This window comes from Polypterus senegalus, chromosome 11, assembly GCF_016835505.1.
Source record: "Polypterus senegalus isolate Bchr_013 chromosome 11, ASM1683550v1, whole genome shotgun sequence".
NCBI classification, from domain to species: Eukaryota; Metazoa; Chordata; class Cladistia; order Polypteriformes; family Polypteridae; genus Polypterus; species Polypterus senegalus.
Genome location: NC_053164.1, coordinates 75,064,625 through 75,352,982, shown reverse-complemented (window position 1 = coordinate 75,352,982; position 288,358 = coordinate 75,064,625). Strand labels below are relative to the sequence as shown.

Sequence of the window (288,358 nt, the reverse complement as noted above, 5' to 3'; positions counted from 1 at the left end):
TGGGAGATGTGTGTGGCTCAGTGAGACACCCCATAATTGCCAAAGGGCCTGGCAATAGGGACCCAAGCCAGAAATAGAAGGTTGACTGCTCCTGTTGGGAGGACCTCTCCTCTGTCTGCAAGTTGGGGTAAATGGAGGAGATATTAATTTTAGATGGAAGCAGTTGGGCTTGTGAGTTTTTTTTAAAAGAACTGTCTCTGGGATTTTAACCTAATTTTTATGGGATATATTTATATGATGGATTTTAATCTCCATATGGACACTAGTTTTTACAGATTATTTATTAACTATTTTTTATGGATGGAGCACTGCATTCTTGAACACTTTGTTTTGACTGTTTTTACCTACCACTTGGCTGCATGTTTATATCCTCATTTGCCTGGCTTATCTCCGTACATGACTATCCATGGTACCAGGTTGGAAAGGCTTTCATAAGTAACTGGGGAGCATGGAGCTAACACGGACCATCACATAGTTGCCTTGTCCCTGACAACTGTTTGCCAGCTAGGTACACGTATTGAGGAGATTATTAGAAACTCTATACTAATACTAATACTAGGTAGGGCCTTCTTTTGCTCTCAATACAGCCCCAGTTCTTCATGGCATGGACTTCACAAAATGTTGGAAACAAAACTTTGAGATTCTGTTCCACACTAACATGATTATATCATGTAATTTATACAGAATTTTCAGCTTCACATTCATGCTGCAAATCTACTACTGTACCAAATCCCAAAGGTGTTCTATTAGATTTAGATCCAATGACTGATACTGGCACTGAAAAATACTGAACTCCTTGTCACATTCATGAAACCTGTTTCAGCCGATTTTTACTTTGTGACATCGTACTTTTCATTCTGGAAGAAGCCATTTGAAGACGGGTAAATTGTGGCCATAAAGGGATGCTCATGGTCAGCAACAATAGTAATTCACGTGATGATTCATTGGTATTAAGTGTGTTCTTGACACCATTTCACCACCACCACCATCCTGGACTGGTGACACGAGACACGTTTGGTGCATGGATTCATGCTGTTGGTGTTAAGTTCTACCCCTACCACCTGTGTGCTTGCGTAGAGCTTGTCTTCATTTTTCCAGTCTGATCTGTCCAGTTTCAGTAAACCTGTGTCCATCAACTTTTTGCTCTTGGATGACAGGGCTGGATCCTGATGTGGCCTTCCCCTGTTCTAGCCAATGTGCCTCAAGGGTTGATGTGTTGTGTGTTCAGAGATGCTTTTCTGCTCACCACAGTTGCACAGAGTAGCCATTTTGTCAGCTTAAACCAGTCTGGCTATTTTCGTCTGATCTCTCTCATCAACAATCCACGCAACTGCCAATCAGTGAATGTGTTTAGTTCCTTGCACCATTCTGAGTAAACTCTAGAGACTATTGTTCATAAAAATCCCAGATCAGCAGTAAAAGAGATTAACAAACCTGCCCATGCCATGGTCAAAATCACTGTGATCTCATTTTTTCCCCCGTTCTTGTGTTTGACGTGAACATTAACTAAAACTCCAGACCTGTGTCTGTGTGATTTTATGTGTTGCATTACAGCCACGCAATTGGCTGATTATATAATTGCAGATGTACAGGTGTTACTAAAAGTTTCTTCAGTGAGTGTTGTAGATGCCCCAGTGGATCAGTGGGTGTCCCGCCCAGGACGGAAGCAAATCCTTACCTGGCTGGGATGCCATAGAAGCACCAACATACAGTACAGGCATTATTAATAAGGATATGAAATGATTCTAACAATAGGCAACAAACAAGCTGAAGAATTTCCCATCACACTGAGGGAAATGTTTAGCATGGAAACTACACAGGAAAAAGATTTGGATTAAGATTTCAGTATAAATCCTGTGAGAACTTACAATCATGTTTCTAATCCAATTTGTTATATCTCTCTAGTACCTTAGAGAAAATCCTGCAAAGTGCTTATTTATCATTTAATCCAAGATGACTAACAATAATAATTCAATTCTATTATGAAAAGAATATAACAATATAAAACGTCTAGGCGTGTAATACAACTGACTCAATACACAAAGCTAATCAGTCTACTGATGAAAAAATATAAAGAATGAATAGGATCTGTTGCCTACACAGCAGGCACGAGTTCACTAAACATTTGCAAGCACAGCTATGTTTTCATAGAGGTCCCTGCTATACAGTGAGCATGAATGTGAAATTCTATGAGATTTTATGAATGTTCTATAATTCTTCAGGTTGCCTGCTGTTTCAAAGAGGATGTGTCTCCAAGGCAACCACTGTACTCTGCTGGAAGAAGTCAGCAATGTCTAACTGGTGTTAATTGCATATTGAGAAATGTGTTAATGGACATCACTTCAGAAATCGTAGGGACTCAAATAAAGACCTGTTGTTCCATTATCCACATCTCAAGCTCACCTTTGTTAGTTTGGAGGGTTTTGGACTCCCTTTGGATATTGCCCAAATGAAGTCTTCTGAAACTGTCTTTATTACTATCTCTGGAGCCTTGAAAACTTGTTATGAACATTTTCTCTTAAACTACAGGTATATTTCATCAAACGTGCTCACATCTTCAGTGTTAATATTGACCAAAACCCTATTAGCCTGTCTATCATTCTTTAACTGCCAGCTGAAGTCCATCAGTGACCTCTAATGGACATCCCTTGCTACTACAGTCTCCCTGAGATCGCTTCCTTTTAGTTCAAAATGGTTGCACATCAGCTTGCAACAATACAAGAGCATTCAGCCTTGGCGTTTTGTTCTGTGAGGCGAGCTGGCGTTGTGCACAACGAGTCATGGAGTCTGTGGGTTGTAAGAGTGTCTCATATAGGGCCAAGGCTCATTTATCTTCCTAATCCTTGTAAAGGCAGTGCTGGAGGATTAGGAAGTGTTACCTAGAAATATCAATCAAGTCACTTCTGTTGGCTCTGGCGGCATTGGCTTTAAATTGGATCTTTTATTTATTTATTTTTTTGGGCTTTCCAATATTATTATCCTTGCCTGTATTTGCCAGCCGTAATCTAAATGTGTACCAGTCATTCATTAATTGACTATATTGTATATTGTATTAATCTGAAGTCCCTGGTCGCGGAATTATTCATCTGCTCCTTTCAATCAGTCAGACATGTAATCTCAATCACCTTTGTTAAATGCAAGTCTTGCTCTCCTTGTTCATTCTGCTCGTTCCCAAATTGCAGTCTGGTTCCAAATTCCCTGCACTCTCATTTAATGCCTTGCCCCAAGATAAATCTACACTCTGTCACCTTAGTGATACTGTTACCCTTGGACAAAATGAGCTGTGTATCCTGTGAGCCATGTCCTTGTGCCAGGACAATACAAGACATATACACATGCAGGAAACAGATCAGTTCAGTCAGTTAGAGCTGCACCGATTTGTCCCTTCACTAATAATCTTGTGTCCTAAGTGATAATTTATTTTGTGTATACCTCAAAATCACACAATGAATGCCTCAGTGGGCTCTGACAGGCCCTGTTTTGGACAGTCCCCCATACTTGACTCCATAAGAAAACAAGAAGAAAACTCCCAAAAAAATAAAAATAATATGGAAGAAATCTTGGGAAGGGCATTTCAGAGAGAGACTCCCTTCCAGGTAGGCTGGGAGTGTCCAAAAATGGGGTAAATGAAGCCATTTGACTAAGGCCATTCTGAACTATATGGGCTCTCTTCTATGCCCATGGCACAAATTACAAAATTTAAAACAAGTGCTAGGCATTTGTTCTAGGCCAGTTAAACTAATAAATAAATCTTTACAATATGTATATGGAAAATGGTCTCTTTTTGAACTGCCTTTCCCAAGGTTTCTTCTATTTTTTCCCTACAAGGGTTTTTGGGGAGTTTTTCCTTTTCTTCTTAGAGAGTCAAGGCTGGGGGGCTGTCAAAAGACAGGGCCTGTTAAAGCCCATTGAAGCACTACTTGTGTGATTTTGGGCTATACAAAAGTAAATTGTAATGTATTGTATTGTATTGTATTGTATATGCTTAAAACTGGCACATCTGATCCATACTCTTCACTAACAAATATCCAAGTGTGCTCTCAGTCATACATTTAAAGTAGGTCAAGTCCAGGTGTGTGCCCTTCATCTAAGTATCAGAGGCAGATCCTAGTGATTTGGGAGTTGGTGGAATGCCAAGACTTTTTCAGTGCATAGTGATATAATGTTCAACTTGTAATGGGCCCTTCCATGTGTTGAAGGTAGGTATCTTTCCTGTAATTTCACCATTACATGGAGAGACATTTAAAGGTGTGCGCAGTGAGAAACGTTCAAATCAGCTGTTTTTAGCTATAGCTCCTCCTTGTGAATGTAATCTGTCCTAGACCATTGTATTACAGAGAAAAATCTTAATTCTCCTTGTAAGGCTGAAACACCTTGTGCCCTTTATTCTGTGTTTGTCTGACTTCTTGTCAACACCTTCTGTCATGCCCCTATTGTGCTCTCATCAACTGACCAATCTTCCAGATGCAATTGTTGGCTCAGCACAAGCAGCCAACTTAAGGTGGAAATGGAACAATACCAGCAGTGGGGAGAAATAAGCATAATAAGAGGAGTCTGTCCATTTCTGTAACCAAAAAGACAGCAAGCCAAGAAACAAGCAAAAGTTCTCAAGGACAGGAAATCCACCAAGAAGTATTAATTATTAGGGAAAAAGAAAAATCCTTAAACAGGCAAAAGTCTAAATAATGTATTCACAGGACTAAATGGCTTTCGCAAAGCTTAGTAAAGCACACTGCAATGACGCTCTGACTCTTCTTTTTATGGCCTGACTCCCAGGTTTATTTCCCTTGCTTCTCTTCTCCCATCGAGTAACTGCAGCATGATTAGTGATGCCAAGCAGCAGAGCCTGACGGGCAGTGCTATTGTAAAGTGGCCTTTGAAAGGAGGGGCCGGGCAGAGTCCTGGGACCGTTCTGACAGTGTTCTGGCCCTTTAGATGCAGTTTGCTCTTGGCTTTACTGCTCTAATGACTTTGCAGAATAGTTGAATAATCCAATGACACTCTATTCAGTGGCCTATAATTAGTTATTTTCTGTTACCTTTCATTTTGTTTTTAATATGGAAAAGAAAGTATACTCACTTGCAAGTTATTGGTTTAGAGCTTTGCGACACAATTATCATTCTCCTCGTCCTCAGCAATTTCTAACATTAGACAAAGCTAACCTCTGGTGACAAACAACACATAAGGTAAAAAATTAATAAATGAATATATCAACCTGCAAAGACATGTGAAAATGTAAGCACACCCTTTGATTCAGTAGCTTGTAGAGTCATCTTTAGCTGCAGAAATGTAAAGTGGTCAAATTCAAGTTGAGTTTGTCAGTCACCTCCATCATATTAAAAGGATTTTAACCTCCTGCTCCTTACAACGCTATTTCAGTTCATTGATATTTGAAGGTGTTTATTTAAGCACAGCTTGCTAGAGCATCTAAATTATGTCAATGACTGAAGTTTCACTTCATTGTTCCAAATTGTACTTTTACAGCCATTCCATTGTAAATTTGCTGGTGTTTCCAGTAGTACTAGGGTGTTGTACCGTGTTAGCCATTATGAATGTAGTGAAAAGTCAAGCAAAATGATGCCTTCTCACTACTGGTGTCTTCAGAAATATTGTTTTGTTGCATGATGCAGGTTCAAGGAAGCTTGATGGCATCACGTTTTCCTCTAATACACTTTATAGAAAATTTATTGGTGGACTAAGTGATGAAATTCTTCCAGGTACTATTGCAACATTAATCATGACCCCTCCACCACCGTGCTTGATAGAAGGGATGATGTTCTTGTCATGAACCTTTTGAATGACTGAACATCTCCACTTTGGTGTCATCTGTCCAGAGATGTTGTTTCCTGGAAGAGTTTTGGGGTTACCCTATCCTAAAACATGGATTGTTTTTATTCACATTTGCAAATTCTTTGTTATGTAGACCCACACATCCATATCAATTCTTGTCCTCTTATCCTCGTGCTCACCTGTCTGAAAAGGAAACATAGCCCGCAGCTCTTACACCTAGGAGTATAGTCTGACTTCACACAGAATTGACTGGTACTGTGCTTTACTTTCCTCACTGAAGGATGTCTCTCCTTCTATTCTCTAAATTCCATGTGGCCAGACCGTTCAATATAAGGGGACCAGGTATGAACTTTATTTACTCTTTACATATTTGGGATTCTTAATATGCCAAATCAGAAGCAAACGAAAATGTGGCAAAATCATACCTCAAAACCTGGATATTTTTAACTCTGACAATGTTTAGTTTTGCAATTTTTTTGTGTTTGGTCTTCATGCTTCCTTCTCCCTGCTTTTACTTGAAGCTTCTGACTTTTTACATCTTTTAGATTTAAACTTCTGTCCTCCTCTGTCCAAGGTCACTCGAACAGACCATGTCAGTCCACATAAAGGTGTCTATCCGTTGTTGTTCATTCGATGTTCTGCAACCACTCCCACCCCCAATTTTTAAACATATTATCTTTTATGTGGTTTTAACTAGCTTCTTTTAGAGAATTCAGCAATTTAAGTGAAGAGGGGTTGGGAGCATGCGCTGATATTACAGCACGTTGCTGCACCCACCACACCATAAACCACCCAGACTAGGGCCCGAATGCAGCTGTCAACAGGTGACACCTCAGCGCCACCCTGGAACAGTGTGAGTTTTTTAACAGTGACTGGAGTGCCAGTCCTGCCATCAGTCCCCAGGTTTTCCTGCAACTTGGAGGACTTGCGTACAGGGCTTGATGCAGATTAATGTCTTACCCAGGACGGAGCAATTGCAGGTTAAGGGCCTTGTTCAAGGACCCAAAAGACTAGAGTAATGTCTGGTGGATTTGAACCGGCAATCTTCCAATTGATGGCACAGATTCCTAGCCTCATAGCCACCACTCACCACCCAGTTTAAGTAAAACAACATAAAAAAGTTAAGTAAAAAGAAGGAACTTACAGTATTATGTTTAGCATATGCTCTAAAAAATACTTTTCAACAACCTCATGTAATTAGAAAGGTACAACATTTTAGAGTTAAGTTCAAAACACAATAAAATCATATTCCCCAACAAGAGACATTGTTGCTAAAGTTCATCCAGATATTCTTCTACCTGAGAAGGGACTTTTTTAAGCCCACCCATTCATAAACGCTATACAGTACTTACTCAGTCTATGCTGATAGAGGCCTAGAGATGTAGCTCTCGATTGTTTGGTGTTTTTCAGAGCATCATGAGGTTAGATCTTTAGCTGTATTTGATAGGACACTTTTGCCTGAGAAGATTGGTAGCTGTCTTAAGTATTCTCTAGTTGTAAACGATCTTTCTTATTTTAAAATGTTGGACATTATACTGTATGTAAATGACCTTGAAAACATTCTTTTAAGATTATTGCATCTATCTTTTATATTTGCCATGGTGTTACCTCGACCTTGATTACTGGAAACCAAACAGGTCAAGGTTCTGGAGCTCTGGAGTCAAGAAAAGGCTCAAACCCATAAAATGATTTATGCCAGCCCCTATTATTTAATACATTTATCACTCCTGTTTATTTGGCTAACAACTCTATCCAAGGAGACTTAAAACATTTAAGATAAAATTAGTTACATTTCTTTTGTTTTTCCAGTTGAAGCACAGGCTGGTGAAGTGACTTGCTCATGGTCACATAATGTCAGTAGCAGAATGTGAACCCTCAGTGTCAGTGATTGAAGTCCAAAGCTTTAGCCACTACTCCACATTTCCTGTTACACTATTATTTCAGATTAATCTATTTCATGCCTCTTCAGTAGCAAATGATATGCACCCATGTCTCATTCAATTGCCTAGCCATTTAGTTAATACCTTTAGTAAGACCCTTGGCATGGAGAACTTTAAACCACATACAGATTGTCTCCCATCTCAAACATAGCCTTGTAGCACATCGATCCAGTGTGCTCTCAGTTATATTTATAGCTAACCCAGAACAACCTGATTAAAGACTTCCTTCCACAAATACCTTGATTCCCAAACAGAACACTCTGAGCCATATGGCACCTCAGTTTATGCTCCAATGCTTTCAGACTTTCCGTTGTCCAATGTTAATCTGTAAACACAGGGAGCCATTTAATTAATAGTTGTACTCCTGCCCCTACCCCCTATAATTCAGCAATAATTCATTAGGTTTCTTCTAATAAATTTGTTCTATTCCAGGGCACAATAATATCTTAAAAAGTGCACTTTTTATGCATTATGGTGGTGTTTGTGCTAGACCATAAAAATATGAAATGCTAGTAAATATAGGGGAGAACAATACTGATAAAAATAAACATGGCTCTTCTGCTCACTTCCCATTCCAGTAAAGTATCTCTGAAACATCTGCGTGATTAGAGACGACACAGCAAGAGGATGGCAGGTTTTGCTTTAGGCCTTCAATGTGTTACAGTGAGATCCGATGAGCACCTTGTGAATAAATAAGGAGAAAATGTATAAGAGTAGCAACCTGGCATTATTTGAAAGGCTAATTGAAGACTCAGTGATCGCTCTGTATGCTCTGCCAAGGTTTAGGCATATACAATAATCCTTTGATGTGAATAAGGCATCGTTTCCCAAAGTGTGTTGAAACAATGCTAAGATGAGAGAGGGAAATAGAATTCAAGAGACATGAAAGGGCCTTTTTAACTAATTTGAGAGATAAGGTATGAAATGATCATGGGCAAGTAAAGTTCTGTAATTAAACAAAAGCAGACGATATTGGTCTGTTCTTCAGTCATAAATTGTTTGGATGGCAGCCTTAGTGGTTTGTGCCAGGAAGATTCTCCTTGAAAAGATCACTGTTCACAGAACATGCCATTTTATGGGAGCTTGTATCTGTGGTGTGGTAGGTAACAGACAAAAGTTCATTGAACAATTTAGAGGTCGTAGCAAAGGAGGGAATTAAAGCAAAACTGAGTGTCACTATGAAGAATGCTGCACATCCTCTCTTTCAGCCAGCTAAATCTTCAGCTTAAGCATGTTAGGAAATGCTGCTGGGGCTTCTTTATACCAACAGCAATATGCATGTATAATGCCTCCCTGTGACGGTGACAAGTTGTCTTTCTTGTTAGTCATTCTGGTGTATATTTGAGAGGTGTTTTCTTGTTTGTCATGTAATAATAATAATAATAATGTTTATTTATTTTGTTATTTAATGAGCTTATGTAAAGTTTTACATTTCCACTGGGTATAAATGCATATCTATCTATCTATCTATCTATCTATCTATCTATCTATCTATCTATCTAGTGCCTTTCACATCTACCTATCTATCTATCTATTATGTAGTGCCTTTCACATTTATCTATCTATCTATCTATCTATCCAAACGTGGGTGAAATGCAGATCTATTTATGACAAAAACAACTTGTAAACTCCACCTAGGCAGTGACCAAGTCAGAGAGAAGAATCCAGTCTGCTGGAACTTACATCTTGTCCCTCAAACTAGAATGGATTCCCTTTCAATAATATGATTAGAGTCATGATCAATTCAATGCAGTCTCTGTAGCATATGACTCAGGTCTGTGTAAAAGGAGCCCTCATTCTCACCCAGATGATATGGAGTCAGGACAATGTTCAGCTCAGGAAGAGTAGGGTTAGGAGATCTGAAGTGCCCCTATTAGTCATTATATATATGATATATATATATATATATATATATTGTCAGGGATGCCAGGGGCCATGACCGGCCGGGACGCCAGGAGGGACCGGAAAAGGGTCAGAGCCCTGCCTGGATCACGTGGGGTTTGCCTTCCGGGTTGCTTTGGGGGCCACGGGTCAAGGGCATGGAAGCCTTTCCTGTAGGGGCCAGTGGTCACCGCCAGGAGGCACCCCAGTGCCTTGGGACTTGTTGCCCCAGCACTTCCGCCACACCAGGAAGTGCTGGGGAAGATTATGACGCGCCGGAGAGCAGCCGGGAGGACAGCGGCACTTCCGCCACGCTGGGCGTGGCCAAGAGAGGAATGCCGGGAACACCTGGTGCTCATCCGGGACTTGTATAAAGGGCCGTCTCCCTTCATTCGAGGCTGGAGTCGGGTGGAAGGAGGACGAAGCAGTGGAGAGTGGAGGCCGAAGAAAGGCATTGTGGCCAGGACTTTGGGTGATTTGGGGTTTGTGCACGGAACTGGGTCTTTGTGACCATTATTTGGGGGTCTTTGTGACCATAAGTATTGTAAATAGTCTCTGTAATAAACGTGTGGTGGTTGAAAAACAACATGTCCGCCTGTCTGTGCCGGTGCGTTCACATATATATATATATATATATATATATATATATATATATATATATATATATATATATATATATATATGAATGGTATAGATGAATGATATATAGTACCTTCCAAATAATACAAAAAGTACACACCACATGTTTCGCCCTATTTAGGGCTCATCAGGTGTAAGCACTTTTGCTTCCCCTTGTTGGAATTGAGGTAAAGCCTCAGATGTTGTGCCACAGAGGCCGGCTCACTTACTGACAGGGTGTAGAGCAGAGTATTACATACATAGGTCTGATATTTGGGAGGTTACTTTATAGGAAGTGCCGGCTGCGTACCCGGAAGCACTCCGGGTGTCCCAGATCCTCTTCCCCCAGCCCTTCCGGGTGTGGCAGAAGTGCTGAGGTCCAGGGCTCTGTAGGCATTGGGGCGCCCCCTGGCCATGACCACGGGCCCCCACGCAACCAGGGCGGTCGCCCCCTCGTGGTCTGGTGAAGGCGCATGCCCTCCTCTGGTCCTCCTTGGCGTCCCGACTGGGTACCACCCCCATCCACGTGCCACAATCTAAATATATATATATATATATATATATATAGTGAGAAAAGCCGCTATACCAGCGCTCAACCCAACACAGACAGATGCAGGAGGCACACTGATAAAACAAATAAATGTTTTATTTTCTTTTTTCTTCGCCTGTGGGCAACACCTTTTATAATGCACCCTGGAAGTGCTCCAGGTGCTTGAAGACCTAATTCCGGCAGCACTTCCGGGTGTGACAGAAAAGCTGCTCTGTAGAGCTCAGCAGCAGCTACGGCACTCCCTGGCAGCGCCCACGGATCCCAACAGGGCTGCACCAAACTCCAACTCCCATGAACACCTGAGGGAATCCTAGGCACTGCTGCAAATCAGGGAGGCTACCATCTAGCGTTAGGTATTGGGTACAGGGAGGTACTGTCCTGGCTAGGCTTGCTCCCCGGTCCATACAGTAAAGAGGCGTCCCAGCCGGACAAGGACCCTGGCCACCTTTGTCTTTAAAAGTATATATTGTGGACCACCTGAGGGTGTACTGCTCCCCAAACCCCGACACAGACAGGCTGAGACACGAGTTCAACACAGCACACGTTTTATACTTCAGTGGGGAAGCGTTTTCTATTGCTCTCCACTTCACAGCACAGTACAGTATAGTACACAAGCAACAAACAATATGACACACAGTCTCTTCTTCTTCTGTCACCTTCAGTCCTCCTTGCAAGCTTTGTCCTCCAACTCCTGACTCTGGCTCATTTTTGTGAGGCCGGTCCCATCTTTTTATATTTGCCAACCTGGAAGTGCTTCTACTCTTCTGGCCACGTGGTCTGTAAGCACTTCCAATTCAGGTGGAAACATACTATCATATGTTTCCTTACAATATGTAGTGAAATGCTTAGTTATTTGATTCCAATGACTGTGCCTTTAAGAAAAATATGAAAGAAAAATAAAAATAATACATGATTGAATTTTAAATATGTGCTAAATTGTAAACAATAACTGAATAAATAATAGAAGAGTTAACAACAGAACATAGTAGTTCGTGACACTTTCCTTATTCAAGATGCAGATGCACAGTGGAAAAAAGCCCCACCTTTTCTTTATGAACTTGACTTTAGGCCGCAGTATCATTTACCAATACAGAAAAGAGGCTGTTGTTGGGATGGCTGGTTTTCTTTGCCCTAGTCCAATATACCATAGCTTGGTGTAGATGTCTTTGAAGTTAGGGAGTGCACACCCATTGATGCATATATAGTATACTGTAGAGCTACAACAACAACATTTATTTATATAGCACATTTTCATACAAACAATGTAGCTCAAAGTGCTTTACATGATGAAGAAAGAGAAAAAAGACAAAATAAATAAGAATTAAAATTAGGGAACACTAATTAACATAGAATAAAAGTAAGGTCAGATGGCTAGGGAGGACAGAAAAAAAAATAAATAAAATCTGCAGAGGTTCCAGGCCATGAGACCACCCAGCCCCCTCTAGGCATTCTACCTCACATAAATGACCTCAATCAGTCCTCATTGTATTCATGGTTCTCATGGAAGATTTTGATCATGACAGTCTTGTGGACTTCTGGCCTTTAATCCATCAATGTAAGGACATCACAGTGCTTTGATCGGGTGGTGGTGGCACAGATCGCCACCACAGAAAATCAGAAAAAGAACAGAAGAAAAAGTAGGGTTAGTACGGATTTTAGTACCACCATGAATAATAATGATAATTAATTGAATATACAGAGCATCAGGATTAAACTAAGATGAAAAAGCCATGTTAAAGTAATGTGATTTCAGCAGTTTTTTAAAGTGCTCTACTGTATTAGCCTGGCGAATTTCTATCGGTAAGCTATTCCAGATTTTAGGTGCATAACAGCAGAAGGCCGCCTCACCACTTCTTTTAAGTTTAGCTCTTGCAATTCTAAGTAGACACTCATTTGAAGATCTAAGGTTCCGATTTGTAGTGTAAGGTGTAAGACATTCTGAAATATAAGATGGAGTGAGATTATTTAAGGGTTTGTAAACCATAAGCAGTATTTTAAAGTCATTTCTAAATGACACAGGTAACCAGTGTAATGACATCAAAAATTGGATGATGTGCTTGGATTTTCTTTTCCTAGTTAAGATTCTGGCCGCTGCATTCTGCCCTATATATACAATATATACCATTCTAAATTTACAATACATAGCTACGGGATGTAACATATTGTAACTACGATTAGATACATATCTCACTCCTGAACAGAATTTAAACACAAGAAACCTAAAGCACCATGATAGTCAAAGAGAGCGGCATTTTAGTTATCTGTAGGGCAATGCGGTCACAGAGCCTTAACAGGTTCTCATGTCAAATATTGTTACAAATGTATTCATGAAGTGTGGTGTGCTGAGTTGCTTTTTGTTACACTTTTGTAGAGATAAATGAAAAGAATGAATAATCTGCAGAAAACAAGTAATGATTGGTAATGTCTGTTATTTAAATTTACTCCTTAATTTAGTGTAGAGTTTTGAAGAATCATTTGATACTGACTATCAGGTCAGTGTGTTTCAATCATTTGAGAAGTTATGACTATGTGAAACATGTAAAACAGAGCCGACACGTAATGAATGCATCATAAAGAATTTCTGCATCTCATGTGGATGCCGGCCGTCTTTTCTAAAAGTTATACTTGAACTGCAGGGAACGTTTGTCTAAGATTCAAAGCTGTGATTGGTGATGGATTATGACTTGCAAGACAGAAAGGTGACTGCATGTAACAAAATGCGGTTATTTAGAGGAACAAAATGGTTTTAATATCACCTATTCCCACAGAAGTCGTCCCTTTGGCATTACAATTTGGTTCTTGTTATATCTGTTTTTCCATTTAGTATGCTTGTTTCCTTCTGCATGCAACTTAAGCTGACTGGAGATTCTTAACTAGATTTGTATGGACTAAGTGAGTTCTGTTATGAACTCGTGTCCCATCCAGGGTTGGTTCTTGCTTTGCCCCCATTTTTCTAGAACAGGCTCTGGCTCACCATGACACTGCATTGGGATGGATGTTTGGATCTGAATATGTAAAGGTAGTGCGTTATTGTACATTCTAGGTACTAATAATTTAAATATGAGGTACACACACACACTATAGAACAGCAAATGGGCAAAATGGATTTTATTAAAAGATTCTTGAAATGTTTTATTAATAAGCTGCTGATCTCAAAACAGACAACATTTTGATGAAATGCTAGCCTGTCAGAAGTAACTTCTTTCTTCAGGATGGGATCAAAAGAATGTGATCAACTCTAATAAAAAAGTAATTTTAACTTCTGGGGATGACAGCTGAGTATTTTAGGCTTATTTATAGTGTAAACACTACCTGTGTTAACATACCTACAGCGTCTACAAACTTGTGCATTTCAGTTTTAAAACAAAGAAACTAAAGGCTTCACTCAATCAGTATGTATTGCCTTTCAGCAAACACTGATACTTATGCAGATTGAAACAACTAATATTTCAATTATAAGACCCCCATCTCTAAAAGCATCAGTCATTCTGATGAGTTGTGTCACTGGGTGGCACAGTCTTCTCAGATGTTGACAAAGCTCTGTCTTTCTAATACACTGGCAGGCAGAGCGTTGGAAAAAGAAAAATCATAAAGGAAGAAATTCAATCCTGAGTCTTGTTTTTCAGCCTCCGGCTAATGGATAACCTAGTTTTTAAATCTAGTAATTCACTGATAACAAAGGCCTTCTAATCGGAGCTGACACCTTTGCTTCCCTTTTGCCTGTAATAATTCTTAAATTGTCTTCCAATTGGGTCAGTTCGTGAGTCACTTAAAAAAAGTGTCTTTATGTCTTTATTTTCCAAAATTAGGTGTGTAAGTTCAACACTGTCCACCCAGCCAGATAAAAGGCTGCAAAACTGAAATGTTTCTTAAAGGGGAATCTTTTAATGCTCCATTTCACGTTTTAACCCACTGAAATGGTCCTGTGCGTTAAACATACATGAAGGTATTAAGCTCGCACCAACTATCATCCCTCGTCCACAGGACCTGAGTAATATTTACCTGCCAAATACACAGCATATAGTCGCAATGCGGTGATATTTCATATGCAGACGATCAGATGTCAGTGATTCACACTGATGCATAAACTCTCCCCTTTCATCATTCTTGCAGAGCAGAAACAATTGGAATGAGGACCCTGAACATAATCTTGATTTGTATTGCTGCAGCATGAAAATACCTGGGCTGAATATGCGCTATAAATTAATTACAATGACACGAGCATTGGGCTCGACACTACAGGGTTGCTAGTTCAATCCTGACCTCTATCTCAATATGTGACTCTGAATAAGATGCCTAACCTCCTTGTTTCAGGTGTTAAAAGAAAATTAATGAATCTGTCCTTTTAAAATACTGAAAATATGAAATGTGCAATGCATATAATGCGTAATGATAAAAAATAATAATAATAATAATAAAAACTCCAATACTGAAGCATTCAGCCAACATTGGGCACAGATCAGAGCACCACATTATTGTATATTAATTGAATAAATGTCTTTTTTTATAGCTCCTTTCATGGTTTGCGCTAACTACTTTAATGGTAAATGTAAGTAGCCCTTTGACCTTTCCTGTAAATAGCCCATAATCCTTTTCCTCTCCTCTCATTAGCATGTGAAAAGGCAACAGAGCTAACCAGCTAAATACCTATCATTATTAATAATGTACTTGTCTTCAAACAGACCACACAGCTAGGCAATCCCATGCTGCCTAAGTCTCCCTGAAAACAGCCGTATCATTAATTAGGTTCAGGCTGCTTAATGCTTCCACCCAGCCTCACGATTTTTCTTTCACAGAATATGAATGTACCAGGCTCATTATCCTCAGACCTGCTTGACGCAAACTGCTCAAGATCATGCTGCTTGACTCTTCTTCCTACCTACCCGGAAGCAGCTGGAGTGAATTATGCTGTTTGCCTCTTTTTTTCATGCAGACCTAGTTACATTTATGCTGTTTGAATTTCCTTTATATAAGCTATGCAGGCGGTAGCTTGGATCATGGTTTTCTGGGCTGCTTTTCAAATAAGCACAGCAGCTGCAAGACACAGTCATTCTACCTTAACTTTCTTCAACCGTATTCAAAGGCCAAAAAACATTATCATGCTCTTCCTCACACAAACCAGACGGCGAAGTAGACATGGTCAGGGTATGCCAGGGTATTTAACTCATGCTGACATACTTTTATTTAAATAAGTCAAGCAGCAGACAGACAAGGTCAAGCTATTTGAACCCTTCTTCAGACAGGCCTAGCAAGAGGTATAGATGATTATCCTACTTGAGCCTTAGATTTTCCATCAGCAGTTATTGGTGCTACTTAAACATTTTTTTAAAGACACTAACTAGACATGATCTTGATAATCCAGTTTAGACGTTTCTTTCAGCTACTGGAAACACTCATGTTATTTGACTCTTCTTTATGCGCGCTCAGGTAGCACTTGATATGATCGTGGCAGCAACTGAGCAGAGTCGTATATAAGACATACAATGTCTTGTCGTCGACTGAGAGTAATGCACAAGTCAAAATGAAATGTTGAAGTGCAAACTGGGTCATCCTGTTGACTGAAATTATAACAAATCAAACCAAAAGGAGCATGATGGCTCTAGAGGGTGCATAAAAACAAAATTAACCATTGACTGGAGTAATAAGGCTCTGTAGAGCGGCCACAATTCAGGATTGAAGGTCCATCTGACAGGTTGCTCATACCCAGAATGACACACCTCCTTCTGGGAGTGCCTTACACTTATAGGCCATAGATCAGAAGGGGTGGAGTCAGTTGCCCTCATTGGCCGTCTTGTCTCAGCCATGGGTGGAAAAAGAGACTGGACCGTCAGCGATTGCACCATTTGGTGTTCCAGGGTTGTAGTGCTTACCTCTGACGAGCCTGAAAGGTGACACTCTAACACATGTGTGTGACATCTACAGAATGCTTTCACCTCCTTGGAAGGTTTTTAATCTTAATATTTTACAACAATGTATAGCAGTGGATTTAGTTTGAGACTGTATAATGTCAAAGTGAAAACAGATTTCTGCAACAACAACAACATTTATTTATATAGCACATTTTCATACAAACAGTAGCTCAAAGTGCTTTACATATTAAAGAATAGAAAAATGAAACACACAATTATAAAACAAAATAAATCAACATTAATTAACATTGAATAAGAGTAAGGTTCAATGGCCAGGGGGACAGAAAAAACAAAAAAACTCCAGATGGCTGGAGAAAAAATAAAATCTGTAGGGAAAGTGATCTAAAATTAATTATGAATATTGTCACACATGTGTGAGTAGGAGGCAATCAACAGGTCCAGAGGTGAGTGAATGGCTACAAGATGGGGGGTGGTATGATGGTGCTAATGCCTCTCTTTCTGACCCTGCATAATTAAGGAAGAAAAATAATCATTTCATACCCACAACAACCCATATTTCAAACGGTTCACCATACACCCCCACTGTGATGACGTCACTTCCGGTTCCCACAAATGATGTCACTTTCCAGCTCCAACATGATGACGTCACTTCTGTCCCCAGAGAATGACGCCACTCCCGGCTCCACCATGATGACGTCACTTCCGGCTCCAGAGAATGATGTCACTTCCGGGTCCACCATGATGACTTCACTTCCGGCTCCTGCAGATGACGTCACCTCCTGCTTCCATCATTTCCTGTAGCCATCTTATAAAAACCGACTGAACCAAACAACTATTGTCGAATGTCTGATAATAATTTTACTTATCAACATGACCGAAAAAACATTATACAGGGCCATTCCCCAAACCTTTATAATTGTTTTGTGACTGATTTATCACACTATAAAACACAAAATAATCGATCTTGTAAGTACACACCCTTTCAAGTCAGTAATTTGTAATTTGTAAACCTTTTGTTTATTTGCACAGGTCTCCCTCTATCACCTTTGCACATCTGAAAGCTTTCTCTTCTTCTCTGTAAAAGTCAAGCTCTGCCAGGTTGCATGGTGATCATGAGTGAACAGGCTTTTTCAAGTCAGGCCACAAATTCAGAATTAAACTGAGCTCTGGACTCTGACTTAGGCACTCCAGGACATTAACCTTGTTGTGTTTAAGCCATTCCTGTGTAGCGTTGGCTTTAAGCTAGGGGTTGTTGTCTTGCTAAAAAATAAATCATCTCCCAAGGCACAGGTTTCTTGCAGACTGTGTTAGATTTTCCTCAAGGATTTCCCTTTATTTTGCTGTATTTATTTCCCCCTCCACAAACCTCAACAAGCCTTCCAGGTCCTGCTGTGGAGAAACTTCATCACACCATGATGCTGCCACCAACATGCTTCACAGTGGCAATGGTGTGTATTTAATAATGTATGGTGTTCAGCTTACATCAAGCATGCCATTTATTCTAATGGCCAAAAAACTCGAAATTGGTCTTATCAGACTATAACCTTCTGGCTGACTTGAGAGTCTCCCATGTGGCTTCTGGCAAACTCTCTCTTCATTTTTTAAGCAACAGCTTTCTCTTTACCACTCTTTTGTACCTCTCTGTTGTATGCACAGTCTCTACAATCTCATTCAGTAAAGTTTGTAACTCCTTTAAAATTATCATAAGTCTCTTGGTGGCCTGCCTTAGTAGTCTTCTTGCATGGTTACTCAGATTTTGTTGTCAGTCTATTCCTTTCAGATTTACATCTGTCCCATACTCCATCTATTTCTTAATGATCGATTTAGCTGATCTCCAAGGGATATTCGATGACTTGGACATTCTTGTCTTGTATCCATCCCCTGACTTTGGTTTTATATTTATAATAAATTTAGATCACTTTGCAGAGATTTGTTTTTGCATTGACAGAGTCGTCTTATGTTAATCAGTTTAAATAAAGCCAAATTAAATCCACGGTAATTTAATGTTGTGTAACGATAAAATGGGAAACCTCCAAGAGGGTACAGTTATATATGTTTTATCGGCACGGTATCCAGGAGCACCTAGGCAGCATCACTTATGCTGTAGTCTTTTACAGATATGACTGGAACCAGATTGACAACACCTTACTTTGGCAACAGCTAGCTAGAATCATGCAACTTGACCCTTCTTCACATATGTGTACTAGCCAGCAGACAGCATCACACAACTTGAACAACTTTGGTATATTTGGGAAAAGATACACAGGATTATGTTACTTGGCTCCTATTGTATTAGGCCATGGATGACCAGGATCATTCTAGTTGACTTGTCTTCAGATTTATAAATCTTCCATTAGGTATTTTCCTGTTCTTTGCCTCATCTTGACACTGGCAATTGGATGTCTGGTTATGATCATGCTGCTAGACTCCTGTTTTGACATGGTGAGCATACGACAGACTGTTTATACAACATGAAGTCTTCGGCAGAGATGGCTGACAAAAGATAGAGAAGGTCATTCCACTTGACTGTTCTTAATCCATGTCTAGGTGCCACATGACATGATCCTGCTATTTTGCTCCACTTGAGTCGTGCTGTTCAACAGCTAGCAATGATTACAACACTTAGCCTTTTCCTTAGACACACCTGGCAGCATCTTGACAGGCTGTTGCTTCCTAGGTCTTCTTAATACAAACCTGCCCAGCAGCTATGAGACACGATTAAGCTGTGCAGCTCTTCTTGACACAGGTCAGAGAGCAGATAGCTTGGCTCATGCCACTCAAAGCTTCTTCAGACATGCCCAGCGGCAGGCATGGCATGGTCATGCTACTTGACTCTTCTTCATAGTGACATGGCCAGAAGCTGATAATGCTTGAGTTAACATGCACCAGGTAGCAGGTAGAGAGCATTTTGCCATTTCATATTTCTTCAGAAATACCAGGCAGCAGCAACAAATGTTCTTCATTCAGATCAAGCAGCAAGATAAGCCAGATCATGCAATTTCTCCCTTCTTGAATTAGAACAGCCTGCAATGTTAGGTTATATTTAGCCCTGTGACAAGCCAACCCACAGTCTGCCTTGGTGACAATGAAACTACTGTAGTTTATTGCATGTCAAGACATAAAGCATTACAACTGAAATTCATTATCAATTAAAAAAATGAAAGCATCTACAGTAATTGAAGCCTATAATTATTTACACTGAAGCATTTATATAAATTGGCTACACTGGCAGCTTCATCAGAAAATGTCCTTTATGTTTTTTGTTTTTTATTAATAAAGAAAGTAGAGTGAGAGAGAAAAATGCTGCTGCTGCCAAACACCATGGTTCCTTTCAATCTCATAACTTCACAAACAGCATATATAATTAGCGTACAGACAGATGTGTAGCTGCACTGATCTTCACTATCGGCAAAACCAAAGACAACAAATGTGCTGGGCACGAAGGAAACAGTCGTAATTATAATGTGACAGTCAAGCAGAAAGATGGAATCGTTTCAGTTACTAAACATGAATTGCTCTGCTTTTTATTTTTTAGCATAAACCATTTACTGACGCTAAGCATTGATCAGTTGGATAAAGATAAATGTAGTTTTGAATTATTCATCCATGTCACCATATATTTATATTGCTTTACTTATCATATTTTAACATTGAATCCAATTTGGGCTCACAAGGGTGCCAGAGCCCATTCCAGAAGCAAGGGGCACACGACAGGAAACTGCCCTGGACTGAGTACTAGTCCACTAGATGGCCCACTTTGGCACTCACCCATACTCACACTGGCTCAATGTGGAACCTCTAATTTATCTAACCAGTTGGTTTTGGGGCATGTAGGAGGAAAACTGGTGTAATCAGAGAAAACCCCATGAAGACATGGAGGGAACATGCAAACTCCAAATGAACAACAGCCGGGCATTAGGTTTGGATCCGAAAACACAGAATCTGGAAGGTGGTGGCACTACCTACTGCACCACCATTACATTAACTCAACTCATTTTTCTGAAAAAAACTTTTCTTGGTTGAGGTTGCAGTGACATTTTATATATAAACGTCTACACGTGGAAGTGTGTTTGTTTATCCATCACAGAAATGAGAGGTGGAGTCGTGGTAAGGCCTCCACCTCCGAGGATACACAAGTGAGGCCAGCACGTAGGCAAAACGAAACCTCCTAGGAGAGAGATGTCCAAAGTAGTCCCTTTCAATTACCTGACATCTCTACAGTTCAGTCTCTTTAAACTCAGGTTTTGTCTGCCTTGTGTGAACAGGTATAGCTGTTAATAAATCATGTGTTGTCAGGTTTTGGGAACAGCTCCACCTGAAATTCATCATTAACTGTTAAAGGAGTCATCCCACTACACAATAACATCTGCTAACGCCATTAATGATTCTCCATGACACTTGTATGGGCAGTGCTGAACAAACCACTACACAGACCAGACCAGTGACTTTTGTCATTTTGGTCCTTTAAAAAACCACTTGCTTGGTAAACAATTTGCAACTGATGGTGATGTACAGAACATTGTCACATTGCAACTGTTGCAGCTTGTCAGTGCCTAAAATCTGGGCACAGATGGATGCCTTAGCATCCTAGTGGAACAAAGCATGGACAGATTCGGAGAGTACAAATAAAAGCAGTGCTTGACTAAGGCTTTGTTTCATTTAAACATATGAGTGTAAGAGGTTTATGTTATCTTACTTTACAAAATAACTTATTATTATTATGTTATCCATCTATTCATCCGTCTCTCTTCTCATCTACAGTACTTAGAGCCTTCCCCAGTAGCATTGTGAGAAAGGCAGGAAACATCCCTGGATGGGATCCCTATATTGCAGGGTACACACACATTCATTCTAAGTGAGTTCAGCAAAAACAATGATCAATATGATATATTTTATTATATATATATTATAGAACATAATCCCTGTTCTTTACTTTGCAAGTGATGCAAATTGTTTTTGACTCAACCATTATTTCAGTGGATTTGTAAATTGTTATTTGTTTGGCTGTTTATTTCTGACTTATTGCTCAACATTAGTCTTAACGGCACCACAGCGTGCTTAACAACACGACTTGAACATGCAAGTCTGTCCACCATACCAAGGTCACTACCCTAGCAAATGGCCTCAGTTGACTGTGCTATCTGGTGTGCACTGAAACAGCTCACAGGTCAATTTGAAACAGTTGGGATGAGAATGAGAACCTCCAAATATTAAGTCAAAGATATTTTCCTGGAAAAGAGGCTTTTTATATTACAAAGAAGGGAAATACAGTAGCTGCCTGGAGTGGAGTCATTGAACTATCTTAGAGGTTTGATCAGAAGCGATGGCAGAGGGCATTAAGAGACTTACTAGTTGTTCGGTGTCACAGCAGGAGAATGGTAGTGACGCTGGGTTTAAATATTTGTAAAATAGGAAACAAACAAAAATTAAAAGTTGGGGCACCACCTTGGTGACCCCGTATGATTGGATGAGAAAATAAACAAAACAGAGTGTAATTGTGAAGTAGCCTTTTTAGACCAAAGTTCTGAAAAGGAACTGAACCAAGATGGCCGATTTCTGGGTTATGAGTGGCAGGAACGGGACAATCCAGGTGGATGGACACGGAAGTGACATCAAAAGCAGAATGGTTGTCAATCTTCTGTTCTACAAATGCAGGAGAAGAGGAGGCATTAGTACACAACTCCATCCGCTGGTCTGGCAGGTAATTACCATCAGCAAAGCCTTTAAGCTGTCTCCCATGCACATGCGCAAGTCAATCTATATAACATTCTAATGTAAATTATGGTCATGAGGTATGAGCAGTGGGCAAGAGGAGGAGGTCATAGGAACAAGAAGACATGTAGCTCCTGTCCAGAATAGTGAGTGGGTTACAGCGGACCTTCTGCTGCCCTGGATCGGTCATCATTACGGTGGTTTGTGAATACAATGAGAATACTCTTTGGGCACTATTAACAGAACCCAATGGGAGAAGTCCTGGGGTAGACTAAGAACACACTAGAGAGATTGTATACTATCTCTCTCTCTCTCTGCCCTAGGAGAACCTGGCAATTTCGCAAAAAGCTCTAAAAAAGGAAGTCTGCCATTCCCTGCTCAGCCTGTTATCACCATGATACACTTTGGAACAAAGTAGTGAAGAAGACAAAACCAGTTAAAATACTGAATTTTCAATTAACTGTGACTTTCCAGATACCCAGAGAAAACCACAGTGTTTAAGAAAAGAAAATTAAATTGGAAGTTAAGTTCAAGAGGCTTATGTACACTAAGAAATTGAATCAAGACAACACGGTTTAGACTGAAAAGCAGCGTTCACCTTTGTTTAAATGTTCTAGAGCTTTGTCATAAGCATGAGAAATGTAGAATAATGGCAATTTTCAAAAGATTTCCCAGTCTGTGAAAAGACAGTATGATATAAAGGATGTAGTCTCGATCTTCTTTTGATGAAACATAAAACAGTCTCTCTTGGAGAAGTAAACAAATGTGGATTTCAGACACTTGAAGGCGTCTTCATCTAACAAGTGGGTAATAATAATGCTTAACATAGCAGTATAAATATTTATAACCTTTGTAAATTATGATCAGCAATAATGCATGAAAGGTGTGGGGTTCTGAGTGAAAGACCTGATTAACTGTTGATGGTAAGCTGAAGAAATAAAATATGAAAGGTAATGTCATTTTTAAATAACAAGTAAGGCTTGCTCACTGGTCATCCATGACTGATTGTATTTCAGGAAGCGAAAGGCATGGGAGGCAGAACTATTTGTAGGGTGACCATCATTCTTCAGAGTCTTCATGTCTGATAGTGGAAAAGAATAACAGGTGATTGGTGGTGTTACCGCCGTATCCTCCCACACTGTTAAACAGATCCCTATAAAAGTGCTCTGGACTCCCACATATGACACCACTCATCTATCTGTTACATGAACCCATTGCAGAGTGGGCACCACTGACAGTAGTCTTGGGTACATGTCCTGGATGGGATGCCAGTCCATTCTTGGTACACTAAGTAGCACAGGCACACTGTAGATACTGTACACTGTAGTCTTTATATGAGAGTTTTGTGTCTTTTTTAGTTTTTCTTTTATCATGTTTAGATGCCACATGGGCTGGACAGGCGTCCCGGCCAGGAGAAGGGATGGTTCCTTGCCCAGACAGGAGACTCCTAATGGACAGATAAGCATCCCGGCTGGGGAAGAGAAAGGGAGCAGACCCAGAAGGAAGAACCATGTCCTAGTCAACCCATGTGGCATCTACACATGTAAAACCAGTTTGTTAAGGTTTCTAATCATTTTTGTTTGTTTATACAAAGTTTCTTTTTTTATGCGACACAGGAGATGTGTTATGTGACTGCAGTCAGCACAGCATTTGATATCTAAGCAGTAGTTGCGTTATAAGGATGTCGGTAGTTCCTTTTTTAACATCCCTTGGTTGGAAAAACTTCAAAAATCTTTAGTCTGCAATTCAGGTCAACCAAGTGTTTTAGGTTTTGTTTTTCGTTTTTTTTTTGACTTGGACATTGATTTTTGGTTTGCTCCTGTGCTGTGTTCAGTCCTGTTTCTTTTTGAACACAGATAAGGTGAACACAATAAACAAAGTCAATGATGTTGCTTTTTTAACAGTCTATTAGCCCCAATTCATCACAACAACAGGCGATGAATTTCAATCCTTTATATCATTGATGGTAGGTACAGTTAATGAATTGCTCCATGTCTGCCAAACAATGCCACTGTCTGTGTAGACTTTGCATATTCTCCATGTTTGTGTAGGTATTCTTCACATTCCAATTGGTGACTCTACACTCTTACAAATGAAGGTGTTTGAAGGCCAGCCGACCACTGACAGACAGACACCGATTTATTTACAGGAATACTTACAATGTCCACAGTCCCGCAGCACCAATCACCCTCTCTCTCTCGACCTCACAATGATCCTCTTCTTCGGGCCACCTTCTCTCCACACTATGAAGCTTTTTCCTTTCTCCACCCGACACCAGCTCTCTTTATGTTGCCCTAGATATGCTCCAGGTGCCCCTTGATGGAATTCCGCTGCCACTTCCTGGTGTGGCGGAAGTGCCGGCTGAGCAACCGGAAGCACTCCGGGTGACCCTGGACTACATTTTTCCAGCACTTCCTGGTGTGGCGGAAGTGCTGGCTTCCAGGGCTTCAGGAACCAGAACCCACCACCTGGCGGTGGCCACGGGCCCCTATAGGGTTGAGCTTCCCAGCTCGGTTCCCGTGACCCCCATAGCATCCAGGGTGGCTGTCATCTCGTAGCAGAGGCACTATATAGGCGCCCCGGCTGGGTATAACACCCAGCCGCCCGTGACAGGTGCTAGAGTGGCTCTTAAGAGTGATGTCATAGTGGAACCATTTTTGGTTCCCAAAAGACCCATCCACATGAATGTTCCAGAAAGATCCTTTATTTATTTAGGTTCATATCGGTAAATAACCATGAATAGATTGTAATAGTTTAGTGAAATGCCAATGGGTCATGATGTTCAAAGAGCTTTTGCTACATACGATAACACAGGCCATGTCCAGGTTTTCTTAGACTGTTTGTATCATAGGTAGCATACCATATATTAAAGATTTCAGTTTTTTTCTGCATATTGGGAAGTTCTTCAAAGCATAAAGAACCCTTCTCAGAATGAAATGGTGTTCAGCCAAGCAATGATTCTACAAGGAATTACACAACCCAGTAAATAACTGTAAAATGCCATTAAAGAGCCAGTATTCTAGGAGTGTAAGGTGACACTATGCGGGTGAGTTTTAGAGTACCCTACAATAAACAATCAGTTCTGCCTTGTACCCAGTACTGCCATAATCAGCTCCAGCTTCATACAATACTGTAGTTTAGAAATCTGTTTTTGAAAAAGAGATAAATAGAATTTAGAAGTAGTGGTCACTTAATTTAAAGTATGGAGAGGATGTGATAAAATTGAAGCCATCTGTTACATAATTACAGTACTGGCAGAAGGAGAAACACATTTCAGGGTCATGGTGTTCTCTTGAAGCCCCAAAAATGTTTATTCATTAATCATTTAATTAATAACCTAATCAAAATGTGTACAAAAATGTACACTGCTTTACTGAAACAAAAAGGCTATAGACATTAGAACAGAAACAGATTAGAAAAAGTCTGGAATTTGTATGTGAAAAAGACTAATATCATGCATCCCTGCCAACTGCTACAGACCCTGTGACAAGACAGGATCATGCTGTTCAGTTCTCTTTAAAAGAGACCAAGCAGCAAGCCAGACACCTGCTGCTGATCTTTCCTTCCCACAGGGCAAGCTTTTGATACCCGGCTTGAGACATTCCACTTTTCTTCTAGTGCCGCGAGCTAAGAGTCTCTTGCTGATTCCTTTTGAAACCAACAACTCAGTGCCTTGTTGCTTAGCAAGACATTTCTTTAAGGAGATCATAGTTTAATGTCACATCAATATTAATTCTGTAGTTACCTAGACCCTAATAGCATTAAGGGGGTAATAGACATGGACAGAATAGTTGGTAGCCCCTGTCAACAGCATCCATAATGTTACATAGGCCTTTGGACTGCAGCTTTGCAAATTTTCTTCATTTTCAGCTTTAGAATCTCACAGCTGCAGCATTCAAACATCAGCACTTCCTGCTTGCTCTTTGACAAGATTACAAACTCGCTCTCCTAAACCCCAAACATATCTGCAGTGTAGCCAATCTGAAAAAAATGGATTCCATCTTGAATGTAAGGTAGTTCAAGCTTATCCAGTTTAACTTTTCCTGACGACTTTATAGATGGACTTATACATGTAATTCAAAAATGGTGACAAATTTGATGGGACACTTAGGTATGTTAGAGGACTATGCAAGAATCTTGGCAGTCCTGAGCCAAACCAAAAACTGCATCAGATTTCTGAAATGTGTGAGTTTGTTCACTTCTAATCTGGCTTAATTCTCCACTATAATTGTGTTACTGTTGAAATAACTGTGACAATTTCAGTAGTGAGACAGAGTCAAAATTCAGATCCTCAGCCCTCAGAATCACCAGTCCAGATAAACAAAAGGTGTACATTGGAAGAAACTAATAATGAACTGTGTGTCCTGAACTGTTTTACAGTATAGTAAAACTGAATTCTAAACTATATAAAATTATCAGTAAAAGTAAGATGCCTCCCAGAAGGCATAGCAAAAAACAATTTAGACAAAATTAGTATCTGTCACCCATGATAGAGTTTCCTCATTGTTGCTCTATTTTGGCACTGACAATTTTAATTTTAAGCAGTCTGAGATTTTAAAGAGCAGGCTAATATGAATACGAACCAAAGCAAAAATTTTTTTTAGAACTTAACATTTTCCAAAGATGCATTATTAACCATTGTATACAGGAAGTGTGGTCTATAGTAGGTTGCACTGCCATAATTGCTGGTCAACAACCTGGAATGACTTTTGGAAATGGCCTGGATTGCCCACCTATTATATACCAACCTAAAACATTTGGGCAAAATTTCTTGGATGCCAAGTTAGATCACTATATAGGCAGCAGATTTGTAAACTTAAAATATTAAGTTTATATTAAATATGGTATTTTATCCCACCTGTAGTTTTTTACTGGTTGCTACTTGAAATCCCAGTATATATCACAATACCTCATAAATGCATAAGAGAGGGATTTCTTAAATTGAAGCATTTGCTGAATTAAAGCAACTTGGTCAGTTGTAGGGGACTTTCTATCATGTGTGTACTCGTGTACCACTTAGTCCTATTGTATGCTGCACATGCAGACAGAATATTTTTTAAAATGTAGAAAAAACGCTTCACAGTTTTATGTGGCAAATTAATATATTTTAATTAAGATATTTTAATTAATATATTTTATAACTGACTTGAAAAATACCAAATTTATCCTTTAAGGTGGATACCCACTAAGCAAGATAGAGAAAAAATAATTGGTGCCTTTATTTCAAAGCAGGATTGACTACAGCAATGGTTTATTCACAAGCTGCTTACAGCCTTCTATTCCTAGCTTGCAGTTATTTCTAGAGATTCTGCATTTTAATTCAAGCGAAACACTCACTTAGAGCTTCTGCCTGTTTATTAGTTATTTGTTCAAAAATAAAAGCTAAGTAATTCTGAACTTTTGTTTCATTTCAGCTGGCAAACAGCAAGTGTAATGAAATATCAGAGTAACTGGGAACCTTTAGGAGCTACTGTCATAACATCAGACCATCCAACTTATCTCACTATGGTTGAAACTTTAGCATATGTGTATGAAATTTGAGAATGCCCAGCAAAGTGGCACTCTTTATGACCTGATATGGAGCTCTTCTATTCTGTTTCTCTTCTTGGCATCCTGCTGTGAAGCTTGATGCTAATGTTACATTACCAAGTTATGGAGACCAAGTATCCTGGGGGACCACCACATGCTTACCTGCAGGTTGCTTCTCTCTGGCACTGGGCATCCTGCCTTTAGTCATTCTGGGTTATCTCCTACATATACAGGGCAAACAGTCCTGGTAATACCCTTCTTTTTAAAATGATATACGGTAGATTGTCCTTCCAGTGCTTGTTTTTTTTATCTTCACATGGCCTAGCTGGGCCATTGCCCCTGCCCTGTGCTAACCTTTTCTGTCTTATAAGATGTGTAGCTACTGATATTATTATTTCTATTGATTTTTCATTAACCAGCAATTCTGGAAGTCTAGCAATATAGTAATTCCAATATAATGCCATTTCCTTTAGCTCTTGTATTTTATTTAGAATGCTCTTTGCACCGAGGAGTACATAATTTAAATGATGAAAGTTTCTTTGCAGTCATTACAGTCAGAGGACAGTTGCCAAAACAGGACATGTGCCTCTTGCAAGACACACAGAAAAAACTCACATCAGAACAATTTACAGTCAACAGGCAAACTAGCTGAAAATCACTGGACTGTGGGAAGAGATCCCAGAGGACAATCGTCTGCAACGCTGGAGGAATATTCATATTGGACACAGGAGGAAGTGTAGCAAAACTGTGCTGAAAAACTCACCCTATCTGTCACTAATGCAACATGGCATCATGTTATCTTTAGTTTGTTTCCTGGATTCAATTTAACTTGGCTGTTCCAGCAAGGGAGGCATTGAAAGGAATAAGTTTCATTAATGGCAAAGGAAAATGAGGAAATCCTTCTGGATCTGACGTCTGATCAGGGAAGTAAGCGGGGTCTTATTTCTCAATGGCTTGCAATACAACGTATTTAAGCTTTAGAACTGAAAATGTCAAATGCTTGGCTAAACCTTGTTTCTTTGCTGAGTAACATTTGTCTGATTTGAAAGTGGCATTAGTCTCTCATTAGCACATACAAACGCAGATGGAGGAAAATAGCATTCAAGTAAAAATAGAATCTAAATAAGCTAAATCTGCAGTAAGAGGTATGAATTATTCAAGAGCTAATAAAGCTCTGATCTGCACACACATAAGGATGTTTGCTGTCTGCCACGCCAGTTGCTGCAAAGTAAAGCTGCACGATGTGCCTGCTTAGAAGGTAGGCTAATAAAAAGTGCTGGACAAGCGGTCTGTGAGACCATCTGCCAGTTCCCAACTTGCGGCATTCTTTAGCATTTTTTTTCTCTGGTGGGAAATCTGTTTCAAATGCATGCTATAGCCCTTAATGAAAAAGACAGTCCTGAGAAACATGGACTGGATACGTGATTCAGTGCAATTGTTTTAAATTTTTTCAAGGCCATCACCCAATTAAAGGGGTTAATTACCTACCATTTTAATGCTATTTAATTGGCTGGCCTTTTAAGAAAGTCAATATTAACGAACTGTGGTGCAGCAAAACACTCTTGCAGACAGAATCCCACATATTTTCTATGGTCTCCAAGGTGTTCCTTATCCTGTGGATTTCTTTTCAAAATTGCCCCTTTTAGAAATAAATTAGCTTATTCTAATTTTAGCCATGGGTCAGATAAAACGGCAGCCTTGATTAAGTGCTGTTTAACTTTCATATAACCCAACATATTCCCTGAATTTGTTGAGGTCCTACAGAACAGTGCCAAAGTTCATTTTTGTTCTTTAATTATGCCACCTTCTTCCAATGGTTGGTACCCCTCAACACCATCTCTACTCCATCAGCAGCTCCTTACCTTTACCACTTCTGATCTGCTGTATAGGCTGTCAATAACTGATGACCAAGTTAGGAAACAGCTGAAAAGGATGACACAGGGCCAAATGGAATTAGCCCATCTTTGTGGTGTCCTCCTACACCAGTTCAGTTTGTCACTAAGAGCCCAGAAAGTGCAGCTACTGTGGAAAACATCCCGAATTGCCCCTGTTCCAAAGAAGCCAGGCAACTGTTCACCTAATCACTACAGAACAGTGGCTCTTACTTCCCACATCATGAAGTAATGGTCCTGGACTCCATATGAGTCCTCTTGTAAAGGACATTTTGGACCCACCACAGTTTGCCTATCAGACTAAGATTGGAGTGGAGGATGCAATTATTTATCTGCTCCAAAAGGCTTTTTCTCACCTATACAAAGCTGGCAGCACTGTGAGAATTATGTTTTTTGATTTCTCCAGTACCTTAAATACCATCCAGCCATCCCCTGTAAAGGGTAAAATCAGATATATGCTGGTGGGTGAGCCTATGGTGTCTGTCAGGCAGATTGCAGTTTGTGAGCCTCAAGGACTGTGTCTCTAATATGGATGTGAGCAACACTGGAGTACTACAAGGAATAGTCCTGTCACCTTTTCTCTTCACTCTGTACAGCTCAGACTATAATTATAACACCAGGCAGCGAAACTTACAAACATGATTCTGAACTAATGCGGTGTATTGAACAGGGGTAAAGAGAATTGTCTGTAAGTCAGAGTTTTGCAGAATGAAGCAGCTCATTATAAACAATGCTGAACATCCTCTCTCTGTCACACTATCACTGAGCCAATGAATCATTCATCAGAAGTGTGTCAAGAAACGCTACTGGGGTCCTGCATATCAATGGTGGCAATATGGATTTATAGAACCTCACTGTCACTGCTCTCTGATCATTAGCCAAGGCAGAATGTTTTTGTTTTTTTCTTTTTGTCTTTTGCAAATCATGTGTTTGTTTGAGGGGGTTTGTTGTTGTTTGCGAAATATTTCTATTTTGCTGGAGCTTCTGTGAAAACTAAATTCCCACTTGGGACAAATAAGGTATTGGTTATCTATTTATCTAGCTAGATAGCTAGCTACCTTTATTTTATATTGGGCAGTTCTGTACTGAACCCTATTCCAAGGCTGTTTCCCTGAAGACACACAAATCTATATATGCTGTATACAGAGAAAGAATTGATCGGCGAGCAATACTTGTCTTATGGCCACTTTATTATTATTATTTACTATGTAGTGCTCAACCAGCCTTTCACCATCCTCTGTATTCTTTTGCATATTGCATGTATTTTGCATCTGCAAAAGGAAAAAAAAAACAGTAGTTTATTCAGACAGACAAAAAAACAGAAAAGAACATTTTGGTTGTGTAGCTTTTATTACACATATACCTTAAGGAAAAGGTCTATTTGTATTGGGGAATATCTGCTGGTGCTCTGGTTAGCAAGGAGACAATCCACCCAACTGATAGACAGGGACAACAGCTTAAGTACTTCCAGAGAGGTTACGAAATTGTTTCTTTCCCTCTTTTTATTTGGAAGTTTGCATTCTCTCATCAAATATTGCTCCACTTGTGTTCATTTTCTTAATAAATCAATCATTTTTAATATTATTTGCCCTCTCGTACATATTCTAGGTAGATAAGACTGTCACAATGTGTGAAATGAAAGTTTGCCCAGTTGTTAAAAGCTTGTCAGGATGTAAATGACCCCAGTGTGGCAAAGAGCAATGAAGTCCTGTAAAAATCAGAGAGATGTAAACTGGTCATGTGGAGGCCAGTGACTGGTAGGGTGATAGCAGATTAAATGCACAACATTTTAAACATTTTTAACTGGCTGGCTTTTTAGGAATATCAATATTAATACAATTATGTGACATCAAAACATTTCTGAAACTAGACTCTCCCATGATTTCCTTTACAATACAGCATATCAGAAAAAATAATACTTGATAAAATGCAAATTATTCAAGTAATGGGAATAATTTGGTCCTTTAAACAAAGGAGGAACTAAGGGGGTAGAACTTCAAGGTGTGCATAGCCAGTAGAGGGAACTCCGACATGGGAGACACCTGACCTTCAAGTTAGTTTAGGTTAGGTTTGGAGAAATTTAATGAAACCATATTCACAAAGTAATGAGTTTCATTAAAATGCACAGGCTCAGTGATTCTGTTTATTCTATTTCTCTTTGTTAAAGAAAATACTTGTAAACTGTGAAAAAATTAAAAGATTAAAAGAGATTAATATGCTTGAGCTGTAACAATAGCAACGAAAAGAAAGAAGGGGGAAAAGGTTAAATGAACTTACTAAAACCTATTATTTAAGGGTACATTTCTTTTAAATGCCACTGGATAAGGTTAAAAATCTAAAAAGGCACTATACTGTATATGTTCCTATAAACAAAAACCTTAATGGTCTTTTTAACTTTAGGGTCTCAAATTAATAAAAAGCCCTGAATGGAAGGTTAAGATAAAGCTCAAAGTGAGGGAAAGGTGCTATATAAATATTTATTTATAAAAATAAAAGGGGTCTTTGCTTTCTTTTAAGCTAAGGATCCTGAACAAATTTATTTAAATCCATAGGTAAGAGTTTTAAATCAGGGAAGGGGTGATAAAAATTTTAACATTTGGCTTAATATTTTATAATAATTAAGATGAGGGATAGGGTATGGGAAAAGCAAATTAATTTTAACATTTCAGTTAAATTTAGAATAATTTTAGAAAAGGGCGGCATGGTGGTGCAGTGGGTAGCACTGCTGCCTCACAGTTAGGAGACCCGGGTTCACTTCACGAATCCTCCCTGCATTGAGTTTGTATGTTCTCCCTGTGTCTGCGTGGGTTTCCTCCGGGTGCTCCGGTTTCCTCCCACAGTCCAAAGACATGCAGGTTAGGTGCACTGGCGATTCTAAATTGTCCCTGGTGTGTGCTTGGTGTGTGGGTGTGTATACGTGCGCCCTGCCCGGGGTTTGTTTTCAGCCTAGCGCACTGTGTTGGCTGGGATTGGCTCCAGCAGACCCCCATGACCCTGTAGTTAGGATATAGTGGGTTAGATGATGGATGGATGGATAGATAATTTCAGAAAAAAAATGGGGTGAGGAGAAGGCACTGTAAAGTTAAAATTATAATATTGTTTTAAAATCTGATAAAGTTTTATCTCAATGCCCCATCCCTGTAAAAAGGAAGGATACTGATTTACAAATCTATAAAAGGTACCATATAAATATTTATACAATCTGGGAACTGCCTATTAATTCAAAAAGAGCAAATGTAAAATTCTGGGTAATACTATATTCATGTATTTTTTTCAATATTTACAAGAATATGATTTTTAAATACACAGAAAAGTCTAATTGAACTAACCAAAACCTAAGCAGTTCCCAAGAAAGTTGTTTTTTAATCCCAGAGTGTACTAAAGTAATGTTTCTAGATTCTGGGAAAGATCTTTTAAAACCGTATTAAATATACAGCTGTGTCTTTAGAGCAGAGTTTACAATATTTAAATCTGCTAAATGTACTACTCGTCTTCAAAGCTTGCTGTATCTGTTTTCTTAGGGTGGGTGGTTGAGACAAGTGAAGTCAATTTGGAACTCATATAAAATTGGGAGACTTGAGTATTGGACTGGACTATGTCTGGATATGGAGTACTGGATAATGCTGATAAGGGTGAACCTTAGATAATGAATGCTGGTTGAGAAGTCTATAAATATCAGCATTTTCTATTTATGTAACATGTCTTGTAGGGGTACCATATGGACCTTCAGATTGATAAGAAAAAAAGGATTATGAATTACAATTTGACGCTTGACTGTTTCAATTTAATGTCAGGGTTTGACTTGTAAGTAGCTATGAAAGGGCATTTAAACACATTTCAAGAAACATAACCATTGGATCTAGCCTGCTAGAGATTTGGGGATAAAGGTCAGTAGCAGGATAAGGGGCCTCATGTATAAATGATGCGTACGGACAAAAATGTTGCGTAAGCCCGTTTCCACGCTCAAATTGCAATGTATAAAACCTAAATTTGGCGTAAAGCCACACACATTTTCACGCCAACTAAAGGCTTGGCATACGCAAGTTTTCCTTTCCATTTTGCAAACTGGCGGCACCCATTGTCAAAGCAGTGCTTTTGTTCCAGTGTAGTTTCTCTTTCTTTTTTAGATCCACATCATTAACACGGCTTTATCATCTATCCATCCATTATACAACCTGTTATATCCTAACTACAGGGTCACGGGGGTCTGCCAGAACCAATCCCAACCAACACAGGGCGCAAGGCAGGAAACAAGCCCCGGGCAGGGTGCCAGCCCACCGCAGCAGGCTTTATAATACACACTGAAATTAACCGCATATTGTTTTTTAATTTAAGGCATCTGATTCTAAATAAACTGTAACAATATAATGGTCCATGAAATGGCCAAACTATACCAAATACCATAACTGCTTTAGCGTTGTTACTCTCACTGAAACTTATTCTTCTACTTTCAGCTGCTCCCGTTAGGGGTTGCCACATTGGATCATCTTTTTCCATATTACTCTCACTGCACCACTCGGAGTATTTATATCACTCTATCTGAGTGTGTAATCACAGCTCTACAGCAGCTGATTAGAAAGAGAATCATCAGTATACAGCATCAAGCACACGCTGCCTCAGTCATGCTGTCTATTGAACTACTCTCACACAACAAACGCTTCAGAGCTTTTCCAGTACTGAAATCACGGTTCAGAAACAGCTTCATCCCAAGAACTATAAATGCACTCAATCAAGTGCTCCTTGTAGAACTGCTTGTATTTATTAGTACAATTACCTCACTGTAAACTTGTGATCAGTTATAATATTGCAAAACCTGAGCCACTTTATAAAGGGCATATTTACATATGATGACAATATCATTTTTAAGATGAAATGCAGCAAAATATGTTTATTACATTATACAGATAAAATGTTAACATCATTTAAATAATATATTGTTAATAATTAAACATGTGAGGACACAGTGGCACAGTGCTAGCTAGTTCAGGGATTGTTCCTGCCTTGCACTGTATTCTTGCTTGTGCTGGCACGACACAGGAAGGATAGATGGATAGAAAAATTAAACGTACTATGAAGATATTTCAATGTTCCTTAAAAGTTTTGAAGAATCGGCGTTCTAAGCTTAAAGATGGCTTAACGTCTATTAAAGAGCTGATTGTGTGGCGATTGGTTACTTGGAAAAAGAAAAGGAAGGACAGGAATTGGAGGTTAGTACGTTTGAAAGAGACAGAACTGCAGCAATAAATTATTTCATCGAAGGTCATGTATGGCGAGTAAGTATCTTGCCTGAGGCATCAAAACAATCACTCAACCACCATGTTCCCATGTTTAATAACATGCCTTAACTCCTATCATCATGAAAATATCAAGTATACATCTCAGTATTTTAATTATTCAGAGAGCTGTAATATCATGAATGTAATGGATTCTGTGTTCTGTTGGAGGAAGAGAAAGACCATTTAAGAAGCAAGTGGTGATTCACACACATAGAGCACACAGAGAACATATAGAAAACAAAGCATTTAACGTGCTACTTTAGTTACGATGGCATTTGTGAAACTAGTCAATTAAACGATTTAAAGCTGAAGTTTATGATGTTCTACTTTAATGACAAAATAAACTACGTGATTAAAGTGGAAATTTCAAGATTAAAGTTGACATTTCGAGTTTTTTTCGTACTGTGTGCCTATTTTTTTTCTCTCTGTACCCTAATAAGCTTTCATATGACATTCGGACAGTGGGCTACGACTCGCCTTTTCACGGCGACTTTGATATCTAACAACTTCTTTTTTATTTTGGGCACTGTGCGACTTTGTGAACTTGAGCTTTCGAGTTTCTCCGACACTCTATGTTACTCAATCAACTTCCTTTTGTTGTTTATACCACTGTTTAAACCAACAATTATTCTATTTTTCCCCAATGCCTTTTCACAGAACACTAAGCTTAAGGGCTATTTATATTGATTTGCATATTCAAAGAGGCGTAATTATGGGACGAGTTTGGGAGTGGCAACAGGTGCGTGCACGTGCGTTATTTTCATGCTGACCGGGATTTATTCAGCGGAAGAACATGGAAGTTGACGTATGCACAGATTTATGCATTTGGATTTTTTTGTGCATACGCACATTTCCGCTTTTGTCCTTACGCCATGTTTTAGTGTGAATTCTACGCACGCCGTTATGCATGAGGCCCCAGATATTTGGGGATAGAGGCTGAGACTGAGACAGAGAGATTAACTTGTAAGAAAAGATGCTAGTGTCTCTGTGTATTTAAACCAAAAATAACCTTTCACAGACTTTCATATCTGAGTCACCTTATAATGTGTCTCTGAAGGCTTGCTCAGGTACAAAAAGTGGCTCAGGCTTTAAAAGTTTAAAAATATAATTTAAATGTATTTAACATACCAAAATGCCCTTCAAGTGAAAGGAAACTATAGAAACCCCTGGCTTAAGAAAAAGGCCCACAAAGAATATTTTTGAATGAAGAGCTAATTTATATTCACAAAAAAGCAAGGCAAGGATAAAAGCAAAAAATAGGCAGAAACAACATAAATATAAAGGCAACCCAAGGCTAACATAAATTAGTTTGTAATCCAGCATCAGAAATCATAAAAATAGAAGCAAAGATTCCAGTGATCTGAAAAAATCATTAGAAAGTGTTATATCTGCCTTCACAGAACAGCTGCCATTTAGCATTACCACATCTTCGACTTCTTCTATAAATACAAATAAAGTTTAACTTCTAGTATAATTATTGGCTACATATCTTTATTAAATTACCACTATTATAATTATCATTTCCAATAATTTTTTGGCTGCCAGTAATACTTTATTTCATTGAAGTTTAGAGTAAACAAGCCAGTCTGTAACACTTGTGAATGTGGTAATGGAGTGGTGAAGGATGGACAGTGTAGCTGTGTGTTTTCATAGTAGCATGTCTTATAGACTAACATGTATCCATCTCCCTCTGTTTTATATCCATATCAAGTATCCATGTTAATATAAAGATAAGTGTTTGTGGGTTGGTCTGTTTGTCTACCCGGATACTATGCCTCATCATTCCAACAGTTGGTGCATTCCAAAACATTAACATTACTTTTATAAATCTCAAACCAAATGCCATATAATGGAGACATTCAATCAGACCCATAAGTATTTGGAAAGTGACACTTTTTCATAATTTTGGCTCTGTATGCCACCACAACAGATTTGAAACAAAGCAATTTTTATGTGATTGAAGTGTAGACTTTCAGCTTTAAATTTAAGGGGTTTGTCAAAAACATCATATGAGCAATTTAGGTATTTTATGCCATTTTTCTGTATAGCCCCCACATTTGCAGCGACTCAGAAGTATTTGGACAAACTAACATACTCATAAATACAATGATCATTTTCAATATTTGGTTGCAAATCCTTTACAGTCAAGAAGTCTGAAGAAGTTGGGAACCCATGGCCATCTCCAAGTGCTGTGTTTCCACCTGTGAAATAACAAGTCTCAACACACTAAAAAAGGTTTGGGGTAGCCTCCCGTATATTGTTCCTAACTGCAAAAGGATTTAAAGTGCACAACTGATGTTGCTTGTTTGAGTTCCCAATATGAACTGAACTTGGTCTGGCAGGTCTAACAATATGGAGGATTTTAGTCTGTAACCCGGAAGTGACTTCAGTCTGGGGGCCAGAGCCGGAAGTGACATCAGTCTGGGAGCTGGAACCGGAAGTGACGTCGAATCAGGCCGTTTTTCCCATATTTGATCTGCAGAATTAACAGAAACAGGTTTAGAGCACCCCGCCACCCCCTGGCCCGGCGGGTAATCATCTCCACTTGGTCCATTCAGCTCGCTCCTAGTCACACGTGTGTGACACACCCTAGTGATACTGTTTGAGGCCTTTAATGCAGATATCTTCAGCTGCTTCTTGTTTGTTGGACTTTCTACCATTAATTTTGTCTTCAGCAAGTGAAATGTATGTCCAGTTGGGTTTAGATCAGTTGATTGACTTGACCATTGAAGAATATATCACTTCTTTGCCTTGAAAAGCACTTGCTTTGCTGTCATAGTATATTTTCGGTTTATTGTCCATCTATACTGTGAAACGTTGTTGTATCAGTTTTGCAGCATTTATCCGAATCTGAGTAGACAGCATAGTCCTGTACACTTCAGAATTCATCCTGCTACTTCTGCCAGAAGTCATATAATCAATAAACACTAGTGACTGACTTCCATTCAAAGCCATGCATGATCATGGGCAAACTAATATAATCATAAAACTGCTTTCATCATGTTTCAGCAGATAATATTGTATTCATTGGATCATGAGCCGTTTCTTCTCTTCTCCATACTCTTTCCAACATGCTGGTATATATTGAGTTTCCTTTGTCCAAAGAAAATTGTTCCAGAGCTGGACAGGCTTTTAAAAATATATTTTCTGGCAAAGTCTAATCTGTTCTACCTATGAAGTCTTCCATTGATTGCAGACTTTGGCAATGACAGGTCTACCTCTCATGTTTTTGGTTTGGCTAAATGTTGTGAAGGGGTTCTTCTTCTTCATTAATGACAGAATTATGCAATCATTCAGCTCAGTTGTCTTCTGTGTTTTTGCAGACCTTTTGTTGTTGCTGAGTTTACCAGTGTGTTCCTTCTTTTTAAGAATGTACCATATGATTGACTTCACCACTCCCTGTGTTTCTGCTACCTCTCTAAAGGGTTTGTTTTGTTTTCTCAGCCTAATGGATTGTTATTACTTGCATGGACAGCTCTTTGGACTTCACATTGCGAGCTAACATTGACAGCTTCCAAATGCAAATTCCACACTTGGAATCAATTCCAGGCCTTTTAACTACTTAATCTATACTAATAAAAGGCAAAGCCCTCACTGACTGACTGACTGACTCACTGACTGACTCACTGACTCATCACTAATTCTCCAAGTTCCCGTGTAGGTAGAAGGCTGAAAATTGACAGGCTAATTTCTTACAGCTTACTTACAAAAGTTGGGCAAGTTTCATTTCGAAATTCTACGCGTAATGGTCATAACTGGAAGCTATTTTTCTCCATATACTGTAATGGAGTTGAGCTGGATGGCCGTGGGGGGGCGGAGTTTCATGTGACATCATCACGCCTCCCACGTAATCACGTGAACTGACTATCAATGCAGTACGTAGAAAACCAGGAAGAGCTCAAAAAAGCGCTGAACAAAACATGCATTATATAATTGAGAAGGCAGCGAAACAATAAGAAGCGAGCGACTGACATATACAACCATATTCATGAGTGCTGCTACTTCGGAAACAAAGCACGGTGTAACCCTAAAGTTTAAATTAAGTTCATAGACAGGCTGCCGCTGGCGTTTGTAATTTAGTGCCTGCCCATATAAGGCCGTCCGTCAGCGGCAATCCAATAGAAACACTGCCGCTAAATATTCACGTATGAAGGACTGTGCTTATGCAGAGGAAGATGAGATGGTCAGGGTGGTGTTTGGCACAAACTCAGCGAAACTGCGAGAGAAACTTTTAAGTTCCGGGTCTTAACTAATATTACATACAGCCATGGACATCACACGAGATGGCACCAGCACAGCTGGGAAACTTCGATGCAAGAACACCGAGTGGCTCACGTGAACTGACGCAGTGCGCAGACAAAAAGCAACAGTTCCAAAGAGTGCTGAACAAAAACCGAATCACACAATTGAGAAGGCGGCAAAAAAATATGAAGCGTCTGATACATACAAGCATATTCATAAGTGCAGCTACTGCGGAAACAAAGCACACGGTGGAAAAAGTCAATGTTCCGCTAAACGAAGACAGTGTAAAAAAAAACCTGTGCATGCAGTCTGTCACATCTCAGATAAAGAGGAAGACGAGCTGTTTATTGATGCAGTAAGAAAGGAATCGATGAATGAAACCTGTCATCTTTACAACGATTGACAAACACGGAATGTAACTTGAACACAACACAACCTACAAATACGAACCTGATTGAAAGAAATAATGATAATCAAATCCTTGATGACAGCAACACTCATAACACTCACAAAACAATTACTGTATATTGACACTCATGTTACGTTATTTTTAAAATGTTCCATTTTCTTTTTCATAACTTCTTTAACACACTTCTTTTACTTCTCCACTGCGAATTTATACTAATAAAATCACTGACTCATCACTAATTCTCCAACTTCCCGTGTGGGTGGAAGGCTGAAATTTGGCAGGTTCATTCCTTACAGCTTCCTTACAAAAGTTGGGCAGGTTTTATATCGAAATTCTACGCGTAATGGTCATAAATGGAAGCTGTTTTTCTCCATTTACTGTAATGGAGATGAGCTTGAACACCGTGGGGGCGGAGTTTCGTGTGACATCATCACGCCTCCTACGTAATCACGCAGTACATAGAAAACCAGGAAGACCTCCAAAAAGTGCTGAAGAAAACATGCATTATATAATTGAGAAGGCAGCGAAACAATAAGAAGCGAGCGAGTGACATATACAACCATGTTCATGAGTTCTGCTACTTCGGAAACAAAGCACGATGTAAACCTACACTTTAAATTAAGTTCATAGACAGGCTGCGCTGGCGTTTGTAATTTAGTGCCTGCCCATATAAGGCCGTCCGTCAGCGGCAATCCAATAGCAAACTCCAACTAAATATTCACGGGTGAAGGACTGTGTTTATGGAGAGGAAGATGAGATGGTCAGGGTGGTGTTTGGCACAAACTCAGCGAAACTGCGAGAGAAAGTTTTAAGTGCCAGGACTAAGGTAACATTAAATACAGCCATGGACATAGCACGAGATGGCACCAGCACAGCTGGGAACCTTCGATGCATGTACACCGAGCGGCTCACGTGAACTGACGCAGTGCACAGATAAAAGCAACAGTTCCAAAAGCGCTGAACAAAACCGAATTACACAATTGAAAAGGCAGCAAAAATATGAAGCGTCTGATAAGCATATTCATAAATCCAGCTACTGCGGAAACAAAGCACACGGTGGAAAAAGTCAATGTCCGCTAAAGGAAGACAGTGTAAAAAAACCCGTGCATGCAGTGTGTCAGGTCTCAGATAAAGAAGAAGACGAGCTGTTTATTGATGCAGTAAGAAGCGAATCGATGAATGAAACCTGTCATCTTTACAACGATTGACAAACACGGAATGTAACTTGAACACAACACATCCTACAAATACGAGCCTGATTGAAAGAAATAATGATAATCAAATCCTTGATGACAGCAACACTCAGTAACACTCACAAAACAAATACTGTATATTGACAGTCATGTTACGTTATTTTTAAAATGTTCCCTTTTCTTTTCTAGCTTTTTAACACACTACTTCTCGCTGCGATACGGGTATATATATATGTATATATATATCCCGATCTACATACTCGAATAATGGATACTTTATTAGCCATCAATGATTGTTTTGGTAAAGCCATACTCAGTGTATTCATTAGATGAACGGTAAAAAGTAAGAGCGAGGGGAGGATGACTTATTGAGGCATGCAGGCTGTAGTGCGCGTCAACTCTATCTGAATTGCGCGATCACATTTCAAAAAATATATCTTTTCAAGTTCTATTTAGTCCATATTTGTCAAACTCAAGGGCCACGGGCCACATCCGGCCCGGCGTGTAATTATATCCGGCCCGCGAGATCATTTTATATACTGTATTATTGTTATTAATGGCCCAGGTATATGAAGCGCTGGTAACACAATAAACTACAGATCCCATAATGCAGCGCTTCAGCTGCCTTGCCTAACACTTACGCGTTAATCAAGTCTAGCTTATGATGCTGCAAGTTATTGCGAAGCTAGCTCACACGATGCTGAGAGAAAAGTTGATTCTGAAAATAGAGCCTTTAAAACCGATGGGAGGCTGAGTATATGTTTACTGAACCCGTGTGTCTCATTTGTGGAGCTAATGTGGCTGTAATTACAGAATTTAATCTAAGGCGGCACTATGAGACAAAACATCAGGGTAACCTGAATGCAATGCAGAAGATACAGAAAGCAGAATAATTAAATAAGAATCTGACACTTCAGCGGACGTTTTTACCCGTGCACAATCACAAAGTGATTTCAAGTGAAGCTGCTTTTATGGGAGACACAAATGCACCAGTGCAACTTGCCCCACTTTCCCTGTTGCCAAGTAATGTTAAACCAAGTCGTCACTACGGTGTTCCCAAATACGCACTTTGCTGATAAACTGAGCACACTGAGTTTGCACGGCGCTTTGGTGACTTTGAAGAACAAAAAAAGTCCGTCTACATGCGGCTCGAACCTTGTGCATGTTTGGTAGCACATATCTGTGTGAGAAGCTCTTCTCAGTGATAAAGACTAACAAAACAGCACACAGGAGTCGCCTCACTGATGAGCACCTGCAATCCATCCTGAGAATCTCCACAACACAGAACCTCACACCAAACAGAAACGAATTTGTTGCCAAAAAAAGATGCCAGGCGTCCAGCTCTAAAATGACATATGAGCAAAGACAACTGAATGATTTGATTTGTTATTGCTGAAAGGAACACATTTTATTTATATTTCCAGGTTTTGTTATGCAGCATGTTCATATTTGAATTTGTATAATTTTGACAGGATATATTTTTATGGAGAGCAAAATCTTTTGGGATATTTAAAATCTAAGTTTATTTTTATATAAAATTACATAAGAGTAAAGAAATTTGAATGTTTGTTCTTTTAATGTTTACTTTATTTCTAACTTGTATAATTTAGACAGGATATATTTTTATGGAGAGCAAAATATTATAAGTTGTTTAAGGTTTGAGTTGATTTATTCAGGAATAATATTCCTGTCTGTTTTTACCATTCCTACCAAAGATATTTCTGTCGACTAAATAAAAATTCCTTCTATTTAAAATTTAAATAGAACTTGAACAAATACGATAGTTCATAATATCCACGCAGACTTGCACGTAAGAGCGGGAGTTATCCATTTTAACAAGCAGCGTATTGCACTGATACAAAATAGCTGTGTGTGTATATATGTAGATATGTATGTATATGTATATATATGTTTATATATATGTGTGTGTATGTATGTATATATATATGTATTTGTGTGTATGTATATATGTGTGTGTATGTATGTATGTGTGTATGTATATGTATGTGTATATATATATATATGACAACAACACTCATCACTCACAACAGTGACAAAACAATTACATTGACAATCATGTTACGTTATTTTCAAAATGTTTCCTTTTCTTTTTCATTGCTTCTTTAACACACTACTTCTCCGCTGCGAAGCGCGGGTATTTTGCTAGTATATATATATACCTCGATCTACATACTCTCAAATAGACAAGCCACATGCCGTGGCGCAATTGTAGAGGCTTCGACTCTAGCGCCGACATCCGAGGTTTGGTTCCCGAGAAGGGATGCACTGAGTATGTACGCGCACTTCCCGTTTCATTTTACCCTCGCATCTCCTTGGTTTGGGACGTATGAATCATGTTACGTTATTATTAAAATGTTTCCTTTTCTTTTTACTTCTCCGCTGCCAAGCGCGGGTATTTTGCTATATATATAGATAGATATGACAACAACACTCATATCAATGACAAAACAATTACATTAACAATCATCTTACGTTATTTTTAAAATGTTTCCTTTTCTTTTTCATAACTTCTTTAACACACTACTTCTCCGCTGCAAAGCGCGGGTATTCTGCTAGTATATGTATATATATGTAGATGTGTATATGTATATATATATATATAGATATGTGTATGTGTAGATGTATATGTAGATATGTTTATATGTATATATGTATATGTATATATGTTTATATGTGTCTGTGTCTGTGTGTGTGTGTGTGTGTGTATATATATATATATATATATATGACAGCAACACTCATAACAGTGACAAAACAATTACATTGACAATCATGTTACATTATTTTTAAAATGTTTCCTTTTCTTTTTCACAACTTCTTTAACACACTACTTCTCCGCTGCGAAGCGTGGGTATTTTACTAGTCTATACTAATGAAAAGCAAAGCCCTCACTAACTGACTCATCACTAATTCTCCAACTTCCCGTGTAGGTAGAAGGCTGAAATTTGGCAGGCTCATTCCTTACAGCTTACTTACAAAAGTTAAGCAGGTTTCATTTCGAAATTGTACGCGTAACGGTCAAAGCAGGTTTCATTTCAAAATTGTACGCGTAACGGTCATAACGGTCGACAACGTTCACCATGTTGAATTATCTTATTTATGGCTCCATCTTCACGAAATTTGGTAGGCAGCTTCCCTGCGCTAACCGAAACCAATGTATGTACTTATTTCGGTGGAATGACACCACTTTTGGCCGCCATATTGAACTTTCCAACGGTCTTTCCAATGCTAACTGAATCCTACTTACGTACATATATACGTCCATAGCCTGCACCTCGGTCACCGTGTGAGGCGGTGTTGGGTCCCCCATCCCAACGCCTCCCACGTTATTGCCTGCCTGCCTATATAAGGCCGTCCATCGCTCCAGTCTCTACATTCCCTTCCTTACTTCGCCACAGGATTCACATCTCCCTGCTGATAACTACAGCCTTTTTATTTAATCCACGGCTTCTCCGCTGTTTTTATGTTCGTTTATTACAATTATAGTTATTGTGTAGGTATTTTAGACTTACTTTACATTGTTCAGGTACCCATTTCCTTTATCGTTCCAACTGCACCCCCATTAACATGTCTATCGAGGTGATCACCATCGATCAAAGAACTGTCACTTACCGAGTGGTTTCCATGCCCGGAGATGGCACCTGCCTTTTCCATTCTCTTTGTTACATATTGAACGGCCATATCTGGCTCACTCTTGATATCCGGAGGAACATTGTGTCTTATGTATTGAATGACTGGGACAGGTTCAAGGTGTGGACTGATGACGGTACAGGAGATAATTATACTACACAGGAGCACTATAAGCAGAGGCGTGACCACAGAGCACCAGAGACAAGCCGTGCCAACCCTGCGAAATGCTCTGTCTGTTCAATGAAAACTCTGGAGAAAAATAACATTTGATTTTCAAAACTGAGTTGCTTTCCAATTAGACAGGCACCATGCTGCTCACAGTTCACTTCGCCGCACATTTTGCATTTTGTTGACCACATTCTTTAATTAAAACAGCGTATACGTACCATTCTTCTTTTATTTTCTGATTGGTAACACCAAAGGCTATGCATAGGTGGCTTATTAAAAAGCAGACATCGTCAACCTCAGTCCCTCCGCAAGCTACTGGCTCCACGGTTGAACCCAGCACCGCTGCTACCAACACAGAGCACAGCGCACCAACGTCAGGAACTGACACTCCAAAAGATGTAGATAAGCCTACACAATTCTCTAGCTCTGCGGCTGTGTCGGGTACTCCAAACCTCTGCCTTCAACAAAATATGCAGTCCGGACTGCCTGACTTAAATATGGATAGCCCATCCCAGCCCATTTTAATTAATTATCCCAAGCGCGCATTCGGAAAGACACTCAGATGTTTTAGTGCAAGCTGGTATCAGTATCATGGCTTGAATATTTTGTTGTCCGTGATGCCAGCTTTTGCTTTGCCTGCCGCAAATTTAGTGTTTCCAGTTCGGATCACAAGGACATATTCACCAAACACGACTACACTAAATGGAAAAAAGCTCTAGAAAAAGACGGTGGCGGCATCCACAAACATGCGTCTAGTATCCCGCACGTCACAGCCATGTCTGCATGTGTGGCTGAGTTAGTTTATTATGTTTTATATTTTTGTGAACATTCTCAAAACTTTTTTTTTATATACTGAAATTCTTCTGTTTTATATATTGTGAATTTTGTTTAATGTGAATGCAATCATTGTATCTTTTGTATATAGTTCCTGTTTGCCTGTTGTAGCAGTTGGGCTTTAATTAATGTGACACCCATAGGACGCACATGCAGTGTACAACAGACTCCTGGCAAAAGTTTGATGACGTTTTTGCAGGTAAGGAGCTTCTCAATACTCTCCGTCTCTAGTGTAAGCTGACAAGTTTTGAATTAGTGTTTTCTGTCTGAAACTGCATGGAAACATCACATAATATGGTTATTAATGTATTTTGATGTTCTGTCATCACTTTTGGTCTGCAGAAATGGATTTTAAAAGTGTTTGGTTTAACGGAGATCCAGCCTCATTAGCATATTGTTTGGCTTGCTATAGGAGAATGAGAAAACGCCTGACGCTGCGTGTGCTGACTGTGCCCCTTACTGCTTGTTTGGTAGAATAAATGTCAGAATCCAAATATTGGTGTGTCTGTCTTCCCTTAAAGCATCAGCAACCATTCTAAAGCTGCTACAAATGGCAAAAGTATCAGCACCGGGCAGAGACGGGTGAAAGCATAGTTCAACTACTGGGTCCAGCCCAGATAGAAAAGAATAGATATTATGTGAAAAGCATTGGGGAGGCTGTTCAGTTCCTTGCATTGAATGAACTGGCTCTGCGTGGTCACAATCACGTAGGTATGGAGGAGGGACTTTTCCTTAAGTTCTTTAATTACACAATCAGAAAAGATGCCAGACTTGCAGAAATTGTAAAATACATCCCAGACAACACAAAGTACACATCTAATGTAATTCAAAATGAAATAATTGAGACTCTTGCCAAAATGGTGGTAAAAGATATCAGGACCAAATATGAAAAAGCTGGACTTTGCATTAAAAGTGATGGTACCAGGGATCGCTATAACATTGAGAATTTGTCTGCAGTGATTAGATTCGTCCAGAACTCCATCCCTGAAGAACACCTGATTGGCTTAATTGAACTGAATCAGCTTCATGCTGAATATATTTGTAACCAAATTCTGTCACATCTCTCTGAGCTAGGTTACAGCCCATACAATTTAGTGTGTCAGTGTTTTGATGGTGCTTCTGTCATGTCTTGGGCAAGGCGTGGTGTCCAGGCTTTGTTACAAAACAAAGTTGGTAAGTACATTCCATATGTACACTGCTACAACCACCAGCTCCATTTAGCAGTGATACATACAATGTAATCAGAACCTTTGGCTAAGAAGTTCTTTGACTGGTCAAATTCATTGAACACATTTTTTCACAGACATTATGTTCCACACACATACAATACACCCACACTTAAAAGACTTCTAGAAATATGATGGACCAGTCATTATGTTGTCACAAAGTCCATTGTCAACAATGAGGAAGCTATAAGGGGGCTTCTCTCAGAGGTAGCAGAGGCTGACACTGCCCCTTTTTACATTTGCATAGAGGCATGTGGTCTTTTGACCCAATTAAAAAAGCAGAATTTCTTCAATACAGGAAAATTCCTACTTCATGTGCTTGGTGTGCTGACACCAGCCAATGCAATTGAGCATTTCTCTCAGCGTGAAAGTAGGCCTACCAATTCGCTCAAAAGGAAATGGAAAGTTAATTCACAGCTTGATGATAATATTGTCGTGTCTACGCTTGGGCATGGTGACTGTAATGAACAAATTGCTCCTTATCAGACTTTTAAAAGGGCTATGTTCAGCATTCTTGATAGAGCTATTGTAGAAATGGAGACAAGATTCTCTCAGAGAAATGTTGAACTATTGAGGGCCACATCACTTCTCCTGCCAAAATCAGAATTATTTCTTGATCATTCTCTCCTGAAACCACTTCAGGCACTTGCAGACACAGAGCAAAACAGCATGAGCTTGCAAAATGAAATTGCTGTGGCAAAAGCAATGTTGATCAATAAACTGCCAGCTGATGCTAATCTCTCTGAAGCACGCAAATGCATTCAGCAGTACAAAGAGGCCTTCCCTATGTTACATTCGCTATATGTCACAGCACTCATCATTGGTGTGTCTTTAGCTGCATGCGAAAGCTCTTTCTCTACTTTGAACCGCATTCTCACTTCACTCTGCCGAACAATGCTGCATTCAAGGAAGAGAAATTTAGTTATGGGCAGCACAGTGGCGCAGTGGTAGCGCTGCTGCCTCGCAGTTAGGAGACCCTGGTTCGCTTCCCGGGTCCTCCCTGCGTGGAGTTGCATGTTCTCCCTGTGTCTGCGTGGGTTTCCTCCGGGCACTCCGGTTTCCTCCCACAATCCAAAGACATGCAGGTTAGGTGGATTGGCGATTCTAAATTGGCCCTAGTGTTTGTGTGTGTCCTGCGGTGGGTTGGCACCCTGCCCAGGATTGGTTCCTGCCTTGTGCCCTGTGTTGGCTGGGATTGGCTCCAGCAGACCCCCGTGACCCTGTATTCAGATTCAGCGGGTTTGAAAATGGATGGATGGATGGAAATTTAGTCATTCTGGCACATGAGAAAAGCATCACAGAAAATCTAGACATGAATGAATTTATTTCAGAATTTGCCAAGAGTAACCGCAGACTGGTCCTGTAGATAATATCCAGGTTAAACACTGGAAACTGATATCCCATAGCCTCCTTAATGACTACAATGAGCCACGTTTCTATTCTTGCTCTCATTTGTTGTATACATTTGACTTTATTGATATTTACCTTGTAGATGCAGTTCTATATTTGTTCACAAAAAATAATAATACAAGTTCCATTGCCTCTGTTAATTTTATTGAACAATAGGTTATGATTTATGACACAATTTTTGATTTTATATGTTATATAAAACTATGTTGTTATTATTTTTGACCCCCCTACAAAAATGGGGATGAATGGATGGATATTTTTTGCCCCCCGAGACAAGCCAAATGCCCACCCACACATGATATTCTGGTCACACCTCTGACTATAAGAGTGAACTGCTTAAGCCCTTCACCTTTGGTTCTGCATGTGAGGTGATGCCTGCCGCTGAATTGTTCGGTTGTCGCTTTCAAGTGTACCGAAATGGCCAGATATTTTACACCTTTCAACAACCGCCAATTGCTCTTAAACACAGGTGACGATTTCAGTTGTGGACACTTTGATGTTTATGAATGTTTAAACTCTCAAAAGCTGGATGCGAAGTTATCGATGAAACCGGTTGTATACTTACAACGTTTGACAGATGCCGAATGTCACTTCAACACAAGTCCTGCAAATACTGTTGTAATTGAAACAAACCATGAAACTCAAACCGATTATGACAGCAGCAATCCAAGCTGTGAGATTTGAAACAAGATTACTTTTCATACGGCCAACTGTACGTTGCATGCTCAAGAGTAAGCTCAGCCCACAGCTTGGTCATATTACAATCGGATGGCCGAACTCACAATGTGGTATACAAAGAGATCCTTAACAAATAATTATTGGTATATTTTTCCCTCAGTTTAAAAAGGTTTAATTTTCTTCTTAATAAAAATTTGAAGGCAGTACTTCACCGCTGCAAAGTGCGGGTATTTTGCTAGTAGTTAATAAAATAATGAGGGAAGTGTTACCACCTGGCTATAAAACAGCTTGTCAATCAAATGTCCACCTACTTTTGAGCCCCTGGAAAAGGGGGTTATGCAGAAAAATGGTTATCATTCCTAAACAGCTCAAACAATATTTTTGGTAAACCCCCCTTAAATTAAAGTTGAAAGTCTAAAATTCAGTTACATAATGTTTGCTTTATTTCAAATTTATTGTAGTGGCGTACAGAGCCAAAATGATGTAAATTGTGTCACTGTCCAAATGCTTATGGACCTGACTGTATGCATTGCATTTGATGGCCATTCCAGTAGATGGCATATAACAAACATTTGTAGTAATGCATTTTATTACTACATATCTTAGTGATGTGCCATCTGTTGGAATGACAAATGCAGTGCATGTTATTACTACATGCATCACAAAATAAATTCCAATATGGTGCACTGCAGACATTAAGGCTGACGTTTGTGTTGATTACTTATATTTCAACTCACCTTAGACCAGCAGCTTGTTATACTCTAAAGCTACAAAATGTATAGTGGGTTACAATATAACAGAGATTAGGTTGTGGTTGAATCTTGAATGCAGTGCAGTGAGTTTAAGAGAAAGTCTTGTGTGTGATGTACTACTGTCTCTAGCACCATCTTTAAATGATTGATGGATTTACTGATTTAAGCATACAGAGGTGTACAGGCTTTAAAGCACACAGTCAAGCACAAAAATACTGCATGAAAGATATTTTGTTGAGGGCTCTGCATTTTGGGACAGTTCCAAGCAAAAAATTATTTTTTTTTTGGTGGATAGCTTCTAACAGCTTAGGAACAGCAGGTGGTAAGAAAGATTAGAAGGATCATACAATCAGCAAAAAATGAGGCAACAAATATCTTTGTCTCATATAGAAATGGATTTTGCCAGACTGCAAAACTTGCAGAAAAACACAAAATATGATTATGTTTGTCACTTTTATTAACAGCTATAGGTCATTTAGAAAAGAAATTATAACATTTCGGGGCGTGTTGCTGAAAGTTTTCTTTTTAAATGCAGTGTTTATTCACAATGTCAGAATTGTAATGGAATTGATGCAATTGTATGATTTTTAAAGGGTCCATATGGATTCTTTTTATACTTACTAATACTTAGTCTGAATCTCAAGCAGCTAGAGCCATTTGCAAATCTAAGGGGCGCAACAGGTTACCCAGATATTTATAGAACACCTGTACATTATGAAGCTATCCACATAGAGGAGGATAAAAACAACCTAACCTCATGACTTTAGACAAAGTTCAGAAGCACTCTAACACACTTTTCACTGACAAGCACAGAGAGCTCTACAAGTGTATAAATGCTCAAATAAAACACAAAGTGGCATTGCATGTAACAAAACAAATGCCCTGCAATATCTACATACAGGACAGATTGCCAGGCTGGCAAAGAAGGGCAAGAAGCTGAAGGCGCAGAAGGTGGAACAACAGGATACAGAACAAGTACAATCCAAACTCTGACAGAGGAGCCAACAATAAGAGTTATATTGAGAAGCACTGCCTACAATGCAGGGTGACTCAGTTTGTTCTAAAATTGGCTTTACAGCTTCTTGTTTAGAAGCCATTATGGGCTTTGGTCAAAGTGTTCACCCAAGTAATGGATATTGGTGAATTACTATAGCGTGGCCAAAGACATAGAAATATTAATAATTTTTTGCAAGCATGATATTATTTTACAAAACTTTAGCAAAATACTGTCTGTTATTCACTGTGTGTTGGATCATAACAGACTATCCCATGACACAGCTGTGGCTTTATCATTTTTATAGAATCCCAAGCCCAAGAGAGCACAGGGTTAATACCAAAATGGAAGTATATTCACTTTGATAATTATGAGTACTAAGAAAACAAATTCTTTTAAAAACCAGTTACTGTACATTGTAGTCTGTGTGTGTGTGTGTCTTTGTGAGGAAGATAGGGTGTTAATCATTGTGGTAAATGTTGGGGCGCCAACCCGGCTTTCCCCATTTATTTATATTCATCAAATAAAACAACATTCAGTGGCACAAATACAAAAGCAAATGTCGCCCTCTGACCTTCTAACAAATAAACAGCTGCCTATCAAGGCTTCCTTATAACTGATTACAGGTGATTATAAATTAAACTCAAAGAAACTAAAATAACAATCAGGACCGAAGTGGTCCATGAATAGCTGCTAGAAATGCAATGCCAGGGAATGAGATCTGCCACTATCAGTTTCTGGTTCGAAAATGAACACAGACTTCTGACTTCTCTGTTCTTTATACAGTATGGTCAGTGGGGAGGAAGGGGGCGTGGCTTATAGGTCTGGAGTAGAAGTGATGTCATAGCTCCCATTTGAATTCATCCCCTTATCTGTGAGGAAAAAAGGAAAAATGGTCACCTACTGTGTATTCCTACTCCCATAGCACTCGTGTCTGACAATAGATAAATAGATAAGGCACTCAATAATAGATGGATAGCTAGTTCAATATACGATAGATAGATAGATAGATAGATAAAGCACTGTATACACTATGAACAGTACAGCCACAGATAGATGGTTAGATAGATCCTTAAGGCCAATAATACTAATAATGCTGCTAAAATATAGTAGTATCAGTAATATCTCAGATAACATAAACCACTGGGAGCCCTCACACTGTAGAAAAGGAAAGTCAAATTCTGCCTGGTTAAGTTTAACTTGTTGCCCAACATCTGCATGAGTATTCTACAAGGTGTCACTACAGACTGTTCTTCTACAATGGAGGTTTAACCATTGGATTGTAACAGGAGAGTTATCGCTTAAGGTTAAAATTGAATTAATGACTAATAGCATATGGTCTGTTTCTGAGAAGTAATAGATACTACAAACTTTTGGCTAATATGCATTTCTTTCAAATGGATGTAAAGAATGAAGAAGCATCCATACCGTTATTTTATTTGAAGAACTGCAATTAACTTGTGATGATTGTGCTGAAAAATATAAATAAATAAAACCTAATCAGAGAAAGTGCTTTGTTTCACTTTACACGTTTTTCTCCATTATTATTCTCTGAGTGTCAGTGAAGCGGTACTTAAAAATTTAGAATTATGTGTGGTGTTATTATGTTCATAGAGTGCAGGTTATTATCATTACTATGATCATGTGGAAGGCTGCTGCTTAATGTCAAAATGGGAAGATTTTGAAGTTTAAGACTCCCAGTAAAGCACGTACAACTTTCCAATAAAAACAAGCGTGGTCAATTAGTTCTTTAGAAATTCCAGGTTCATCATGATTTGGGCTAAAATGGGATCCATTCCTCCATGGTATGTTTTTATTTCTTGTAAAACCTGAATCATTAGACAGAATCATCTAGTCCATTGATCGAAGATTTTACAAAAACTTTCCCTAAGGGCACCACATTACATTTACAATATACTGCCTTTCTTATTAAATCTATCGCACTGGTGGGAATAAATAAGGTAGGCACTGCCGTTAAACACCCAGAGAAATTCCCTGATATTTAATCTCATGTCATTTGGACTTTCGGAAAATGAAGGAAAATATCAGAAAGTCTCAATTTTTATTTTTATTTCATTTTTCTTTCTACTTAGAGACTCCTAGATGATTAAAAATAATTGTTTTTCTTCTATTAAAATATTCTTTCCGTGCTGTTTTAATTAAAAGCTATCGGAATCAGATAAAGACAGAAATGTGTTATTAAATCATGCAGACACCTTCTTAGTGTAGAACATACTTTATTGCATTAGATATGTTTTTCAAAATGAAATTTTGTTCTGCATTTCGAAAATAAACTGCAGTAGTAAATAAAAATATAGCAAATAAGTGAATGCTAAGCAAACATATGCAAATAATGCCGGTTGGGTGTCTTGGAAAAGTGAAGTGCAGTTTCTATATTCAGAGAGAGAAGGGCAAGACAGACATCCCATTGTAAATAGTTGTGGGGAACAAACTAATTGAAATAGTGCCATTTACTTTATCATGGCCCCCCTTGTAATAGCTTTTCCTTGACCTTTTCTACAAAGGTCATACCAATCCTAGTCTGCCGTCTCTAGTGATGTTGTGAACAAGTCTGAAATAGTTTGAAAGTACTAGTAGCAGCTGAAGGCACAGAATTTAAAACACTTTATAGGTTTTATTACCTTGCATGTGATTTGCTGTAGAATGCCTCCACTCCATGTGAAGGTTATATTGCCTCGAGAAGAGCTATTCACACATAACATTTGTTAGAAACCAATAACATTTGTTCCCTGCTAAGCTCCTTAAAAGAAGGTTCAGTATTTCCAAAGCTGAAGTGACTTTTTCCAAGAGTAACAAACTGTCATTTACCCCAGACAATTCTTTTGTCAACTGAAGTTGTATTTAGTAATTCTACAAAACATCTCCCAGACACGCGTTCAATGGATGCTAACTGGTTAAGAGTCTGAATAGGGAATAAAAAATCATGTCAAGTTTGACAAAAATATGGTTTTGGAATATAGAGGTAAGCATGACTACATATCCATCCATCCATTATCCAACCCGCTATATCCTAACTACAGGTTCACGGGGGTCCACTGGAGCCAATCCCAGCCAACACAGGGTGCAAGGCAGGAAACAAACCCCAGGCAGGGCGCCAGCCCACCGCAGCATGACCACATATCTAGGGAGTAACTGATCATATTATAGATGATGGCAGCGTTTTTTCAAGGAATTGTATTATTAGTAATGGCATTTTTATTTAGGTAATCTAAAAGTGGCTTACAAACATGAGTCATTAAATACACAGTTTACAAGCAGTGGGGAATAAAAATGTAAAGCAGAACACAAAAAAGGCCATATGGTAAAATAAAACTCAAATAACACTTTACTGGACATTTGTTTGAGTCATTACAGCTACACATGAGGGGTAGAAGAGAAAAAAGTTTAAAAACTCCCATCTTGCTTCATAAAGATGCCCTGTTCACTAGCGATTATAAATTATACCCAATAAAACTGAAATAATAACTAGGCACGACATGGTGCATGAATACATTTTAGAAAGTCACTTCTGAGGCGCTATCAGTTGCTAGTTGAGAAATTAATCCAAACTTCTGGGTTCTCTGTTCCTTATATCCTTACAGGTAACTATTGACACCTGAATTTTAAATCACATATTATGTCATGCTCTGTATATTCAAGTAATTATCATTATTATTCATGGCATTCATATTCAAAATCCGTACTAACCCCTATTTTCTCTTCTGTTCTTTGTCCAATTTTCTGGGGTGGCGACCTGCGCCACCACCACCTGATCAAAGCACCGTGATGTCCCTACATTGATGGATTAAAGGCCAGAAGTCCACATGACCGTCATCATCAAGTTCTTCCATGAGAACCCTGAGTACCATGAGGACTGATTGATGTCATTTATGTTAGGTAGAATGCCTAGAGGGGGCTGGGTGGTCTCATGGCCTGGAACCCCTGCAGATTTTACTTTTTTTACCAGCCATCTGGAGTTTTTTTTTTTTTTGTATGTTTTTTCTGTCCTCCCTGGCCATCGGACCTTACTTTTATTCTATGTTAATTAGTGTTCCCTTTGTTTTAATTCTTATTTATTTTGTCTTTTTTCTCTTTCTTCATCATTGTAAAGCACTTTGAGCTACATTATTTGTATAAAAATGTGCTATATAAATAAATGTTGTTGTTGTTATTGATGTTATATAATGAGTGAGGTGGAAGGGGATACATCCAGGTCTTAAGCAGAAGTGATGTCATTGCTCTCCTTTGAATTCATCCTCATTTCTGTGAGGTAAAAAGGAAATGCAATGCAAATACAAATACATCCATCCATCCATTATCCAACCCGCTATATCCTAACTACAGGGTCACGGGGGTCTGCTGGAGCCAATCCCAGCCAACACAGGGTGCAAGGCAGGAAACAAATACCGGGCAGGGCGCCAGCCTACCACAGATACAAATACATCTTATACTAATTACTAAATGCAGAACTGGTACACATATTAATCTGGATTTTTAAAACACACGAAGAGCAAGTTAGAAGTGATTAAACATAAATGGAAACCAACAATTTCTATTTATTAATTAATTGACAAACCATGACCAGTTTGGCAACGGTGGAGATTAAAATTGTACGAGAGTATGTCAAAAATAAACCCACAGACCTGGAGACCTCAACCAACTGGCCGCCTATCCCCCTCCTGGGTTTCCTATGTTGTTGTCTGTGCTGGCCTTCCAATTTTTGGAATTTTTCCCTCTGATGATTCTAACGCTCCTTTATTTGAGATGATTTTTCCATATGCAGGAGAGCAGCCTGGCAGTAGAGCAGTGGCACCAAGTGCCACATCCACATACCAAGAAGAGTAACAGAATAGATTTTAAAATATTGTGATACTCTGTGCAAAATGAAAAACAACAAACAGGAATGCAGTTTGCACAGCTAATAATACAGTAGATATAATAAATAGATAGTTAAAGCACTATATACAGTCATAGATAGAGACAGATCCTTAAACCCAATAATATTAATCACGTTGATAAAATATAGAAAGATTAAAAATAACTTAGATAAACTAAAGTTCTGGGAGACCACATACTGTAGAAAAAGAAAGGCAAAGTCTACCTGGTTGAGTCTAATTAGATCCTGGGAATCTCCAAGAACATTCTATTGTAGGAAGTCTGAAAAGTCTCATGATGTTTTCTAAAGAGGTCCTTATGAAGGTGCTTTATAAATCAGTAGGTTGGATGGTAATGGGAAGCTCATTCCACAGCCTGGATATGAGAACAGAGAGGAATCATCCAGTTTCAGCTTGACAATTGAGAGAAGACAGAGTTGACACAAGAGTAACCACTCTCTAATATAATATATAATCTAATAATTGTAAAAAAAAGTATTTGAGGGAGAAGGTTATTATTCTATACAACTAATCTATTACAAGAACCTTCTGATGAATAAATACTTTTACAAATTATGACGAAACAAAGGTCATCATGTATTTGAGAATATACAAAATGATAAGTCACAAAAGTACACATAGTAAGTTCCCAGAGTTGGAAATGTAATTTCCTGTCTTGGATGGCTACCTGTTTTAAGGAGACTGACAGACACGTTTAGGGAAATCTTTTCTTTAGAGCCAATGGAGATAAAATAATTATAGATCCCCTTCATATTAATTGAATTACAAATGTAATGCATACAGGTATAAATAATCAAAGTCATGTCTATAACTTAATTGCTGGCTTACAAAAAAATTGAACGGAATCAGTGAATATGACCATCTGTACATTATAGAAACATACATTGACCTGAGTTAATAAGGAGAAGTGCTGAAAACATAACATGAAAGATATGGACATAATGAAAACTGCAAAACAAGCCCACCTTATAAATTCACTCAGCAAATAGAGGAAAATTTAGGGAATGTGTAAAAATGTAAAGAATGTGCTGCACAAAAAAGTTAAGTTGTTTATGTAAGTGTAAATATCAAGATAAACAGCCAGGTATGTCTGAAAAGAAACAATAATAGGGATTATCAAAATGCAGCCTGGAGAGCATCCAACATCAAACCTGATAAAACGAAACGGCAGTCAGAAGTAGTGAACATCTGGTTATGAAAGCAGGAGTATTTACAGAAAACAACCCATTTCATGCAACATTTGAAACACAAGCCAAGGTAGAACAAAAATGTTCTGTCTGGTGTGAACCACCAGGGGGTGGTGCAGCATTTAAAACCCAAGACACACAGGTACAGTTCCAGAAGCCAATAAAGAGATTTATTGTCACAAATGACCTACTACACTCTATAGCTTCAACAGCATGACTCTCTCTTTTTCCACTCCATCCAGGTGAGCTTCATCCAACTACTCTCCCAATTCTGACTGGCAGAGCAGCTTCCTTTATCCCAGACCCAGGAATACTTCTGGTGCTGTCACATTGCATCTAGGAAAAACTTCCGGGACAGATGGAACCTTCCTGTGATAGGAGAGTCTGCCTTCAGCAGTTCCCCTTAGTGGTACCCGAGGATTCCAACAGGGCTGCCCAGCAAAACTACATACTGTAGCTCTGGGAAGCTTTCTCCTCCTATGCATCCATTATAACAGAAAAGTACCACTAACCAACCTGGTCAGGATTCCTGGCCACCCACATCTTTTCATTAAAAAGAATTTAATGCCAGCCAACCCATGTTGTCTGATGCAATGGAGAAATCAAAGACTAGAAGTACTGAGGAGCAGAGCAATAAAAAAAACTTAAGACAAGCCTTCAGTTGGATCCTTGTTGCAAATGGACAGGGGAGAGTCGATGGTGTTGATGGAGTAAGTAACAACAGAATATAGAGTTGTTATTGTCACAGAGTACAATACAATTCTTACTTGCATGTGCTAATTAACAGGTAACACAATCCCACTCTCTGGTGGGAATGTTTACATAAAATACCAGCACTCTTAAAAGCAGGATATATTAAAAAATGTTGCAGAAATAAAGCATATATAAACTGTATACGTCTGTTGGTGTCCTTTACAAATATATAAGTAAAAAGGTGTATAGATGTTAATTCCCGTAATGTGAAAATAATGAAGCATTTTATTTTTCGTGTTATTATGCTGAACCAGTTTGATGCTGATGAATATATTTCTGAATAACCTTTTGTAGTCTAAGGGCAAGAATCTTGGTAAGTAGCTCAGCATTCACATTCATTGTCAATAATGATCTACACTTTTAACAACGGATAAAACTGTTTCGTTCTTTGGCAATAATGACAGTGCTACTGCATCTGTGTCAGATTAATATTAGGGCTCAAGTATTTGTTTGAAATCTAGGACTGAAGGATATGAAATGGAGGCTCTCACAATTGTTACTAGAACAGCAGAAGTACTTTGGGTCATATATGGTCAAACCAACATCTCTGATTGAATTTATGCTAGACAGACATTGTTAATGGGACATCTAGTGGAGTAGGATCTTGGTCAAGGACAGTGGTGTCTCTACATTAAGAGCAAATGGAGCACTGCTCGCCATCTTCCAGCAAATGGCACAGTTCAGAAAAAAATTATATAAGGATAACCATGTTTGTTAAAATGTTTCTAGCAAACTCAAATTGGTAATAATATTCATTTTCATCATCATTTTTTCAGCCCTGTGTCATTAGCAGTTTTTCAGGTTGCTTGGGTAGGCCCTTGAACCCTGCAGTGTCTGGCATGTGTACAGGTGTGCAACCTGATCTTTTCAGTTCCATCCTGGGACCTTTATGTTGGTGGTAGTACTGTATGACATTATGTTGAAAGGTCTAAATTTGTTTATGGCTTTTTTGCCTGATATTTTATTATCATTGGTGCTGGCAGCCTAATAAATTGTGAAATGTACTGTCTCTCCCTCGTCTCCTCATATAAGGTTTACTGGAAGTGGTCTCTGTAGTATATTGTAAATCTGGACTTTTGGGGATTCCGTAGTAATAAGGAATTATTGTATTGGAGAGCTATTAGGAAGTAGAGAATAATAATAAGGTTGTGTAACGTGTACTCTGAAAACGATCTTAGTAAAAGGACATGCTAGTTTACTACTTTGAACCTGTCTCTGTCTTCTTCCTTTTATTAGTACAATACTATTACCCATAGATATAATACTGGCGACGTAGATGCGACACACTTAAAAGTACACCTCTATTGCTACGCAACGTGTAAAGTAAGTTTTTTTTTTCTTACCGCTGGAGAGGAAAGTGAAAAACTGCAATTTTTTCTATTTATGTGGTAAAGTTCCTTCGCCATTCACTGAAGATAAGCACAAGGGATAAAATTGCAATGATATTGGGACATTTCAGGCCATTCGATGATTCGGTGGCGCAATGGGGCGCTTATACGGAGCGATCTGAGTTTTTTGTGAAAGCCAACACCATTGACAATGACCTGAAAGTGCTGACATTTCTTAGCATTATCGGGGCAAAGACATTTAGTCTACTGAGAAGTTTGGTACAGCCAGGAAAACCCGGTGAAAAGTCATTTAATGATATTGTAAGGATCCTGGAATCACATTTTTCGCCTAAGCCATTATTAATAGCTCTCCAATACCTATATTATTATTATACTCTTTAATATTATGGAATTCCCAAAAGTTCAGACTTTAAATATACGACAGTCTCCTTCCTCGGCCACCTAGCATTGCTGCTGCTGTCACTCCACTCTTCCATGGCTTCTTCTATGCTGCTCCAATGGTCTTTTTCCTACTGTGTCCCATGCACCGACTCTGTATTACACTAATTACTTGTGGTCAGAGGCAACACCATCTGCACTCACTTTCCTCAAGTCCATGAGCTGATCCAAGTCAGAATCCTTCCTGAGACTTGACAGTGGCCACATACACAGGCCAATGGCTTTAAGCAGAGGAGCAGGTTTTGTAAATGATACTGTTTATGTGCTTGATCTTCTGTCTCTGTCTATGTTGCTCACTCTCTCTCACACACACACACACACACACAACAACAACAACTAATTTATTGATATAGCACATTTTCATACAAACAATGTAGGTCAAAGTACCTTAGAAGATGTCAAAGAGAAAGTTACATGGAAAAAAATGTAAGATTAGGCAATAATATGAATGCATAAGTAACAAAGAAAAAGGTAAGGTCATATGGCTAGGAGGACAGAAAAAACAAAAAATCTCCAGTTAGGCTGAAGAAAATGCAAGGCGTTACAAGGCCAAAAGACCACCGAGCCCCAACTGGGTATTTTACCTAACATAAATTATCTTAAATCAGTCCTTTTTGTTTTAAGGCTCCACAAGATAGGATTTGATGAAGTTGGTCTCATGGGCAACTGAGACACGCGCCTTCGTTTCATCATCACAGGTGGCTGTAAGGTGCTACACACACATACACACACACACAGCATTTGCAGTTTCTCAGGATGGCTCAACACCCCTGTCGATGTCTGTCTCTTCAAGGTCCATGTAGTCCCACCATAATGTTCATGCCAAAACACCATTGGTCAGGGAGATTAGAAAGAAACTGGGAAAAGCACCAGTCTCGTGAGCAAAAGAGGGTGATTCTTTGAAAAACAGTTTTGAGTAAAAATCAAGACATTCTGCATGTTAATTTCCATGTGCTCAGCTTAATCACTGGTATATCTCTGAGTGATATCTGCTTATGATATCAGAATAAAAATAGAATAGCACTAGAAAAGTGAAAAGGCACACATACATAGTGCATTGCAAATACATGCCTCTGTAACAAAAGCACATTTAGATTTGTGCTTTGCTTCATATCTTTGATCCACAGGGTTGTGCTCATTCAAAAGCTGCTATCTGAGTCTTCAGAGTAGATATTTTCATTTTTTTCACATTTATTGCAAAAAAAATTGAATTATCTCTGAGGATGTCTTTAATCGTCTCTCACAGCATGGACGGATGAGAAGCAGAGCCTGTAGTAATCTCCAGAATCCCTTCCAATTTTCTAGAAAATTGGTCATGGGTATCGTTCTGCCTCAGACAGCACAAAGGCAAAATGAAGTTATTTGTAAAGGACAGGGAGATGGGAACAGCGAATAAAGTGGTCAGAAAGACAAAGCAAAGGTCAGAAATGCAGGGAAGTCACAATGAAGCAAAACCAACAAGCCAGAAATGCAACTAAAAATTGAAGTAAACATGCAAAATGTCTTGTAGCCCTGCAAAATCTTTAAGTAAACCAACTCTCTCACTGTGAAATATCTTTTTAGAAAATCCAGAATCTTGGATACCAGGAGGAGCACACCACGTTCTTAGATACCTTCCAGGTAACGAGGACAAGACGTGTAACTTCCTGGTGCTACATGATGACAACAAGATTGCATTGCTCTGCACAATATGTCCACTGGTAAAACAAAAAAAAAATCTGAAAATGAAGGCAATCAAGGTAAAAGAAAAGAAAAGCCAAAAAATAATAATGACCTCAGATCACTAAATAACTAATCATACTATATCACTATATCCAAATTATCATCCCCTCAAAATACTGAAGAAAATGATCACACATATGGTAGATTTCAATGAAGGAAATGTACAGAAATTGGAATGTAAAAGTTTACTTTAATCTTAAAAATAAGGTGCCACACTCCTTAAACCTTCCTTTCCTCTTTTCAGAGACTTGACAATCCGATTCAACTAACTTTTCAAAAATAACATTAAGTCAAGTTTTGGAGATCATGAAAATTTCACTATTTACTCCATTATTCTGTCACTTATTCCATGCATATATGGTCCTCAGTGTGAAGAAAGACTTTGTAGCATTAGTGTGAAATCTGCCTTTAACAAGTTTTCATTTGTGTCCCCATGTCCTTGTTGAAGAATTTATTTCAAAGTAACTGCCAGGATCCACCATACTAATTTACTTCATAATTTCAAAAAAATTCAATCATGTCACTGTGACGCCTCATGCCTGTAATGACACCAGCTCTACCTTGACCCCTGGGCATCTCATAATTTGTGAACCAATACCAGTGGTGGAGGGGAATGAAATACAGAAAAAAAAAATACAGTGGAAAGCAAAATAGTAATTCTTTATTTACAGTGCAACAAAATTAGTGTTGTGTTATCAAAAAGAAGAATAACAGAAAATTCAAAGTCCAGATTACACATTCAAAACCAACAATTAATAAAAAAGAAATAATGTATTTGCAAAACAAATGTCCTTTATTCATTCTTCATCGTTTTAAATCAAAAAGAAAATATGATTTAACACAAAATTAAATGAGCATGCTGCTCACCAGCTCAGCCTCTTCTTTTAATTTTCAAGGGCTTCTCTTCACTCACTCCAATGTCCTGTTGTCAAATTTAGAAAAAACACTATCAGCACTTACTGTTACATCCCCACTTTATATGGCACTAAGTTTTCCACAGCCAATCCCCTCAATGCCACTCCATATCCCTGCAGTGACAGCTCCGCCACTCCTCCTGGAACTTTTTTGTAAACAGAGTTCTCACTTCCATGCCCTCACACACACCTGCCCACAGCTGCCAATGCCTCTCTCATACTCTCACTCTGATAACTGTTCATACCTTGTTTAAACCTTTTACCCAGGATTTCTCTCTTACAACTTATCTCATTACTGAATAAACATTTCATTTGCATCACTCACACCTTAACTATTCTAAGGTGCTCTTCTACACTGATGCTAAGCCTCACTGGAGCACCCTTTCTCATCACTACAACACCTCATCTCCCCTATCGGTAAGTGCCTTCCATTTCATAACTATTTACACTGGGTTGAACAATCTTTAATAATGATTTTTTTCATTCCTCAAGACATGCCCCCTCACAGTCCCCTCTTAATCTCTGTTTAATTAAACTAAAAAGTTCACCTTGCCCAATCTATCTGTTATGTTGTGGTATTAATGTTATTTAATTAGGACAGTAGGTGGCACTCTACAAATATATAGAAATTGAACTGGGAGAGGGATGGGATGAGAGTTCCCAGAAGGAGATTGTATGACAGAGGTCCTTCTGTAATAAAGAAGGTATTTGGAGATTTCTTTGTGTTCTAATCAATACAACACTGTCCTCATAGCTCTTACCTTGCAGTCTTGGAGTCAGCCTAGCCGCTCTTCACTGGAATTTCTGTAATGCTTGTTTGGTTTTTTCTCTAATTTGGAAACCATAACTTAACCATAACCAGACAAGGCAAACAAGTGTGTTATATACCTTAAGCACTTCCTTTTCTGCCTGGAAATTATTTCCGAAACAAGGATCTGGCCTTATAAAACTCATGGAGTAGTACTTACGGAGCTGTCCCAGATGTCCCCAGTTAGAGTATATGATTTAATATGTGTTATTGTATGTGTGTGTAATTTAATACATGCACCACTTTTTTCAGTATAGTTGTGCAAAAATTGTTTTTTTCTTCTAAAAGGTGCCTCATAGTCAAGTACAACTTTCTACTTTCACACAGAAAGCCTAGCATTTATATTTGCATGCATTGTTGGGTCTGCCATGTTTATGAAAAGTGAGTGAGTGAACTGCTGTGCATTGCTGCATTTTCTGTGGCTCAATCGCGCTGTTTATTGTGTGCCACTTTGCATGTTCTCCCTTTCCAACATCATGTGTACATTGAAAAAACATTGCAATGTCATTTCAAGTAAGTTTATAGTTGTTTTTTTATTTAACTGAAATAACTAAAGATCCAACAGTTTTCATTTTTTTTTCTTCATCACATCCAGTGAAATGATGTCAGTGATTATAAGTGTAACATTCTTTGATTGATCATTTTGATTATTTCATAGTTGTCTACTGAGGACAGACAACGAATCAGTTAAGCGGTGTGCATTAATGTTAATAAAAGCGGCAGGTGAGGGTTTTTTGAGATAAGAATGATATATAAATGCAGGCAAGTGTAAGCTGGAGGAGAGAAACAGAAATTCATACCTGAATGCCAATGCTTGATGGCATTGCTTGTGGTGAAAATATGGGGTCTTCCATGTAAACAAAACAAAGAAAACTATGATCAATCACGTTTTCTGAATAGAGGTGCAACAACGTGCATTTGAACTGTAGCAAATTAGGAAAAATGAAGAAAGGACAGGAACATGACATACACATTAATGAAATATTTAAAGATGGCCAAATGACCTCAGAAGTGACACTTCCAGTGTTAAATTGTTGTTCCTCTCTGTTTCTCGCTGTACCCTCTTAGGTTGAGCAGCTCCATTCACAATTTGAGAACCTTTGCTACAGAGAGCTGCCCACTTGCAGAGACACAGTAATGCAGTGGTTAGCACTGCTGCCTTTCTTGTCACATTTTTGGCCACAAAAATCATTCCATTCATAGTTGGCAGACACTTCCCTAGCCATCAGTTTTACTTAAAAGACCATTGACCATTATACTCCACTCAAAACTATCTCAGTTCCTCCTTCCCCACTGACTTCAATGCATTTTGCCAAATTCACTGAAATTCACAAACATTTCTATGTTTTGCAGATCTCAAGGTGAAGCAAATTCAATAGGGTTCACTCATCACTTCTCATTAGCCCTCTTTGTCTAAAAGGATCAGAATCTTCTTCAGGAGCATTAATAAATCATATAGTATCCCCCTGCTGCTGCCATTTACTGTTCTGGAAGTTGAGCAACACTACTACTGTGAGTCCAGCAGTGTCCATCATTCACTAATCCATTATTTCTTTGACCTATAAAAGTCACTGTCTTGCTGGGACATTGGCCAAAATATTAATCAAACCATAACCTTGACTATATTGACATATTCTTTTGATTTATCTCTATTTTTTAAATTTTTTCTCAGAATCTTTGACATTGCTTAAATTTACTAAACAATCTCACTAATCTAATTGTACGTGATAAAGAAATTAGGAGATTACAGTGTCTGCCTCTATCCACATGGCAACAGTTTCCCAACACTGCTGCTTTCTCAAATTCAATAATGCCTAAAAATTGTTTGAAACTATTTATATTGTACTGTTTCTGTCTATATTATGCTGCTCAGCTGGCAATTACTAATACAAAGATCAGAAATCTCATGAATATCCATTTCATGGTGATAGTTATTTGTGCCATTTTGTTCCAGTGAGAGTGAAGCCACTGTTTGCTTATAATTAATTAGCTTGTAAATAAAGCAGTTGTTTTTTTAGCTAACACTATTTCATATCATTTCAGATTCTCAATGAACCATTGAAAGAAAAATGAAGTGTACTGCTACATTGGCAAAATTAGTTACTCACAGTTTTAATATGCAGCACAGTGCAGACAATGATCCTCTTTATGGAACAACTGTAGACATTAGCATAAATTTGACTGTATGTCTAAATTACATTGTCGTATAATAAAATATAAATAAATTTTAGTATGTGTGTGTTCGTGTGTGTGTGTGTGTGTGTTGGGATTGATAAAAATCATACCGTCATACTAAACAACACAAGGGCACTTCAGTTCTAACTGAAAAAGATCAGTGTAGAAAGAGTTTTATTATTAAATGATATACAGATTTTTCAAAATCGTTTTAGGAAGTTCTTAATGAAAGGCACAATGCACGGAATTCAAAGACAAAGTCCCTGAGACTCTGCGATGGCTTTTGCACAAAGATCCGGATCTTTTCTTCCAATAGCGCCAGGTATTCATTTGAGAAGAACAGCTTTCAACTGAGGGGCCAGCTTAGGAAACTTCATCCGCGGCACCGCAACGGACAAGGACGACTCCCCAGTCTTTCCCTACTCCCGCTACAGGAGTCGACTGCCTTAGTGGCTGCTAGACGGCGCGCCCGCTCTCCTGCACCTGCTTCCTGATCTCTTCTCTCATATTTGCTTCCAGGCGCTGCACACACTGCGCGAAGGACTGTTCAAGACGCTGCACCCTCACAAGAAACTCGGCCAGCTGTGGCATCGATGAGGTCATGGACAGTTTCATCCCGATTGATAAAACTGTGGGCGATGTCGTCAACCCGCGTCTCTAACTGTTCTAGGTGCAGTGTCAGGTCTTGAAGAACCGCCCCTCGCCGTTCTCGGGCTGCTCCGGACTGGAGACACACAGGGTATCCAGCAGGCTCAATTCTTCCTTGTGAAGGGCTCTGACCATTAAGTGACGTGGCCTAGGCATCGGACGCATATCAATCAGTGGCACACTTAGTTCAAGCTCCTTGCCCTGAAATGCGCTTTCAATGGACATGACTTCTGTGTGGGTGCAAGTGATATCGAACTAGAAAGGAACATGTGAAAAAAAACCTGGCTCCTACCTGGCTCGCCAAAATCTGTAGCTGTCCAGTGCCGCTAAGATTCACACCGTCAATATAACAGTGTTTTTTTTATTATTTTTGTAGAGGATATCCCAGGGACGTTCCCAGCCTTGGCCCAACCTGCACACACTCACAAACAGATACAAAATAAAGCACACTAGGAACTAACAACAATTAAAGAATATAATGAAATGAAATAATATAAATGAAAACAATGATACCACCCCTGTACCCCTACGGTGATATTACATTAAACATATAAACACATAAACACAAGGTGGCACGGTGGCGCAGTGGCGCAGTGGTAGCGCTGCTGCCTCGCAGTTAGGAGACCTGGGTTCGCTTCCCGGATCCTCCCTGCGTGGAGTTTGTATGTTCTCCCCGTGTCTGCGTGGGTTTTCTCCGGGTGCTCCGGTTTCCTCCCACAGTCCAAAGACATGCAGGTTAGGTGGATTGGCAATTCTAAATTGGCCCTAGTGTGTTTGTGTGTGTCCTGCGGTGGGTTGGCACCCTGCCCAGGATTGGTTCCTGCCTTGTGCCCTGTGTTGGCTGTGATTGGCTCTAGCAGACCCCCTTGACCCTGTGTTCGGATTCAGCGGGTTGGAAAATGGATGGATGGATATAAACACAAACAACTCCACACAGCAAAGTCCATGAAAAACAACACCTGATGCAATGAAAGATGACGATATTAAGTCCAGAGATCTGCACGCTGAAAGGGAATGAAAAAACAGTCCTACCGGTAAACACTGTAAGGGTGAAGATGGATGGATGGTTCAGGAGCACTTCCTTTCTTGCAGGGAAGCCAATGAATCCAGTACCAGTACTCAGCACACAGGTAGACAGAAGACGATCCAGACCCCAACATTGAAACAATCCAGGACACAAAGACTAAATATGGCTTAATCAAAAGAAAGCAGTCTGACAGGTAAATGGAACACAAAATACAACAACAAAAATCACCTTTTCTTTCTTTGGACACCTGCCCTCCTTTTAAGCCCCTCTGACCACCTGCTGGAAGATGCAGTTTTAACTAATAGTAGCACCGCTACAACCTGCTTTGTAAGATGAGGCCGACTACTTGTGTACTGGACCCCATCCCCAGCACACTACTTAAATCATGCCATTATCCCGACTGCTACAACAATAATAAACTCATCCCTTGACACTGGCTCTGTACCGCTCACTTTTAAAATCGCTTCTGTAACCCCAATGTTAAAAAAGTCTGATCTTGATGCTGACAATCTTAACAATTTCTGGCCTATTTCCCACTTACCTTTTCTGTGAAAAGTTCTTAAGCATGTTGTAGCCTCCCAACTCACCAATTACTTAACCTCTAATAATTTGATGGAACCCTTTCAGTCTGGTTTCAGAGCACAGCACAGCTGTGAAACTGCTCTGCTACGGGTAACCAATGATTTGCTTATGGCAGCAGACTCTGGACAAACCAGCATATTAATTCTATTAGACCTCAGTGGAGCATTTGACACTGTCAGACATGACATTCTCCTGTCCAGAATGGAGAACATGCTGGGTATCTCAGGCACTGCCCTCCAGTGGTTCAAGTTCTATCTGACTGAAAGGCAAGAGTTTGTTAGTCTTGGCAACAGCAGATCCAGCTCAGCGCCAGTCACACAAGGAGTTCCTCAGGGCTCTGCCCTCAGCCCTCTTCTCTTCTGTATTTATATGCTTCTGCTTGGCCATATTATCCATAGCTATGGACTGGGTTATCATTTTTATGCAGATGATACTCAACTCTATTTCAATGTTAAAAGTGGAACTTCATCAGAGCTTTCTCAGCTCACAACTTGCCACAGTGAAATTAAAACCTGGATGGAGCAGAACTCTTTAAAATTAAACTGCAACAAAACTGAACTCCTGCAAATTGGGACTAAAATGCAACTTAATAAAATGAGCTCCTTCCCAGTCAATAGACCTGCCTCTACTGCAAAGAATCTTGGTGTCATTTTTGATTCCTCCCTTTCTTATTCCGCCCACATAAATCACATTAAGAAACTTTCTTACTTTCACCACCATAACATATCCCTTGTTCGCTTCTTCCTCTCCTTTTCTAATGGTGAGAAACTTGTCAATGCTTTTATCACATCCCATTGATTATTGTAATTCCCTACTGGCAGGTGCCCCTTCTAATCTTATTCAAAACTCAGCTGCAAGAGTCCTCACTCGAACCAGCAGCAGTGAGCACATCACACCCATCCTGCTCCGTCTTCACAGGCTCCCTGTGTCTTACAGAATCAAATATAAAATCCTACTAATAACCTACAAAGCCTTAAATAACCTCGCGCTAAACTACATCAGTGACCTTCTCCATCACTATGTGCCTGCATGCCCACTAAGGTCCTCTGATTCTGGTAATCTTGTTGTGCCCCACACTAATCTACACTCCATGGGTGACAGGGCCTTCAGCTGTATAGCACCCAGACTCTGGAATGACCTACCGGAATTAATCAGATCAGCTGACTCCATGAATTCTTTTAAAAAACAACTCAAAACTCATCTGTTCAAGAAGGTTTTTAGCTCTACTTGACTTCATTCCCCTTCTTTCAGTTTACCTTAATGTCAAGATGCTCATGTAACCTGTGTGTGTGTGCTAGACCATCGATTATGTTGTCTGTTAGGCTTTCTCTGAATTTACTGTCTTATTCTTCTTTATTTATTTATCTGGTTTAGTACAATACTATATACTGTATACCCTGCCGTTCTTTCTTAAATTCTGTGAAGTGCCTTGAGCATGGGAAAGGTGCTATATAAATAAAATGAATTATTATTATTCTCTTTCTGACAGTGCTGGTCTTGTAAATTATCTACAAATAAGCAGACCTCACTGCACCAGGGATCCATCATGAGTACTGCAGCTCTCCTGGGACACAAGCTGTCTCACTTTTGCGCCATTGAGGCCATCCCTTGGTGAGCCAACTGGTGTGGCTAAGAATTGTACACCCTTTTCATCACCAAATAAAAAAATTTTTGCACAGGTTTAATGTCGTCATCGCATTATTGATGGATCACCATAAGCAAGCAAGTCTAAGAACAGGTTTAAATCTAAAAAACAGATTTTTATGTAAGGCTGCATGTAGAAGAGGCCATAACAAATGTAGGTGTGGTTTGCCATTTCCATAAACACAGGCCATTAAAATGAACCACTCCAAAATAAAGAGGGTTTTTGGTGAAATCAGTTAGGTGCTGAAGGATGTGAAGGTCAGCAATGTTACAGCCTCATGTTAGTAAATAGTACTAGCCAACCCGCGGCGTACCATACATTGCATAATCAGGCCGATTTTTTAATGATTTTTAAGCACAGGGAGAAAATTAACATTTAAAAAGTCGGTAATGTAATAAATCAGCAAGAAAAGCAACATTGTAACAATGCACGGAGCGAACCAACACACAATCGTCCATGACTGAAAAGTGTCGGACTCCCATCACGCCTTCTCCTGCCAGACGGAGGGATGCGAGTGCACTGCGCTCAGGCGCGGTGTGTGGAACGGCAGGAGAGGAGAAGGACGTCCACTCAGCTCCCTCCGTCATGCTAGTCTGCTGATTTCTCGTTCAGTATGCACTGCCCGCTCAGGTGCCCACCTCCAACTCGTCACTTGAGTTGTTGTTGTCTTTACACAGTCCAGATGTACCTGTGACTGACGTAGACGTTTCATTGCTCTGTGCGGTTTTGGCTGCTTTTCTATATATAATCCACTAAGACACCCGACCACGGTAGTAGCGAGGTGGGAGGGGGGTGTGCACAAAGGGTAGGGACGCAACCAGTGGGATGAGTCGCACTTAGTGGGAATTCCACGATTTGCAGCCCGAATGGGGTTCAACGGCTTACCCACGCCTCTCTGCGCCGGGTAGACACACGCTCAATCTCATGCATAATTATTTATTAAATGCTAAACACTTCTGGACAGACATGGTTGTCTAAAACGGGTTGGTGTGAGAATACAACAGTAAGTGAATGAAAAGATGGAACTCTGGAGAGAGCAAAATACAACACAATAGTGAAGCCGCGGCATAACAAACGGCACATAATTATTTATTGATGGTTGAACACTCCTGGAAAGACACAGTTGTCTAAAAAGGGAGGGTTTGAGGATACAACAGAAAGTGAATGAAAGGATGGAACTCTGGAGAGAGCAACATATAATTGTCCATGAGTGAAGAAGACGCATGTTTGTCGCGGATGCGAATTGCTGTATGTAGCGTGTAAAACAGTTTGCTATGTTGCACGCAGTCGTGCGTCGTAACCGAAAACTCGGTTTTTAAAGACTGCTTACTTCATTGTGTTTTAACCTCAGTTGGAAAGGGTTGTTTTAAGGATCCCATGGGATACCTCTCACAAACCGTTTTACACGCAGCATATGGCGACTCACCTCCGCGAGAAACTTGCCTCTATGAACAGTCAACGTGTGGAGGTGCCAGGAGTTGGTGGCCGTGGCTCCTTCCTGCGTGGGCCATAGGTGTCTTGCTTATCGGCGGCTCAGTGAATCCACGCCCCTTCCGGCATGCTTTCCATGGTTGTCTTACCTTAGTGAATTATATATATAGATTGGAATTTAATCACATGCAACAGCATTTGTCCCACACTTCGTGGAATTTCTTTCATCTCCTAAACTGACATTGTTTTATGTTATATGTATAATCTTCTGCTTCTGTCTAAAATATTGTAGGCCTAATGGCTGGAAGACATGGCAGGATTCAAGGTTTTCTCTTGGATAGTAGGGCTAAATACTCAAGTGGCAGTCTCCTTTATGGCAGGGTAGGGTACTAGCAGTGCTCAGGTTGCGGGAGAACAGTGCAAGGCTAGCCACATATTGTTTTCAGTTCGTATCTGTTGTTTTGCGAAACCAGGAAGGTAAAGCAAGACTTTTGTTAGGCTGTTCGGTGTAGGATGCTGCCAGTAAATACTATTTAATAAACATTCTTTGGCTGGACTGTCATCAGTGTATGTGTCTCCATCCATCCATTTCAGTGTTCCCTTCCAATATTATAGATCAGTGGCCCATAGACGTTTGGTAATCACTGAGCAGTAAAACTCCTTGAGTGATTGTAGGGGACAGTAAAATTGAATCTGCTGTGGTTGGATTTAGTTGGCTACACAATCTGCAAAGAAATATTGAGTGCATGCTGGCTTTGAACTGAAAAGAGAAAATTGTCAGCTTTTTTGAAAAGCGGCGAAGCTTTCTTCTCTTTTCTCTTTTTTTTTTCTTATAGGCTAAAAAGAGTACAAATGACAGACAAGTCAGTGACAACAACAAAAGTGATTTATTTAACATTTTAAACAGAATGATCTTTGAAAATGGGCAGTGGTGTGGCACGGTGGCTAGCACTGATATATCTGATTTGCAGAGACCTGGATTGTGTTGCCATTCCACCCACCGTCATTATGGAGTTACTCCAGGCACCTTGTGTACCTGTGGAGTTAGTCCCGGTCTTCAGGTTTCTTTTTACACACATTTATTGGCCACTTAACGTGACTTGGATGGACTGTGAGAGAAAATGCTAATTATATAAACTGCTCAAACATAAATGGAATGATCACAAATATGGGCAGTCTTCCAAGAGAAAGGAAGGCTTTATTATGCCTGAATACTTTTTTGGCCACAGTCATCTCTAATTGTTTTAATGAAACAAATTTTTTCAATATTTGCTTGTTTTCTACAATAAGTGATATTCATTGAGAATGAATGAATGCTTACAGTTTATAAGGGTTATAAAACAAACTCACTGCATTTCTATCAAATGCCCTTTTTATGGAAACCTCTTTAATATCTAATTTCTAAACAGACACATTTTGGTGTTCTTTCTTATTTGCAAAGGTTTTTGGTTTCTGTATTCCTACAGCACAAAGCACTGAAGTAAATGTTGTATAGCAGCTGACACTTTTCTTAAATTATATTTATTTTGCAGTAAATATTCTTGTTTCATTGACCATGACTGGATATGCAGTATTAGGTAAGTCCTAACGCTCCCATCATTCTTTCATTAAAGAGACACAAAGCAGCTTTAATTTTGCGCTTCGCGAGCACAGCCCTAGTAAATTTATATGTAAAAAGAGTGATAATAACTATAATGAATACTCCAGTGCTCAACCAAGCTTTATGTGGTAAACATGTTATGGGAAAATGTGCATTTCAAAATTTTAATGCACAGGTTTATGTGTTTTTGTATTGTATGAAGTGTGTAATGTAGACAAATTGATTCAAGATGAATAATTACGTGTTTCATTAATTAGACGTTTTATTTTCTTAGACTTTTTTTGCATTGTTGTAGTTGGGTGCCATCAAGTCGATTCTGACTATAGTGACCCTATGGACAACAGAGTGAAAAACTGCTTGATCTTGTGCCATCTTCACAATTTCTGACAGGTTTGATCCCATTGTTGCAACCACTGTATCAGTCAATCTTCCTCTCTTTCGTTGTTCTTCTGCTTTGCCATGCATGATGTCCTTTTCTAGGGAGTGATCCCTCCTGACAACATGTCCAAAGCATGTGAGATGGTGTTATGCCAAGGTTTTTGTTTATTTATTAGTCTGTTTAATTTCTCATGAATAGGATGATCTTCCTCCCTACTTTTAGTTACTCATTTACAATAACTCATTTGGCTGATGTCTTTACCAAAGGTGACTTACAACATTTGAGATACAATTGCTTCCATTTCTTTGGCATTTCCAATTGGAGCACAAGCAGGTGAAGTGATTTGCTCAAGGTTACGCAGTATTAGTAACAGGATTTGAGCCCACAGCCTCAGGTTTGGAAGTCCAAAGCCTTAACCAGCACCTCACTCTGTGTGTAAATACAATAACATTACACAGCACCCATCCATCCATCTATTTACACAACCCAGGCCTTCAGTAGGTCTAAACCTATGCCATTAGCAGCAGTTACAAGTGACTTCTAGATTGAAGACCAGTATGTCATGGGACACAGAGAAAAACCTTCAAAGACATGGGAAAGATGTGAAGACTTCCATATAGACAAGGACCAGACTGGGAGTCAGTCTCTGCCACCTTGATTTCACATTATTACATATCTGATTCCTTACATTTCATTCATTTCTTCTTGTTACCAAATGTTAGTATGTGTACTTGTGATCTTGTATTACTACTCAGCTGTAAAATGAGTGAGGAATACAAATTCCCTGAAGCTGGCTTAATGCTGCAGCATCTATATTTAGGTCCTTTAAATAAATAGTTTTAGGCATCAAATTATGCTTATTCAATATCTTCCTAAAATCATTAACCTGTGTAAAAGTGTTTGGGGGCTACATTTTACTGTAAAATGCCCAGATGATCTCATTGGAAGGATATTTTTCATACATTTTTTATTGTGTACAAATATATGTTGCATAATTATGTACGGCTTAACTTAAAGGAAGAAAACTCCTGACTTAAGTAAATGTATAATTTATAGTTGATCAGTAGCTCTAGATAAAGATAGAAAACCGTACACCCAATCAATACCTTCTGTCTATGTAAGACACCATTGTCTGCTCCTCTCAGACAGAAGAGAAATAATCATATTGTGCGTCTAAGTGGATTCTTGAATTTAAAATTATAATGAATTAAACATTGGCTGCTGACTGTCAATTAGATAGCTAAGACACTCATTTGGAGAAAGTATTATCTGGCCCGACGATCGGTCAATCATCCGTCCTCTGTACTTTCTGAACCTGTTACTGCCATTGCAGAAACACAGGGATTAAGAGTCAGATGTGACACGGACCAAAAAGCAGCAACAGACTTTAGACAGGAGGCCAGTTCAATTCAGGACATGCTGTCTCTCGCTTTGAGGCCAGAATGAACTTAACTTTCAAATATTTCGGTTATAGGGTAAAATCAGAGTACCCTTTCACAGCCTCACATAGACAGAACATGTAAACCGCATACAGGTAATGAGCCAGTCAGGATTTGACCCATTAGTACTAAAGCAGTAAAGTGCTGAACACTACACCAGCATGACAAGCAGTCAGTCTGGTTATACATATAAATGTACTGTATATGTATGGTTTAATACTGTACACAGCTCCTTTCATAAGAACATAAGAAATCTGACAAAGAGACGAGACCGCTCAGTCCATCAAAACTGTTTGTTTGGCTAATAGCTAAGCTGTCCCAGTATCTCCTCCAGATTCTATTCATATAGAGTTACAGTATAAACCATTCTATAGAGGAGTTAACCTCACCAGAAACACACAGCATGTAAACTACAGCAAATCTGCACAGTAATGAATGTCAGTAGCACAAGACAGGAAAACTGAAAACATAAGAAAACGAAATATGAACTATGACTTTTTTAATGCCTTATAGCAAAGTTTCTTAAACTATGGGTCATGATCCATTTGAGGTTGTAGGTTGCCTGATTTTGGGTTTTGGAGAGTCGTGATTCACCAATGTATTCAATGAGGAAGAATTACATTCAGTTTACAGAGTGTCTCGTGATTGGTAGCAGTTTAAGCAATTAACGTTGCTCAGCTATGACCTGCGGCAGCGATTCGCCAAGGAGGCCAGAGGATGAACGCAATACTGGCTTTTAAAAACACTACGAAGAGCAAGCTTGGGTCATGAGAGAAATAAAACTTTTCAGAAACAATGCCTTAAAGGATAGCTACCATAAATACTCACTTATAAGTCGGGTCTTGAAAGCCAAAAAATCGATCATAAAATCAGACCCCGACTTATACGGCTGTTCAAAAATATAACAGTTAATTTTTTTTATTTACATCTTCTTGCTTCCTCCAATCTCACACCAGTTTCTCAGGTACATTGGATTTTGTTACAGCAGCGCAGTTATCAATTTGTTTTGCCACTTCAATGACTTTTAATTTAAAACCAGCTTCATATTTTCTTCTGATCGAACAGTCCATCATAGATAAGGGATACTCTTACGATAAAGGTGTATGAGGGTGTGAGATACAGAAAACACAAAACAGTGCAAACGTCGCCTCGGAATAATTCAGGTATTACCGTGTGGTCACATAGGCACAATACATAGAACAAAAGAGGGAGTGTGCTTCATGGTTACTCTCTCAGGTGGGCGTTAGTATATCATAATCTCTTGGACCAACATCATGAGTTTTCTGCATTCGACTTACATGACCGACATTATCGAATACCAGAAATTATACGGTAAAATCAATCCTCGACTTATCCGCGGGAGAACGTAAACGCGAGTATACATGGTAAGTGTTCCAACTGATAGAGAAGGTCTGGAAGCACAGCACAGAACTAGGACCCCACTTTAAAACTACTTCTGTGTTGAGTTTGCATGTTCTACCATGAATTTTCTTCTCTCAGTTGCAGGATGTTTCAGGTTCTTCCTACTCCCCTTGTATGTGAATGTGGGGTATCAAGGTGAAGCTGAAATTTATTATAGGTTTACATGTATGTGACATGTATGTCTTCATCTTTCTGGCTCTGCTGAGGTAAGCAGTACCACTGTAGGATATGAAGGAGTGCTCACGCTAAGTCTCCTTTTCCATCTGAAGTTATGAGAAGCTATTGTTTATTAAACAGCTTCACCTGACTCGGGTCCCAACTTACAAAGTGACTGTCCTGCTCTGTAAACCTGGTCACAAGGATCATTATTGTTGCAGTGAAATTCTTACTTGCATGTGCCCATCAATGTGCCGAATGCTGCCACTCTCCTTTACCACAAAATGTACTTGGAAAATATCAGCACACTGCTGACATCATTATCTTTCTTTAGGAGCAGTATTAGTAATAAGAAATCCAATGTATTATGTGCATTATAGTAAAATAACAAAAAATATAAAAAAAGATACAAAACATTTTAAATGAACCCTTAGACATGTGCTACAGTTCTTTTTCAGCAACTGTATCTTAGTCATTGAACAGTTCTCTTGTACCAAATTGTTTATTTTCAGTATTGCTTGTCAGATGGCTAAAACCAAACTTCTACTGCAGGGAATGAGTAGGTTCATTAAGTATTTCAAGAAGCCTTTTTAGAGCAGGGTCTTCATATTCAAGAGATGTTGCATCAACCCCAGGTAATGCACTTGCTGCTTTAATTATTCATGGCTGCCTACCTTTGTTTTGACCACTCATGTTGAGTGTGTTGTGATGGAATGGAATGTCTCTCCAGCTGCCTTGGAATGTGTATTGAAAGGATATGCATTCACAAAATGGATGGTTAGAAGGTGTGAAGGAGTTTTACAGATTCATATTGTAATTCATATACTGTGTTCATTGTGTCACACAAGTGCACATGGGAGGCAGCTAAAGAGCTCAAAAGAGGGTAATTCCATTCCAGACAAGGGGGTGGCAAAGCACAGTAACCCTTTGTCACACGGGGCACCTGCAACCTTCCAGTGTCTGGTGGATAATGTGCTCTGTCCTCATAACTCCTATAAGTACTGCCTACCTGGATGATGTGGTCATCTGTTCCAGCACATGGAAGAAGCACCTACAGCAGGTACAGTGGTATTGCAGACCTTATGGGAAGTCGGCCTTTGAATGAATCCAAAGAAATGTTTCTTTGGGCTAAACAAAGCCAAGTATTTAGGCTACCTGGTTGACCAGGGTACTGTGAGGCTGCAGTGTTCCAAAGTGGATGCCATATTGAAATAGCCAAATTCAAAGACCAAGAGGCAAGTCCAAATCTTTCTCGGTGTAGCAGGCTACTACCACTGGTTTGTACCCTGATTTTTCCGAGAGAGCGGCACCCTTGAATAACTTAACAAAGAAGAGGACCCCAAACAATGTGGTATGGGATGCCAACACAGAGACTGCATTTAGTGACTTAAAACAAGCTCTTATGTCAGTAAGCTCCTAAATTCTCTTTGCTTTTCATCCTAGATGGACACTTCAGACACAGGTGTTGGTGCAATGCTGAGCCAAAGCGTCAAGGGTGTTGAGCACCCCGTCATGTTCCTGTGCCTGCTGGAACTGCTGTAACAGGAAACCAGGTATGCAGTGGAGGAATGGGAGGCCTTGGCAATCAAATGGGTGATTACGCACCTGAGGTATTATCTCTTGGGCTGTGAGTTTATCTTGGTTACAGATCATGCACCTTTCCATTGGATGGCCTTACACAAGGAATCAAAGCCGTGTGTCACAAGGTGGTTTTTAGACCTATAGCCTTACAAGTTTTCACTCATTCTTTGACGGGGCTGTCCCCATGACAATGCTAAACATCAATGATGGGTCTAGGCACCATGTCACAAGTCCTTTTTCCTCTGTAGACCAACCAAGGGAAATTCCGGCTGGGCCCAATGACACCACTTCCAGTTCCAGGGCTGATAACATCAGTTCCAATACTGGACCTAACTACATCCCTTTGGGTTCCTGCCCAGATTATGTCATTTCACCTGTCCAGCTTTAAAACCACCATATTTTGTCTGTCACCTCAGTTCTGTTTTGGACTAAAGTCTATAAAGACTTATTGCTCAAATCTTTGCCTTTTTTACAGCCAGTTCTAAAGTATACAGGTTGGCTGCCCCAAACGTTTTGCATCATTTCACAATGGTCAAACCTGTTAAATCCAATTCAGGATTCCTGGGGACAGAGTTTATAACCAGAAGCACAGGAAAAAGCAGGAAACAACCCAGGAAGGGGTACCTGTCTATTGCAAATGCTGGGAACCCACATAAAACATAAAGCATTAAAATGACAAGCTAGTTTTTGTATGATTAGCAGATATAATTAGAAAAAGTGATCCACAAAACTCAACTTATATACCTGTCCTATGACTTTTAAAATTTCTTATTGGGTTTTGGCACTGTACAATATACAATATACATATACAATATAATTCAGTCATTATTTTATATGCCACCATACAGATACTTTTCTAAGCAACCAAATTACATACAAAGCAACATAAGGTTGTGTTGTGTCATTATTGTATTATATTCCCAGACAAGCAAGAACCACGCTTCATATGAGGGAGGTAGACCCAGTAAACAGGTCGGTAGGTCAAGAAGGACAGACGTTACCATTTACAAATATCTTTACACCGCTTTTCTGTAACAGTATATCTTTAGTAATTGATTCAGCTTACAAGCAGCAATCGGAAGGGTCAGTCATTCTCTACGGGATGTCAAACTCAATAATTCATTTAGTATAATACATAATAGATTTACTCCATCAAAGATGTCCTCATGAGCACTATTCTGGGGGCATGTTGTCCTTATGTTAAGTACTGCTGCTGTTTTTGGAATAATGGGTAAAAGGATTCTGTGAAAAAACAGTAAATTCAGATCCTACAGGCTTTGGAAATTACAGGCAAGGGTAAAGCCCTTAAGGCTTATCTCAACTATACATGAATGTGACAATTGTTTCAGAGACATCGAACAAGTTGAGTCAACATTTTTTATAATATTCTTTTCTTAGCGTAAAGTATAGTACTGTGATTCACCATCTAGTTGTTGAAAATTCTAGTGCAAAGTTTTGGATCTTAGAGTCTCATGTTGTTACCTAAATGTAAACTTTTGATTGGCAAATTTACAATTTCTAAAGTATTGGCATTTTTATGAGGTGTCATTTAGGGCATAATTCATTCTTTAAAGTGTACACAATCTAAAATGAAAACATAAAGTAAATATTTAAACTGTGACAGATAGGGGGCGCTCTCGCTACCTTGAACCCCTGTCCACGACTCCAGACACCACATAAAAATCCAAATGTTGACTTTATTTAAATGCCACAGTGCACAAAGCACTCTCTCCTCCACAATACTCATACAATAACAATAATCACAATAATAAACAATCCTCCACTCCCAGACGCGTTGCCACCCTTCCACCCAGCTCAGCTCCCCATCTGGGAGCTCCCATAGTCCTTTTATATATCCTGACCCGGAAGTGTTCCAATCCCCAGTACATGTGACTCTCAATCCCTTCCGGGTCAGGTAGAAGTCCTTTTCTTCACCCCGGAAGCCTGTCATTCCCCTTGTTCACGTGTGCTTCCGGGGCATAGGGAAAATACCCGTTATTCCTCCCTGCGGCATCTCCTAGTGGCCCCCATGGCATCCAGCAGGGCTGCGTATAAAAACTAAATTGTCCATGATGCCCTGCTGGTCTTCTGGGGACCTCCATACTGCAAGGAGGGTTCCACCTGGCGGCTTGGGGGTATTGGCCGGGATAAACGGCCAGCCATCCACCACAAAACGCATACACTAAAATACATACATGGCACACCTAAATGTGTAGACTCCATATTGAAATGTTGATACTGTATACCTAAATGCATTCACTGTATGAGGTGCCATAATTCATTCCTAAAACCATTGTGATAAACAGAAGAATGACTGAAGTCTCAAAGAAAAGCTGTGGTGCCAACAGGTCAGTATGTGCGTCTTAGGAACTGCAGGTCTGACATTATGGTCAGCAACACAGGAGCGCCGCAGGGGACTGTACTTTCTTCGGTCCCGTTCAGCCTATATACATCAGACTTCCAATACAACTCGGAGTCCTGCCACGTGCAAAAGTTCGCTGATGACACTGCTATCGTGGGCTGCATCAGGAGTGGGCAGGAGAAGTACAGGAAGCTAATCAAAGACTTTGTTAAATGGTGTGACTCAAACCACTTACACCTGAACACCAGCAAGACCAAGAAACTGGTGATAGATTTTAGGAGGCCCAGAGGGACAGTTCTTCCCCCAGGTGATAGATGGCAGCAACTCTCCGTATCGGTGCCCATTCAGCAACAACCAGGAAATGCTGGAAGTTGTAGTTTGGTAGCACAGCCCTGCTGAAGTCCAGGGGTGTTGCAAGGGAGCGCTGCAGGGAGAGCTGCTCCCTGCTATATTGGTCTTCTGTATGACCCAGAAGTACTTCCCACAGGCACAACACAAGGTTTTAAAAATCTGTTTATTGATGCTGTCAGTAAAAACTCAGTTTTTCTAACAAATTAAGCTACAATTGCTCTGATAGTCCATTCAAAATTATGTCAGCAATAACAACTCAGAAGATCTTGGGAATCTTTCAAGAAACATAAATTGTGCTCTGCTGCATATGGCATACTGTATACCACAATACAAATGTTCAACAATATGCAGCCACTGCATTTTGAATTTAGACAGTATTTTACTGTAAAAAATGGATGTGAATTTAGGACTGCATTTTTCAGTTTAGAGAACTGAATTGAAAAAATATGAGTCAACTACTTTCATAGAATTCATCTGTTAAAAAGGAATTCTGTGAATAAAGCATTTCTTACCCTATGCATGTGTGTACATTACGCTAATGATGAACATATAAGTAGACAATACATCTACAAAGTACTCCAGGACATGATTGCAATAAAGTGGCAGGAGGAATAATGTGTTGGCGCACATGTTTGCATACTTATCTTGTGCACTAAGAAGCCTAACAGTACAGCACACTCAAAGTCTCAACTTCTCAAGTTTTCATTTTTAATCAAAACACAACTTGGTTACAGACAAGACCCTACTTTGAGTCTTTGACCTTCTTTCCTTTTCACTGAGCAGAAGAACCTTTAAGTTTTTCTCATTATACAGTAGTGTATGCATTTCAGTATGTAGAGATACATTTTTCAGTGAAGATTGTATGCACTTTAAAAACAACTGATGTCTTAAACAGCACCTCATATTGTTTTTACATTCATTCTTTCCATAAAATGTATTTTACTCAGTCAGTGAACTGGCACCCAATCCAAGCCTGGTTTCTGTCTTGTGCCTGATAAATTCTGGTCAAAGGGTTTTAAACTGGATTAAGCGCACTCAAAATGAAAAGTAGATAGATAGATAGATAGATAGATAGATAGATAGATAGATAGATAGATAGATAGATAGATAGATAGATAGATAGATAGATAGATAGATAGATAGATAGAGACACATTTGGCTTTATACAGAAATTCTTTAAATAAATAAACACATAAATATAATGGTCTGAGCACCAACAAGAATGACTAAAAAGAAAGAAAACTGACTCAGCACCCATAGTCAGAGTGAGACATTATGCAGATAGTAGATAGTAGATAGATGGATAGGCAAATATGAGTTAATTGCAGACGTTTTAAGTGATTCTGATGGTACTTCTTTAGAGGTATTAGTATTTATGAACATGGAATCAATTATGCCTTTGGGACCTAACAGACTGATCCTTCATTTTGTTAGCATTACTTCAGCAGGTTTGACCAACCAAGTCTAAAATTTCAAGGATGTGCAGCAGTACCCGTGTAGAAAGTGAAGACTTATATTTCTCAAAGAGCCACTCATGTTACACACACCTTCCATTCTTAATGATTGCCAGTGTCAACGCTTACACATTTCAGTTTTAATACTACGGTTAACAGAGCTCATATATCTCAATACATCAATAAATAGTGATCAATTTTTTTGCTTTTCAAACAGGCATTACTTTTAATATCATTAATATAGGTCAGTCCTTATCAATCAAGGGTAGAAGAAAGATGGATAGGATTCTCACTTAATACTGCAGACAGTCTACAATGAGTCACCATTTGCATGAGTCTACTGATTCATCTGATCTAGAGGTACTCTCACCCAATTGATTATCATCACAACAAAATTTAAACCAATCGAGCAGCAGTCCATCACATGACATACTGTACACATAAGCAACGTCTTTGGGAGACAGAAGGAAATGTAACTGCTGGATAAAAAGGCTTTGTGAAAAAGGTACAAAACCTATAAAACACAGTGATCAGGTCCAAATGTTGCTTTTTGTCACAAGGATTAACCACAGTGCCACCATGCTGACTCTCAGGAAAAGCTCAGCTTTGAATATGATAATATAAACAGGCTGTGTGTAAAATGGGAGCCTCGCTGCACTGGACACAGTCCAGTATTGATTGCCTCCAGGCGATTTGCTGAGATGGTGTCACAGTTAACTAGCTAAACAGAAGGTCTCAGCTGCTGAGAGACACTAATAAAGAGAACATGATTCCCTCATACTCCTTTGGTGCTTGTTGTGGCATACAATCCTAGCAGACTGCATACAGTATATAAAACTTAAAAGTGCCTGTAGCAGAAATTAGATGTTACTGTAAATACCAGTGTAGTGTGCTCCCTGGGATTTACATCTAATAATAAAAGCAGTTGTTTGGATTTGTCAACTGAATATCAACCATGATGGCAACCTGAAGAGCGGAAAAGCAGTAAGTGCTTAGTGAAGAAATGTGAATGTTTTTTTGGGATTAGGGGCCATGTCCACAGAAAGATAAGTGGCATGCAGAGTAAACTAGCTTTAGGAGCAATGCGGAAAGACTTGATCTGAACAGTTTTCATCATGGGGTGACTTGGAACTTTTTCACACAATGAACGTATGCCGGGTTGGAGTGTTCCACTTATTAGCGCTGGTCAGCACAACTTTAGTTGGCTTCTAGATCTACGTTTGCAATAAAAAAGCAACAACAAAAACACAAGCCTGGCAACAATTGATGTTGAAGATGCATTCTGAGATTTGTCTTCAAATGAATAAAATGTGAGTCAGTCCCATCCAGCCATCCATTTTTTATACTTGCTTTATCCATTACAGAGTTATAGGGACCTGATCTTGACCTGTCAGCATTCAAGTCTATGCAAGAACCCATTTTGGACAAGACTGCGGTCTTTGCATGGTATACCCACTGACAGGTACTCTCACAGTCACTGATAAAAAGAATAAATTAACTTCACTGGGTTTGTGAGAGAAACCGAGAGAAAATCCACACTGACCTATGAAAACCAGTGAGCCACTTTGCCACCCAGAGCACATAATACCTTTGGTCTTTTTTAACAAAGCAAAGACAATAGGGTCAAAAGAAGCTAAATATTGAGAATGTTTTCACAAATTAACTGTAAGTGTGGCTCAAGCAAGTCTGAAAAAACTTTATAGTGCAGGCATTATTATTAGAAATATTCATTTGAGCATGCTAGATATCTATAAAAAAAGAGAAAAGTAACAGAAGTGTCTTAATTATTCGGTTCTTTTATCCATATAACTTCAGTATCCCATATATCCATTTAATGGTTCATCTCATGAGCAACAAGAGTAAGACAGGAACCAGCCCTAGATGGGGCAGAAGCCCAATACAGTTGTTCAGTGTAGGTTAATGTTTGTCTCATATATAGTACTTATAGTCACAAGCCAACAATGCTGTAGATATTTATATAGTTAAAACAAGATAACTACACGCAAAAAAACAAGGCATTATACACACAGAAATATAACTGGTGTCAGAGAATTGGCAGTTTCCTATCAAATTTAGAAGTGCATTCCATTGAGGTAGAGATGGTGTTGGATATTTCAGTGCGAGGAATACCACCAGAGTGGACTTCAGTAACTTTGAACAACAGAGAGTTGTTAATATGGCCGTTTTCAGTTCCCATTTTCCTATTAAGCATTAGCTTCACAGGAGCTGCCATAATGTCTGTTAGGTTCAAACTGCTTAACAGTGTCATTTAATTTCTTACTCTTCATAACTCTGAGATCATAGGCTTAGAGACTGACAACAGTTATTTGCATATACAGTCGATTCCTGTTAATCGGACCACATCGGGACGCGATCATTTTGGTCCTAATAACCGACTGGTCCGATTATACGAACATGCCCTATACATGTGCAACCAAGACAGGACATGCTATAAGTAACATATTAAAATGTCATTATGACTTTTATTGTGCTGCACACGCATATGGCGAACGTACAAACAAGAACTACGTACATGTACATGTACAGTTGTTTACAACTTTGTTTATTGAAAAAGAAATCTACAAATTCTTCGAAACGATCTACACGACACTCAGCATGTGAAGCACAATAAAAAAGGTTTTATTACCAAATTCCAGTCAATGTTTGAAGAACTTGTCTAGTGTGATCTGTGGGGAGCCCAGGGATCCTCCCGATGTCGCTGACCCGCTTTACATCCGCTTTCCGCAGGCGACTTGTGGCTTCCTTTTCTTATTCTCTGTCACATTCTTTGGTCCGATTAAACGGAATTTTGGTCCAAATAAGCGAACAATATTAGGCTTATGTAATATGATCTGTTTCAGTTCTTTAGGATTCGGTCCGAATAAGCGGCTGGTCCGATTAACCGGTGGTCCATTTAACCGGAATCGACTGTATATGTCTTTGTTTAATCATGTATTTGCTGCAGAGATGATGCCAGGGAAAATTCTTTGGGCTTCTGACATTCTGTGGAGAGATGGTCATATTTTGTTTGAAATGAGGCTATGAAACTACCCAAATAAAACATTAACATTTTAGCTCCTTGTCACACTCTGTTTTGTCTTGATAGAGTCCTTTAACACTCTGCTTTTTCCTTTTATACTTGATGTAGACTTTATCAGAATGCCTCAGATTCCATAGACTTACCACTGTTTATCAGATATTGTACTTCATAACCTCTCCATACCTTCCCTTCTACATCTATAATCTCAGGCAATTACATATATTAAAAGAAAAAGCAGGAGTTAAGTTATAAGTTACAAATTCTAATAATGTATTATTGATAATATTCATAAAACTAAAATAATGAAGCAAAGTACATGTGAATAAGTGATGCAGTGTTTCTCCGACACTAAATTAATCGGCAAAGCTCCAAACCTGCTCTCTGTCATGGTCCAAAGCAGCCAACAGTTTTACCTCAAGACTTCAACAGATTCTTTCACTTTAGGTACGTCTTTTAAAGATATTATTTTTAAGAAATCTGAACTATAACGATCCACAACCAACAACAGACAATAGGACATCTATTGAAATCACTTGAATTGGTATCTACTCTCTGTGAAAGCTATTGAGCCACCACAAGTCTATATGGGGTAACTACATGTCATTGTGAAGTGGTGTTAAAAATATGTTTTTAATGGAGTCTTCTAACACATTTAATTGCATTGTATTATCACTGTTATTTTTGAATTTGACTCACTATTACAAAAATACTTAATAAATGAAAATGTGATAACTGGCTTTGAACAAACTAAAAAAATGAAAAATGCTCCAACTTTCAAAACAGCTAATTAAGTCCCTGAACACACCTAACTGTTACGCTATGTGTCCACTTCTAACTTGTTTTTCTGTATGTATGCCAGGGACAGTATGGCATAGTGGGTAAGGCTTTGGACTCTAAACTCTGAGTCAGTTTGCTCCAACTGTAAAAAAGCCAAGGAAATGTAACCAAATGTAACTCTTGAATATTGCAAATCACCTTACATAAAGGCATTTGTCAAATAATAATGTAGATATGCTGCAATTCCTTATTAGCCTGTTTATAATTATGCCCTTTTGCTCATAAATGTTGCTATATTTTTTAACACTTTGACAATAAATAGCATGTTTCTGTCATTATGCTGAAACCTTGGCTAATATCAAGGGTGTTATGCAGTGTTGAAAATCCAGCTTGAAAATTCTTGACTTGGAAGCCCAAGTGTAAAGTCATATACTCAGTCTTGTACTATTTACACATGGTAGTTCTAACCTCTGTCACATGCGTGTACTTCAGGAACAGCTTAAGGGCTTATGTGATTATAATTCTCCTCCGGGACATGAGGTGGTTCTATACAGTAATGTTCTTTCTTCTCCTCTCCCCTTTGCAAAAAGGAAGATTGACACAATTACATGTATGATGTCACTTCCGGGATGAGCCCACCTGGACTCACCTCTTCCTCAAAGAATGCCTCAAAACCGGCAATGGTGCCATCTTGGACAGTCCAAATAGGAAACTAGGAATAAATCAATCCTTTGAGCTTCACACATGTGTTTTTGATGTCAGTTGAGTCTTATAATATATGGAGTTGGCCTTCAAGGTGCCCCAAAATACTTTTTTGTGCCTTTTTCCTTCTTTACACCTCACAAATTAGGCATACTTGACAACATCCGTTCAACATGTTTTGTAGTGTATCAAGGGAAATTTAATTAGAGCTGTTAAGTGAAAATGCAGTAAAAATGTTGTCTCTTTCCTGCACAGACACCAGGCAAGAACTCCCTCTAGTTGTCCTCTGATGTTCCTGCATTCCTTAACCTTACTTTCTGCTTAAAACACATTGGTCTCCCAGTCAATCTCTATGCTGTAATATGGTCCAAATCTTTCCAGATCAAGATGGTGTGATGCCTTCAGCCATACTCATTGTCAATTCACTCATTCAGTATCATTCTTATTTATCATAAATAAATGAGAATTTTAAAAATGCAGTACTTCTCCATCTGTTGCTAATATATGTCATTATTTGATCATATGCTGCCTCCTGTCACTCAGAATGTTTTCTAACACTTTGTGGTCTTACTCTCTTCCTTAGTTAAAGTTCTCATGTCTCTGATTTCTGTTGTGTCAAATGCTCTTTACCACCCTGGGGCAACACTACATGCTTTCCCTCAAATTTCTGTTCTCTCATTTGTGTACTTGTGCCCCACACAGTTATGTTTTAGCCAGGATTCTTCCTCTGGCTACAGTGAAATTCATGTTTAATGTCTCTTTTGTTCATTCTTGATTCTTTAATTAATGAAAATTATGTGCTTTATTATGATCCATATATTTTGTGGGTGGTCCCCCAAGAGGTGGGGATACCAGAAATAGAACACAATAGAATACATAAATTTGCATATGTATATTACTGCACATGTGGATACACAATTTAATCTTGGGTTGAAAAGCATAAAATAACCCTTTTAACTGGAATCAGGCAGGATCCCTTTGGTATCTGTACACAATGCCAAGATGGCTACAAAATGCACTGGCTATTTAGCATATCCATAAGCAACAGGCAGTATTCTTATGACTGCTGACTCTCTTAATATAAACAGTAAAAAGAAACCACAGCACAGTGGTTTAGACTTTGAGCACTAGCCATCCAACAGTATCTAAACCTCTGGGTATAACCTCGATTCTTGTTTAATCCTCATAAATAAATGTGCTCAACTGCCCAAATTACTACAGTTTCTCCTACACAATACTCAGTCTCCAATTGTGTTCCCAAAATCAATTTAATGATGTTCTGTGGTTACTGGTACATTAGGAAAGCACTTGTCTCAGTCAAAGCATAAAGCAGCTTTACCGCAAGGCTGTGTAGGACAGACTGACATTAGCCATTATTCTGTTATGACTAGAACACAGGTCCTAGCTTAAAAGCCAAGGTCAGACACTCTTAATGCCAGCTGAAAAGTCTCAGTTTGCCCGATGAGGGCCATATGAAGAATGCAGACTCCACATCTTACTGTATCTAATAAGATGATCAATCACAAAATAAACACAGGAATAGCTCTTAGTGGTATGAGCTGCATACCCTTGTACAGACAATGGCCCATAACTCAAGAAGTGACAACCCTGAGGGACAGAACTTTGCACCAATGGTCATCCTTAAAGGATGGGCTTTTGTGCACCCAAGAAGCCAAAGGCAAGACCTCCATTCTTTTTTTAAAAAACCTTTTTTAAGTCCTTAGCTGAATACTTCCCTTTTTCAACTCACTGCTAGAATTGACTGTACCTTCTGCTGCTCAGCAGAGACCCCATTCCCTTTACGGGACAGCCAAAGCAAACATTGGAGTCATCCCTTCTATTCCAAAAGGGTAAAAGGGCTGCACTGAAAAAATGAAATACCGTTTGTAGCAGGAGTTGAACCAGGGGTGCTAATCGTTCAAACTTTGCTAAGATAGCATTTGCCTGATGGGTGGAATGTGCTTGCCTTCCAATGACTGGAAAAGAATGATCACCAGCCGACCCTGCAGGTGTAATTTTGCTATACACTCAAGACACTGAGTGTGTAAAAACCTCAAAGAGAAGCTGCTGTATTGCTTGCAACCAGAAGATGTCATCAAAGTGAACAAGGTGATGAGCTCCTAAAATAAAGAAAAAGAGTGATCTGAAGAATCTTTCACATTTCTGGAGAAAGTCATTAGAAAAGAAACAAAGCATAATTTACGTCAAACTAGAACTACAACTACTTTGATTCTGAGAACTATTAATTGTAATAGAGGGGACAAAGCCGGCCAATCTGTTATGGTACTGGGGTCACTATAACTGAAAAGTAATAAAGGATAGATAAGTTTTAGCTATTATGAGTTGCTCAACCTAAATTCAGTAAGAAAGCACAGAACAGCACATCACACATACATGCACTCACACACAAAGGAGAACTATATGAGTGTGGGTGTGATAAGCCAGTGCAGAAGGAGGCTCTGAGCAACAGTAAAACAGTGCAAACACAAAAAGCTTAATAACTAGCTAAAGTACTTTCCCCATCTTGAACACATGAATTGAAAGACAAGAATTCATAAGTTATGTGCCTTAGTCCGTGGGAGAGATCACTTCAACTAAGCTTTTGTAATTGTATGTTTTGCATTGTTATTGCATATATATCTATACTAGCAAAATACCTGCGCTTCGCAGCGGCGAAGTACTGCCTTAAAATTTTTATTAAGAAAAAAATTAAACCTTTTTAAACTGAGGGAAAATATACCAATAATTATTTGTTATGGATCTCTTTGTATACCACATTGTGAGTTCGGTCCTCCAGTTGTAATATGACCAAGCTGTGCGCTGAGCTTACTCTTGAGCATGCAACGTACAGTTGGCCATGTGAACAGTAATCTTGTTTCAAATCTCACAGCTTGGATTGTTGCTGTCATAATCGGTTTGAGTTTCATGGTTTGTTTCAATTACGACAGTATTTGTAGGACTTGTGTTGAAGAGACATTCGGCATCTGTCAAGCGTTGTAACTATACAACCGGTTTCATCGATAACTTCACATTCAGCTTTTGAGAGTTTAAACATTCATAAACATCAAAGTGTCCACAACTGAAATCGTTACCTGTGAATCTAAGATGTTTGAGAGGCATTGGCGGTTGTCCAAAGGTGTAAAATATTTGGCCATTTCGGTACACTTGAAAGTGACAACCAAACAATTCAGCGGCAGCCATCAACTCACATGCAGATCCATAGGTGAAGGGCTTAAGTATTTCACTCTTCTAGTGCTCCTGTGTAGTATAATTATCTCCTGTACTGTCATCAGTCCACACCTTGAACCTGTCCCAGTCATTCAATACATAAGACACAATGTTCCTCCGGATATCAAGAGTGAGCCTGATACGGCCGTGCAATATGTAACAAAGAGAATGGAAAAGGCAGGTGCCATCTCCGAGCATGGAAACCACTTGGTAAGGGATCATTTTATATACTGTATTATTGTTATTAATGGCCCGGGTATATGAAGCTCTGGTAACACAATAAACTACAGATCCCATAATGCAGCTCTTCAGCTGCCTTGCCGAACACTTACCGCGTTAATCAAGTGTAGCTTATGATGCTGCAAGTTATTGCGAAGCTAGCTCACACGATGCTGAAGAGAAAAGTTGATTCTGAAAATAGAGCCTTTAAAAACCGATGGGAGGCTGAGTATATGTTTACTGAACCCGTGTGTCTCATTTGTGGAGCTAATGTGGCTGTAATTACAGAATTTAATCTAAGACGGCACTATGAGACAAAACATCAGGGTAACCTGAATGCAATGCAGAAGATACAGAAAGCAGAAGAATTAAATAAGAATCTGACACTTCAGCGGACGTTTTTACCCGTGCACAATCAAAGTGATTTCAAGTGAAGCTGCTTTTATGGGAGACACAAATGCACCAGTGCAATTTGCCCCACTTTCCCTGTTGCCAAGTAATGTTAAACCAAGTCGTCACTACGGTGTTCCCAAATATGCACTTTGCTGATAAACTGAGCGCACTGAGTTTGCACGGCGCTTTGGTGACTTTGAAGAACAAAAAAAGTCCGTCTACATGCGGCTTGAACCTTGTGCATGTTTGGTACCACATATCTGTGTGAGAAGCTCTTCTCAGTGATAAAGACTAACAAAACAGCACACAGGAGTCGCCTCACTGATGAGCACCTGCAATCCATCCTGAGAATCTCCACAACACAGAACCTCACACCAAACAGAAACGAACCTGTTGCCAAAAAAAGATGCCAGGCGTCCAGCTCTAAAATGACATATGAGCAAAGACAACTGAATGATTTGATTTGTTATTGCTGAAAGGAACACATTTTATTTATATTTCTAGGTTTTGTTATGCAGCATGTTCATATTTGAATTTGTATAATTTTGACAGGATATATTTTTATGGAGAGCAAAATCTTTTGGGATATTTAAAATCTAAGTTTATTTTTTATATAAAATTACATAAGAGTAAAGAAATTTGAATGTTTGTTCTTTTAACGTTTACTTTATTTCTAACTTGTATAATTTAGACAGGATATATTTTTATGGAGAGCAAAATATTATAAGTTGTTTAAGGTTTGAGTTGATTTATTCAGGAATAATATTCCTGTCTGTTTTTACCATTCCTACCAAAGATATTTCTGTCAACTAAATAAAAATTCCTTCTATTTAAAATTTAAATAGAACTTGAAAAAATACGATAGTTCATAATTTACACGCAGACTTGCACGTAAGAGCGGGAGTCATCCGTTTTAACAAGCAGCGTATTGCACTGATACGAAATAGCTGTGTGTGTATATATGTAGATAAGTATGTATATATATATATATTTTGATATATGTGTGTGTGTGTATGTATATATATATATATGTATTTGTGTATATATATGTAGATATATATATATGTGTGTGTGTATATTTATGTGTATATGTATAGATATGTATATATATATGTTTATGTGTGTGTGTGTGTGTAAATATATATATATATATGACAGCATCACTCATCACTCACAACAGTGACAAAACAATTACATTGACAATCATGATACGTTATTTTCAAAATGTTTCCTTTTCTTTTTCATTGCTTCTTTAACACACTACTTCTCCGCTGCGAAGCGCGGGTATTTTGCTAGTCTATACTAATAAAAGGCAAAGCCCTCACTGACTGACTGACTCATCACTAATTCTCCAACTTCCCGTGTAGGTAGAAAGCTGAAATTTAGCAGACTCATTCCTTACAGCTTACTTACAAAAGTTAAGCAGGTTTCATTTCGAAATTCTACGCGTAACGGTCATAACTGACTCCTACTTACGTTCATATATACGGCCATAGCCTGCAGCTCGGTCGCTGTGTGAGGCAGAGTTGCGTTCCCCATCACCACGCCTCCCACGTAATTGAGTGCCTGCCCATTTAAGGCCGTCCGTCAGCAGCAATCCAATACACGCACTGGCGGGAGTTAAAATTGCTGGTGAAGGACTGTGCTTATGCAAACGAAGATGAGATGGTCAGGGATAGAATAGTGTTTGGCACAAACTCAGCAAAAGTGGGAGAGAAACTTTTAAGTGCCGGGTCTGAGCTAACATTAAATAAAGCCGTGGACATCGCAAGATCGCACGAGATAGCACAAGCACAGCTGAGAACCTTCGATACATGTACTCCGAGCGGCTCATGTGAACTGACTGTGAACGCAGTATGCAGACAACAAGCAAGAGCTCCAAAGAGTGCTGAACAAAAAACGCATTACACAATTGAGACGGCAGCAACAGAATATGAAGCAAGTGACGCATACAAGCATAATCATGAGTTCAGCTACTACGGAAACAAAGCACACGGTGGAAAAAGCCAATGTCCAGCTAAAGGAAGACAGTGTAAAAAATGTGGTAAATTGAACCACTTCGCTAAAGTTTGCAGGACTGGGAATCATAACAGTGAGTATGTTTGGAAGCCTACAGGTTGTGTCTTGAAAATGAGAGGAAATTAATTTATCCATAAATGCTAATAATAGCAATGCTTGCCCTAACAGATCAAAGATGAAGGCTACAGAACATGAGAAAGATTTACACTATGCATGGATCTATGAACACTTGGCTAAAGTTTGCTAAATTTTCACATGTTCTACCACATGCATTGACATTTCTTCCTACCTCTACCCATGTCCTATCCCGATCTTTGTCTTCTGTTCTCACCTAATTTGTACTCTGACCCTTCAGCTATGTCAGTACCCTCCAGTCTCTAGCCTCACATTATTGAATCACCACTGCTGACTCTCATCTTTTTGTGAGTGATAGTACAAGTTTTTGGTGATCATTACAGTAAGCTTGAGCACTTGATTAAATGAAAAGAGGGCAGAATTTAATTTATCAGTCATGCCATAAGCTACTATATATCTTACAACTTCAGCCTGCAGTATTTGTGAAAAGAGATGTTTGTATAAAGTAATGTAAAAAGACACAAATACCTCTGCTTTACTCCAGACATAGGCCAGTGCTTCTACTAGTTCATCACATTGTTCAAAGTGACTTCCCAAAGGCTTGTGTTGAGCATAACAAAATGTCAATTAGGCCTCTTTCGTCTCCTAATCAATAAGTTATTTACCCAGTGGAAATAATGTATTTGCCTGCTGGTACTTCACTCCATCACAAGTGTACAAATCTACTTCTAGTCTCACGTATGATGTAGTATTCCCTCTGCTAGGTGAACTGCCGAGGATTTTTAGAAGTGCGCTAGCCTTCTAATTATGTGTGTTCATGCACCTTTGAGCCAAGAGAAATAACACAAACAAGCCAGTTGCACAGATGCTTCTAGATGTGAAATGTCCCGCTTATTTTCAGTGTGTCACATGCTGCCGCACCATTTTGTAAAGTGAGCGGCTGTCCCAGTAGATATGCTGTAAATGCCAAATTTACATGAATGATTCAGAGTGTTAATGATGACAATTTGGCACACAGCAAGCTGTTATTTTCGCTTAATGAATCTATATTGTATATCAAAATAAACACCTGAAGGCAACATTTGTTAGTTTATGTAGGAAAAGAAACATATGATCCATCCATCTATCCATCCTTCTTCTAGTCTGCTTCTTCAGTTCAGAACTGGGGGGAGGGGGTGGGGGGGTTGGATACCCAAACCCAACAGAACAAAGCACGAGGAAGGAACAACCAACCTAGTCCGTGGCAGAACACACTTAAATACCCTCACACTCACTCATATAGGACCAGTTTAGATGTTCTATGGCAGGAAACACTTGAATACCCTCACATTGACACATACAGGAACAGTTCAGTAGTTTTAATTAGCCTAATTTACATATCTTCTGGATGTAGAATGGAGATCAGTGAAAAACACACTCAGACATGAGGATAGCATGCAAACTCCCCACAGACAATGACCACTCCAAGGACTTAAGCCCAGGTCTTCCAGAGCTGTGAAGGAGCAATAGATTACCTTGTGCCATGAAATCTAGTCTTTCAATTCATCTTATTCACCTTTTAGCATCAGAATAGCAGGGTATAAACAAATTCTGAGTGAATTATGTTCAGAGCATCATGGGGGCTTTGGCAGCATTGAGCACAAATGAAGGTGCTCACTGTTGCAGAGCACAATCAAACACACTCAGTCATTCAGGGGCACTTTAGAGGCACCAGTCAACCTAGCAACCATGTCTTTGGGATGTGGGTGGAAAGCTAAAGTACCTAATTGATTAAACAATTAGGCAAATAATTAAAAGATTGGCTTTGATTGCTGGCATAATTGCATTACCTCTTAATTGCTTAAATATGTAATTGGTTTATTAGCTGATAATAAAACACAAATAAAACAGGCTTGCCAAGACGTTTACAGAGGAATTTAAATTTGATTTTGAAGGGTTACATTGGTACATGTTTTTATTTACATTTTCCAATCTCTGCAAGATCTCGTAAGGCTATATGAAAGAAAAAAAATTACACTTGCATTTCTCACGTCTTCTGCTTTACATGCTTTTTCCTGTATAACAGTTACCTCAATCCCCATATCCAACTTTAGATAATAAAATGTGTCCTTAAACTGCTGCAAAAAGAAAGAAAGACACATGAAATTGTAACTGTTGTATTTAACAGAACAGTTAATCATAAAATTGATGACAGTCTCAAAAAATATTACAGTAGCTTTAGTCAATCTAAAATTAGAAGCCTTGTACCCCATGTCTTGCCCTCTGTGCCCCCAGGCTAGGCATTAAATCCCAATGAACTTGTTAAGTGGTTAGGACAATGGATTAATTTACAAAATAGTAAAACTGGGCTGCAAAGTTTTTCAAAAAGTTTGCTTCTTGAAAAATTGGTGGTGATTTTGATATCCAGCTATAAGCTGAACATAAGTATAATTTTAGATTTACTGTATCACTTAAGATTCACTTTTGATTGAATTTAATGTATTTAATCACCTATCAATGTTTACCAATAGTCAGCCACCCTGAAGAGTCCAATGTTTTCCATTGTTGCCAACCTTTCACCATGCTTATCAGTGTCTGCACCAGGATTCTACAGTGATGTGTTACACCTCATGGTTTTGTTTGCTTGAAGCATGTTGTCGACCAGCTAGCCACAGTTTGATGCTCTGTATTTGCCAAGAAAATTCTCAACAGTATCCTTGAATGACATCCTTAAATGCCTTAAATGAGACTCCCCTCACTCTACTGGCAGATGTTGAAACTGCTTGTCATTGGTGATACATCTGATTTACAAATTACCTTCCTTAAGTCTTTGAGGGCGGGTGTCGTATTACATCGACACATACAGTAGGATTGAGGCGGATGTCGACATTAACATCCAGGGGTTAGAGGGCTGTAAATGTTGGCAAAACCCCTTGTTCGGTTATAGTTCAGCTCTATTTGCTAGAAGTATGCTGCTTGGATTATATGTCACAATGGTGCCTCTGTTTCAGGTGTCTGTTACTGCATACTGTGACTGCTGTCACCACTGGCTACTTGGCTGCTGTTGGCTGTGTGAAGAGGGCCACCTCCAGCTGTCAGAAGATGGCAGATCAAAGGTGGCCACTGATGGTTGAGCAAAGATGGCTGATCAAAAATGGCTTCACATGGCTGCAAGCTCCTAGTAGAGGCTCATGGAACATAAAACACAGGGACATTTGTCATAAATAAATGTTTTATGTTGATTTACAGGTGAAACCATTGTTTTTTTTTAATGTTCAGAAAACTGAGTTCTTTGGAAAAAAAAAAACAATTTGCCCTGAATGAGTTAATCTTGGCATCAGTTGTTCATGGAAACATCTGTCTCAAATATCAAAATTCCTCACCTTTCTTTTTTAACAGTGCAAATTTTATATGAAGTATGGGCAAAAACAAACGAGTGGTTTATGTGCCACATCTTTCTGTCCTGAAGCCAAATGCTCACAGAACAGCCATGTCATTTTAATGAAATGAGTCTCTTTAGTGTGGTTGTCCCATTTGCAAATGAAGCAACAGTAAATCTGAGCTCCATTCCTAGTAGCATTGCTACTATTTTTAGATGTTCACAGATGTTCTAGTTGTAGTTTTTGTACTGTATAGCTATACTTATAATGTGAAAGAAGATCACACAAATAGTTAACTGCAATATCAAGGTTCAATAAGAACAATCCAAGGTGATTTTTGTGATCAACAGGCCAAAATCCGTACGATACACCCAAAAGGAAGTATCATCTTTGTTCCCCAGAACTGCAGTTCTTAAAACAGCTTGATTTTAGTTACAAAACAGAAGGTTCACAAACTAAACCTATAAAAAGTGAGATACCAAGTAAAGGAGGAAAGATACAAGCCTATTCAGAATGCCACAGTAGATGTCCAGCGTCCACATTTCAGCTCCTGTTATGTCTGGGCCAGCTGTTTGGCTCTCTAGTGCTACGCTTGCTACTACACTGCCAAACCATTCTTAAAATTCCTCACAGATAATTTATGTGTGCCTGATCTAGCTGTGAGACATGGCAGGGGTAGAATATACAAAACCGAGTGAAGAGAATAGAAATTTTATATTGTTAAATTATTAATTAAATCATGCCTATTTATTATTTTATGGGGAGGAGAGCCGTGCTGAATAACAGGCATAAAAGTAAGATGGAAGCAAAGAGAAATGAGCACAGGAAGAGAATGGGATCAACAGCGCTGTGCTAAATCGAAATCCCTCTTAAATCAACTAGGGCTAATTACCAATTAGTAGAACTTGTGGTAATACCCAGCTACCAGCACGGAGAGAAGATGAGAAAGTCATTAATTACTTGTAGTGTTAATTTAAAATGAGACAATGCTTTTTTGTTTTATTTATTTAGTTTGTTAGCTTATTTATTATTTTGTTCTTTCTTTGTAACTGCCAGTCCAGTAATGGATATACCAGAGCTGGGGTTAGTCTCCAAACTCCCTGAAGCTAGACTTCGGAAACTGTTTGATTTATATTCAGATAGAGGAATGCTACTTAGACCCTGCAGCCTGTTTTTCAATAAAGAACAAGGTAAGGGTAGGCATTTTATATTGAATGGAAGCCTTGCTTTCATCCAGTTGTGACAGCTAAAGTGAGGGGTTCTGTTACATCTTCTTAACCTACTGGTTTAATACTTTAGTGTGAGGCAAGTTCCAGGGCATGATTTTGTAGACTTACCATTATTGTACAAAGAATGAAATACTCTTTTTTTAATATGAAGAGAAAAGAATATAAAAAGGATCCTCTTTGGCCTTTTATATTGATATACGTTTTCTCCAAACACATGCTAAGCATGGAAATTTCACCTAAAGCCGGTAGTTCTTAACTTGGGGGTCAGTTCTCTTGGACACTTGGCACATCCTAAGTTAATTCATGTAGCTTCTGAATTATTTAGTGTTCCTTATCTCTGCCTCCCACACAATTTAGGACAAATGCTCACATAAAAGATAGTTGTAACAATTGGCATTGCAGAAGGAGAAAAACTAAACAGGAATTAGTAATCTAGGTATTACCTGACAAGGAGCACCTGACTCAGAGGGCCAATCGAATCTAACAGGGGAGGAACTGACCGTACAAAAAGGGTGAAGGTGCAGTGGCAAAGGAGGAGGGAATTAAAAAATTAAGTAACAGCACTAGAGGAAGACTACAACCACTACAGGAAGAATCAGATAAACCTCCAGGTTCATGCATGGACAGCAGATAAACCTAAAGGATTTTTCCCTTCATGTTTTACATGGGAGAGGGCCTGACAAGCCTGTCTAAGGAAGTTCCCTGTATTGAGGTAAGGCTTAGCGTAACCCTCGCAATATTGAACATTAAGATACAAAAAGAAGTGCAGTCATATGGTTGGATATTCAATGAACTTTCTTTTCCATTCACTTAATCTTTTACAACAGTTATTGGTTAGGTATTTCTATTTTTCAAGGGAGTTTCGTGTTTTGTGCGCTGCAGAGTGGGTTTTGTATTAAAAAGGACTTATTTACAATAATAATTTTACTTTGTATTACAGTTACCACGTTGTGTCTGCTCTGTACTTGTTATGGGATTACTATGAAAATAGTGTTGGTCACTTGGACGCCAGATTATTTAGTTATTTTTTTCTCTTTAGTTGCCACTCTAGGGATAGGCATTGCATTTTATTATTGTGTCATCTCAAGGAAAGGAAAGTTTCCCAAGGAGTGGTACACAGTTTTTTCCCAAAAGAGATGCACACTCTTGGTGAATGTGTTATTTTAGAATTGCAGCCAAACTACAACAAATATATCCCTCCCAAGTAGCCATAGCAGAAATAGACAAGAAAAAAAAAAGGTACAAACGAATGGATGTATTTAACTTGTTTAACTCCCAGGCATACAAACACCACTAAAGGAAGCATGTAGAACAGTGCAGTTGTCCTAAAACTCTTTAGTGGGGTCTTCATGGACTGCATTTCCACCTTCAGGGGAGTCAGCAGCATTTTCCTAGATACAAACAGGAGGGAATATCTTCAGCCTGTCCATTTAGGTAGGCTTAGTTACAGAAAAGCTGAGACATATTGTAAGGATGTGTGACATTCCTTGGTTACAAAAGTACACTTTTTGTGGACTGACTACTATATACAGTATGTAATAGGCCCTCATCTACCAATTTGGCACATTCATTGGCCATCTATATATGGTTACTAATATTGCACCTTGTATACTCAGTAACCATCTTAGATCCTGCTTGTACAATGCTCAGACTGTTATACCCGACAGATTCTTCTTCTTGTGGTCTCACTTAGCAAGTTTTATTTATGTATTGGAGTACAGTTTGTGATGTGCATTGCAGTTGGTAAAGCATGGAGGGCAAACAATTTTCAAACAGTAACATCTCCTGTAACTTATCATGTTGGCCATATTGAATGGGCCATACACACAAAACCCAGAATCTGCCAAAGTGGAAAGTGTCCGGGCAAATTGGGAAATGGGCAATGTCGCTGTAAATTGACCAGCCGATGTCCGATCTTTTCCTCGATTTCGGGATTTGGCCAGCCACTTTGTGAAATGGAAATGGTCGGAAGAAAAAATGTTATGTTATGATTTAAGTTCAATTGCAAATGACTTACTCAATTTTTGGAGTTTTACATCATGAAGACCTGGCTGGTTCGGGACTATAAGAGTCCTCTTGTGGTAGACAACCTGGACCCACTGCAGTTTGCCTACTGGACAAAGATTGGAGTGCAGGATGCAATTCTCCATCTGCTCCACAAGGCTTATTCTCACCTGGACAAAGCTGGCAGCACTGTGAGGATTATGTTTTTTGATTTCTCCAGTGCCTTCAGTACCATCCAGCCAGCCCTGTTAAGGGGTAAACGCAGATATGCAGGTGGGTGAGCCTATGGTGTCCTGGATAATGGACTATTTGTCAGGCACACTGCATTTGTGAGAGTCAAAGACTGTGTTTCTGATATGAATATGAGCAACATTGGAGCACCACAAAGAACAGTCCTGTCTCCATCTCTTCACTTTTCACACCTCGGGCTATAAATATAACAGCAGGTTATGTCACTTCAGAAATTCTCAGATGAATGACAAAGGGTGTGAGACAGAGTATAGGAGTCAAGAGGAGAACTTTGTTTCTTGGTGTAAAGAGAATTGTCTGCATCTACAGCAACAAAACCAAGAAACTGATTATTGACTGAAGCCACACCAAAGAGCCTCTAGCCTAATCGCTGCCAGGGAATTGGTTGTGCACTCATACAAATACTTGGGGATCCACAATAATGACAGATTGGACTGGTCTCATAACACTCAGGAACCACAAAAGAAAGGGCAAAGCATGCTCTTTTTCATTAGGAGACTGTGTTCCTTTGATGTGGGAAGTGATGTCCTTCACATCTTCTACAACTTTGTGATGGCCAGTGGGATTTTCTATGCTGTAGTGTCCGAGGCTGGTTACATCATTTGAACAGAGACCCAGAGGCACAGAGCTTGGCTTGGCAGAGTGACTCTTACAGCTACAGTAGTTCAGGGCTTCCAGCTACAAGGACCTTTGGACAGTAGGTTTCAAACCAAAGAAAGTTTGTGAGTTTTTTCACCTCAGAGAATTAGTGGCTTCTCATCCCAAAGAGAACAGATTGTCAGCTTTCAGCTTCTCCCAAAAGAGAGCAACTTGTCAGCTTTTAGGTTTCAGAGAAATAAATGTGCCTTTAATTCATGCAGCTGCTGATCAGCTATTAAAGAGAAGAGAATAGATGAGTGCAACTAGTTTTTGAAGCAAGGTGTGACTTGGATCAGGTTCACTTCCAGAACCAGTGCTTGCTCATAGGAGCATTATTTTCTCCATCACATCCAGGCAGATTTGGTTTGCAGCCACAAGCCAAAGATAAATTAAAATTTTTATCTGAAGTATCCTCGCCAGTGGTGTCAGCTCAACTCTGATTTACACCTTTATTATGAGATGAAGTGCTGTGCTGAAATAAGTTTGGTACAAGCTGCAGTTAAGCCATTTATTCAGGAATTCAGGTTGGGGGAAGTTCCAAATGGCTTTGTGCATCTCTCATAATTCTGCTGTCTTAGCAGGCTTTGATTGCTACTAAAAGCCTAGCTAAATGGCAATGCCATTGAATTAAATTGTACATCGATCAACCATAACAGGCATGGATTCCACAAGATCTATGAAGATGTCCTGTGGTACCTGGCATCAAGATGTTAGCAGCAGATCTTATAAGACATGTAAGTGTTGAGGTGGAGTCTCCATGTACCCAACCTGTTTTTACAGCACATCTCACAGAATTTCGATTGAATTAAGATCTGATTGAATCAACATCTTGAATTCTTTCTCATGTTCCTCAAACCATTTCTAAACATTTGTTTTGCAGAGTGGCAGGGCACATTATCCTGCTGAAAATGGTTGCTGCCATCAGGCAATACCATTGCCATGATGGAGTGTATGTGGTCTGTAACAAACTTTAAGTAGGTGGTGTGTGTCAAAGTCATATCCACATGAATACCGGACCCAAGGTTATCCAGCAGAACATTGCCCCAACTTCATTGGCTTACCTTCTTCCCATTGTGAATCCTGCAGCTATCTTTATCCCCAGGAAAATGACACACACTCACCAGACCACCTTCTTCCATTTCTGCATGGTCCAATTATGATGCTCACATGCCCACTGTAGGTGCTTTTGATGGAGGACAGTGGCCAACATTGGCCTGTCTGACTAGTCTGTGACTACACAGACTCACCTGTTTGTTCTGACACCTTTCTTTCTTGGACAGCAATTTGTGCTAAAATAGCTCTTCTGTCGGATGAGACCTGATGGGGTAGCCTTCACTCCTCATGTGCATCCATGAGCCTTGGATGTCCATGACCCCTTTTTCAACCACTTTTACTAGGTATTAACAACTGCATACTGGAAACACCCCTGCTATTTTGAAGATACTCTGACCCACTTATCTAGCCATCATAATTTGGCCCAAGTCAAAGTTGCTCACATCGTTACAATTGCCTACATCACCTTCAAGAACTGATCGTTATCTTACCTTATATATTCTACCCCTTGTCAAGCACCATTGCATCAAGATAATCAACATCATTCAATTCACCTTGTCACACATGTGTGCATGGGAGGCAGCTAAAGGGCTTGAGTAAGGACAGTCCTGAGACATACCGGGATGTGGCATAGTGCACTGACTCTTTTTCTCCCTTGCCTGCAGACAATTCACAGGAAATTCCACCTGGTCCACTTGACGTCACTTCCGGGACCGAGCCAATGGAAGGAGACCTTGCCAGCTCTGGCCCCTGTGATGTCATGTCCGGGCTTGCACCAATGACAGAAGACCTACATGAGCCCAACCTCTTTGATTTCACTTCCTGTCTTCACCTTTAAAAGCTTCCACCTTTTCCCTGTTCCCTCAGTTCTGTTTTGGACTCGGTTTTGTGCACATCGGTGCTGTATTTATTGAAAACTACTTTGCAGCCAGGAAACTAGATTATACGGGTGGCTGCCCCAAACCTTTATATGACTCTGTCTCGAGTTTGTGACAACCTGTTAGTTGTTTTAACGTTGTGGCTGATCGATGTATATTTTATTGCAAATATTCGAATTCATGGAGTCTCATCTGTAATTTTTGTCTAATCCTTCTGTAATATCAGCAATTAAGCTATGTTATTTGAAACCACTAGTTGGACCCTAGCTACTTTGAAAAAACATCCAGGAAGTACACAGAACACTTTGCACATCTGCCTACATTTGGACCATCGGTGGCTCTGCAGTCTCATTTCACTCTCCTCTTATGTTACGTCTTCTTGCCTAGGAGGTTACATATACATAAGTCCATTAATCTCAAATTAGTCTATAATTACTTTAAGGAAACAGTTGCCTTGCATGTGAATTTTTGAACTGTTAGCACAAAATGAGCAAGTTAATTTATTCTAACTTTACCAGAATACATTAAAGAATACATTTTTATATACAAATACATATAAGTCATAGTGTAACAGTAATATGCATTTGCCACACATTCAACAAAGATGCACATGCAAAAAAAATCCAAACATCTATTAACACCTCAATATATTTTCTATATTTCATACACTGATTGTGTATGAAAGACAGCCACAGACCCCAGCAGTGTATCATGGGGCTTACATCTACATGAAACCAACTTAGAGTCATCAGTTAACCTGATACATGACTTAGACTTTTAGAAAGAAAACTAAAGTACCAAGAGGAGAAGTTATTCAGACATTAGGAGAACATGCAAAATACACCCAAAACAGTGTCCCCAATATTATGTGTCTGAGCAGTAGTAGCTCTAACAAATGTGCCATCTACAAATCTATACTAATAAAAGGCAAAGCCCTCACTTACTCACTCACTCACTCATCACTAATTCTCCAACTTCCCGTGTAGGTAGAAGGCTTAAATTTGGCAGGCTTATTCCTTACAGGTTACTTACAAAAGTTAAGCAGGTTTCATTTCGAAATTCTACGTGTAACAGTCATAACGGTCAACAACGTCCGCCATGTTGAACTTTCTTATTCATGGCCCCATCTTCATGAAATTTGTGTTCTATGTATTGAATGACTGGGACAGGTTCAAGGTGTGGACTGATGATGGTACAGGAGATAATTATTTTACACAGGAGCACTAGAAGAGTGAAATGCTTAAGCCCTTCACCTATGCATCTGCATGTGAGTTGATGGCTGCCGGTGAATTGTTCGGTTGTCGCTTTCAAGTGTACCGAAATGGCCAAATACTTTACACCTTTCGACAACCGCCAATGCCTCTTAAACATCTTAGATTGACTGGTGACGATTTCAGTAGTGGACACTTTGATGTTTATGAATGTTTAAACTCTCAAAAGCTGGATGTGAAGTTATCGATGAAACCGGTTGTATACTTACAACGCTTGACAGATGCCGAATGTCTCTTCAACACAAGTCCTACAAATACTGTCATAATTGAAACAAACCATGAAACTCAAACCGATTATGACAGCAGCAATCCAAGCTGTGAGATTTGAAACAAGATTACTGTTCACATGGCCAACTGTACATTGCATACTCAAGAGTAAGCTCAGCACACAGCTTGGTCATTTTACAACCGGAGGGCTGAACTGACAACATGGTATACAAAGAGATCCTTAACAAATAATTATTGGTATATTTTCCCTCAGTTTAAAAAGGTTTAATTTTCTTCTTAATAAAAATTTTAAGGCAGTACTTCGCTGCTGCGAAGCACAGGTATTTTGCTAGTTAATATATCACAAAGCAAATTGTATGTATTATATATAGTATATGCTGTCTGTGATGGACTGGCAATGTGTTCAAGGCGGTTTCCTTCTACAGGGATAGACTCTGGATCAACGTGAACCTGAATTAGATTAAATGGACTTGTAAATGGTATGGCATGGCAGTGGCATTGTTCTGCATATTGATTAGTGTATACAAGTAAGAATTTTACTGTATTTTGTACATGTGACACAGTTGATCCTTTAAATCTATAAACCAAATGTCACATACATACGCTTGAGAGAAAACTTCAGTGCATCATCAGCTGGTGTCCACATTATCTTCACGTTCTCTTGTTATTCCACCACATCCCAAAGATGTATGTGTTACATTTATTGGCAAGTCTAGTTTGGCATAGCAGGAGTGGGTGGTGAGTGTGCCCTGTTACACACTGGCACCCCGCCCAGGGGTTGGTTATCACCAAAGCTTCCATAATAGGAACCTTCTACCCACAACTATGAGCTGGATAAGCAAATCTGTGAACAGACGGATGGATGGCTGGATGGATGCGTGGAGCACACACACTATTGACCACAACTGCATTTTTATCACTGAGCTACATTAACTGGAATGTAAGTCTGTTTTAAAACTGAAGAGTCTTGAATGACAGATTCTGAAATAATAAAAGTAAAGGCTTATTTCATATCTATTGAATACAAAAGAGCTGATATGGAAAATCCAAGACATGATCAAGAAATATCTGTAGTAAGGCACAGAGAAAGCATTAATTTCACCTGTATTAGAGTCCCCTTGAGAAACACCTCATTCATTATTTTGCTTTTCAGACAAATACTCCCTGAAGAAAGAGAGCCATGAACAACTTGAAATGTCGGTCCAGTACACAGAAAAATAAATAAATAAATCAAACAATAACTGAACACAGGGACCTGATTCCATTTGTTACAGCGCATTTAATAAAATAAAGTGCTCTCCGCTGAAGTGGCTGGCACCATGCCATGGCTTCTAGACATGTTTTCCATTTCTCTTCATCTCCTTGTTGCAGGCAATCACAGCTCTACCTCTCTTGTAATGCTGCTTTCCTGACTGTTTAATGTCGGACACGGTGCAGCATCACAGACGCTAGGCAAGGTGGGGTCTACAGCAGTGCAAACATGACAGATTTGCTAATCTGAAACTTTCTACTTTCCTGCCTAGCAGGATATTTTTTTCACCGTCAGTTATCCATTGAACTGTTCTGATTATTCTCTAGCATTTTTGTAATCCTGTAAAATATACAGTGAGCAAAGAGGCTGATAAAAACATGAATAAGACTGACCCCGTTTAGAGTTATTTGCTGATGACATTTGTTTATTTTTGTTGAATGCGACACTTCCACTTTCTAAATCTTGAAGTGCACAGATGCCATTCTGCAAGCCTCCCTGAATGGTGATGAGAAAAATTATGGCCATCAAGCATTTCCAAATAGTCTTATATTAGCATGGGATGTACTGTAGATGTGCACATTTAAAAAGGTATCTTCCCACTGGATGAAAATAAAATACCAAGTTAATCAATGTCTTTCTTGATTAGGATCTGAAGTTAGGACAGAATGAAATCTGAACAAGAGTGCAAGAGGCTGGTGAGGCTCTGCAAAAATGGCATCTGGCTTGGATTTTCTTAAGACATTTGCACAGTGCACTATACTGTGTCACTTAAAGTGTACACATTCTTGGCTCCTTTGTTGCTCATATTCTTTTTAAACCCATGGATCTTGAGAAAGTAATTCATTATGTTGAATGTAAATGGAAGCGATGAGTCTGGTTGGTTATATAAAGCGACAGGCATGTCGGATACCACCGGAGGTGGCAAAAGTACACAAGTTCTTTACTCAAGTGAAAGTACAGATACTTGCGTAAAAAAAGACTCTGGTAAAAGTACAAGTACTCATTCAACTTTTTTACTTAAGTAAAAGTAAAAACTACAGGCTCTGAAATATACTCAAAATATAAAAGTAAAAAGTAGCCTCTTCAATAACGATTGTACAAGCAGTTTCTATTCAATGCTGACTGAAAACTCACAGTATATTAATACAGCTTGAAAAATATCAAATCACTGTAACTTCAAATTACCAACAAAACAGAAACAGTATACTGATAATGAACAGTCACATTGCTCCAGTGCTCACTTTTCAATATCAACTTGCCAATTTTGTCAGAAATTCTTTTATTTTTTACAAAACTACCAAAATGTTTTATTCCACTTCAGCAGAAGCTGGCTCTTAAAGTTCTCTGAATCAAGGCATGCCCTTTTGGGTGTAAAAATCAGTCCTACAATGCTAAAAAGCCTCTAATGGAGTGTTGAGCTTCAGAGACAACTTGCATATTGCTGGAAATGGGAATCACTTTCAATAGACACATGTCAGCCTTGTTTTCAAAGTCGAGCCCCCGCTCCGTTCTTCTTTCTTGTTACATCGTTTCCGTCTTGTTACGTCCGTCATGCGTGATTCGCACTGACTGATACTCTATCGGGATTGTCTTTCCTATATACCACTGGCCCATTCATTTAGGTTGAAATTGGTCTTTATGCTGAGAACGTGAAAGGATGAAAAACAGAAAAATACTTAATTCCCCACAAATGCATTAAACTTAAAGTAACGGGCTTGTTTTTAAAATGTAAGGAGTAAAAATTACAAATATCTGTGTTAAAATATAAGGCGTAAAAGTAAAAAGTCGTCTGAAAAATAAATTCTCAAGTAAAGTACAGATACCTTAAAATTCTACTTAAGTACAGTAACAAAGTATTTGTAATTCGTTACTTCCCATCTCTGGATACCACATAATGGCTGAAAGATGTCAGAGTCTGCATTTTTTGTGTGAAGTGTGGCATTAAGGTTGAGAATTTAAGAATTTAATCTACCTGGGTACCTAGGACCTAACCCAAATGTATATGAAGCATCACATAAGTGCTCCACTGACTTTGTCGATGGTGTTGTCAATGTCAAAAAGTAGAAGAACCACAGGGGGATTCTGAGGTACATGCAGTGTATATTATTATAAGCATTTGTCATAAGCTTGGCTCTACTTTTAAAAAGTTACCACATCTTGTTCAGGGTGTCAACATGTACACTTTTGGTACTTCACGCAGTCTATCACTTCTCCGTTCTTCCAACATGTTGTGATGTGAAATTTTGCATACAAGTTGATAAATGTTTTGTACGTCTTTATTTTTAACTTAGACAAAGCAATGTAATATTAGTGTTACATTAGTGAGAAACATTCATGTTTACCCCCTCAAGGACTAAGTCAGGAAAGTAAATTTTACGACAGTGTTGAGGGAAGTGCCTCAAACAGGCTTGGCTAATATTTCTCTGCTTTAGTCTCTCAGTCAGCCCCCACAGGAAAGCCACGGCTGCCTAACTGCCAAACTTTACCTTAACACATGGTTTGGAGGGCAGGTGTGAAGATGTTCTATCCTATCCATTGGTCTGAAGTATGGCTGCTTAGAACTGGCTTGTATCATAAGCCTTCAAGTACCATGACACCCTATTGGCTGTAGGAGTTGGAGAGAAAACCTATACATTTGCTTGCTTTACCTCACCCTCTCTCTCTCTTACCAAACTGATGAAAGACCATCTCACATCATGAACTGAAAAGGACAACACAATGAAGAGCACAGCTTGGCAGCCATATTGAGACAGGCATGCGGCCTGTTCTGAAGAAAGCTGACGACAAAATGATGCCTTAACTAGAGACATTTTAAGTAACTAACAAGTCTGTGTGCCGTCTGAAACTACACATCAACATTTACCAGGTTGTATGGTTGCTAATATTCAAATGTACTTTGCATATTGTTATTATTTATGAATATTATCAATAATACATTGTTTAAATTGTAACTTAATTCCTGCTTGACTTTTACTATACCTAATTGCCTGAGGTTATAGATGTAGAAGGGAAGATAGGGAAAAGTTATAAAGTACAATACCTTATAAACAGTGGTAAGTCTGGGAGTTTTGAGGCATTCTGACTGTTGTATCAGAAATAGCAGTTCACACACGTGTAATGCTTAACTATCTTTTCTTTATTTTACATCCACACCAACAACCAATACTTCCGTTTTCATCCTACAACCCCCCACATCCGCTTCTGCACAGACATCATATTTCCCCTCCCCTTTTTTAAAATGATGGCCTACTTGGTAACATAGTCCTTAAACCGGGAGGGTGGTCTTCTGTTCCTGAATGAACGTGAAACCTCACTGGAAACCCATGGGAGTGATTGAGGAGCAGCCAGTCCATTTCCAGCCACTGTTTGAGGCTCCCATGCCATCAGGCTATGCATCTTTGGGCCATGATGACGCTGACTCGGTTATGTGACTTTTTTAGGCTATTTGCGTGATACCTAGAACAACTTTGTAGAAGAAAAGTAGCTGGTCCAAGTTGCCGAGTAATTTTCAATGGATCTGACCAACGGGGTCTCATCTTGTTGATACAGTGAGGAAGCCACACACGCACCGAGTATTTTTCCTTTAGTAATGGCAGTTTTGATTTTTATGGCCTGACTGAAATACTGCTGCATACACTGCTGTTGAGAGGTAACATGGGCTTGTGCTTGTGAGAGTGTTGGTATAGGTAACAATTTAACCAAAGAAAGACGGTCCAAAGGAGAGTCAGCTAACTACCTAACATTAAGGAAGCAGGTGATACCCGTGTTGTGATAAGTTTTGTTGCTTGAAAATGTAACAGGGTCTGGAGGAGAGCTGCCTCAATCTGCCAACCTTCTGTCAGGTATGCCCGGATTCCATTTTTTATCGTGCAGTTTAGGAGTTTAACCACGCCATTCGATTCCGGGTGATATACAGCAGTTCTAATGTGCTTAATGGCCTTCTCTTCCAAATAGTTAATGAAATTAGCCAGAAGTAAACTGAGGCCCATTATCAACAGCTATCATGTCTGGCAAGCCCCACGGAGCAAAAAGGTAATGCAGGCGCCTAATAATGGATTGGGTAGTCACAGTTGCAAGAGGCAATGTGTTGAATGAAGATCATACACCATCAAGAGATGGGGAGCGTGGTGTAGAGCACCAAGCAATTCACTACAAATGTCGACTTAAATGTGCTTCCAAGGAGCAAGTGGCCATTGTACAGGAGTGAAAGGAGCTGGTGGACTAGGTGGGGATTTGCCACTGAGGAGAGAGGCAGTGCAGTCTTTTACCAGTATCTCAACATCACGCTCTATATTAGGCCACAACACAATATCCCTACAATGCTGTTTCAGCTTAACAATGCCCAAATGGCCCTCATGTGCCATTTGCAAAACTTGTGCTCGTAGCACTGCTGGTATGAGAGTACGATGGCCTTGAGCAATACAGACATCTTCCCAACAGAATAAATCATCCTTAACCCCATAGTATGGAGTCAGTTCCTGTTCTATTGTGGTGGGCCATCCATCCCTAATAAAACAGCGAAGTTTGGAAAAAATAGGGTCATCCCTAGATGCTTGCTGCAGTTGGTCCAAAGAGATAACAGAAGAGAGGGGAGCATGCAACATAAACACCAGGTCTGGCTCCAGGTCACAAATCTGCTGTACTGCAACTGGCACAACTGCTCAGTATAAGAGGTCTGCTACTGCATTGTGCCTACCCCGTGTGAATTCAAGCTTAAAATTGTACTGGTGCAAACACAGTAACCTGAGGGGCTTATGACCAGATCCATTTGAGTGTAACAGTGTTGTAAGGGCCTGGTGGTCAGTACGGAGAGTAAAAGACCTGTCATACAAGTAGAGGTGCCAGTATTCACAAGCCGATATACTGGCCAAAGCTTCTCTTTGTCCAACAGAATACTTCTGTTCAGTGGGAGACAGTGCCCGTGAAGCATCAGCGACAGGCCTTTCTACACCATTGTGTACTTGGGAAAGGACTGCTCCCAAAGCTGCAACAGAAGCATCACATGTCACATAGTGGAAGCTGTAAGACTAAAGTGAGCTAAAGTAGGAGAACTGGTGAGCTGCTGCTTAAGTGTCTCCATTACCTTCTGACAGTCTGCTGTCCAATGCCAGGGAACATCCTTCTTAAAGAAATGGCGTAGAGGTGCTGTTGTTGAGGCAAACTGTGGGAGGAAGCGAAGATAATATGCAGCCATTCCCAAAAAGGATGCCAGTTGTGAGGATATTTGAGGTTCAGGAAGAGAGTGGACGGCATCCACATGCGACATTATAGGCGTGATGCCTTGCCCTGAGAGCCTATATCCCACAAATTCAATTTCTTGAACCCCAAAAATACACTTTTCCGAGTTTAGAGTGACATTGGTAACTTGAGAGTTGGTGGAGCACCTGAAAAAGGCGTTCATCATGTTGGCCCATGGTGGCACCATGCATTACAATGTCATCCAAATAAATGGCTACACCTGGAATTCCTGTACACATGAGACATGACCTTCTGGAAACTGCTAGATGCTGAGCTTAGGCCAAAAGGCATCCTCTTGTAACGGAAGACACCGAGGTGTCACAGAAGCTGTTAGATCTCTGCTTATAGGACCGAGGGGCACCTGCAAATAGCCATGATTTAGGTCCAGTTTACTGAACACTATAGACCCATGAAAATGTGTGGTCGGCTCCTCTGCAGTTGGCAAAGGGTATTTAACGGGAATTTTTGCTTTATTTACAGAACGCAGATCAATGCAAATACACAAACCACCTGATTTTTTCTTTGCCACAACTAAATTTGAAATCCATCAGTAAGCATCCACTGGTTCAATGATGTCCTCTTCCAGGAGGTTGCGGATAAACCCAGTAATGCAGCTCAACACAGTAAACAACATTGGGAAGGCCTGTTGCCATTGTGATGTCACCTGCATAATGTCAGTGCCACTTGAATCACACAAATGAAATTGTAATCTGTGGAGCAGAGCCAAACCCATTAGATTTGCACCCATTGTGGTAACAAAAAATGTAAAATCAAAAGGTCCTTGGTCTTTATAATATACTGCAAGACAAACAGTGCCCAGAACTGGTATGTTTGAATTGCCATATCCTGCAAGTGGTACTGAGGTGTGTTGGAGTGGGACATGAAGGAAGTTACTCTCATATGTCACTTTATTCAACAAGGAAACCTTGGCTCCTGCATCAATGAGTAAAGGGAGAAGAATGTTGTTTGCATAGCAGGCACACGTTTTGAAAGGGTTGCATGGTCTGGACACTGAGTTAATTTTTGCTGAAGATGAAGGTTGCGACCACTATCGCTGCTTCGACTTTTTTTCCAATCTCTACGGCTTTACTTAACGTTAAGGTATCCGGTTCCAATAAGACATTTTCTCAATCAGTTGGTCCCTTATTAACTCGTCTTGTAGTGTCCCGAAATTAACAGTGTTGCACAAGCTCACGCAACGCTGAAACAAACTGTGTGATTGACTCACCTGGCTGGCTGCTGAGCACAGTGACGAAACCAAAAACGGCTCAGGAGGACCGTTTGGCTTGGGCCGAAACGGCCATCCAGTGCTGCAACTGTGGCTGCAAAAGACTCATCAGTTGGTTGCAAGGAAGAAAAAATGTGCTGTCCTTCCTCTCCCAAACAGTGTAAAAGAAGCGCCCTTTTCCTTGCTCTCTCAACGTTATCCAATCAGACCGCCAACAGATACGTCTCGAACGAACAATACCAGTGTCTCCAGGGAACTAGCGGTTCACCAGGTACTGACAAGAAAGAAGCTGGAGGAGGTAAACCAAACTCTGCCATCCTCATCGCCAAACTGTTATCAGAAATAGCAGTTCACACAAGTGTAATGCCTAACTGTCGTTTCTTTATTTTACATCCACACCAACAACCAATACATCCGTTTTCCTCCTACAACCCCCAACATCTACTTCTGCACAGACATCACACTGACAAAGGCTACATATTAATAATACAAAAGGGGAAAGTAGAGTAATATATCACTCTACCAAGACAAAACACAACAGTAACAATTATATTGGCCATTTTTATAAAAAAGTGCAGTGCTTTACTAGTTTTAAAAGAAAAATCACCATTGCAAAGCAAATAAATCATAAAAATGGAAGAATTCCTAATGGAATTCACATAAATTAATTTACAATTGAATTTAGGCAGATGATTGGCATATTCAATTTTTGTTCTATTAGTCACATATTTTTAAAGCAGAGCCCATCTATATTTCTTCCCCACAAAGACTTTCAATAAAGGACAAAATCTCTCAGATTTTGTAACTTTTTTTTTTAAATCTCAGGATGTGGAGTGGGAAAGGAATGTTAAAATCAATTTTTGGTTGCAGGCGTTTTCTTTGTTTAGTATTACGGGGAAAGAACAAGGCAGGAACTAGGGCTGACGGGAGACTCTCACTCACAGATTCTCAAACCAGAGCTCCAGGTCGAAGCCTAAACACACATGAAAACTCCACACAGAATACAGCAGGCTTCACATTTTTGGGGTAGATACCAATGTGAACTTGTGAAGAAAGAGGTAAATAACAAGATGGTAACTGGAAAAAGCTGTTGAGAGCTGAACACACAATGTAATGTTCTATCTATCTATCTGGTCAGGTTTCTCTTCTTGCAAAAAAGGATCTGTGTTGGTATATGAAAGATTGTTGCTTCAAATCCTTTTAAATGCCAGAAGAGATCTTACTCCATTGGTTCCTTGAGCAAAGTTGTTAACCTGACTGTTGCTCCATGAGCACTATGTAATGGATGAGCCTGTGCTCTGACCCCCAAAGGTCATGTGAAAAGATAATTCCCTCAAGGATTAACAAAGTACAGTGTATATCAAAAATCAAGATGTGTGTTAAACCAGAATTCTCCTGTCCATCATCAAATACCTTTTCTGCCATGTGTGGACTTGTAAAAATCTCCTTGACCTTTATCCAGTTCTTCATACCTTCCCTCTGTCTGACATGCTTAAAGAATCTACAGTACTTCTAGAGTACCTCCTACAGTGGTACAGCATACATTGGCATGTGTACTAATATTTAATAAAATATTTGTATAACTTAAGTAACTAGCAAATGGCTCTTGCCGCATCAACCTGGCAGAATTTAAAAGATGGGGAAGAGTACGTGATACGTGGTCTGTGGCATATAATATGTTTGTAAATTAATAATCGAGTTCCAAGAGCATGCAGGTTCAGAACGGGTGCAGGTAGGCGCATTACGGCACTACTCTGGGTTTGACTGCAGTGCTTGGCTGATTGTGCACTAGTGTGCAAATATGAGCGGATCACTCGGGTGCCTCAGTCACACCTCGGAAAGAGAATAGGAAGTTTAAGGGGAGGGAAAGAAGGAAGGAAAGAATGACAGAGACAGCAGGATTGTGAAAAGCCAGCAAAGAGGGGAAGCAGGCAGCCAGGTAAAGAGTCCCGAGGCAGAGCATATGGCAGGTGTTCCAAGGAGCTCCAGCTAGCATCTTTAGGTTGCTGGAGTGCAAAGCCGAGAAGTGGCAGCAGGTGTTGGAGAAGTGAGGCTTGGCTAGTGCTGGGCGGTATACCGGTTCATACCGAAAACCGTTTTTTATTTATTTTTTTGATATGGATTTTTCTTATACCGCAACACCGGTTCAAATTGCCTAAACGACGTTCGGAACGTGGTGCAGCAGGAAACTGTTCAAGTGGGGACCTTTTTCACTGCTACACCGCTAAACACAGATTTGTTGCACTAGGGCTCCTTTTCACTGCTACACCTCCAAATAGTGGGTGGTAGCTTATGTATGCCGCGTGGTGAAAATGGACAGAGAGCATTCCGAAACTGAACTAAAAGTAAAGTTGAACATGATGAACAGAAGAACTTTTGCCGAAAAAAAGGAGTAACGTCAGTCGCCTGGAGATAACTTTAGTTTTTAAAAGGTCAGATGTGTAAATACTGTTTCTATACTACTGGATAATACTGCAAGCCAAGTTGTACTTGTTTTATTTGTTTTCAATACAGTGTAATGTACCTGGGTACTGTGTAATAGTGTGAAAACATGTTGACTTTATTCTCGTAATTTGTCATTAAAGTTGACCATCATAAACTAAACTTCATCGTAAAATGAATATTTAATTTACTAGATTTTCTCAAACCCCGTCATAAGTTAAATAGCACATTAAATGCTTTGTGTTAAGTGATTCTTAAACTGACTTCTTCTTGCACTAAGAGGAGGCGCCGGCAGCGATCGCCGCACAGAATACATTCACTTCATGATCTTCCTGCTCTCTGAACATTTAGAATGCTAAGATAAATACTTAATATAATTTTCATGGTGAAATGCATTAAAGCATGCATTAATCATATGGGGGCACGGCAGCGTGTCTGCCTCGCATTTGCATGTTTTTCTGGTGGGTTTACTCGGCGTGCTTCAGTTTCCTTTCAAAGTCATGTAGGATGTGGGGTTTTGTTGTGCTATATTGACACTGCTAATGTTTTGCTTGTATTCATCCTGCGATGTGCTGTCGACTCGTTCAGAGATGGGCGCAACTCTGAATGGATGGCATAATTAAACATGTATAACGAAGATATTTTTAAAGTTCTGAACACTCGAACACTTCTGAACACATACTAATAACTAGTTTTAATTTCACAGACGTTTATCGTGTGGTGATTGGTTATATGGTGAAAGAAAAAGGCAGGAAGGAAAAAGGAACTGGGGTTTTGGTACATCAGATAGAGACAGCATGCATGCAATAAAGATAGCCCGCTCAGAAGAACATGCATTGAATTCTGTGTTTGTGTCTCCGACCAGCAGATCAGAAACCCAACATTTGCACAATATTTAAGTTAAACCTGTACGATAGCTATTCATACATCCAGTTTTTTGGAGCCTCGTCACACCTGCCATAAAGTTCTCTACACTGAACATACACCTGGGGACCCCTTACTGCGAGGGAGCAGCACTACCGCCTCACTACCGTGCATGTGTAATACCTGCTTTAATGCATTTCATCATGAAAATGATATCAAGTATTTATCTTAGCATTCTAAATTTTCAGAAAGCAGGAATATCATGAAGTGAATGGATTCTGTATGGTGATTGCTGTCTTCTCTTAGTGCGGAGGAAGTCAGTTTAAGAAGCGTAGTGGTTAACAACTGGGTTGGGGAACGTAACACAAAGCATTTAATGTGCTGCATTAATTTATGACGGGGTAAATTAAGTAATTGATTAAACATTGATTTTAGGAAGAAGTTTAGTTTACGACATTCTACTTTAATTATGAAGTAAACTATGAGAATAAAGTGGAAATGTCGACTTTAATCTCAACATAAACGTCGAGAATAAAGTAGAAATGTTTTTTTCTTCCCAGTACAGCTTAGCTTGAAGCAAGGTCCATTTTAATGCAGTTTGCCTAAATGATGGTTCAGTTGGTAAAGATGTCATCACCAAGTTGCACTTGTTTTATTTTATTTTAATTTTGTGAATACTGTGTAATGCACCTGGGCTTGAAGTCTTGAAGTAATAGTGCAACTATCAGTAATAATACTATTATTTATTTTATTGTTATTATTTATTAGTTTAAATATTATGCAGTTTAATGATGATAAAGTTGTTTAAAAAGTCACTTTAACGTGTCAGTGGACAGAGATTGTTAACATTAACAGAAAGTGTAGTTGGTTTACAAAAATGATTTACTATTTATTCCTTTTCTAAGACATATTCGGTGCAATACAATTTTTGACCAGCACTTCTGGATATTTCTCTAAGTCTAAATGCCTCTTTGTATGGTTGAAAATATGTAGTCAAAATTATAGTTTTTGCAAAATTTGTTCAATAAAAAGGTTCTATATTTTGACTGCATCTGTAATGCAATGTGATACCTTCTCCATTAGTGCCACCCCCTTGAAAACTATCACTTTATGTGGCAATGCAAAACTGTATTAATATTTTAGTGCACATTAAAATGTTTTTTTTTTTTTGTACAATGTACAATACTCTTGACAGTGGAATAGATTATTCTTAGCCAGTAATTGCAGTGGAAAATGGGGTTAACATCCACTCATGCATGGGGAAAAAATATTGTTGAATACCGTGAAACCGGGATAATTTGGAAAAATACCGTGATATAGAATTTTGGTCATTCTGCCCACCCCTAGGCTTGGCACCCTACCGTGGCCACAATCAGCAGCAGGGATCCAAGCTTGGATTTTGAAGGTTGACTGTGCTGTTGGTTAGATGTCTCTTCATGCTGTGTGATCCAAAGAAGGTAAGCTGGGGTGATGTCAGCTTTTAAAGGGTGGCACCAGGGGTTGTGTGCTTTTAAAGAACAGTTTCCTGCCATGATTTTTAAACCTGATTTTTATGGAATTATTTATTGCATTTTTAACATCTTTGTGGACACTGTGGTTTTTTAGGGATTATTAATTCATTTATGGGAAGATGCAAAGCACTCCTTGAACACTGTTTGGTTTTGAGTAATTTTAATGAAAGCACTTGGCATTTTTACACCTACCCCTTGTTGTTAGTGTATGTCCTCATTTGCCATGCTCATCTCAGCTCATGACTATCGATGGTTTCAGGTTGAAGAGGCTCCAGGAAGCAGCAAAGGACTGTGGAGCCGACCCGGACTGATACAGAGAACATATATATACGTTTGGTGACAGTACACATCCCTCCATCCATTTTCAGACCCGATTAATCTGATTCAGAGCTCCAGCGGGCAACAGCATTAGGTGCGAAAACAGAAATCAACCTCAGACAAGGTAACAGCAGTATAATTTGGAAGGTAGCAGTTACAGCTTTGGACTTCAAACACTAAAGTTGTGGACTCAAATCCTGCTACTAATTCTGTGTGGCTATGAGGAAGTCACTTCACTTGCCTGTGTTCCAACTGGAAAAACAAACCAATTGTAACCAACTGTATCTCTCAGATGTTGTATGGTGCTTTGGATAAAGCTGTGAGATAAGTAATAAAAATACTTAAATATCAGTTTGGGAGAATCTAGGGATGTCTTTAGATCTGTTAAGGGTATAATTGTGTATATCTAATCTGGTGACTGGCCTGTCTTAATTTAATGTTCATATTGTCAGATTGTGGCTGGGGCTTTGTCCCTAGCCACCTCTTCTGTTCTCAAACCACCCATGACCCCTCGATTAGTCCCTTTTGCTGTGCAACAGTGATCAGGCTGTGGTTTCTTGTTCAGATGTGACTCACTTTTTATTTTATGCCCAGTTAGGTACTTTTACCTGTTTTTGTATCTGTACATGACATTTCACCTATTCTTTGTACTCTATGTCTTCTACCTGCCTGTTTTTGATCTGTTGCTTGTGTTTACTACAGCTCTGCATTGTAGTAAGTGGTCAGGAAATATTAATTAATGCATTAATATGCTTTTGGCAAAAATGTTAAGTTATACAAATAATTTTCTTTTTTTTTTTAATGACAGATCAATCACACACACACACACACACATACGGAATTCACCTCTCTCACTTATACATGTCAAACTTAGGGTCAATAGCATTTAATTTCATGTCACATCATTTTCCACTGCTTATCCGAGACCAGAGCACAAGCGCTACAGTCTTAGCAGTGAGGTCGACATCCCTTTTCCTCAGCCACACTTGTTAACACTTACTATGGAATCTCAAGGCATTCTCATGCCATCTGGAAGATATAATCATCCTGGCAGGCCCAGAGTCTTCTCCTGGTTCTCCTCCCAGCTGGTTTTGGTGTAAAACCTTCTGCAGGAGGCATCAGGACCATCAGGTGGCTCCTCTCAATAAGAAGGGTCATTAGTTATACTCTGAGCCATTCCCAGATGTCTGTGTTTCCCTCTCTATCTCTAAGGGAGAGCCTAGGCAGAGTGTGGAGAAAGCTCATTTTGGCCGCTTGTACCTGCAATCTTGTCCTTTTGGTCATTACCCAAAGCTGATAACCATAGGTGAGGTTAGGGATGTAGATCGACTGGAAAATTGAGTGCTTTGACTTCTGGCTCAGCTCCTTCTTTACTACTATGGATCAGTATAGTGACCACATACCTCTGTTTGCCTTCCTGATCCGTTTGTTGGTCTCATCATCTATTTTCCCCTCACTCCAAAATCCTTAACCTCCGCCACCTGTAGCAGTAACTCACCTCATACTCAGAGAGGACAGTCCACCTTTTTCATACTGAGGACCATGACCTCTGATTGGGAGGTGTTGATCCTCATCCTTGACACTTCACACTCATTCACAAACAGTCCAAATGTGTGCTGGAGTTCACAGTCCAATGAAGCCAACAGAACCACACTATCAGCAAAAAGCACTAATGCAATTCGGTGTCACTTTAGGTTAGGTACTGCAAAAATGCATTGATTACTCATTTACTCTTATATAACAAGATGTTAACAAAGGCTTCGTTGGGTCCTTTATAACAAAAAAAATCAGTAGATCAGTTATTCATCTGAATGCAGTGTGGCATATTGACATGATGGTAAAATTACCTGTTAATGTCTTATACTAAATATGTAATATCAAGAGAAATGTGTCTCAGTTAATCCACCACAGACCAACCCACAGTGACGTTCTGCTTGTAGGTCACATTCTACCACACTTTCTAATACTGTACTTTCTAAGTGTTATGAAGAGCCAAAGAAGTGAACACCTGCAATTCTAAGGCCACTGAACTGGACACCCTCTCATCTCCAGCTGCGCCTTGATATTCTGTCCATAAAAATCATAAACAGGACAGGAGACAAAGCACAGTCTCACACCCAATGAGAACCATGCAAATGTTTTACCAAGTGTAAGGACACAGTTATCACTATGGACCAAATAGCCCTTATTAAGGGCTCCGAAATATGCTTTCCCAGCATCCCCACAGAATCCCTTGAAGAAAACAGTCTAATGGCTTCCAGTCCACAGAACACATGTAGACCGAGTGGGCACACATCCATGCCCCCTCCAGGATCCTTATAAGGGTAAAGTGTTGGTCCATTGTTGAACAGCATGGACATAATCCCCATTGCACCTCTTGGATCTGAGCTTCTATGACTGGGCAAAGTCTCCTTTCCATTACCATGGTATAAGCTTTCCCAGGTAGGGTGAGCAATGTGATTCCCTGATAACTGGAGCACACCCTCTAGTCTCCCTAAAAGGGGGACCACAACCTCGGTCTGCATTTCAAGGGCACTGCTCACCCATGACAATGCAACAATGTCCAAAGCCTTTAGCATTTCTGGGAGGATCTCTTTCCCCCAACAGGCCCTTGCCACTGCGGAGCTGTTTGACTACCTAAGTGACCTCCCTCAGGGAAATAGGCATTAATCCCCCATTAGCTTCTGGCTCTGCTCCTCCACAGTCAGCCACATCTACTAAAAGGAGGTAGTGAAGACTTCCAGTAAGTGATCAGTTATTTTATGTTTTTAATTTAGTTTACTTTGCAGAGACATTCAAGAGTCTTTATTCTGTCGATCAATGTCAAAAAAGTCAAAATGAATCCATTGTGATTTAATGTTAACAATAAAAAGTGAAAATCTTCAAAGGGTGTGAATACTTTTTAAAAGCACTATAATTAAAACAATGTTACAAGGTCAAAGAAATTCTAATGGTATAAATCAATAACTGAGACATAAGCATGCAAAGGGGGAGTTACGAGGTTGAATATGAAGTTTTTCAACAACAACAACCCAACATTAACAACAAGTTTGGATTGCGAAAGCCTAAAGATAAGAGCAGGGAAGCTACACTGTAGAATACGAGCATTTGGGGCAAACAGCAGCAGGCACTTTAAACAAAACCTTTAAAGTTGTTCCACTGGTGCCAGCAATGGTAGATAATGGTTGGTCGTGATTCCACACGTACAAAAGGCACAAGGTTTTCCAGGGAACAGTGGGTGAATATAGAATAGAGGCCAAGAATCAAACATGTTGATCTTAAATTATCCAAATTCTCCTTGACATTATTTTATCAGATACGAGAATGAAAAAAAAAAATCAAGTCTACAACCAGAAGCTCAGCAAAATCAACATAAAAAAATAAGACAAGAAATCAAGTCAATGATCTATCATGATGAGAAGAATATAATGTACAAAATGCATTAGAGCAGGTGCCTTAGATCATATGAAAAGAAGAAATGGAGAATGGGATCTCAGATCTGTACATCTTGTTAAATTCATTGTGGGAGTAGAATGTGTGAAGAAAAACTTCATGAAACTGCCCAGCACTGCAGGAGATACTCCCAGCGGTTTTAGCAGACAACGTCTCTTGTAACCAATTAATGGGAAGTGAAAGCTGGCATTCAGACTAACCTTTAAACAAACTATCTACACGCTGAAAGTATTTGTTTTTCATTTTCAACTGTCAGTCGATATACATGCAGTGTTTAGACATTTTCTTTCTCATGGTCTTTGCAGTGTCAAAGCACTGACAGGTGACAGTCACATCCAATTATTTTTTAATATTATTTTAATGACAAGGGGTCTGGTTGCACTGAATACCAGGAGAAAAAAGAACAATGGGCTACAAAAAGTACCATTGACAAGTGATGAGCCAAGCAAAGCATGCATCTCACGTTCAAAAAGAGAGGTGACACTCGGCATTAGTGTATTAATCGAGCAGAGACATGTAGGAAAATAAGAACTGGGTTACTAAGCCTATACCGTTCCTGCTCTTTTAGTCCTGTGAAGCTTTAAAGGACCCCAGTGAGCTACTTTGCACTACTATACCTGCAGATTTCTGTCTGCAAATGCAAAAAACAGACCATTTGCCTATAAAGTATGCTATTAAGCTTCAAGTTGCATGCTATGCTCATTTTAAAGAAGTAGATGGCACCGGCAATATTCCCTTTGCAATTATGAAATTCTTAATCAGGTTCCTTCAAGACCATTATATTACAAGTAGGACCCTGTTGGATTTATGCAGATGTTTATAATTGGGTATGGTACATTTACATACATTATGTTCAATTTAAAATTCTTCAAAATATTTACTTTTTTAAATAGATTTTTGCAGTTTCTACATGTGAACAGTGATGTTTACCACTATCAATAACTCAGATGTTATTTTAAATTAGATAAGAATTTCTTTAGCAATTAACATTACAGCATTAAATGCATTACGGCTCCCAAATCTCTCTCACAAAATGCCCTAACTAAACAGAAAGGCATGATTCTATAATTGCAGGTTATTTAACATTTAACTATAGAAAATAACATATTCAGCAATAAAGCACCATTTGCAACACAATAATATAATGAAAAGGGCAAAGGCCACCGTATGCCAGCAGAACAGGTCATGTGTGCAATGACAAAGAAGTTAACTGCGTCTGAAATGATCTGACTGATGAAGCGTCATTCTTTAGAAGAAGAAAAAAATCAATTAGCCAAAGACCCTTAATGAAGGCCAAAAGCACATACTCTTAACATTGCTTCTGCATCTCCCAAAATGATTGATGTGGCTACAGATGTGGTGACTGAAACAGAAAAAACATCCTCATTGCCATGATCACTGAGTCTTTGGTAAAACATCTGGTAAAACACGTTACTACAATATATATTATTACATTAATTTTATGATTCTGAAACCAAAAGGCTTATTATTATGGTACAGTACCAAAACAACTCTCTGACAGAATTGAACATTAGTGTGTTTAAAAAAAAATACTTAAAAAAATGTATGAATTAGCGTAAGTCGCCCTAATTCTGGGTGTTTATAAGAAGTGTAATGATTTATTTTATGACAGAGAAGTACAAAATAAACAAGAATAGTTACATGAAATATCTGAAATATTTAAATATGTGCTTCAATTTAAATGCTTAGTTTAAATATTTTCAATTGTAATTGAAATTTGTCATTTTTCACCTAGAGGTCCATACAGGTAAAGGATCAAAAATCAACATTAACATCATATTCATAATCACTGACCTTAAAATAGTTAAAATAGTATTAAAATGATATCTCATATTCTTATGTTTGAAATGTGTCATTTTTAACCTTCTTAGAGGGCTAGGACCAAGAGTAAAATATCAAAGAAATTGTCATATTCGTGATTAACAACCTCAAAATTGCACAAAACAACACTCCACGCACCTATATTACCAAACCCCATTTTTCAAGGTTTTGTGAAAAGGAGCAACTTTGACCTCTCATATCCTATTAGGAGGTGAATCCCTGAGATCAGCTGATGAGGTTGGCATGCAAAACTTCAAGTCCTTCTGGCCATTTCTGGTGTTAGCTTTCATGCCAGACACAGTGTAATCTGTGTAATTACTGTGACATCCAAAGAGTTCTACTTTTGACTCATCTGTCCAAAGAAAATAATTCTAAAAGGGGGATCATACAGATGTTTCCTTTCAAATGCAAGACGAGCACTGATATTACTCTTGGACGGCAAAGTTTCCCAACTTGCTACTCTCACATGAGCCTCAGTCTCATTCTTCTTGTGGAGTCATGAGCAATGACCTTATCTGAGGCTACTGAGGCTTGTACTTCTTTAGGTGTTGTTCAGGGGTTATTTGGGCATTTTTGAATGAATCACTGCTGTGCCCTTGGGGTAATTTTGGCAGGCTAGCCATTCCAGAGAAGAATCACCACAGTTCCAAATGTTCTCCACTGAAAGCACTGTAGTGTGATGGAGTCCAGGAACTTTAGAAATGGCATTGTGATTCTTTCCTGGTTTTTAAGTTTCAAAATCTTTTTTTTTCATTTCTACTGGAATTTATTTTGATCAAGGCATGGTGTTCTCATAGAAACCTTTTGATGATCACTTCACTTTCATACTAAGGCTCAATTTATGGTGAGGTTTGTTACCAATTGATCAGGCTGTGTTCAGTTATTGAGTCTATTTATCACTTAACTTTGGTCAGTTGTTTGAATGAGAACTAAGGAAGCAACATTTTCACACAGGCTATACAGGTGTTGGGTAACTTTGTTTATTTTTAAAATATATTAAGTAGTACTTTAGAAATGGTGTTACATGTTTACCCTGGTTTACTTTATCTAACATTATTTTTTGTGACAATTGTCGGAGATGACTGGGGGGGCGACCCGGCCGGGATGCCCAGGAGGACCAGAGGAGGCCTTATGCCTCCCCAGACCATGTGGGGGCGACCTCCCTGGTACCTTTGGGGACTACAAGTACAGAGCTTTGACGTTCAACCCTGTAGGGGCCCATGGTCACTGCCAGGGGCGCCCCAATGCCTGTGAAGCCCTGGGGGGCCGCGCATGTTTTGCAGGCAGGGACTGCCCGGGTCTGCGTTGGTGGCAGACACGCGTTGATCTGCGGGGTTTTACAGACGCGGCAGCAGGAGCTGCAGAGAGGGAGACGCTGTGACTCAGAAAGCCAGCTCGTCGCTGCACCAGGGGAAGGAGAGCCAAGATGGCCAAGGACTAGAAGTCCCTCCCTGAGACAGGCACAGGATTGGAAGGTGTGTCTTGCGTGCCAGCCGATGATTGGATGGAGGCGGGACCAAAGAATGTCTGTCTCGTGCTGGGGAGGGGCCCGATTGGGCCAGAGGAGAGGCCCCACAGGAAGCAGTCAGCGGACATGACTGACAAGCAGGTGAGTCAATTGCCGACTGGCTTTCTGTGCTTGTCAGTGGCCCGGTGTGAGCTGGAGGAGTGCCTTCAGCCCGCAGAGTCGCTTTCGCAGGTGCTACGTGCCCTTCCGTGCAGAGTTGCTGAAGCTGGAGGGGAAGTTCATCGCGTCACTGTAGACGCTGCGTGCTTCAACAGAATTGCGTGATGCTGGATCCTTTGGCTGGAGCGGTACGGCAAAGACAGTGAGTAGATCCGACCCCGTAAAGCATAAAGGAGAGCCCACCAAAAAGTACCGTGATGCAAATGATCGGAACCAAGTAGCTGGTTCTCCGACAGTGGACGCGACGGTGAGGGGGGAAAGACCGAGAGGGCTGGCAGGACAGGGGCTGATGAGTGCCCCGGGTCCTAGCGCCCTATGCCCTGAGCCCACGGCGGCCTTGCGTCGCTCCATAGGGACATAGACAGGACAGGGTCTATGCCTTTCCCGTAGGAAGGCCCGAACCATCACGGTGTCCCAGAGAAAGAGGAGGAATCGAGGGATGAATGCCGGTTCCTCCGATAAGGGAGGACGTGAGGCAGGTTGCTCACGTCCGGAGAAGGGCCGCCCTCTGCGGAGGCAGAGGAAAACCATGAGGTCAGCGGAGAGTACAGGAGTGCAGGTGGGACACAGAACCCACGGAAGGGGTGCCAAAAAGGATCGGACCCTGGACGAGCAGTGGAACCCGCTTCGTTGAGGACCTGCCCTCGCGGGACGGGCTGCTTCACTGGAGGACTCTTCACTGGCGATGAGGCACTGTCACAGCTGGCAGAGGCTACGGAGATGCGAGTGGCTCCAACCAAAGGGGCACAAAAACCTCGGAAGGGGTGCCAAAAAGGCAAGTCTCGGGGTGCCGGTAGGAGGGGGGAGCTCTGCCTGTGTGAGGTACAACCGGACACCAGGTGGTGGTGTCCAGGCAGCGTCTCCGGCCCTGTTTCTGTCTGTGTAGCAGGACTGGACCCTGGATGAGCAGTAGGACCCACTTCACGGGTAAGCTGCCCTCACGGGATGTACTGCTCCGCCCGACAGGTCTTCGCTGGTGGTGGGGCAGTGTCGGAGATGGCTGGGGGCGACCCAACTGGGACACCCAGGAGGACCAATGGAGGACTTATGCCTCCCTCCCGACCATGTGTGGGCGACCGCCCTGGTACCTTTGGGGGCCATGGATACAGAGCTTTAAAGCTCAACCCTGTAGGGGCCCGTGGTCACCGCCAGGGGCGCCCCAATGCCTGTGAAGCCCTGGGCGGAGCAGGGACACCCGGAGTGCTTCCGGGGATACAGCCGGCACTTCCGCCACACTGGGGAGTGCCAGTGGAAGATTGCCGGGAAGCACCTGGAGCACATCCGGGTGCGTATAAAAGGAGCCGCCTCCCTTCATACGATGACTTGAGTCAGGTAGAAGTAGGATGACGTCTTGGAGGTTGTGTGCTGCACTGTACATATTAGAAGATGATAATTAAACGTGTTTTAAAACGTAAGTTGTGGGTGACATGAACGTGTCTGCCTGTCTGTGTCTGGGTCATCTACCACACAATATACAAAAATAAGAGGATATCAGGAAGGAGGGTTAAATATTTTTTCACAGCATTGTAGTGTATTAGTCAACTAAAACAAGAACAAAATAAACATTTTTTCATTACATTTTTTGATAGAAATAATATTCTGCTAAGCTGCCATAATTAAAATATACAGTATAATACATATTTTTTAATGTTGGCTTTTTCATCTCCCTTTTATCTAACTCATTGTTCCAAAACTCCAGAATGTGAATTATCTTGCCTCCTAATTATCTGATATGCTTATGCATTTAACTTTCATGTCTGTTCTGTTGCTAGTTGGTTAACCAAAACAGCCATGTACAAATACAGTATATCAGTATTTCCCTTGTTTGAATGTATGTGTTTGCACACTGTTAGAATGACTAGAATTTTTGTCAGCTACTTATGGCTGTATGCATCTGTGGATGTGGACTGAAGCAGAGACCTGCCTTCTCATGGAGTGCCATTCAGCTTAATTCATTATAGTGTGGAGCATAGTGGCTCAAAGAGGATGAAGATGCCAAGATCAAAATAATTTAAACCTTTATTTTTTCAACTAGTTACATAAATATTAAACTTTGTTTTTAAACTACAGCTTAATATTTTGGGTGGTCTCTGAAAACACTACAGCCAATGAGAATGAAGACAGAAGGACATGCTGAAAGCTGTAGCTGGGTTAGTGAGGGGAGTGCACTACCAAAACCTGTCCCTAACAATGATCACTATTTAAATTGCATTCGGTTGCTGTGACATTTGTTTTACAGAATTAGCATACAATAAGCTGTGGATTTTAATCAGGATATTTGACCACATAATAACTGTTTTTAAAAAAGCATTTTAATGAATTAACTGTATACCTCACTTCATTAACAATAATAGGCACCTATTCCAGCTAAAAACCTACCAATCTTCTAAGAGCCAATTTAATATTTCACAAAGCAAGACATAATCTTTGTGCTGAAGTGTTAAAGCAGGTGAGATGAAATCTTTACATAGAAGAAAAAAAAAAATCTGTCTCATATAAGCATGTACACTGGAGAAACTTCTTTGAAAAAATGACAACATATCATAATCATTATAAATAATATATATATATATATATATATATATATATATATATATATATATATATATATATATTGTGAGTGGAATAAAACACACCAAAATGTTTTCATCACATCTTCAACAATAGTCGGCTGATTTACTTAATGTTTGATACAAAGTGTATGTAATATGTTTTCCAACAACAGTTGTATTAATTACTCACATCAAACAAACAACATCGCTGCACTAGCTTATTGAACTTAAGTCTTCGTGTTTCGGTCTTCTGTACTGAAACCCATTTTTATCTGCAAATTTAGCAAGGGTCAAACTCGTTTACAAACTTTATCGTCTGCGTTTGCACGTATCCATGGCAACCAAATTTTTAAATAAGTACGATCTTATACTGCTTTGACCAGGCTTTGACACAAGTTTATACAATGTTCCAAATTTTATCAAAATCGGCCGACTATTGTTGAAAATGTGATGAAAAACATTTTGGTGTGTTTTTTTTCCACTCACAGTATATACAGTATATATATATACAGTATCCTTACCTGGCCAGGATGCCCAGAGTGTGGAAGGACTGGGGGTGAGAATATTTTCAGGACAGTTTCTCTCTCGGGCTGACAGGGGGCAGCCCTCCTGGTTTCCAGCAGGGCCACAAGTCATAAGCATTGGAGCTCAACCCTGCTGGAACCCATGGCCACCTCCAGGAGACACATGGACCTTTCCAGTGTCTTATCTGGCCACACTTCTAGCTTGTTAGGCACCTGGAGTCCTTTCTGGGTGCCCTATAAAAAGGGGCTAGTCCCCACCATTCGGGGGCCAGAATCGGGAGGAAGAGGACAAAGTCTGAGGAGGAGCGGAGGCGGAGGGACTGAATTGTGTGTTGTGCAACCAACACTTGAGAGATTCACTGCCCATGTTCATGTGGAACCAACCGTTCAGGCTATTAATCAGTTTGGTGTATGTAAAACTTTCACTCATCTTTTGTGGTTGGACAAAGTGACGGTTGTCTTCATTCTCATTGGCTAAACTTTTTTTTTTTTTTGATTTCTTTGGAAGTCTGCTGGTTGTGCTCTTAATAACACAGTATGTAAGACTGCAATGCAATTTGACTATGATAACTTTCTCTAGAGGTCTCAGGGGTCTACACTCGTTGAAACTGCCTGTTCAAGCAAGAGATTAAATTAATTAACAAAAATGTCAGAGCTGCTTATCTATTTTGCATCAAAATAATACTTTGGCAAAGTAATATGCACTCCCAAGCATAGTCATCCTTTGATGATGAGATCCTTTCTTGACAGTCTGTTGCCGATGTCACCTGAGAATCCAGTCTTCATAAAACAAGTTTATCCTTCTTCTAGAAGTCATTCTCTTCTAATGATGTTAAGGTTCTCCTAGCAATGTTATAGGCAATAAAAATATATATAAAACTGTAAGCTTGTTTGTTCTAAACTAATTTTGCCTTTTTTTCTGATCACTAACCATATTCCTGAAATATTAAACAAGGCCAAACAACAATTACCTTCTCAAACTTGAAAACCAAAATAACATTGCCTGGGCAATTGTCAATTGGAAAAATTACGTTGCATGCTGAACAGCTGGCTGTGTTTCTAATTGGTCTGGCAACAGGAAGGGGAATATTGGATGAATGTGTATTGTGGTAGAGTTATGTATTCAAAGCCAGAGAATGGTATCCTCTGCAGGTATCATGAGAAGGGAGTCAATTATACATACCAGGGGTCTGGAACACGTTGAAATGTGGACTCAAGTCTTGCATACATAACCAGCACTTGCGTGCAAAATGCTCCCAAGAGGATGTCAAGAGGTACTATTGTCTAGTGGCAAAAGGAATTTGAGGATGACTGTATATCACAGAACAAGCCTCTTTTCTTTAAGCCATAATTATTGTTAATATGGGTGACCTGTTCATCAATTATTTGAAATGACACTACATTTCTTCATAGCCACAAAACTGAAAATATTAGCATATTTGGAAAAGACCATGCCTGCTAGCGTGTTAGAGAATGCTAGTTCTTTCTCGTGCTAGAATTTGGAGATGGTGGCCAGTTACTAATTGTTAAACCAACTATTTGTAATTTCTAGTCAAATTAGCCAGTTTGTATAGGGATCATATTATACACACTCCTTGGTAACTCTCCTCACAAAACGACCATCTATTAAAATTCACACATTTAGGGCTTCACTAGTCTCACTCATGGGCTATCTTTAAAGATAACTAATGAATCCTACCACTACTACACGATATTTGATGCTTTAGAATCTTGCAATTGTTGTATGTGTGGATTTTACGAGCTGTACTCATTTTATCCCCTGTTATCAATTTTAAAATTTCTTTTTTTTGTCAGGGGGTTTTAGGAATCAACTGAGCTGAGTTGTTGCTAACCAATATTTGGCATCCGTTTCCACAGTGCATATAAGGTAAGAAAATCTGCTGTTGATGAAGAATGCAATGGTTCAGGGGTTCATTTTAATGTCTGATGAAAAGATTTAGACATTCAAGTTAGGAATTTAATTCTAATGTGTTTTCAAAGTCAAAAATTTCAGGGTATGGTTTACTATTTTCTCATCAATGTAGACCTTCTTATTGTCCATGGTATCCTCAGCATGGACACTTATTTGTAAAGATTGTCCATTAATTTTGTTGTCAATGAAATGAAAAGGTAAAACAAGATTTATAGTTAATGTCTAGTCACCCTAACAGCAACTATGAGACATTATTTCATTGCAAACAGGAATCAGACAAGAGAATCTAATAAGTTCTCATGACACGGCGTTGTGATAAAAGACAGATTTAATTGAAAAATCTGGAAAAGCATTGCCACCATTCACTGCAAACTTAAATGCATAGCAAATTGAAAATATGCTTAAATAATACCCTGATTAATATATATAACACACTGACAAAATAAATAAAAACATGTATGAACAAATACAGAAAGCCACAACACTAGGACAAAGGACAAGTGTTTGATCTATTTGCTGATAAATATATGCTTAAATAATTAGAAAAAGCACCAAACTGTATTTTATTATATTGAGCTTACTTCCAAAAAACATATTTATTGCTTAAAAATCAATTTATTACCATTAATGCAAAAAAAAAAACAAAACAAAACAAGCATGACCTGAAAATGTTCTTTTCTAGGCTTAGTGCAATTCTATTAGAAAAATGCTGCATCAGTTATAGTGTTTTTGCATAGGAAGTCTGGAGACTCAACACAAAAGTGTTCTCAAATTGTTTAATTAAGTGCATGGTTCATATGAAGTGGAAAGCTCTTCATATAAGAGAGGACAATTTTAAGCTTATATTTTAATAATGGTTACTGAAGGAAACAAAATAACTCGTAAAAACTACACAGGGAAATTCCCAAAACTTCCAAAGGGTTCACATTTCTTTTAGTTTTCTAAGTAAAACACAAATTTGCAGCAGTATGAAGGCATTATCCAATGTCTGACAAATCTGGCATGAATTATGCACACTTTAGTAAATGCTTAAAGGGTCAGCACCAGTCTGTCCTGTTTTAAGTTTAATAAAGTACTCAGGAATATGCTTGATTTGAAAATGGACACATTTGGTAATTTGTAAGGCTTTTGCTTTCACATTTAGACTGGTGTACCTTACACCCCATTTTAAACCACAAGAACAGGCATAGTATTTTCTTTTATGTATAAAAAGTGCTTAACTTAATAGTACAATTTCCCTTTTCAATGTATATATACCATGATTATGAAAATATAACTTCAGATACCAAAAGTTCTATGCAAACCGCAAACAAGAGTAACTAGTTCAAGATCTGCCAATCTTTGATTGCAGTTGAATCACTGGCATTCATGAGGGATTATATACTATATATCCAAGATATTGCAGAGCTGAACTGATAGAACTCTTACATTGTACATCATGTATGGTAAAAGTTGCAAACTTAGAAGCTATTTACCCAAAACACTGGGCCAGAACAATCTAGGAGGATGACAGAGACCATCTACTCACACAGGATAGAAATGATAGGCCAACAACTTAACAAATTCTTTCTACACTAAATTTAAGTGTCACAAAACAGAACAGTCATCATCAGTGTGCACATTCAAGTTTAAATGTGAAGTCTCTCTCTGACACCTCCACAAAGACTTTGCTAGTGTTAAGAAAGGCCCCTTTGGGTATCACTGTGGTGCTGATTTGGCTCCAGTACTAGGGGACAATGAGTTTAGAGAATGCCTGGATGTACATCTCTTTCGGAGACATGCTTACATTACCAATGTCTGGCATCTCGGTGTGAAGAGCTATAGTATAGTACATACCAGTAGATCCCGGGTGATTATTATTGAAGGGACAGTGAAGGCTTAGCAGTACATGCAGCTTGATAAATCCTTCTGTCCTCCCTTTCCAGTACAATAATGGTTGACAAAACTCTACAGGCACTACTCATGAAGTTCTTCAAAACTGCTTTATGCCCTGCCACAACTTTGGCTCAGCTCACCTGGCACACTGAACAGGCAAAGGATCTGACAGAAAAGCATCCAGACCTTCATTGATCCAAGTTTAATCATACAATTTAACTAAAGACAACTGTACAGTATTTCATCTAGATATCTTTGCAACAAAACTTGTGTATATCATTATTTATTTTATACAAATGTAGTGGAGTTCAGATAATGCCTTCATGCCTTTCATTTTCACCAGCGTAAATAACAGCAGCACTGGGTCAGGTAGCTATATAATGCAACTTTCTTCTTAAAGTACTGCATGGGCATGCACTTCTATCATTTTAGAAATAAATGTTGAGAAAATGTTGTAAAACCTTAAAAACAGAAACAATTATATGTATTTGTTATGAGAATGAGAGTGTCCAAGCTTTCTTCAATGTAATTTGAAACTTACTTTTTATCTGGTGTGTGAAAATGTTTACCTTGACCTGGGCTTCAATTTGATTTATATATTATAGAGAAAGCAGTGTATATTTAAGTAGAAAAGTGGCTGATTTAATTAAAATTTCCACGTTGTCTACGGTTTAAATGAGGTTGGCTGACTATCACAAAGTGTAGCATGACTGGAGTTAGATTTGAAAGCAATTATAATAGAAATGAAGACACAAATAAAGTCTGTACTACTACAGCAGCACGTAGATTGGTAGCTCATGACTTCCAAGTCTAAAATTTCGTCTACTTGTAACTCTGAAAAGTATAATAAAATTATTTGAAATTTAAAACTACCAATTAGTTGTTTTATAATAATAACTGACATTTTGGATTGTTTATTATGATGTTGTTAAACTGGAAATGTGAAAAGAGTTTCTGAAAACACAGTGGCACAGCAGATTAGTTAGTAAAATGCAAACCCTTAAATACTGATAAAGATTTAGTGCCTCCCAAATTGATGAGATATGACTAGAGGCTTGTGAACATTTATTTTTCATGTCCAGACAGTTTTACATTTTTTTGAAAACAGGTGAACTTTCTATTTTGATTTAACTTATGTTATAGTCTCTGGCTTAAGATAAAAACCATGTAAAACCATGTACAAAATTACACTTGCACCTGAAGACTATGTAAAAATGTACGCACATGCCACATCCTTGTTGTCAGTCCTGAGAGAAGATTGGATTGGCCCCTAATTCATTGTGGTTTTACATGGACAGCCATGTAGTTTTGGGCGAGAATAAATTAAAAAAAGACTGCAGGTAGGCAGTCACAGATCAGGAGTAGTAGGTACTAAATACATGCAATGTAATCTAAATCTTGCAGTACGGAATGAATTTCAATTAATAATGTATGAAGCTCACCACAACATTTGTAAATAATTCATATTAGTAGGGCTAACTCAACTATTGAAAAATGATGCACCACTGTTCCTCCAAGGGCCACTGAGAGTGCTTACTAGTTAATGCTTACTCAGTTATTGTTTGTAATTTGCAGTCTAATATGAATTTCTCATATTATAACCACTTTGTAGGAAAGTGCTGCTTCTTTTCTTGTTCATTGTAAAAAAAAAATACAAAAAAAATATCTGCATTTGAAATTTGGGGCTAAATGTTACCTGCAAGTCTAGCTTTCATTGTTTTAGCTCATTGTCTAATAATCCTTTTTTCACAGTGGCAAAAAAAAACTCAACATAATAAAGCATGCACTGGTGCTGCTTTATTAGTCCTGAAGATTAGGTCACTTTCTTAAAAATCGCATTAACCCTCTGTAGTTTAAAACTGCAATTTTATTGGATCAATATTAAAAAATCATTTGTAATGACTGAACAGATTTTAGAATGTTGTACTTTAGGATGATTGGGGAACTGCTGACACCTTTTTTTTCTAGCAGGCATTGACAGTGTGAAAAGATATGCACTCAGCAGAAACTGCATTTCAATTGCTACATATTCCTAGCATTTGTGATGTAAAATAACTTTAGTATGAAGCCTGTCACCAATAAACCTGCACCTCCACCTCATTCAGAAGCTGTGGCATAAGATTATTCAGATTTCTGGTAACAATAGTTAGGAATACATCGTAATCACTTTTTACCGCCTTTTCACTTTTCAGAATAAAGATGTTTATTGGTAGCATTGCATAATAAGAAATCAGCTTTTTTATTATTGTGCTCCTTATTAAATGCTCCCCATCTTTCACTTGATACATCACTGCTTTACAGCTCAGATGCACTGTGTTGAGGCCTCTTCTCTCTCAGTCTCTGTTTGCTACAATGGCTGTGTGGATCCCTTCAACACCATACTATATTTCTAGGCTCTGGTTTTAAAAAGCAACAACTCAAATGTAATGCAGGTGGTGAGTTTTAACAATACTTAAAATAGCTGTAAGACATATAATTACACTTTTTATATAAGACATATAAAGTGTAAAGCATAGAAAAATGTTTTCGAGCTTGGTGTTAAATAAAACACATTTACTCTGAGAGTAGATGGTGAAACGAGAATTATCCCAATGTTATAAAACAATATTCTGTGGAGTGTGTGAAAAAATATTCAATAATACAATCATACTTTCATGTTTTTTGTCCACTGATAACTGGAGCGTTGGAATTTGACAGACATATATGCTGTCTTTAATTAATTAAGAATACTGAACCTCTGCTAACCTTTAGGATGCCTCAATATCTTCAAGTGATTACTGCATATTAAATCTTCTGATTTCTTTCTCTCCAGAAGAATGGGAAGGGAGAGGTCAGATTTGATTAGAATAAGAAATAGCATTGTACGTCTGACTGACTTGTAATTTACTCACTGTAATTCATAAAAGCAATAAAAATTATAAAAAAGAAAAAATAACTTGAAATGTTTTGCAAACCTGTGAAAAGGTTTAGGTGGCATTCCTTTTAAAAGTATCAGCAAAAGTTTAATTTGCCATTATGTATTGTTCTGAAATTGTCCAGTGTTCAGTTTAGACCTCATGATGCAAACATGTTATCATGAGGATACTGAACTGCACATCACCGACTCCAAATATGACGAGTTACCATGGTAACCTAATGGTTTTGCGAAAATGAGAAAAAGTAAGTTGTCTTGTAAGAGAAGAGTATGCCATCACTGCAAATCACTCCACATTTCAGCAGTTCAAATGATATGAAAATTATATAGCACATAAGAATTCCAAATCTCATACACGAGTAATTACTTCTTAATGTTGCCTCACACCTTGGACTGGAAAAAGTAGGTTCAGCAAACTGATGAATGGATGGGTGTTTTATTTGTTATGTTTTAATATTTTTAAATGTAGTACTAGGGTGTTGTACCATATTATTTTTAAATGATAAGAATATTATGTACTGTGAAAGTATACGACATGTTAATTTAAGAACTTGTTTATGTAATAGAGTACTTGGGTGTTGTACCATGTTAGCCATTATGACTGTAGTGAGCAGTCAAGCAAAATGACACCTTTTATTGGCTAACTAAAAAGATTACAATATGCAAGCTTTCGAGGCAACTCAGGCCCCGTCTTCAGGCAAGATGTAATACAGAAACTGGAGTTTTCTGTGTTTATATACACACTAGGACAAGAAACAACATTGGAAAATCTTTAAGTGAGGCATCTTAAATGTAAAAAATGTATAGACCTCTTCAGGCTAAGATTCATTTAACAAGAGAGAAGAAGCAAGAGAGAAAAGAATGGGAAGTCAAACTGAAGCTAAAATTTAATACATTACAACATGGTTTGAATACAGACAAGAGTTTTATGGCCAGGTATGAGGATTGTTTGCATCACTGACCCAGACAACCTGTCTACAGACCTACATTGTATGGAAACACTCATCAGAAACTTCAAAAGACTTTGTTGGACAGTTATCTTATCCAAAGATCTTGACCATACATTGTTCTTCTCTCTTCATTTAAGATGTCTCACTTAAAGATTTTCTAATGTTATTTGTCCTAGTGTGTATATAAACACAGGGAACTCCAGTTTCTGTATTACATCTTGCCTGAAGAAGGGCCTGAGTTGCCTCAAAAGCATGCATATTATAATCTTTTTAGTTAGCCAATAAAAGGTGCCATTTTGCTTGACTTCTCACTTTATGTAATACATAAAATATAATTTCCAGTTAGTGTTTATTAACCACCATTTCAAGAAGCAGAGAACAGAAAGATATGGAACAAGATCATTCGCTGTGGGAGCAGCTGAAAGAAGAGTACTCATTCATCCATCCATCTCTCTTCTCAATCCTGCTTATCCAGGGGACGACTGGCTGGCAGGTAGAAGCTATCTGAACACATTAAACAAAAAAAACAACTATTGCCCATTAGTTTTTTTTTAAGGTTTTAACAAACTTAGAAAATGCCCACAGTATTTTCTACTTGTTTGGCAACATTTTCTCAATATGTTTATCCACATTAATACAAGCCCACATAGTTTAGTGTTTTGGTGCCACAGTGTCATATAAAAATTAAACATATATCATTTAATTGATACTTTCATTTTGCCAAAGAATTTTCTGGGTTTTTTTTTTTTTTCTAGTAGTCTTGCCTATTATTTTTCTTGTGTCCTATGATTATGTGAGACCATTAACAGAACCCTTGACTGAACCGAGAACCAGTCATGGTCAGGTCTAAGGGAATCAGTTTGTCTCTTGACACAATGACTTAACAAGTAGAGAACAACCAAATGTTAATGGTGAGTTCACTATATTAAGCTGTAAAAAACATTTCTGAATCAATGCTGATGCCATTTCGCGTACATAAAAACAGATATTTTCAACTCCTCATATCCCAGACATGCCCTTACACCAAATAATATTTGCAACATTTGGTTTGGCATGTCAATTATGTTGACATCGTAAAGACTACAGCAAACATTACATTCAATATTTCAGGCCATCATATGAACAAAAGTTAATTCAGGAAAAAACAGCATTCATTGAATGCTTCAATAAAAACAGTATGTTCCACTTTGTTAAGATCTTCATCAGGGAAAACAAAGCCGAGAATCCCCATACCCCCTCTAACTCTGCCACTTTACATCACATAGGATGTAATGAAAACGCAAATGTCTTTTTTAATATTCTGCAGTGTCTGTTCCTGTCCTTGAGACACATGTTTCTAATTACATATCTAAAGCATTATTTGGGTTATTTACTTTTCTGCTAACTCAATCATTAATCTATATTTGGAAATCAAATCAAACTGTTTCTTGTGCAGTTCTGGTCATTTGCATACCTTATGTTGCACAGCTTGATGGCACAGGCAGAGAACACCAAAATTAAGCAAAAGAAAATTTGGATTGCATACACTCACTCCTCTTAGAGGAGGTGAACAGTGGATAAAAGAAATGTTAACAGTAAAAATAAAAACAAAATGCAGTTAAATTTGTAAATAAGAACTGGGTGAAAATAAATAGCCACAAACAGATATGTCTCAGATAGTGAAGCTAACATTTTACCTCTCACTTTCTTTTAATCTAGAATTCAGCATTCAAACTTATATTAGTAAAGCCAAGTCTTCATTTTCCAAACATAACCCAATATTTCAGTATGCTTATTGTGCAAGTGCCTTTGGAGCTTTAGTACAATTCCGGCAATGTCTGCATTGTGGTTTCTTTATGGATCCTCCTGCAAACATCATTGCAATTCACTGCTTTTACTGCATCTTAATAGCAACATCTTTATCAGTCAGGTGGTTCAAGCCTTTCCGATGGCATACTTCCCTTTTTGAAGTTGAGACACGTAAATTTTGGTTTTACTGCCATCTGTCCTACGCAGCCACACCTCTCCTGTGCTCACCGCAGTTATCACAGCTCTGAAAAGAAAATAACACCTTTGTCATTTTCACATCTAATTTTCAGAAGTATGATGGACTGGAATCCCATCCAGAGGTGATCACTACTGGGGTACTGTGTGACCCTCTGTGACTAAAAATTAGATATATAGATGTGAAAATAGCAAAAAAGTTTAATTTTGCATCTGCCACATAAAAAAGAGAGTAACACTTAAACATAAGAAGAAAAAAAACACTAATTCTTTTTATACAACTACATAACTATATAAATATACAACTACACATGTGAAAAGTTAGCATCCAGGATGATTACATTTTCTGCCTCATTCACAAATTTAATACTGGGAAATTCATGTGCTGGAAGTTATGTGCTTATATCAGGGGTTAGAATTCTTACATGTGTATAATTGTATCTTGCTCTTTTTACTTCTAACAAACGCTCATGAATTGAATATTTTACAAATAATGTAGTGTTTTGATTATAAAATTTAATTGACCTTAATTAGCTTCTCCTCAGATTTCATGCCAGGAGGTGAATTCGAAGTCATCAGTGGTCCCAAGATATTAAATGAATGGATGGTACCAGTCAATTACTAAGCTGAGCTAGAAAAAAAGCCTCCAGTTGCTGTAGGGTTACATTTGTTAAACTTCAACCTATGCCTTTTAAATGAACTATACTAAAATTGGCAAATAATCTTATTAAAGAGTAATAATGATGCCCAGGCTTTCCAATCTTAATGAACACTGTGCACTAATGGAATTCAAGTGATTTTTGAAGACGTTAATGCTGATGATGAAAAGAGGACATGGCAAAGATGATGAATTTGAATATGAAATGTGGACTGATACAAAACATAGTGCCTGAAACAAATCATCTCTTTACAATGAAAGACTGCTTTACATGACCACAGAGATCATAGACGATACAGAATGACTGAAGGGCCTACCTTGCAGCCCTGATTGCTAAAGAGCTTGTAAATATTACAGGAAAAGAAACTTGTATTATTGAAGACTCAATTTCGGCACCATGTTCTTTTTTCTGAATGAATAATATCAATATCATTCAGATTCTAATGTTTAACCATGGGCCTTTCGCTTCAAACAATTCAATTTTCAGAGATTTATTTTTTCTAGGTCAAGTGAAAATTTACACCCACAGTACCACCTAGTGGTCTGTAGTGTTGTTTCATGGGAGATGAAAAGTACCAAATAAACACTGAGAATAAAACCATCTAGAATAATTTATTTTTTGCTAAAAAAGGACAAGCTTTGGTGATAATTTAAATATCATTGGGAATTATAGCTTTCAGCTTGGTTTAAATAGCTATAACACCTACGTGATCAGTAAAGACACATCACTTACTCAGATGGTGCCGTATCTTTGACTTCCAGAAGAATTGACTGCCCTTTGCTGTAGCACTCCCCTTCATAGTAAAGTTTTCCATCTTCACATTTTGCGGAGTGCTGGATTCTTTCTTGTTTCACTACAGCTAGAAAACAAGGCATGGTGAAGTTTCAATAGACTGTACGTACTATGTACATATCATTTAAAGGCAACCATGTGGTAGATTTCTTTGATTGAATTATTTAGGTAAGAAATGCATGTCCTTTACCAAAGGTCTTGGAAATTTTAGCTGGTGATTCTTGTTACCAAGTTGAAAGTAATATTCTCTGGTTTACTTAAGTCATTGCCTTGTACATATGTTTGTGGGCTCCATGATACTGTTTTGTACCTGTTTGACCTGAATTGGATTTAGCTGTTTGAAAATATAGGGATGAATAAAGATATTAATGTCATTTTTTTCTTGATTTGTGCGAATTGTGCCTGCCATTTCAGAAATTATGGCTAAGGTGTCCTAAAAAGTACCTCATATTATGTATTCAAAAAATGGGCCAAACACACGACTTATTAAAAAAATTGTAGCTGATTACAAGGTTACAGTACATGAGGAACAGGATAGAGGACAGGGAAGATAATTCATGATTTAGTGGAGGTACTGATATTCATCTTAAAAAAAGTGAACAAGTAAGAGAATGTCTTTAGTCACTTATGAATCTACACATGCAAAATATGTTTATAGTTTGGACAGTGTATTGCCTTGATGAGGCAATTAATTGTATGTTAGTCAAAAATTAGGTTCATGGTATCTCCTGTAAGAATTATTCAAATCTTGAATAATAGAACAATGCACACTATTATATATGATGATTTACACCAGAAATCATTACTCATTTGTGTCCTTGTGGTGTTGAAAGAAGCAAATAATGGCAAATGGAAAATAATTTTCTTGAAGAAGACAAGCTTGTCACAACAATGAAAAAAGCTTTCAAACTTTGCCCTGACAAAACTTTGAGATATAGAGAATGTGTGAAAGATGCTATTCCATGGGAAAACTGTTCTCTGCCTTAAGGACAGAAGCCTAAGCCCTGCAAAATCTGATGTGTAACTAGGTTCTAAGCTGTTGAGAACCAATACAGATTTTATTAAGGCTGTACAGAAAATAATATCTGCATTACCTTCAATCGCCACTACAATAAATGATCAACAATGAACAAGATATAAACAGAAAAAAATGTCTTGCACACTACAAGGTATGATATGACTGTGCTCAAAATGTGAAGAACTGGACGTAACAATCACCATGTTTTGACTTCTGAGCCTGACAAATGGTGCAAAGTTTTAACAGATAAAACATCACTCCCAATGTTCTCATGTGCCTAATTCATTAGTTGCTGATTACTGGTAATTGAATGATTAACTGCCACAGCTGAATGCTTGCTAAGCTGAAATCAAGATCCCACCAACTTCTTTCAGGTGGAAGAATGAAAGGTATGCAAGAAAATACCTTGGACAAAAAATCTGAACTGCTAATCATATGATAAGCTATAATGTACTGTAAGGTAATGTTACAGAAATATCAAGGTGCAAAATATGGGGAAAAATATGAGGCGTGAAAATCAACTTGAGCGGATCCCTTAAAAACACGTTATAGTATTATTAATTATTCAGTGCTCATTACTAAGTTTGCAGTGAAACATTGTATTACAGTACAGACAGCTCCTCACCAGCAGGACTGGTGTGTGCTGTTTGTGCTTCTCAGGCTGAAGGAGTGAGATGAATGTGTGGCTGTAGGCTGGGTGGGACTACATTTCTGAGTGGCAGTAGCCCACCAACAAGGAAGGAGAGCCCATCCTTTAAATCAGGAGGGCTCTAGAAAGAGGACATAGACTTTCTTAGGAAATGAATAAATTGGAATCCAGGCAGTAGTGCTTGCGTAAATATTAGGCATCATCTTAAGGATAATGCAGAGTGTAATGGCAATTGCTGATATTATGATACCAATAGGGTTGACGCTGGGAACAATGCAAGCCAGCCACGTCTTGCTCCCAGCTTCAGAGGCATTTTCCTGTCACCTGTAAAAATTGGAAAGTGAAATAATTGGTCTCATTAGGCTCTAACAGTGCAGTGCTGCTGTATATTGTTTAATAAACAAGCCCGCTGTTGGGCTATTATAGGGCTACCAAAAGGACTTAATAAAAAAATAAGCTTTTTTGTGTGATGCCAGTGTGCCTTTTGTTTGTAGACTACTCATCTATGTATGATGCAATTTCTCTGTTTAAGATACAAATAAGCTAACTGATAAGATTCTCCATATCTTTTGTATTGTGTATTCTGTAGTAGTATAGTAGATTTCAATATTTAGCCAATGGGACTCCCCATTTATTACTGGATAATTCGCACACTGAGAAAAACCAAACAACTAGGGGACTGTAGCCGCTCTTCTGTACTTTTCAGAAATCAATAAATACTGGGGAGATTTCTAGAAACTAGATTAGTATCAACAAATAAAAATAGTCTGTTACTGAAAGTGCTGTGTGAGGAAAAAAGCCTGCAGACTTGAGGCGGGAATAAATTGAAGCTGAATGGAGACAGTCATTTTTGAAAATTCAATTGTAAAACTTTTCAATTATAAACAAATTTGAGATTTTGTTCATATTTTATAAAAAGATAACAGTTTTGTTTTATAGTTTAGGGGTTATTATATTTTAAAACCTTTTGATGTATTTTTTTCAGTATCTTACATAAAAACCTATCCAAATTGTGCAAGAGTACTTTTTAGACATTTTCAGATTGCCTCAAAACACAACACAGACAAAAATATATCAGAGCTGTTTTGAAATTACCTACCACCTATTTTTTCACCATATAACGCTACTATCACAATCACATGCATGACTGCAACTCACTTGTTGTCATGTTGATAATGTAAAATTTTAACAAATAAAAGCTTCATAACATGTTCACTGCTAAAATATCATATGAGAAAAGAAGGGTTGTAAGTCTGACTCCATTTATAAAATGCTCTAAAAGGGGCTCAGACTTCTTTGCTTCAGTCAATAGTCATGTCTAGTAAACACACAAGCAACTTTAAATCTCTTTGCTCTAAACACTTTAGTTAATGTAACAACAATTTATTTCTTGCATAGTCCGAACTCAAACAAGGAATGTCGTAATGGGCTTTAACAGGCTATATATTCTGATAATCCCCCCCAGCCTTGACTCCCTGAGAAGCCAACAAAAAAAAACAAAACCTTTTTTAGGGAAAAAAAAAAACTAAATCTTGGGAAAGGTAATTCCAAGTAGGTTAGGCATGCAATGGGTGTTAAAAAACAGGGGTAAATATACTACACAAAACAGAACCAAAATTGTGTGAACCCATCCCAGAAAACAAATTAATATGTGACAACTCAACAAAGACCATTAGTAAAAACAAAATCTTGAAAATTTACAAAATGTAACAAATTTCTAAGGAATTAGACAGCAGCTTTACCAGTTTAACAGCTGTGTGCAGTGGCTAGGTCGCCAATAGGCAGCCAGAATAAATGAACCATTTAAAATATTCACAAAAGGGAATTGGTCTGTAAACAGCATTCCATATTAGCAATCGAGATAAGACCTGCATAATCAGTCTTTAAATTAGCAAGATAAATAATCCTGCTTTGTTACATTTAACAAGAATCAGATTGTCTAAAAAGTATTTAAAGGTAGTTCATTATGGCACACTGCCAAATACACACTACTGCAAAAGTCAACTTTCTTTAAAGCAGTAAAAGTCTAAGGACTATTATTCCAGAGAATGTAAACAAACATGAATACAAAGACTTTGGAAACTGCATCAAAGCCAGAAAATAATATTCAACTGTAGCGCATTTGGTAAACATCCAATTTTCATCACAAAAATGTTACCTGACTTCATGTAATTTCTTATTCCACCCATCCATTTTCTAAACCAATTTATCCAGAACAGGGTCACAGAGAAACTGGAACCTATCCCAGCCAGCATCGAGCACAAGACAGGAACAATAACTGGACAGGGTTGCCACTCTATCATGGCGAGAACACACACAAATATTAGACCCAATTTAGCATCGCCAATACACTTGAACTATTGCAAATGTACTTGCTACAGGTGATTAATTTAAAAATAAATAAGAATTTGAAAATGATAGTCTATAACATACTGTATATAACTGACTCCGACAGTTCTGAGCATGAACTACTAGGAAGAAATGTTAAAGCCAAGTTCATATATAATTTAATTTTACTTGGGGTGAAACTCAATGAGCAAGTAAAATTGTCACATGGAAAAATCTTTATTGGGAATCCAAAAGCAGTTTTGGAGTCACTGGGCAGGAAAATCCATTGCAGCAAAGGCCATAATGAAAAGCCAACAAAATACTAGTGCTGATGAAGACAGCATATAGACAAATTAGTAATATCTGCCTCAAAATAAATTTGGTTAACTAAAAACTGTAGACATGAAATATCTAAAATGTACAATATTTTCAATTCCACTTATGGCTAGCAAGCTACTTTTCTGAAAATATAGTATATGAGAAAGAAATTTGAAATTAATACCCTTCATGATAGGAAATGAACATCAAAGGAAAAATGAACAGCTAATACTTATTTCCTTATTAAAATTACATTTTTCATTCATGCAGTATGCTGACCTTTAAGGGAGCTTTTAAACCAGGAAAACCCTGTATAGCTGGGAACTGCCATCTTTACACTTAAAGGGTTATGCAACAACTGATACTATACTGTTTATTTTAATGAAAAGAATATTTCTTTAAGGAAAGTACAGATTCTGCTACTACAAGTATTTAAAAGTAAAATGCAGTATAGTTAAAGAAAGGGATAGATGAAAAAAAAAGAAACAAGTGGTAGAGCAAGATTGAGATGAGAGCAGACAGAGTATAAAAACAAAGCAATTTTCAAGTTTGTAGAAAAAACCATCTCTGGAAAATCACAAAACAAATCCTTGGCCAATCAAGCATATTTAAGAAGCTAGTAAAAGTCACATTTTTCAGTATTTCAAACTTACAGGCCTGGTCAGAGTCTAATGGAGGCCAGTTTAAAAGAACATTGGAGGGTGAAAAAGGGAGCTGTACAAGATACACAATTCCCATATTGGCAGCTATGAAAGATTAAACACTGCATTTGTTTTTAGATGTCGTTGTATATGTTGCTTGATTGAGTATACAGAGTCCTGCTGGCGCAGTATTTAGTGTTGCTGCTTTGCAGCACCAAGCGATGGGAACAAATATTTCTCTGGTCATTGTCAAAGTACATGTTACTTCAACTGACACACTCTACATTGGCTAGGTAAGCATGTGAGAGCGAAATGGTAATCTATCTAATATTGCTTCCTGACATGAAATCAATGTTGCCAAGTAATGTTCTCAATTGGTGTTACAAGGAATCAATTAAATAAAATGGATGGAAGGACTGCCATTTTTGTTACAACATTTAATATAAAACTTTTATTATTTAAACTAAAAAGAAAATTATTACTTTAAACCTGACCCTATGGAGTAGCTTTTAAGGCAAAATTGAAAGCAAATTGTCAGTTCAAGGATAATAACATATTTCAAATGAGCTTTGAGACTACTATATCTGATTGCACAAACAAGCATGCTTGAATTTTATTCATGTTTTACCCACATAATCACATATAATCATCTATAATAAAGCAACACGCTTATTTGTCTCATTTCTGCTTCCTTATCCCTACATTACCACATTATGTGACAGCTTAATCTGAATCTTGTCAACAGAGGCAGCTTTTTTATTATTTAACCTAAATTCGCCAATCTAACCCCACCATTTCCCTATATACAAATCTCACCAACATAGATTGCCCCCTGTTTTGAAAACATTTACCGAAGTAAGACCCCTTATTATAGTCCAATAAATCACAGACCTTTTTCATTGCATTTCATTCATTGCATTTAAAGAGGCAAAAAATTACTGTATGCTTAAAATGGAACTAAAATCAGTACATTAGAAATTTACTTTGGAAGAGTAAATAGAATCCAGAAGCATTATAATCACTGCTTTATGGCATGTATCATGGTAATTTTTTTCACAGGTTTAGTGACAAGCACTCTGCCCAAAAGAAATAAGTTGACACTTCAGTTGTTGATGAAAAGTATTTATTATCCATCCATCCACCCAGTTATATCCTAACTACAGGGTCACAGGGGTCTTCTGGAGCCAATCCCAGGGAACAAGGCAGGAAACAAACCCCGGGCAGGGTGCCAGCCCACCGCAGGGTGCGCACACACACACACACACTAGGAACAATTTAGAATCGCCAATGCACCTAACCTGCATGTCTTTGGACTGTGGGAGGAAACCGGTGCACCCAGAGGAAACACACTCAGACACAGGGAGAACATGCAAGCTCCACGCAGGGAGGACCCGGGAAGCGAACGGGTCTCCTAACGGCGAGGCAGCAGCGCTACCCACTGTGCCGCCGCCCAGTATTTACTATTTTTTAGGAAAAATCAGAGATGTTTGTTACATGGGCAAGCACAGCTGGTCATCCACTAGAATAAATGTCAAGGTTTTAAGAAGTACTAATGCCATTCTTTAAAAAAATAAAATCTTAGAACTGGAAATAAAAGGGTAGCTGAAAACCACAATTACTACTGTGGCTGTTTGAGGCTATGCAAAAGAATTTAAACTCAGAGCAGGTAAATCAGCTTTGATGCTTTATGGTGTTGTTCTGTAAATGTATATTTACAGTAGATAAAGGGATAAATTGATATAAATTAAAAAATAGGGAAGTACTATAGGCTGACTAAATATGAAGGTACAATAGGGCACAGCACCCTCTTTCTCTTCATATTTTGATTATTCTATTTTGCTCTTATATATCATATTTTCCATTTTACAAAGTTAGAGAACGTGCACATTTACTGTACAAATTCATTCATTCATTCATTCTCCAATCCTGCTTAAGCTAAAAACAATATAATTAAAGCACAAATTGCATTCATTAAGAAAATGTAACTGAACATACTCTGACCTAATGTGCACAAACGAGTATCTACAGACCTACAGCACACTATAATAGGCCAAGGGCTATCTAATTATGCTAAATGATGCCAAAAAGCCCACAGGTATAAAAATGGTGGTTTATTTTTTAAACATAAAAGGTAGGGGTCACACAAAGGAAGAAGTAAAAATAAAACAAAAAGAAAAACAATGTGAATTTTATCTGACACTTTGGTCATAATTTTGATCCATTGTCCACCGTATGCAGTCACTCACCCACTTTCCAATACTAAATTAACACATTACCTTCTCAACATTCATCTGTCTCTCATAACCCTGATCTCTTTCTTCCACCAATAAGCCTTCATCCTAAACTCATCTGGAAACACCTGACACAATCCTGCTTCTGGCTTTAGATTTCTTACTGCTGCCACTTTTACAAAGCCTTGCATTCACTTCAGAAGTCAGACGCTGCTCATTATTTGGTGACATAAATATCCTTCTTCAACCCTATAAAGGAAAAGGGATCTCATTTATAAAACTTTGTGTGGATTTGACCATGAAAATTAGCATATGCCAACAAACACAAAAATGCAAAGCCAAAAAAAATTTGATTTATAAAAACTGGCATATGCACATTTCTGCGCAATTTACCTTTATAAATCACAATCATCTTGTAAATGTGCATACATGAACGCATCTGATATCCACCTCATGATGCATCAGATACTGCCAACTGCATCTACCGTGTGCACAGCATGGCACAGAAGAGCAGAATTAGGGAAAGGCATATGTACCAGTGTCTGAATGGGTACTCCCTACTATCACCTGACAAACGTAATGACATGATTGCTGTTACAAAAAATAGCACAGGCCACATGAGAAACTTCAGGTTCAGCCAGTTCAACCCTAACCCTAACACTAATTCCCAACAAGCTAGCTATCACAAACAGAACCGTCAGAAGGCCCTGTGCAAACATTGCTTTGTATTTAAAATAAATGAATAATGGATTGATCACTGCCACCAAGCCACGATATATGTCAATCTTATCTTGGCTTCACAGATTACTTGCAGGTTAATGGAATGTAACTGCTTATGGTTAAAAAAAGCTTCATTCTTACTAGGTGCCCTCATGGCAATAAGTGCAGTAAAGTTCTCTGATTACATTAGTTAAAGCAGGCACTGCTGCATACTGCCTTTTTATGTTGGCAAAAATGTGATATTTTATGTATGTACACCTACACTATATGAAAACTGAAGTCAGTCAGTTAATGGCTTATAACATAGCTGGCATAATGGAGATAAGACATTCCTTACTGTTTAGCAAGTTGCCTAATAAATGACAACAGATAGCTGATACAAAATGACAAAAAAACAAAGAAGTATTCAGTGCAAATATGCATTAGTGGCCCTCTTAAAAGAGAAATAAAATAAAATCTGTACATCATATTTATAACTTTTAAGGTTTAATTTGTTTGCCACGCCAACACACATTATCATAACAGCTTGGTGATATGAATTATTATATGCATGAATCATCATTTTGCTGGTTTGGTGTGATCAAGGGTGTCATCATTTCCCTGTTTCTCCAAAATGTTGTACATAGATGGGTCAGAGTTGATATAAATATAGGTTCATTGTACAGTCAAGTCTTCATTTGTCAATCCTGACTTTTGCATATAAAGCTGCATACATTCGTTTTGGGCCTCTTTTTGTACATATGTAAGTTTTATAAATCTGACCCCAGGTCTCAAAGGCAGTCTTCATGTGGCCTATGGTCTTAAAGATACACAGCATTCAAGTCTATTCCCAATGAAGACCATGTGCATTTTGTCTATCCTCTATGGCAGGATTATCAAACTCAATTTGATTAAGGACCAAATATAACACTTTATATACCACACAGGGGTCAGTATATATAAACAACAGTTCCTGCAACATTTTCTTTAAAAGCAAGACGTGCAGGTACCTCTGAGTTCATCTCAACTGTATACTCTGCCTCATTTATTTCTATTATAAAAGGAAATCCTGAGACAAGACTTTTTCAAAGAGATAATTTCAAGTCCTACGAGACAAGACTTTGGACATGAGTCACGCCCTCCTCTCAACCATATTCAACCATGCACATTGTGCTCTCATCTCTCTCATTCATGTGAATGCTTTTGACAGACACAATTCCTGCTCTCTTAGCTCTTATAAATGTTTATGTTTTCCTCACTTTAAGTTCCCAATAAAAGAAGACTTATTATGTCAAAATCTTATTGAAGAATTTCATCCCGAAGGGTTATCAACAGAAGAAATGAGTACACCGGTAATCCTAGCACCGAGAAACAATTAAGTCAAATGAGTTAATGCGAAAATTGATGCTCGGTTAAACTGCAAATTGGTTAAATGTGTATCAAGAATATCTACAACCGTTAATACTGTACGGACTTCAACCATTTGAATTACTGTTGAGATCTTGATCTGCCATTCATATTAAAACATTAACAGTTTCCCATTAGAACAGCTTACACTGTATGGTCTTCCACCGCCCGAATTACTGTTGAAAGAAGGATGCATCCAAGAAAGGCAATGTAGTACATCTCCCGCGGATAACATTAGACACCAAAGGAGATCTTGATATGCCATTCATATTAATATGTTAACAGTTTCTGGGGCAAAGTCCCCTAGACTGTCTTAAAACTTACTTCTCTCTTTATCTGCAGGGGGGTAGGAAAGATACCAGTGGCCATGCAAATGAAATCAGCAGTGAGCAGATAAAATGACAACAGCTTCAGGGACAGCTCTAGCATTTTTGTTGCCCTAGGCAAAACTGTAAATGAACTCCTGGCCCACACCATCCCCTGATTTTTAAAAAATGATGCCAAGGAAAACTAACAATATAATACAGAGATTAGGTAAAGAAATAAAATTTGACTTGGAAGCCAGCATTGTGTAGCTTTCAAAAGTGAATGCACTACCATTTGCAAAATCGAGCTAGCATTTTCTTTATGAGACAGTCACGTCTTTTGCATCTTATTAAAACAGTACTTTATTTATGGTAGTAAGGCATCTCCTTTTCATTGCAGTTTTGTTTGTTGGGGCATTATAGTTAGTTATTTCATCCTAACTACAGGTTAGTGGCTGTGGCAAGCTGTAGTATGCAGCCACTAGACAGGCATTTCAATGCCAAGTGAAAATGTCAATTACAGATAGAATCTTTATATGAAATGCATACTAAATGTGATTTTTGCAAAACATTTACTGTAACATGTTTTGAATATTAATGATGCAGGCTACATTAAAAAGGTCCAGGGTCTGGATCTGCTCTATGGGAAAAACCCATCAGTACCACCTTATGGCTAAAAAGATTCTGCAACCTCTTGCCAGGACTCAATAGTACCGTGCTCATTCTGAGTAGAGGGTTAGGAACTGTTGGCACCTGCAATTGTTTAGCCCAGTGTTTTCTGTTATGGATATTGCAGAGCACTTATATTAGTGGTTATTTACATTATAAAAATAAAAAAAGCAGAAAATTGATGCACGTTTTAAGAATAATCAAAACAACAATATCCATCCATCCATCCATTATCCAACACGCTATATCCTAACTACAGAGTCATGGGGAACAACAATATATATTTATAAATTATAAGATAAAACTGAAAATTAGTTTTACTTATATTGTAATACCTAATATCCCAAACAATGAATTATATTTTCGAAAAGAAACAAAACCCAGTTTTTAATGAGACTGCCGTTTCTGCATCTTAGAATCACTAACATGTCAGGTACAATGCTGGAAAAGCTGAATCCTCATATCTGGTGTAGCATCATGTCTATTCCTATAATTTGTTTTTTTTTTTTTTGCTGTGCAATAAGAAAATCCAGTCTCACACAATTATGTTGCGGTGAAAGAAAATAATACTTGACTTACTCGTTTTGACACATTGGGAATTCTTCTATTAAGCAAGCCCAGGAATTATTTAAAGCAAGTTTGTTATACTTCTGTTTCAAATCAGAGTTACTAATTAAATAAAATAGGATTTCATAATCATTTGCTGTGAATCCAACTGGCTTAGCCATAATTATAAATGGATTTTGAACCCAAGAATTATCATCAGTGGGTTAGGATAAAATATTGCAAGAGAGATTAAACGCAAGTTATGTAAGTGCTGTAAAATTGCACCAGAAACTTCTTCATCAATTTTAGCATAGATTTTTTATCAAAAAAATCATATAACATACAGGAGGAATCAAAATTATTTTGTTCAACTGAAGATATCCAGAATTCCAGCTTCTTATTCAAGGATGTAATGTTACACTTTGTGAAATAACTGTCACATTCTTCATTTGTTAGTGACGGGTTAATTTAATTTAATTTTGAAAACATTTAAATAATTAAATAATGAATATGTTAAACAGTTAACAAAATAATATGTTAAACAGTTAGCAAAATTCTTTCTTGAGAAACCAGAAGACAAGTAATTCACTATGAAATTCAAAAAGTCTCAATATTAGTTTTCCTCAGGATCATCTTACTTCAGTACATGTATACAAAAACAGCCTTTAATTGTAATTGCACAAAATTTTAAACAATCTGGATTGAAGCTGACAACACTTGACATATTTAATAATTTTACTGCTTTTCCAGAACAATTTTTAAATATCCTGATATTTTTTTAGTTACCTGAGCTTGTCTGTACAAAATACAATGACTGTCAGTGTTTTGTGTGCTATTTGTGTTGGTAGTGTTGCAGCTCCTTCCATCTTTCCGACCACTGCCTGACTGCCATCAGTACAAACATAAACACATTTCTCACAATTAATTTCGTGCTCATTCTTCCTCAGTGGTGTTGGTTTGTTGAGATTCACATAAAAGCATAACTTCTTCAATAGTATTATTAAATTTACTGTATATACTTATGGGCACTGTGCAAAGTAGGCAAGCAGACTTTTTTACAGAAGCTCCATATATTTCACCATTTTTTTTATTTCTTAACTTATTTACTAGTTACTAATATACTTTAAAATTAAAGGAAGCTACACACTAAATAGAGTTAGCCCTTATGTTCTTAAAGCTTGTTATGACCAACTTTGTGGTGTCCTCTGTCACCTGTTCAGTCTGTCACTAAGGCTTCAGAAAGTACTGCTGCTGTGGAAACCATCCTGCATTGTTCCTCTTCTAAAAAAGGCAGTTGCCTCTTCACCTAATCACTACAGACCAGTGGCACTTATGTCTCACATCATGTAGACCTTTGAGAGAAAGGTCCTGGACTGTATGAGTCCTTTTGTTGTAGACTACCTGAACCCACTGCAGTTTGCCTATTGGACAAAGACTGGAGTGGAGGATGCAATTATCTCTCTGCTCCACAAGGCTTATTCTCACCTGGAAAAAAGCTGACAGCACTGTGAGGATTATGTTTTTTTTGATTTCTCCAGTGCCTTCAATACCATCCAGCCATCCATGTTAAGGGGTAAACTCAGAGATATGCAGATGGATGAGCCTATGGTGTTCTTGTGAGACTCAAGCATTGTGTCTCTGAAAAAGATGTGAGCAACACTGTAGCATCACAAGGAACTGTCCTGTCTCCCATTCATTTCACTCTGTATGCTTCAGACTATAACTTTAACACCAGGACATGCCACTTGCAGAAATTCCCAGATGATTCCACACTATGGGGTGTATTTATAAAGAGGATGAGACAGAGTATAGGAGTCAGGTGGAGAACTTTGTTTCTTGGTGCAAAGAGAATTTTCTGCATCTTAGCATCAACAAAATCAGGAAACAGGTTCTCCTGGTTTCAAACAGCCTCTATGTCCGGTCACTATTCAGGGACTGGATGTAGAGCTGGTCCACTCCTACAATACCTGGAGGTCCACATTAATGATGGGTTGGACTGGTTTTGCAACACAGAGGAACTACTGTATATAAGAAAGGGCAGAGCAGGATTTTTTTAGCTGTGGTATAGAAGAGAATTAAAACAAAACTGAGTGCCATTATGAACAATGCTGAACAATGCTGCATATCCTTTCTCTGACTCTCTGGACTTTCAGCCAACGAATCATTTAGCAGAAATGTGTCAAGAAATGCTATAGGGGCTCCTTTATACAGACAGCAATATGGCTGCATAATGCTCCACTGAGATTGTGACTGCCAAATCAAAAGGTTTTCTTTCTTTTTAGTTTTAATAATAAAAATAAAAATACATTTTATTTACTGTATAAAAGGCACCTTTCTGAGAACTCAAGGACACCGAACAATTAACAATAAATAAATAAATAAATAAATAAAAAGACACATTATAAACATCTTAAAACATCAGAAAAAAAACAGAAGATATAAAATTAAAACCAAACAAAGCCACTGTAATCATAAAGAAAAAGCCATTTTATACAGATACATTTTAAGTTTACATTTAAAGGTTGAAAATTATTCGATATTTCTGAGCTCAGTAGGTAATGAATTCCAGAGCTTGGGAGCAGAACAGCTGAATGCTCTGCTCCCCACAGAAATTAGACGGGCGAGAGGGACGGTAAGGTGGATGGAGGAAGAGGATCTAAGGTTACGAGAGGGAATGGCAGCATAAAGAAGGTCAGACGGATGTGGAGGGGCGAAGTTATGAATGGCCTTAAATGTTAATAGCAGAATTTTAAAATCAATTCGAAACTTAATCGGGAGCCAATGAAGCTGCTGCAAGACCGGAGTAATATGGTGAATAGATGAGGTTCGTGTGATGATGCGAGCTGCAGAATTCTGGACTAGCTGAAGCTTATGAAGAGATTTATTAGAGAGACCAAAGAGGAGTGAATTGCAGTAGTTCAGACAAGAAGTAACAAGACTGTGAACTAGAATGGCAGTGGTTATGGGGCAGATGTGATTAATATTATGTAGGTAGAAATAAGCAGACTGGGTGATGTTATTAATGTGAGATTGGAAAGATAGAGTGCTGTCAAGGATGACACCCAGACTCTTAATCTAAGGTAATGGGGAATCACAAGAGAAAGATTATCGGCTTTGGATAATGATGATTTTGAGCCAATGAAGAGAACCTCAGTTTTGTCACTGTTTAATTTAAGAAAATTCGAAGAAAACCAGGATTTAATTTCAGCAATACAGTCAATAAGTGAAGATGGTGGAAAGGAAGAGGGGGGTTTACTAGCAAGTTAGAGCTGGGTGTCATCAGCATAACAGTGAAAATTAATGTTATGTTTACGAAACATATTGCCAAGGGGAAGAAGGTAAATAATAAAAAGAAGAGGCCCCAGGACAGAGCCCGGGGGCACACCTCAAGTAACAGCGGTGGGTTGGGATGTGAAAGATTTAAGCTGAATCAACTGAGTGCAGCCTGAGAGGTAGGATCTGAACCAATCAAGTGGAGTGTGGGTAATTCCAATCAAAGATAATATATTAAGGAGAGTGGTTTGACAAATAATATCAAAGGCCGCACTCAGATCAAGAAGGATGAGAATAGTAATTAAACCGTTTTCTTGGTTTTTAGTCATTCTGGTGTGTGTCCAGACTAAAGTCAGTGTGCATATTTATTTATTTACTTACTTATATAATGATTTATGTATTTATAGTATTTATTTAAAGAGTTTCTGTAAAAGGCAAATTTTTCTCTATATCGGATGAATACTATTAAATTGGCGAATCCTGAAACATCTGGGGATGCCCCAACATCTATTTTCAATGAATATTCACTGAAAAATTTTATTTGATGAATAAACTATTCTTCTGTTCCATCAGAATATCTTAAATACTGTGTGTAACAGTATTACTTGACAATTGTACTGCATGTACTTTTTGAGCAGACTGCCTGTTTAACATGCTTGTTACAATATCTTTGCGATTAAGTGTTAAGTGAAGATGTCTCTGTTTCATTTTGTCAGTTATAACATGTTTAAGCATTGAAAGTTTAGAATTTTGAAATGAGTCCCGGTGCCTTAAAGAAACATATTATTCCTTTGTATTCAGCAAGACTTCTTTCCAAGAGCAGGGGTCAAAGAACTGTGTGTTAGTATTGTATTACATACCACAAACTGCGCATCAGGATCCAAGGAGGATCAACACACGTAAACTCAAATAACTGTCACCATACTTTCATTTTGGTCTGTTATTATTTGAATCCTGGTTTTTAACTGTGAATTTCTGAGGAATTAAAGATGGTTATTGTTTTCCCACATATGTAAGGGAGAAAGTGTCAATTTAAATTCACTTTTATCAACCATAAACCTACTATTAGAAGTACTTTCTTGGTGTTTTATAGTTCTTTTTGTCAGCCACAAATCTATGGTCAATTTTAAACAGTGTGATAAAAATACTAAAATAAATATTTATGTCAGGAGTTGAGTTTATTTATTCATTAAAGTTACTATTTTCTTCACTGCTACAGAAGTTATCTTGCAATTATGAAGACAATTCACATCACACAACTAACCCGGAAATTTCTATTTTTGCTTTGTTAAACACATGCTGTTAACTACTGTATTTTGTTTCATACAGTTGAACTAGGCTAAAAATCACATAATATGTCATTAGCCCTATGCAGTGTGCAGTTCTTTATGGTGGTAGGCATTAAAAGCACATGGAAATGAAGACACTGCGGATTAAAACGTTGGAAGAGAAATGAATATCTGTATACTTAAGGATTCAAATTACCAAAACTTAAATTGAAATGTTATGATAATACAAAATTAAATAATAGCACTATATATATATATATATATATATACGTTCCATTGGAACAATTTCTTTTTTTTGGTCCTGACCAATTTCCTATGCAACTAATGTTTAAAAAAACTCATTACAGTGAAGTCCATTTTATCTGCAAAAAATTATTACAACAAAGTCACTTTTTATAAAAAAGCAGCAAACCACGCATATTTCTTCTGTACTTGGCCCAAAAATCACGATACAGGAGGACCGCTGAACATCCAATAAGACTGTACGTTTATGTGACTTCGTTTTTTCGATAGCTGCATATTCTTATAGAGGAGCTGAACTTGGGAAGAGTTACTTCAGACTGTAGGCATTGTGAGCATATCTAGGGAGAGGATAAATATCAAACAAATTTGACTCTGTTGATTATTTCCATGTTTCTCAATATATGGTTTGAATTTGCTGAGCATATTGATCAAATTGAAGATTAATTTTTGGCTTGCCCTTCAGCAAAATGCCTCTTGTTTATGCTACTTGACCACTTTTCATTGTGTTTCATAAATTCAGAGATTTTACCCTTTGAACACCTGCACACCATAATCTTAAAAATAAAAAGTTGCATTTAAATGCCTTTGAATTTTGTGATTGTAAATTTTCTATAAATGTGACCTTCATTTCCTTGAACTTTTTAGGTAAAACATTTGCCAGATATGACAAAGAAACAGATGGAGACAGAGAGAGATGAGGTGCATATTTTAAGTAACTCAAGTGTAGCATGCTCCAAAAACAAAGTGGGATGCCCAACCAGAACCCCCAGAGCAGTCTAATAATACTGATTCCATGCTAAGGACACCAAGTCATTTGAAAAAAAGTTTGAATGTCTAGCTGCTAATGATGCTAGCAAGAAGAAACCAGATACTACCAGTTTGGTTCCGACACACAGACGCTGGCTTGTTATACTTTTACACCAATATATGTTCCTGTGTTTGAACGACACGGGCAGATGGGGAGTGTCTGATAATTGCATATAGCGCCGAAGTTACTGCTCTTTACCATTCTTTCCTCTGCATGTCCTGGAGTACAAAAGAAACAGCATACAGCAACATGCGGGGACTGGCAGGAACACTCAATAAAACTGAATAAAAAGAAAAGCAAGTGACGGTGAGATACGAAGAAGGCAGCTTCGCCAGCGTTTGTGTGTCAGAACCTGGTGGGGGGGCATTAGTATGCATCGTGGTACACTGCAGAGCTATAGCGCGTCTTTAGTGAAAACAGCCATGTCAGATGGGGTTGTATGGATTGATTCTGAACGCGACTGAGAGAATGAAAAGTGAATTAAAAAAAAAAAAAGCTAACCTTTACAAGGATCATAAATTGCACGGCTGTTACAGACTGAAATCAAATGTATGCTTTTATTCTAAAACAGTAAGACTAAGAGCAGTTTACTTCTCAAAACGGAGTGGCGCAGGATCAAACTCGTGACCTTTTGATTCCCAAGCGGGAAGTGATTCTATTGAACCACGGAGGCAGTTACAATATACTGCTGTCAATGTCGCATGTTAAGGCGGCTTTTTGTTTCTGCAGTTATATTTTTGAATAAAAGCACAATTGTGTTATTCTTGTGAAAATGTTTCTTTGCTATTTGGACTTCAGGCTTCATACATTATATAGTTTATGCCTACATTTTGTCATCTACTACTAGAATATAAAAACGCTTTCTGTTTTAAAAATGTGTTGACACAGATTACTGTAGAAACGGAACAGACATGAAATGCATGTGTTCCAAATAACGATCTATTATTTCCACTCTAAAACTCCACTTCACTCCCAGATACTCAATCAAGGCATGAGCTGAGAGAAGTTCGTGCACGTTCTAAATTGGTGGGGGGATGGAATAGCCGACTGCTCCTAGCTTCTCTTTATCAGCACATTTAGAGGACAAAGGACGCTGGCGGAGAGGTGTGAAGGGATTTAAGAAGCAGTTTAAGGTGGGACGGAATTACGAGTTTTTTCGTAGGCTCTGGTAATTCTAGTGTTAAGGGAAAGGCCAGACACTCTGAGAGGAAACTCATTTCAGCCGCTTGTATTTGCAATCTCGTTCTTCCGGTCACTACCCACAGCTCATGACCATAGGTGAGGGTAGAAACATAGATCGACTGGTAAATTGAGAGCTTTGCCTTACGGCTCAGCTCCTTTTTCACCACGACAGACCGATGCAGAGCCCGCATCACTGCGGATGTCACACCGATCCGCCTGTCGATCTCATGCTCCATTCTTCCCTCACTTGTGAACAAGACTCCGAGATACTTGAACTCCTCCACTTGGAGCAGGTTCTCGCACCAACCCTGAGAGGGCACCACCCTTTTTCGGCTGAGGACCATGGTCTCGGATTTGGAGGTGCTGATTCCCAACTCAGCCACTTCACACTCAGCTGCGAACCGATCCAGAGAGAGCTGAAGATCACGGCCTGATGAAGCAAACAGGACAACATCATCTGCAAAATGCAGTGAGCCAATCCTGAGTCCACCAAACCGGACCCCCTCAACGACCCTGGCTGCATCTAGAAATTCTGTCCATAAAAGTTATGAACAGTTATGATAGGTGACAAAGGGCAGCCCTGGCAGAGTCCAACTCTCACTGAAAACGGTTTCGACATACTAATGGCAATGTAGACCAAGCTCTAACACTGGTTGTACAGGGACCGAACAGCCCTTATCAGGGGGTCCGGTGCCCCATACTCCTGGAGCACCCCCCACAGGATTCCCCAAGGGACACAGTCGAACGCCTTTTCCAAGTCAACAAAACACATGTAGACTGGTTGGGCAAACTCCCATGCACCCTCCAGGACCCTGTTAAGGGTGTGGAGCTGGTCCACTGTTCCATGACCAGGTTGAAAACCAAACTATTCCTCCTGAATCTGAGGTTTGACTATCCAACAGACCCTCATCTCCAGGACCCCCGAATAGACTTTTCCTGGGAGGCTGAGGAGTGTGATCCCTTTGTAGTTGGAGCACACCCTCTGATCCCTGTTCTTAAAGAGGGGGACCACCACCCTGGTCTGCCAATCCAGAGGCACTGTCCCCGATGTCCATGCGATGTTGCAGAGGCGTGTCAACCAAGACAGTCCTACAACATCCAGAGCCTTTAGAAACTCCAGGTGTATCTCATCCACCACCCGGGGCCCTGCCACCAAGGAGTTTTTTGACCACCTCAGTGACCTCTGTCCCAGAGATGGGGGAGCCCACCTCCAAGTCCCCAGGCTCTGCTTCCTCATTGGAAGGCATGTTAGTGGCATTGAGGAGGCCTTCAAAGTACTCCCCCCACCGGCCCACAACGCCCTGAGTCAAAGTCAGCAGTGCACCATCCCCACCATATACAGTGTTGACACTGCACTGCTTCTCCCTCCTGAGACGCCGGATGGTGGACCAGAATATCCTTGAAACCATCCGAAAGTCATTCTCTATGGCCTTCCTAAACTCCTCCCACGCCCAAGTTTTTGCCTCAGCAAACACCGAAGCCGCATTCTGCTTGACCTGCCGGTACCTATTAGCTGCCTCCAGAGTCCCACAGGACAAAAGGGTCCTGTAGGACTCCTTCTTCAGCTTGACGGCATCCCTCACCACCGGTGTCCACCAACGGGTTCGGGGATTGCCGCCACTACAGGCACCAACCACCTTACAGCCACAGCTCCTGTCAGCCACCTCAACAATAGAGGCACAGAACATGGCCCATTCAGACTCAATGTCCCCCACCTCCCTCGGGACGTGGTCGAAGTTCTGCCAGACGTGGGAGTTGAAGCTACTTCTGACAGGGGACTCTGCCAGCGTTCCCAGCAGACCCTCACAACACGCTTGGGCCTACCAGGCCTGACCGGCATCCTCCCCCACCATCGAAGCCAATTCACCACCAAGTGGTGATCAGTTGACAGCTCTGCCCCTCTCTTCACCCAAGTGTCCAAGACATGTGGCCACAAGTCCGACGACACAACCATAAAGTTGATCATCGAACTGATGCCTAGGCTGTCCTGGTGCCAAGTGCACATATGAACAACCCTATGCTTGAACATGGTGTTCGTTATGGACAATCCGTGATGAGCACAGAAGTCCAATAACAAAACACCACTCGGGTTCAGATCGGGGGGGCATTCCTCCCAATCACGCCCTTCCAGGTCTCACTGCCATTGCCCACGTGAGCATTGAAGTCTCCCAGCAGAATAAGGGAGTCCCCAGAAGGTATGCCCTCTAGCACCCCCTCCAGGGACTCCAAAAAGTGTGGGTACTCCAGACTGCTGTTCGGCGCATACGTACAAACAACAGTTAGGACCCATCGCCCCACCTGAAGGCAGAGGGAGGCTACCCTCTCGTCTACCGGGGTAAACCCCAATGAAAAAGCTCCAAGTCGGGGAGCAATAAGTATGCCCACACTCGCTCGGCGCCTCTCACCGGGGGCAAATATTATTGATAAAAATCTACGTACCTAATGCAGATGATAGAATTTTCTAGTATGATTCTATTGTTATCTCCGGCCAAGCCCCTCTGATAATGGAGATTAAACTTCTATGCCCTACACACTTATGTCATAGCTGGCATTTTAACCCCCTGTCTTTAGCTGATCAGAACTGCACGGAATTCATATCTAAGCAAATTGATTATTTTTTAGAGACGAATGTATCTTCAGAGGTTTCTGCAGGAATACTCTGGGAAACTCTGAAGGCTTTTTTAAGATGATAGATTATTTCATATCTTTCCATAAAAATAAATTGGAAGCCAAGAAGGCATCAGTTAATCAGCGAAATTACCAGAATAAGTCAAGAATCCACATAAAGCACTCTATAGTAAAAGACAGGATTTGCAATCCAAATTTAAACTCTTGGCAACAAAAGAAACAGAACAGCTCATCTTTAAATTGTTACATCATTACTATGAATGCAGACAGAAGACTAAGATCTTAGCTCAACAAATTCACAAGCAGGAAATTAACAGTGGAATAACAGAAATTACCAACACAGATGGTGATAAAATCATTGACCATTAAAATACAACCCACATGTTCAGAGAGTACTATAAGTCCATATACAGTAATCCCTCGCTATATTGCGCTTCGACTTTCGCGGCTTCACTCCATTGCGGATTTTAAATGTAAGCATATCTAAATATATATCACGGATTTTTCGCTGGTTCGCGGATTTCTGCGGACAATGGGTCTTTTAATTTATGGTACATGCTTCCTCAGTTGGTTTGCCCAGTTGATTTCATACAAGGGACGCTATTGGCGGATGGCTGAGAAGCTACCCAATCAGAGCATGTATTACATATTAAATAAAACTCCTCAATGATATACGATATGCTTCCCGCATGCTGCTTCGCACACTTAAAAGCTCTAACAGCCCGTATTGATTTTTCATTGTTTGCTTTTCTCTGTGTCTCACTCTCTCTGAGAAATACAGGCAGATACTTATCCATCATGCAATACCATCAGGGAGACGTATGATTGGCCCCATTATCTGCTCCTGACGGAGGGGGTGTGAGCAGAGGGGCTGTTTGCACAGTGGCTGTTTGCTTAGAAGATACGGACGCGCCTGTAAAAAATGCTGAAAGGCTACCTTCACATTGATCCCTTCATTGCGCGCTTTTATCGCGGTGCTTGCATACTAAAAGCGCAACAGCCCTATTGATTTTTGATTGTTTACTTTACTCTCTCTCTGATATTCTCTGCTCCTGACGGCGCACCTTGAACAGGAAGATATGTTTGCATTCTTTTAATTGTGAGAAAGAACTGTCATCTCTGTCTTGTCATGGAGCACAGTTTAAACTTTTGACTAAAGGGTGTTACTTCATGTCTAGAGGGCTCTAATAATGTTAAAAAACGTATTTAGAAGGTCGTAAACAGGTTTTCAATGCTCTAACTGCGAAAATATTAGATTTATAAATAAAGAATCCTGCTTCTTGGAAATCCATTTATCTGTCTGGAGCAGATCAACCGCTATAAACGAGGGTTTACTGTATAACTGTGCGGAGAATATTTATAAACAGTGTGGGAGAGATTCTAAGAGCTTAAAATATTTAAAAATAACCATACAAACATATGGTCTCTACTTCGCGGATTTTCACCTATCGAGGAGGGATTACTGTATTTCTACTCAGTTTAAAGAAAATAAAACACAATCTAAAGAGTTTCTTGATGCATTACAATTATCACAGCTAAATACTCTTAGTGCAGAGGAACCGGACAAATAGCTGATACTCTCATAATTAATGGATGGATAAACTCACTCCAAAATGGGAAAGCAACAAGTTCTGATGTCTAACCAATGGAATTTTATAAAACATTTTAGTCAGTTCCACTATTATTAGAAACATTTCTAAAAGCATTTTTTTAATAAATTAAGACTCAATTATAACTTTATTCGGATTTCAAATAATCCACACATCCAAGGGCGACTCTGTAAAAACCTAAAGCAGAAGGTGGCATGGCACTACCTAACTTTCAATTTTATTACTGGGTGGCAAATATACAAGCTATAATGACCTGAAAATTGACACAAATTGATGAATATACACTAGCCTGGTGTGCAATAGAAATAAAATCTTTCTATACTTCTTTATATGCCCTGCTTTGTGCCCCAGTAAATACAAATTATTAGATAGATTATCAATAAACGAATAATCCAATTGTCCATTAATCACTCAGAATATGGAATGAATGCAGAAACACTTTAAGACTGCACCTCTTCATGATATTCACTCAAACCTACACAGTATTTAATGTTGGGAAAATGTCCAGGAATACTTAAGAGAATTGTATATAGATAATGTCTTTGCATCTTATGAACAAATTTCTTCAACTTTAACTTCATATCAACACAATTTTTCTACTACTTTCAAATCAGAAACTTTCCTAAAAGGAACCTGACCAGTTTTCCTCACCTCCCACCTATTTCTATTCCAAAAGAAATACTGATCAGTCGGGCAAACATTTTAACATAAGTAAGAAAATACTTCTATTAATTTAACATAACCTTACTAACTAATGACCCTTACATTATTCTTGATTTGTAAGTACTGCCTGTAGCAGAACTTTAAAGCACTGAAGTGTGTAGTTTTACAGTTCCAGCTTCATGTGATCAATTACTATACATAGAGGTTGTGTACTGCTTATTCTCCTTATGTTAGTTTTCTGAGCAGTGCTCTTCCAGTTTCACCTTAAGACTGTCGGCAACATACCTGCTCACCCACCACATCCATGTAAATGTTGTGGAAGTACACTGCACAAAATTTCAGAGGGTACTGCTCTTTGCTAGAATGTGCTTGTATTGGACCATGGTTCTTGCAGTTTAAAGTGGGTCCCCTCCTTCCTTCAATGAAATTTAAACTTTGACAGGTACTATTATTTGATTGAATGTACTCCTACCACACAATGCCACCAGGGCTCACAGTTTCACTTGTGGACTCCCCATTTTTCCCCTGTCAAATCAAATGTAACTGTTCCACTCCACTTTTTGGAGCATGGCAGTTTTTGATTGGCATGCCAGAAATGTGAAGTTTAGTTTGATTGGGCACTCCATATTGGCCTGGTGCCCTTTACAAGGCTATTTCCAGCACTGTGCCCAGGAAAGATATTGTTTTCACCCAAGACCAAAAACTGGAAGAAACCGGTATGAAAATGTGTATATTTACTTAGTTTATTCCAAATGCAAGAAAAAACTAACAACAAAAAACAAAGTAAATAAAAAACACATTAAACCTTTGTGGTGTAGGTGCAACAGAAGGCAGGAGAAAATGAGTGAACTGCAGCACTAAACCCCAATCTATAGTATCCAGTGGTAAGCAGAAATTGTTTCAATGACTGGCATGAAAAATAATTTGGAAAGTAAAGGTTTGGATGAGTACATAATTATATGTACTTTTTCTAAAAATAAAAATATAATTGGAACTTTAATAAATGTTTTGGGAGACCGTTTAGTTGTAAAAGACTAAATGTTTCCTAAATGGGATACCTTGTGTCAAACATATAATTTGCGGTGCTATGGTATTTAAAATCTAAACTTGGTACAATGATAGCTGATTGATTCCAGTGATGTCTATCATAAAATGTCTGTAAAATCCGTTTTTTCAAAAGAAATTCCTAAAACGCTGTGTGTTCAGTTGATATTGTTGTGAAACAAAAGGTTTTATTCATATAAAGACGTTCTTTTAGTATTATGCTCATTATTCTTCAGAACTGCTCAGATGCTGTTCCTTTACTACATAAGCTGAATAATAGCTGTTTTATTATTGTCTATGTAATTTAGGCACAGTAATGGCAAAAACACCTTAGGGCATAAGGGGTTAACTTTCGTGTTATAAATTCATACTCGGTATTCTAACAGCCACTCTGAACAAGATCGGCCATTATTTATTTCATAATAAATGTGCTACCTCTTTTAGCTTGTTTTGCAATTTTTTTTTGTTTTAGTAACAGAGGTCATCATAAGAGTTAAATAGACTAATCAGTCAACACCAGTAAGTAACATTGTACCTATTTTTGGAAGCCATTTTCACAAGTACAGAGAGGTGACAAATATATCTGCTTATAATTCTTCATATGCCATTTTGTTTGTGCTGAAGCTGGCTTGTACCCTCCCCCAAGCCAAGTAAATGTCTGATTCTATATTCTGAAAATTATAATGTAAAACTGAAAAGATTTTAACATTATAAAAAATAATGTATATTAAGAAATAAATATAAAAATTAGAGTAAGACCATATTGTGGACATAGACTATTATTCTAAGCACAAATAAGCAAGCATCATCTCCTTACCCCACAATTGGAAAAGCTTTGCAAGTGAAAAGCATTTTTTCTGTTTTGTAAATAATTCTAAATATCATACTAAAATCAGATAGAATATAATTCATTCAACTCACTAAAGAGAAAATTGCACATTCATTAATGAGATGGGGTGGCATTCAAATAAAATGTCTTCTCAACCTACAGTAGATTATATAAGCAGGTTTCGCTACTTTTCTGTCAACAGAGTCAGAATCAGACTGATGGCCTGGATCCAAATGGATGTTTTTTTCATTACAAGCACAAACAGTAAAGCAGACTCTTCTTGTAAACTGACAACATCAAATTTAACAAATAGACATATACATTTATACCCATATGTAAGATTTTTGAAAACTGGAGTGTTACTGGGTATGATGTACTCTGCTTTTTACTTTCTCATATACGAAGTATAGGGAAAGCATTGTAATCATCCAAAGATTTGATGTTGAGATTTTGAAGAATCTCAATGTTTTAGACATCCCTGACTTTCTCATATACGAAGTATAGGGAAATTATTGGAATCCTCCAAAAAATCAATTTTGAGATTTTGATGATTCTTGACGTTGTAGACCTCCCTGAGTCAGAAAATGGCATTTTTGGAATTATGTCTGTGTGTTTGTCTGTATGTATTGTGACGGACATCCCTTCTGTGCCAGTGTTGGGAGGAGGGAGACAAAGCTGCCAAGGAGAAGTGGAGGACTTAAAAGAGTTTATCTGTGCTTGTGACTTGTGGTTTTGTGGCTGAGGGACACAGGGAAAATGTCGGCCCCCAGCTGAAGAAGAAAAATAAATTCTTTTGGTTTATTTTAATGTGCCTCCATTGTCAGTCTGTGTTGGGTCGGGCGCATATATAGCGCCTTATTACTGTGTTTGTATGTAAACACGATAACCTGAGTACACTTTCACTTAGGTCAACCAAATTTTGCATATAAGTATTAGGTACAAAATGTAGCTTTCTATCAACTTTTGGGCTATTTCCGTTAACCGGAAGTGGTACTTTACCATTTATTCATGAAGCTTTATTCATCTTTACTTTTACAATAATTGTTCAATATATTATTAATTTGATTTGATTTGTTGTTAATGGTTCTTTAATGTACATCTCTCTATTAAAAAAAAAATCTTGGGAGGGAGACAAGACGTGATCTTCTCAGAAGACACTTTGACGTTATGCGAGACAAGGCAATGAGACAAAAAGGACAACTGCTGTACAGGCTTTTAAATGACCGACGCACAGCGCAACAAGCAGAACACGCAGCTCGTCAGCAGCAGCAGCAAGACAGCAGCTGATCCGACCACATCTCCTTAGCGTGCGTTCAGCTCCCCCCTTCAAAACACGAGCAGCATTATACATTCCGCAAGAAAGAGATTTAACCACTCCCGGGGCCAGAAATAAAGGACAAAGAGTAGATAACAACGTAGAACTTCGTAAAGAATTCAAAAATATTGGCGTGGTACACATGCACATGTAAGAAAATTCCAAAGTCTCAAAAAAAGGATAGGAAAGATTGCATTAGCGCAAACAAATGGAAACTATTACTCTGTGAAATAATGGAACAGCAAAAAGAGATCGAATATATTGTTTGGATTTAAACTTTAAGTCGGAGACTTGTAGATCGTCTAATTTGTGTTGCCAGCAAGAATTAAAAGATTCCAGAAACGTTGTTGTGGTATGAAGTCCCGTGACATGGAGACTTTTAAGATGAGATTCTTTCAAGTCACGCCCTACTTACAACTATTTTCAAACAAAACCACGGTCATCTAACCTCAGTCGTGTGAATGCTTTTGTCAGATACACTTCCTGTGCGCTCAGATCAGATCTTATAAATTTTATCAGGACAATAATTTTATATGTTCTAGATGACACGTCAATGACAAAGCGAAGTAGAAAGAGCATGGACAAACATTCGAGAAAGTCATTTTATTTATTAGAGAGTAAGAAATGATATTCACTCACATGCAGATATACATTGCATTGTCACGATGTAAGTCCAAACACGGAATCAAAATTCAATGCGTTCTTGAAGAAAAGTTAATACCAAATATTGTTTTAACAAAAGTTTTAAAGTAAAAGTGAAAATAATGCATATGTAACAATTCCCATGAAAATAACAATCTCTTTAAATTGTATATCCAGTAAACCAAACCCGGGGTTAGGCAGGCGAAGCGAGCAGGGGCAGAGCCCCCTAGTAATATAAAAATATAATCATTATCTTGCGGTTTACTCCTCAAATGTTAATCCCCATATCTGAGTATACGAGAAAGTCTAGAGAAGACCACTCCCAATTTTAATACTCACATTTAAATTTGACAGCATTGTTTAATGCTGAACTGGATGTTTGATTTCTCAAGCTTCTCAAACTGATACACACTTTTACACATTATAAGTTTCTATGTCGCAAGGAATACTGTGTTCAGTCCATGTTCAGTAAGAGCCTGCACTTGCCGTTAAGGTATTATTGCTCTCAAGAGTGTAAACTGCAATGTTTTTCAGTCTTGTTGTCTACCTGATACTGCAGATTAAAACTAAGAAGTCATCATGATGTCACAATAGCCTCACTTGAAAACATTTCCATCAGCACTGGTTCTACACTGTATATACATTGCAGGCGTCAAGGTTGGTTAGGAACATTCACTGATCGCTGCACCCACCACATGATGAACCACCTTGATTCAAGGAAACACTGTAATTTCATTAGTGGCTCATGCAGCATTTAGAATTAATGGCTTAACTGAGTTAATAGTGTAAAACCCCATTGCATTACATGAAGGCTTCACATTTACAATATTAGTGAGTCATGGAGCAGTTGCAATGCGTTCCTATGACTGCCTGATATGTAGTTCGATCTCTCCAGCAACTCAGCCAGACTAGTTTGAAACTCACTCTGACAAAATCAAAAAGTTAAGTCATAGAAGTGGATGAGAGTTGATAAACATTGAGCAGTCAGCTGGAATTACAATGATACACAAGGAAAGAAAAGAATATGTTTGTTTTAGTCTGCAAAAATAGAAAAGAGGGTTGACTCTCCAATGCCTTGTGTTTGTCACATTGTACATAGACAAATACTATGTCTGAACTCACTATACCTGGTCAATATCTGAGTTCCACCAGTGTAGTCACATAGTTCATTGTGAAGTCTTGATGTAGTAGTATAATCTGTCATCCCCTATGATTCCTAGTTGTGTAATCTGATATCCTCAAGGCCAACGAGATCCAGTAAATCCCGTCATTAAGACTGACACTTGAAGTTATATAATTATAATAAGTGAAAACTGGTACTACACAAACAGGATATTAGCACCTCCTACAAGGTGATGACAGTACATACAATTTTTTAAAGATTTATGACAAGAATGTAAAATTCTTTACACTTGTTTTTGTGTAAATGGTATTATTTAATGCTAACAGTCAAACAACAGATGTTAAGAAAATTCGTTTGACCCACCTGAAGCCAATTTTCACTAAGAAGAGTAACATAAATTGTAACACTCTACTGTAAAGTAATTCTGATTACTGCATGAATGCATAAATATCACTTACATTTTCTGTTCAACAACAGTGCTAAGACAATATTAAATTAGGCACAACATATAGTTCAAATCTATGAATGTTTTGAAGCTTACCTTCCATTTTTTTTTTGACAGGAGGTACAGCTGCTTTGGCCTACAACAAAATAAGAAAAGTTTTTATTAGCACAACAACCTGAATGAGCTATACAGTGGGTTTCCTATTTTCCACTAAACTAAGATGATATTGGCTAATTCTAAAGATGTTAGAATTCAAAATCTAGAGTTACACTTTTAAGATATGCTAATGCTTAAATCAGTACTGAGTGATTCTTCTGATTAGTTGGAAAAGTAGTAGAACCTCTGTTATCATATCTGAGATTATAATAGGGTGAATAATCCAGATATTTATGTAAAGACATTATCACATTATTTTGTATTTTTAATCATTATCTACCCTTTTGTTATATATAATAGGAATTGTAACGCATGGGGTGAGACTGATTACTAGTTTTCTGATCATATTCAGTTTTTGTCACTGATTTCCAGTCTGCCGACCATGTTTTACATAGACCAGGATAGAGACGTACAAAAAAGCTATGAATGTAAGAAGATTTTTTAAACAATCCAACAGATAGATATTTAATGCTTATATTCATACATTATTTTTCAGAATACTCTTTACAATTAAGTTTCACGGAAAGTCAGTGCCTAGCTTGGTTATAGCACCAGATCTTGGTTATAGCACAAGAAGTAGCACAAACCCAAGACCTCAATTATACTGACACCAGATAAATGGATTTTGTTAGGCAGAAGTCTTAACCACTAGGCCATCACACTGTTCCAAACGTATTTCAGTTTCTTAAATTATTTTATTTTATTGCAGCATTAAGATCCACATTTTGATAACAAAAATGTAAAAGTTACATTTACTATAATACATTCAATTGTATATTACTACTATACTTACCCAATATTCTGAGTTTTGTTTTTGATGAATGCATTAAATACAATCAGTGCTCAGACATTTTCTGATTTTTGTTGGTATCTCTGTTTATGCCTGAAGAATTCTTAAATGGTTTTACAGTTTTCATGAGAAGAGACAGGGTATAACCAAACCTTCCTTTGAATGAGCAGCTCTATTTTTATCATTTACATCTGAGCTGGTATATTACAATTTGCATGCTTTACAAAATCCGTCTAAAAGCATCGCCAAAATATAATATAGGCACTCCTGTGTATGGAGGCACACCATTGATGCATGTACTGATATTTATCAATCTTCACACAGCAGACTCAATGAAAATGTGCAGAAATAAAAAAACGCATATAAAACGGACTTGTTATAAAGACATCAATCAGCCATTTACTAAGAGTTTAACTGCAATTAAAATCTTAACTGGAAATAAAACAGAAGCAGTTGTTTTCAATTACTTTTCAATAGCCATAATTTGAATCTGGAAGAAAAAAGGACTGTAGTTCTCTCCATAACTAAACTGTAGTAAATGTACAACCACACACAGTGGTCAGCTTGTCTGGAGAAGTCCAATATGTCATGTATTTGTTACAGTATTCAGATTGCCTATTTGTTTTATGTTGAAATATCAAATAAGAAAAAAGTGAAGTATAAACAAAGTTTTACTTACACTTTTCCATTGTGTGTTAGTATTTCATGTTTTATTTTGAAATGATTGAAAATTGTCCTTAAAGTGTTGTGTGCATTATCATAATATGTTATTCTAGCATTTAAGTGCTGAAATGTTTCATTTCTTTTCCCAAGCACAACATTACATACAGTATTATGAAGGAAATTAGATACTTTGTTGACCGAAGTGCAAGCAGCAAATATGGTTCCACCAGACATGGAATATGCACATTCTAGTAATAATTGAGATAGATTTGTAAATGCTGAATATCATAGAAAGGGGGAAGTTAGAACATATGGAACTGATAAGTGAAGATAATAAACCTGGCTTAAGATTTAAATGAGATTTCATTTTATAATACAGCAACTATAACTAGAAAATCAGCCATTTCTTTGATTTACATGTGTCTAATGTTTTGTTTTTTTCTTTTATTTTCTATATTCTTATTCTACTGTCATTCCTTCAAATTTCAGATTGAAAAAGCAATTTTCTAGTCATTTATTTGAAATTCTAATAAAAGCTTTTGAAATAAAATAAGCCAAGAAGCTATTTCACTCATAGATTACAGTCATGTCACATCAGATTATTGAATACAGAACTGAAAAGAGAGTAATTAAGGTGCAGGTGTCTGATTTACTATAATTTTAAGATCTACACCATCCCCCTTATACACAGAAATAATGAAATTGCACAAATGTTAAATAACAAAAACTGCAAGAAGCTTTTATCAAGCTGGTAATACTACAAAATCAGATGATATGTGAGGCATAACAATACAGATATAATTTATTTAATTAAACTTAAAGTTAGTTAAAAATGTAATTATGCAATTTGGTGACGAACAAGAATATAAGAATTTGCTTATACTTTTCAGATATTTTCAGGAATGTGTGATATATATGGTTTATATATTTTGTCACATGTATGTGCAGGGGGAAAAGCTTAAGGGCTTGAGTGAGTGTAATGTTCCACCGAGACATGTGGTGGCATTGTCTGATAACAAATCTCTCCACAAAGGAACGCTGACACCATTCCATCTGTGATATCACTTCCAGGGTCTGACCACCAGGTCCCACCCCTTCTTCCCAGAGTACCTTGTATACAGAAGAGCCACCATTTTGATCATTCTAACTGATTCAACTTTCAGAATGACTCATTTTGAGTTTTACCACACGCTTTTTTTCAATTGAGGTGGCCCAAAACACCTTACTTGTCCTGTGCTTATCTTACAAAATATATAATGCGAGGGTTGGCCAGAAACCTGGCACAGCTGGGACACCATCGGGAAGGACGAGGGAAACAGCATGCACAGGGCATTGTCTCCATAAAACACTAGATGGCAGTTCCCCCTATGCTCCAGCAGTGCCATGGATTCCCACAGGGCATCATGGGATTTTCCATTTGTTAGCTCAGCCCTGTTGTGTTCCATGAGTGCCAGCAGGGGGTGCTGCGGGGACTGGGGACCCCTACTTCATGTGGAAAGAGGACGAAGCTGGCGTGGAGGAGACAGTGAGAGACAGAGACAGAGAACAGAAGACAAAGTATTGCCGAGTGCTGCATACTGTGCTTTGTACTGTGGCTGTGGTGGGGAATGCTTACCAGTGAAGTTTCCCACAATAAATCCTCTTGTTTATTTTATACTTGTGTCCAAGTGTGTCTGTGTGAAGTGTTGGGGAACTGAAGCATCCTTTGGTGGATACTATATACTGTATATAGCTGTGTATGACTGTTATGTATAATATATACATCACATACTATATTTGCACACATTCATTCTTATTCTTTTTTTTGTAGGTCAGAAACTCAAAATGGAAACTTTAGAGATGAGAAATGTTTTCTTTTTTTTGGGACTTTGCAAAAATTGATGTGTGAAACCACTAATATCTGGCCAGGGACTATGGAGAGTATAAAAAACAAAGCATGTGCAATAAAGATTAAAAGTTTAACTCTATAACTAAATTCATATTAATTATCTATGTATGATATTCTTGACTTGATATAGGCTCAGAGCCAATACACAGATTTACAAGTACAAAATTGTTATAACATGTATATATAAACACATATATAACATAGTATATATAAACACACACATCAAGGTTAACAAATAGTAAAACATCAACAAAATTAATCTCACTTATTACATATTAACTAAGCTGTGCTATAAAATAAAATCTCAAGGCTCAGATGACAAAGGCTTAGTTGACAATGCAGGGAATAAAAAACAAAAAAAAACTTCTATTTAACAGGATTCGTGGAAAAAAAACTCCTGAACGATCCCTATAACATAGCTAGTATCAGAGATGGAGTAGTTTAGCACTTTGGGCATGTGATACGCTCTATATAAATACAATGTATTATTATTATTATTAGCTAAGTGTAAAAGCTAAATCTTTTAAGTTAATATTGATAGTAAATTTTCGTAAGTTTTTGCTTAATTTGAAAATAATGTATCATTAACATAGATAATATAATATTCTGTTTAATAAGCTAATAATTAAATGGAACAAATCAACAGAATTATACCAGATTGTAGTTAAGACAGCCAGAAAGGAACACAAACTGTTAAACAGATAAGCACTAAGAGCATATAGATTTCTAACCGTTGTGTTACGTTAATGTTACTGTTCTCATATGGTCCTACTGAGTAGGACAACATAAAGACTTTAAGTACCATTTTTACTTGTGTAAGACGCGCACCCTAATTTTTACAAAGAAAATTGCAAAAATCGTTTTGCCCTGTGTACGACGCGCATTGTGAATGTACAGGAAGCGTTTATAGAGAGAGAGAGAGAGCACGAGTGAGAGAAAAAGAGAGAGTGCGAGTGTGCGAGCAAGCAAGAGAGAGAGAGAGACAGAGAGCGAGTGAGCAAGTAAGCGAGAGAGAGTGCGAGAGCGCAAGCATGTGAGCGAGAGAGAGTGCAAGAGCGCGAGCAAGCATGTGAGCGAGAGAGAGTGCAAGAGCGCGAGCAAGTAAACATTACAGAATTACATTTCCTTGTGTATGACGTGCACCTGATTTTCTAATGCTAATTTTCGGGAAAAAATGTGCGCGTGGTACTATAAACTTAATATAATTTAAAACACAATTTCAATAACTTTCAAAATGAGGACACTTGGACTGGGCTTTTTATACAAGTTTTACTAGCTGCTGGAATGTTTTTCTGGTAGCTGCTTGTTGAACTGTTTTAAACTAATCTGAAACCCTCAACAAATACAGCTACACTAAAATAAATTGAATAGCTCACACTTTGGTCATTTGCAGATCACAGTGATGAAATTATACATTGTAAATACCACATGGGTTGGACGGGCATCCTGACCAGAAGATGGGATGGTTCCTTGCCCAGACAGGAGGCTCCAAGCAGGCAGACAAGCATTCTGGTCAGGGAAGGGAAAGGTTCCACACCTGGAAGTGATGGCCAGAGGGGATGGACGGACAGCCCCCTGGAAGGAGATGTTGCTGTGGACTCTTTATTTCCCAAGGACTTCCGTATGGCCAGGAAGTAATTCCAATGGGCAGTAGCCTTGGCAGTGGAAGTACTCCCGGGTCTGCAATAAAAAGGGACTGCACTCACTTTTTCAGGTGAGTCAGAGCTGGCAGGACAGAAAGCAACACTCGACTAGAGGAGGGTAGTGCGGTAGTGAGAGGAATTCTGAGGTATTGTGGAGAGAGAGAGAGAACCTGTGCTTATGTCAACTTTAGAGGTATTGTGGTTAATAAAGACACCTTTTAATTGAACCTGGACTCTGTGTGCATCCATGTTTGGGATTTGATACTCATTGGTGTCCAGTTCCATCATAACACATATTTTTGATATTGGAGTACTCGAGTCCTGGGTATGACATTAAACTGCATCCGGCCCTGCAAACGGTCCTCCAACTTGCAGGGAAATCATGGGGGTTGGTGGCAGGATTGGTACTCCAGCCACCATAAAAAAACTTCAGATGACAGAAAGGACTCCTTTTTGCTCTCCGTGGGAGTAGCTCTGCTGCAGCCGCCCATAGGAAGGCTGCTCGCATCATGAAGGGGATGGGTGAAAGCCCTCGGAAGCCCCATCCTCAGAAGAGTAGAAACTGTCGGAGAGTCAATGAGGTCAGGTCTGTTGGGGATTAGAACTGGTTTGGTGCTGAGGCGTGGCCCGCTACATGGCAGCACTCGGGTCCCAGTTTGAGGCAGCCCATCCTGGTAGGCGCATGGAATGTCTTGTCTCTCTGGCATGATGATCATCTTCCTCTGCTTTTGGAGGAGCTGCATAAACTCTGCATTTCAGTGGTGGTACTCTCTGAGGTGCACAGACCTGGGACTGGCCAGATCTCTGTAGGTGGATACACCTTTTATTGGTCTGGTCGCTCTGATGGCTGTGATATTTGGGGAGTAACTGTTGCTGTAGTGGATTGGCTTCTTCCGATGGTGTCTGATGTCACTCCTTTCAATGAGCGTATTATGTGATAAAAGATTACCACACTCCCTGGGTGCTTTGTCTGTTGCCTCAGTGTATGCTCCGACCGCGGTGAGTGATGTCTCAACGAGGGAGACATTTTATTTGCAATTTAGCTCGGTGGTTGATGGGTGCCCACGAGGTGACACTCCTCTGGTCATGGGTGACTTCAATGCAGCCACTGGCACTGACAGGGCTGGCTATGAGGATTGTCTCGGCCCCCAAGGGTCTGGTGACCATGTTCAAAGTGGCTCCATGTTCTTTTACTTTGCAAAAGGTCAGGGGCTGCGAATTGCTGGATCCTGGTTCCAGCACCCTGAGCCTCATTGTTGGACTTGGTACTCCAATACTGGTGGTGCAGTGAAGGAGATTGATCACATCCTCGTAAACAGGTGCTGGAGGCTCTTGCAAAATTGCAGGGTCTACAGAAGTGCCCAGTTTATGAATTCTGACCACAGACTTGTTGTTGCTACTCTTAAAATCCAGCTTAGGTCCAGTAGGTTGCCACCTACTAGGAAATGATCCTGGACTTGGCCAGACTCCAAGACCCTGCTGTTTCTAACGAGTTTGCATTCAGTTTGTGTGAGGAACTTGCAGATTTGGGTGCGACTGCTGATACTAATGTGATGTGGGAGGCCTTCCGTGACAAGACCCTGAAGGTTGCAGAGGGTTGTGCTGGGGTTACAGCTCGCAGGGCACCCTGGATATCATCAAGAGGAGTGGCAGCGCACAGCTCAATGGCAACTCTGGTCAGTACCAGGAACTAAGAAGGATGGCTGTGAGGGCTCTGAGGGCAGATAAAGAGGCGTTTGTTAGAGGAATCTGTGAGCAAGTGACACACCATCTGTGATCTAGTGACCCACATCCTGCTTACAGAGGAATCAAAGCATTACGCACATCCAATCTGTTCCTCGGAGAATTGCAGTCAGGGTGGCTGATGGAATGGTCCTTACAGGTGACACTACAGTTGTGACCCACTGGGCTGGCTACTTTGAGCAGCTGTTCAAAGCTGATTCTCTGGCTAGGACGTTGGATATGTCTGCATCCACGATTCTTGAGGCCGATCCTCCAATTTGCTGTGAACCACCCAATCTCACTGAGATTGCAAGGGGTGGTGAACCAGCTGAGGGGAGGCAAGGCTGTAGGGATCTGTGGTATCCGGGGTGAACTTCTCTAGGCTGGTGGTAAGACTGTCCTCCTGGCGTTGCAAGCAATCTTTGCTTCCATTTGGGAGACTGGCATCATCCTAACTGACTGGAAAAGGAAGGGTGATTGCCTGGATTGCGGCAACTACAGGGGGATAACACTGCTCTTGGAACTGGATAAGGTCCTTTCTAGGATCGTCCTCAATAGGATCTGTGATCACTTGCTCACTTACCAGTCTGGTTTTAAACCTAAGAAGTCTACCATCGACTGGATTGCATCCTGGCACTGAGGGTTCTCATGAAGTGCAAACATGAATATCGGCAGAGTTTCTTTGCAGCCTTTGTCGATTTTCGTAAAGCGTTTGACTCAGTTGATCGAGCTGCCCTGTGGGACATCCTGAGGGTTCGCGGGATCCCCTTGAGGTTGCTGGATATCATGAGCTGCCTGTACACTGGTACTGTGAGTGCTGTGCAGAGTGAAGGCAGAACCTCTGTGTTTTTCCCAGTTGATTCTGGGGTTCGTCAGGGGTGTGTTCTTGCTCCTACTCTGTTCAATGCTTGAATGGACTGGGTGTTGGGCAAGGTCGTGGGGTCCAGCAGCTGTGAGGCATTTGAACAAGGAGTCTGACTGTCTAGGCATGCAAGTGTCCTGGATAAAAACCAAGATCCAGGCCTTTAATGACCCCTTAAGCACAACCATCAGCAGTGTGTCTGTCTGCGGAGAGAGTGTCAACCTTGTCGAGAGGTTTACTTACCTTGGCAGTGACATTCATTTCTCTGGTGACGCTTCCTATGAAGTCAGTAGATGGACTGGGAGAGCATGGGGGGTCATGAGGTCACTGGAAAGGGGTGTGTGGTGCTCCCGATATCTATGTAAAAGTATGAAGGTCCAAATCTTGTTCTTCCTGGTGCTTCCTGTCTTGCTATATGGTTGCTAGACATGGACGTTATCCAGTGACCTGAGATGAAGACTGGACTCTTTTGGTACTGTGTCTCTCTGGAAAATCCTTGGATATCGTTGGTTTGACTTTGTGTCGAATGAGCAGTTGCTCATGGAGTCCAGAATGAGGCACATTACCTGCATTGTGAGGGAGCGTCAGGTACGGCACTACGGACATGTGGCGCAATTCCCTGGGGATGATCCAGCTCATAGGATCCTCACTGCTGGGGATCCCAGTGGCTGGACCAGGCCAAGGGGTCACCCACGTAACACCTGGCTGTGGCAGATAGAAGGGTGGGACTGGACCGCGTGTCTGCCTGAAGGGTTGCCAACCGGAATCCCGAGCTGTTTCATTGTGTGGTGGATGTGGCAACGCACTGTACCAGTGCATGCTCCCCAACTTGACTTGACTTGAGTACTTGTGAGTTACATGTCTAGTTTAAAGTCGAGAGTCTGTCAGTGATGTGTACTAAACTACCAACCGTGTGGTTTACTACATACCATACCTTAATTATACTACACAATGGATAACTCCTCTTATATAAAGGAAGTATAACAGACAGGTAAGAATACACATCACGTTGCAGAGCAAACCAACAACAAGAGATAAATAAAGAGAAAGCACATTGAAGAGAAATGATACATTGCCATTTATAGAACCAGGTAAAGTTTGCAGCCCTTTTGAGACAAACAGGGTAACTGTATTAAACAGAAACGTACAAATAAGGCAGCCAAGCACATTTTATTTTCTTAATGAATTTAGAATTTGTCTTGTCTGTCCATGCATTTTTCAAAAGGGCTATAGGGTTTCCAAAAGTCAAAGAAAGAAACTTTAGAACTTACCAAGTAAATCCACTTTAAAGTGATAAGTGTTTTGATTAAAAAAAATTGCCTTCCTCCCTCCCTTTCAAAGATCCAAGAGGACAGTGGGAAAAGGATCTCTCACTCAATATCTCAGAAAAGGAGTGGAAGGTAGCAATGCAGAGAATTCACTCGAGCTCCATATGTGCAAAGTATACAATTACTAGCAAAATACCCGCGCTTTGCAGCGGAGAAGTAATGTGTTAAAGAAGTTATGAAAAAGAAAAGGAAACATTTTAAAAATAATGTAACATGATTGTCAATGTAATTGTTTTGTCACTGCTATGGTTGTTGCTGTCATATATATATATATACACACACACACACATATAAACATATATACATATACATATATACATATCTACATATACACATATCTACTGTATATATATATATATATATACATATCTACATATATATACATATCAACATATATATACACATACATATACACACATACATACACACACATATACATATATAGATATACACACATACATATATACATACATACATACATATATATATACATATCTACATATATATATATACTGTATATAGCAAAATCCCCGCGCTTCGCAGCGACCTTTGTATACCACGTTGTCAGTTCAGCACTCCAGATGTAATATGACCAAGCTGTGCACTGAGCTTACTTTTGAGAATGCAATGTATAGTTGTCCAGGAGAAAAGCAATGTTGCCTCAAATCAATGGCAACCTTTTATAGTGTCTGTCCCTGAGACTTATTAATTGTCATCGCAAAGCAGAGCCTTACTGGAAATTGGAGGCATTTGAACTGAAATGGGAGATCAGAGGGTATAACGGTGATGTGAGGAACGTTCAGAGTGTGGCACTCTGCTGTTTTCTTGTGTAGCTGCCTTCACACTGCATTCACGCTGCTTTATAAACGAACACCATATGAGGCCATCGTTTCTCCTTGCTTCGCGGTTCTGTACTGTTTTATTGTTCATTTAATACGATTGCTATAGTTATTGTGTAGCTACTTGAGACTAACTGTACTGTTTAGGTACCCATCTCCTTTATTTAATCCGCGGCTTGCACGCTATTTTTTGTTCATTTATTACAATTATAGTTATTTATTGATTCCCCTCTTTAGCTGACTGCCTGCTCATATAAGGCGCTCCGCTGGTTTTTTGTGAAGCAGCCTTTACACGGCTTCTCCGCTGTTTTATAAACGAACGACATATAAGGCCATCCTTTTCCCTTGCCTCGCCAAGAAAGCTGCCTTTTTATTTAATCCATGGGTTTTTTGCTGTCCCTCTTTAGCTGACTGCCTGCTCATATAAGGCTCTCAGCTGGTTTTTTGTGAAGCAGCCTTTACACAGCTTCTCCGCTGTTTTATAAACGAACGACATATAAGGCCATTGTTTTCCCTTGCTTCGCCAAGAAAGCTGCCTTTTTATTTAATCCACGGGTTCTCTGCTGTTTTATTGTTCGTTTATTACGATTGTTATAGTTCTCTTTATATAGCACATTGTCAGTTCAGCAGTCCGGTTGTAATATGATGAAGCTGTGCGAGCTCACTCTTGAGAATGCAACATATAGTTGTCCAGGAGAAAAGCAATCTTGCCTGAAATCAATGGCAAACTTTTTGTAGCGTCTGTCCTTGAGACTTATTACTTGTCATCGCGAAGCAGAGCCTTACTGGAAATTAGAGGCATCTGAATTGAAATGGGAGATCAGAGGGTATAACGGGGAATGCGAGGAATAAATTGAGTGTGGAGAAACTCTAGAGACAGCATGTATATTAACTTGTGCATTTTTCTGTGAGTATTTGGTGGCAGCATGACGAAGTTGCCTATGCAAGACCGCGTTAGCCGTGGAGCTCAGCTCGGAGCATATTCTTTTCCTACCTTGTCAATTGTGTAATGCGTTTTTGAACAGGTTTGATGCATGGAAGTGATCACTCGTACTGCGTTTATTTAGTTCACGTGAGCTGCTCTCTTGTGTGATGCTGCGGTGTCCACGGCTTCGTTTAATGTTAGCTAAGACCAGGTACTTAAAAGTTTCTCGCTACAGCAATTTTAACTCTGTTACAAAGTGATCCAAAGTCTCGTTTATACCTCGTGTCTTCTCATTAAACTTGTATCTCGCTAATAAAGTATTCGATGAAGGCATGACAAACGGCAGCGGGAGCGTGCCCATAAACTTAATTTAAACTTACGGTTTACACTGTGCTTTGTTTCCGCAGTAGCTGCACTTATGAATAAGCTTGTATGCGTTTTTGTTCAGCGCTCTTTGGGAGCTCTTCTTTCTTTTCTATGTACTGCGTCAGTTGACGTCATTACGTGGGAGGCGTGATGATGTGAGACGCATCTCCGCCCCCCACGGCCATCGAGCTAAAGTCCATTACAGTATATGGAGAAAAATAGGTTCCAGTTATGACCATTACGTGTATAATTTCAAAATAAAACCTGCCCAACGTTTGTAAGTAAGCTGTAAGGAATGAGCCTGCCAAATTTCAGCCTTCTACCTACATGGGAAGTTGGAGAATTAGTGATGAGTGAGTCAGTCAGTCAGTCAGTGAGTGAGTCAGTGAGTGCTTTGCCTTTTATTAGTATAGATTCAACTTAAAATTATATATCAAGCACATCTGTCTCGTTTAAAATTGTCCAAAATGTTTCCAGGGCAAGATCCAACCTGTGAACACTGCAATCAAGTTACAGCCTCACTGCGTCACATGTTTTGGGCCTGTACCAAATTAACATCATTCTGGACCAAAATTTTTAAATGACTATCAGACAGCCTTCATGTCACAATCCCTCCTAACCCATTAACGGTTGTGTTTGGTATACTCCCAGATGGGCTTAAAGTGGAGAAGGACAAACAAACTACAATTGCCTGTACTACACTATTGCCACGACTTATCTTGCTCAGCTGGAAGAATCCTAACTCCCCCCTTTTAAGTCAGTGGGTAACTGATGTTATATACTATTTGAAAATCGAAGAAATCTAATTCTCACTTAGTGGATCTGTGCAGAACTTTTTCAAAACCTTGCAGGATCTAATCAATAACATTTTAGAATAAGCTTTTAAAGCACAGAGGAAGCAGATTCTCTCCCTTTTCTTCTTCTTCTCCATTTATCTTTATTCACTTATTAATTCGTCTATCTAATTATTTTTACTAGCTTTAAGTTTTACTCTGCTGGCCATACTCTCTTTCTCAGGGGTGGGGGTTGATTTGTTTTCAATCCTATTTTTGTAAAAATTGATCTATTTGTATGGAATGTTGTGTGATTTCAATAAAATCAATAATCTGTGCTTATTAGGCATCCTTATGATTACAAAAGAAAACTAGAAATAATTATTTTATTACAGATTCTTGGTACTGTTTCCTCAAGGATACACTTCTTGCTTGTTTGCTTGTATTCTGACTAGAGCTATCACAACCCATCACGAACCCACCATTCCCCCAGCCATTTACATTCATATTTTACATAGCCTACAAAGCCAGAAACATGCTGAGTGACAGTGTAGTGAAAAGCACACATTGAACTTTGTTCACATAACAGTAAATCTGAACTGAACTGATTATAGTGCTCTGCATTTTTAATAAAAGCTTTAGATTTTTGAAAGAGCAAAGTCACCTTTTCTGTAGCATATCTTATGTACACATAAAAAAACTCGAAAAATGAAAAAGGAAGTGTGATACAGCAGATTGAAGTGTGACAAACCAATTTTCGAATATTTTAACGTATTATGAGTCACAATTTTTGAGGATATGGAAATAAAAGACCTGAGCATAATTTTTTTACAGTGAGTAAATTCACTGACACTCACTGATACCAATCACTCTGTAAATGCAAAGGGAGAATATACAGATTTATTGTAGAACCAGGTGCTGTCAGGCTGGTGTGACAGCTCTGCACTACCACTCTATGTTAAAACGTCTGTATTCAACTTACTAAACTTCAACCTGATTAAGCTTAGGTAAACTGGATTTGCTAAAGTGACCCTAGTGTGTCTGTGTCCAGGCGTTATTCCTGTCTTGTTTTTGAAGCTTGTGAGCACAGGCTCTGTCTGCTCTAGAACCCTGCCCTGGATAAGTGTGTTAAGAAGATGGATGGATGGATGGATTATTATTGCATCTATACTGAAGAAAATATTAGAATAGATTTATGTATGAAATATACTGAGGACTGCAATTAATAATTATAATAATACTAATATTGGGCAGCACTCCTTGCACTGAAGGAGACTGTAGGAGCTGGGGCTCCAGATGCCACACAACCCTGCCCTGGATATGTGGGTTAGGAAGGTGGATGAATGAATGCCTATAATGTCTGTTTAATTCCTGTCACTTGATTGCATGCTACAGGCATACACTCTATCACTGAAGCACACAAGTGCATTAACAATCCAGAAGCAGCAGGCAGTATCTTTGCAAAAAAAAAAACAAAAAAAAAAAAACAGTCATATAGTGAAAGAGTATAAACAATTACGTGCGCCATTTTCAGTTATTATTGTCGATTTGTCCACAGAACAGAATCAAGTTCACATCTGGCCAATTCACATCTGGGGCATCAACATTCAGTATTGTCAATAACGGCGCTTGGTGATGACTTTCTCATGTGAATCCACAATTCAGGTGCTGAAAGGGTGCCATAGAGGACTAGCAAGGCAGTTTGGAATGTGAAGCACACAGCTGGGTATCCTTTTTAAACGTATGCATCTCCCAACAATGGTTTGCTTTTTGTTTTTTAACCTTCTTTAAACAACATAACAACAAAACAATGTACTCTATGGATGAGGATCAAAAGTCAGTAACATTTTTGGATTGAAAAATGGATATATTTAGTAAGTTTTAAGGTTTTTTTTATAATGGGGCTCAGTTATACATAAGATTATAGAACACAGGAGCAAAGTAGTTGTTTTTTATAATTTTTAAAATATGCATCACCTTAGAAAACTGTTTCATGTGGCAAACTACCATATACCCTGATTGTGAAGAAATAACATTTATGTTAAAAATATTGAACTTATTCTTTAAGCTAAATATGCATATGAATACAGAAAACTAACCACTTGATCAGGATTTAATAATACTGATTAAATTTGACCAGAATGTTTTCTTTCTTGAGTTTACATGCACCCTAAATAGCTTCACATAAAGACAAAATTTATGCTTTTAGGTTGCATGTGTGCTTTGCAGCAATTGATTTTATACCATTTATCTTGTACAGTTATTTTACTGATTAAATGATCCACGAAAGGTATAAATCATACTGTTCTTAGGCAGATGCCAAAATTTTTGCTTAAATTATTTTAATCAAAATATGAGTTTAATATACACTCAAGTGGCTGCACCATGAATAAAAAATTATTCTGAAACTAGAGCAAAGAAATGATTTATTGTTGGTAATGTAAGCAGCCGTACATCATGACATGAAGACAAGCAGGTGTGGAATGGTGCTAATGTGGCTCGTTTAACAAAATAAATTTATATTTACTTGCCAAATCTTTCTTCCATATTGTAATTTTAATTGCAATTGTAATTACATCATCAAGAAAAGTACTTTGATAATATGGATGCAAAAAATTGTAGGAGAAGATTAAACTTTTCAAAACAAAGCCTGCAGGCCCCGAGAGACAACCTTGTATTTAAAATAAGACACATTAAAATGAATGTTTAAAAATATATAAAAATAAAAACCAGAAAAATAAATATTATAAGCAAAAAGAAACATGAAACTTAACCAAGAGAATACAAACATACTAAAATAGACACTTAAGTTAAATAAGGCTGATTATCATATCACCAAAACCTGGTCCAGGGCAAAGCAATTCATTCAAGCAATTGTGTATCCTCTTTTATAAATAAATTGTAAAAGTCTTATAATTCCCTTAAATAGCAGACTAATAACAACATCAAAAATGTGTGTTATAATGCATATCGTGTCAGGCTGCACAAGATATTAACTTCTCTGATATCCAAGAAAGTCCAGCCAGACACAGCCATCAAGGTATTCCAAAATATAATGTAAAAGATAAAATCAATGAACACAGAAAAGCAGGTGCTCAATTGTGACCTCAGGGACATCCTATCAAACTCAATGCATCTGATCACCTTAGGTGGTTAGGATATTTCCCTAAATGTTATGCACAGGACTGTTATTATCATTGCTGTTGGAGATACAGTATGTGGAGGGGCACAAGATGTCACTCTGGCATTACTAACGGACTCTGGCCATCTAGTAGTACACTGACACCAGCTAAACCACACAAAATGTTTTACTAGGCGTATGTTTAAAGACTCTCTTGTTCTGTAAATATCATGCTGATTGATATTTATTTTGATGACACTTAATAAAGGATGTGTTGTGTGTCCAGGAAATGCACTTTAACCTCTAACCTTCTTTTTATACTGCTGGACAAGTTAATACATGAAATACCTAAATTATTAGCCTTAATTTACATGTACATCCCTTGACTTCATCTCATCACTCATATCTCAAGCACACAAATCAAACCAAGCAAAATGGCCAAGGCTGGTTACCTTACCTTCAAAACAAAGCAAGCAAAAACACCTTTACAAGGGCAGAGGGATCGCTGTGCCTGGGCACTCCCCCTGATAGGGTCACAGAAATCAAACAGCAATTGAGGCTGAGGTTAGAAGATAGCTACTTCATCGTTAACACCCTTGCATTTGAACCAACATAGAAGACAAAGTCCAACAAGGTCTTTGAAAGAGCTGAACAAATTACTAATCACTTGAACAAACACACTAGGGACAGATGATATCAATAAACAAGGCAAGTTTCAGTGGGGAAATATTCAAACTTTAATTTAATCATTACTTATGTTTGTTTGCAGAGAAACCAGGCACTAAATACTAGAAGTCTATAGTCAAAGAAAAGATACAACCTGAATGATCAGGTGTCCAGAACAGTAAGCATTAACTCAGTATAACAAGGACAGAGATATCCACGTAATTTAAAGACGCCTAGCATTCCTTAAAAAGATGCACCATCAAGAAGCAGGCTTGGTGCAATTGTATTTTCCTTTTGTAGATGGCACTGTATTTTTTGTCCTTAGACAGCATGTTGTTTTCAGTTTATCTTTGTGACTTGTTTTTTCATAGCAGGCACAGTACTCTCACATCTGTGCTATTGCTTCATTTTAAAAACAGGCATGTTGTCTGTTCATCTCTTTTCAGAACTGAAAATATATCTGTGTCACACCAATAGGTGCTTTTATTTATACAGTGGCTTGATGGCTATTTTAGTAACTAACATAAGCCAAAAATTTGATGATTGAGAATTTATCCTTGGTCTTGCTCTTCTGTTACTTTAAGCTAATTATGAGGTACAACATAAACAAGTGTCCCCAAAAGCCCTCATTTCACATTTCCTTACAGGCATATACACACTGGTTAGCTTATCTGAGCTTAAACATAACAGAAACAGTTCTTTATAAAATTTGCTGTATATATGCGTATTTCTCCCAGAGTCGTCTATCAGCATGTCTATTTGCATCCAAAAATTCAATGTCATGTTAAAATACATTTTTATTTCCTTCCATTTATTTAGATGATGGTTCAAAAGATAAACAAATTTAGTGGATCCCTTTTCTAAATTTCTCATACTCCGCTCCCACTGTCTTCAGAAATTTTTACCTTTCTCACTAGCCCCTCAAAATACTTGTCTTCAGCTATTGGGTAAACAACATACAAATAAAAGCAATGCTAGCATTCCCTCACAAACCCTGTAGTATATCTATAGATTTGGTCACTCACTATATTCACTTAAAAGCTATATCTTATCTAAAATAAAACACAATTTAAGTATTACGATTCTTAGTAAACTAAAAAAACTACACTTTCAAACTTCATTACAAAAGAGTAACCACTCTTGTATTCTTCTGTTTAGTTTAAAGCTACCACATTTATCATTATCTTGAAACCTGCAACACCACCAAGAAACTTGCCTCTTCACCATTGTTCGCCACTGAAACAGGTGATCAGGTAGCAAACAGAAATGTGTTACCTCAATAACCTTTTTTACCAAATACCCCTACATTATTCTGGTCCTAATCTGCTATCACCTGCTGCATCATGATAGTATACCATTTTAAGGAAACCTACACTGCCTTAAGGATAAGACAAAAGTGACTAAGACTGAATTCATGGATCTTTAATATGTCTGTGCCATTTTGCCCACAACACCAGAAAACAGCAAACAACAGCAAACAGCTCTGAATCTATAAAGACTATTTGTGTTGCTACTGTCCTGTATGGCAGCGGTATTTAAGTCACCTATTAATTACGGCTAAAAACTCCCAAGGAATTCCAAAAGAAATTTCAAATAATAAAATGCTGCTGCAGAATAAATGTTGCACAAGAACAAGACAGCATTGAAAACACTCATTTAGAATCAAGGCATATGTAAATATAATTCCCAAATCAACCTATAATACCAAAGAGAAGTAATTTGTATTTTTCTTATGTTTTCATCAGGAAGTCAGCAACATAGAAGTAGCACCGGGTAATACTGTATCAAATAACTGTATGACCGCTGTTTAACTATATTGATTGTGATATATCAGCATCATAAGTGGACATGAATCCTGCCTTGTGCCTCATGTAGCAAGGATAGCCTCTTGCTTCCTGCAACTCTGAACTATGAGTTTAACTAACAACATGAATACTGATAAGAGCACATTGCTACTTGGATTAAAAAGGCAAATGCACATAAAATCGCTCATTTAACTACAGTAAGACAGTTAAAAGAAGCTAGTCATTATAAATATATAATCTTACCATGTTTTTTTCAGAAATCAGGGCATACCAAGGAAAGCTGACAAATGTTTTAATATACTGTATTTAAAAAAATCACTAGACTGACTCTGAAAAGTATTAATCACCTCTTCTAGTGTGCACTGTCAGCAAATTAAGGGAAGCAATTATAAGTTACATGATAGACAAATAGATATCCAGTATAGATGTATTACTGATTACATCTTTGCCTGAAGAGGCCTGAGTTGCCTCGAAAGCTTGCATATTGTAATCTTTTTAGTTGGCCAATACAAGGTGTCATTTTGCTTGACTTTCCACTGCATCCATAATGGTGAACACAGTACAACACCCTAGTACTATGGGTATTCAATATGAATAAAGGTAAGTATACCATACATCAGCAATATGTTAGAGATTACTGAAGAAACAGAAAAGTATTTAATTATATTAGAGCATGCAACAGTATTCATTTTGACTTTAAAAAGGTTGCCATTAAACTATAACAATACTACTACTCTTGCTATATTAACTACAACTTGTAGTAGTACAGATTTTGGTAGCTATATACAGACAGGTATAGAAAAGATTTAAGAACATAAAACATTAGGTTAAAGTATACATTTTTTTGGGCTAGGTGAAATGAAAACCGTAGCACCACAAGGAATGGTGCTGCTTGTTAATGGAAATGATCTCCATAAAACTGTAACTAACCAGTTTTAGAAACAACACACAACTGTGTGGAATATTAAATACTCAGACTCAGACGGGGTCATTCATGAACCTAGAAAGCAATCGTGTTTAAATTGATACACAACAAATTCATTTTTTTTTTCTTAAAATAATAGTCTTACTTGTAGAGATATACAAAAATTAGAAACTACAACTTAGGGTGAAAAACTAGGTGTTTTAGTGGATTCATTGAACAGAAGCAGCTACAAGGCAAAATGTTTGTTGGATTAAATTAGCAGACTGTATAGAAAAATTCATGAGACTGTATTTGGCACACCATGCCCAGTGTAGTCTCTATATTACAATAATGACATAATCCTAGATAAAGTCCATGGAAGAGCAATTCTAAGATGGCAGGGCATAAGCGATGAAGGAAGACTAAAGGACTTAATTAATGTCATCTTAAGTAACAGAGAGTAAAAGGAGACATGGTAAAACTGTTTAAAATTACAAAGAAAGGAAGACTAAAAAATTACAGCTGATATTGTAAAATTATTTTTTAACCTGAACATGTGTGCAAAAATGGTAGCCTTTCAATGGTAAATTTCACATACAAAATTGTTTTCTCTTTAAATTGTGTAACTGAAAGTGACAACTTAAAAGTCTCCAAATTCCTACTCAATAGTTTGGAAATATTAGTTAAATGTAAAACAACAGGGTATGTTAAGCTGAGTTACCTATTTTCATTAAAACATTTTTTTATGTTACTAAGACAGTATGGTCATGTTTTTAGAAGCCAAGCACATATAATGCATATCAAGATTATTAATATAGAATAATAATTCTAAATGTTTGCCCTCTTACATTTGTATTAATTTAAATGAGGCGATAAAGTAAATATTTTATAGATCTATCTTTTTAAACATTTTAAATAAAGAATTAATAATAATGAAAAATGAGGCATCAAAGTTAGCAAGAATTAATCTACAATACAACTATTCAATTATGTTTAATCACATCACCTAGAAATAATTGGAAAAGATTAAAAACTAAACCTACTATCAAACACTTAGTGCTGATAAGAACCTTTTAAGAATATAAAGTGGTCAAACCTATTTTATGTACAATAATTAACAATCAGTTAGGGCTGAAGCCTATACTAGCAGAATAAGGTGAAAGGCAGGAACCAGCCATGGACAGAGTGCCAGTCCCTCGGCAACCATTAACCCAAACTCACACAGGGTCTATTCAGAATGCAAATTAACCTAACCCACACAGACATTCCTTTAAGGATGTGACAGTAAAAGAGGATTACTTAGAAGAAGTCTCATTCAGATATGGGAAGAACAAGAAAATCTTCACAGACAACAAGTGGGTGCAAAATTCAAACTCATGATGCTACATTGATGAGGCAGCAGTGCTAAGCACCATGACAATTTGCTGACCTATATTGTTTAATTTCAGTTATTAACTAAAAAAGACACACACCAATGACTTACCTTTTTCACAAATCAATGCATTTAACAAATACAATTCTGGAAAGCAAAGCAACATTGTTTATGGTACACATAACATGAATATTTACTTTCAGTTACTTACTTTCTTTATTGCAGTCCAGTCTTCCAATATATCAATATCTCTCAGCATGTAGACAATATATGGTCCTACATCATAGTTAAGAAACCTGAAGGGCTTTAAAGTACACAGCATGCACCACCAAACAAGCAGGTTGCACAGGTATATGTAATAAGACTGTTGAAAAATGAAAAAATAATAAGTTCTGAAATTCACTATTGTATGACGCCTGTGATCCAGTTAACCACTAATTTTCTGAATTTGTGATCAATAAAACAAGCTTATTTTTCAACTTAACAATTTTGTTTTCTAAAATTAGTGGTCTGCAGAAATATATTGATTCAGAACAAAACCCACAGGGGGTTTCTTGGTAAATGCTATCAGATACGTGAACTTGTTCTTCACTGACAACAGCCCCTCAAAAGCTGATTCTGTGAAATTATCTAATTATATATGAAATGGCAACTAAGTAGATTAATAAACTTTACTGTATAATTGAAGAAATTTTTCCCATACTTTTTTTTTAACTGGGAATGGAATAACAGTATTTGCACAATTTTATTTCTAGCTTTCGTGATGTCCCAAAATCACTTTGTAGTTTTATGGGTATTAGGTGGTGTGGTCATCACGGCCAATACCCCCAGGCCGCCAGATGGAGCTCTCCCTGCAGCATGGAGGTGCCCCGGATGCCAGCAGGGAATCATGGACTATGGAGTTTTCCCTTACAAACCTGCTGGATAACCCAGGGGCCAACAGAGGGCGCTGCAGGGAGGCCATAGTGCGTCATAGGCTAAGTGCGTCATAGGCTAAGCGACTGCGGAAGTGACGTGCTTCCGGGATGGAGAAGGACTTTTTATCTGACCCGGAAGTAATAAGGAATCATGAACTGAAGGACCGTGGGAACACTTCCGGGTCAGGGGATATAAAAGACTAAGAAAGACACCAGAGCGTCGAGCTGAGCTGGGTGGTAAGAGGGCAACGCGTCTGGGAGTGGTGGATTGATTCTTGAGTATTGTTTTGTGTGTATTAATGAGTATTGTGGAGAGGAGGGTGCTTTGTGCACTGTTGTTAATAAATATAGTCTACTTTTGGACTTTTATCTGGTGTCTGGAGTCTTGGACAGGGGTTCAAGGGAGCAATAGCGCCCCCATCAGTCACAGTGGCTTCTTCCTCTTTTGCTTAAGAATAATCAGTTTAATGGGACTCAGTTATAGTGCCAATTTATTAGTTACATATTAGTTATCATATTTAATTAATTACTTTTCTGTGTATAATATTTGTCATTTTTTTGTAAAAGGGGCTAATATTATAAGTTCACTTCGCTGCCTACTGTTGAACATGATACATACAGATATTGTTGGTGATGGTGGTATGAAAAAGATTGCAGCAGAACACCATATTCAGTAATGTTACAAAGGTGATAGAAACTGATTCATTAAAAGCTAAAAACTACTAAAAATCTCAACTCTGCATCAGCCTCAAATCCTAAACTTAGTACTGTCTCAGTATATAGTGGATTTGAATAAATATATATCAACCAAAAATAAAAGTTACTAAATGTCTATACTCTCTCAAAATCACCATCCTTTCTCTTTTCACATTCTGAAAAACAGCATCTCTGTCAGCTATAGAAAAAAACATTCATTCTGTTAAATCAGTGCTTGTCTCCATTAGTTAATTTGAATTTTTTTATTTCTTTTTTTTACTTCAAAATGCACTTAATGCTGATTGTTGATTGTTATTGCTGACATATTGACAATGTAAAAGTGGACAACAGTGTTGGCTTTCTTAAAACCACAAAGTTATGCATTGATAAAAAAAATGGAGACCAAGCTGCCTTAAAGCTTTTCTAATCATGATCAATTCATGAAGGGGGAAACTCCACCTCTCTTCAAATGCTGCCTGTGGGTCATCAATGAATACAAAAAGATAAAACTGGATCCTATGGCTACAAATATTGAGAAACACAACTCTAAGGTAAATGCTGCAATCCAGCTAGACAATGAAATTGTTATTCCATAGTGGCATTTTTAACATTTTGGGGTACTCAGTTTTTAAATTGTGTTTTTGTAACCCTAAATACTGATATATTAAAAAACCTTTTCTTAGTGGATATCTACTGCCCTAGATGTATCATCCTGCCAAATTTTATCTTTTAAGCTAAATAGGAAATAGTGTTTTTGTATTGTATACAGTGTCACATACGTGCGAGTAGGAGGCAGCCAAAGGGTCTGAGTAAGTGTAATAAAACATCCAACCAGGGTGCGGCGGAGTGCGCTGACTGTCTTTCTCAGTTCCCTACAGACCTTTCCCGGGAAATCCTGCAAGGTTCTGGCACCTCAGAAGACATCACTTCCGGAGCCGGCCCCTTTGCTGACGTCACTCCCAAAGCTGGCCCCTTTGCTGATGTCACTTCTGGTTCTGGCCATTTTGATGACATCAGTTCCTCTACAGGCCTTTAAAGTCTCCATCTTGGGCTACTATAGTCAGTTCTGTTTTGGGCTCTGTTATGTGTACATCATGCTACTTATTTCAACCTTTTTGCAGCTGGGATAAACAATATACGGGTGGCTGCCCAAACCTTTATGATGTCTTGGACTCTTGATTGTCACAACAGTTATAATGTGGAGGAAATATAATGAATAATTAGGATGTCACTTTAATTTTTGCTTTAAATTGTTATGTAGACATATATCTGATGTTTTGTATGTTTATATAGTATAAAGTATGTTTACACATAGATATAACTTTAAACATCAATATAGAATTATTTTATTTTGTATTGATAACATGAGACACAATACGAGAACAAGTGTATATTGAGTTATTGGGCAAATGTAAATAATAGTGCAATAAGTTAATAAAAAGAACAGGTGCAGCATTCTGCTGCTGCTGTTTGCTACAGTGTTTAGCATCTGAGTATTCCTTTGTTGGAAATCATCAACCCTTACAGCCTTTGGATCTTTCTCCTAGTCTAGTCACCTGTGCATAGCTTAGGGACCAAAAAACTTAGTGACAGACAAGACGTTTATCAGAATTCCTGTTGTACCACAGATTCTTGTTTCATACAATGAGGATGAACTCTTTTACTTCTGAAGTTGCATGTATGTTTCATGTTTTGAAAGCTAAGTGCTGTTTTTATTCCATTTTGTTCATGTGTTCCATCCCTGCTGCCTGTTTTCAGGTGTGTGTGGGTGTGTGCTAGCATTAGACTACATCACAAGAACTTACTTTTCAGAGAGAGTGTGCTCCTGCAAAATACAGCAACAATTTATATTACAATGAACGTCTGAAATGTTTTGTTTATATTGGCATGCAACAGTAATCCCAAAATGTCAGTCATACATAGAATACAAAGATTCCTCAATTTAATTTATTTTTTAAACAGTTATCTGGAAAAACAAAAGGATACCAGTCACTAGAGTTGGTTTCTTCTTCTTCTCTGGCTTTGTGGGGTCCCACTTCCTTTTATTCCTCTTTGATTGAAACTCATCAATCCACCATTCTTTAAATTAAAAAAAAACAACTTTTCACTTATTGCTTAAACAGAAGCTCAATTTATGAGATAGCAGTTAATGCCCATTAGTGTTGAATAATATGTGCATTGTCATATAGAAAATAACCCATCAGGTCATTAATATAATGTTCTAAAAGGAAGATAATAGACAAGCAAACAGAAGAACAATAATCATGGAATTTGTATAATGGTCTTATTATTTTGATTTCTTGACCAATCTTCTACCTCCTCCTAAAAAATGAAAGATCGGAAACAGGTAAGGAAAATCAAGCAAAATGGAATAAAGTACTTTTCATATACAGTAGGTGGTACAAAATCACGAGTGTAACGAGAATATTCAAGTATAGCATCATGTCATGTTTTGCCAGATAATTGTTAATCAGAAGCAATTACTAATGTAGGGGATATACAGTAGATGTTACTATTGTTCCTGTTTTGCCATCTGTTAACATTCTTTCAAATTGTGAGCCAATGGCACAGTGACAGAGTTCTTCTAAAATGATGCATGATTCTTTGGTGGCTGATACACAAGCAACCATTTGGCAAAGAAGCTGAAATGTATCTACGAAAAGGTATACAAAGTTCACTCTTTTTTGATCATACCCTGTAGACATATCAGTAACAATAAAGCTATACTTGCTAGTGGAGGTACTCAATTACTCATCTGGAAACAGTGCCTTATGATAGATGTGTCATTTCTAGCCGCGTACTCAGTACTTTATTTTATTTTTGGTCATAATCATCAGCAAATGCGGGCATTTTAATAGATCTTGGAATGTGGGCCAGTAGCCACAGATCATATGACATCTGCCATGATAAAAATTAAGATTTTCTCTTCTCATTTGCTTGCTGGAACCACATTAAAATACTAAATTCATTTTCACTTATTTATTATTGTTAAGTCACTTTAAGAACTTATATTAAAATAATCTGTAGATATCTGTTATAGAAGTTGACCTCATTGGAACCTTTAATTGCAGGCAGGAATGTGTACAAAGGATAAAGGCAGAGTGAACAAATGCCTTGAAATTAAGGGACAAAAAGGCAATAGCCCACAGACATATATTGTCAAATTTCATGCCATGAGAAAGGACACTGTCAGTATGCAGTATATTCTGCAGTTCTGTTAGGTGCCCTGGAAGTGTTATAGGAAGTAGCACCAACAAGTGTGGGGAAATAGCAAAGCTGCCAACATCTCTAGCTGCTAGAGGCCATACAGTTCCACACTAGAACAATTGGAGTCATGATGTACCTTCAATAAGTTCCCTAAGAAAGTGCTTCTCATCTTTTCTGGTGTTGCAACCCACTTTTTCCCATGTAATTGTCTTTGGGGCTCAACAAGGGGGGTTGGGATCCCCCCTCTGCAACTCCCATTGGTGAATCAAGTATGATCATAAGAGCCAGGATGTCCTACTAGCTGAAGAAATCTGAGATGTGATTCATCAAGACCCACTTGTGAACCCCTACCCTTATAAACAATAGCAACTTGCAACCCTCCAGCAGCAGCTATTTTTGGGTTGTGACCCAGTGGTTGATAAATACTACCTTAAGAGATCCAGCCCTTTAAAAAGCTTTGAAAGACTTGGGGCTGCACTACCGGGAAGGTGTAGCAGAGGGTGGTGTGACCTGTTAGTCTTTTGTTTTTCTTGGAGCTGACTCTGACTCTGAAGGTGGTATTATGGTTCAACTGTAAATGATATCAGGAGGGTCTAGTAGAAGCTATTCCACCGTTCTGATCAGAGAGGACTGTGGACAAGTACTCATCTGGCAGAAAGAGGTGAGGACAGAGACATGAATAGAGTAAAAGAGAGAGAAAGAGGATGGAAGCATGTGCTGTTAGCACTTTGCCGAACCCACCACCCGACAAACCACCTGGACTGGGACCCAAGTACAGTGAGTGACACCTTAGTACCACATTAGAATAGTGGGAAGATTTTTACGGTGGCTGTAGTGCCACCAACCCCCAGGTTTTCCCTGTAAGTTGGAGGACCTGCTTGCAGGGCTGGATGCAGATTCACATCATACACGGGACAAAGCAATTGTAAGTTAAGGGCCTTGCTCAAGGGCCCAATGAAGTAGTGTCACTTCTGGCATTTACAGGATTCAAACCGACAACCTTCCGATTACTGGCACAAATCCCTAGCCTCAGAGCCACTAAGAGAGAGAGAGAGATGAAAGATTACAAAGGATATAACTTTGCATTGTTTGGTAAGTGGGCAGCTAACAATCTTAATAATCAGGGTTCAGAATCTATTAAGGAAGGCCCAAAGAAGTTCTCTAATGTTTTATTTTATTTAATAAAATGTTCATATTTAAAAACTTTGCCCTCCATTGCATTATTTGTGATTCATAATGTGTATAAATGTGTAATTGGCAAGATACTTTGTGCTTTATTTTCATTATACTACCTAGAAATTTATAAATGTAGCGAGTGCTCTGGGTCTATAAAAGAAGTTTACTATACAAAAATAAAAGGAACTAAATTCAATTCAGCTCAACTGGGAGATATTATGTAAATAACATTCAGTATTTACTTTTGATTTTCCATTGAGTCTAACCTTCCACAAGACAAGCAATTTTGAAGAGCAATGGCCAGATATCCCAATGCAGCTGTTGCTTACAAATAACATGTTTCACTTAAAAAGGTGTTGAATATAAGCATTCTGCTGCGTACTGCAGCTTACTGACCTGAAGAGAGGTCAATACTTTGTCGAGCTTCCTCCAGTCTCTGGATCTTTTCCAAAAGCTCATTATGCATGTTGTCATATAACAGTATCTTCTCACTCTTCCAACCAAAATAAATAAAAAAATAAATAAATAAATAAATGAACTTCAGAAAAGACACACTTCAGCTATTATTCATGTTCTAGATATTTTCTTGATTGAAATATCATTTAACAGCTGTGTCAAGTGAAATCAGGATTTTACATTTACTGGTACAGATGCTATACATGTACTCTAGAATAAACTCAAATGATCTTATTAAGGAAGAAATTAGATTTTTATTAGGGAAACTTTATCCATCTTTTGTAGCATGTTGTTCTAAGTTCATTTTAAGGAGTTTACTCTTGCTTTGGGAAAAACAAAATACCTGACCTTACAGTATATGATTCTAACCAGGACTGGGGACTTTACAGTTTACTCAAGTAAACAAAATTCACATTTTCACAGAATTGTCATTTCTTAACTGAATGAATGGTACATACTGTATATGACACAAAAAACGTATATTATTATACCATTAGAATAGGGACAGAGAGGTGCTCAGAGTATCAGATATCATGTAATCTGTATTTTCCAGTCTGAAATTACCGAACATCAAGTCAAACATTGTTAATTGCTGGAAATGAGACAAACAATAGTGCAGTCTCTCTGAAATGTTATCTTATTATACAGAAGGCAAAGAAGGTAAGAAGCAGTATTTGTATGATTTGTAGATCAGGGTTGTTAGCTGAATAATTAATACATTCCACACATTTCAGTAATGAAAATTACTTAAAATTTAAAAAAAAAGTAAAACTAATCTAAAAAGTCTGAATGCTGAAATTGGACTGTTAGTTGACTTAGAATTCTTTACCTTCAAGTGCTGCATTGCACCTTGCATTTCACACTCATATTTATTTTTAATCACTTCTAAACACAGCTTCCTGTAGACTCCTGCAATTGAAAAAGAGAAACCCTCTGTATTAAACAAAAATAAAAAGTATGTATGCACACATGCAGATCAGATATCTTAAACCACTTTAATACAGTAATTGTACAGTAAATATGAAGAATTTTTTTTTAGTAATCCAAGTACTTCTATGTTGAAAGATTTTTTAAGTTTGCTACCCTATCAATAAATAAAACTAATTTGAAGGACATTTAAAAGTACATTATGAATTCATTTATGTTAAAAGACAAAACCACTAACAAGTTAGAAATACAGTAAATCAATAACTCACTTAATCAAATAAAGAACAAAATAACAATAAGATATGCTTTTTTTAATCATCATTATCATGGCAACTAAATTCTCAGCATAATTTTATATACAGCAAGACATAACCCAGGGAGAGATACTTGTCTATCACAAGACATAATAATTCAGTGAAAACCTATACATAATTAGGTGACTTGCAAATCTACACAGAGGATGGCAAGGGCAAGACTCAGACTTAAGTTCCTGGAACTGAAAACCAGCAATAAGCAAAATGCACGACTACCTACTTTCTTTATCATGTTAATCATTTACATACATGCTTGGACTAGTGGACATCTGTAGAAGTGCTCAATACATCAGAGAACAGAGATTCTGTTTTTCTGTTGACATGTGTTGATGCGGTGCTGTTTCATCACCACAGTGAGCCATTTTTATATGAGTTTTAACTCATATTATTATCAAGTATTTTCACAATATTTGTCTGTAGTCATGCATGATTGCAGTGCCGACTTTCTCTGCACTCCGATACTGTAAAAAAAAGGTGGTACTATTAAGTTTTGAAAACTTTGGTTTTGAATTAGTACTGAAATATCTATTCTTTTGAAATCCCTACTTAGAAATGCAAGGCATTAGTGCTATCATTATTAGTCTGACTACTAAAGCAGCCATTAAATACATCCTCCCTAATATGCAGTTTTCTGTGGTTTACCTCTACATAAAAGGTAAAAGCTAACTTAATGGTGCACATGCACTGTTACAGACTTGGGTAACATACCTAACAGGATTCTGCCTCTTCTTTTATTTCTCCAATTTTATTAACTGCATTAACTTTTGTAGTTACAGACAGCCATTCAAGAAAATTAAACAATAAAATAGTTCTTATATCTGTGCTAAATTTGAATCTTTAATTGCAACACATACCTCTTTGCTCATGTTTTTGTTGGGTATAATAGACAAATAATATATTAAAGGTACGGTATGGTTTTCTCAAATTTGAGAAAATTTTCTTGTATGAGTATAAGGGTTCCTATTCAGTTAAATTAGCAAACAATTACTGAAATTAACGCACCTGATTTTTCAATCCTTTTTCAAACTTGAGCTTATAAGGATGTACATAGAATAGTGATATATCACACTAGCCAAAACCAAAAAAGCCATTTCTAACTCACAATTTTATGTATTTACAGTACTGTATTAATTTTTAAAAATGAATAATCATTTTCATTTTGGGACTAATTGATATAGGAATGAAAATTATACCAAATTAAAAAAAAGTAAGTATAATAATGCTTCTCCTGCCATCTTGTGGTTATAGTACAAAAATGTACTGTCAAAAAGCATTTTAAAACCTTCTCAGGCACTTTCTGTGGCATTAGGAGTAAGAAAATGCATCTTAAAATTGCTTACAATATTTACTGCACAATTTACATTATAATGACAATTTTAGTGCTACATTTTAATGAGTTTTTCCAGGAAAGGCTGCATGAATTTAACTAGCAAAATGAATGTATTGATAAAGGGTTTATAGTTTAATATTTAATGACTATTTTTACAGTTTATTCATATAATGTAGTTATTGTTTTTTTGGATTTGGACAAGTTTGAAAACGCAGAAGAAAACAAGCACCTCAATGCAGAGTTTATAGTGGCTAGCGATTTTAACCACTGTAATTTACCAACTGTGTTGCCAGCATACCAACAACATGTGACTAAACAGGAGAAAAACATAATAGATCTTACATATAGTAATGTGAAGGGGGTGTATAAGGCTGTACCTTCCTCTCAAATTGGACTGTCTGGTCATATTTCTGTATTCCTCTATCTGGCATATAGACAGTTCCTCTAGCCCAGGGATGGCCACACTTTTTTGGCTTGCTAGCTACTTTTAAAATGACCAGGGGCCTCATGTATAAACGGTGCGTATGCACAGAAATGTTGCGTAAGAACTTTTCCACGTTCAAATCGCGATGTATAAAACCTACACTTGGCGTAAAGCCACGCACTTTTCCACGGTACCTCATGCCTTGTCGTGACATAGTTCTCCGCTCGGTTTTGCAGACTGGCGGCACCCAGCGTCAAAGCAGTGCTACTGTTCTTGTGTGATTACTCATTATTTTCATGACGCGGCTTTATAAATACACAGAAACTAACCGCATATTGTTTATTAGTGTAATGCATCTGATTGTAATTAACTCGTAACAATATAATGGTCCAGGGAACAGCCATAGTATTCCAAATACCATAACTGCTCTCACTTCTCCTTCTTCTTCTTCTTCTTTCAGCTCCTCCCGTTAGGAGTTGCCACAGCGGATCATCTTTTTCCATATTACTCGCACTGCACGACTCGGAGTATTTATATCACAGTATCTGAGTGTGAATCACAGCAGCAGCTGATCGGAAAGAGAATTATCAGTATACAGCTTTAAGGACACGCTGTCTCAGCCACTGCAAAATGTTTTAAAGCCTTTCCTGTACGGACCTCGCGGTTCAGAAACAGTTTAATCCCAAGAACTTTAAATGTACTCAATCAATTGCTCCTTGTAGAACGGTTTGTACTTATAAGTACAATCACCCCACTGTAAACTTGCACTACAGTTATAATATCTCACAACCTGAGCCACTTTATAAAGCGGGTATTTACATATGATGACGATATCATTTTTAAGGTGAAATGCAGCAAAATATGTTTGTTAAATTATACACATAAAACTTTAACTTCATTTAAATAATCTATGTTCTTCACTGGGAGTGTCGTGAAGGATAGAATAATTAAACATGTACTATGAAGATATTTCAATGTTCCTTAAACGTTTTGAAGAATCGGCGCTAAGCTTACAGATGGCTTAACTTCTATTACAGAGCTGATTGTATGGCGATCGGTTACTTGGGGAAAGAAAAGCACTGACTGTGCAGTGACGGCTACGCCAATATATATTGAATATAAAACAGAAAGAGAAAATAACAACACAGCTAAAAACGCAGTGACAAATTTCGACAAAAGATAAATGCTTGTAATGAGCACGAGGCTCATGAAACACATGTTTAATAATGTGCTTTAGCTCCTATCATCATGAAAATGACATCACGTATACATCTCAGTATTTTAGTTATTCAGACAGCTGTAATATCACGAATGTAATGGACTCTGTGTCCAGTTGGAGGAAGAGAGCCAGTTTAAGAAGCAAGTAGTGATTCACACACATAGATCACATACAGTAGAAGATCAAATACAAAACAAAGCATTTAACGTGCTACTTTAATTACGATGTAATTTTGAGAAACTGGTTAATTAAACGATTTTAAGATGAAGTTTATAATGTTCTACTAAATGACAAAATAAACTACGTGATTAAAGTGGAAAATTCGAGATTAAAGTTGACATTTCGTGCTTTTTCCCCACCGTGTGCCTTTTTTCTCTGTACCCTAATAAGCTTTCATATGACACTCAGACAGTGGGCTTACAACTCTTCTTTTCACGGCAACTTTGATATGTGACTTCTTTTTTTTTCCGCACTGTGCGATTTTGTGAATGTGAGCTTTCAAGTTTCTCCAACACGCTATGTCACTCGATCAACTTCCTTTTGTTGATTACACCACGGTTTATTTGAACAAATAGTATGTTTTTCCTTTGCCTCCACTTGGTATTCGCTGAAATTCTTATATTTTCCCCGTGCTTTTCCCATTGTCTTTTCACAGAAGGCTGCGCTTAAGGGCGATTTATATTGATTTGCATATTCAAATAGGCGTAATTCTGGGGATTTGGGGCGTTACAAAATGCGTGCACAGCGTTAGTTTTCACGCTGATCGGGATTTATGTAGTGGAAGAACGTGGAAGTTGGAGTATGCACAGATTCCTGCATCTGGATTTTTCTGTGCGTAAGCACATTTCGGCTTTTGTGCTTACGCCATGTTATAGTGCGAGTTCTACACACGGCATTATACATGAGGCCCCAGGTCGAAATGATCTACCTACATTAAAATATATATATATATATATATATATATATATATATATATATATACTAGCAAAATACGCTTTGCGGCAGAAGTAGTGTGTTAAAGAAGTAATGAAAAGAAAAGGAAACATTTTGAAAATAACGTAACATGATTGTCAATGTAATTGTTTTGTCACTGTTGTGAGTGATGAGTGTTGCTGTCATATATATATATATATATATATATATATTAATATATATATATATATATACACACACACAAACAAATAAACATATATATATACATATCCATACATATATACACATACACACACATATATACAGACAAATTCATATATATATACATACACACACATATTTAAACATATATATACATATACATACATATCCACATTTATACATTTACACACACACACACATATATATATATATATATTGCCAGGGATGCCAGGGGCAATGACCCGGCCGGGACGCCATGAGGGACCGGATGTGGGTCTGCTCCCACCCTGGATCACGTGGGGGTCGCCTTCCTGGTTGCTTTGGGGGCCAAGGGTACAGGGCATGGAAGCTCCACCCTGTAGGGGCCCATGGTCACCGCCAGGAGGCGCCCCAGTGCCTTGGGGACCTGTTAAAGAATTAGGACGGCGCCCGGAGAGCTGCCGGGAGGACAGCCGGCACTTCCGCCACACTGGGGCGTGGCTAGAGGAGGAATGCCGGGAACACCTGGGGCTCATCCGGGTCATATATAAAAGGGGCCGTCTTCCTTCATTCGAGGCTGGAGTCGGGTGGAGGCAGGACAAGGCAAGAGAGAGGAGAGTGGAGGCGGCCCGAAGAAAGGCATATTGTGGCCAGGACTGTGTTTGGGGTTTGTGCACTTTTGGACTGGGTCTGAGTGACCATTTATTGTATATATTTTGTAAATAATAAACGTGTGGTGGTGAAGAACAACATGTCCACCTGTCTGTGTCCGGGTCAGCTCCACAATATATATATATATATATATATATATATACATACACACTATTTGGGGTGAGCAACTGTTGCAGGGGGTGCCAGAATCCATCAAGGAAGAAAAATGAAAAACATTATTTGTACAAAATCTTAATTTATTTATCCATTCTTAAATAATTAAATGGGCAGGCTATTTCATATCAGTGCAATACGCTGTTTGTTAAAACGGATGACTCCCGCTCTTACGTGCAAGTCTGCGTGGATATTATGAACTATCGTATCTGTTCAAGTTCTATTTAAATTTTAAATAGAAGGAATTTTTATTTAGTCGACAGAAATGTCTTTTGTAGGAATGTAAGTTAAATGTAGGCATCATTGCATACATTTTTCTTCACCATAGAAATGAAAAGAGTAAATTCGCCTAACATTCCAACCAAAGATATTTGTGTCGACTAAATAGAACTTGAAAAAATATATTTTTTCGAATGTGATCGTGCAATTCAGATCGAGTTGACGCGCACTACATCTAGCTCACGTGCTATTGTGGTTTCGCCTGCGTGCCTCAATAAGTCACCCTCCCCTCGATCTTACTTTTTTACCGTTCATCTAATGATTACACTGAGTATGGCTTTACCAAAACAATCATTGATGGCGAATAAAGTATCTATTATTCATAAAGCTTCAATTGGTCATCTGTGTTTCTGCGTTAACCGCATATTTTTTCATATGTCTCAAACCAAGGGGATGCGAGGGTAAAATGAATCGGGAAGCGCTGATATATATGTATGTGTGTGTATATATATATATGTATGTATATATATATATAGAAATAATGCAAAGAGTACACAACACGTGTTTCACCCTAATTTTGGGGTCATCAGGGGTACATACTCAGTGCACCCCCTCTCGGGAATCGAACCTCGGACGTCGCTGCTAGAGACGAAGCGCCACGGCGTGTGGTTTGTCTATTTGAGAGTATGTAGATCGGGGTATATATATATACTCGCGCTTCGCAGCAGAGAAGTAGTGTGTTAAAGAAGTTATGAAAAAGAAAAGGGAACATTTTAAAAATAATGTAACATGATTGTCAATATACAGTAATTGTTTTGTGAGTGTTATGAGTGGTGCTGTCATCAAGGATTTGATTATCATTATTTCTTTCAATCAGGTTCGTATTTGTAGGATGTGTTGTGTTCAAGTCACATTCCGTGATTGTCAATCGTTGTAAAGATAACAGGTTTCATTCATCGATTCGTTTCTTACTACATAAATAAACAGCTCGTCTTTCTCTCGCAGTTTCACTGAGTTTGTGCCAAACACCACCCTGACCATCTCATCATCGTCTGCATCAGCACAGTCCTTCACCTGTGAATATTTAGCGGCAGTGTTTCTATTGGATTGCCACTGACGGACGGCCTTATATGGGCAGGCACTAAATTACGTGGGAGGCCATCGAGCAGACGTCTATTATAGTATATGGACAAAAAAATAGGTTCCAGTTATGACCATTACGCGTAGAATTTCGAAATGAAACCTGCCCAACTTTTGTAAGTAAGCTGTAAGGAATGAGCCTGCCAAATTTCAGCCTTCTACCTACACGGGAAGTTGGAGAATTAGTGATGAGTCAGTGAGTGAGTGAGTGAGTCAGTGAGGGCTTTGCCTTTTATTAGCATAGATATATTGTGACAGATAGGGGGCGCTCTCACTCCCTTGAACCCCTGTCCACGACTCCAGACACCAGGTAAAAGTCCCAATAATGACTTCATTCAATTGCCACAGTACACAAAGCACCCTCTCCTCCACTATATTCATACAAATCACAATTACTAACAATAATAAACAATCTCCACTCCCAGACGCGTTGCCACCCTTCCACCCAGCTCAGCTCACCGTCTGGGAGCTCTCATAGTCTTTTTATATTCCCTGACCCGGAAGTGTTCCCAATCCCCAGTCCATGTGATCCTGTATCACTTCCGGGTCAGGTAAAAGTTCTTTTCTTTACCCCGGAGGCCCGTCGCTCTTCCTTTGATGAACCTCCGGGTCATAGGGCACAAATAAGTCTTTGGTCCTCTCTGCAGCTATCTCTTGCAGTCACCTGTGGTATCCGGCAGGGTCTTGTATAAAAACTACATAGTCCATGACTCCCTGCTGGTCTTCGGGGCACCTCCATACTGCAGGGAGGGCTCCATCTGGTGGCCTGGGGGTATTGACCGGGATGACAAGTTGGCCACATCTCACAATATATATATATATTGTGGGGTATAGCCCGGACACAGGTAGACATGCTGGTTTCACCACACACACACTTATTTATAGTTATATAGTACAAATAAGTGCACGAACCCTCAGCACCAATCACCCCTTTCAGACCTGGCTGCACAACAATGCCTTTCAGTCTTCAGACTGCCTCCACTCCTCTCCTCCAAGCTCCGTCCGCTTCCACCCGACTCTCACCCGAATGAAGGGAGGCGGCCCCTTTTATAGAATCCCGGATGTGTTCCAGCTGCTCTCCGACACTCCTCCGCGGACACTCCCCTGTGTGGTGGAAGTGCCGGCTGCGCACCCGGAAGCCTGCAACCAGGGCGGTCGACCCCACATGGTCAGGGGAAGACACAAGCCCTCCTCCGGTCCTCCTGGGCGTCCCGGCCTGGTCGCCTTCCCAGCTGTCTCTGACAATATACATATAAAGTATATATATATATATATATATATATATATATATATATATATATATATATATATACACATACAGTATTCATATATATATATATTGTCAGGGATGCCAGGGGCCATGACCCGGCCGGGACGTCATGAGGGACCGGATGTGGGTCTGTGCCCACCCCGGATCACGTGGGGGTTGCCTTCTGGGTTGCTCTGGGGGCCACGGGTACAGGGCATGGAAGCTCCAGCCTGTAGGGGCCAATGGTCACTGCCAGGAGGCGCCCCAATGCCTTGGGGACCTGTTACCTGTTGGGGAAGACTTTGGACGTTACCTGGAGATCTGCCGGGAGGACAGCCGGCACTTCCGCCACGCTGGGGCGTGGCCAAGGGAGGAATTCCGGGAACACCTGGTGCTCATCCGGGTACTGAATAAAAGGGGCCGTCTCCATTCATTCGAGGCTAGAGTCGGGGGGAAGGAGGACGAGGCAAGAGAGGAGAGTGGAGGCGGCCCGAAGAAAGGCATTGTGGCCAGGACTGTGACTTTGGGGTTTGTGCACTTGTGGACTGGAGGTCTTAGTGACCATTACTGGGGTCTGTGTGACTAGTGAACATTTGTAAATATTGTAAATAAACGTGTTTGTGGGTGACTGAACGTGTCTGCCTGTCTGTGTCCGGGTCAACTTCCACATATATATATATATATATATATATATATATATATATATATACTGTATATATACACATAGCATTCAAAGTCTGAATCGCAATCTGATTGTATGGGTGGTTACCTACCAGTTAATGCGTGTGGTTGGTCTGCAAGTCGGCAAAGATTCGCCACAGGTGCCCTCTCATTTGCGAGAAGCAAATCATAGGTACATAGTTAACTGTCAAATAATGCAAAGAGTATGCTACACGTGTTTCGCCCTATTTTGGGCTCATCAGGCGTACACACTCCACTCCTCATCAGAGATCGAACCTCGGATGTCAGACAAACGTACTTCAATTGTGACATTGTGAGAAAAAAAAAATCCTCTTCCAATTCCACATTCAGCCATACCCTCCCCAAACAATTTTTTTTAAAATCCCTTCTTTAGTCGATATAAATTGGAAGGATAACTAGATCACAGCCGGAGTTTTGCAATAGGTCACACGTTTGATCGTGCATGCTGGATGACCAGTGTGTTTGAAGAAAAGAGATCACAGACTGGTCAGTATCAAGTATCAAGTGGCAAATGCCATAGGGAGGAAACATTTAAAAAAAAAATTTTTTTGAATGCAACGCAATCTACCTGCGATCTACCGGTCGATCGTGATCGACGCATTGGGCACCCCTGCTCTAACCCTAAGCCTAAGCCTAAGCCTAAACCTAAACCTAACCCTAATCCTTCAGTGACTTAGGGCCTCATGTATAAACGGTGCATACGCCCGTTTCCACACTCACACTGCGAAGTATAAAAACTAAACTTGGCATAAAGCCACGCACATTTTCACACCAGCTAAATCCTTAGTGTACGCAAATTCTCTGCTCAGTTTTGCAAACTAGCGCCACCCAGCATCAAAGCAGTGCTACCGTTCCTGTGTGGTTCCCTTTAGGTTTTAGATTCACATCCCTGACACGGCTTTATCAAATGCACTGAAATTAACCACATATCGTTCATTAGTTTAAGGCATCTCATTGTAATCAACCCTTAACCATATAATGGTGCACCGAATGGCCAAACTATTCTAAATACCATTACTGCTTTAGTGTTGTTATTCCCAGTGCACCACTGAGTATCTAGCCCACTGTATCTGAGTGTGGAATCACAGCTGTACAGCAGCTGATCGATTATCGGTATACAGCATCTTGCACACGCTCAGCCATGCGCACAATCTATTTCAACTGTTCCCATACGGCAAACGCTTCAGAGCCTTTCCTGTAGGGACCTCGCGGTTCAGAAACACTTTTATCCTAAGTGCTCTAAACGCAATCAATCAGTCCGTCAATTGCTCCTGGTAGATCTGTTTGTACTTATAAGTACAATCACCTCACTGTAAACTTGCACTACAGTTATAATATTGCACAACCTGAGTAACTTTATAAAGCATGTATTTACATATGATGATGACTGGCTTATAAGTTGATTTAGATTTACAAGTGCTATCTTCTTGGAGCTCTTGATATCATTTTTAAAATGAAATACAGTAAAGCATGAGTATTACATTATACAGATAAGTTTTAAACTAAAATTATAAAATAATGTATATTGTTAATAATTAACCATGTGAGGACAAGGCCACGCAGCGCTAGCAACAAGCTGGTGCCCTGTTCAGGAATTGTTCCTGACTCGCACTGTATGCTTTCTGGGATTGGCGTGACCCTGGATGGATAGATGGATGGAATAATTAACCATGTACTATGAAGATATTTCAATGTTTCATAAACGTTTTGAAGAATCGGCCTTCTAAGCTTATTGATGGCTTGGCATCTATTACAGACCTGTGGCGATTGGTTATTGGAGAAAGAAAAGGAAGGACAGGAATTAGTACATTTGAGAGAGACAGTACTGCTGCAATAAATTATTTCATCAAAGTTCACACACGGCACAGCAAGCATCTTGCAGGAGGCAGGAACAATCTCTGGATGGGGCGCCAGTTCGTCACTATCACTGCACCACCGTGTTCCCATGTTTTATACATGCTTTAATCCCTATAATTATGAAAATGATATCAAGTATACATGTTAATATTTAAATTGTTCAGTGAGCTGTAATATCATGAATGTAATGTATTCTGTGTCCTATCAGAGAAGGAGAAGCCTGTTTAAGAAGCACGTAGTGATTCACACACATAGAGAACATAAAAGAACACATAGAAAGAAGAATTTAATGTGCTACTTTAGTTATGATGGGATCTGAGAAACTAGTAAATGAAACAATTTTTAAGATTAAGTTTATGACGTTCTACTTTGATCACAAAATAAAGTACATGATTAAAGTGGAAATTTTGAGATTAAAGTTGACATTTGGACATTTTTTTATATGGGTCCATATTTGGTTTTTCTTTTCTCTGTACCTTATCATATGACACTCAGACGGTGGGCTACGACTTGCCTTTTCACAGCGACTTTGATATCTGACCACTTCTTATTTATTTCGGACACTTTGCGATTTTCTGAACTTGCAAGTTTCTCCACCACTCTGTTACTCGATCAACTTTCTTTTGTTGTTTATATCACATTGCTTAAACCAACAAATAATACGTTTTTCCTTGCCTCCACTTGGTATTCACTGAAATTCTTCTATTTCCCCTGTGCTTTTGCCATTGTCTTTTCACAGAACGCTGAGCTTAAGGGGCTATTTATATTGATTTGCATATTCAAAGAGGTGTAATTCTGGGAGGATTGGGGAGTGGCAGAAGGCGCATGAACGTGTGTTACTTTTCACGCTGACTGGGATTTATGTAGTAGAAGAATGTGGAAGTTGACGTACGCAAAGATTAATGCATCTGGATTTTCTGCTTCTGTCCGTACGCCATGTTTTAGTGTGAATTCTACACATGGCTTATGCATGAGGCCCCTGGGCTCTAATGTTAAATCTTATATTTTAATGCCTATTCTTAAGATTTTCAATTTTTTAGCCTTAATCTTAAAATTTTGTTTTCATGTCACTGTCACATGTTCTACCCTACCCCGATTCTAAACTTTATTTTAGTGATTTAAGCCCTAATCTTAATAGTTTTATTGTTTATGACTAATCTTAATATACACTTTGATTTTAGTTTAGATGGTCTACCCCTACCCCAACCCCAACCCCAACCCCAGGTGACAGGGGCTCTAATGTTAAAATGATTCCAAACCTTAACATTCACATTAGTAGTCCTAATGTAAAGTTTCTTCTTTTTTAGCATTGATTTTAACCCTAATGTTAATAAATCCAGTTCCTCAGGTCAAAACTATACACTGCAGGGAAGTGTATATACTGTATGTGGACTGGTTTAATTATTTATTAATTAATTACTTATTTATGTATGTATTTATTTATTGAAATACTGGTTTCAAATAATGATTCTTCCCTTTTACTTATTCCTATTTTTAAAAACATTTTTAAGTTTTCTTTAAAAAAAGTATATATAAGTGTATGATTAGGTTAATTTTAAGGGGTGTGTATTTTAAATATTGTATGCAACCTCTTTTTAGACCTTTATAGTTACCTTTTAAGACACTTCTAGAAAACCTATTTATTGTTTAAATATTGGGATAATTTTAATGGGGAACAATTATTTATTGATATTGTGGGGTGGTTTTAACAGTAGGGTGGTGTGTATTTTAATTTAAAATATTTTTAAAGTCTTCACAGACTGTCTTCCTTCAATAACCCTAACCTAAGCCTGTAAGGAAGAAGAATATGAGCAGGAGGAGTTTCAGGACTGATTTCACTGTATTCAGTGGAATGTTCTTAAGACAGCTGCTATGAATGAGGATAGGACTCTTAACTCTGAGGAATACAGTTTAGTAAGTTTTCCAGTTACATAACCATTTGCACTGGTGTTATTGTGCCTGTCAAACAAATCTGGTCATATCCAAACAATTAACTGGATTAATTCAGAGGTCTGATCCAAACTTCATGCTCGCTCCAAGGCATATGCCTCAGGCAATGCCATTGAATGAAAAAAAATCCAGATATGATCTGCACAGAGCTATTAGAGAAGCCCAAGATGAAATACAGACTTAAACTGGAAAGTCACAACACTACTGCTGATACTCAAGAGTACAGTATGTAGCAGGGATTGGGAAACATCACAGACTACAGAGACAGAAGTACAGAGCTAACCACTGACAGCCATTTCTCTCTGGATGAGTTCAACGAATCCCATACCAGCTTCGAGTCCCACAACACTGAGTCAATTGGCAGAGAGGGAGCTAGTGAGGGCTCATCACCCCTGTTTACAATATGTAAAAAAGTCTCTGAGGAGAATAAACCCCTGAAGGCAGCCAGTCCACATAACATTGCTGGACATGCACTCAAAGCTTGGGTTTCCACCCTTGCTGATGTTCTAGCGAACATATTTAACCTCTCCCTTATACAAACCACAATCTCCACCTACTACAAAATAACCGCCCTTCTTCCACTGCCAAAAAAGGGTAAAGCTAACTGTCTGAATGACAACTGGCCCATTGCATTGACACCTACAGTGATGAAATGCTTCGAGAGAATCATTATGAGCCACATTCAGACATTCATACCCGACACAATGGACCCCCTACAGTTTGCAAATAGATCAAACAGGTCGACAGAGGATGCAGTTAGCACAACATTGCATACTGTTCTTACTCACCTAGATAACAAGTACTGCTGCGCCTGATTGCTGTTTATTGATTATAGCAGGGCTTTTAATACTGTGATACCAGCTAAGCTCACCAACAAGATTTCCACTCTTGGCATGCCTGATTAATTCTGTGTAATACCAATCATACTTTTAAACAGTTCACTAAGCTTGTAGTGCGCTTTTGGGGTGTCATATTATTTTGTGGGGCATAGTGGATAATGATATTGTCTCCAACAGTTCAGATATTTTTATTGAGGAAATAAGAGAAAAGCCAAGCAAAATGACACATTTTATTGGCTAAGTAAAAAGATTACAATATGCAAGCTTTCGAGGCAACTCAGGCCCCTTCTTCAGGCAAGGTAATCTTACCTGAAGAAGGGGCCTGAGTTGCCTCGAAAGCTTGCTTAATGTAATCTTTTTAGTTAGCTAATAAAAGTTGTCATTTTGCTTGGCTTTTCTCTACATTCATAATGGCTAACACGGTACAACACCCTAGTACTTGAGGAAATAAGAAACCCCTCCATTAGTCTACAGACCAAGTTATTCTAAAATATATATATCAATACAAGTTGAATAATGTTAATAATGCTGTGCTTGATTGACAAAAACAAGACAAGTTTAGGGGAACAAGTTGGATTTAACTCAACAAAACAGATTTTTTTATTTGTCCTAACAGCACAATGGCAATATTGTAAAATGATTTAGTGTAAGGAGACAAGCATTTAGGCAAGTTCTATAAATGTTACATTTATCTATTAAATTCTTGTTTATTCAAACAAATCCCTACATTTCTAAGTAAAGGAGATGACACTCACAAAGAATATGCATTTTTACTTGAAGTGAGGAGTTAGATTAAGAATTAGCTCATGTACAAAAGATAAGTGAACATTATAATTCAATAAGCAGACAGCAACCTAATGTCTCCCATAGCTACTAATCAGTCTCTTCTCTAATTACAAACAATTTCCACATAAATGTCTTTGAGTTGAATATTTAATTTATTTTTTCACTTTAAAAAATAATAAAATAATATAAAAAGAATTTGATTGCTTTCAGAAGGAACATAGACCTTTTCTATAATCTGACAGATGGAATGTTAGTGAATTGTTCATTTTTGCCTCTATTGAAAAGGAAAAAACTGTGTGAAAATTAAAAGACTTTACTTGTTAATTAAAAATTGCACTGTCAGGCCAAAAGTAACAAAACATTTTGCTTATTTAAAAATCTATCACCAAGCAGGGAAATAGAGTGAATTAACTGAAGCCGGAGGGCTTAATGCTGATAATTATCAGCATTTACATGAGGAAACTGTTTAGCTTTGAGACCAAGGTTTAAATTGTGCTATGTTGATAATGTCATGTTCAGTCAGCCATTCAGAAAAACATTTGCATATGAATTGACTTAATAATAAATGACTCTAAATGTGTGTAAGATGTTAATTCTATTGCTAAAATGCCACTGCATCTTATCACCATTTAAAATCAGATCTACTTTGGTAGAAAGCCCATTAAAATCTTACCAGATGTAAGAAACTGAAGTATAGAAACAAAGGACATATAGATGGGGAGGATACACCAGCTTAGGAAAAAATAACATCTGAGAAATATGGAAATAAAAGTTTAAAACCTGTGACTGCAGGTCATAGAATTCAGACAAAATCAGTCTACAATTTCCAGAGAAAAAAGTAACCTGACTGCTAGAAGACTGCTGACCTCTGGCTTCATTCTTAGAGTTACTGAGAGAAACTAGTTTCTATGTTAATAAATTATAATCAATTTCAAAGTACTATGATTCAAACTGTATATTAAAACAAATATATACTGGACACTAAATCAAGCAGAAAACCAAAAGTAAGAAAATATTATTACACTAAATATAGAATTCAGTACAGCAGAGTCAGGGTCTATTGCCTGGATATACTGTATAATTTATATCACAGTGCAGCTTTAGATGACTAGTGCAGTTTCTTGCTTTGTAATTTCCAATAATTGAAATGACATAAAAAAACAAGAGTGTTTCTTTTTTGCTGCTTCTAATATCACTGGATGCCACCACCCTACTGTGGATTGTTTCTGAATTTTCCAAAGTGAAACATAAGGCAATTAAGGATCTTTCCTAAAATGTCACACTCTGTCTAACCTATATCCTCTGCCTTCTGTTTATCAGTGAAGATGAGGACTACTAGATTTAATCATGGCAGTTAAACAAAAGTGGTAAATGAAGTTAATGTCTGCAGCAGTGACATCTCTTATCAAAAATTGTAATAGAGCTTTAAGCTCCTAAACTTATCATGTATAGTGAACTCTATAATGTAAAAAACTATAATGTAACATTCTCCAGTGGTCTCATTATTCCAGTCAGCACCCCCAGCCCTTGACCATAGATAAGGACAGTTAGGGGGGGTCCGAAAGAAATGAAACCTAAAGCCACATCCAAATTAAGATCGGCAAGCCCAAGTTCAAAGTACAGCCTTTCAGAGACTGACCTGGATCAGAAGGGAGAAAGCCCAGACTCCTCTGGACCACGGTCCGCCACATAGTCTCCGGCTGACAGCGAAATGGAGAGAGAATGTACGAGCATGAGTGAAGCAGGTCTCGATAGCTCGCCGATTGGAGAAGATCACCTGAAACTGGATAAGACCTTACAGTCTGCGGTTTCAACTACTCCACACAGGCTGGGAACACCGGCTACAATAGAGCCTGCCGCCTCACCTACAGTGCACAACAGCAGAATTGATCTGTCTGAACTGAAGGTGATGATTGCTGAGCTCATGCAAGAGATAAAGAAAGATATAAAGAAAAGCGAGAAGGCAAATGAGAAGGCAAGGGAAAAGGCAAATGAGAAGCTGCGACTGGAGCTGCAGCAGGTGCTGGGTAAATTTGAAGAGCACATTCAGGAAACCTCGTTTAAATTGAGCACACTTGCTGATCAACTGCAGGATGTCAAGGAGACATTCACGAATCGGATTGAAATAGCCGAAAATCTAGCTGCCAGTGCTGAAGAAAAAGCAACAACTGTCAGCTCCGAATGCAAAAAAACTCGGAGCCAGACTTGCCGCTTTGGAAGATGGAAGCAGAAGGAGTAATATCAGAATTGAAGGTCTGCCTGATTATCGAGAAAGTCCAAACCCAAAGAAATTCACAGCCGAACTATTATCTAAAATAATTGGAGAGGACTTTAAAGCAGATTCTGAGATAGCAGCGGCTTATCGCGTACGCGGATCAAATACCGTTAGACCTAGATCTTTTATTATTCGCTTTGAGAGATTATCATTTAAGCTAGAGGTGATGACATTCCTCAGACACAAGCAAGAGATTATATATGAAAATAACCACATTTGTATCTTCCCTGATATCTCTCCAGCAACAGCTACTAAACGCGCAGCCTTCTACAACATTAAACAGCGGTTACGGCAAGTCAATATCAAACACAGCCTCTTGTATCCTGCCAAACTGAAAGTGGAATTGCATGGTCAATTCTATGTCTTCACTAGCAAGGAAGAAGCAGAAAAGGAATTAAGAAAGCTGATCCCGGCACTATTTTGAAACATAATAGTGAGTCATAGCCGTTCTTGATATGACAAGGATAAATAATCTACTGTCTGACCTATTTGTTAAGATACGGGTTTTTATCATTATATATCCTCATTATTACTCAGACGCTATCTGTTTATATTTTAATTACAGCTATAGACATTTGTGCTTAATTCCTTTTTTTTTTCATCTAATTATTTTTTCTCTACCCTAAACGAGACTGTTCAACATCATACCCTTGGTTTATTGTTATTGCTATTATTGTATTAAGACTTATTATGCTTATTCTGGACCACTTTCTAACACCATTCCCCAGGTTTATTATCTGGGTGTATTATCTTAATACATTAAGATTGCTGAAGATTATATATATTTTAAGTTCATAGTTTGTTAATGATTAATTTTAGGCATATAGTATTTAGACTATATTGGTAATAGATATCTCTATTGTTTAATCCTAAAACGCTGCTGCGTGGGGGCTTGTTTTGCTTTGGACGTGCTCTGTCTCTGGGTATGACAGAGGACCAGGACTGTGTGAAGTGGGGTCTAGTCTCACGTGGGGAGGCAAAATTTTAAGCGGGGGAGAGAAAGAGAGCAGGCTATATCTATACCTAATCTATCCTTTTAATCTTTATAATTATAACTACCAACGTAATAATAGGCTGCATGGCAATAACTCTGGGGAAATAGGAAATTAAGGCTGAAGCTGTCTCACTTCCAGTTAAGACTATAAAATGACATCAAAAATTCAGAATCAATGTCTCCATGATGGGACAGTTAACTTCGTGAGCTGGAATGTTAAAGGCCTGAATCATGAATTAAAGAGAAAGAAAGTACTCTCTCACCTAACAGGTTTAAATGCTAAAATAGTATTTTTACAGGAGACCCACTTACTAAGCAAGGATCAGTTCCGGCTGCAAAAGGACTGGACTGGCCAAATGTTCCATTCTAGCTTTACAAAGAAAACTAGAGGTGTGGGAATTCTCATACATAGAACAGTCTCATTTGTAGCATCAGATGTAGTATTGGATCCTGAAGGGAGATATGTGATGGTCATGGGAGACTTATCTAACTGTAAAATGATTTTGATAAATGCTTATGCACCTAATGTTGATGATAAGGAATTTATACAAAATTTATTTGCATCCATTCCCAATCTGAACACTCATAAAATTATAATGGCTGGGGACTTTAATTGTGTTTTAAATCCACTCTTAGATAGGACTTCTACCACAGGGGGAACGACATCTAACACTGCAAAGATAATTACAAAGTTTATAACTGATCACAACTTATCAGACCCTGGAGGTTTTTAAACCCAAACTCAAGAACATATTCTTTCTACTCACCAGTACATCATTGCTACTCAAGAATTGATTATTTCTTTATAGATAATAATTTCTTGCCTGATTAAATCTTGCAAATACGATGCTATTGTTATTTCTGACCATGCACCTCTGATCTTGGAGCTAAAGTTACTATGCCCCACACACTCACCTCGCAGATGGCGCCTCAACCCGCTTCTATTAGCAGACGAGAATTGTACAGAATTTATATCCAAACAAATCAGTTTCTTCCTAGAGACAAATACATCCTCAGAGATTTCTGCAGGAATACTCTGGGAAACTCTTAAGGCCTTCTTAAGAGGACAGATTATCTCATATCTTTCCCACAGAAATAAATTAGAAACCAAGAAAGTAGCAGAGCTAAAAAGCAAATTACTAGAATAGATGAAGAACATGCCAGGCTTCCAAGCGAGGCTCTACATAGGAAAAGGCAGGCTCTGCATTCAGAACTAAACCTCTTGACAACTAAAGAAACTGAACAACTAATTTATAAATCCAGACATCATTACTATGAACATGGAGAGAAAGCTAATAAGCTTTTAGCTCAACAAATTCACAAGCAAGAAGTCCGCAACGCAATCCCAGTAATCACCAACACGAACGGAGACAAAATCATGACCACAAAAATATAATGCACACATTTCAGAGACTACTATAAATCCTTATATTCTACTGAGTTTAAAGAAGACAATACACAATCTAATGCATTTCTGGATACATTACAGATACCACAAATAGACACTTTTAGTGCGGAGGAACTCGATAAACCTCTGGCTCTATCAGAATTACTAGATGCTATAAAGTCACTTCAAGGCGGAAAGCAGCAGGCCCTGATGGCTACCCTGCAGAATTTTATAAGAAATTCTCCGCTCAGCTAGCTCCCCTCCTATTAGCAACATTTACAGAAGCCAGAGACAATCAAACTCTTCCTCAAACTTTTCGCCAAGCATTAATCACTGTTTTCCAAAACAAAATAAGGACTTATTACAATGTGCATCATACAGACCAATTTCACTTTGAATAATGACGTTAAAATACTCTCAAAATCATAGCTAGAAGGATGGAGAAAGTGCTCCCTCGGTAATATCACAAGATCAAACTGGATTTATCAAGGGCGACACTTATCTTCAAATCTTCGATGCCTGTTTAATGTAATATACTCACCAACTAAATCAAACACCCCAGAAATATTATTATCATTGGATGCAGAAAAAGCATTTGACATGATTGAATGGAAATACCTTTTACTACATTGGAAATTTGGGTTTGGCCCGAACATTTGTGCATGGATCAAATTACTGTATACCAATCCAGAAGCTTCAGTTTGTATCAACAACATTTGTTCAGACTACTTTAAACTAGAACGTGGTACCAGACAAGGATGCCCCTTGTCACCACTACTGTTTGCAATCGCCATTGAACCACTGGCAATACACTGTCGAAATACTGATCAGATAAAGGGGATTATCAGAGAAGGACTGGAACAGAAAATTTCTCTATATGCAGATGATATGGTACTGTATATATCAGACCCACAAAATTCTGTGCCTGCAGTCTTAACAGCACTCACAGAATTTCAAAAGATCTCTGGTCTCAGAATTAATCTGAATAAAAGTGTACTCTTTCCAGTGAATTCTCAAGCATATAATATTAGATTAGATACCCTACCTTTTATAATTGCAGAACAGTTTAAATACCTAGGGGTAAACATCACAAGTAAACATAAAGCTCTTTATCAACAGAATTTCGCCTGCATGGAAAAAATTAAGCAAGACTTGCATAGATGGTCAACCCTTCATCTTACTCTAGCTGGAAGAATTAACACTGTTCAGGTGAATATTCTTCCTAAGCCCCTTTTTTTATTTCAAAACATCCCAATACAGTGATCCCTCACTATATCGCTTCGACGTTCGCGGCTTCACTCCATCGCGGATTTTAAATGTAAGCATATCTAAATATATATCACAGATTTTTCGCTGGTTCGCGGATTTCTGCAGACACTGGGTCTTTCAATTTATGGTGCATGCTTCCTCAGTTTGTTTGCCCAGTTGATTTCATACAAGGGACGCTATTGGCGGATGGCTGAGAAGTTACCCAATCAGAGCACGTATTACGTATTAAATAAAACTCCTCAATGATATACGATATGCTTCCCGCACGGTGCTTCGCACACTTAAAAGCTCTAACAGCCCGTATTGATTTTTCATTGTTTGCGTTTCTCTGTCACTCTGACATTCTCTGCTCCTGAAGGAGGGGGTGTGAGCAGAGGGGCCGTTTGCACAGTGGCTGTTTGCTTAGAAGATACAGATGCTCCCTAAAAATGCTGAAAGGCTACCTTCACATTGATGCCTTCATTGCGGCCTCTTTATCGCAGTGCTTGCATACTTCAAAGCGCAACAGCCCTATTGATTTTTGATTGTTTACTTTACTCTCTCTCTCTCTGACATTCTCCGCTCCTGACACGCACCTTGAAGAGGAAGATATGTTTGCATTCTTTTAATTGTGAGAAAGAACTGTCATCTCTGTCTTGTCATGGAGCACAGTTTAAACTTTTGACTAAAGGGTGTTATTTTATGTCTAGAGGGCTCTAATAATGTTAAAAAACGTATTTAGAAGGTCGTAAACATGTTTTCAATGCTCTAACTGCGAAAATATTAGATTTATAAATCAAGAATCCTACTTCGTGGAAATTCATTTATCTGTACTGTATAACTGTGCGGAGAATATTTATAAACAGTGTGGGAGAGTTTTTAAGGGCTTAAAATATATAAAAATAACCATACAAACATATGGTTTCTACTTCATGGATTTTCACCTATCGTGGGGTTTCTGGAACACAACCCCCATGATCGAGGAGGGATTACTGTATATATTAATAAATCATTTTTTAAGCAATTAGATTCAACAATAACCTAATTTATTTGAAACTCAAAACATCCATGTATCCAAAGAACGACCTTACAAAGACAAAAGACAGAAGGTGGCATGGCTCTACCTAACTTCCAGTTTTATTACTGGGCAGCAAGCATACAAGACATAAAAACCTGGACACAAATAGAAGAACAAACCCAGGCTTGGTCCGCAATAGAAATAAAATCCTGCAGTACTTCTTTATATTCCCAGCTCTGTGCCTCAATAAATACAAGTTATCGGCAATATACTAATAACCCAATTGTGCTTCACTCACTTAGAATATGGAACCAAAGTAGAAAGCATTTTAAGATGGAGAAGCTTTTATCTGTGGCACCTCTGCAAGAGAACCACCTCTTTCAACCTTCGCAAACACATGCAGTTTTTAATATCTGGAAATAATTTGGGATTAACTTACTCAGAGATCTTTATATAAACAACATCTTTGCATCCTATGAACAATTACATTCCAAATTTAACATTCCAGCTACACATTTCTTTCACTATCTTCAAATTAGGAACTTTGTTAAACAGAACCTTCCCGATTTTCCTCATCTTGCACCCCCATCCATGCTAGAAAAAATACTGCTCAATTTCAAGGACTCAGACACCATCTCTGCAATACATAAAATCATTTTACAGTCCCTCCCTTTCAAAGATCCAAGAGGACACTGGGAAAAAGATCTCTCAATTAATATATCAGAAAAAGAGTGGACAGTAGCAATGCAGAGAATTCACTCGAGCTCCATATGCGCAGAGCATACAATTATTCAACTGAAAATTATATACCGAGCACATCTGTCTCGTCTAAAACTCTCCAAAATTTTTCCAGGGCAAGATCCAACCTGCGAACGCTACAATCAAGTCCCAGCCTCACTGGGTCACATGTTCTGGGCCTGCACCAAATTACCATCATTCTGGATCAAAATTTTTAACTACCTTTCAGACAGCCTTGATCTCACAGTCCCTCCTAACCCATTAACAGCTGTGTTTGGGGTTCTTCCAGATGAGTTTAAAGTGGAGAAGGACAAACAAACGGTGATTGCATTCACTACACTTTTGGCATGCAGACTTATTCTGCTAAACTACAAAAATCCCAACTCTCCTCTTTTAAGTCAATGGGAAACCGATGTTTTATACTACCGGTATTTGAAATTGGAAAACATCAAATACTCAGTTAGAGGATCTGTACAGATTTTTTTCAAAACATGGCAGGATCTAATCAGTAATATTTTAAAATAAGCTCTTAAAGCACAGAGGAAGCAATTATTTCTGTATTTCTTTTTCTTCTCCATTCATCTCTATTGGCTTATCAAACTTATTAATTTAGGTATGTTTACAAGCCTTAAATTTTACTCCGTTGGCCTTGCTCTCTCTCTCTCAGGAGTGGGGGTCGACTTGTTCTCAATTCTACTTTTTGTAAAAATTGATTGATTTGTATAGAATGATTGCAATAAAATTAATAAAATTTAAAATAAAAATGCTGTTTCACTCCTTTCACCTACTCAAAACAAGTCACTCTTTTTCAACAGAGACAGTGAGTTAGAGAAATAGATAGACGGAGAACCAAGGCCTTGGCAGTGCCAAATGTCAACCTACCCGTGACAAACCTGCCTGCAAACCAGTCCAGTTCAAGCTGGAGAATTCAGTCAGATAGAAACAATTGCATGTCATCATCTACAAACATCAGAGATGAAAGTCCCACAATAGGATATTCTTCTAGCCTCAGGTGCACTTTGCTATTCTGCCTATTAAAATCACATGTAGAAATGAGGCTTAAACCTGTACTTTAAATAGAATAACTTAAAAGGCAGTCATTGATATTGTGGCGTGCTAATATCAGATCTGAAGAAGTGAAGTACAATAGTATATCTAGTCACAAATGTGAAAATGGACCAAAAATCTAACTGGGTTACAATGGCAAGAACACATTGGTGAATCCTTTACAGTATTCCTATAATAGTTTAACCAAACATTTTACAGATTTTCTTCTAAGTTCTGAAAAACAAATAAAAAAGGGGGCTTTTATGCTCTTAATAAACATATCATTTATTATAAGTTTTGTTGAAGGTAGCATGTAAACCTTTAAGTTTAGCAACTTGTGGCATCTTCTGTAGCAGCATTCATTTTATCCAAATGCAAATATTTTGTTGAAGGTAGCATGTAAACCTTTAAGTTTAGCATCTTGTGGCATCTTCTGTAGCAGCATTCATTTTATCCAAATGCATACTGCAGTTACTGATTACATATTGGCTTAAAGGTACATTTTAACATTTCCTTTTTAGTTTGAAAGTATCTTCTGTGTGTTTAATCAAATTCTCTTTATCTAATATAAGATATTGAAAATTAGATCATATGTCATGTCTACTATAGGCACAGACAATTTTGAAACCTATTCAAACTTTTTCTCAGCTGTTTTTAAGGAGAGTTATTAAAAATGATAAATTAAAATTAAATTAACAATGAATTATTACTGTGCTGTGCTGAACTGTTGTGCATGTATATGATCTATTATTCAAAATGTTTGAGTTAAGAATATTTGCATTTTATTTGCTCCAGGACAGTAACTTTCCCTTTGATATAATTATACCACATCCACTTATTGCACCAAATACTTTTGGGATAGGCTCTGACCAAGCTGCAGCCCTGCACTTACATTACTACTGCATGCAAATTGAGCTGATTGTCTAATCTTCATTGCCCCAATGCAGTTGAATGGGAGTACACAAATATGAGTGCCCTGCCACAGATTATCTATTTTTCACTGTTTGTTCCAGCCTCATGCCAAACGTTAATTGAGACTCGGTTGAAGCAGCAACATGGGGCTATTTACCGATATTGCAAAGAAATAAACTCTAGACAATTAATTACACTTCAAAGTTCAAAGTTGTATCATGTACAGCATGTAGACAAAAAGTAACAACTTATTACCAGCAACCTCTGTACGAATCTTCATGTTTTTCTGCAGTGCAGCCAAGGGTTCAATGTATTCAATTGCTTTTTCTGCAATAACCTCTTCCAGCTTGGTTCTGACTTGGTTTAGTTTCTCCTTGAACAGTCTTTAAGAACATAAAAACAAATTTAAAAATTGTTGCTCCACTTGGGAATATAATTGTAACTGTCATACAACAGTGAGATTCAGATTTCACTTCAAAAACACACCCTAAATTTAATTATTCCAACAATTCCGCAGAAACTAAATAGCATGGATATAAAGTTACTGAAAGCCTCAGCATAAATGTATGAAGGAAGAGTTACTTGTCTTTTAAATCCAAGAAATGCTTTTCCAGGTCAGACATCTCATCAAGGCACTCCAACCTTCGTCTTTCACAGTCTTCATCGTCCATTTCTGTATTCACAAAATCACATATTAACAAATAACACTATTAATTTCCCATTTAAATAATTCTGCTCTAAAAAGTTGTATATTTTAATTAAACAGAAAGAAAGCAATAAACACTCTAATAAGCATTCCATTTTGAATATGAAACAAAGCAATAAACATTGTATTTTGAAAATGAAAAATGTATCATGTGTATCAGTCAATAGTTATTTCCTACAAACCAATATAAATTTCCCCATTGGATTAATAATGTTTATCTAATCTAATGTAATCAATATCATGCCCAGTCACAAGACATTTTATGTAGTAAGATTACAGTGAACTATAAAATTTAAAAAATGGAAAAATACAATATTAAAAATGAGCACGTATGGAGCAGAATTACTGTTAGTAACTTTAGACTATTTTGGATGTGTACCTAGCAGACTTAATACATATAGAAAGTCTACAGTATAGCTATACAGTAACATATTTCTTTCTAGATTAAATTACCAATGTCATACTATACAGTGAAGAACATTGAATTTTCCTAATCAATTTTCAAAACTAGAAGGTCAAGGAAATATTTTAAAGTGAAGCAGTGACGGTAAAATCACATTTAATTGTGGGGGCTAAAAACTGTGAGATAAAGGGACAGGAATTAAAGCTAAAGAGTACAGGTGGATATTCACATAGTTTTGAATGGTGATGAAGACAGAGCCTCAAGAAAAGTACTTCTCAACCTGAGGTATGCGTACCACTGGTGATATGTGAAGAATTACTGTGTGGTACACCAGGGAGCACAAAGGAAAAAATACGCAAGTGTGAGTGAAGGAAGGGAGGGTTAGAGAGAAGCACTTCAAGGCCATGAATTTCAACATAGAATTGCTGGCGCCCATTACTTAAATATTCCACATGGTTTGATAAAATAAAGCGGGGCAATTGCACTAAACGTTCAAGGCAAGAAGTGTTTCATTATTAGCTCTTTTATGCCGTTATAGAATTAGAAATAAAAATACATGATTAGTGCATGTTTTGAGAGCGCAATGTTATAAATAATCATCTGTCAATGGAGTATGTTTAGCAAGTGGTGACATTATTCACTTTTTAATAAAGTGCCATACAAATGTGCATTAAAAAAAGAGAATCCTCAAATTTATCCTCAGCTTGGGTCGGTGCCTATCCTGGTTACAGGTGGGCATAGGACGGGATTCAACCATGGATAGGGTGCCAACCTCCAACAAATCCGACAATACATAGAATGTATAAATAAATTTATTTAGGTAGTGTATCAACAATTGGTAATGATTTGAAGTACAAGGCAAATCCCTCAATTCATACGACATGCAATGTGATAACAGAAACACAAAATAGTGATGCTCCAATCAACTGGTCAATTGGTAAATTGGCCGATAACAAAAAATGTTTTTTTTCAGCATCTGCTTTTCTAAGCTTCACAGTACTTTAGTTGTTGTACTCCTTTATACAGGGTATTACAGTACTTGAGCTAGCATATGTCTTTCTTTGCTGTGAACTTTCTGTGAGACAGAGTTTACCAATGAGAAAAGATATGAATAGTAGTTTTTACATTAAAGAAACTGTAGTAATAAACCGAGAAAAAGGAATCAGAGGAACCATCCTGTGTAATTAAACAAGCAGAAAGAAAAGCTACTCCAATTAATTCAGACGTTTCTTTTTTGTCACTTACAATAACATGAACACTGCTTGCGTGAGTTTGGACAGTGGACGAGGTTGTGTTAAGTACAGCAGTTCTCATTGTCAATTAGAAAAAGAAGAGATAAAGACACATTTGAAATTGCTGCTTAGTAAACAATAGGCCTGCTAGTTTCATAGGAAAATTTGTCTGTTTTACTTGTAAACTTATTAAGCATGTTAGCCTTGTACTGTATCTTCTTGATAGACATGTTATGAACATCTCATAGATATACAGATTTTTAAAATATTTGTTCTGTATTAATTATTTGTGTGTATAATACAGAATAAGTTTTGGTAATAAACAACTACTGCATAATTGAAGTGGTAATCCACATTTATAATTACCCCTCAAGAATCACGAATGTCTAGCAACTACACTGTTAAAAACAAGGCTGTATAAATAAAGTAAATGTATATTTTAACAGCAAAAAATGCTGTAGGGTAATTTATGATTAAAAATGATTAAAACTAGAGAATTTGTTGATTTAGGTATTTTTAAAAGCCTTAAATTTTACACCGTTTGGCTTGCTCTCTCTCTCAAGGGTGGGGATCGATCTGTTCTTAGCATAATTCTTTTTTTTTTGTAAAACCTGGATTGCTATGTATTGATTGTAATAAAATTAATAAATAAAAAAAAATGATTAAAACTTATAAGTGTGTGTATATTTACATTTAAACAGTGCTTAACTGCAAATATTAATTAACAAATGTATGATTTTTTTTGTTTGAAGATTATTTAAGATTTGTTTCAGATAAATACATTACAGAAAACATTAAACAATATGACAAGTTGTGATTAAGAGAAGCTTTTTATTTTCTTTAATGCCATATCTATTATGGATAAATGTTTTTCTACATATTTTATTAGTTAAAAATTATTATTTTAAGAGATTTTATTTATATTTTAGTATTTTTATTTTTGTTCACTAAACAATAAGCCTACAGAATTTCATTTTGTTAATATAATATATAAAGTATACCAAATACCAAAGTCAACACTTTAGAATAAGGTTTGTACGTGTCTGGTCATGTAAGAGCATAGTATAAAAAGTTTTTTAATGGTCTATGAAAAGAAAAAACGGGATTAGTTTCAGAATCGGACAATCCAGTAACATCATATTGCTGATCAGCATCAGCCCTAAAAACCTTATTGAAGCATCCATAACAATCTCAGAGACATGCAACTACAATGGTTACTGAAACAACATACCTAATTCATGAAAATGAATCAGCTAAACACTAAATTAGTATTGTTCATTGGGTTTTTTGAAACCAGAGTAAAGTTTATTAGTATGGCCAGTAAAATTTGACTAAAACACATATTACATGTATTTTAGTGGCACAAGAATATTCTACTACAAATTTTTAAAGCTCTATTGTCTATCCATCTCATTTATTAAAGTACACATCAGTGTTCAAAATGGCCCTAACTTGAGAGTTAATAATTTCAAAACTCTATTTGGTCAGTAAATGGATTGCATATTCATTAATGTAGCAATTAACCAAGCTGCCACATTATTGGCATGTGTAAGATCATCAAAGTTCCCAAAGAAAATCCCAGGAAATTCAAGCAAGCATCAGTTAATTCCAGTATTAATACTGAATGCATTGCCTCATATGAAGATGTTTCATTTTAATATTCAAATTCTAAGTTTAGCATAACCTATTACAAATAATACTTATAAAATAATCTTTTTCTAGAATTTATTTAAAGCAAATAACATTCCATACAAACTTAACAAAACAAAATTCAATTCAACTCCCACCAAAGAGTATGAGAGGAAGGCAAACAGCCAGAGTAAAACTTTAAGAGTAGAAAAGAGGGAGAAGAACCATTTTCCTCAATATAAAAGCGTATTCTAAAATTCTAAAAATTGATTAGATCCTGCCAGGTTTTTTAAAAAAGTTTTGAACAGATCCACTAAATGAGAACTAGATTTTTACCAATTTCAAATAGTATATGACATTAATACCCAATGATTTAAAAGAGGTGGGCTTGGATTCTTCCACTTGAGCAAGATAAGTCTATGTGCTAGTAGTGAAGTAAAGGCTATTAAAGTTTGTTTGTCCTTCTCTACTTTAAGCCCAACTGGAAGTACACCAAGGCTGTCTTATAGGCATTTAAAAATTTTGGTCCAGAATGATGCTAATTTGGTGCATACAATTGCAATGTTCACAGGTTGGATCTTGCCCTGGAAACATTTTGGATAATTTTAAACAAGATAGATGTGCTCGATAAAAGATTTTAAGTTGAATAATTGTATGCTTTGTGCATATAGAGTTAGAGTGAATTCTGTTCTGTGGCTGCCTTCCACTGCTTTTCTGAAATGTTGAGTAAGAGATCATTTTTCCACTGTACTCTGGGATCTTTGAAAGGAAGGGACTTTAAAATGTTTTTAAATATTATAGAAATGCTGTCTGAGACCTCAAGACTGATTAGTATTTCTTCTGGGAGGTGAGGAAAATTGGGCAGATTATGTTTAGCAAAGTTTCTAATTTGGAAATATTGTGTTGATAGGAAGCAAAACTTGGAGTGTACTTGTTTGTAGGATGCAAAGACATTATCTATGTACAAATCTCTAAGTGATTTAATCCGGTACATTTTTCAAACATTAAAAACTCTAAGTTTGAGAGGGTGGAAAAAGGTGGTTATCGTGTGGAGGTGCTGCAGATAAAAGCTTCTCTATCTTGAAGGTTTCCTACATTGGTTCCATATTCGAAGTGAATGAAGAACAATTGGGTTGTTAGTATTTTGACAACACCTTGTATTTACTGGGGCAGAAAGCAAGGAATATAAAGAAGTACTGCAGGATATTATTTCTATTGCGGACCATGCCTGTGTGTGTTCATCTATTTGTGTCAATGTCCAGGTTTTAATTGCTTGTATATTTGCAGCCCAATAATAAAACAAAATTTTAGGCACAGCCATGCCACCTTCTGCTTTAGGTTATTGTAGAGTCGCCCTTTGGTTGGAAATATTCCAAATAAATGAGGTTATGATTGAATCTAATTTCTTAAAAAAATTATATCTTAATATATATGGGGATGCTTTGAAATAGAAAAAGAACCTTAGAAAGAATATTCATCTTGACAGTGTCAATTCTCCCTACTAAAGTGAGATGGAGCGTATACTATCTATGCATGTCTTGTTTAAGTTTTTTCATGCAGACAGAAAAATTTTGTTGAAAAATACCTTTTATGTTTACTTGTGATGTTTACCCCTAGGTATTTAAACTGATCTGGGATGATAAAAGGGAAGGTGTCTGTGCTGCTACAGCAGCCTGTGATAATATTGTTATCAGACTGTTTGGTACATTCCTACCACCACCCCCTATTTCATTAATACATATTGGTATGTCCCTAGCTCCCTTTTTGCTATTGGCGCTGGTTTAGTCCAACGTTTGTCAACCTTTAAGTATTTGCGACCCGAGTTTTCATAACAGTTTTAATCGCGCCTCCCCCCACGTTTTTTTTTGAAAGGAGCCCACTAATACCAATTTGTTCTTTTTTAATTGATATATCATAGATGCATATTTTATTATACCTACTTAACTTTTATTGAGATTTATCTAACTCTATTTTTCTAGTATCAGAATGTAGTTTAAGTTAATTTGTTTTGGTTTCATGATGTATTTGATGTATTCTAGATGTATTTTTCATATTTTTGATTCTTGTTTTCTTTTTTTCACATCTTCGCGCCCCCCCACCCCCTCCAGGGGGGCCCCAAAGATTGAGAACCACTGCTTTAGTCTTTGCTTTACCTTCCGCCATATTGTGTTTTAGGTTAAGGAAATTATCGTCCTTTTACCTTCGAGTTCTCATGGTTTTAACATCCTAATACTTGTATGACTTCTTGCCAGGAATCAATATTAAAGAATACGGATTCTCAGCCTTGACTTTCTTGGTGAGTACAACTATCTGTCCACGTTCACTACAACAAGTGGGGAGACGCACACTCCGTACGGACTGGGTCTTGGGAGAGAAGCCTCGCTAATACGGCGTTCGGGGACAGAATAGTAAAAGGTTGGATTTCTAATGCCTGATCGTGTCGAGCCTGGGGCTAATCATAAGACTGTTGTATATATTCCTAACTCCGTTACTTTGGGGCAACTAGCAAAGAACCGTTCCTTAAGTACTTGTATTAATTACGCCTAAAATGCTCAACTCTTTAAACGCAGCTAGGCAAGGACAGCTCAAACGAGGATTACAGTTTATTTTGCTTATTTTGTCTTTGTTCAGTTTACTTAGTAATTTAACTTTTAAGTTCCACGCAGTTGAAGGGCTGTCTACAAATATCATTGTTTAATGACTCACTGCATAGCAAAGGAGCTATAACTTTCGCGCCGACACGGCTGCGCTACTGTTTGCTGGACTTTCCGTCACCCCTGCGTGCACGCTCTCGGCTCAGCCCCGCCCAGCTGAAACTGGCGCAGCGCTCCTCATCTCAGTATGTCTCAGCAGGAATCAGCGCATTCACTTGAATTGGAGTCCCCGGAAGCAAAAGGCGAATTACTCCCACCTCAAGATGATATTGGAATAGAAGGTGAACTGTCTGCCCTATCTAAACGCACTGTTAAGCCATCTTTAAAGGTCAGAGAGGGGTTTGAAAGTCAAAGGATAGAAATGTCAAACAGACTTTGATTTAACACTAGAATTACCAGAGCCTACGAAAAAACTCGTAAATCCGTCCCACCTTAAATCTTCTTCTTAAATCCCTTCACACCTCTCTGCCAGCATCCTTTGTCCTCTAAATGTGCTGATAAAGAGAAGCTAGAAGCAGCCAGCTATTCCATCCCCCACCAATTTAGAACGTGCATGAACTTCTCTCAGCTCATGCCTTGATTGAGTATCTGGGAGTGAAGTGAAGTTTTAGAGTGGAAATAATAGATCGTTATTTGGAACACACGCATTTCATTTCTACAGTAATCTGTGTAAACACATTGTTAAAACAGAAACGTTTTTTATATTCTAGTAGTAGATGACAAAATGTAGGCATAAACTATATAATGTATGAAGCCTGAAGTCCAAATATCAAAGAAACATTTTCACAAAAGGTACAAATATAACACAACAATTGCGCTTTTATTCAAAAATATAACTGCAGAAACAAAAAGCCGCCTTAACATGCGACATTGACACCCATTTATTATTAACTGCCTCCGTGGCGCAATAGCATCAGCTGCCACCTGGGAATCAAAAGGTGAGTTCGATCCTGCACCACTCTGTTTTGAGAACTAAACTGCTCTTAGTCTTACTATTTTAGAATAAAAGCATACATTTGATTTTAGTCTGTAACAGCCGGTATAATTTATGATCCTTGCAAAGGTTAGCTTTGTTTTTTTTTTTTTAATTCACTTTTCATTCTCTCGTCGCGTTCAGGATCAATCCATACAACCCCATCTGACATGGCTGTTTTCACATAAAGACGCGCTATAGCTTTGCAGTGTACCACGATGCATACTAACGCCCCCCCTCCCCCACCCCAAATGTTCAGACACACAAACGCTGGCGAAGCTGCCTTCTTCATATCTCACCGTCACTTGATTTTCTTTTTATTCACTTTTATTGAGTGTTCCTGCCAGTCCCCGCATGTTGCTATGTGCTGTTTCTTTTGTACTCCAGGACATGCAGAGGAGAGAATGGTAAAGAGCAGTAACTTCGGCGCTATATGCAATAATCAGACACTCCCCATCTGCCCGTGTCGCTCAAACACAGGAACATATGTTGGTGTAAAAGTATAACAAAAGTGCAAAAAGTGCAACAAAAATGCAAGCTGTCGTATCAATCGCCGACTGTAACTTGCTTTCTTTTTTCTTCGGTTATACAGGTAGTCTTGAATAAAAGTGCACTTGTTTTGTTTGCGAAATTAAGTGTCTGCGTGGCATTACTTTTCGTGGCATTACACGTGTATTTTTTGAGCATGCCCGTTTGAGCATGCTCAAACACAGGAACATATGTTGGTGTAAAAGTATAACAAAGCAAGTGCACTTTATTCAAGACTACCTGTATAACCGAAGAAAAAAGAAAGCAAGTTACAGTCGGCGATTGATACGACAGCTTGCATGGTGCAATGCTAAGAAGTGCTGATTTCCATTCCATGCAATATAAAATCACCACATTCAAATATTAACAGTTCCCACACACCCAAGGACCGCCCTTCCTACATTTACGACACGTGTACTTGTTGCAGTGTACAAACCTCTCTGTGCTATGGTTCCTATTACACTGAATGAGCACCTGACGCTGTACTTTCTTCCCTGGGGGAAGGTCCCACATCAGAGAATTTCCAGTTCCTGCATAAATTCACACCCGATCTGACGCTGTTCGTTTTCAAATAATATTGCATTAGTGCGATAATGTTTTCACATATATTGTCTCTTTCTTTCAGGTGTGTAATCGAAACCACAGCATAGAGAGAAGTGTGTACATTGCTTCTTACAGGAAAAGGCGAAGGAAAAAGTGCACTTGAATAAAAGTGCACTTTTGTTATACTTTTACACCAACATATGTTCCTGTGTTTGAGCAACCCGGGCAGATGGGGTGTCTGCTTATTGCATATAGCGCCGAAGTTACTGCTCTTTACCATTCTCTCCTCTGCATGTCCTGGAGTACAAAAGAAACAACATACAGCAACATGCAGGGACTGGCAGGAACACTCAATAAAACTGAATAAAAAGAAAATCAAGTGACGGTGAGATACGAAGAAAGCAGCTTCGCCAGTGTTTGTGTGTCACAACCCTTCGGGGGGGGAGGGGCGTTAGTATGCATCGTGGTACACTGCAGAGCTATAGCGCGTCTTTATGTGAAAACAGCTGTGTCAGATGGGGTTGTATGGATTGATTCTGAACGCGACTGAGAGAATTAAAAGTGAATTTAAAAAAAAAAAAAACAAAGCTAACCTTTACAAGGATCATAAATTACACCGGCTGTTACAGACTGAAATCAAATATATGCTTTTATTCTAAAATAGTAAGACTAAGACCAGTTTACTTCTCAAAACAGAGTGGTGCAGGATTGAACTCGCGACCTTTTCATTCCCAGGCGGCAGCTGATTCTATTGCACCACGGAGGAACTCAAACGATACAGGTGTCAATGTCACATGTTAAGGCGGCTTTTTGTTTCTGCAGTTATATTTTTGAATAAAAGCGCAATTGTTGTGTTATATTTGTACCTTTTGTGAAAATGTTTCTTTGATATTTGGACTTCAGCTTTCATACATTATATAGTTTATGCCTACATTTTGTCATCTACAGTGAACCCTTGTTTATCACGGTTAATCCGTTCCAGACTCTACCGTGATAAATGAATTTTTGCAAAGTAGGATTGTTTATTTATAAATCGAATATTTTCGCAGTTAGAGTATAGAAAACCTGTTTACGACCTTCTAAATACGTTTTTTAACATTATTAGAGCCCTCTAGACATGAAATAACTCCCTTTAGTCACCATTACGCTCGTATTACCCAATATATTAAACAAAATAAGAGAAAATAAGACATATTAGACGTTACAAATATCATATTACTAGGCGCACTCACCTTTTAAGGCGACCAACTTTTATCCTCAATTTTTGTGCACTCCATGTGTACATCAGGCATGTAAGTGTAGGGAATGAGAACATCAAAGTGCCCATTCATAACATCTCCCGAAAACCTACATTTTTTTTATCCCCTCGAGTGCCTGTCCAAAGTCGTACAATGTGAGCTTGAATCTGTACCGCTAAAGACGGAGTTTCATGCACTAAATAAGCTATAGATGAGAATAAGCAAGCACCATCTCCCCTGATATTTACTACGCGGTGAGGCATTTGTACTCCATCAACATTAATTATTTCCAGAGACATAATTTTGTCTATTTTTCCAGCGCATCGCGCACAAAAGCAAGGAAACGATGAGAGCACCAGAAATCTGCTCACATCGCGTCACTTCATACCTCAAGCCGCAAGTAGTAAGTCTGTAATAAGCGGAATACCGCTATGCTTTGCACTCACGGGACGGAAGGACAATCCCGAACGCTTTTATATAGTAGATTATTGTACTGTACATTTAATTGCACACAACCACTAACCTATGAAGGCACGACCTCAGTAGGAGAGTCTTCAGAGGTGGTGCAGTATCTTCAGCAGGTGCGTTGTTGTCTTCAGTGAAGAAGTACTAGGAGTAGGCAGTGGGTGTCTGGGTGCGCGGCTGAAGAACATCTTGATAGGCAGTTGCTGGCGCTGTCTTTTCATATGCATGAGGAGGCTTTTGTAGGGTATTGCCATCTTTAATCATATCCAAGAGTTTCACCTTCTCCTGGTTAGTAAGCATCTTCCTCCGGCGCTTAGTTTTATTGTCAGAAGGCTTAGAAAAAGCAGCACGTTTAGAAGCCATCATAGGGCTTAGATAAAAGTTCTCAGAAAGCGCATGCGTAGTGACGTAAGCGTGTATGAGAAAAAAATCGCAATAGAGTAAAGCTGCAAAAGTCGAAGCGTGATATAGCGAGGGATCACTGTACTACTAGAATATAAAAACGTTTCTGTTTTAACAATGTGTTTACACAGATTACTGTAGAAACGGAACAGACATGAAATGCGTGTGTTCGAAATAACAATCTATTATTTCCACTCTAAAATTTCACTTCACTCCCAGATACTCAATCAAGGCATGAGCTGAGAGAAGTTCGTGCACGTTCTAAATTGGTGGGGGATAGAATAGCCGGCTGCTTCTAGCTTCTCTTTATCAGCACATTTAGAGGACAAAGGACGCTGGCGGAGAGGTGTGAAGGGATTTAAGAAGCGATTTAAGGTTGGTCGGATTTACGAGTTTTTTCGTAGGCTCTGGTAATTCTAGTGTTAAGGAGCAAAACTATTCATTGCATTGCCATTGCTGATGATGCCAGTGACAGTCCAGAGCAATTAAAGGACTTGTTTGCAAGACTTAAACATACCTATGAGAACTATAAAAGACATTTTGAGAAGTACTGTATTCTGCCTTTCTGTTAAATATGAACATGGAAGAAGCATTACAGGAGTTAAATAGCATTATTCTCCTTGATCAGCAAAGGCACATTACATTTCTTGAAGTCAAGTCAAGGTTAAAAAATAGGATAAGGCAGTTTAATGATACCACATCCTGCTATTCTGTCTCATATAGGCACTCTAGGAAATCATTTAGATCTCTACGATCAAACTCCCAGAGATCAGAGTTAAGCAACCAAATGGTTTTAGCCCGTGCAGAAGCAGAGGCAGCTAAGATTCAGACTGCCTGTATTAAAAAGGAAGCAGCCCGCATGCAAGCAGAAGCAGCAGCTCAGTTAGAGGTCCTCCAAAAGCAACGAGAGGAAGCAGCAGCTTTGGCTAAATTGAGTATTCTGGAAGAGAACAAAGTCAACCATCCCCTCAGGCTGACCACCACTGAAGATCCTACAAAATTAAATTCCCAGTTTGTCTTAGATCAGAATACTGACAATGCCTTTAAGCCCACAGTAGAAAGCTTTACATACAACGCCCCAGCACATAACCTGCCAGAAGATGCCACACGACCCAGTGGGGAAGACCACTCTAATCCACACCCCATTGTGAGTGCCATGAATCCCCACAAGTATTCAAAACTCATACCACCTACTCATGCACTGCCAAGACCCTTCCCAGATGCAGATAATCAAATTTCGTTAAACCTCCCAGAAAATGCTATATCCTTCCGGAGACTCGGTTTTCTTCAATGAGTCATGTCGTAAGACACCCAGGCTTTGGACAACCTGAGCTGAATCCTTCTGCAACTCCATTTACCCCACTAGTACCTAAGCGTGATCCACCAAATGCGGTCAGCTACAGTAATGTGCAAGGAATACCTGTGGGCGTGAAATCTTGAGCTGAAATATCGGAGTTTGCAAGGTACATTATCCGCCAAGAACTCATCAATACTGGTTTTACAAGGTTCGATGACCGCCCAGAAAACTATAGGAGCTGGAGATCCACATTTAAGACAGCAATCCATGACTTACACATCTCAGCTATGGAAAAACTAGATCTACTGGTGAGATGTCTTGGGCCCCAATCGACAGAATATGCCAAAAGACTTAAAAATGTCCATGTAAACAATCCACCCACGTGCCTCACTCTTGTCTGGAAGAGACTAAACCAAACATATGGAAGCTCTGAAATCATTGAGCTTTCCTTATTCAAAAGACTACAGGACTTTCCTAAACTGTCCAACAAGGATGACCTTAGTGACATTCTTCTTGAACTTGACATTGCTAAGACAGATCCACATCTACCCGGTCTCAATACTTTAGATACTGCTCATGGTGTTAGCCCCTTGGTGGCAAAACTGCCGTACCATCTTCAAGAGAAGTGGACTTTGGCGGATTCCAAGTACAAGCAGCAGCATCAAGTCTCTTTTCCACCATTCTCCTTTTTCTCAGAATTTGTTAGACAGATTGCCAAGGCCAAAAATGATCCAAATTTCTCAGTGAATGAAGCACAAGTGCCAAGCTCAACAACAGCAAGGTATGAGAACTTGAGTGCAAGACATAAGGACTTAAGGGGGCACTATTTCCGTTCGTAAGACAGGAATCTCAGACAACACCTCAACTGCCAGCAAGGATGTGATAGAAGAGAAAGTTGACAATCCCAACCACTACTGCCCAATACATTAAAAACCGCACCCCCTAAAGAAGTGTCGTGCTCTCAGAGAGAAACCCATGCAAGAGTACAAGGAATTTCTTCAAAGGCATGAAATCTGCTACAGGTGTTGTGCTTCAACGGAGCACTTTGCCAGAGAATGTAAAGCCACTATTCAATGCTCTGACTGTGGCAGAGACCAGCATGTTACTGCTCTCCATCCAAATTCCCAAGTGGACTCTATCCCCTTCGCCAGGCATGGGGTGGAGAGCTCTGAACAAGTGCCAAAGCCAGTATCATCTAAATGTACCGAGGTATGTGGAGAAGGACTTTGTGGAAAATCCTGTGCCAAAATATGTCTTGTAAAGGTGTTCCACAAGGAACAACCAGAGAAGGCCATTAAAATGTATGGTATCTTAGATGAACTCTTCACCCTATACTGTTCTGTTTCTTTTGTTGTCAAGAGGTTGAGTTATGATTTCAAAGCCTGTCTTTTCCTATAAAGTGCCTCATTTGGAAACCTGGCATGTTCTTGATCTATTCTGGTTATTTCACTAATTAACACAGGATGCCTTCATGGTTTCTGATTTATTTTTGTGGGAGAGATATTAAATAATCTGTATGTCAAAAATGCCGTCAGAGTTTCCCAGAGTATTCCTGCAGACACCTCTGAGGATGTATTTGTCGCTAAAAAAATCAGTTTGCTTGGATATAAATTCTGTAAAGTTCTTGTCAACTAATAACAGGGGTTAAGGCGCAAGCTGCAAGATGAGTATGTGGGGCATAATGATTTGACCTCTATGATCAGAGGGGTGTGGTCAGATATAACAGTAGTGTCATACTTGCAAGATTTGATTATGGACAGAAAACTGTTATCTATAAAGAAATAATCAATTCCTGAGTAACAATGATGTACTGGTGAGAAGAAAGAATATGCTCTTGAGTTTCAATTTAGAAATCTCCAAGGGTCCGATAAGTTATGATCAATTACAAACTGTGTAATTGTTTTTGCAGTGTTAGATGCTCTTACCACTGTGGCTGAAGACCTATCCAGGTCTGGATTTAAATCATTTTAAAAAAAGATTCATGACTTTAAGTGTTTGGTATAAACAAGTATACTCTGTGAGATCGCACTACAGCAAAACAATATACTTATTACCTACTAAATAAGAATTGACCCAAGGCAAAGATTTCCAAAATTTGTGTGAGATGGGTTTATATTTGTAGGATGTTAGTACATATATAAATCCTTGGCACATATTTTTTGAAAATCTTTTCACAGGGGAAAATCCTGAAGATTGGAGACTAGCAAATAATATCCCATTGTATAAAAAGGGTGACCAGGCATATCCAAGTAACGTCAGGCCAGTAAGCTTAACAAGTAAATTAATGGAAGCAATTACTAAGGGAAACATCCAGTAGCACATACAAGTGTATTAACATAAAGGCAAACAGACTTCAGACAAAGGAGGTCTGGTTTAAGTAAAATGATGAAATGACGAAGGAGCAGCAAAAGTATGGCATTTATCTTGATTTTCAGAAGGCTTTTGATAAGGTGCCATGTGAAAGGTTAGTGATCAACGTAAAAAAAGTGAGAATTGAGGGCTCGGTCTGTAGGTGGGTACAAAATTGGCTTAAACAAACGTATCAAAGGGTTATGGTGAATAGATGTTTTTTTAATTAATTGATGTTAAAAGAGCTTTCAGTGTTTGGGTCATGGCTCTTTTAATATACATAAATGGTCTAGACAGGAATATAACCAACAAGATCTTTAAGTCTGCAGAAGGTAGAACTAACTAGGTGGAGATCCTATTTTTGTAAAAATGTATCTACAGGCAATCCCCAGGTTACGTATGAGATAGGGACTGTAGGTTTGTACTTAAGTTGAATTTGTATGTAAGTCGGAACAGGTACATTATTTTAATAAATGCTATTGTTGACCGACTGTAACCAAGTGCTCTGCCAATGAATGATGGAGTTTCAACTCTCTCTAACCTTTTTATTATTTCTACTTTATTTTCAATGGTGATGGTTTTTCTCTTCTTTACTGTATCACCAGCACTTGCATCAGATTTGTGTTTCAGAGACATTCTTGAAGGGTGAAGACAAAAGGTTAAGATGAGCTCTTCTGCACAACACTGTATACACTATCACAGCAGGAAGGCATCTGTCGTCAACACATCTGATGTACTGACAAGAGACAACTTCCTGCTATGTGCATAACAGTACAAGCAGGGTTGCTATTGACAATGAATGGGGGCAGCGACCCACCCACCATACAGTCACCTCCACTACAGTATGCTGCCTGCAGCATCCGCCCACCGAGAACAAACATGGTGCGGCCAAAGGCGGGTAGTGAATTGCCCACCACCTGGACACAAGTGATAGCTGTGGCCCCAGTGACTATGGACCACGGGTCACCGCTTTCCGCCGGGAACCAAGGGACACTACACTGCGCGAGCAGCTGAATCGCCCCCCTCCAGACTCCATCCAGCCACCGCTTGCAGTGTCCCCAGCCCAAAGATGACGGAGCGGCAGTTACTGAGGCGCATACGTCGCAGCTGCGGCCCCGTTCGTAAGTCATAGGTCGGATGTCTGTAACTTGGGGACTACCTGTATTTTAAGGAATGTTGTGTGATTTCAATAAAATCAATATAATAAAAAAAGGCTAGGTGGAAGGGTAGATAATGCAGAATCTGATAAATTGTTACAGAGGGATTTGGATGGCATACAGATTTGGCAGATTTGTGGCTGGTGAAATGTAATGAAAGTAAACGTAAGGTTTTAGACATAAGAAGTAGAAATGTTACATTTGAATATACAATGAGAGGCCTGTAGCTTGAAAGTACACCTTATGAGAAGGACCTAGGAGTCACAGAGGACATCTGACTATCTACATCAAGACAGAATACAGATACGATCAAGAAGGTCAATGAGCCAAGGAAGGTTATTCTTAAGTTACACAATACACTAGCGACTGGGAGCCCGATCGAATTGGGCTACAAATTCTACATTTGTGAAATCCATACTTTCTCTGCAAAGAATTATTTGTTTTTTTAAGTCTTTAAAATGATTTTGTTATCATGGCACTGATTTGTGCTTAAAATAGACCTTTTCGGCCGATGTAATGAAGAGCTTCCTGTTTAAACGGGACTGCGAGACGTGAACTGAGCTTTTAGGCGCACCTCATTTGATTTTTTCCAGCAAACAAATTTTCAAAACAAACCATATTTTACAACTCTAATCAGAGTCGGAGTAATAATTATGCTGGCATGGGTATTTTAGATCTGAAATCGGCTAAAATTTAAACAATGACCGTTGGTAATACCTAGCCGTCATTACTGAGTTTGCCAATAGACATCAGAAGGACGGATGCCAAAACCAAACGGCCCAAAGATAGATTTCAACGTACCAGGCAAATGGCGATACATTCTAATTTACTTATGGTTCCGGAGCTTTTGAAGGGTTTAAGTCAGTCGACGATGTTAGTCCTGGAAAGTACGCCCCACCAAACCAACGTTCCAAAAAGAAACCGAACTTACTGTTATCTGCTCGAACCAAAACCGACTTACTATACTCAGCCGTCCAGCGGCGTCACTGAAGCATTCGAACATTCTTAGCCAATCATGCAATACCTGATTTGCCAAGTTATGTTCTAACTACAGAGGCAGAGACCCATTGCATGGTTCTAACTTGTACTGAGTCGAGGTATTGAGAGGAACACCATACATACAGATAGTATCAAATTATATATAAGAACTAGCAAAATACCCACGCTTCGCAGCAGAGAAGTAGTGTGTTAAAGAAGTAATGAAAAAGAAAAGGAAACATTTTGAAAATAACGTAACATGATTGTCAATGTAATTGTTTTGTCACTGTTTTGAGTGATGAGTGTTGCTGTAATATATATATATACAGTATATATATATATATACACACACACACATAAACATATATATACATATCCATACATATATACATATACACATATATATACACACACATATATACACGCAAATACATATATATATATATATACATACACACACACATATATAAACATATATATACACATACATATCTACATATACAGTATACACACACACATACATATATATATATATATGTATTCCATGAAGGAAGAAAAATGAAAAACATTTGTACAAAATCTTAATTTATTTATTCATTCCTAAATAATTAAATGGGCAGGCTATTTCGTATCAGTGCAAAACGCTGTTTGTTAAAACGGATGACTCCCGCTCTTACGTGCAAGTCTGCCATACAAATATATCCTGTCTAAATTATACAAGTTAGAAATAAAGTAAACGTTAAAAGAACAAACATTCAAATTTCTTTACACTTATGCAATTTTATATAAAAAATAAACTTAAATTTTAAATATCCCAAAAGATTTTGCTCTCCATAAAAATATATCCTGTCAAAATTATACAAATTCAAATATGAACATGGTGCATAACAAAAACCTGGAAATATAAATAAAATGTGTTCTTTTCAGCAATAACAAATCAAATCATTCAGTTGTCTTTGCTCTTATGTCATTTTATCAGAGCTGGATGCCTGGCATCTTTTTTTGGCAACAAGTTTGTTTATGTTTGGTGTGATGTTCTGTGTTGTGGAGATTCTCAGGATGGACTGCAGGTGCTCATCAGTGAGACGACTCCTGTGTGCTGTTTTGTTAGTCTTCATGACTGAGAAGAGCTTCTCACACAGATATGTGGTACCAAACATGCACAAGGTTTGAGCCGCATGTAGACGGAGCTGGAGCATTTCGGTGGGAATGGAGTGAATAAACTGTGCGGGCCGTGCAGTATCATACTTTGCCTTCAGTGTGCCATTACACTGCAGCTCAATCACCTCCATCTGAATCTGCACAGGTGCAGTTTCCACATCGACGGCAAATGGGTTTGAAACAACTCAAAATTCTTTTTGTTCTTCAAAGTCACCAAAGCCGTGCGAACTCAGTGCGCTCAGTTTATCAGCAAAGTGCGTATTTGGGAACACCGTAGTGCCGACTTGGTTCAACATTACTTGGCAACAGGGAAAGTGGGGCAAGTTGCACTGGTGCATTTGTGTCTCCCATAAAAGTAGCTTCACTTGAAATCACTTTGTGATTTTGCACGGGTAAAAATGTCTGCTGAAGTGTCAGATTCTTCTTTAACTCTTCTGCTTTCTGTATCTTGTGCATTGCATTCAGGTCTTTCAAGTTATCTTGATGTTTTGTCTCATAGTGCCGTCTTAGATTAAATTCTGTAATTACAGCCACATTAGCTCCACAAATGAGACACACGGGTTTACCGGCAATGTCAGTAAACATATACTCAGCCTCCCATCGGTTTTTAAAGGCTCTATGTTAAGAATCACCTTTTCTCTTCGGCATCGTGTGGGCTAGCTTCGCAATAACTTGCAGCATCATAAGCTAGACTTAATTAACGCGGTAAGTGTTCGGCAAGGCAGCTGAAGCGCTGCATTATGGGATCTGTAGTTTATTATTTTACCAGCGCTTCATATCCCCAGGCCATTAATAACAATAATATATAAAATGATCTCGGGCGGATATAATTACACGCCGGGCGGATGTGGCCTGCGGGCCTTGAGTTTGACACATATGGACTAAATAGAACTTGAAAAGATATATTTTTTCAAATGTGATCGCGCAATTCAGATCGAGTTGACGCACTCTACAGTACATCAAGACCGCATGCTATTGTAGTTTTGCCTGCGTGCCTCAATAAGTTACCCTCCCCTCGCTCTTACTTATGGCTTTACCAAAACAATCATTGATCGCGAATAAAGTATCCATTATTCATAAAGCTTCAATTGGTGATCTGTCTTTCTGCGCTAACCGCATATTTTTTCATACGTCTCAAACCAAGGGGATGCGAGGCTAAAATGAATCGGGAAGCGCGCGTACATACTCCGTGCATCCCCTCTCGGGAATCGAACCTCTGACGCCGGTGGTGGTTTGCCTATTTCAGCGTAGCAGTGTAATTCGGTTTTTGTTCAGCACTCTTTGGAACTGTTGCTTTTTGTCTGCGCACTGCGTCAGTTCACGTGAGCCGCTAAATATGGTTTTATATGTCACTCACTCGCTTCTAATTGTTTCGCTGCCTTCTTAATTATATAATGTATGTTTTCTTCAGCGGTTTTTGGAGCTCTTCCTGGTTTTCTACGTACTGCGTGATTACGTGCGAGGCGTGATGATGTCACACGAAACTCCGCCCCCCCATGGCTTTCGAGCTCAACTCCATTACAGTAAATGGAGAAAAATAGCTTCTACTTATGACCATTATGCGTAGAATTTCGAAATGAAACCTGCCCAACTTTTGTAAGGAAGCTGTAAGGAATGAACCTGCCATATTTCAGCCTTCTACCTACACAGCAAGTTGGAGAATTAGTGATGAGTCAGTGAGTCAGTCAATCAGTCAGTAAGTGAGTGAGTGAGTGAGGGCTTTGCCTTTTATTAGTATAGATTAGTGGGGAATCTCCTGCAGTGCTTTATAAGTTTTTGTCTCTGCATTACAAAAAAGACATAGCAGCACTTGAGAAAGTTCAGATAAGAGTGACTAAGATGATTACAGCACTAAGAGGTACAGACTATGAGGAGAGACTGAAAGAATTTTATCTTTTTAGTTTAAGCAAATGGAGGGTAAAGGGTAACAAGATTAAAGTGTTTAAAATTATTAAAGGAATTAGTACTGTAAATCTCAGCTCAACTTTAGTAGATCACAATTTTTACTTTAGAATAAATTCTGCAAAAAGTACAATGGGATACTGTTGGAAACTTGTTAAGGGTAGATTTCACACAAACATTCTTCTTCATGCAAAGAACCATTCACACAAAGAATAAATTACAAAATTGTGTGGAAGATAATAGGACTGTAGAGACCTTCAGATCTCAACTTTAGCTACTTATCTTTACTTCAGGTAAAGTGTTGAAACAAACATGTTGGTCTGAAAGGCCTGTTCTTATCACAACTGCTCTAATGTTCTAATTCTGTACTGCAATATGGAAGTATCTGATGCTATAGCAATTGAGCAGAATCCTGAAAAAAATTCAGATTCACAGAAGATATTACATAAAATAATTTTAGATTTTAAATGAATAAAAAATCTGCCCAACCATAATAATCACAGGACTCATGTGTTCAGTAAACTTCAAGACAACTGTAGCATAGAACAAGTGTTCAGCTTTTCATTTTCATTACGCCCAGCATACATGCATGATTACTATAGCAGATTAATATAAACATGATTTCAAATCTATGCATGAACAAGTTTGAACTAAGAAAAAGCAAATACTTGGCAGTTGAAAATGTGTTCATAATAAGATTTCTTTACAAAAGACACAGCAGCACTTGACAAGTGTCAAGTTTGGGTGGTCATTAAAAAATATTGGTAGTTAGTTTTTGAAAACCAAAAGAGAATGTCAACAGGTATTATAGAGAGAACTGATTAAAAATCTTTTGAAGGAAGCAGGATCTTTCAGTTCTTTGTCAAGCCCTTCATGACCAATGGATCTAGAAAGATAACTTGACAGTACAGCACAATTACAGCTATTCTTTTAAATCTAAAGTGTAGAGATAAAAACTAAGTGTGAAATCTAAGACTATACAAAACAACAAATTAATTAGCTCATTCAGATGCAAGCAAAAACATTCCATGACAGTTTCTCAGGCTGCATTCAATTTTAAGGAAGTCTTTATATAACTTGTAAAATCAAAGTGGACATTTCAAAGAAATTACAAGAAAGCATATTGCTGTGATTTTCTGAGACAGTGTTCGCTAAAAAATATATTTATTTGGTCTGTAATGTAAAAAAATATGTTTAAACATTGCACAAAGAGCAAGCATTCTTGCTAGAATTTTTCCAGTGGAGAAATTGTTGGCAGCAATTTCAATCTTGAATCTGCAAACAACATTATAACAGGCTCCTGTTGTGATATTATCTCCTTCATTTCATCTGTATTCTCTACTCAGATACCAACGCAACTAGATAATTATCATCACTGAAAAGACTTTTCTACTATACTATCAAGATAAGATTACTGCAGGCCTAGCAGAACGCTTACAATGTACCAAAAAAGATAATCAGAATTCTATGTAGGTTTATACTCTTTGCATGTCAGAAAGTTAAACAGTATTATCATAAACTCCACAGTGCATATTACAATTGTAAAAGCAGACAGAATCAATTTATTTGTAACTACAATATTTTTGTCTGTTTAGTCTAGAACACAGGAGAGAAGCTGTAAAATTAGATGCTAGTTTGGTAAAATTACAATCAACAACACACACATGAATTTGCAGTTTCATGACATAAATAAATACAGAATATGAGCTTGCATTGTACATACTGTATAAAGTATGTATACTTTTGTATAATGAGCATCGTAAGAAGTTTCTCTATTTATGTTTCAACCTTATATTTTATGTTTATGCTTTAATTTATTCTATATATTTAATTACTGTATAGCACATGAGGCTCATAACAGGAAGGGCATTTAATAAGATTCTATTTCATACTGTAAGTGAAAGAAAAGGGGTAACAGTTTGCTCCTGAAGTCTCAGAATGAATACAAGTTTTCTAAGAAGATGCCATTTAAATTTAAGGTCAATAAAGTTTTCAACAAAAAAGAAGAATTGCATTCATTCAGATACCTGATATCACTGTTGCACCATTGAATGCCTAGTATCACTAAAGCATTTTCCTCCTCCAAAAAACTCTGCCTACACTGAAAGAAATTGCTTTAGGCATTAAGTAGAGGCAAGCCAACCTATAACAACTGCAACTTTTAGTGACTTATAAAACACATTCTCATGGAAAAGTATTATATCAAATAAAATTGGATAAACCAATGGAAACTTAAAGCACTTTTACACTAGCACTGCAACTCAGTTTATAACTATCTTACTCAAGTGTTCAGTTTAAAAAATTGATTTTACAAAAGAGTACTAACTACACAGATCAAGTGATGAGAGTACACTTCACATACCACAAAAACGTGTATGGGAGAGAAGCTTTCATTAATCACACCCTTCAAAAATAAACATTTAAAATGAACAGTGACCAATAGTTATGAGTTGTGTTAAACCAAACATACATTGTTGGCATCAGAAAAGAAATTTGAATGATAAACTGGGCACACAGAAGTTGACAGGCTGAAAAATAAGGTGATTAACAACCTGTTTTGCAGTACTATCTTAAAAAAAAATCAAAATAAAAGAAATACTTTTAAAGGTAAAGCCACATGGAACAAATTGTGATAAAAAAATTCAAACAATCCTAACCTGAACTCTCTTCATCAGGTTCTGTTTCAGATCCACTGTCACTTGGGTCTTCCCCAGTTTCATCCTCTTCCTCTTCATTTGCATCAATGGCTGAATCACCTTCTGCCTCCATCTCTTCTCCGTCTGTAGGGACAGGCTGCACTGGCATGAATCCTCTAGATAAGACAAACACAAACTGAACTATACATCTTATTGTAGAACATATACAGCATACCATATTTATGTTGCTACTATAGTCTTTTCTCAGATTCTCCTCCAGAAATCTTTACTTTTATCACTAGATGGAGTTTGAATATTTACTTCACACAATTCATTTACTGTACTTGGAATGTGTTACTTTACCTACAAAGTTGAAGCAAGAAGCACAAGTGGTCGCAGTCCACAATGAATTTCTTTGTGCTGTTTCCAAATATTTTTGTGGTACATAGCCACAGTGAACAGTAATAGCATTAATTAGGTCATTTCACAATACTCTGTGAGATATGCAAGAATGTCTATACAGTGGAACCTCGGTTTGCGAGCATAATTCATTCCGGAAACGTGCTCGCAGTCCAAAGCATCAAAGTATATCAAAGTGAATTTCCCCATAAGATATAATGGAAACTCAGATGATTCGTTCCACAACCCAAAACTATTCATATAAAAATAATTAATACAAAATATAAAGTAAAAATACATAAAACAAATTAACCTGCACTTTACCTTTGAAAAGAATCATGGCTGGTGTGAGTGAGTTTCTAAACTCTTGTGGGATTCCACCCAACGGGACGACCCAAAGCAATCGCAGTCTCCCAGCGCTGTAGCAGTTCGCCATAAAAGCGAATTTGGAAAGATCGCAGACATGCTATAAGCGCCTGCCGTCGATGAGTGATACAAGGAACAAGGAACATTACAAATGCACAGGGCACAGTACTGCTTGGCCACGACCCTGCCTGACTGCTGTGTATATATATATATTAGTCTACATTTTTGCAGCTATAGTTGAACTTCTAAATGTCTCATTGCAAACTAATACAAAAATATGCAGTAAGATTTGAGCAGCCAAACTACGGTTACATTTATTTTTTGAGCAATGATTTATGATACACAGTGCACTTCAGTTATAACAAAGGCAGACTGGGGCATTCCAGAATGCCTAAAATAGGCCTCGCCACAGGTAATCTGATCTCCTAACTTCACAGGGGAGGCTTTGGTTTACTCATGTCCAAAATGAGAAACTGGCTTTTCAAAGTTTAAAACCTTTGGCTAGGAAGGAGATATATAAGTACATTTATAAATGTACAAATTTATTTTGAAAATCTAAAAAAGAATGAAAAAAGCAGAAAAATGGAGAAATATGGCAGTATGAGTTTGCCTTGGAAGGCAATTCACAGCAAACTAGTCCCAATACACAATCTAATAATTAAAACCCAAGAACAGAAGAAAAATAATCCAGAACCATAAATATCAGTGTTTACAATTATATTCACTCTAAGAATTTCAATGAACCACTACCTGATGCTTCTCGCTGGCCAATTTATAAATCAAAGGGAGAACCCAGCAGTAGTCTACAATATAACACACAGTAGTTTTATCTTTAGTTGTTGTATTGTGCAATTTGTTCCATTCTCCTACCTGTCCCTGTGTAATAAAATACTTCATGTTTTCAATTAAACATGAATATGCTCAAACCAATGTTCTGAGTCTATATTAAACTATTTACATAAAAGTAAATAGAGTACATATAGCTGAAGTACATAAAGTACTCTGAAGCTGAATTAAATTTGCTAACTTTAACTTTGTAAACCAAGATTCAGTCATTTGCATTAAGAAGATGTAACTCACTGTTCTTTTCCGGAGAATACCATTTTGTCCTACTGATTAAAAGAGACATACAATATTGTAAATGTGGTTAATTTAATACAATATATAAATTAATCCAGATTTTTTTATATACATTCTGAAATTTACATTGTTAGGTTATTATTATTTTTAGGAAATCAGACTGGCTCAGTGTAAGAGTGGATATATTCATGAGTATGCCCTACATATATAACTGTTGCCTCATCCAGGAGTCATTCTTGCCTTGTTCCTATTACTCCAAAAACATGCACTGGATTAACAGTGTCAGATTTTCTTGAATGGAAGAATCCCATTTGAGAACTTTATAAGCAGGACAACTGAAGTGAAATTTGAATTAACAGAAGAGAGGAAGATGGACAAGTGGATCTGCTATCACATTATTTTTTGGAGATCTAAGAATCTAAGAATCAGTGCCTTGACTAAACACAAATTTCTTTAATAAGTCAGGTATGCAAATGTAGTTTTTAAGGAAGTTAAAGCTTTTGTGAGTCGCTAGAATAAAAGAAAAACAAGCTAAAATGGTGCTGCAAAGAATTACAATGACAGCTGTCTTCACTTAGACTTTATTCATACAAATAGGGGAAAAAACATTTGCTAAAACAGGAATGTTACATGCTAAGTGAAGTGGGGTTGTATATAAATACCCAGCATTTTAAACACAATGAAAACAAGAACCCATAGAAACCCAAAATAATGAGGAGAGAGTGAATTTGAGAATATCAGAAAGGAAAAAAGAATTGAGAAAACAGCAATTGGAACAGAAAAAAATAAATAAAAAACAAATGTAACAGAAATGTGAAACTGGAAAAGAGATAATATGTAAAAGAAAAAGCTGTATGTCACACTGAGTATGGCTGAACATTCTGATGAAATACATGTCCTGTTGTTTTATTCATGGCCATATCATAACATATATAACATTCTCAAGCCTTGCAATATCAAACTGTGGGTTGTGGTAGACAGAGCCTAAGTTGGCAGCTATGACCAAAAAGCAGGAGGCAGTCCCACATGGGGCACTGGTCCATTACAGGGTCTTTTCTCACAAACGCAAAAGCATTCTGCTCACTCTCATACACACAAGGCCAGTTTAGAGTTGCCAGCTAACCTCATATACATCTTTAGGGATATGAGAGGAAAGCTAAAGGAACCAAAAGGAAAACCCAAGAGCACTCAGGAAGAACATGCAAATAGCAAGTAGTTTCAGAATTCAACTCAGGACACTGGATCTGTGAAACAGTAACTGCTAACCTGCCACCCTGTTCCTATCAGTCTTCTTGGTGTTATTACAGTAATAATTTCATTACTGTTTATGTATTTTCCATATAGCTTCTGTATCAGTACAGTTTAGGAACTGTTATTAAAATTACATACATCAAATTTTGTTTTTAAAAGGAATAGCCCCTGTGACTTTTCTCAAAGTTTCTTTTAAAACTTCTTCACTGCCAAAGTGCAAAGGCACCAATCCATGAATATCAGAGCAGAATCTAAGGGAACTGATGCTAAGTGCAGTTTAGACATTGGTTAATTCCAGGACTGCTTTTACTTTGTAACCACTGTTCATTTGCAGCCTAGCCTTTTTACATTCACTTTTGTTTGTAGGCGGTATGACAATTTATAACTGCCTTTTCCTGCATTCAGGAACTCCATCAGTTTCTTTTTCTAAGTAGCAAATGAGAACAATTTCAGCTTTAATTTCATTGTAAAAGGCACTATATATTATCTTTCATGCACCATATATTCAGTGTAGTTTATGGCAAAAAATCACGAAAGAATGTATGCTTGCATAAGCAAATTACATCTCCAAGCCTAAAAATGTACCCCATTCCTTTTACATTAACACAGAGAAAATCAGAAAGTTTCCTGTAATTAAGACACTATCTTAAAGCTTGTTTGCTATGTCTACATAAATGTAATGTTCTTTTGCTTTCAGTTTACATCAAGTATTTCACTGCTCTCATGACAGCTTTTATTTTAGTATGGAGACACGTCCTGTCAATCAAAAAGAAAAGCAGATTACAGATGAGTACTGGTGTTATCAGAATTAAAACCCTATTACAGTCATGGCCGATATTATCGGCACCCCTGGAATTTTCCCAGAAAATGCATCATTTCTCCCAGACAATTGTTGCAATCACAAATGTTTTGGTATACACATATTTATTTCCTTTATGTGCATTGGAACAACACAAAAAACAGAAAAAAAGCCAAATCTGACATAAATTCACACAAAACTAAAAAACCAGGCTGGACAAAATTATTGGCACCCTCAACTTAAAATTTGGTTGCACGCCCTTTGGAAAAAATAACTGAAATCAAGCGCTTCCTATAACCATCAACAAGCTTGTTACACCTTTGAACTGGAATTTCCGACCACTCTTCTTTTACAAACTGCTCAAGGTCTCTCAGATTTGAAGGGTCCCTTCTCCCAACAGCAATTTTGAGATCTCTCCATAAGTGTTCAATCTGATTTAGATCCGGACTCATTGCTGGCCACTTCAGAACTCTCCAGCGCTTTGTCTTCAACCATTTCTGGGTGCTTTTAGAGGTATGTTTGGGGTCATTGTCCTGCTGGAACCCCATGACCTCTAACGCAGACCCAGCTTTCTGACACTGGGCCCTACATTGCGCCCCAATATCTTTTGGTAGTCTTCAGATTTCATGATGCCTTGCACACAGTCAAGGCATCCAGTGCCAGAGGCAGCAAAACATCCTCAAAACATCTTAGAACCTCCACCATGTTTGACTGTAGGTACTGTGTTCTTTCTTCATAGGCCTCATTCGGTTTTCTGTAAACAGTAGAATGATGAGCTTTACCGAAAAGCTCTACCCTGGTCTCATCTGTCCACAAGACATCACCCAGAAGGATTTTGGCTTCCTCAAGTACATTTTGGTAAACTCCAGTCTGGCTTTTTTATGTTTCTGTGTCAGCAGTGAGTCCTCCTGGCTCTCCTGCCATAGCGTTTTATTTTGTTCAGATGTCGATGGATAGTTTGAGCTGAAACTGTTGCACCCTGAGTCTGTGGAACAGCTTGAATATGTTTTAAAGTTGATTGGGGCTGTTTATTCACTATTCGGACTATCCTTCATTGCAGTCTTTTTATCAATATTTGTCTTCCGTCCACGTCCAGGGAGATTAGCTACAGTGCCATGTGTTGTGAACTTGATTTATGTTGCACACAGTGGACAAAGGAACATGAAGATCTCTGGAGATGGACTTGTAGCCTTGAGATTGTTGATATTATTCCACAATTTTTATTCTCAAATCCTCAGATAATTCTCTGCTCTTCTTTCTGCTCTCCATACTTAGTGGGGCACACTCAGAGACACAACAGAAAGATTGGGTAAACTTCTCCATTTTAACTGGTTTCAGGTGTGATTGCTATATTGCCAGCACCTGTTTCTTGCCACAGGTGAGTTCAAATGAGCATCATATGCTTGAAACAAAACGATTTACCCACAATTTTGAAAAGGTGCCAATAATTTTGTCCGGCCCATTTTTGGAGTTCTGTGTGACATTATACCATACCATACCATACCATACCATATTTATTTGTTGAGCGCTTAAAAACACAGCATTACAACTGACCAAAGCGCTGTACAGTTACAACAAGCAGGACTAAAAGCAAAATATTAAAAATAAACATTAAGAGAGAATTAAAACAGAGATACTAAAAACAGGTCAAGGGACCAAATAAAATAGAGAAAATAGCAAAAGACAAGTGGAAAATGAAACAGGTTAAGAATTAAAAGCCAATGTGAAGAAGTGCGTTTTTAGGCGAGATTTGAATGTGGCGACTGAAGCGCTTGCCTAACCACTAAGGGCAGGGAGTTCCAGAGCCTGGGTGCACAGACGGAGAAAGCCCTTTCACCACGAGCTTTAAAACGTGCCTTTTTTAATGTCAGATTTGCCTTTTTTTCTCTGTTTTTTTGTGTTGTTCCAATGCACATAAAGGAAATAAACATGTGTATACCAAAACATTTGTAATTGCAACAATTTTCTGGGAGAAATGGTGCATTTTCTGGGAAAATTCCAGGGGTGCTGATAATTTCAGCCATGACTGTACATACCAGCCCAATCCAATCAATTTTGAAGCACATTGTTTCCAAAGCACTACTAGTGAAAAATATTAGACTGAACATACACCATCAACAATTCAAAATGTAAGAATTTAATGTGTCCATTCATTCTTTACTGAATGATTAATGCATAATCCAGTTCAGAGACCACAGGCTATCCCATAAGCATCAGGTACAAGGCATAAACCTATCCTGGATTTAGTAAAGCAATTTTTAAAAATGTAATAATGCAGCAGATATTTTGCAGCTTCACAGATCCAGTCTCCTTGATTTGAATCTTGTACTTGGTCTGGTGTGGAGTATGTATTCTCAGTAATTTTTTACTCTGGGTACTTTTCTTTCCCTTTTAAAGTCATGACTGGCTCTGCAAAAAAAGTATAAAAAGTGCATGAGCTGGATTTTGCTAAATGATTTCTGGGAATGTTTTCTGTTACTAGAGTGACTTGAATGTATGTTCTGTTATGGATTTTGTCCCATTTAAGGCTGCTTGTTTCATTATACTTGACCACATGAGACCGAACTGGATAAAGCAGGTTTGGTGATGGATGAACAGCACATGCTAGAGGCCATAGTCTTAGTGTCAAAAGAGGAATAGGAATTTAAAAATCCCGAGAAATAAAAAACGTGTTGCATTGGTATTACATAAAGGAAAAACCTGAAAAGTTCAGGCCAATTGACCATTAAGTGCTCTTAAGATACAAACAAATAACGGTCCCTACATTAACACTAACATGTCACCTCAGTTCTTCTACATAAGCAATGCTGACATTTGCAAAGAACTTCAGCTTCTCTGACACACTGATAATGTTACAGTTTTGATATGATAAAAGTATTGACTGTGTTTACATCACATTACATTAGAAAGCCATTCAACTACAAATTAAGATTTTTAAAAATCTTGTATATATTTGATCTTTTCTTAAAACTATTGATGGCAGATGAATATTGTTGTACTTTGTAAAACGTACACATATTTTTGAAGATTCACTTGGCATGACAGACCCTGTATCTAAGTGTGATCAAAGCAATTTTTTTGATGTGGTTGTTCAAATAAATTCAAGTTAAAATGTAATTTCATGTGTACACAGTATGTATAATGCAGTCTGATGACATCCATGTCAACAGTAAATGACTACTTAATAATTATGCATTTTATTTATTATTGTATATAATTATTATATTTTTTGTTGTAAATATTTGACAGTGTGCTGTATGGTATTATTTTCCTTATGCATGCTTTTTTATTGTCTTTTATTTATTGTTTCATGCTTTTATGAAGACATACAAATTCTACTTTTTGTAGCAAAGGCAAATCAATAATTTTGCATCATTCTGACATACTATTACATTAGGCTGAGGAAGAAACATTTTAAATGATAAGCTGTACAGTAATTTATGTCTGTTTTTACAATGCAAATCAATGTGATCCATTTCATTCCTTATAGACCATGTGTTTATAATTAAAACTGTAAATATACACTGTAGTAAGTGATTAGATTAGCTCTCTGAAGAGCTTCTAACGTTCAGGGATAACACTTCCAGTACTTGATGAAAATGTACTCCACTGCCTATTGCAGATATATGCATCTAAGAAACAAATCATAAAACACAGCCTGGTCAAATAAAAATAACATAAAACATACAATGACATTTTCTAAAAGCAATTCATGAAACTCGGCATTCAACCCCCACCTAAAGGGCAGTTAATCAAAATTGTTTCGTCAACTATTACCTAAAACAGGGAAACAGCAGCATCCTAAGAAGAAACACATTTTTTATTTAATAGTTATTTATTCTCTTTGTGCATATGTATGGCATGTCTATTAGAAATTACCATTTCATATTATAGTTTTAAATAGGTGTTAGTGTTCTGTACCTAAATTCAGTGTCTTAGGAGAAGACTCAGGGCAAGAAAGGCAAATACATGTGTGTTATGGTTGGAGAGTTGGTGGTATTCAAGACCTTGTGGACCTGGACAGCAACTGCAATAACTCTGAGGTGGCAGGCATTCATGACAACCCCTAACAGGATTCCTCAAAATTAGTATCCAGAGAGGGGTCATTAGTGGTAGTGGGGAATTCATTTATTAGGAGGAAATGAGACTCAGACTTGGTCTAGAAAAACAGTCTTGTATGGTGTGTTGTCTTCCAGGACAGTTGGATAAGCTCCTGGCTAGAGTGATTTGTGGATCCATTTATCAATGTCCAATTTTGAACAAATGACATAAATAAAGGCAGACTGCCAGTTCCGCAGGACATATTTAAAAACTAAGATGCTAAGATGAGGGGCAGAACTGACTAGGTAGTCTACCTATACAAACACCAGTCCAGGCAAGCCTGAGGAGATTAGAATGCTCAATGTGCATCTAAACCTTTGTGTAGGATACAGCTTATGAGACATGGGGGTGTCTTTTGGAACAGAGAGAATGTATAATGCTGTGAGAGGTTACATTTAAACCGGAATAACACCAGTGTATTGGTGAGGCATATCAGCGTGTTTGTTAAGGACTGTTTAATCTAGAGAATGGGGGCACTGAGTGTACGAAATGCCTACAGTTTGTGAGGCTCAGGTACTGTGTGTCAGAAATACTGGAGCACCACAAGGAACTCTCCCATTTCCTTTCCGGTTTACCTACAGAAATTCTTAGATGACTCCTCTGAAATGGCCAAATATTGTACACCTTTCGACAACTGCCAATGCCTCTTAAACATCTTAGATTCACAGGTGATAATTTCAGTAGTGGACACTTTGATGTTTATGAATGTTTAAACTCTCAAAAGCTGGATGTGAAGTTATCGATGAAACCGGTTGTATACTTACAATGCTTGACAGATGCTGAATGTCACTTCAACACAAGTCCTGCAAATACTGCCGTAATTGAAACAAACCATGAAACTCACACTGATTATGACAGCAGCAATCCAAGCTGTGAGATTTGAAACAAGATTGCTTTTCACATGGCCAACTGTATGTTGCATGCTCAAGAGTAAGCTCAACGCACAGCTTGATCATATTACAACTGGAGGGCCGAACTGACAACATGGTATACAAAGAGATCCTTAACAAATTATTATTGGTATATTTTCCCTCAGTTTAAAAAGGTGTCATTTTCTTCTTAATAAAAAGTTTAAGGCAGTACTTTTGCCGCTGCGAAGCGCGGGTATTTGCTAGTATTTAATAAAAATTAAAAATTATTTTCATTAATGCTGGAAGTAACCAGAATAAAAATCAATGATTTAAAGTTAATTGTAACTGCAGATAATTATGATATTATAGCAATAACATCCATCCATCCATTTTCCAACCTGCTGAATCTGAACACAGGGTCACGGGGGTCTTCTGGAGCCAATCCCAGCCAACACAGGGCACAAGGCAGGAACCAATCCCGGGCAGGGTGCCAACCCACCGCAGTATAGCAAAACAGTAATGGGGAATCTTATTTTCCCAAATATTAATTAGTAAGTTGATAACCTTACAAATAGCAGAGCAGAAAAAATACTCAAACCATGACTGTTTCTTAAATCAGTGTGCTAAAGCTCTAATGAAATGAGAAGCTTGTCTAGATTTATTTTATTTTTATGTAATAATCAGGAAGGATTTCACAGTGTAAAGGTGACTGACCCTCTAGCAATATAACACAACTATTAGTTTTGAGTTTAGCTTGATGAATTTCTACCAGATTGGGTAAAGTCTAAAGAAGATAAACTGGGGCAAATGTTTAAATAAGGAGACAATGAGCAGTCCATTTATTGAGCCAGCCATCTTGACTGTGGCTGCTATGCTTGTTGCTTGTATCATGACAGACAAATCATATACACCTTGTCCCTGTTTATTCAAGATGGCTTGCACGCTTCAAATTTTCATTTAGGTTAGTGATTGCTTCTGATCATTCCTGGTCCTCAACCTCTGCTTCTGACTACTGATTCTGTAACATGATGTTTGCCTGCTTTTCATCTCCTGGTCCATTTTTCATTCAATAACAAGCTGATTACATTTGCAGATGATACTAAATTAGGTGGAATGGCAGAAGACATTGCATCAGCCAAATCATTAAAGATGGACCTAAACAGAATACAGACTTGGGCAGACGTGTTGCAGGTAAAATTGGATATAAACATATAAGTATTACATGGTAGATATAAATGTTAGATTCGAATACACAATGGGGGGAACTGAAACTTAAAAGTACACCTCATGATTTTTATGAGAAGAACACTTCACTGTTTACATCCAGGAAGTGTAACAGGAGTGATTAAAAAGGCTAATAGGATGTTAAGCTAAATTGCATGATGTGTACAATACAAATCAAAAGAGGTTATGCTTAAACTACAGAAGGGATTTTTAAAGTCTCTTCTGAAACACTGTGCAAACTTGCACTTCCTATTACAATAATAAAAAAAAAATCATAGAAACACTAGAGAAAGTCTAGAGAAGAACAAAGAGGAAAGATTGAAGGACCTAAATCTTATCAATTTCAGCAAACAGATTAAAAGTTGACATGAGAGATATGTTCACAATTATGAAGGGAATTAGTATACTGTAGTGGATACCAGGTGTTTCTCTGAAGCGAGTAAGAACACAGGGACACAGAAAAAAAGTTTTTCTTCACACCGAGAATCACAGATACATGAAATAAGTTACAAGTAGTATAGTAAACAGTAGTACTGTAGGGTCTGACTAATCAAACAACAAATATTTAATGTATGTGAACTCACATGTTAGTAGTATGCTGTGCACGGCTTAAACATTTAGGTACTGTTTGTACTGCTTCACCCTGTGCTTCAACTTAAAGCATTAGGGGAACTGCAGTAGTCTGAGGATGTATAATGTGAGTTTCCTGAAGCACAAGCAAAGGAGGGTCAGCTAAATGATCACCCATAGCTTTAGTACAAGTAAATACTATGTGTACTGTACCAGTAATAAGAAAACACCTGATTTATCCGTTTCCCCCATGTTTTTTTAATAAATAGTGAAATAAGAAAATAAAAAGTGTGAATTGGTCTGATGAAGGGAAGAAGTATCACTTGGAAATAAATTCCTTTTTCTCTTCTTAACATAACAGAAGCAAGTTAATAAAGTGCGAAATGGAAGAGGTTTTTACCTTGAGGGAGCAATGGCTGGAGTGTTATACAGCTGGACACACACCTACTGGAAACAGTTGACAGTATGTTGCAATCTGAGCTGCCTTATCTGGGGGCGTTTTTTTGAGTGGTCACTTATATTTATTGGATAAATTGCCAATGATTTTATCCAGGTCAGTTTACAATATAGTACAACTGTTTATATACTTCTTCTAAACAACTAGAGCACAGATTAAGTGACTTGCTTGGGCTTACACAGACAGTTGGAGATGGAAATCAAACTTCTCAATGTTTTTGTCACCAGCCACACTTCTTGACCTCAAAGTGCTTCTACTTGGAACACTCACTAGTCAGTATGAATGTCCATCTGTTTATCCATTGTATAATCCTGCCTAATTTCATTTTGGAGTTGACAGGGACTAGAACCATCCCAGAACAATCAGATACAAGCCAGAAAACTCACAGAAAGCGTGTCCATTATAGGCCACCATGCCATTTTTGTGTCAGTAATTTACCAAACCAGCACAGCTAGGAGATGCGTGAGAACACCTGGAGTGCCTGAAATAAAAACCCACATGGATGGAGTGTGTGTGCGAGTGTGTTTATGTTATACAAACGTCTCAGAAACCCCTTAGAAGTCAGTCGCTGGAGGCTGAGCAAGCCGTACTAACCACTGCACTACTACGCCACCCCTGGTAAACAAAATGAGGATTGAATGTTTGAGGGAAAAGAAAAAAAGAATAATGTGTGTACTTTTCCAGCATACTGTACTTTATTGTGTTTAATTTTATCTTTTTTTTTTTAAAGATTCACATTTCACTGGCCTTGCTCAGTAAGCATCCTGACTGCCATTAATCAGTTCACAGAATAAGCAGATTAGATGAAGGCTGCCTTCTGCGAGGTCTGGCGACATTTCAATCCCTGCTGTACATGCACGCTCACACCAGTGTAGCAGGTAATATGGCCTACATTCTAAGGTCTAGAGATGCAAATCCCACTGCTGGCACACTTACACTGGTCCGATAGCAAAGGTATATGTAGTATTTCACAACATATAGTATCTGCACCTCCTTAAAAAAGGTTTTTACCGTATATAAAATGAAGTACTGATCATCCAGATCTGAGGGCTAACAGGTGATAACTTAAAGGCTGGACACACACACACATACACACACGGGTGCATTAGAACGACTGGCCCAGGCCTCAACCAGAAGCACACTTGCTCATTTTTAAGTATTATATAAAGTATACATTTGATCCAAATACACTACAGAAAATTGTTCTGCAGTTGATTACACGAATCCCAGCTTTATATCTGCCATTCATGTACACGGCGTTGCGTTAGGCTTAAACTTTATCTGAAAGAAATGAACAAATTCGTGTAAAACACTGACTCTTTGGCGCAAACACCGCAACCCTTGAATATAATGCGACTTAAGTGAGATAGTGATGGTGCAGTTTCTCCGTGTTGATTCCACTTCTATAATAAAACCTTTATAATCTGACAAACGAAAGATAACGAAGATATACAGTACTCGCCACTAGTATGCAATCCGGTTGGCACCAAAAAACGCAATTGTACCAAGGCGGAGTGAGAATTTTCATTAACCAACCGAAACGCAATCATGATGTCAAATGAATTGTATTTCGTGTCCAAGAGACAGCAACTCAAATACTGTTGATACATTACGCAGCTGCCAAGCAAAGATTATGCTCGCTCATTCATGATTATTAAACTGCACTCGCGATTTCGATACGCCTACGAAAAAGTAGCAAAAGCAGCCTTACCTTGATTGAACCAACACCACGGACTATGCAGAGGTTTATTAAAAATACATTTAAAGTAATATTATATGGCGCTATAGTACTTCCTCTTTTAAGTAAGAAACTTCAGAACAAAAAATAAATAAATAAATAAATAAATATATAAAGATCTTTGTCCCCACCAATCAAAATGATAAACGTCAGAACGAACCCGGGCTTTGGGACAATTTGCCAATGGCGACTGACAGAAGGCAGTTTCGTTTCGCCAATCCAAAAAGAGTCTACTTATCTCAGCCAATTAACGGAGACTGAAGCGAAAGTACTCAAACAGCGATTATTTTATTTTCGAGCGCCTTAAGCAAAAGAGTTATAGTGATTCAACAAGTGTGGACTGATGTTACAGTGTTAAGCTTATCTGCATTCGAAATCTAATAGTTGAACTTCACTCAGATTAATCGGCTTCTTCATTTTGAAAGAATACATTTTTGATTTGCAAGTATACATTTGTATATGACGCGACTGACTGTAAATTATTTAGCTTTGAAATCATTCATCTATTAATCACACGTTCGTTTTTCATACAGACGCGTCAATACCATTATTCAGAAGAGTATTTTAAAAAGTACGAAAAGGCAGACATTCTTTGGAACTTAAAAAAAGATCAAACTTTTTTTATCTAGGATAAAAAACTATATTTATGTAGACATTATATGTATTTATTTTCTTTTCTGATTGATTTAATTGTTTTATTTTTACAAATTATTTCCTCATTTACCATCTTATACGGATTATTTTTCAGTTCAATTACACGATTATTCACAAATGTGCGTCTTTTATTAAAATATTTAGTCCTTTTTTTAACAAAGTATTTTTCCCCGATAATATTTCATCTTTCGTTGTAAATGTATTTTCCTTGTTTTATTTACCGAGATATATGAGTGATATATATTCTCCGCGCTCGTACGAGTACACTCAGTGGGCAAATTATCTGCATGATGCTGTCAAATCAGCAAGGACCAGAATCCCTAACAACTGTTTCCAGCACCTTGTTGAATTAATTCCTCAAAAAAGTAAGGATGTTCTTGAGTAAAAATTTGGTTCTGCCCAGTACTAGAGCAGCATCTGATGTAGCAATTGACAGCACAGGTTTATTTATTGAATCATTTCATTTGTTTAGCACATATTATTACCCTTGCTGATATTGCAGTTTAAATTTTGTCGTATGTCTTGTGATACTAAATATGTGAATGTATAGAGAACTGTATACTGTATATATTACACTGGGAGATAGAATGGATTCCCTGTTCTTCACATGGCTCTTTTAAGTGGCTCCCTATCCACAAATGGACTGCTTGTCATTGTTGCACTCATCGGAATATATTTGGAACTTTGGAAGGATTACCATAGGTGCTACTGTCACTAGTTGTGAAGCTGCACGTTTATATGGTGGAATGCCAGCTCATGCTATAAGTTAGTCATCCCTGGCCGATGCAGCCTGTCAGTGCCATTATAATATAGTGCATATACAGTCTTGTCACATATTCATATCTGAGACTCACCTTCCTGGCTCATACTTGACAAGCAGTACCACCCCAGGATGATAGGGGGCACTGTCACTAACGGTATTGTCTCTTTCTGTTCCCTCAGCAAAAAGCAGGAGTCCAGTGATGGCAACTGACACTGCCCCTTCATGTTGGAGGACTGCATATTTGAGGTTTTCTCAGAAGGTGGCATCCCATTTGAATGAAAGCTCAGCCTGGAACGGAGCTTTTCTCCAGACCTGACACTCGTTAAGAGAAGACGTCCTAGCTCTGTATTTTGCATGTTTGTGCAATCAAGCACTATTTTTATTGCATTTCTACATAATGATTAAATGGGGTGACCCAGTTGGTGCTCCAACATTTATTTTGAATCTTGTGTCATTCCTTGCATGACCACTATATATATGTATATATAAAAACAGTATATATGTGTGTGTGTATATATGCTCTTTAAATATAATTATTTTATTTGTTTTATTTTTTATTGCTCAGATGGCCACAAACACTCTACAAAATATATGTTGTAAAATAGGATACAAACAAAGAATTGAGGCACCATCTTGGTGACCTTGTAATCAGTTGAAAAATAAAGAAAGAAAATGTGCAATAAAAGTAGTCTTTTTCAGACTGGAGTTCTCAATTGAACTAAAACAAGATGGCTGATCTCCAGTGTAACCACCAAGGGGTGTCACTGAGCCCCAAACCACAATTCAAAACAAATCAAACAAGTTCTTCCTCCTTTCATCCTCCAATTCAGATGTAAGGCATCAGCCTTCATTTCATGCTGAATTTCCTTGTCCAGCTAGACAAGCTCTCTGTCCTTCTGTTCTGTCCACCCACCCAGGTAAGAAACTGTCCTCCTACTCAACTGGGACGCCTGTTCTCCTCCAACACCAGGTTATGAGTTGATGTGGCAGGAAGGGGAGGGTCCAGGTGAACAGACATGGAAGTGAAGTCAGAGATGGTGTGGCTGTCAATCTTCTGTTCTGCAGAGGGCAGAGAAGAGAAGGCAGTAGTACACAGCATTGACCTCTGGTCCAGTGGCTAATTATTATGACAAAAGCCCTTATGCTTTATCTCATGAACACACATGTGACAATGTCTTCTTTGTTTTATTTACTGAGAGATTTTATTAATTATTCCTTTTTTAAGTTGGAGCAGTGTTTAGAATTGCTACCTCACGTTTGCCTGAGACTATGGCTGAATCCTGGCCCAGTCACTATCAATATAAAATTTACATGTTCTACCCATAGTTATGTAGGTTTCTTTTGGTTACTCCATTTTCTTCACAAAGATGTGAATGCAAAAATATTTAGCAGCTCTAAGGTGGCCTAGAATGGGTGAGTACACTGTAATAAAATGGTGACCTATCCAAAGCTTATTCTTACCATGTGCCCAATAATGCTTGGATAGGCTTGGTTCTCCTGTGACCCTGTATCGATATAGGTTTCTTCAGAAATGGTTGGGTGGCTAATTTGTTTGTTAGTTTTGTATGCCTGTGGAAACTGATTTATGGTGGGGTGTTTGCAGTAAATTGACAAATGTGTCATACAACATACATTACACAAGTAACTTTTTCATCTCCTTAAGAAAACATAGTTGAAATACCTTAACCACACTCAAAAAAATAAATCATTGAATGAATTTATTTCAATTATGCCACACATTTCCATTCAAATAGTGTTGATTTATATATATAGACAACTTTATGCCAAAATAAAGTACAACTGTTGACAGAAATAAATTCAAACATATCGTGTTATAGTGTTATATAGTGTTTATGGATTTTATTGATTAAAACTGACATATTTTGATAGCCTAAGCTATGTAATTATACGAAATTAGATCTTGTATCATTTTCTATATGGCTAGCCACATGACCTGTCAAAGACAGGTAATAGAATAAATTAAAAACTATTTTATACCTCTTGCCCTACGTGGAGTATCAACGACTTTCCTTGGTATCTGCACTTCTCTTGACTGGTACTCCCACTATTGAGCGCATTCCCATAAAGCCTGCTTCTCCAACTCTGTCATTTTGATACACTTTACTGACTTCCTGTCCACTTTTATTCATCCTGTCTTTGAAGGAGACTCTCAGCATGCCTGTCACTGCAAGATTTACTATATCTGATAACGACATATGCCGCCTATGCTTTAACTTCTCCTTGAATGGCTCACACTTGCACTTCCTCTTTCAACCATATCACCAAAGCCAAACTGACCATTCAGATTGCTAACAGAGACTGTACACACACACATAAATTAGTGTTTTATTATATAGTAGATTATTTGAATTACCCTGTAATTAAACTCGTGCAAGTACAGTACAACAATATTAAATAATTTGCTCATTTTTTCAGGTGATTTTACTTTTTGTGTAATTTTAAAATTAATGACTCTGTTGTACAGGAAGCAAAGAAAAATATGCTATTCTGACATAGGGTGTGCAACAAATTTGCCAGTGCATCAAAAAAGCATAGTAAATTAGCTTCCAAAACCACTGAAAACCCTTCGCATTTGGAAAAAAAAAATGTACTAAAGTGTTTAACTCTTTTCTACTGTGTAGAAATGTGAGGATGCCTTGAACCAGAATGCAGCAAAAGGGGTGGATCTTTATGCAAATATAGGATAATCAGATTACGCAATGTAGAATGTTGGAAGCAGGAAGAATTGGCGAGCATAAGAAACTGAGTGACTTTGATAAGGGCTAAATTGTGATGGCTAGACGACTGGGTCAGAGCTTCTCCAAAATGGCAAATGTTGTGGGGTGTTTCTGAGATGCAGGGTTTAGAACCTATCAGAAGTGGTCCAAGTAAGGACTTCCAGTCAACTAGCAACAGTGACATGGGTGCCCAAGTCATACTGATGTGTGTGGGGAGTGAAGGTGAGCTCATCTGCTCCAATTCCACTGAAGAGCTAGTGTAGCACAAATTATTGAAAGAAAAATTGCTGGCCATGAGAGAAAGGTGTGAGAACACACAGTGCATTGCAGCTTGCTGTGCATGGGGCTGCATAGCAATAGACAGGTCAGAGTGCTCATGCTGACCCTGTCCACCACCAAAATATCTGAATCATTGAACAAGGTAGGCTGGTCTGATAAAAAGCATTTTTTTTTAGATCATATGAATGGCAGTGAACATCCTTTACCTGGGGAAGAGATGACAACAGGTCAAAGGATGGCAACACTATGGGAATAAGGCAAGCCAGCAAAGGCATTTTGATGCTCTGAGCAATATTCTGCTGGGAGACCTTGAGTCCTGGCATTCATGTGGGTGTTATGTGGTTATGCACCACCTACATAAAGACTACTGCAGACCATATACACCCCTTCACAGTAGTGGCACACCCTGATGGCAGTGGCCTCTTTCAGCAGGATAATGTGCTCTGCCACACTGCAAAAATTGTTCAAGAATGGTTTGAGGAACATGACAAAGAGTTCAAGGTCTGGAATTGGCCTCCAAATTCCCCAAACTTCAAGCCAACCGAGCATCTATAGGATATGGTGGAAAAACAAGTCTACCTCATGGAGGCACCACCTCACAACTTATAGGATATACTGTAAAGGATTTGCTGTTAATGTCTTGGTGCCAGATACCACGGGACAAATTCTGAGATATTGCAGAATCCATTCTTTGATGGGTCACAGCTCTTTTGGCAGCACAAAGGTGCCCTACACATTATTAGGCAGATGGTTCTAATTTTGTGACTGATTAGTGTATGTGTTGATACAATACAGAAGTACAGGACAACATAAACGCTAACAATTCACATGGAACCAATGTTCACAATGCAGTTAAATAAATCCAACCATTTTTTTGTTTTTAGTGTTCTTTAACTGTGGCTCTTTTCTCTGATATGATGTACTGAAAATTTAAAAGCTGGCTAATATTTAGTATATTATCCTCCTTTTGTAAAACCTTCAGTTTATCTTTCCTTTATGCAAATGAAACATGGTGCTTTATGTACAGTTCACTTGATTACTTACCACATGTTTAATATTGCATATTGGCATCAGTGTGGTGTACTGTTTTAAGCTTTGGACTTCATATCCTGAGGTAGTGGGTTCAAATCCTGCTACTGACACTGTGTAATCATGAGCAAAATAATTCAACTGCTCCAATTGGAAAAAAATAACCAATAGCATCTCTTTAAATTTTTTAAATTGCCTTCAGGAAGGAAGTCAGCCTAATAATAATACTGTAGTGTGTTTTTCTTTCAGTTGTAAGGCACCTGCATTAGTGTATTTAAAGCCCAGTGTAATAATGCACTTAAATCACAATTTCTTTATGCAAGTGGTAAGTGCAAATTTAACTAGCTTGCCAAACATTGCTTTCCACAACACTCAAAGTATTTTGTTACTCAAACAGAATGATCAGTCCAGGTATTTCCTCTTTACAGACTTGTATAGAATTTCTATTTAACCATTTTAATCACTGTTGAAGTGATTAATACACATGATCACTTTAATATCTCCCACTCTCTGGCATTCACTTTGTTTTACATTTCATTCATGGCCTTGGTTTTGCCTCTCTACATTAACAATAGCTCTACTTCCTCCTAAACTGATCAGATTTCATGATTGAAGTTAATCGTTTATATAGGGTTAGGGTCATAAGGTCAGTACTGTCACGCACAGAGTATGGTGAAGTTCTTACTTGCATGTGTCTTTTAATGTTCTGTCTCTAACTCAAAACAATTTTGGTAGTAAATAACTTACACTGAATATTAACAAAGTCACCAACTTCTCTTTGTCCTTCCGGAGGAATATTGATGTTAATATTGTTTCTGACCTTTTATTGAACTTTATGTCGCTACTTAATTATTATTAAGTACTTGCAAAGCTATTAATGCATGACTAGTGAAGGCACTAAATTATATAAAAATGAACAACTGGTTTTGTACAACTATCAGTTAAAGGTAATGGTAAAGGATGGCAACAAGATTGCCCTGTTTTATGTTGCCTGTTGTTTGTTACCGGGAAGCACGCAACACACAATCGGCTCTTAACAAGGGGCGTTACCTTATGCTAATTCACAGACGTGTTATTAACAGAGATGATATTTATGCACAAACAAATGTAAATTCTGTGGCGGGCTCGCGCCCTGCCTGGGGTTTGTTCCTGCCTTGCGCCCTGTGCTGGCTAGGATTAGCTCCAGAAGACCCCCATGACCCTGTAGTTACGATATAGCGGGTTGGACAATGGCTGACTGACTGACAAATGTAAATTTATTTATTAGATTATAATGTAACAATCTAAACCACTGCTTATTAGCAATATTGGCAAATGTATCCGATAATCAAATACTCCATCAAACTCGTTTAAGCAAGACCGCTAAACTTCCAAATCCAACACTTTCAATGATTGGCTACGAGTAGCAATGCTTCAACCCGGATGTATTTGCTCCAACTGTCAGAAAATACTTCCTGTCTTGACTCCCAATTCCCAAAAGAAGAGGAAGAGAGTGGCTGCAGTAGTAGTAACGGTTTAGTTTATGGGAGTCGGATTTGTGAAGCCAAAAGCCTAAAGGTAATGTGTTTTGTTTTTTTTGTGTGTAAACAATTTGAGTAGCAGTTAATACTGTGCAGATATATAATGTTTTTTCTTTCGCTGAAGATTCTGATGTCGCTTACTTCTAGTGTACTATTTTGAGGGGAGTTTGCGAATTCATTCTGTAGTCATTGGAAATATTAGCCTAGTCCATTTGTAATCCTGCCTGGTATTAGTCAAGACAGCTTTTCGGAGCGATGCCTTGTTATTACAGGATTTCTGTGAATATACTGCTTCAGAAATACAGTATAGAATATACCTTGGAACATGCACGAGTAATTTTGTAACGTTTGTAATTTGCATAATTTACTCAGAAATGCTGAACACATTAAACGGATTTTGTTGTTCGAAACAGGAGAGTCCTTGGCCGCTTTGGCCCAAATCGTGACGTTTCTTAAATATTTGTTCAAATGCCTAGACAGATAAAAAACGATAACATATTGCGTTAGAGTGCATTGAATGTGAAGAACTTTGAATCCCAAGGGAAAAAGCAGAACTGTATTGTGCGCTGCTTATATCGCCATGTTTAAAATGAACTATGAATAAATACTTCACACAATTCAATCCAGCTAATTCATTCGAAGGTCTCGTATTTCACACAACCAATTTCAACACCATCAGGCACAGGGTAGAAGTCCATGGCAAGACGCACAAAATGTCATGAAAACCACATGCAACACTTAAGCAAAAAAATCAAAATGTACACATAGACCTTAAAATTTGATACCTCCGAATTAGGTTAAAACGAAGATGGCACCATTACAAAGATACTGGACAAAAATAAGTGCACAGTTTATGCATTTGAAATAACTCCACAATCTCTCTATTGGCTCATAGACATTTCCGTGTTAAAGAAGTACAAGCAGTTAGTGTAACCCTACTGTGTGATTCAGCGCAATGTGGTGATTAATACAAAGGAACTCTAACTTTCTGGTTTATACTCTCTCACGCTACAGAAGTGCGTGTATTATTTCTTCGCGGTTATATTTGAAGTGTCAATGAATTTAAAGAAGCTGTGTAGTAGTTATAGCATGGTAGTCTACAATGTGGGAAAAAAATATATCTTATCCAATGTGCAACAACTGCTAGTTTTATACTGTGTCTCGCTGTACTTTTTGCAGCACTTTTGCTATAGGTTTTCATTCAAACTAGTGTCTTAAATGAAAGTTCGTTATGCCTTTAATTAAATCTCTTCCCCATTTTTTTTTTTTAATTAAACGTGTCCTTAATTTTAAGTAAATAACATGCCATTTGAAAGGGGAGACTGTGTAAAAACATTAATTAGAAATTACAAGTATGCTAGTAAATCTAAAAATTGATGATTGTGCAGTACTTCCAAAAAGTAAAGCTCTGGTTAAATTAAACTAAACTAAGTCACATTATGACTTCTGTAGTCTCAGTTTTTTCCTGTTCAGATTCGATAGAGCACGAGTCAAAAAGCTGAAGTCTGAATGCTACTTTTAATGAGTTTTTATTTATTTTTTTAATTGATTTAATATATGTATATGCTGGAATATATTCTTTAGAAACCCTACACATGGGCCAGTGCCACATAATCTCATCCCAATCTCCTACACCATTTAAGCATATCTGTGGCTTTTTTTAACCTGGATTTTGATTACTTTGTAAGTAGATTGTTTGATAATAATTCAAAGAATGTAAACCACTATAAACCTGTGGCCTGTTTGTTGATCCCATGCATTTTTAATTTCAGTTATCATGAAAATCAGTTTTACAGCTTCTTTACTTCTGTTGGCCATCTCAGTCTGCAGCTGCAGTGAAGGCAAAAAGAAATTGCAGATTGGAGTCAAAAAGCGGGTGGATAACTGCCAGATAAAATCTCGCAAAGGAGATGTCTTGCACATGCACTATACGGTAAATGTCACTGTTTCAAGTTTAATCTATTGGTATGTAAAATGTAGTCTTCTTTAATGGGTTTCCTTGATTATGTTAATACCAGGTCTTCAGAACGTTATTCTTCATTGTTTGATAATATGGGTTGAGTTGAGACATGCAGCACTGCTTGTATTATAATATTTAATAGCTTTCAGAGTTTTTCTTTTCTGACTAATGGTTTTGTTGTATTTGTGTAGTGGTAGCCATTAATCCAGTCAATCCACTAGTCTCTGTTTTATTTAGTGCCATTAACAGCATGCTCCATCACAAGGCACGTACCCTGGGTGATTATTTTATTTATTTATTTATTTTTTTTTGGGTTAATGGAACTGCTAGACTGGGCTTCTCCCATGTATATCTGATAAGGCAATGCTAGTACATCCCTGATGCTTGGGCAACTAGTCTTGTGGTGTTTCATCACTTGGGCAGCTAGAAGAATAAACATTACTCACCTGTGCAGACTTTTGCTGCAGTTCCCAACTTAGTGTTGGACTTGTGTGCACCCAAGATGCCAATGGCAAAATGTCCAATTGTTCCTTAGTAATAATCTAGTATCTGCACTAGTCCTGTGCCCTCCCTGAATCAACTAAGCTTGGTTTCAGCTTCTGATGTCGGAAGCAGGCCAACTTTTGCATAGGATGTAGCTTTACCAGGTGAAGACCACCTTTAATTTATTTGGATGTGGGTGCTGCCTTCTTTCCAACCTCGATAAAGGAGAGAATGATACACAAGCAAGAGCGACTGTACTTAAAAACAAGGTATTCATCTCATTGATTGAAACGAGAGTTAATTGATCATTAACTCTTTCCAGATGTATTTTAAGCTACTAAAAGTTACAAATATGGACACAAAATGATTAGTAGTTGAAGTATCATGAATGAGTTATACAGACCAAGCAGACCCAAAGTTGTGGAAAGAAACAAAATTAAATCTGAGGAAGCTGAATTTTTTTTTTTTTCAGCTTAGCAGAAAAAGCTAATATGAAGAGAGAGTTAATGACATTGCTATCAAACTGCAGGGATTGTAGAACATTTAATGAAGTGAAAATAAGTATAAAGTAATAAAACATGTTAAACTGATTTTTTTTTTTAAGTATTAGAAATGTAATTTTGACGCTCATTACAGTATTAACAAACAGTATATGAATTGAATGTGAATTAGCATGCATTTATGATTATTTTGAATGGAACATTTTTCTTTTAATCCAAACAACAATTTAAGGTACAGACTCTGACAAGTGCCAAATTTAGCCCGTATATCAAAAAAATGTCCTTGCACTTAAAAATTGTGTTTGCCAAGTTGCTAATGCAAGTATGTACAGTATAATTTTGAATTATCTTATTTTGTGATAATCAAAGGATGTTGCTTAATTTTAGGGAAAGTTGGAAGATGGAACTGAATTTGATAGTAGCATTCCACGCAACCAGCCTTTTACATTCACTCTTGGAACAGGACAGGTGATCAAGGGTTGGGACCAAGGATTACTAGGGTAAGTTTAAAAGAAGTACACAGTTTCTCTTGATTTCCAATTTAACTCCCTATTTTACTTTTTTATTTTTTGTAGTATGTTAATAATCTTGGTGTACATAATTTTATACAATGTGAGACAGATCCTTTTCATAGACTACCTAAAAAACAATAGTATACGAAGCTGCGCTAGTGTTTTGTGGCTAATCAAATTAATACAAACTTCTCCTTAAGTAGGGTTTGAACGCAGTATGAGTAAAACCAAGGCAATGCCTACAGAGAGCTATATCAAAAGTGAAATGTTGCAAAGATTTTTTTTTTTTATTTAAATTCACATTTTAAAAACAAAAACCTTTTGTTTCAGTCAGTGAATACATCAAGTATGTTTACTGACAGTTTCCTTCACTAGCCTAGTTTTTTTTTTTTTTTTATATATAACTAAGTGGCTGTTTTTACCCAGGGGTTACTCTGCTATTTATTTCAAAACTTTGTTGTAAGTTGTAGTTTACAATTGACTGAAAAGTACGTTTTTTTTTATCCTTGAGTGTTCTTCCCTCAGTTACTCTGTGTATTATGCCCAGAGGTTTTTCCCACAAAGTAATAGATTGAAGTTACTTTGTCAATTGATTTGTCTCATGTATTTTGTTGTTCATGTTTCAAGTTGGGTAGCGCTGCTGTCTTGCAGTTAGGAGACCCGGGTTCGCTTCCAGGGTCCTCCCTGTGTGGAGTTTGCATGTTCTCCCCGTTTCTGCATTGGTTTCCTCCGGGTACTCCAGTTTCCTCCCACAGTCCAAAGACATGCAGGTTAGGTGCATTGGTGATCCCAAATTGTCCTTAGTGTGTGCTTGGTTGGTGTGTGTGTGTGTGTGTGTGTGCCCTGCGGTGTGCTGGCGCCCTGCCCGGGGTTTGTTTCCTGCCTTGCACCCTGTGTTGGCTGGGATTGGCTCCAGCAGACCCCCATGATCCTGTAGTTAGGATATAGCGGGTTTGAAAATGGATGGATGGATGTTTCAAGTCCAAATAATCAAACGCAACATCTTACTTTTATTAAGGGTATTTTAATTTCTTGGTCATATATGTCCTCTTTTTAGTACCAGTAAAAAAAAAACACATTAAATATGTCTTGTAAATCAGAAATAGAAAAAATACATATGTTTTAAATGTATTCTTAATATGAAGATCCTGTGAAGGAAACATAACCCAGCTAGTATGTGATAAATGAAGGAGTGAAAAGGAGAAAAAAAGAGGGGGGCATGAAACAATTGCACTTTGATCCAATTCAGAGTCAAGGACAGATAGGCTCAAGGAAGGAACTACCACTGATAAGAGAGATAGTGTATGACTTGGCCAAATGTATTCAGCACAGTTGAATTTTCATATACATTTGTTATTTTTCAATGATCGATACAAAATATAAATGTAAAAAATAATTTTGAAAGACTCCTGTTATGACACTTATCATTTGGGGATAAAAAAAAAACTGTTCTTGAACCAGTTTCTCAGGCTTTGATGCTAAAAAAACATATTTGGATTTGACCTCTACAATTCATCAAGTCAAACTTTCCCCTTTTTATTAATAAATCTTCCTACTAATGCTTTGTTTCAAATGTGTTGTATACTCTAGAGGTCGCGGATTTTTTTTCCATGTTTTGAAATAATGGAACACTTGATTTAGATTCAAATAAATGAAATTTCAGCCAAAGGGTTTTATAATTTTAGCATTACCTTGCAAGCATGGCACATGTTGTTATAGTATATAAAACCAAGAACAAAAATTATTTTCCTCTGTGTGTATTATTATAAAAGACATCATTATATTTAAGTTTTTAAAGTAATTTTTCTGCGGTGGGCTGGCGTGCTGCCCGGGGTTTGTTCTCTGCCTTGTGCCCCGTGTTGGCTGGGATTGACTCCAGCAGACCCCTGTGACCCTGTAGTTAGGATATAGCAGGTTGGATAATGGATGGAAGTAATTTTTGAATTTAAACGTCTGAATTTAGGCAGTTAAAACTCAAGATTTTTTTTTTTTTTTTCCTTGATCACTTGGTGTATCTACTTAACATGTACTCATTACTGCATACTTTCTTCACTTTGTATGTGTGTTTTTTGGTTTACCTTAAATGTGGACAATATTCCTTTATATTATTCCGAGCATATATAGTATAATATCTAGTTGCTAGTAGCTGCTGCACTTATTGTAAAGTTAGACAAATCTTACTGGTGGAACCAACTACTTCTATCTCATAATCTTGTGCAAATTTGCTTTGACTTCACTTATTTAGTAACTTGTGGAAATTTGCTAAAAGTCTTAACATTTTTCAATTTTACCAGGTTACAGGAAGTTAAAGATGTAAGGGTTATTAAATGCTTAAAACAATTTTAAACATAATAGCTGAGTCTGCTTTAGTTAGGTAAGTTGGCTTGGCTAGAAATGTCATACGACATTGCATTGTTCGTTTGCTAAGAACTTGATTCAATTGCTGGTAATGCTTGTCATAGTATAAAAAGTTTGTATATATTTTGAGTTTTCCTGGAGATTACTAGTATGTGAAATGAAAATGCTACATTTTCAAAACAGTTGTCAGAATGAATAACTGTTAACAATAACTTTTCATAACCAATGGCATGTTGAATGCTTATTTTCTAGGATGTGTGAAGGAGAGAAGAGAAAACTGGTCATTCCTTCTGAACTTGGTAAGTGCCAATTATTTTAATAAAACTTTTCCCTGTGGCACATACCCCAGCACCACTTTTCATTGCAGTGTTTGTGTGTATGCGGTGTTGTTCCCCCACCCCCAATGCATTGCTTGTATTATACAGTAAAAAGTTTAACCTTTTTTTTTTTTGAGGTATTGATGGTGCCCATACACCTGATTAATTTATATGTTTTAAACTGAAAAGCACATTTTACCCAACTCTTTCTCTATTTTTCACTGAGAGCAATTTTCTAATTGGAGTACCAGTTTTGTTGTTAAGTTCATTATTCTTTTTTTAACGTTTAGACCTGCATATTTTCTACCTCTTTTTTTTGGTGCTGAGGTGCTTGTGGTCATTGTTTCTTGCTCTCTACAAAAATGACCACTTTCTGTTGTTGCAAGAGTTGGAATCATATTGCGACTTTAGCAAGTTTGACCTTTGTGTCCTTGGGCGGGCTCTGAAGCTAGTCAGTTGCATTATGTAGTACCAGAATCGGAATCGGCTTTATTGGCCAAGAATATATACACAATTGGACTCCAGTTTTACCAGCTCTGTGGGTGGACTAATCCTCTTTTTTTTTTTTTTTGGTGTTGCATGCATGATAAGAAAGGGCAAAATAAGTATAGTTTATTTCAATATCGCACTCCAAGGAAAATATAACCAAAACCTTCCCAATTTGTAGATGCTGTGAAGAGTATGTGAGTAGAGCAGGTAATTATTTGTAATACACAACCATCTGTCCATTGACCTGGAGACCCCTCTATCCCTGGTTGTATTTTATATTGACATTGTGAACTTTTAATACTTCGCACAGCTCTTTAATATGTATTACAAACTTATGTTAAGAGAGGAAGGTCTTAAAGATCTTAAAAATCATAAACAGTTGTGTATTGTTAATTGCAGTATGAAAAGAGACAAAATACCCTATGAAAGAATTTCTTTTTCAGTTAGTCAGGAAGGTCTCTTTGATTATCAAAGATGTATAACAAAATCTTTTAGCCACAGGTATCCAAATCTATACTAATAAAAGGCAAAGCCCTCACTGACTCACTCATCACTAATTTTCCAACTTCCCGTTTAGGTAGAAGGCTGAAATTTTGGCAGGCTTATTCCTTACAGCTTACTTACAAAAGTTAAACAGGTTTTATTTCGAAATTGTACACATAACGGTCAACAACGTCCGCCATGTTGAACTTTCTTATTCTTGGCTCCATTTTCACGAAATTTGGTAGGCTGCTTCCCTGTGCTAACCGAAACCAATGTACGTACTTATTTCGGTGGTATGACGCCACTGTCGCCCGCCATATTGAACTTTTCAACGGTCTTTGTTACTTATGGGCCCATCTTCAAAAAATTTGGTACTCCGGTTCCAAACGCTAACTGAATCCTACTTTCATACATATATATGTCCATAGCCTGCAGCTTGGTCATCGTGTGAGGCGGCGTTGGATCTCCCATCCCAACGCCTCCCACGTTGTTGGCTGCCTGCCTATATAAGGCCGTCCGTCGCTCCAGTCTCTACATTTCCTTGCTTCGCCACGGGATTCATGTCTCCCTGGTGATAACTACAGCCTTTTTATCTAATCCACGGCTTCTCCGGTGTTTTATTGTTCATTTATTACAATTATAGTTATTGTGTGGGTATTTTAGACTTGCTTTACATTGTTCAGGTACCCATTTCCTTTATCATTCCAACCGTACCCCCATTAACATGTCTATCAAGGTGATCACCATCGATCAAAGAACTGTCACTTACCAAGTGGTTTCCATGCCCGGAGATGGCATCTACCTTTTCCATTCTCTTTGTTACATATTGCACGGCCATATCAGGCTCACTCTTGATATCTGGAGGAACATTGTGTCTTATGTATTGAATGACTGGGACAGGTTCAAGGTGTGGACTGATGATGGTACAGGAGATAATTATATTATGCAGGAGCACTATAAGAGTGAAATGCTTAAGCCCTTCACCAATGCATCTGCATGCGAGTTGATGGCTGCCGCTGAATTGTTCGGTTGTCGCTTTCAAGTGTACCGAAATGGCCAAATATTTTACACCTTTCAACAACCGCCAATGCCTCTTAAACATCTTAGATTGACTGGTGATGATTTCAGTAGTGGACACTTTGATGTTTATGAATGTTTAAACTCTCAAAAGCTGGCTGTGAAGTTATCGATGAAACCGGTTGTATGCTTAAAATGCTTGACAGATGCCGAATGTCTCTTCAACACAAGTCCTGCAAATACTGTCATAACTGAAGTAAACCATGAAACTCAAACCGATTATGACAGCAGTAATCCAAGTTGTGAGATTTGAAACAAGATTACTTTTCATACGCCCAACTGTATGTTGCATGTTTGGTCATATTACAACCGGAGGGCCGAACTGACAATGTGGCATACAAAGAGATCCTTAACAAATAATTAATGGTATATTTTCCCTCAGTTTAAAAAGGTTTAATTTTCTTCTTAATAAAAATTTTAAGGCAGTACTTTGTCGCTGCGAAGCGCGGGTATTTTGCTAGTAAATGATAATCGGAAACTGCAGTTGTAGGACACCCATGGCACATTTTGTTGTTTGACTCGATTCAAATGCATTATCCCTTCACTTTCTGATAGTGATGCGTGAATAATCCACCACAGTAAGTAAATTGTAGCTGTGACATATAATGAACATCTTTAAGTTGTCCTAAGCAGCGTGAAGCACTGATTTCTTAATAACACTCCCAAGATGGAATAAATGTAAAGTTAACACTTTGAGGGCAGGTTGTTTATTATGTTACTGAACCTCAAATCCCCAGTCTTTATATTAAAAAAACATAAAAGACCTTAACTTCTCTTGAGAAATGTTCAGGTGCTTGTCAGCCAGGCCAAGGGAGACGCTCTCTCAAAACCTCCTTAAGTCTACCTCCAATGCATTGTGCCGAGTTACTTCTCATGGTAAATTCTTAGGTGGACTCATCATTGATTTGATTTGTTTTCAATCTTATGTTTATAGAAATTGATTTATTTGTTTTGTATGTAATGTAGTGTGGTTTTAATAAAATAAAAAAAAAAAAAGATAGCCAGTCCATCTTTTCATCTCTGAAATAGCAGGTGGTCAGTTTGTGTGTGTGTGTGTGTGTGGTATTTTTTTATTTTTTTTTTTTACACTGAATTATTGAGGTACTGCCCCTATAACTGAATCAAAATACTGCCATACAGTAATCCCTCCTCAATCGCGGGGGTTGCGTTCCAGAACCCCCCGCGATAGATGAAAATCCACAAAGTAGAAACCATATGTTTGTATGGTTATTTTTATATATTTTACGCCCTTATAAACTCTTCCACACTGTTAACATTATTAGAGCCCTCTAGACATTAACACCCTTTAGTCAAAAGTTTAAGCTGTGCTCCATGACAAGACAGAGATGACAGTTCTTTCTCACAACTAAAAGAATGCAAACATATCTTCTCTTCAAAGGAATGCGTGTCAGGAGCAAAGAATGTCAGAGAAAGAGAGAGCGCGCGAGAGAAAAGCAAACAATCAAAAAATCAATACATGCTTTTGGGCTTTTAAGTATGCCGAAGCACCGTGATAAAGCGGCATTTTTTAGAGGAGCGTCCGTATCCTCTGTGCAAACAGCCCTTCTGCTCACACCCCCTCCGTCAGGCGCAGAGAATGTCAGAGAGAGAGAGACGGAGAAAAGCAAACAATCAAGCACCGCGCGGGAAGCATATCGTATATTATTGAGTAGTTTTAGTTAATACGTAATAGTGCTCTGATTGGGTAGCTTCTAAGCCATCCGCCAATAGTGTCCCTAAAATAAATTAATAATAAATATAAAAGACTTATTGTCCGCAGAAATCCGTGAACCAGCGAAAAATATGTGATATATATTTAGATATGCTTACATTTAAAATCTGCGATGGAGTGAAGCTGCGAAAGTTGAAGCGCGATATAGCAAGGAATCGCTGTATTCATGCTCTGCCATGATGTTCGGTCAGTCAAAATTATCAAGATGAGATGAGGCTCTCTTTGTAGATGCCAGCACCTGAAATAATTGGATTTAACCTGATGCTAGAAAAGAGACACACAACACATGCCCCTCAAATAAATATATAAATCAAATGGAATTCCATGAAGCCAAGTATTCTGTCATTTAAATTAAACAAAATACAAGGGGTTGCATAGACATCAGTCTTTTTTTTTTTTTTTTTTGTCCTCATCATTTGTAGACATGATTAGCAAACCACACCGCAGCCTCATAAATATCAGTGTCTGGAAAGAGCTAGTCTGCATTTACATGGCGGTGTGCTCTCTACCCAACTTCTGCTAAATTTTATATTTGATTATTAGCCAGGATCTCTTCTGTAGTACCTGGCATAGACTTTTCCATTGGTGATGAAGAGTGTGGTCCATTTGTAAACACACCATTTACCATTACCCCAGTGTACTAATCCAAGGGTGCCATCTCTAGCTACAGCTTATCACTTTGACATGTTTACCAAGTCAAACTTCAGCAATATTTTGCTTCTTTACAATTTCTAGTACAGTTTTATCTATGCCTGTTGCTTTGTATTTGCTGCACTTAACAACCAGAGCAATAACAAATGAAATGTATCTAGCTTATTCTGTAAAATAAGCATGGTCATTTTTACAATTTACAAAGTTCATTTGCTGCCTAGGCAGCCCAAATTGAACAGAATGATTACCCTAGGCCAATTGTTTTATCTGTTTAAAGGGGATGACCTGGCACTATTTTCTAATTACCTGTGTTTGTTTTGGTTTTTTTTTGTCTTTACACTGTCAAGTACTTTTTTTGTTTTGGACATTAGTTTCCTTAGTGAATTTTTATATAGGTGAATATGACAGTGATTAAAATTTAATCGGCAGTAATAACATTGTTATTGTTCATATTATTTCTCCTTAGGATATGGAGATCGAGGAGCTCCCCCAAAAATCCCAGGTAAGGACTTGTATTTTGTGTCTTATTGTACTCTGCTTTTGGAGTGAAATGGGACGAACTGAATGCAAGTAAAGATAACTACAAATGCTAAATACCAGTCCTTGATCAAAGATGTGTGCTTCCAATTTAGTCATGACCAAGTTACACAAGTGCAATTTTTTTTGCTTTTCTAATTCAATATTGCCTATATAAAAAGGTAAGAGTTGTCTGTCTCTCATGCAGAAACTTGCGAACCACTGAGCCTTGCAACTTGGTCTTGGTCTGAATGAAGAGGTTAGGCTCTAATACGCATAACACAACCCATAAATCGGTCTTGCAGGGTCCTTCTCATTGCAGGCCGCAAGCATGGTGTGCCTAACAGGATGGCAGTGGTGCAGGTGTGTGACCTAGGTGATAGGAAGACTATGGCTGCACATGCACGCTGCACTTAAAGTGACACTTATTGCTGAGGCAAATTGATTATTTTCACTTCAACAACTGCTATACCTGCATGCATCACTGACAATCGAGTACATTGCACTGGCCGACTGATTATTAAAAGTCGTACATCCCCATGACAAAACAAAGGCATACCAAAGCGAGAGGCCAACCAAAAGACACAAGCACCTTAGACACAAGTCATGCACTCCAATCACAACAGACTGTTATACACAATGTTCTTGCAGCAAAGAACATTACAGCAACCTCAGAGGAGTTATCCAGGGTGCTGTGTTTCATGATAGCTGCTTCTTCGAAGAACATAGGTATTTCTAGTGTTTTAAGTATGCAGAGATGGTGTGTGTGTAACATCCTACTAATGAAGAAGTGGCCATCTCACTTAATTCTGTTTTTTCTGAGGTATTCATTAATGAATTGGGCAGTAAATACTGTAGCTATAATAAATGTCTGAGTCATGTTAAATAAAATATTCCATGAGTCTTCAAAAATTGTGCTAATTATATCATGTGACCACTTTTAATGTACAGTACGCCTACTCATACTTGTATAATTGACTACTCAGTCATGATTATGCTATTTATAGCAGCTAGTGTACTATCCACCAGATATACAGTATGTGCATTCAATTCATAGGAACCAGTCAAACAGAAAATGTATTTGCTTTGAATGCAAAACACACCTGCATTTGTATACTTCCTACAGCATCCTTTTTGTCTTTTTCATCTGTGATAGTGTCACCTATGGAAGTGTGGAGGTGTTTAGGAGAGATGGCAGTGGCGTTTTTAACCAGATTGTTTAATGGATTTTTGGAAAGTGAGAGGATGCTAAGTGAAGTGGAGAAGTGTACTGGTGCCGATATTTAAGAATAAGGGGGATGTGCAGGACTGCAGTAACTACAGGGGAATAAAATTGATGAGCTACAGCATGAAGTTATGGGAATGAGTAGTGGAAGCTAGGTTAAGAAGTGAGGTAATGATTAGTGAGCAACAGTATGGTTTCATGCCAAGAAAGAGCACTACAGATGCAATATTTGCTCTGAGGATGTTGATGGAGAAGTTTAGAGAAAACCAGAAGGAGTTGCATTGTGTCTTTGTGGACCTGGAGAAAGCATATGACAGGGTGCCTCAAGAGGAGCTATGGTATTGTATGAGGAAGTCGGGAGTGGCAGAGAAGTACGTAACAGTTGTACAGGATATGTATGAGGGAAGTGTGACTGTGGTGAGGTCTGCGGTAGGAGTGACAAATGCATTCAATTTGGAGGTGGGATTACATCAAGGATTGGCTGTGAGCTCTTTCTTATTTGCAGTGGTGATGGACAGGTTGACGGACGAGATTAGACAGGAGTCCCCGTGGACTATGATGTTTGCTGATGACATTGTGATCTGTAGCTATAGTAGAGAGCAGGTTGAGGAGACCCAGGAGAGGTGGAGATATGCTCTAGAGAGCAGAGGAATGAAGGTCTGTAGGAACAAGACAGAATACATGTGTGTAAATGAGAGGGAGGTCAGTGGAATGGTGAGGATGCAGGGAGTAGAGTTGGCAAAGGTGGAGGAGTTTAAATACTTGGGATCAACAGTACAGAGTAATGGGGATTGTGGAAAGAGATGAAAAAGAGTGCAGGCAGTGTGGAATGGGTGGAGAAGAGTGTCGGGAGTAATCTGTGACAGACGGATATCAGCAGGAGTGAAAGGGAAGGCCTACAGGACGGTAGTGAGACCAGCTATGTTATATAGGTTGGAGACGGTGGCACTGACCAGAAAGCAGGAGACAGAGCTGGAGTTGGCAGAGCTGATGATTTGCATTGGGCGTGATGATGAACAGGATTAGACCCGAGTACTGTGAATAGAACCCGGGCACAGACAGGCAGACGTTTTTTTTTTCCACTACCACACGTTTATTTACAATACTATTATTTACAAATTCCAAGTGCACACAAACCCCAAATCCCCAAAGTCCTGGCCAACACCGCACAATGCCTCCACTCTTCAGGCCGCCTCCACTCTCCTCTGCTTAGCCCTTCTTCCACCCGACTCCAGCCTCGAATGAAGGGAGGCGGCCCCTTTTATCCTCACCTGGATATGCTCCAGGTGCTCCCCGGCAATCACCTGCCGACACCCCCTTGTGTGGCGAAAGTGCCGGCTGTACTCTCGGAAGCATTCTGGGTGCCCCTGCTTCTCTTCCCCCCCAGCATTTCCAGGTGTGGCGGAAATTCTGAGGTCCAGGTTTCCCGAGGCATTGGGGCACCCCCTGGCGGTGACCACGGGCCCCTACAGGGGTGGGCTTCCTTGCCCTCAACCCGTGGCCCCCAAAGCAAGGGGGTGCAGCCCCCACATGATCCAAGGCGGGCGCACGCCCTCTTCCGGTCTTTTATGGCGTCCCGGCCAGGTCGTCGCCTCTGGCACCTCTGACAGTACATTAGAGGGTCAGCTCAAGTTGGACGGTTGGGAGACAAAGTCAAAGAGGCGAGATTGCATTGGTTTGGACATGTGCAGAGGAGAGATGCTGGGTATATTGGGAGAAGGATGCTAAGAATAGAGCTGCCAGGGAAGAGGAAAAGAGGATGGCCTAAGCGAAGGTTTTTGGATGTCAGTGGATGGCCCAGTTTGAGTCTACCCTTGTTATTGGTGTATAACATAATAGTATGGGTGCATCTTCTGGGTTGGGTCTCTTGATTTCAGTATAGCAATGTCTGAAAGACACAGAATAACAACATCATCGTTGATCCAATATTGACCCAATAAACCTTTGATCAAGTGCATCCATTTATAACAGCTATGTGCCTTCATTTTATAATTGCTTCCCAATTGGGTTTCCCAACAACATTACATAAAGACCTTAGCACTTTTTAAAAGACATTTGGTATTCATTATACTTTGCTTTGTATTAAATATCTTTAAGTTTATGGTAGTAAACTTATCAAAATGACTCCATATCTGCCATAAATATTCATTCTCTTAAGTCAATATTTTTAGTATGGGATGAATATTTTTGATACTGTATTTCTTATTGTATTGTTTTTAAAAGACCAACAGTGTGACAAGCTTGTCATTTCTTTCCTTGAAGGTGGTGCAACTCTGGTTTTTGAAGTCGAACTGTTGAAGATTGAACGTCGATCAGAACTTTAAAGTTTTGCCGTTTTGCTTGTCACTGGAATAGTAATTTTGGCTGCAATGTGGGCTCCATATTGTACGGTGAATTTGGGGTTGGAAAACTGGGGCACAGCTGAGTCTGAGCTCATTTATCACCATGATTTGGTAATGTGGCGTATGTTTCAATGGACATGGAAGTTTTGTATGTGCATATTTATAGCATTAATGCACTTATACGCAAATATAATGTGAAAAAGATTAAATGTTGCCACTTGTTGATCATGGTGGGGGGAAAAAACATTTTTAACAATGTAATTATGCCCAAAATTTTTTGTTTTATTAAAAAAAATTTGGATAAAAACATGGTGAGTTGTATTTCTTTTCACTGTCAATTTTCATTTTTTTGTATGTTGTACCCTGATTGGCCACTGGATGGCAAAATCGGCTGTTTTTCAATTTTTTTTTTTTTTATTTATTTACTTTTTTTTTTTCTACATGGCTAGGCAGCATTTATTTTTCCATTTAGTAGGTGTTCATAGCTTGAAGATGTAGTCTGTTTATCCAGCAATTTTTTGCTTCTTTCTATATGTTGTAGGATGTCGTCACAAACATTTTTAAGAAATGCTTTGAAAAATAGAACATGGTTGTTAATTGTATATAACACTGTTTCCTTTAAAACTGCTTGTTCAATGGGGTGGGCTTTCGGTTTTCTAAATTTGGCCAGGCAGATATTGAAACAGAAGACGTATTTTTTCTCTTTAGTTTTGACAGTAATGCTGCACATTCAAACAAATTCTGTACACTGTTTATTGACCTACAGACATCAAAATGTATTAGGCTGGTGCAGGAACTGCAAAGTAAGAGCTATAAGATTGGAGGTGCTGAACCTTTTCACTTTTAAGCAAGTAAAGATGTTCAGACTGTATGAAGGAAAATACACAAGTTGATCTAAGCTGTTATTTTATTTGTATGTATGTATTTAAAAAATCTTGTGTCGATACGTGATTTTTCTCGGAGACACTTTAACGTCCCGTGAGACAAGGAGGACGGCTGCTATATAGACTTTTAAATGTTCAAAGCACTGCTCGACGTGCAGATCACGAGAAAATGAGAAATTCAACAAATTATGACAAATAGAAAACCAAAAGTCTTTTGTTTGTAGGTGACTGCGCTGCCAGTATGCACTGCTGTGTTGCCATTGGCCTAATTTTTCAACTGATGCAGAAGCTGTCCGTTTAATTCAGGGGTCCTCAATCAAGGTCCTGAAGGGCCACAGTGGCTGCAGGTTTTTCTTTCTGCTAGTTTCCTAATTAGAAGACAGTCCTTACTGATAATAAAATGTGGTATTTTAACAATTTGGCTTGTTTAGTGCTTTCATTCATCCAAGAGAAATTTTAATTGAACTGTTTCCTTCTCCAAGAACATTATCTGTGTGTTTTGTTTCCACCATATTTTTTGTTTTTTTTAGTAGACTTACTTCATTGTGCATATGCATAGGTTTAAAAGGAAGCATGTTAGCTGGAGAGCTGCTGGTTTATTGGTTAATTATTGGCATTTCATTATTAACTAATGTCTGGTTAAGAAAACAGATAACAATTAATACATAAATGCAGCTGCTAAAAACTAAGAGTCAAATAAGGGTTCTGAAATGTGACAGGCAAAATATCTAAACTTAAGCCCAAGAAACATATTGCTTTAGTAGTAAATAAATGGGTTCTAATTAAGAAATTGGCTGATGTGAAAACCTGCGGCCACTGTGAACCTCCAGGACTGTAATTGAGGACCTCTGGTCTACAATGTAACTAAAATTTGTCATTAATGAATAAAGGCGTTAGCAAGGTGTATAGTCAAGTACCAAATTTCATTACCAGCAAGGACTGACTTCTAATTAGGAAAGTGGCTGAATTGAAAAGCTGTAGCCACTGCGGCCCTCCAGGAACGTGACTGAGGACCTCGGCTTCATTTTTCCCTTTCTTGAGTAATATTCAGGCCTTTTTGTTTCCTTATTGAATACATGTTTATATTCTCTGGTTTAACATTTTGTTAATTATTGATATAAGCACAGTTATATCCCATATCTGCAAAATATACAACTAAAACATTTTTATTGTGAAATTATTCAAGTGCTTTCTGATTGTTAATACAAACTTAGTGAATGTAATAATATACTGCTCAAAAGAATTAAAGGAACACTTTTTAATCAGAGTATAGCATAAAGTCAATGAAACTTCTGGGATATTAATCTGGCCAGTTAAGTAGCAGAGGGGGTTGTTAATCAGTTGCAGCTGCTGTGGTGTTAATGAAATTAACAACAGATGCACTAGAGGGGCAACAATGAGATGACCCCCAAAACAGGAATGGTTTAACAGGTGGAGGCCACTGACATTTTTCCCTCCTCATCTTTTCTGACTGTTTCTTCACTAGTTTTGCATTTGGCTACAGTCAGTGTCACTACTGGTAGCACGAGTTGATACCTGGACCCTACAGAGGTTGCACAGGTAGTCCAACTTCTCCAGGATGGCACATCAATACGTGTCATTGCCAGAAGGTTTGCTGTGTCTCCCTGCACAGTCTCAATGGAGGAGATTCTAGGAGACAAGCAGTTACTCTAGGAGAGCTGGAGAGGGCTATAGAAGGTCCATAACCCATCAGCAGGACCAGTATCTGCTCCTTTGGGCAAGGAGGAACAGGATGAGCACTGCCAGAGCCCTACAAAATGACCTCCAGCAGGCCACTGGTGTGAATGTCTCTGACCAAACAATCAGAAACAGACTTCATGAGGGTTGCCTGAGGGCCCAAATGTCCTCTACTGCCCTGTGCTCACTGCACAGCACCGGGGAGCTCAATTGGCAGGTCCACCACTGGCATCCTGTGCTTTTCACAGATGAGAGCAGGTTCACCCTAAATATATGTGAAAGACATGAAAGGGTCAGGAGAAGCCATGGAGAATATTATGCTGCCTGTAACATCGTTTAGCATGACTGGTTTGGTGGTGGGTCAGTGATGATCTTGGAGGCATATCCATGGAGCGACTCACAGACCTCTACAGGCTAGACAACGGCATCTTGACTGCCATTAGGTATCAGGATGAAATCCTTGGACCCATTGTCAGACCCTACGCTGGTGCAGTAGGTCCTGGTTTCCTCCTAATGCACGACAATGCCCGGCCTCATGTGGCAAGAGTATGCAGGCAGTACCTGGAGGATGAAGGAATTGAAACAATTGAATGGCCTTCACGATCCCCTGACTTAAACCCAATAGAACATCTGTGGGACATTATGTTTCGGTCCATTAGGCGCCGCCAGGTTGCTCCTCAGACTGTACAACAGCTCAGGGATGCCCTCATACAGATCTGAGAGGAAATGCCACAAGACACCATCCGTCGTCTCATTAGGAGCATGCCCCGACGTTGTCAAGCATGCATACAAGCTCATGGGGGCCACACAAGATACTGAAAAGCATTTTGAGTAGCAGAAATTAAGTTTTTGAAAAAATGGACTAGCCTGCCACATCTTCATTTCACTCTGATTTTAGAGTGTCTACACAATTGAGCCCTCTGTAGGCAGAAAACTTTTATTTCCATTAAAAGACTTGGCATCCTTTTGTTCCTAAGACATTGCCCTGTCGTTATTTGTATAGATATCAAACTTCATATTGAGATCTGATGTATCGAATGTGTTTTTTTAAAGTGTTCCTTTAATTTTTGTGAGCAGTTTATTAATAATGTAAGTTGTAAGCGAACATTGTGCCCCACAAATTTATCTGCATTATTGCAGTTTTTTTTTTTTTTTTAAGTCAAAATTATTTTCGAATAGATTCAGATATTACAGGGACTGAAGATCTTGCTCTGGAATGCTTTTCTTTTTCCATTATGGATTTTTTAAGAGCTCTTAAGTTAGTCATATACAGGTACACCTGAATGATACTTCAGGAAAGTTAGTGTTTATTGGTGATAAGCCCTTTCCATACTGCAACTGGGCCAAGCATCCTTTTCTTTTGTTGTCCACTTTATTTTTTTGAGAGTTTAATCTTCCCTCTGGCTATACCTTAAATTTGAGAAGCCTATTGATTCCTTAAGTTCCTTTTTGGCAATATTTGACAAGTTGTGCATTCCTGTGAAGATTGACAACTAGGCTAACCTTTATTTGTTTGGATAATAGGACTACTCCAACTATGCATAAGAGGAGCTTTAATAGCCTTATTAAACAAAACAAGAACTTCTTGTAGTGTTAGAAATTTCTGTTGATTGTCAGGATACACTTTTAGAGCTTGTGTGGTGATAACCTAACTGTTATACAAATGGCAAGATTTAACTTGTGTCAGGGAACCAGTCAAACAGAAAATATATTTGCTTTGACTATGCCATTTGATGTGAAACACACCTGCATTTGTATGCTTTCAACAGCAACCTTGTTGGCTTTTTTGTCTGTGATAGTGTCAAATGTGTATTGCCAATAGATCAATCATGCTACCCCAAAAATCCCATTGCAATTTGTCTAAATCAGCACTGAATGTTAACCAAGGTATCCCAATAGCTGGTAGTAATGATCTGTTTAGATTGGGTGGGGTGTAGCAAAATATATTTTCCACACCTGAAAATACATCGAAGAAGCTTAGAAAAATATGGAAAATCAGAATGAGCAGCTAGTACATTTTCATATGACTATGCTCAATCAGTCATCAGAATGCTTTGTGTCATGTATCACATGGAGCTTACATTGTGGGGGAAAATATCTTAAATCCAGAATGAATTAAGTAACAAAAGAGACTTCAGGATTCCTGATTTAATTCCTCAAGGTGACTCCGCATGTGACCTTCAGTAACTTAGCATCCAATGCTTCAGTTGTAGAGCTGTATAAAATTATTCAATGCATTTGTGATGATTTTCACTTTAAATAAAGGCATCTTGTAAACAAATCTTTCAATCAAGAAAATGAATTTCAGCGGTCTATTTCTGGCAGTCAATCAGGTATTAAGGTATGTATACAGACGGAGCGGAATGGTCATGTGGGGTTTGGGACACATAGTTAAAGTTCTTAAACCAGCTTAATCTAGTTCAGCGTCGGAGCAATACTGGGTAGTGGCCACAAGGCCATTGTTGGGCACAGACAGCAGGGCACACTCACCTGCTGTTTGGAATTTCCACTTAACTTGGGAACACTGGGGGATGAGGAAGAAAGTTTCATGTAGATGGGTGGAGAACATGGAAATACCACCCAGGCTCGATGTGGCTGCCTTGCTAACTCTACACAGTGGGAAGAAAGCAAAGGGACAAAGATAAAGATTTGGGGAGTGCACCCTGTATAATGTTATAGTAGTAGTAGTAGTAGTAGCAGCAAAAAAAAAAAAAATCAAACTTCAAGTGAGTAATCACAAAGGACTGAGTCAAACATCGACTGACTAATAGAGTGAAGGCTTAGGTTTTTATAGGTGAAGGACAGGAAAGGGTGGGGTCACAGGCCAAAATGAGGTCAGCAGGAGCATGTGATGTACCAGCAGAAGTGGCCGGAGTCTTAGCTAGGTTTTACTTCTAGTGATCTGTGGAAGAGGGAAAAAAAGGCATTAGTACCGTTTGACAACCCATGGCCCTGCATCTTACTCCCACTTACACCCTAAGGCCAGGTTTATACTTCAGCTGATGTGACACATGCTCCAGCGGATGCTATTGCTACGCCAGTGTTGTACTGTTCATACTTGCGTACGTACTTTATGTAAATCTGGAAGATTCCACCAGGTGGCTGAGCGAGATGATATCACGGTGAAAACAGGTTTGGCTTTGCTGTGTTGTGAATTGCCTAAAACACCCATTAAATCGCAAGGACCCTTGCCGCAATATCTCTGAAAAGAATATTTAATGATTAAACCCCGGCATGTGCCCATTCCTGCAAGCATTGGGCACGAGACAGAGACAATCCCTGGATGGGGCATCAGCTCAACGCAAGGTGAACACAAGCATACACATACACTAGCATCAGCATGTCTTTGGAAGGAAACTGGAGCACACTGTGGAAACCCACCAGGAAAATATGCAAAATCCAGACAGGGAACACAAGGGACGTGACTCCCTGCGAAGCAAACCGTGTCATCACAACATGTGTAATTATTGTCAGTATTCATTATTTAAATGAAGTTAACGACTTATCTGTAAAATGTAAAATACATACTTTAATGCATTTCATCGTGAAAGTGATATCAAGTAGAAATCTAAGGATTCTAAATGTGCAGAGAGTTGGAATATCATAAATGTATCATAATATCATAAATGTTCTGTGTGGCGATTGCTGCTGTCAGGCCAGGAGGAAGCCCTAGAAGCACAAGCGATTAACAACTGGGTCAGTTTTAAGATGACGTTTATGACAGTCTATTTTAATGATAATGTAAACTACGAGGTTAAAGTGGACATTTCGAGATTAAAGCCAAAACATCCACTTTGATCATAAAATACACCTTTTCACCATGTCCTTAATTTTTTTTCACTGTGGCTCAAATATGCTACCATACATTCTGATACTGTTGTTAAGGTGCTGCAAAAAAAAAAAAAAAAGATGGCACAGCAGATGGTATGTGAGACCTTTAAAATGTGTTGTGTCATTACGATCGGGAATGTGTGACGATTGAATATAAAAGCACCATGAATGCATTTGTATGTCGCCATTTTGCTTCACCACATCTATCCATTCATCAAACATCAAAGCACGCACATCGATCCCAGGGGATCCTCAGGGCGGTTTTCTGTCACATGTAGATAGTAAACAGAGACTCTTGACGTCACATTCAAACTTTTATCACACTGCACCCCCCGACTTTTTGCTGGTACTGCAACTTGCGCATGCATCGTATTAATTTCTGAGGACCTGCTCAGAGGACGTGTCAAATGAACGCTGGGAACGCATGGCAGCCATGATGCGTGCACGTACGCATTCTGAGCGTGAAGTATAAATGAGCCGTAAGACTGCCTCCCATGCGCATATGTGTGACCATAGTCAAGAATTTCTCAAATATTTTTTTTTCCATGAAACTATTTAAAAATGATTTGAATTGATGTGCATCAAACCATGAAGGTATTTTAGACTTTTAACTGGGGAGAAGCCAGATTATTCATTTGGTAATTTCTCCCTGTGAAACCTGCCTCTGGAATGAGTTGAGTCTATCATTAAACTTAAGTGGAGTTTATTGAGTTCAACTGAAGTTACGAAGAAACCAAACACAAAAATGACATCCTCGGGTTTCCTTACATACATTATAGCTAGAGAATCATGCCACAGGAGAGTACCAACCTTTGCTTTGTAAAGTTTCTCTTTAACACAGTAGAGCCCCGATTATTCAAGGCAATGTGGATCAATGCAATCTCAGATAAAACTGAAAAGTAGTATAAAATGAATCACAGCATTTCTCCTTAGTCCAATTGTTTGATAGTTTCCAGTTTCACTTGTAAGGATACCACAACACGCTTCCTGCTGGTGACACACTCACTCTCACTATGGGGTGCAGCTGCAGAGGGGAGAGCAAGTCACGTCCATGTTCCTTGGTACAGCTGAGGTTTAAAGTATAGTATTTACATGCTCAGTACAGTATTAGTGTCAAGACTTTTTATGAATTATAAGACAATAACTGCTTCACACTTATGGGTTCACCTCAGATAATACAGAATCTTGGTTAATTGGGGTAAAGAAAATCAGGGTTCTATTTTATTCCTCTTTGCTGAAGAAGAGACTGTTTTTGGTAGGATCTTATAAATTAAAATCATTTGAAGTCTGATTTCAACAACGATAGCCAGCATCAGGAGACAAACTGCCTGCTATTGAAGTGTCCCTAGTATGTGTTTATTTTTAATTGTTAAAGGATTTTACTTCTTCACAAACAGCTGCTGCTTTTGAATCTAGTAAAAGTTTGAAAAATTTGAATTATTTAATGGAAAAACAGAGACTAAGTGGTGATTTTAAATAATATGTTTGGTCCCACATGGGAAACCCCAAATGAGAAAGAACATGGTCTGAAAAAAGTGTCATAAGTGTGGCACAGAAACACTGGCTCACGTCATTGTCAGTGTGCATCCTAGTCATTGCAGATTAGCTGGTTGAAGATCACTGGACCCAATAGCTTTTCATTTACATTTTGCAGTCGGTCAATCGAATGTCAAATCTGGTGACTAGAGAGGCTAGTGTATAAATCTGAATTCATGGTCATGGTAAAACCATTCCAGGCTAGTGTCATGAAGTATTATACTGCTAAAAGGCCAGATGGGTACACCTGCTGTGTGAAGGGGAATTCAGTTCTGATCAACAGTGATGTCTGGGTACTCGATGCACTGAAATATAACCTATTTTGTTCCAAGTGGTTTTGTTTTGCAGTAATAGGAATGAAAGTCAGTATTTTTGTACCAGAGCCCATCTGTGATGAGACACAATGAGTTGTGCAGTCTGCTTCCGGAGCAAGGGGCTGCTGCCTTTGGTAGGATTTTAGAGTGGTGGATCATTCTCAATACATTGATTACCTTAATGTTTCTAGATGAAAATGGCATGGCATGTTCAATATTCAGTTACCAACCACAGTTGGTTGGTTTGAGTAATGGTATACGTGGCACTGTTGTGTAAATCCCAGAGGGTTTGCTGTTCCCAATATGTTTGTTCCAGCATATTTGCCATCAAAAACAATATGACTTAAAAGTCAGAGCAAATTTTAATATTATTGTTTGTACATCTAATACTTTTGCTACCTGAGCTGTCATTTAATTTGGTGGGGAGGTTATACCCAATAAACAGGCCATTCAGTGCAAATGGAACACAAACTGCAACATTTTTGAATAAGTACTCTAAAACCTTATAGGGTTCCACGTGTAGAGACCTGCTCGGTAACTTGGCCAAACAGCCTGGAATATGACATGAGTAAGTGAAGTCCTTTGGATGAGATCTAAAGTCAAGGTCCTGACATTCTGTGGTCATAAATGATCTCCAGCTATCTTTAAAATTGTATAGAGGTAACTGAGGCACACTCAAAATATACAATTTATTGCTAAACATAAGGAGTATAGAAATATGATGACTGTATATATATATATATATATATATATATATATATATATATATATATATATATATATATATATATATATATATATATATATAATTGTGAAAGATCAGCGTTGACACAGACAGACATGGACTCCAAATGTCCAAAACACGGACCTTTTATTTTTCCAACAACACACACAGTGCACAAATCACCACAATATAGCTCTGTCCTTTCTTCCTCCTTCCTTCAGCCACCTCCATTCCTCTCCTGCAAGCTCCGTCTACTGCCACCAGACTCCGGCTCCTTGAATGGAGTGAGGCAGCCCCTTTTATAATGCACCTGGATGTGCTCTAGGTGCTGCCTGATGATCTCCCTGTAGCACTTCCAAGGTCCCTTAGTCCTTCGGGTGCCCCCTGGCGGTGGCCTTGGATCCCCACAGGGTTGAGCCCTCCAGTTCCGTGGCTCCCACACAATCTAGGATGGCTGCCCTCTTATGTCCTGGGGAAGATATTGCCCCTCTCCCGGTCCCCTGCTTTTCCAGGCCTCTCGGTGGGGCAAGGTCTCCGGCCATCCATCACAATATATATATACTGTGGCATGAGGCTGGGGGCCAGACTCAGCTGGGATGTATGGAAGGACCGGGAGGTGGTCTATACGTCCCCTGGGCCATGAGGGGGCAACCGCCTTGGATGATGAGGGGACCACAGGGATAGAGCAAGGAGGCTCAAACCTACTGGGGCCTGTGGCCACCGCCAGGGTGCACCACGAGCGTCGTGGAGCCCGGGAGATCGACACTGGGAAGGTGGAGGAAGGACCTTCCAGGGATGCCCAGCATGCTTCTGGGTTCTAGTGTGGCACTTCCGCTACACCAGGAAGCGCCGCCGGAAGATCATCATCAAGCATGTCCGGTGCTGAACATCTCACTATATATATATATATATATATATATATATATATATATATATATATATATATATATATATATATATATATATATATGTTTATATATATGTATAAATATATGGTTTTTTTTGTGACATATAAGACTAGATGCAAACAGACTTGACAGACAAACATATAACATATAGGCTGGCTGTTTACTGATATTTAGAGTTCTTCCTTATCTTGGCACAAGATTTATGATACCAAGTCCTTATGGATGATGTTTAATGTTATGGTGAAGTTGTTGCTTTGTTGTTGCTCCGTGTTCAAGTAGAAGATTCTTCATGCGTTTGAGTGCACTTGTTCTCTTTGTTGTGTGATCGTTGTCAGCAGCTTGCCTTCTGCTGCTAGAGCCTTTGCTATTCCTTGTCCATCTTAGGGAAAAGCATTACTCTTTCTGGCACAAGAGTTTAGATGCTTCCTTCTTGAAATGATGGCTGCTTCTCAGCCTTCAGACTGGATTACCATTTAGCTTGGCCAACTGGATCTCAGCTCTCAGGCTCACAAAGAGAAAAGTTTGTCAGGTTCGGCACTCAAAAGAGCGGATCATAACTTTTTAGGGACTGGGACTACCAAGTCAGAAGTGTTCTTTCTTTTTACTTTTCTTCCCTTAAGTCATTCTGGTGTGTTATCAGATTATAGTGTGTGTGTGATCATAGTGCCTCAGATTCGCACAGGGCTCCGTGGGAGTTGGAGTTCGGCACGGCCCTGTTGGGTTCCATGGGTACTGCCAGGGGGTGCTGCAATGACTGCGGAGCCCTACTTTGTTGGGCGTCCGCTTCACCACGGACCACGCTAACTGGTCACCGGAAGTACTCCCAGGTGCAGGATAAAGGAAGACCGCTACCACTGCTCCGAGAGCCAGAGTCGGGAGAAAGAGGGACAAAGCTTTCTGGAGGAGGAATGGAGGCGGTAGAAGAGAGAAAGAGAGAAGGAAGACAAAGACAAGTGCTGTGTTTATTTATTGTGCTTGGTGCATACTGTTCTGTGCGAGTGGGAAATGAGTGAAAGCGTTTCCCACAGTTAAATAAAAAAATGTGTGTTGTGCTGGACTTGTGCCTCACATTTGTCTGTGTCAGGCTTGGGTGGCTGGTGTACCCCCTCGTGGCCACGACGTACTCTTGATGGCTTCATTCTTAAATGTACTTTCCACTGGTGTCCTCGAGTATGTGGTTCATTATTCATTTGAAAGAATTCTGCTGGATCCATGCTATCCATGCCTTTGAGAATTTTGAAACCTAGATTAGGTTCCCACACGGTCTTCTCCACCTGAAACCAAAGAGGTTTAAAGTTCTTAAACTGCCAAGGAGCTGTAAGCCTTGAATCCAGTTTGTTAATTTAAATGTTCTTTCTGAAACTTGGTGATTGTTTTAGGGTGAGTTGACCCTTTTCACCTTTGTAACTCTATTTTTCATCCAACAGCTTCCTCTTGGGATGTATCTGGTGGATCCTCTATAATCCATGAAGTGTTTTAATTGCTCCTCAGAACCATCACATTACATGACAGAAATAACCATGCGGTTTAGTAGCACGTAATCGCAGCAGGCAGGCGTGTGTGTGTAACCAATTATGATGTCAGTGAGCAGTCTGCCAACTGATGTCAGGACAATGTGGATGTCTGGCTTGGCTCATTGTGCACTTCGCTGAGCACAAGCCCAGGATGTCTGGGGAAAGGAGAGGATGATAAGTGGATTAGAATGAACATGTTAACTCTTTCTGCTCCACCCTATGTGTTTATACACCGAAGCAAAGCACTGTGCAATAAAAACTGGAATTTGTTTCTTTCTACTGTTTTAGGCACAACTTTTGCCAACTGTATCCATGGAAAATGCCGCCTTCTTTTAGCAACTGTTTAACTGGCCCTTCTTCTTTTGTTCAGAACGCAATACTGTATCTGATCAGGGCATGGAGGGTGGATGACTTCACGCTGAAGGGAGGGGGTCTGAAATCCCTGCCACATCTTTTATGAAAGTACTTCCTGCTACCAGCTGCTGAAATGGCTACCTGCCAACTCTTCTAAATCCCCACCAAAACTAGAATCGCTTTCATCACCCAGGGATACAAGGAAACCCAGAATAGGGGAGGACAAAAGAGGTGAAAAAGGGGCGGCACGCGTCCAACACCAACACCTGCGTCTTTGTCTGCACAAACTGTGCCAGTGCCTTACACTTATTAAAGTCCTTTTGCGGGTTGGTTTGCTGGATGCAAAATTGATCAACTTTAGTGTTGTGGCTGCCCCTCCTAAAGTACCCTGATTTCAGTCCAGTTCTTTTTGTGAAAATTACAATTATAATTTGCTCCAGACACACTCAGTTTGTTAAATGTTGCTTTTCCCAGCATGAATTGAGTCTAAGAATTCACAGGGCACTAATCACTTGGCATACTGTAAGACAGATAAAAGGCCATGGCTGCTACTCTTTTCTATTTAGATTTGGCCTCACTAGAAGCCTGGCAGATGCTCACTTACAGTATAGTGATATCCTCAGCACAATCACTTAAAGTGAATAATGGAAAGAGGGGACTTTAAAATTGCACAGTACAAAGGAAAGGCCAAGTAGGAGCTAACCTACAATGGTGATGGAAAAGGCCTCCTAGGATAAATAAAGAGCAATATAATGTCGACATGTGGAGGGTGTTTTAAGAGGACAATTCTCTTGCGGTACTAAAGTGAGAGAGCTGATGAGGGAGAGTCAAGACATCAAGGCATTATACACATCCAATTCACTTTCTAGGTGGCATAGGGGAAAGAGATGAAGAAAACTGAGGTGCAAACACAGAAAGCAGTGTGTTAAGATGACCCCAGGAATTTCTAAGGCATGTCTCTAAGCCTGGAAAACTGAACGATTTCGCAAACGATTGCCCAGAAAGAACACTAGGATGCCACTTTACTAGTTTTACTACTACTAACAGATTTTCAGCAAGGGATCAATAGGCCACAAGGAAGAAAGGTTGGCAGAGAATTGGGAAAACTTAGGAAAAGTGCCCCACCTGCGAGCTAGAATACTCTGTGCCATATTCTAACTCGTAAGGATACAATTTAGTGGTAAGATGTCTTTTTCATTATTTAATACAGATTGTCCCTCGAATCTCTGCCCCATATTATGTAATTTAACTTTTGTTTTTTAAAATATTTGCAGTTCTTTTTTCAAGTTAGCATGTCATAGAGAGGTGACCCATCAGACCCATATGACAGAATCGGTTTGAGTTGTTAGAAGTTGCAGATCTTTGAGTGCTGATTGTTAGTCATTTCGGTTATAACTTGGACAACAATGTAAACACTGCTGAGTGTGCTAAGTGTCACAGTTAAAAGCTTTTGCTCCTTCTGTTGGGCATTTTTGGATATCAATAGTCCGCTAAACATTAAAAGGCCTACAGTCAGGTACTTTTTCTCTGCCATTTTAATCTTACTGGCCTTGGAAAGGCACTAAATAAAATATACATTGTGTTATTGGTTTTGCTGGGCTTTACGGATTTATTATATGTAAATTTTGCTTTTTGTTTCTCTAAGATGTTTGTTTTTTGTGTCTTTTAATAAAATTATGATCAAAAGTTAATAAAAAAAATTCAGAAATAGTAAGCCAAAATCAAAGTCAAAAGAATGCGGCAAGAAAGGCAAACTCAACATTCGAACCCCTGACTATCATTAACAGGAGATGTATTATTGATTGGCTTCCAAAACTCTGACATTTATTTAACCGAGCTATCATTTTAAGTAATAATTATATGATGACGTTAAATGTATCATTGACATCTGGACACAGACCAAGCAACAGCGTCATTTTTATAAACAACATGGTTGTGGCCATGGAAAGACAAAGTGGCAGTAATCATCATAATGGTAAATTAATAAGAACCATAACTTAAATAATACTAACTTAAAAAAAGACGTATGCACAGCACAGAAGTGGTGAGGAATACTAATTCTTAACAGAGGCATCCCTATAGATGATCCGCTGTGGCAACCCCTAATGGGAGCAGCCGAAAGAAGAAGAAGAAGAAGAACAGAGGCATACCAATGCATTAGAACTTTGGCCTCTGGCAGCTTGATAAAGAGAATTCCAGACAGATAAGAAGGCACTTGGTGTCTAAAGAGTCTGGTCACCAACTCGGTTATCTTCCACCAATTTAGTTTTCTCCTCATTATTCCTAGTCATTGTACTAAAGTCTATCCAGATATTCAGCAAGAGGCAATCCCTCTCTGTGTGAATGTGTTTAGTAAGAAATGCGGCTCTGCTGAAACTGACACATGCCATTCTAGTGCTTACAACCCAGATAGTAATGTGGAATGTAAAACTGCCCCAACCCAATTTGCCCAACAATAAAAAAAACTTAATACTTAATTTCCATTCATCCATCCATTATTCCCAAACCTGCTTATCCTAAGCGGGCAGGATTGCAGGGAACCTGGAGCCTTTTCTAATATTACATTTCTTCTTCCTCCTCATCTTTTCCCACTTCTATGTGGGTTCAAATGTGCTTGATCAAACTTCTCTGAACACCTCCATGCCAGTGAAGCCCTCTTCCTTCAAATCTTCTTTTAATTTATCTGTCTACCTCTGTTTTGGCCTCCCTCACTTTAGATCCATTGCCCTCACCTTTTTTGCCCACATATCCATTGTCCCTCCTTATTACATGTCCATACCACTTCAACTTACTTTCCTGTACTTTCTCAGATATCTCTCCCAGTTTTTTTACACCACTGATTGTCACCTTTTCTTATTCTGTCCTCTTTTGTACCTCTACATATTCATCTCATCATTCTCATTTCTGACATAGCTAAGTTCTTCTACGGTGCACCCTTTACTGTCCATGTCTCTTATCAAAAATTAAATATCCAAACACAAAAAGAACTCTAAAAGAAAATACAAAAAAATTCAACTTCAAAATCTGAAAGAGTTTAAAAATTATAAAAGAAATACCAAAATTAAACACAAAAGCATTTGAAAAGAATTCCAAAAACTACAGAAGATCAACACAAGTGCAAGCAAACAAAAGACAATTCCAACGTCCACTAAACCATAAATCAAAACCTAGAAAACAGAAAATGGATAGATGGAGAGGAACAGTAGAAGACATAAAATTTGCATAGCAACTCTGAAGACACAAAGCGCTTTACAAGGTGGGGGGGTCACTTCAACCACCACCAATGTGTGGCATCCATCTTGATAGAGTAATGGCAGCCATTTTTGTGTCAGTATGCTCACCACACATTAGCTATTAGGTGGTGAAGGGGTGAGAGAGATAGCCAATTAGAGGCAGGGGCTTAATTAGGGGGTCAGAATGACTAGGCCATCATGGGCATCGGGTACCCTGCGATCTATTATGGCCACAGAGAGTCAGGACCTCAATTTTACATGTCATCCGAAGGACAGTGCCAATTTTTACAGAACAGTGTCCCCGTCATTGCACAGGAGCATTGGGATCCACACACAGACCACAGTGTAAGCAGCCCTGATAGCCTCACCAAACCTCTTCCAGCAACAATTTCACTCTCTCCTAGATGACCTCCCATCCAAGAACTGGCTGGGCCTAAACATGCTTAGTTTCAGGTGGATTACCTATCCTGAAGTGCATGTGGTATGGCTGCTATAGTCATTATCACAACAATCCAGGGATAATGCGAATAATCTCACCACTTGCTCAACAAACTCAACTGGCAGTTGATTGGTTACATCATTGCGCTCGCACGGATCTTCTATTAATAATGAAAGCCTTTCTTGCCTTGAAATCACAGCGGTAATCACCCATTTTATTAAATTAAATCCTGTATGCAGGATTTCAAGTAACTGGGTTCCGTGGTGAAATTCAGGCTCTGAAAGTGTTTCTTGAAAGCAAGACAGCTTCTCTCTCTGCGTTGCTTAAGACTTTTCTTGGGGTGCTCCTTCGTGTACCACCCAGTAACTCTGGCACGACAGGTTGAAATCATCTGGTTTAGTGCAACAGCACTTCAGGCAAACGGTATTTAGTGTTTCATTTAGTTTCAACAGTATTTTGACTACAAAATCTTATTTAGTGCTTCACAACGACCTAAGCCTCTTACTCTGTTCTCTTTTAATCTGCAGTATAAAAATCACATTTCTCTATCTCATTTACTGTATTTAATATCCAAACTCAATTCGGACTAATCTTTATTCCAGACTATCTGTACACAAATTAATACTGGACAATGTCTGCTATTTTATACTAGCTAACACATTTTAACTGTGAGCTTAATCATTAGCCATATGCTCAGTTAAAGCTTACATGGCTATCATTTCATAGTTTTCATAGCCCTAAGGCACCTGATTTTAACAAACGTGCCTTCTGTTCATTAGTTAGCTGTTCCTATAATTTAATTATATATTTATGAAAGATGGACATACAAACAGGCGTTGATGATTAACGCTTTTACAACACTGGCTATTTCTGGGAACACCTTGGTGCAAGTTTTGGATTGACAGACACACAGTGATGCTAATTGAGAACTGCCAAGCCGCCCCTGGACTGCTGGAGTAAAATCATGTGAATGTAAGGTTGTCATGCAAACTCAGCATTGAGTTCCAAGGGGCACGGTGACATCCTCCTTCTCTGTGAAACTAAGAGTGTGAGCGGTATCGTAGTCACCTCTTTTCTATGACACTGTCCCTGTCTGAGTCATTGCTCAACAGGGCTATGCTGAAGTTCTTCCGTCATCTGTGGAGCTTTCTCACGTCATCTGCTTTTCTCTCATCTCTGTGGCAGTATTCGTGATGAGTG

At 38.4% G+C, this 288,358-nt stretch overlaps 2 protein-coding genes and 2 long non-coding RNA genes across 5 annotated transcripts; 3 read left to right on the top strand and 1 right to left on the bottom strand.

Annotated features, from left to right (window-relative positions):
* The first annotated feature begins 45,711 nt into the window (after positions 1-45,711).
* On the top strand, positions 45,712-57,591 carry LOC120539209. Its single transcript, XR_005635571.1, has 2 exons — positions 45,712-45,754; positions 56,940-57,591. It is a non-coding gene; the product is annotated as an uncharacterized LOC120539209 (long non-coding RNA).
* A 19,051-nt stretch (positions 57,592-76,642) lies between these two features.
* On the top strand, positions 76,643-117,952 carry LOC120539208. The gene is made up of 3 exons (XR_005635570.1): positions 76,643-76,738; positions 114,668-114,777; positions 115,091-117,952. It is a non-coding gene; the product is annotated as an uncharacterized LOC120539208 (long non-coding RNA).
* LOC120539206 (breast cancer metastasis-suppressor 1 homolog) lies at positions 93,464-250,166 on the bottom strand. Of its 2 annotated transcripts, XM_039769061.1 has the most exons (11): positions 250,069-250,166; positions 237,281-237,435; positions 215,589-215,679; positions 215,262-215,389; positions 191,323-191,402; positions 190,434-190,530; positions 187,641-187,733; positions 184,253-184,317; positions 164,315-164,354; positions 136,254-136,380; positions 133,157-134,911 (listed from the first exon to the last, which is right to left on the bottom strand). In XM_039769061.1, exons 2-11 carry the CDS (start codon positions 237,426-237,428, stop codon positions 134,794-134,796), a joined length of 987 nt encoding a protein of 328 aa, XP_039624995.1. In that variant the 5' UTR covers positions 237,429-237,435; positions 250,069-250,166; the 3' UTR covers positions 133,157-134,793. The 2 variants fall into 2 exon arrangements, with proteins under 2 accessions (XP_039624996.1, XP_039624995.1); XM_039769062.1 differs by lacking the exons at positions 133,157-134,911; positions 136,254-136,380 and adding an exon at positions 93,464-93,503.
* Positions 250,167-256,997: 6,831 nt separating this feature from the next.
* Positions 256,998-272,023, top strand: fkbp2 (FKBP prolyl isomerase 2). The gene is made up of 6 exons (XM_039769060.1): positions 256,998-257,115; positions 258,851-259,011; positions 260,409-260,521; positions 263,144-263,190; positions 268,107-268,142; positions 271,644-272,023. Exons 2-6 carry the CDS (start codon positions 258,856-258,858, stop codon positions 271,703-271,705), a joined length of 414 nt encoding a protein of 137 aa, XP_039624994.1. The 5' UTR covers positions 256,998-257,115; positions 258,851-258,855; the 3' UTR covers positions 271,706-272,023.
* The last annotated feature ends 16,335 nt before the right edge of the window (positions 272,024-288,358 follow it).

Excerpts from the sequence above, each read along its gene's own strand:
- LOC120539206 (XM_039769061.1), bottom strand. The coding sequence starts at position 237,428 with ATGCCAGTGCAGCCTGTCCCTACAGACGGAGAAGAGATGGAGGCAGAA. Across the intron at positions 187,734-190,433 it reads AAGTATTGACCTCTCTTCAG|AATGGTGGATTGATGAGTTT; the intron begins GTCAGTAAGCTG and ends TTTAATTTAAAG. Across the intron at positions 184,318-187,640 it reads GAAACCAACTCTAGTGACTG|GACCATATATTGTCTACATG; the intron begins GTATCCTTTTGT and ends ACTATGATGTAG.
- fkbp2 (XM_039769060.1), top strand. The coding sequence starts at position 258,856 with ATGAAAATCAGTTTTACAGCTTCTTTACTTCTGTTGGCCATCTCAGTC. Across the intron at positions 259,012-260,408 it reads TCTTGCACATGCACTATACG|GGAAAGTTGGAAGATGGAAC; the intron begins GTAAATGTCACT and ends GCTTAATTTTAG. Across the intron at positions 268,143-271,643 it reads AGCTCCCCCAAAAATCCCAG|GTGGTGCAACTCTGGTTTTT; the intron begins GTAAGGACTTGT and ends CTTTCCTTGAAG.